General features: G+C 39.7%; 12 protein-coding genes and 3 long non-coding RNA genes across 28 annotated transcripts; 4 read left to right on the forward strand and 11 right to left on the reverse strand.

Moving 5' to 3' along the window:
- Positions 1-1,849: 1,849 nt before the first annotated feature.
- Positions 1,850-12,814, forward strand: LOC146525536 (sperm-associated antigen 4 protein-like). 3 transcript variants are annotated; one of them, XM_085159663.1, is made up of 9 exons: positions 1,850-2,040; positions 2,729-2,819; positions 2,942-3,144; positions 3,249-3,307; positions 3,440-3,551; positions 3,641-3,765; positions 3,879-4,052; positions 4,157-4,246; positions 12,719-12,814. In XM_085159663.1, the coding sequence occupies exons 1-9, from the start codon at positions 1,953-1,955 to the stop codon at positions 12,797-12,799; spliced, it is 1,023 nt and encodes a 340-aa protein (XP_085015789.1). In that variant the 5' UTR covers positions 1,850-1,952; the 3' UTR covers positions 12,800-12,814. The 3 variants fall into 3 exon arrangements, with proteins under 3 accessions (XP_085015789.1, XP_085015799.1, XP_085015780.1); XM_085159673.1 differs by lacking the exon at positions 12,719-12,814 and adding an exon at positions 4,435-5,170 and having other exon boundaries at positions 1,852-2,040; positions 3,416-3,551; XM_085159654.1 differs by lacking the exon at positions 12,719-12,814 and adding an exon at positions 4,435-5,170 and having other exon boundaries at positions 1,853-2,040.
- A 973-nt stretch (positions 12,815-13,787) lies between these two features.
- On the forward strand, positions 13,788-19,230 carry LOC146525537 (uncharacterized). Its single transcript, XR_014874115.1, has 2 exons — positions 13,788-15,576; positions 15,745-19,230. It is a non-coding gene; the product is annotated as an uncharacterized LOC146525537 (long non-coding RNA).
- A 5,028-nt stretch (positions 19,231-24,258) lies between these two features.
- LOC146525538 (uncharacterized) lies at positions 24,259-27,428 on the reverse strand. Its single transcript, XM_085159193.1, has 3 exons — positions 27,296-27,428; positions 26,761-26,856; positions 24,259-26,679 (listed from the first exon to the last, which is right to left on the reverse strand). The coding sequence occupies exons 1-3, from the start codon at positions 27,401-27,403 to the stop codon at positions 26,359-26,361; spliced, it is 525 nt and encodes a 174-aa protein (XP_085015319.1). The 5' UTR covers positions 27,404-27,428; the 3' UTR covers positions 24,259-26,358.
- Positions 27,429-27,483: 55 nt separating this feature from the next.
- LOC146525539 (uncharacterized) lies at positions 27,484-33,703 on the reverse strand. The gene is made up of 4 exons (XM_085159142.1): positions 33,324-33,703; positions 31,043-31,431; positions 29,975-30,118; positions 27,484-29,882 (listed from the first exon to the last, which is right to left on the reverse strand). The coding sequence occupies exons 3-4, from the start codon at positions 29,975-29,977 to the stop codon at positions 28,872-28,874; spliced, it is 1,014 nt and encodes a 337-aa protein (XP_085015268.1). The 5' UTR covers positions 29,978-30,118; positions 31,043-31,431; positions 33,324-33,703; the 3' UTR covers positions 27,484-28,871.
- Positions 33,704-34,774: 1,071 nt separating this feature from the next.
- Positions 34,775-54,022, forward strand: LOC146525540 (SUN domain-containing protein 3-like). 4 transcript variants are annotated; one of them, XM_085159172.1, is made up of 9 exons: positions 34,775-34,846; positions 35,513-35,603; positions 35,726-35,928; positions 36,033-36,091; positions 36,224-36,335; positions 36,420-36,544; positions 36,658-36,831; positions 36,931-37,020; positions 37,209-38,077. In XM_085159172.1, the coding sequence occupies exons 2-9, from the start codon at positions 35,515-35,517 to the stop codon at positions 37,317-37,319; spliced, it is 963 nt and encodes a 320-aa protein (XP_085015298.1). In that variant the 5' UTR covers positions 34,775-34,846; positions 35,513-35,514; the 3' UTR covers positions 37,320-38,077. The 4 variants fall into 4 exon arrangements, with proteins under 4 accessions (XP_085015298.1, XP_085015289.1, XP_085015306.1 ...); XM_085159163.1 differs by lacking the exons at positions 34,775-34,846; positions 37,209-38,077 and adding an exon at positions 50,107-54,022 and having other exon boundaries at positions 35,441-35,603; XM_085159180.1 differs by lacking the exon at positions 34,775-34,846 and having other exon boundaries at positions 35,441-35,603; positions 36,200-36,335.
- A 13,069-nt stretch (positions 54,023-67,091) lies between these two features.
- LOC146525541 (uncharacterized) lies at positions 67,092-79,580 on the reverse strand. Of its 2 annotated transcripts, XM_085158923.1 has the most exons (7): positions 79,261-79,580; positions 78,208-78,334; positions 77,768-77,868; positions 77,368-77,677; positions 77,176-77,267; positions 76,960-77,003; positions 67,092-67,468 (listed from the first exon to the last, which is right to left on the reverse strand). In XM_085158923.1, the coding sequence occupies exons 2-7, from the start codon at positions 78,326-78,328 to the stop codon at positions 67,240-67,242; spliced, it is 897 nt and encodes a 298-aa protein (XP_085015049.1). In that variant the 5' UTR covers positions 78,329-78,334; positions 79,261-79,580; the 3' UTR covers positions 67,092-67,239. The 2 variants fall into 2 exon arrangements, with proteins under 2 accessions (XP_085015049.1, XP_085015058.1); XM_085158932.1 differs by lacking the exon at positions 67,092-67,468 and having other exon boundaries at positions 74,914-77,003; positions 79,261-79,552.
- A 591-nt stretch (positions 79,581-80,171) lies between these two features.
- On the reverse strand, positions 80,172-86,513 carry LOC146525542 (uncharacterized). Its single transcript, XR_014874004.1, has 2 exons — positions 81,332-86,513; positions 80,172-80,893 (listed from the first exon to the last, which is right to left on the reverse strand). It is a non-coding gene; the product is annotated as an uncharacterized LOC146525542 (long non-coding RNA).
- A 242-nt stretch (positions 86,514-86,755) lies between these two features.
- On the reverse strand, positions 86,756-90,234 carry LOC146525543 (sperm-associated antigen 4 protein-like). 3 transcript variants are annotated; one of them, XM_085158909.1, is made up of 9 exons: positions 89,970-90,198; positions 89,242-89,332; positions 88,917-89,119; positions 88,754-88,812; positions 88,504-88,639; positions 88,290-88,414; positions 88,003-88,176; positions 87,814-87,903; positions 86,756-87,625 (listed from the first exon to the last, which is right to left on the reverse strand). In XM_085158909.1, exons 1-9 carry the CDS (start codon positions 90,055-90,057, stop codon positions 87,515-87,517), a joined length of 1,077 nt encoding a protein of 358 aa, XP_085015035.1. In that variant the 5' UTR covers positions 90,058-90,198; the 3' UTR covers positions 86,756-87,514. The 3 variants fall into 3 exon arrangements, with proteins under 3 accessions (XP_085015035.1, XP_085015027.1, XP_085015018.1); XM_085158901.1 differs by having other exon boundaries at positions 87,814-88,176; positions 88,504-88,615; positions 89,970-90,234; XM_085158892.1 differs by having other exon boundaries at positions 87,814-88,176; positions 89,970-90,224.
- Positions 90,235-98,521: 8,287 nt separating this feature from the next.
- LOC146525544 (sperm-associated antigen 4 protein-like) lies at positions 98,522-101,833 on the reverse strand. 2 transcript variants are annotated; one of them, XM_085162320.1, is made up of 9 exons: positions 101,645-101,833; positions 100,866-100,956; positions 100,541-100,743; positions 100,378-100,436; positions 100,130-100,241; positions 99,916-100,040; positions 99,629-99,802; positions 99,440-99,529; positions 98,522-99,254 (listed from the first exon to the last, which is right to left on the reverse strand). In XM_085162320.1, exons 1-9 carry the CDS (start codon positions 101,730-101,732, stop codon positions 99,144-99,146), a joined length of 1,053 nt encoding a protein of 350 aa, XP_085018446.1. In that variant the 5' UTR covers positions 101,733-101,833; the 3' UTR covers positions 98,522-99,143. The 2 variants fall into 2 exon arrangements, with proteins under 2 accessions (XP_085018446.1, XP_085018438.1); XM_085162312.1 differs by having other exon boundaries at positions 100,130-100,265.
- Positions 101,834-109,434: 7,601 nt separating this feature from the next.
- LOC146525545 (high-affinity choline transporter 1-like) lies at positions 109,435-118,783 on the reverse strand. Its single transcript, XM_085150650.1, has 9 exons — positions 115,785-118,783; positions 114,792-115,017; positions 114,451-114,564; positions 113,989-114,144; positions 113,706-113,854; positions 113,383-113,526; positions 112,588-112,741; positions 111,505-111,722; positions 109,435-111,391 (listed from the first exon to the last, which is right to left on the reverse strand). Exons 2-9 carry the CDS (start codon positions 114,973-114,975, stop codon positions 110,717-110,719), a joined length of 1,794 nt encoding a protein of 597 aa, XP_085006776.1. The 5' UTR covers positions 114,976-115,017; positions 115,785-118,783; the 3' UTR covers positions 109,435-110,716.
- A 121-nt stretch (positions 118,784-118,904) lies between these two features.
- LOC146525546 (ADP-ribosylation factor-like protein 6) lies at positions 118,905-126,988 on the reverse strand. Of its 2 annotated transcripts, none has more exons than XM_085150767.1 (8): positions 126,833-126,988; positions 125,790-125,943; positions 125,014-125,075; positions 124,793-124,861; positions 124,620-124,714; positions 124,304-124,433; positions 123,103-123,158; positions 118,905-120,053 (listed from the first exon to the last, which is right to left on the reverse strand). In XM_085150767.1, exons 2-8 carry the CDS (start codon positions 125,907-125,909, stop codon positions 120,028-120,030), a joined length of 558 nt encoding a protein of 185 aa, XP_085006893.1. In that variant the 5' UTR covers positions 125,910-125,943; positions 126,833-126,988; the 3' UTR covers positions 118,905-120,027. The 2 variants fall into 2 exon arrangements, with proteins under 2 accessions (XP_085006893.1, XP_085006972.1); XM_085150846.1 differs by lacking the exon at positions 126,833-126,988 and adding an exon at positions 126,629-126,774.
- On the reverse strand, positions 126,831-204,050 carry epha6 (eph receptor A6). Of its 2 annotated transcripts, XM_085150440.1 has the most exons (21): positions 203,319-204,050; positions 194,543-194,611; positions 187,958-188,022; positions 174,032-174,160; positions 172,825-172,974; positions 172,582-172,743; positions 172,254-172,482; positions 157,239-157,394; positions 156,248-156,598; positions 144,807-144,931; positions 144,302-144,464; positions 142,084-142,189; positions 138,707-138,777; positions 135,013-135,138; positions 134,231-134,416; positions 134,042-134,103; positions 133,736-133,945; positions 133,488-133,637; positions 133,136-133,329; positions 131,540-131,689; positions 126,831-129,887 (listed from the first exon to the last, which is right to left on the reverse strand). In XM_085150440.1, exons 1-21 carry the CDS (start codon positions 203,395-203,397, stop codon positions 129,773-129,775), a joined length of 3,048 nt encoding a protein of 1,015 aa, XP_085006566.1. In that variant the 5' UTR covers positions 203,398-204,050; the 3' UTR covers positions 126,831-129,772. The 2 variants fall into 2 exon arrangements, with proteins under 2 accessions (XP_085006566.1, XP_085006644.1); XM_085150518.1 differs by lacking the exon at positions 194,543-194,611 and having other exon boundaries at positions 203,319-204,049.
- Positions 166,261-174,234, forward strand: LOC146525548 (uncharacterized). The gene is made up of 2 exons (XR_014872317.1): positions 166,261-169,056; positions 169,160-174,234. It is a non-coding gene; the product is annotated as an uncharacterized LOC146525548 (long non-coding RNA).
- Positions 204,051-253,020: 48,970 nt separating the features above from the next.
- nsun3 (NOP2/Sun RNA methyltransferase 3) lies at positions 253,021-258,951 on the reverse strand. The gene is made up of 6 exons (XM_085159003.1): positions 257,954-258,951; positions 256,974-257,077; positions 256,375-256,892; positions 255,913-256,067; positions 255,138-255,259; positions 253,021-254,277 (listed from the first exon to the last, which is right to left on the reverse strand). Exons 1-6 carry the CDS (start codon positions 258,113-258,115, stop codon positions 253,944-253,946), a joined length of 1,395 nt encoding a protein of 464 aa, XP_085015129.1. The 5' UTR covers positions 258,116-258,951; the 3' UTR covers positions 253,021-253,943.
- Positions 258,952-259,063: 112 nt separating this feature from the next.
- Positions 259,064-261,797, reverse strand: LOC146525550 (ATP synthase F(0) complex subunit C3, mitochondrial-like). Of its 3 annotated transcripts, none has more exons than XM_085159016.1 (5): positions 261,691-261,797; positions 261,320-261,412; positions 260,804-260,875; positions 259,849-260,048; positions 259,064-259,412 (listed from the first exon to the last, which is right to left on the reverse strand). In XM_085159016.1, exons 2-5 carry the CDS (start codon positions 261,356-261,358, stop codon positions 259,298-259,300), a joined length of 426 nt encoding a protein of 141 aa, XP_085015142.1. In that variant the 5' UTR covers positions 261,359-261,412; positions 261,691-261,797; the 3' UTR covers positions 259,064-259,297. The 3 variants fall into 3 exon arrangements, with proteins under 3 accessions (XP_085015142.1, XP_085015147.1, XP_085015157.1); XM_085159021.1 differs by having other exon boundaries at positions 261,672-261,759; XM_085159031.1 differs by lacking the exon at positions 261,691-261,797 and adding an exon at positions 261,549-261,639.
- Positions 261,798-262,567: the final 770 nt, after the last annotated feature.

A 262,567-nucleotide genomic window follows, 5' to 3' on the forward strand; every position in this document is an offset into this window, starting at 1 on the left:
AGTTCAGCATCAACAAATGAAGTTAACAGGAGTTTATGTGACTAGTTCACATGACATAGAAATCAGCTTTTAAACAGAGTGCAGTTATGGGTTTCTTCAAATATTAACTAGGTGACAATAAATGTCACCCACAGATCCACCAATTAAACTGTAAACAAGACATGATCAGCGTTAATTGTTCACTGTTTCAAAAGAAAATAAAGTCCTTGTTATAATATGTCAGTGACACAGATGTTTTTGAAGCTGTTGTTAAAGTTGTTTACACCAACGTTTAAATCTAATACAACAGGAAGGAAGAACAAAAATGGTCACAACTATTACTAACAGTGTGACTCACAGTAGTAATTGCTTCGTTCAATCTACCACATCAGAGCACTCTACCTGAAAAAAGGACAGCAGGTGTGTTTTTGTAACATTTTTTAAATAAAAAAACTTAAATGAAATTAAACATGAATTGTTTTTGAAGTTTTCAAAAAAAAAAAAAAAATCCATGTTATGCAAAAACATGCAGGCAGAAAATGCATTACTTCAAAAATCAATGAGGAGAGAAACAGAGGCCCAGACTTCTGAATCAAAACAACAACACATGCAGATGTTTGACATCAACGCCAACTACAGAAGTGACTTAACAGCAGTGAATCTTTGCACTCTGATGTAGTAAATAACCGGATGCTTGGATGTGATCACTAATCTTACCACACATTTACAGATGATTAAATACACAACTTCCTAACCACAGAAATCTGTGTTTTTTTTTTTTAAACAGCAAATTGTTTTGTGCGTTCTGATTGCTGTAGACCATTGTCAATCAATCTAGTGGCGTACGGCTAGATTGGAGCGGTCCGCAACACCCGGACCCGTTTGAGGCTCGGGTGTGAAGTGTATGGTTTTCAGGGTTTTTAATCGTGAAGTCGGGTTCCCTGGGTCTTTTCCGGTGTTGTAGCCGTGTGTCTTATTGTGAAAGAACTATTTCCGCGTTACCATAGCGACCGGAGAGCGTCAAGAAGCAGAGAGGAGGATGTTACTCTCAATGTTGTTGGTGCATTTCAGGAGGACCCTACTAATAAAGTTACACAATCACACAGTGAATTCGCGTTTATGGTTATATTTACAAAATACCAGTTAACAGTTGGTTTAAATAATAATAATGGATTGCATTTATATAGCGCTATTCAAGACCCTCAAAGCACTTTACAATTCCACTATTCATTCACTCTCACATTCACACACTGGTGGAGGCAAGCTACAGTTGTAGCCACAGCTGTCCTGGGGCAGACTGACAGAGGCGAGGCTGCCATATCGCACCATCGGCCCCTCTGGCCATCACCAGTACGTGGTAGGTGAAGTGTCTTGCCCAAAGACACAACGACCGAGACTGTCGGAGCCGGGGCTCGAACCGGCAACCTTTGGATCGATTTGGATCGGTCGCTTCCCAGGTCATCCGACCCGGATCCGCTGTTAAGCTAGAAGGATGCCCGCTAATGTTTGGCTCGAGTGTCCTAAAATCACACTTTCCCTCTGAGAAACAGTTTCATTACACTTTAATACCGTATTTAAATGACCGTGGTCTTCCCTCATTCTCATATACGTCACAATTTTCTCACAGCAAAATCAAACAAATTAGTGACAGTGAACATGGAAAAGTTTTCTTCATTCACTGCAACACACCTTTGCACATGTGCTCGTGAGCGCATGTGTTGTGCTTTATGAATTTGGACAATATGATGCGGTGTTTATAAAGGGACTGAGAAGGAAAAGTTATTTAATTGAGAGCAAATTTCATTTAAAAAAACCCCAGAACTACTCTCACACCTTTGCGCGTGCGCACACGAAGTGCTGCTCTTGTGGAACGCGCGTGCGTCATATTCGATTTGTGCATGTATCTGTTTGTAACGTAACTGAAAAAGCTGCGGTTTGAAATTTTTCTTCTGCACCTAAATTTTCTGGTTCAGATGAGTTCAGTGAGAAGCGCTAAACGTCCAAATTTACAGAAAAGCACACTTAGTGATTCAGTTTCTTCAACTTTCGTTTTAAGTGAAGGTAAGTGCAATCTTTAGACTAAAAATCGACATGTTTTATCTTCACATCTTACATTTAATATATGTGTTTCAAATCTGAACATTTTAAAAATGATATCCAGTTGATTATGTCAGAAAAGCACTTTTTAGTGCATTCTACTGTAAAGGTGATTTTACTGCTTACCTGTTAGACGCAGCTTGTCTGATAAATATTGATTTCCTTTTGTATATTAACTATAAAAACAAAGAGTTTTTAATTCTTAAAACCTTTTGACAGGATTTTGGGCCAAATTCATTTAGTTGCTTTGAGTCTTTACCGCTTTGGTGATTTCCTCTTTTTCTGAATTTTAAAAACTACATTGTGAACAAACAAACTGACATTTGAAAGAGATTTTTTGCAAGAAAAGCAAGAAAATGTTGTGATCTGTTGCTATGATATAAATCATAACAATATGATGCTATGTTTTTGAAGACACTGGGAAAATAAAGTTCTTTATTAAGAGCGGATTTCATAAATGAGTGTGATTCAAATATTATTCTGTTCATTAAAAACAAAACAAGCTGGCACCGTGAAGTTTATATATAAGAGAATTTGCACTGATTTGTACAGAGTTGCTTCTGATGGAAACATGCTCAAATCATAGTTATGAAGTCTGATAAGCTTTGTGTTAGAGACTCACTTAACCCCATGTTTCCCTTTCATTTTACAGCCATGTTGAGAAGAAGCCAAAGACTTCAGTCTAACGGCTATTACGGCAGCCAAGGAGAGCCGTTAATCTCCTACAAGGAGACTTTATACAGGTTAGTGCTGGTCTACATGTTCTTTGTTGTCATCCACTGACATAGATGCATGTTTTGTAATCATAATCCATTTGTTCTTCCATGTACATTTTTTCTTACATGATTTTGTTTTTTCTGTGCAGAGTTTTCAAAAGGCGACGGCCCCGTCTCCGTCCAGTCCCTGACAATATTGACAGAGACACAGTTGAATACAACACTGTGGACTGTGACACTGTGGACTACAATAACAATGATTTTGTTGACTACAGCAGTGGCAGCAGCAGAGGTCATTTTAGAGCCATCAAGGCATTGGGACTTTTGGTCCTCATGCTGGCCTTGTGTTTTGGTAAATGATCTCCTTCCACAAACAATTACAGTCTTTCTAGTACTACGTGCTTTTCTTCTGGATTAAGCTTCTCGTCTTATCCTGTGTTTCTCTTCATCCACCAGGATTGATTTTCAGTATTGGAGGGCAGAAAATGGACTTTTCCACCCCGTTCATGAGTGAGGTATGAAAAACATATGAGGCTCATAATATATTCCCTGAAGATTAATCAGATAATAACAGTTTATTATTATATATATATTATAACATGAATGGTTCTTCTCAATTGCATTACTTAATGAATGGACATAAACAGGTGGAAAGGAAGGTACAAGAGCTGCAAAGGGAGTTAATGGACTTAGGAAAAAGAATTGACTTCCTTCTTCCAGTTGGGGACAGGATGCCCAACTTTGCTCTGGAGGAACTGGGTAAGACATGAAATCGGATCAGAATTCACGTAAGAATTTCTTTGTTGTTGTTTTGCGATTCCTTTCTCACTCTGTGTTTTTGTCTACAGGAGCAAAGATTGTTAAAGAACAGTCTTCAGCATCCTACCTTTCAGAAAAGACTGGATTGAAGCTGTGGGGGCTTACATTGATACCCGCAAAACCACCCTGTGTAAGCCCAAGAGTCGTTATTCAGGTATAATCTACTTTCACAAAAAAACAAGATACTATCTCACACATCTGCATGATTTAATAGTCAAACACTAGCGGTCCAAACTGAACTCTGTTTTTGTTTCTTTTTCTCTGTAGGGTCGAGCACCCATGGTCCCAGGAGTGTGTTGGAGTTTTGCGGGCTCCCAGGGACATTTAACAATTAAGCTGCCACACAGCATCGCCATCAGTCATGTGACACTGGGTCACATTTCTAAGATGGTGTCACCATCTGGAAAGGTCTCCAGTGCTCCCAGGATGTTTTCAGTGTTTGTAAGTCACAGATTTCCACTGCACCACTGTTCAACTGTTGCATTTTACATATGTGTACTGTATATAGAGAACAACTTTATCTGTATTTATTTCTGTCTTTTCAGGGAAAGAGAGCATTAGACGACAGTGGTGTCCACCTGGGAACATTCGTCTATGATCAAAATGGAGATCCACTCCAAACATTCAGGATACCCGTGAGTACACTGTGCCATTAGACACATGCACATAGACTTTTCTATCCAGAGTATTTAGAGGTTAGCTCCCCTTGCTATCTGTATATCCGCCCTCATAATAATCACAGTATTCCTAAATTTACCATCCTTTCAAGAGTCAAGAAAACTATTATGCAACTAACCCATCTTGTTTTTGTTTTGTCTCTCAGGACGACAAAGTAGACGTCATCCGCTCCATTACGCTGCATGTGTTGAACAACTGGGGCAATCGTGAGTATTCCTGTTTGTACAAGTTCCGAGTTCATGGAAAGCTGGCATAACTAGCTTCCCATGAACTCCATCTATAAAAGAAAAGAGAGGAAAAATGTGAAAGTGAATCAGACTGCAACACATATTTAAATAATTGTATTTGAAAAAAATTGTCAATTTAACCCATGTTTTTTTCTCCAGCGAACGTCCATCCCACCAGGTAAGACATGTCTGATTAAGATGTTTGCAGTCTGATTCACCTCACCCCCAACCAGCCGTGGCAGAGGGCTTGCCCCTCCCTGAGCCTGGCTCTGCCAGAGGTTTCTTCCTGTTAAAAGGGAGTTTTTCCTCTCCACTGTTGCCAAGTGCTTGCTCAAAGGGGATCATCTGATTGTTGGGGTTTTTCTTCTCTTATATTGTAGGGTTTTTACTCTACATATACAGTGCTTAACAAATTTATTACATCACCTGTCATAGAAATAAGAACACCCCAAATTTCTTAAACCTGTAATTCTTACATTAGGTGATGTTCGACTAACTTTGTTAAGCACTGTGTTATTGTGAATTGGCCCTCAATTGGAACTCATTTGGACTGAATTAAATTTCTTGTAAAACATAAAAATTCTCTAAATTGTCTTCACTGGAAATTTAGAGATATTTTTTAAAACAACAAGAATAAAATTTTAAGAAAATATTTTTCATGTCTTTTGGTATTCTTAATTGTCAGAGTATATTAAACAAGTGTGATAACACTATGGCCAGAGGATTTCAATTTTGAAAATGAACATTTAAACTCCCAAAAGTAAAGAAAGTAAAGTCCATGTTGCATGTGCTGTGATATGAGAAGCCTTCACTGTGATGCAGGCTTTGAGGTTTAGTGAGGTAACTTCAGGTTTAACCATGTGTTTGTAGTTGGGACACTAGATAGACCAGGGGTCGGCAACCTGCGGCTCTTTAGTCCTTTTAGTGCGGCTCCGTGTGGCTTGGGAAAATAATTTTTTTTTTTTTTTAAATAATTAGCTGAAGTGTATTTTATTTATGTTAGTTAATTTTTAAACTTGTAGTTCTAAATTGGAAAATTATTGTGATATTGAAATACAAACATAAAATTATATTCAATTATTTTTTGATCGCTCAAAACAAGTGTCACACTCACGGAAGCAGGTGTACCCGCCGAAACGCCGTGCATTTATCGAGACTTTCAACCCCAGGTAGGCCAATTATCGATCTTCGGATCCACATTATGTCAGCAGCTATTCTCCACCGTGAACTATGTTAAAAACAAACACCGCTCGCGTCTCACAGATGACAGCTTACATTCCTGCGTAAAGATGAAAGTGACTTCGTACAGCCCCGATTTCCAGACGCTGTGCGCAGAGATTCAGGAGCAGAAGTCCCATTGTAAACATACCACGGCAGACTCTACGATGTTTCCATGAACATGCTTTTCAGCATCTCTTTGTTGACCACTTTTCACACACAGTTGTTGTACAGCCGGCTGTAGCTTTTCAGCTCACAGTCCGACATACACCAACAACAACACAACAGCATAGATGGGACAGACGTTAAGGCGGCGAGGCGTGATTGCGGGTGCCGCTCAGGTGCGTCCGCCTCCCCTGCAGCGGCGCTGCGGACCATGCCCCGCCACACTCATTAACCAGGTAAAATACATATTTAGGCAGAATTTTGCAAATATCTGTTTTTCAATTTTTAGCAGCATAGTGCTGTTTTTCCAATTATTTTTTTAAAAGTCAGGTCAAGGCTCCAAAAGCCCAAAGGCGATATAAGGGTGGCGACTCACAACAGTTTTTGTTTGCTACATGGATCATTTTAGTTCAGCTGGGTGTCTTTCCTTTTGTTATATTTCTTTAAGAGTTCAAAATGTGTTAATTACATAAATAAAATAAAAATTATTTAAATAAAATTACAATTTTGTTTATGTCATGATAGAGAAATATAGAGAAAATGTAATTTTGTCTATATCAGTTCATGGATTTCATAAGCAACACACCTTAGTTGTTCACACAAAGCATAAAGGTAAAAAAACAATATATAGACTGTTATCTTCATTTTAGATGTCAAAAAGTATTTGCGGCTCCCAGTGTTTTCTTTTGCGTGGAAATCGCATCCAAAGGGCTCTTTGGGTGTTAAAGCTTGCTGACCCCTGAGATAGACCATTAAGCATATTGCATCTTGTTTTTTAACTTCATCAATTAGCAGATTTCACTGGAAATTTTTATTTAATAACCCCAAATTTGGACTTATTGATAACAGAAACAAGCTTCTACACTCATTTTATTTAGTTCTGTTAATTTCAAAACAAAGCTTCTTTTCCTTTTTCTTGACTAATGGTGTCACCTCCTGTAAGTTGTCATGACTTTTGAGTCATGATATGTATAAATTCTAAATGAGTGAAAGTCAGGGACTGGGCCAGATCGGACGGTCTGAGGCAGCTTTGTTCTGGTCTCCACCTCTGTGTGGAGTTGCTTCCTTGAGCTCATCCACTCACATCTGCAGGTAGTGTGAAATCAAGAGGCTGTGCATGTAGGAGCTGTGGTGCTAGATCTCCACCAGTTTGTATTTCTGCCATGGTAGTAAATTGGCTCTGTCTCTTGTCCTCGTTTCTCTGCGTTTACTTTTTAGTAACTTTTGTATATTATCTTCTCTGTAGAACTACATGCCTGCTACTATATAACTCATCTGGAAATCTTACCTCTCCCGTCTCGAGGAATTTCCAGTTATCAGCAGGTTTTTGCCATTCTGCTTGCAGCTACGCCAGGGGTGTCCAACTCCAGGCCTCGAGGGCCGGTATCCTGCAGGTTTTAGATCTCAACCTGGGTCAAGACACCTGAATGAAATGATTAGTTCATTACCAGGCCTCTGGAGAACTTCAAGACATGTTGAGGAGGTCATTTAGCCATTTAAATCAGCTGTGCTGGATCAGGGACACGTCTCAAACCTGCAGGATACCGGCCCTCAAGGCCTGGAGTTGGACACTCATGAGCTACGCCATGCCTCTCCAAAAAGCCCCAAAATCACTGAAGACTCAGCTCCTCCCCCTCTACGCCACTGCCACACGCTTGGTTTGAAACCCGGCCAGCCCACTGATAACCACCCTCGCCATCATCACCCAGTGCATGCCAAGTAAGGCAAAGCAGAACAGTTATCCAAGCAGCCATTCTCCATCTTCTCACCTACGAGTACTATCTTATATGATACCTGATATAGCTCATAGTTTCTGCCCACCCAGCTCCCACTCTTCCCAGCAGCACTTTGAAAACAAATACTGAAAACACGAATCCCACCATCTGGCTCTGTTTTTGGGGCTCAGTAACAGTCGAATCATGGCACTGAAAATTCTTTTTTAATGGTATCCGTCATATTCTCTAGGAAGTGGTTGGAGAGCTCAACCTCACAGCTGTGTAAACTTTCATGTGCTCTTCTACTAAAAACACTTAAAGTGCTTTACACAACTTGCCTCATTCACCCAGAAGATCCATTAGAGCTGATTGAGGAGCATCAGGGTGCAGAAGTAAGCTTGAGAGAAGGTGAGAAGGAGAAAAGACACAACCAACATGAGCACAAGGACAAACTAGGGTCACACACAACTTTATACAAGTAAAGACACACATACATGTACAGTAGTGCAAAGAATATTATGTAAAGCCGCTCGACAATAGTGGAAAGAATACCAATAAAGTGTATCAATATGAGTCAAAGTATGCGTCTGCAGTTCAGCATCAACAAATGAAGTTAACAGGAGTTTATGTGACTAGTTCACATGACATAGAAATCAGCTTTTAAACAGAGTGCAGTTATGGGTTTCTTCAAATATTAACTAGGTGACAATAAATGTCACCCACAGATCCACCAATTAAACTGTAAACAAGACATGATCAGCGTTAATTGTTCACTGTTTCAAAAGAAAATAAAGTCCTTGTTATAATATGTCAGTGACACAGATGTTTTTGAAGCTGTTGTTAAAGTTGTTTACACCAACGTTTAAATCTAATACAACAGGAAGGAAGAACAAAAATGGTCACAACTATTACTAACAGTGTGACTCACAGTAGTAATTGCTTCGTTCAATCTACCACATCAGAGCACTCTACCTGAAAAAAGGACAGCAGGTGTGTTTTTGTAACATTTTTTAAATAAAAAAACTTAAATGAAATTAAACATGAATTGTTTTTGAAGTTTTCAAAAAAAAAAAAAAAATCCATGTTATGCAAAAACATGCAGGCAGAAAATGCATTACTTCAAAAATCAATGAGGAGAGAAACAGAGGCCCAGACTTCTGAATCAAAACAACAACACATGCAGATGTTTGACATCAACGCCAACTACAGAAGTGACTTAACAGCAGTGAATCTTTGCACTCTGATGTAGTAAATAACCGGATGCTTGGATGTGATCACTAATCTTACCACACATTTACAGATGATTAAATACACAACTTCCTAACCACAGAAATCTGTGTGAGGTGGCATACATGAGATAGTGGCTTCAGTCTTTCCTACTTGCTGTTTTTGTTACAGTGAAGCAGACACAGGGATGATGCCATTGTTGTTTTGTCATAGATGATGTGAAGGTAATCATTTTCATCAAGGCCTCATTCTTAGAAGAGATTACAAATGGAAAAGATGAATTACACTGGACTCACTGTTTCTTATACAAAGTAATTTTGATTATTAATTACATTATTGATTAACAACTGACTGAAAATCAGTATCAGATAATTAAAGGTATTTACAGGTTTATCTGACTTTTATACATCACAACACAGCTTCAGCCAAAGTGCCCACTAGAGGGAACACTTGTTCAAAAGTTTACTATTTAATATTCTAAATCACAAAACTAATGAGTCTTAATTCTGGTTTGTTTTTGTCAGATGTCAAACAAATCCAGATGCAGCCTGAGAAGGGAACATGAAAGAGCATGTGCATCAATCATCCAGGGATGAGGGAAATCTCAGATGGTTGATTCTGTTCATCGTTACATTTATCACTGAGGCATAACTTTCAGCATACTGGTTACTTAACAGCCTTTTGGAAATGATTTTCATACTTTCATGTAACAGTAAAAAAGAAATAATCCCCCTTTTGTTGTAGATGCGTAGTATTAGATGGTGGGCTCAAGCCTGAAGCCATCAAATTGAAGAGGTGGAGGTGGAAGGACGTCTGGTTGATGTACTACAACCCTCCAAACTGGCTGTGGATGCTGGGAGGAGACAGCACTGTCTTATGAAGCCAAGTCAACCAGTGATACATGCAAACTTGTATCCTGGTGATAATTGGAGAGATGTCTGCCAATAAGTCTTTTGTGCAATATGAGGACATCTGAATAAGCAGCTCCCCCTACAGCCTCCTGTGAGGTATACACCTTTAAAGAATATACTCTCATATTTCAGAGTTTAAGAACAATTTCAAACAAACAATAATCAAACACATAGAGAGGAAGAAACAGAGAAACACAGGAAACCCTAACCACCATGTTTGGAGGATCAGACTTATTTGTTTTTGCTTTTTTCTTCAGTAATCAGACATATCATACTGCAATGTGTGCATACATGTACACAGAATAGCTTGAATGAAATGAAACCATAACAGTAGTATTTAACTAAAACTTCTAAAGTACCTTGTATTAAATATAATTCAACCTTTGTTTTTCATGTACTTTAAAATGAAAATAATGTTTAATGTCAGTTTTAGCACACATTCGAACATGAACATGGCCGTTGTCGTCTTCTTCCTCTCTCATTCTCTGTCTTCTCCCCTGACGATTTCCTCCTCTTTTTCCTTATTTCAGCACCTCCCGACAGTACCACAGTCCCACTCTTGGATGAAACAACAATGAAGTAGAACAAAGGAAGCTTTTATCACAAAAAAGTACATTTGGGATGTGTCCACTAATAAAATGCACTTTTTTCTTGTTTAAAAACAAAAGTGAGAAATAAACTAATAATGTAGGTAAAACAGAAATATTTCCTGGATTTTTGCTTCTATGGTAGTGAGGTGCAGCAGGGTGTGTACTGATGAGGGCAGCCTGGCTCCTTCATTTAAATTTGGTCAGACTTTGAGGTCATATTGTGAGTTGCTAACCTCTGGAATAGCTCGCATATCATCATCACACAGAAGATCTCAGAAACTGTAATGTCAATGTCAATGTTTTCATCCTGAATTGATTGAATAAAAATGGCAGTTTTATAAAAGTTACACCTCCCTATTTTTGCCGTTTCCTGTCTTGGCTGCTTCATTCATGTTGGAAATATCATATCCACCAGCAAACTGACTCTGAGGGAGACCATCAGCCTATGCAGTGAAGGGCAGAAAGGTGCACGTGGAATACACATTATGGTATTCTACCAATTATGTAAGTGTTAAGAAAAAAATTATATCTCTATGTTTTGATAATAGTTTTTCAACATCTAATATTTGAGATAATTCTAATCTTTTTGTCATTAATCTCTTGGATGAGCCCCCAACTGTGCATGGCCCCCTGGGCAAGTGTCCAGCATGCCCTTTGGGTGATCCAGCCCAGCCTGGATAGCAAAATGACTCTGGACCGGTGTTGTACCAAAAAGTGATTGTCTGTTCATATTTATTCTACTGTAAATGACTTGTTGGTATAGAATATATGAAACATATGTCAAATGTTCCCTCGTGAATGATATCATCCCTTCTATCCCTTTGAAGACGTGAGGCTCCATAAATGCTAAAGAGGTAAGTATTATTTCTCAGTTGCAATGAATAGAAAATAAACTGTAGAAAAATAAACAAAAGAAAGAAGAAGAGAAATAACAATTTAACATAAACCGGTGACACACTCCAGGGTAGGGCTGGGCCATATCATACCGTTCACGATAATACGGGTGTAATGTTGGGCAATGATAAGAAAATGAAATATCGCGATAGAATATGGGTAAAACGCGCATGCCCAGTGCCTTTGTTTACATACGCACATGGCGGCGACGCAGAATGAGAGGAGCGAAAGTAGATCGTTGAATGAAGAAGAATGAAACGGATGAACCAGAATTGGTTTGTAAAAATGGTGCAACTTCAGTGGTGTGGAACTGGCTTACCTTTCGTCCGTCAGATACACAACAAAGCACTATTTTGATAGCGCATGCTAGGGCTGTCGTTATTACCGTGTTTTTTGGAAAATACGGCACACTTAAGATCAATCCTTTGATAATATTTTTTTTAGTCGCATTTGCGACCAAATTGGTCGCACTCTAGAGCCCTGCAAGAGGATAGCAGAAATGGCAACAAATATAACAATAAAGATATTTTAGTTGGCGTAGGACTAATGTGTTTTACCAAAATAAAGAAGACATTACAGGCTCTTTAACAGATCCGCGAACCGAGTCCGGATCAGAGTCCACTTGCACAGCGAGTCTGGAACTTCATTTGGATCCGGTCGTTTCCCAGATCATCCGACCCGGATCCGCTGTTGATTATAAGCTAGAACGATGCCCGCTAATGTTTGGCTCTGGTGTCCTAACGGCTATTACGGCAGCCAAGGAGAGCCCTTAATCTCCTACAAGGAGACTTTACACAGGTTAGTATTGGTCTACATGTTCTTTGCTGTCATCCACTGACATAGATGCATGTTTTGTAATCATAATCCATTTGTTCTTCCATGTACATTTTTTCTTACATGATTTTGTTTTTTCTGTGCAGAGTTTTCAAAAGGCGACGGCCCCGTCTCCGTCCAGTCACTGACAATATTGACAGAGACACAGTTGAATACAACACTGTGGACTGTGACACTGTGGACTACAATAACAATGATTTTGTTGACTACAGTAGTGACAGCAGCAGAGGTCTCTTTAGAGCCATCAAGGCATCGGGACTTTTGGTCCTCCTGCTGGCCTTGTGGTAGTACTACGTGCTTTTCTTCTGGATTAAGCTTCTCTTCTTATTCTGTGTTTCTCTTCATCCACCAGGATTGATTTTCAGTATTGGAGGGCTGAAAATGGACTTTTCCACCCTGTTCATGAGTGAGGTATGAAAATCATATGAAGCTCATAATATATTCCCTGAAAATTACTCAGATAATGCCGGTTTATTATATATTATTATTAAATAGACTTTTCAATCCAGAGTACTTCAAGATTAGCACCCGCTGCTATCTGTATATCCTCCCTCATAGTAATCACAGTATTCCTAAATTTACCATCCTTTCAAGAGTTAAAAAACTTTTGTCCGACTAACCCATCTTGTTTTTTTTTTTGTGTCTCAGGATCACAAAGTAGATGTCATCCACTCCATCACACTGCATGTGTTGAACAACTGGGGCAATTATAATCTGTTGTTGTTGTGAAATAACTGAAATAAAAATTTCAATTCAATTCAAATTCAATCACGAGTATTCTTGTCTGTACAGCTTACGAGTTCATTCTTTATGTATAAAAGAAAAGAGAGGAAAAATGTGAAAGTGAATCAGACTCCAAAACATATTTAAATAATTGTATTAGATCCAAAACATCCGGAAGCATAAACACAAATAACCACACACACAGAGACGGGGGAAAGCAGAGAAAACAACAAAACACTACTACACATGGAAAATAAACATATTTATAAGGACCTCCCGAGGAGGACGACCCATGAGGATCGCCAGCCCAGGCCAGTATTATAAAGGGTAGTATCCAGGCATCCATGAAAAAGAAGATTTATAAGGTTGAGGTGAGTTAGAAGTAAGCTAGCCAGCTGACATGATATATTTTGTACCGGCTAATGTATTTAATAAAACACACATACAACACCGCTAAAACAGTGGAAGTAAACAAAATTGAAAATCTCCATAACAGAGTTTTTTGGAGAGTTAGTTATGTTAGCCTAGTTGAGATTATCTATCTGCCGGGTGACTAGCTACAGTGTTGCCAGTACACACAGCAGCACTGCAAGTGTTTGTTAGAATGTTTAGGGTAAGCATTAACTTTCTTTCAATGTACGTGCATGTTGAGGGTCAGTCAGTGAGGTTCAGCTCCTGTGAGTGCCCGATTGGCAAAGATAAGTGCCATCATATGGCTGCATTGTTGATTTGGGTGGAGAAGAATGTGTATCGCACTGATGTGGAATGTGTATAGAAGAGCGTGAAATTATCCAAAGCAGAAGAAATTACTACTTTTCGCTACTCAGGTTAAACAAACCCCAAACCCCAGCAGCAGTCTATTGTATTGAGTGTCCACTAAAATTAAAATAAAAGCGTTCTAATATCTCACTTGCTTGTTTTTATTAAGGCATACATGTACACTATTTTTATTAATAGATATTTCGCTACTGAGGTTAAACATGATATATAAGTCACTTAGATAACTTCTAAATGTTAAGTTTGGTTTCTTTCAGTGTGTTATTTGTTCCTGAGTAAATCGGTTTGGCTGTGATTAAAGTTAAGCTTCATAACATATTACTCACAGTTAAATTAAAAGGGGACGGCAGTAAAAACTCCAGACATGTGACATCATCAAGTACGCTGGTGTTCCAATTGTACAAATCGCAAGGCCTCGCTCGCGTTCTCGGCAAGTCCGTACTCCCGTGCGTTCTCGGCAAGTCCGGTCTCACCGAGAACGCGAGTATGTACTCGCGTACTTAGAATTGAGAAAGGGCCATGCTGCTAGTGATGGGAGCCGAAAGATCTAAAGGGAGCTGGATCTTTTGGCTCCCAACTAATGATGTGCGGATCAATCCTGAAATATCGATTCCTCCGATACCAATCATTTATGTTCTAGAATCGATTCTCACATTAAAATATCGATATTTTAGTAATTTAGAGCTTATTTGTAGTTTATCATTAACAGGATCACAGTGGAAAGAAACTATAACATTCGGATTGTCTACATTCAAAGGAACTACTTCCTCTTCCGCCTTTCATAGTCATGTGCGAAATACGGCTGTATAAATGTCTCGCAGCCCCTTGGCGTGTGCACTAGGACTGGGTATCGTCACTGATTTCTAGAATCAATTCAATTCCAATTCCCAAGGTCCCGAATCGATTCGATTCACGATTCGATTTAATTCGATTCAATTTGATTCGAATCTGGGAAATTTTGACAGTCAGAAATATTATAATTCAGATCAGTACATTTACATATTTTTGTATCTATAAAAAGGAAGCTGACACATTATCAAAGGTGTAAGCGTCACAGCAGATGCCTTTGTGTCAAAGTAGCTGAAGATGAAACACAGAAAAACATGAAGGCGATTTTCCTGGCCTGGGATTTTATAAAAATATTCTGCAGTACATCAAAAACGAAAGAAAACCATTAATCAACACATGAACATTACCTCTGAAGTTACAGCGGCTTTATTAGAGACACGGCTAAGCGTTTTGCTTTTTGCATAATTTAAAAAAATTAAAATTTGTTCAGTATTGAACGGCAGAAATTAGGTTTTCTTTTCGGAAGTATATAAAATGAAAAAAAACGTCGGCTGACAGCGCTGTAAACAACGGTAGACTTGTGCGTAACAAGCAAGCGAATAATGCAGAAAACAGTACGGAGAGAGGGGGGAGAGCGAGAGAGCTGTGCATCGTGGTCGAAGCAAAATAGTAAAAGTAAGAGTGACAAACATCAAACATGACTATGTTTATGTGACGCGTAGTTTGGATCTTCTTTTGCTGCTGGTTCGGTCAATATTGTTTGGAGAGACATCAAACTAACAGCTTTAGAATCAGCTCATAAAGGGCGTAAACACAAAGCGCGGACCCGCCGACAGATCAGAATCAGCGAGCTGTCGGCTTTCAGCCCCGACTGTGAGAAAGGTGACATCTAACTGATTCTGATCTGCGGGTCCGCGCTGTGTGTTTACGTCTTTGTGCAGAATCCGTGTTCCTGCTCTCATTTACTGTCTTAGCTGTTTGGTGGTTGTTGAAATTTTGTGAGATTTCACCACAGATTCTGGCATTTCGGGCAAAATAAATTTATATTAAAAAATCAATTCAGGATTTTAATGAATCGATTTTACGTTATCCAAGCCAGAATTTTAATCGATAAATTGATTATAAAAACCCACCCCTAGTGCGCACCCACAACAATGGCTGAGTGTAATTGGAGTCATGTGTGGACGTATTTTACCTCCACAAACAGCTGAGACGTGGTTTGTGATATATGTGGCATATATGTATGCTCCAAGAGTGAGGTGTTGTGGCCATACTAGGGAGACATTCAAAAGGGCTGTTGGGTGTGTGTGTGATAAATACATTTTTCAGGGTTTATTTATCGGATAAAATACGTTAAATGTCACCGTTATTATTGGCTGGCCTAGAAACAGCGGGGGTGTCCAAATTCAGAGGCTGCTTCCACCTGAGGACCCGGCCTTCGCGGTCTAAAGAAAGCCGGGTAGTACATCACGAGCTCCCTCGGTGGACTGAAACTCTGCCGTCTGCTCCTTGCTATCTAAAATATAACCAGGCACTGACTTAAACTCTCGACCGTCTCACACTTCTGTTTAATCCGTTTTCTGTTTGACGTTTATTCAGCTGTGTGAAAACCCCAGAGGAAACCCACCTGAGGGATTAATAAAGTTAAATTGAATTTAATTTAATCTAATAACTTTAATCTCAGCCAAACCGATTTACTCACGAACAAATAAAACACTGAAAAAGCTGAACAATAACATTTTTAAGTTATCAAAGTGACTTATATATCATGTTTAACCCGAGTAGCGAAAGACCGCGGGGGTTTGAAAACGATGTGTTGATCGGCTCAGATATTTGAAGTTTACACAGCTACATTCTCACCTGAAAATATGTTAAAAGTTTTTTTGCAACCTAGCAAGAGAAATAAGAGTAATATTAAAACTAAGTAGCTGCAGTAGTAGTAGCCATTGTTGGAAACTGGAATTAGCTGGGCCGCGCTATAAATTCTGCGATATGGTTTTTCAATTTTGTTGTCCGGGTGAAAAATCTGAAAAAACTCGGGAGAATGGTGGCTACCGGGAGATTTTCGGGAGGTGCACTGAAATTCGGTAATCATATCACATAATATGACGAGCATATGTTGAGGCGACCTGAAAAGGAGGACAGGGACAGGTGCTGCTAGAGCGAGACAGACATCTCTCACGGAGTCCTTTAGTGCTGCAGGCAGGCAAGGTGTTAAAATAGCGCACCACTTTTTTTTTTATTTCTATATGATGAACTCTGCATTATTAAATAATAAGAACAAGCAATCTGATGTCTTCTAATCATTATGATACTATAATTTGACATACAATAAATAAAATACGTTTTTGTACAAAGTATCGGTATCGGATCAATATCGTCGATACCACCCTGAATATTACTTGGTATCGGATCGGAAAGGAAATCAGTGGTATCGCACATCACTACTCCCAACCAGCTCTTCAGGTTGTTTTGTTGCTTTAATTAATTTATTATTAACAACAATATGAAATTATGTACAAAAGGAATTACTAATGTAAAAATCATCAACAACATGGTTTTATTTATATATGTTTATATATAAATATATACGGTGGCCCCTAGAGACAAAGCACGTACAAACTCCAAAAAGCACGTACAAACTCCAAAACACATTTCTAGCGTTAACTGAACTTGGAAAACAGAGCTACCTAGATCACTTAAATTACACAATTCAAAGCATATGTGTATTGTTTGTGTATTTATACACAAGCACTCATATATTCAAATAATTTTTTAAAAAAAAGTTCATTTACCTGTTACTACCACATACCAAATCCGGTTGTTGGTACTTCCTGTACTTCCTGGCTTGTGTAGCCACTAGGTAAAAAAAGCTCAACATTGCGCCTAGCATCCTGGAGCACTTCTGTTGTGTTTTGTACATGTTTTGGAATTTTTACGTGCTTTGGAGTTTGTACGTGTTATGGAGTTTTTACGTGCTTCAGAGTTTTAACGTGCTTCGGAGTTTTTACGTGCTATGGAGTTTTTACGTGCTTCGGAGTTTTTACGTGCTTTGGAGTTTGTATGTGCTATGGAGTTTTTACGTGCTTCGGAGTTTGAACGTGCTCTTGAGTCTGTACGTGCTATGGAGTTTGAACGTGTTTTGGAGTTTGTACGTGCTATGGAGTTTGTACGTGCTTTGTCCCTAGCGGCCACCGTAAATATACTTTTATTTATTCACTCCACATAAAATGTAATAAATAAATCATATAATACAAAAACCAACTATTTACATTTAAACTTTTAACTATTTAAATTTTCAGCTTTTTCCTTTTAAACAAATTTAAAGTGAAACAACACAAAACAATGCAAACTGCAACACAATTAAATATAAATTAAAATTAAAAGATGCAGCACATTCTCTGTCATATGGACCTGCATAAATAAACTTTCTGAATCCTTTGTTGTGGATGATTACTATACCTTTCTAATGTGATGTTGCAACCTATATCTCACAGGGGCGAACAGCTGTCACTTCATTGTTTGGACTCCATGTGACTTTGTAATCTTCCCTGCCGATAGAGACCAAACTTGGGCTGTTAACACTGAAACTTTGGAAATGTTCTACCGGTTGTTGTTTTGCCTCATATTCTATCGCAGCTATGAATTCATATCTGCATGAGAAATGCATCATTCAAACTGTTTATAGTTAGTTTTAAAACAAATAAGTTGTTTTTTTATGATGTAAAATCCCGAGTATATACATAAAACAATCCAGAATACTTAGAAGTTATAAACAATAAAAGTAAACTTATTCAGCAGTTGTATTGCCTTCCAGCATAGAAAATCTCATACAGTGCACTAACAATTGTTGTAAAAATATTAGTTAGTGCAGACTAGTCCTGACAAATTTTGCCATTTGTCAGTTAGGTCTCTATTTTGGTCATTTACTCACACATAGGCTATGCATTTAAATGTATTTTCTTACACAAACATCGCTTTTCAGGTGTCATTTTTATTCCTCCAAGCGTAAAAAGCTAGCTAAGTTTAAGATATGGCTCTGTAGTAAGAAAACACAATGAAATCCATATCTCTCTCTCCATACATCACCGAAAACGTTAAAGCACTTATACAAATATGTGATGTCTTGATAAATCAAGCAGATATTTGAAGTTTACACAGCACCATTCTCGCATGAAAATATTATAATATATATATATAATATATTATAATAAATAAAATATAAGTTTATTTTGTGACCCAAAAAGAGTAATATTTCAAACTCCGCCACTCTGTGTTCCTCTGCCACTGCCTCATTTGAGTTTTGGAGTTTGGTTATGTAAATTTGAATGTGCCAGTCCTCACTGACAGCCAATTTAATAGGAATTAAGTAACTTAGCATTCCTAATTACCAAATGGTAATTTGGTCTTGACTTCTGCACTTCAATAATTATTTGAATAAAACAGCAATTAAAGCATTAAAACAGCAGGAATGTTAAAATGAATAATGAAATGAATTTGTTGGCTTCTTCAAAGGTACCGAATGAAATATTGTTTATGGACCTGCCCCCTTTAATACCTACAAAATATAATATTAAGCTGTGATCTTCATTTCTAGGTGTGTTATTACTGTTTAAACTGAAAAACATATATAACCTTTTAGCCTTCTAAAAAATAAAAAATAAATTAAAAACCGTAGCATATGATGCTGACCATACAGATAGGCAGTTGTTGACCTAGTGGAGGAATGTTCTTTATGGAATGTTTAAGTGCTTAAAAAGTCTGTTAAGCTCTGTACATCCTTAAGGATTAAAGAGTGTTTTATTAAACATGCTTTCTGTTTCATTTAATAAACACGGCAGTTTTATGCATTTCCAGCTATTTAATAGATTTTTTTTTAAAAATAAACACTTAGCACAGGAATACACTTGAGACTATAACTTTTAAATATCATATATATATATATATATATATATATATATATATATATATATATATATATATTACTTGTTATAAAATAACAAGTAATAAAAAAGTATAAATATATATAAATAAAATTAATTAAAAACAATTCTTTATAAAATATAATTTTGCATATTTGAACATTTTAATCCGTATGAACAAAATAAAGGAACTATATACATATTTTTTTTATTCTCTTTTTTTAATGTCAAGAATTTGTTTTCCTCTGATTTTCACACTGACGGTGACCGTGGCCTTCTCAAAGTCTTCCTCATAGGGCTTCCACGTTTCACCACCACCACCATTGATGGCTGCCATCTTATTTCTTTTGGTTAGCAGTGGTTTAATCACTCCATCTCTGAGATCCCAGCTGATCACCCTGAGCTGGTCGCCAAATTTTAACACCCAGATGTGTATGGGTGGGGGCCGGACGTACGGCGTCTCAGGCCGGTTAGTGGTTAACTTCATTAAGGCCATTCTGAAGCTGCGTTCTGATATAACGCAATAACACCTGTTGCTTTCATGCTGTCTCTTCACATTTTGATATGAAACAAACACATCATTAACTTCCTCAACCCTAAGTGTGTTTCTGAGGTTCCTGATTGAAATTTACATGCCCGAAAACATTACAATATATCTGTGAAAACACACAAATGTAATTCATGGCCAAATATCTTTTTTGGTTTTATAGATTTTGGGGGTTGAGAATTGGTTAAAAATGGCTCTTTTCATAGCAAACATAATGGGCCCTTACACTGGGCAATATGGCAGCCACTTAAGGCGAGAAGTGTACACTTAATTTTTGAGTTGAGCGTACTTATAGTTAAGGGTTCTGTTTCCAGTAATATTTGTGAACTTCTTCCAGTTTTAAAACATCAGGTGCTGCCTTATAGTAACCATCCAAACCTTTTATTTACCAGTTAGGAAACAATATTATCACCTCATTGTTTTTTTAATGTTACAAAGTAGGGCTGCTCGATTATGGCAAAAATGATAATCACGATTATTTTCACTGAAATTGAGATCTCGATTATTTGACGATATTTATTTAATAATAACAATGTATTGAATAATGACTTTAAAGATTGTCAAAAAATAATATAAAATAGTGTGCAAATACTGATAACAGTGCAAATGTTTGCAATATAAAAAATAAATGAAAAATGTAAACATCTATGTTTAGTGAACTTTGCAGTGATGCTCTGTGGTGCAGCTACGATGCCGTAGCACACTATGGCTGTGTCCCAATTCAGGGTCTGCATGCTTGAAGTACGCGCACTACGGGTACTACGTATGGCGCGTACTATAAGTACGAGAAGTGCGGAAGTGAGAGGCTTGTGAAATGGGACGGTCTAGCCCTTCGTTGCGCTGTTCAGGTTGCCTAGCAACCATGATACTAACCGCGAGAAACGTTACATACAGCTTTGTTTGACAGAAATGAAGGAGAAAAATGTTTTGTTGGTCATTCATTTTTGTCATGACATCACTTTGATTAGTTGAGTATCTGAGGCTGAGACCACGGGACTGTAAAACATGATTGTTAGGCTTTATTTCTGTACAGTCATTTAAGATTAGTTAGTAAATAACAATTAGCTAATGTTGTTCATGAGACTAAAATCATCTCACTGTGGTAATGTAATTATAATATGGCCAATATTATATTATTGTCAGATTATTATGATTTATATATATATATATATATATATATATATATATATATATATATATATATATATATATCGGCTTTAAAACCAAGTTAACGCTGTAAGTACAAACATCACTAATGTCACACAACTTTGCCAACATGTGGCCAACAGCAATGTTTTAATGTTCTTCGTTATTAAACATTCGCACATAATTAAGTGACGTCATGTTCAGTACTTACTTCTGACAGTTCACTCTTCGGCAGCTCCCTTCTGCCGTATTTTGCGGCAAAATTATCCACACCCACCGCCGCACTATGAATGTGGGATTGTGGGATATATGGGACCACGAAGCGTGCACAGGACCACGCTTGATATTTGGGGAAATCGACGGCGCATTTGGAGTATGCATTTGAAGTACACTTCGAATTGGGACAGCCGTCGTCGCGTGGCGGTGACGTAATCGCACTTGAAATGCGTACTTCAAGCGTGCAGACTCTGAATTGGGACACAGCATATGTCTACTTGATCCACGTCTGACTCCGCGAACCCATAATGTTTCCACATCACTGAAGTTTTTTTTACCTCTCCTTTCAACCAACGGCAGTCACTCTCCTCTCCAAATAACTTCTGCTTAGCTTTCCGAGCTTCCCTCGGGTCCTCTTAATCAGCGGTCCCCAACCCCCTGCCTCGGACCGGTACCGGTCCGTGAGTCGTTTGGTACCGGGCCACGAGAGTTGAGGCTCAGGTGTAAAATGTATAGTTTTCAGGGTTTTTATTGGTTTTCAGCATTATTTTGTTATCATTTTTATCGTTTACTCGGTTTTCCTGGGTCGTTTCACGTGTGTTATGAATAAATTTTCTTTTTTTCGGTACCGGTACTAGTTTTATTTTGTTGTATTTATCCGTGACACCTTAAAGGCCGGTCCGTGGCGCAAAAAACGTTGGGGACCGCTGCTCTTAATTGTTGTGACACGTGTTCGAAATGCAGAGAGGTGCGCTCAATTTGCCACACGGAGCAGCGCGAGAGTAAAGCACAAGGGAGGGGCTAATAATCGGCTCAGTCATTTTTAATGATCGTTGAAAGCCCAGATCGTAATCGTGATTAAAATTCGATTAATTGAGCAGCCCTATTACAAAGTGGTTTTAATGTTTTTAAAAGGTTTTAAACGTCTCTTAGAAACAGTTGGCACTGGCTCTCTCTGAGCCTGCCAAGTCAATCAGGCTCATTTTGGCAACACATACATTATTTATTTATTTTTTTTGCCTGTCCCGTTTGGCTCTTTTGCCATCAGAATTATTGTCTAAAGGCGAAGAAAGATGCCCAATGGATTTACTTTACCAAATGGACCATCCCAGCCTTGTCGTAATGGTCTATTTGACACATACATTATGATTGAGGCTGGCAGTTTTGTCCTGCTGTCTCAAATATATCTGGAGGAAAACAATAGAACAAAGTTCATTCAAGGTTATCAAGAACTCAAGTCTGATCCATTGTTACATGATTAGAGCAACGAGGAGACTTTAAAAAGACAAAACTTTTCTATTTATATTTAACATTAGGATTTATATCTTAATTTGTTTATGATTTCTGGTTATTTAGATTACTTGAAATACAGCATGGGAATGAGAAGAGGTGGCGTTCATATCAGTTGGGTGCTGCGTCCTGTTTCGATTGCCAGAATCCAAAGCCTCGAGAATCTCTCTGCACATCTGGGCTGTCAGTAAAAACAAAAACAAAGACGTGAACATACACAGAATGCCACACAGCGGAAAACAACTTACAGTGCACTGCTATCAAAATACATTTTGCACAGTAGCAATAATGATACAAGAATTAAGTGAAACATAGTCTAAAACTGCAAGATAATCTGTGATGCATCATATCTGCCCCTGATGAAATAAAACATACACCTAAACATGCTTAAAGCAGGAATTTTAAGCATTTTATTCAGACATTTACATCTCCACGCATTTCTGTGCCATATCATTATTTCCCAGTCTTAATAACGAGGCAATTAATTTAATTAGCTTTGTGATTTGCTTTCCCCTGCGAGTTCCTCCTTCTGCAACATAAGTGAGTTAAATTCCTCATTCACTGGATAAGCACCATCATGAAGTAGTGATTCTGGTTAGTCACATTGGCAGAGGAATCTATGTAAAGCACCAGACTGCTCAAATAAACATATAGTTGTGGTCAAAAGTTTACGTACACTTGTAAAGAACATAATATCATGGCTCTCTTCAGTGTACAAATGTACAAAGTCCAAAACACGTAAAAACTCAGAAGCACATAAAAACTCCAAAAACAAGCATTTTTGACAGATTGCTGAGCGCTGTGTACCACATAAAATCAGTTCGCGGTCAGTAAGCACAACCAGAACTCATACATAAGGCGCGCTGTCGATTTTTGAGAAAACGAAAGGATTTTAGTGTAACGTTAAAGTCCGAAAAATACGGTATATGAGTTTTGTAAGGTAGTTTGTTTCGGGGCAGGAGGCTGGGAGACTTTGCGGTCTGGGATACAGCACAGTTTCACACACTCTTCATTTTGCACTTTATGGCGCTATTGTAAATGGTGAAAATACTAGTAGTGCCAGCTGCACAGCGTCAACACGTTAACAAGGTAACCGCTAACGCTAACCGCAACGTTTTGACGCTGTGCAGCCCCACGCATGGGCCGATCCGCGGTAAGTCGTTAACGGAGATTTCCCGCGTTAATACAGTTATGGCGTTAACGTCATTTTAACGAGACTAACGCTGCAGCACTAAAATAGCAATCTCCAAATGTTTTCTTTTTACCGACCAGCTCCTCTTTGATAGCTGCCGTGTCCATCTTGTCGTTGCCTGCAGGTGAAGCGATGGGGGAGGGGGAGTTGAGTTCAGTGAAAGAGAGGCAAGGCAGAGTAACGCAGCATAGAGACAAAAGTGGACGAAAGAGCACCCAAGAGCATCTGGCTGCAGCCACTGGGGAGCGCCATATTGCGACCTCCACACTAACCGGAAACACGTGACCTCCACAGTAATAGGAAACACATAACTTCAGTTTAATCGACTTTGACAGCAAAAACTAAATTGTATTTTTGTTACTATTGATGCTGCTGATAAATAATTTGATTCTAATTGTTTTTTTAAACAATCTGGGTTTATTAAAAAAATCACCATCCCTCCAGCTTTTTCGTGGCCAAAAGTGTCCGTTTGTTGTGTTTTTGTTTCTTTGCTACTTTTTCTGCATAAAGTTTTTTCACAAATGTAAAATAGTCATTACTTTTTACATTTTTTAATCCTTCAAACACCCTTTTCTAGTACAATGCACTTGTTTGAAGACAACCTCAAAACTCACCATTTCATATATCAGCAGTGCTACTGGAAATTATTGTACAGTGGTCCCTCGCTATAACGCGATTCACCTTTCACGGACTCGCTGTTTCGCTGATTTTTTGATTTTTTTTTTTAACAGCAAATTGTTTTGTGCGTTGTGATTGCTGTAGACAGTGGCAGTCCTAGCCTGTTTGGACGTCCTGTATAAGAAGGGCCAGAGTCGACTCCACCTGCTGAGGAGACTGAGGTCCTTCGGAGTCTGCAGGACTCTGTTAAGGACATTCTATGACACTGTGGTAGCATCTGCCCTTTTCTATCCAGTGGCCTGCTGGGGGAGATTTCACACAACCCAGGATTCAAATCAAGAATACATAATGGGCTTGGATTTACATCATTATAAATGAAATGTGCTCTATTTGGAAGCAGCAGGGCCCCCTCCCCTTTCGACAGGTTGTGTGTGAGACTTTGAATCATCAAACTGTAGATTTTAAATTGTTATTGATCCCTTTACCCCTAGCCCTAAAGTGTATATTTATTTTCTTACTCTTCTTATATATATTGTTTGTTTACTTGCACTACTGTAACTGGAGCCTCGTGTCTCGTCTCTCTATATACTGGACCTATGTAGCGGAGATGACAATAAAGTTTACTTTGACTTGAGCAGCGAGCAGGTGCACCGAGGGCTCTCGCGCTCACTTTTCGTGTATAGAATTTCGATAAAAACATTGGTGCAAATTATAAGTCTGTATTATAATGTCTGGTGTTTTTGTTTGTTGGTTGGTTATTAGATGCTGCTCCAGCCAGTCAGAGAATCACCCCCGCCCCGCCCTCTCCTCTGCGTCGCAAGCAGCAGACGCACCTCGCAAACAAAGGGCGCCCTTACTCCCATCAAATGGGCGATAGAAAACCGATCGGTGCCTATGCCATTCCCAATATGCGCTGGCTGACGTCGGAGCAGCATGAGTACGAGCATTACAAGAGAATCTGCCCCTGATTAAATAATACATACACTGTAAAAAAAAACGTTGCGAAAACTTAAAAACTCAAGGCAACCCACTGCATTTATGTTTTTAGGTTCTGATGGATAACTTATAATTTCAAGTTTAGGAGCAAAGTTGCTTCAACTAATGTTTTTGTGTTTACAAAATTAATAATTGTTCTTTTTCTTAACTCATATTTTATTGTTTTGGCAACGTATTTCCTAAAGTTTACACAAGGTATTAGTTTTAGTTTTGACAACGTATTTTGTAAAGTTTACACAAGGTATTAGTTTTAGTTTTGGCAACGTATTTCCTAAAGTTTACACAACATTTTTTTGTTTGTTTTGCCAATCGATTTCCTAAAGTTTAGAAAAAGTATCTTTTATAGTTTCCATGAGGTGCTCCCTGTTGTACCAATGAATGTTTACAGAGTTGACTTTCAAATAACTTTGTGTTCAAACACAACTGCACCACTGACAATGTTGACTTTTGAGATCAGCCATTTTTAACATACTGACAACATTCAGCCACAAATAAAGTCCTTCCAAAAACACAAAAAAGTCAAATTTTTGTAACAAATGTTACTCATTCAACTTAAAGGTGTGGTATTGTCAGGCAGAATATCAAACCTATCTTGATATAGTCACTAACAAACAGATTCAAAACATCAGATGGCAGGATGTGAACAACTTCTATCTGGTTTCCATACAGCAAACAACTTTCAAACAAATTTTTCCACCACTTGTCTTTTAATAGTAATGGTATCAACACAAATTTCAGTATTGCGCCACATTTGTTATAAAACTAGTACAAATGTACCTAAAACCAGATTATAAAAAATGTTTAAAACAGTTCAAGTTAGAATAAACACTTTCAACATTTTTTAAAAACTTGTTATACATGAAATCTGCAGTCAGTCATGCAAGCTACATTAAGTAAAGTTAGAACAGAAGAGATTGATTCAGAACTTTCTGCACCTTACCGTTTTCTTAAAGCCAGAAATTAACCTTTTTCAGAGCAACTTACCACAAAACCCAAAAACTGTAAATCAAAACAAATTGCTGCATTCTGTTTGACACAAGTTGCATTTGAGTTGAACATGTTGTCAAATAGGTTAGACTTTGGTTAAGAGCTTGCTTTTGAAGCTTCTAACCCTCTGGGAACAGGTAGATGTCAACTCCATAAAAATGTGTTGCACAGCTTCAAATGTGTACTTGAGTTCTTTGGGAAACTCCATGTTGAGCCCATAAAGTAGGCCAAACAGGTAGGCAAAGGCAGTGGGAAGGTCTGGCAGATCATCAAGAATAATGTCCTCTTCCAAAACAATGGCAGTGTTGACCACTGTGGACTGCAAGTTGGGTCCCACGTAGTCCTCCAGAACAGTGAGGATGCCCACCGTAACACCTCGGGTTGCCCTCTCAACTGGATCTGTATCCTATGCAAAATATAAAAAAAAAACAGTACATACAAGTCTCTGAAAACCAAAACTGAAGATTGAGTAGATTTGCATGCTCACCAGACATATTAAGAAGAGTTTGGTCTCGTCGTCGCGAACAAATATCGGTAACCCTTCCAAACTGATGGTTCGTCGATGCTGGACTATGTTTGAGACCTAAAACAAGGAAATCAAATAAGACTCAGTCTCATTTATAAACCTACCATTTTGTTTTTAAAACACAGTAAGTGTTGTTGCTAAAAATACAGCCTTAAGAAATAAGATGTTGAAATGAGTTATTCCAGATAATTGCTCATGGTTTTGTCAGGGTTTTTTTGGGGGGGTTTTTAAGTAATTTTGATGTGCAACAAATGTAGCACACTTATTACAACATTTATAACAAAGTGCCATGAGTGGGATGAGAATTGAACTGTCTGTCATGACCTGCCATCTGCCAAACACACAGCGCTGCTTGTTAGCTTATAATCCCATTCAGGACACACTTTTTGAAATTTTTTTTTACATCAATTTAGTAAATATTTAATAAAGTATCTTTTGTTACAGTGGGAACTTTAGGTTCCTCATAAACCAGACACAAATACATTTTATATATTACCTGTTCATCAAACTTCTGCAACAGGGAATCCATGTCATTGCGGAAAGCAGCTTTTCTAATTCGATACAGCTTAATCAGCCGAAGTGAGTAAGTGTCGAGGGCAGTCATGAAGGTCCATGAGATCCTTGGTGGTAATGCGTGAGAATTCCGCACAAATCTACAAAGCAACAAAAAAACAAAATATAGAAGAAAACTTTTAAAAGGTACATTATATAAAAATCACATTGTTTTCAAATTTGGTTAAACAGCTTAATTTCAAAACATTTAGTTAGTCTCGGTTGATCTATTGGTCAGGCCTTGATTGGATTTAGTGGTGGTACAAATTATAACTGACGCATTTAAAAAAAAAAAAAAGAAGAAAAATCTGATCGGCAGATTTTACAGTAAGTCTATAGAATACCTAATCAAATGTTGATAAGACAAAATAATGGTTTCAATTGTTACAGGATGCATTGCAGAAAATAAATAAATAGTATTTTAAATTCAATGCAAAAATTTTATTAATTTTATAGTTATGTAAGAATGAAGTAAGAATAACATCCTGTGGTCAAATTTGGATACTTTCATAACATGCAAGTGACTTTCTCAATCCTGTTCTGTGAGTTTCATGGCTGTTGCCTGCTAAGGGTCACCACCAAAAGATTTTAGATGCCCAGTGAAGACAACTCATTGCAGTGACCGTGGTTCAGGGGGTTGGGAAGCTCATCTGTAACCGGAAGGATGCTGGTTCTATCCCCCAGCTCTCTCTGTCCTGGTCGTTGTGTCCTTGGGCAAGACCCTTTACCCTACCGCTTACTGGTGTTGGCCAGAGGGGCCAATGGCGCGATATGGCAGCGTCGCTTCTGTCAGTCTGCCCCAGGGCAGCTGTGGCTACAACTGTGGTTTCCCTGCACCGATGTGTTAATGTGAGAGTGAGTGAGTAGTGGAATTGTAAAGCGCTTTGGGTGCCCAGAGAAGAGGAAAATAAAAGCAATCCGTTATTATACACAGTAAGTTGACAAGTAAATAGATTTCACTTCAATAGAGTTGTTGGTAATACCAAAATTAGCTTCATATTTTTAGAGCCAACTATTTTTTTAGATTTTACCATTAGCATTGTTAGCTCAACGGTAGCCTTCAACCTTTTCTACAAGATATTGGAGTGATACAAACAGATGCTTCTCAAGGGCACAAGAAATGGAGCTCACGTTCATTTACTCACCCAGACAAGTTTCAAGGCATTTGGAGTTGTTCAGAAGAAATTTTAAAGGTCCTATATCATGTAAAAATCAACTTTTTGGAGCTTTTAAACACATTTTAAAGTGGTTTCCTTAAATTAAAAACCCTCCAGAGTGGTTTTTGGCTTAATTCAGGCATTTCTTAGTTGTCTCAGTGAATCCTTTCCCCATAACCGTGGCTCAGCTCTCTCCTGCAAAACGACTGACTCGTAACATTGGGATTAAAATTTCTTTCTAACAACTCCAAATGCCTTGAAATTTGTCTGGGTGAATAAATCAACGTTTTCCATTCTAGAAATAAGACCACACTGAAAAAAACCCCAAAAAAAACGGAAGTTTTCCTTTAAATATTTAAGAGATTATCTTACCTGTTCTTTCAAGAAGAGAGCTGGCCATCTGAGCTGCATTTCCTTGACCAAGGGCTGCATCTCCACAACTTCTTTCCTCCTGAGAGAGAATGTGATGTCCATCTTTTGGGTGATGAGTGCCATGTTCTTATCCCTCTTCTTCATTTCATCTTCCAAAATGCATCTTTCATTTTCAAGAGACTCATCATTGTAGTTTTCTGGGACATCAGGGATAAAGTTGACTTCACCTCGCTTTGGTTTCTTTAAGGAAAATCTATTTGAGCCACTGTCATCTTCTTCCCCTTTTCTTTTTCGATTGACTGCAACTTCACTACATCCAGCTTGACTTAGCTTGGAACGGTAGTTGCCAAGCTTGAACTTAATGCTTGTTGCCCAACCATCATATCCTGTGCCACTGCCAGGCTCTTTGAGGCAGGGATGTTTGGAAACTAGCTCCTGTGCAACAGATGTTATTTCATTCTTGTCAGGGTAGGCTTTGATTGCAAACATTTCTTGTGCCAGCTTGTCTAGAATTTCCATCTTGATGTCTCTTGTTACACTTAAATTTGCCCCTGCTTTCTCATATACCTCATTGCCCTTGCGAAGTTTTAACGCTACATCATAGGAAAAGGTTGGGATAGGAAATGGATTTGGCCACTGTGAAGTGCTACGCATGTAGGTCTGGGTGGATGAGGATGGGCTGAAAGAAGATGCTGAACTCACACTGGCTGTATCAATAGATGAGATAGCGCTATGATCAGATGGAGTCTGTGGTGGCGAGGCTGATGCATTTTCCTCCCAAATGAGGTGCAACACTGCCCGTCCAGCAGGTAGCTCATTAATATCCATCAGGTTGCAAAGTGCGTTCCCAAAATCTGGGTCTTCATATTGTATTGCAAAGTCACCTTCAAGTCCAAGGTTTGCTTGTAGTTCATCTTGAAGCTGCTTCACAGATTCTGGAACAGTGGACAGTTGGATTTTTCTGATAAGTTTTGGACTGACGTGGACTCGCAGTAACAGTGCCTGTGAAGACAAACCAAAAAAAAAGGGCGCAAGTCTAAATAATTAACGAATTCAAAGTAATCAACTGAAAACTATTTAAGAATAATACATACCATCACTTTCAATGCAGGAGGCACGTAACAGGTGTCACCATCAGTTGTCCAGCTACGCAGTATTCAGCTAAAGGGTGGTAATCATTCAAATCTTCTGGGTCAAGTATTTCCAGATCTTTGTAGCTGCTGTCAAGCTGATATGATCTGTAATGTTCCATAAACCAAGAGGAGAGCTTTGTAGCAACAAATGACACTTTCCCAGAGTCAGTTATTTATTGCAGTTATTTTATGAATTTTTCGAGATGTTCCTAAAGGGTTGCATATTTCAAAGTCGTCAAAATACAAAGCTAAACTAATGCAAGTATCTTGCAATCCTAAAAGCTTGTTGTTTTTGAAATACTGCCCATCTCTAAATGATCTGTAACCTTCACTAATTTCTTTATCAAATGCTAACTTTTCAAAGAAACTTTTCTCTTTCAATAAGTTCTCCAAGACCTGGTTTACTGAGACATAAACAAATGTATTTCTAGTTCTCGCTTTGTAGGTGTACTCTTTAGGCTCAATTACATGAAAATTATTCTTGAAATAAATAGTTCTCTTGTAATCAGTAGATAATGCACCTTTTGGTTCTGTTGAGATAATTAATGGGTTGGTTTTGAAAAGTGCATCATTTATATTTTTAATTACATTATCATCTGCCTCAATGTTCTGTTCAGCAAGCACCTCTTTGATTCTTTGAAATGAAAATTTTAAAATGTCACTAATTTCCTCAATAATTCCCTGCAAAGCACTTTTAGAAACATGTAACAATATTTGCATGCATAGAAAAAGTCTAGCTATTTTATGTTCAAGACATTGGTAATCTACAAACTCATTGTCCTCTTTATCACTTGCTGCTACACCTGAACCACTTGATAATGTCTCTGTATCTTTTGAGTTTTTGTGCTTTCTGCTTGTGTGTGACGTAAGGGTTGATAAATTGTTGGTAACATAGTCACATTTTTGGAAAGGACAGGATACAGTCTGATGGTTTTTTAAGTGCCTTAAAATATGTGAAATAAATGTATGCTGTGAACAGTTCTTTAAATTCACAAAAAAAATCACAAAAAAAATGTTGAGATCTCCTGCCTTTTCTTAGCCCTGTTGTGTGATCTGCTGAGGTGAGACTTCAATGCCCCTCGTGTCCTAAACGAACAGACGCAGTCACTGTAAACACAGGGCAAATGAAATCCTCTTCTATGTTGTAGCTGGTGATGTCTTAAGAGTACTTCTTGGCTTGAACAGACAAAAGAGCAGAACTGGCACTGCATACAAAAACTATAATGAGAAGAGAGGAGAGGACAGTGTCAACAATTCAAAAGAAACCTGAATTAATCTCAAATTACCAAAGTTACATTACCTGATATGTGTTTGGGGGCAGGGGGAGGCACTCCTGTTCTGATTCCTCTCCTTACCAACTCTTCGTCAGTCCCTCACAAATCAGGACAAGGAGTGGTCTGGAGTTGGCTTTTAATTCTCTAAATAAATAAAAATAGCAGTTAGTTTTAAAATAAAGTACCAGCTTCCTGACATTACTTAAGAATTTTTTTCTCCTGTCCTAATTGTTTTCACTAAAGTGAGCTGATTCTGCCTTGTAAAATAGTGTAAAACAAATAATTTACAAGATATACATTACATCAAATGTTTAATTAATTAAATGTTTAATTTATTATTAACAAATTGTATTCTACATGGAATATGTCTGTGAAGGTTCTCAGTCATCCAGGTCATCGTAGTCAAAGGAGCTTGCAAAGAAAAGCGTCTGGACTTCTTAGTCCTGGACCTTAGAACTGAAGAAGCTTCTCGGATGAGAGGTGAAACGTCTTCAAGTAACTTAAAGAAGTCCAGACGCTTTTCTTTGCAAGCTCCTTTGACTACATGGAATGCACCAACAGTGTACTGGGATGTATTATGTATGCCAAGGATACTTTTGGTTTTACAACTTAGAATGACAAATATTTGGATAAAACTCCTGAAGCATCTGTTTAAATTATCAGTGCATTTATTAATGATGCTCCATAAATAAACCAAAACAATGTTTTGTGCATAACAAAAAGCTCACAATTGTGCAGTCAAAATGTAAACTAAAAGATGCTGAGCATAATAACAAAGACAGATTTCGCAGCTGCTCTGTTTCCAAGTTCTACTGCGTGACTGACAGCCTGAAGTTTGAAATCCTCTTTGTCACCGTGTCTCTTACAGGTGGCATTTATGGTCCTTATACACATAATACGGTAATATTACGTTGAAGCAGAGTAGTATCACTCTGCCAGGCTCCTCGGGAGCCGTAATAATCCAACAATCAATCAAGCAGTGCAGCTTTATAGCTTAGCAAAGTTGTACCAAAACATTTTTGACTGATTTTTTTAAGCTGTGTACCACATAAAATTGGTTCGCGGTCAGTAAGCACAACCAGAATTCATACATAAGGCGCACTGTCGATTTTTGAGAAAATCGAAATGATTTTAGGCCGTGCGTCAAGGCGTTAGCCCGGTTAGCTCGTTAGAGCTGCCCAGCTCCACGCACGCGGTAATCCGCAGCAACTAGTTAACGGAGATTTGCCCCGTTAATGCAGTTATGGCATTAACTTTACGCTGACAGCACTAAAATAGTAACCTTCAAATGTTTTCTTTTTACCGACCAGCTCCTCTTTGATAGCTGCCGTGTCCATCTTGTTACCTGCAGGTGAAGCGATTGGAGTTGTGTCAGTGAAGGAGAGAGCCGAGGCGGAGTAACGTTGAGTAGAGACAAAAGTGGACGAAAGAGAGGCAAACTTGCGGCTCCACAAGTATAATTATATTGTAACATAGACTATATCGATATAAACGATATTGTTACATCTCATATCTCGTATAAAAATATATCAATATATTTAGAAACTCGATATGTCGCCGGTCCTAATCACTTGTTCATCAGTTTTGTTCCAGCTTCATTACTGGATGCATAGTTCTAATGCAAAGTTATTTTTAACTAGCAACAGGGGGGGGGGGGGGGGGGGGGGGGTTGCCGCCGTTGCTCATGAGCGAGACAGCCTATTTTGTTTCGTTGGGGGGTATGGCGGCCACAGACTGCACTTCATGAAATACACATAGGGGGTGTCGCGAAGGCTTGTCAGATATGAGCGCGCCTCTTTAGTAGCGATGTTTGTTGGATTTTCATTGTTTTGTGACATGGTACGTAGTTTGTGACATAGAATCTTAAATGATATAGTAAACACATACCCGTAAGCCACAAGGCTTCTTAGCCTAGAAAGTAATGCTATGCTAAGTTTCAGAAAAATACAAAGAACATCAGTTGTGATATTTCTAAAAGACAAATTGAGACTGTTCAAACATATACTGTCTGATATAATAAAAGAAACATTACTTGCCTTTAGAAAGTTGAGATGACCGATCTATCCAGCTCCTGGTATAAAAAGCCTCACGTTCTCATTAAGGCAGACGGCCAGGTGGCTTTCAGTCCTTGCAAAAGCGCAAAGTAGACCCCGTAGTATCCAAAAATATGAGATGCGCATGCGTGCTCAGGCACAGAAAGGCGCCAACAGCTTCAACTTATGTAAAACTTGAATTCATTCATTTTGCCAGCAATAAATTTCATCTGAGACCAACTTTTGCTCCAAAACGTTAAAGGATTAGTTGAAACCCTTAATGTATTTGAGTTTATGGGGCAACTCAACTTTTATTGTTGAATTGTGAAAGAAATAACTGTAAGCTCAACAATTGCAAGTTTGATTTTTTACAGTGTACACCTAAACATGCTTAAAGCAGGAATTTTAAGCATTTTATTCAGACATTTACATCGCCACGCATTTCTGTGCAATATAATTATTTCTCAGTCTTAATAATGAGGCAATTAATTTAATTAGCTTCAATATGCGCTGGCTGACGTCTGGGCAGCATGAGTACGAGCATTTTTTTTTTTTTTTGCCGATGCCCGTAATGTCGCCCATATCTAAAACCGCTACTGTATACAGTTAACAGTTGGTTTAAATAATAATAATGGATTGCATTTATATAGCGCTATTCAAGACCCTCAAAGCACTTTAATATTCCACTATTCATTCACTCTCACATTCACACACTGGTGGAGGCAAGCTACAGTTGTAGCCACAGCTGCCCTGGGGCAGACTGACAGAGGCGAGGCTGCCATATCGCACCATCGGCCCCTCTGGCCATCACCAGTACGTGGTAGGTGAAGTGTCTTGCCCAAAGACACAACGACCGAGACTGTCGGAGCCGGGGCTCGAACCGGCAACCTTTGGATCGATCGCTTCCCAGCTCATCCGACCCGGATCCGCATTGGATCCGCTGTTGATTATAAGCTAGAATGATGCCCGCTAATGTTTGGCTCGAGTGTCCTAAAATCACACTTTCACTCTGAGAAACAGTTTCATTACACTTTTATACCGTATTTAAATGACCGTGGTCTTCCCTTATTCTCATATACGTCACAATTTTCTCACAGCAAAATCAAACAAATTAGTGACAGTGAATATGGAAAAGTTTTCTTCATTCACTGCAACACACCTTTGCACATGGGCTCGTGAGCGCATGTGTTGTGCTACATGAATTTGGACAATATGATGCGGTGTTTATAAAGGGACTGAGAAGAAAAGGTATTTAATTAAGAGCAAATTTCATTAAGAAAAAAAACTGAACTACACTCACACCTTTGCGCGTGCGCACACGAAGTGCTGCTCTTATGGAACGCGCGTGCGTCATATTCGATTTGCGCATGTATCTGTTTGTAACGTCACTGAAAAAGCTGCGGTTTGAAATTTTTCTTCTGCACCTAAATTGTCTGGTTCAGATGAGTTCAGTGAGAGGCGCTAAACGTCCAAATTTAAAAGCACACTTAGTGATTTAGTTTCTTCAACTTTCGTTTTAAGTGAAGGTAAGTGCAATCTTTAGACTAAAAATCGACATGTTTTATCTTCACATCTTACATTTAATATATGTGTTTCAAATCTGAACATTTTAAAAATGATATCCAGTTGATTATGTCAGAAAAGCACTTTTTAGTGCATTCTACTGTAAAGGTGATTTTACTGCTTACCTGTTAGACGCAGCTTGTCTGATAAATATTGATTTCCTTTTGTATATTAACTATAAAAACAAAGAGTTTTTAATTCTTAAAACCTTTTGACAGGATTTTGGGCCAAATTCATTTAGTTGCTTTGAGTCTTTACCGCTGTGGTGATTTCCTCTTTTTCTGAATTTTAAAAACTACATTGTGAACAAACAAACTGACATTTGAAAGAGATTTTCTGCAAGAAAAGCAAGAAAATGTTGTGATCTGTTGCTATGATATGAATCATAACAATATGACGCTATGTTTTTGAAGACACTGGCAAAATAAAGTTCTTTATTAAGAGCGGATTTCATAAATGGGTGTGATTCAAATATTATTCTGTTCATTAAAAACAAAACAAGCGTGAAGTTTCTATATAAGACAATCTACACTGATTTGTACAGGAAACATGCTCAAATCATAGTTATGAAGTCTGATAAGCATATGTTAGAGACTCACTTAACCCCATGTTTCCCTTTCATTTTACAGCCATGTTGAGAAGAAGCCAAAGACTTCAGTCTAACGGCTATTACGGCAGCCAAGGAGAGCCGTTAATCTCCTACAAGGAGACTTTATACAGGTTAGTGCTGGTCTACATGTTCTTTGTTGTCATCCACTGACATAGATGCATGTTTTGTAATCATAATCCATTTGTTCTTCCATGTACATTTTTTCTTACATGATTTTGTTTTTTCTGTGCAGAGTTTTCAAAAGGCGACGGCCCCGTCCCCGTCCAGTCCCTGACAATATTGACAGAGACACAGTTGAATACAACACTGTGGACTGTGACACTGTGGACTACAATAACAATGATTTTGTTGACTACAGCAGTGGCAGCAGCAGAGGTCATTTTAGAGCCATCAAGGCATTGGGACTTTTGGTCCTCATGCTGGCCTTGTGTTTTGGTAAATGATCTCCTTCCACAAACAATTACAGTCTTTCTAGTACTATGTGCTTTTCTTCTGGATTAAGCTTCTCGTCTTATTCTGTGTTTCTCTTCATCCACCAGGATTGATTTTCAGTATTGGAGGGCAGAAAATGGACTTTTCCACCCCGTTCATGAGTGAGGTATGAAAAACATATGAGGCTCATAATATATTCCCTGAAGATTAATCAGATAATAACAGTTTATTATTATATATATATTATAACATGAATGGTTCTTCTCAATTGCATTACTTAATGAATGGACATAAACAGGTGGAAAGGAAGGTACAAGAGCTGCAAAGGGAGTTAATGGACTTAGGAAAAAGAATTGACTTCCTTCTTCCAGTTGGGGACAGGATGCCCAACTTTGCTCTGGAGGAACTGGGTAAGACATGAAATCGGATCAGAATTCACGTAAGAATTTCTTTGTTGTTGTTTTGCGATTCCTTTCTCACTCCTGTGTCTACAGGAGCAAAGATTGTTAAAGAACAGTCTTCAGCATCCTACCTTTCAGAAAAGACTGGATTGAAGCTGTGGGGGCTTACATTGATACCCGCAAAACCACCCTGTGTAAGCCCAAGAGTCGTTATTCAGGTATAATCTACTTTCACAAAAAAACAAGATACTATCTCACACATCTGCATGATTTAATAGTCAAGCACTAGCGGTCCAAACTGAACTCTGTTTTTGTTTCTTTTTCTCTGTAGGGTCGAGCACCCATGGTCCCAGGAGTGTGTTGGAGTTTTGCGGGCTCCCAGGGACATTTAACAATTAAGCTGCCACACAGCATCGCCATCAGTCATGTGACACTGGGTCACATTTCTAAGATGGTGTCACCATCTGGAAAGGTCTCCAGTGCTCCCAGGATGTTTTCAGTGTTTGTAAGTCACAGATTTCCACTGCACCACTGTTTAACTGTTGCATTTTACATATGTGTATATAGAGAACAACTTTATCTGTATTTATTTCTGTCTTTTCAGGGAAAGAGAGCATTAGACGACAGTGGTGTCCACCTGGGAACATTCGTCTATGATGAAAATGGAGATCCATTCCAAACATTCAGGATACCCGTGAGTACACTGTGCCATTAGACACATGCACATAGACTTTTCTATCCGGAGTACTTAGAGGTTAGCTCCCCTTGCTATCTGTATATCCTTCCTCATAATAATCACAGTATTCCTAAATTTACCATCCTTTCAAGAGTCAAGAAAACTATTATGAAACTAACCCATCTTGTTTTTGTTTTGTCTCTCAGGACGACAAAATAGACGTCATCCGCTCCATTACGCTGCATGTGTTGAACAACTGGGGCAATCGTGAGTATTCCTGTTTGTACAAGTTCCGAGTTCATGGAAAGCTGGCATAACTAGCTTCCCATGAACTCCATCTATAAAAGAAAAGAGAGGAAAAATGTGAAAGTGAATCAGACTGCAACACATATTTAAATAATTGTATTTGAAAAAAATTGTCAATTTAACCCATGTTTTTTTTCCAGCGAACGTCCATCCCACCAGGTAAGACATGTCTGATTAAGATGTTTGCAGTCTGATTCACCTCACCCCCAACCAGCCGTGGCAGAGGGCTTGCCCCTCCCTGAGCCTGGCTCTGCCAGAGGTTTCTTCCTGTTAAAAGGGAGTTTTTCCTCTCCACTGTTGCCAAGTGCTTGCTCAAAGGGGATCATCTGATTGTTGGGGTTTTTCTTCTCTTATATTGTAGGGTTTTTACTCTACATATACAGTGCTTAACAAATTTATTACATCACCTGTCATAGATATAAGAACACCCCAAATTTCTTAAACCTGTAATTCTTACATTAGGTGATGTTCGACTAACTTTGTTAAGCACTGTGTTATTGTGAATTGGCCCTCAATTGGAACTCATTTGGACTGAATTAAATTTCTTGTAAAACATAAAAACTCTCTAAATTGTCTCCACTGGAAATTTAGATATTTTTAAAACAACAAGAATAAAATTTTAAGAAAATATTTTTCATGTCTTTTGGTATTCTTAATTGTCAGAGTATATTAAACAAGCGTGATAACACTATGGCCAGAGGATTTCAATTTTGAAAATGAACATTTAAACTCCCAAAAGTAAAGAAAGTAAAGTCCATGTTGCATGTGCTGTGATATGAGAAGCCTTCACTGTGATGCAGGCTTTGAGGTTTAGTGAGGTAACTTCAGGTTTAACCATGTGTTTGTAGTTGGGACACCAGATAGACCAGGGGTCGGCAACCTGCGGCTCTTTAGTCCTTTTAGTGCGGCTCCGTGTGGCTTGGGAAAATAATTTTTTTTAAAGTAATTAGCTGAAGTGTATTTTATTTATGTTAGTTAATTTTTAAACTTGTAGTTCTAAATTGGAAGATTATTGTGATATTGAAATACAAACATAAAATTATATTCTATTATTTTTTGATCGCTCAAAATAAGCGTCACACTCGCACAAGCCGGTGTACCCGCCGAAACGCCGTGCATTTATCGAGACTTTCGACCCCAGGTAGGCCAATTATGGATCTTCGGATCCACATTATGTCAGCAGCTGTTCTCCACCGTGAACTATGTTAAAAACAAACACCGCTCGCGCCTCACAGATGACAGCTTACAGTCCTGTGTAAAGATGAAAGTGACTTCGTACAGCCCCGAGTTGCAGACGCTGTGCGCAGAGGTTGAGGAGCAGAAGTCCCATTGTAAACATACCACGGCAGACTCGACGATGTTTCCATGAAAAAGCTTTTCAGCATCTCTTTATTGACTACTTTTCACACAAAGTTGCTGTACAGCTGGCTGTAGCTTTTCAGCTCACAGCCCGACATACACCAACAACAACACAACAGCACAGATAGCACAGACGTTAAGGCGGTGAGGCGTGATTGCGGGTGCCGCTCAGGTGCGTCCGCCTCCCCTGCAGCGGCGCTGCAGACCATGCCCCGCCACACACATTAACCAGGTAAAATACATATTTAGGTACAATTTTACAAATATCTGTTTTTCAATTTTTAGCAGCATAGTGCTGTTTTTCCAATTATTTTTGTAAAAGTCAGGTCAAGGCTCCAAAAGCCCAAAGGCGATATAAGGGTGGCGACTCACAACAGTTTTTGTTTGCTACATGGATCATTTTAGTTCAGCTGGGTTCTTTCCTTTTGTTATATTTCTTTAAGAGTTCAAAATGTGTTAATTACATAAATAAAATAAAAAAAAATTTTAAATAAAATTTTTATTTTATTTAAATAAAATTACAATTTTAATTATGTCATGATAGAGAAATATAGAGAAAATGTAATTTTCTCTATAGCAGTTCATGGATTTCATAAGCAACACACCTTAGTTGTTCACACAAAGCATAAAGGTAAAAAAACAATATATAGACTGTTATCTTCATTTTAGATGTCAAAAAGTATTTGTGGCTCCCAGTCCAAAGGGCTCTTTGGGTGTTCAAGCTTGCTGACCCCTGAGATAGACCATTAAGCATATTGCATCTTGTTTTTTAACTTCATCAATTAGCAGATTTTACTGGAAATTTTTTATTTGATAACCCCAAATTTGGACTTATTGATAACAGAAACAAGCTTCTACACTCATTTTATTTAGTTCTGTTAATTTCAAAACAAAGCTTCTTTTCCTTTTTCTTCACTAATGGTGTCACCTCCTGTAAGTTGTCATGACTTTTGAGTCATGATATGTATAAATTCTAAATGAGTGAAAGTCAGGGACTGGGCCAGATCGGACGGTCTGAGGCAGCTTTGTTCTGGTCTCCACCTCTGTGTGGAGTTGCTTCCTTGAGCTCATCCACTCACATCTGCAGGTAGTGTGAAATCAAGAGGCTGTGCATTTAGGAGCTGTGGTGCTAGATCTCCACCAGTTTGTATTTCTGCCATGGTAGTAAATGGGCTCTGTCTCTTGTCCTCGTTTCTCTGCGTTTACTCTTTAGTAACTTTTGTATATCATCTTCTCTGTAGAACTCAGTGATTCCTGAGATTAGGGACAAAACAGGTTTTAATTTTCTAAAATATATTTTTTGATTTTTCAAAAACATATTTACATATAATTGTAACACAAAGTTTTGGCTGTCTCACCATGGTTTGGTACAATCTCCCAGGTGTAACATTTTTTAATAATTTATGTTTTTGCTGGAGAAGTGCAAGGTTTTTGTCAACACCGTCAGACACAAAGAAATGCAAAAATATATATTTTAAATTAAGTTGTTTCAGCTATTTTGAATACTAGCAGCTTCTCTATTTTATTGTTTATGCACATATGTTTTCAAAGTAATTATACCACATTTAAAAGTAAGATTGTTTTGGCTTTTTATTATTAGAGTTACAGTCATACATATTTTCAGAAGCTTGTATTTAATCTGTATAAGAAACAGTCATATTAAGCAGCATGCAAATTACACATTTATTGAGAAAATTACATATTTTTATTGGAAGATCATGAGGGAGGAAACTATATGGTTCTCCAAAAGAGAAAAATAAACAAAAACTCCATATTATGGAGTTGACAAGGTGCTGACGGTGGTGACACAAATCTGACAGTGGTGGCACACTAGTAGAAAACAAGATATTATTTCTTTCAAAATGACCATTAAACATTAGCAACCTTTGTAATATCACAAGACACATCATAACAATTCTGCTTTTGCACATGTCAAGTTCTACATTTACACAGCAAGTAGCTGCCTACTACTCCTTGATTCCTAAAGTTCTCTGTGGTTGTGTGTTTAGACCCTGCTGGACTTTCTCTCCTTTTGATTCTCTGTGCTTGTTTCCAAAACCTTCCCTTCTGACTTTTTTCTCTTCCTTTCAGATCACTGGTGTTCTTTATTTTTCCCTCTTTCACTCTATTTCTCCATCTTTCGCTTTCCTTTATGAGAAACTCTTTCTTCAACTCAGGCTGGCTGTTAATTTTTTCTCTCTTTCTTTTTTGATCATCCCTGTTTCTTCTCTTTTGTTCCTCTACTGACAGGTTCCCCTTTGCTATTCTAGTCTGAAATGTACAATTTTGTAATTACAATAATTTTTCTGAACCTTGTGCTTTTTCACAGATTAAGGATGAATATTCACAACACAATTATGCATTAAGCAATAGAAATGCTATCCAGCCATTAAGTTTGATGTCATTAGCCATTTCCAGGTCCAAACCCCGCTGCAGATCCCAAAGTCAAAGGAACTCTGCGGCATCACTGAGAGTTACAAATTGTCTAAATTCTTTCATCTTTAATAAAATGATCAGTGTGTGGCTCCACCAGGTGTAACATCCAGGCATCCATGAAAACAGAATATATGAAATTTAACAGAGTTAGAAATTAGATTGCTTGTTTCCACCTGAACATGATATACCAGCTTTGCTGGTAATCATTTATTTAATAAAATGATCAGTGTGTGGCTCCACCAGGTGTAACATCCAGGCATCCATGAAAACAGAATATATGAAATTTAACAGAGTTAGAAGTTAGATTGCTTGTTTCCACCTGAACATGATATACCAGCTTTGCTACCACTTCCAACATAAATGGAGACAAAACTAAACAGCAGTGACTATTGTCAGGTTACTGAAGTTGGGCTAGCTGGTATATAGTGATGTGCTATGTGATCGCTAGCGACACAGCTGTGTTAGCATAATATAAACACAGTGAAGCTGGAGGATGAATGCTAACTTTTTTCCACTTGATAAAAGTTAACGTGAGGGTTCCTGATGGTTAGGCTGACAGTGATCACTAGCTGCTTTTAGGAGCTTGTTCAGATGTAATAGAACAAGATAAAAAGCATTAAAACATTTTAACAGCACAACAGGCTTAATAAACACAGAGTAGTTTGGGCCTGGAAGCGGGATTCATACATCATCACTTAAAGAACAGCTCTCGGGGCACAGCTAGCTCAGTAGATGCCACATGATCGAAAGGTTGGGCGTTCAAATCCAACGAACAGAGGCTATCCTGGATTGGTAGCTGCCCACTGCATCACTGAGTGAATGGGTTAAATGCAGAGGACTAAGCATTTTCCTACAGGATTAATAATGTATACATAAACAATGAGATTCAAGATAAGGCAAATTTGATAATATTTGACACATCTGTGAAGCAGAAATATCAGTAAAATACACAAGAGGTAATATGACTGAAATATTAGTAAAAAATAACTTAATATAAATGGTGAATAGAACACTTTTGTGACATTTGTCAACACTATTAGAAAAAGGGTCAACACCGTCAGACAAAAATCCTGATGGTGTTGACATCTGATGGTGTTGACAAAATACCCTACTTTCTCTCATAACACATGTTTTTCTGATAGAAGCCATCTTGTTTTTCATCATTTGCTTATGGCCTCTACAATCTACCTAAATGAGGCTGTTTTTACAAAAAAAAATAAAAAAAATAAAATCTTGGATTACATCGACTTTGGTGTTGACGCACTATGGTTGTGACACAGAGTTTTATCAGAAAGGTGTGCAATAAATGAAATAAAAACAAACAAATAATCACAGCAGTGACCTCATGGCATGTGTATCAAACAGGAAGTGGTAAAGGGGTCCTCAGAGTGTAAGCTACCCACAATAATTCCTGATTTTTTTGTACTTTTGAAAAAATCTGACGGTGTTGACAAAAACTCTGGACACTATTTTAATCACTTAAAAATATTTAAAAATAAATTTTCAATTGCATATTTTGATATTATATAAGGTATTGACTTAAATACTTAGTGACGAGAGCCATGATGTTTAATTTTACATTACTTTTAATTTTTTTTCTGTATTTTGATATTATCACACCTGCTTCTAGACAATGGATTTTTAAGGTACTGGTAATGTATTGTACCATTTAAAATAAATATATATTTATAAAAAAGGCAAAATCATAGTTTTGTTGTATAAACATTGCCTTGGTTTGTCTGTTAGGCAGTTGGGGTAACACTTGTATGCATATTTTTAACCACAAAATTGGGTTTTATCTGCCGGACATGTTTTGTCCCTTATCTCAAGAATCACTGGAACTACACATCTGCGACTATATAACTCATCTGGAAATCTTACCTCTCCCGTCTCGAGGAATTTCCAGTTATCAGCAGGTTTTTGCCATTCTGCTTGCAGCTACGCCAGGGGTGTCCAACTCCAGGCCTCGAGGGCCGGTGTACTGCAGGTTTTAGATCTCAACCTGGGTCAAGACACCTGAACGAAATGATTAGTTCATTACCAGGCCTCTGGAAAACTTCAAGACATGTTGAGGAGGTCATTTAGCCATTTAAATCAGCTGTGCTGGATCAGGGACACATCTCAAACCTGCAGGACACCGGCCCTCAAGGCCTGGAGTTGGACACTCATGAGCTACGCCATGCCTCTCCAAAAAGCCCCCAAATCACTGAAGACTCAGCTCCTCCCCCTCTACGACCCTGCCACACACTTGGTTTGAAACCCGGCCAGCCCACTGATAACCACCCTTGCCATCATCACCCAGTGCATGCCAAGTAAGGCAAAGCAGAACAGTTATCCAAGCAGCCATTCTCCATCTTCTCACCTACGAGTACTATCTTATATGATACCTGATATAGCTCATAGTTTCTGCCCACCCAGCTCCCCCTCTTCCCAGCAGCACTTTGAAAACAAATACTGAAAATACGAATCCCACCATCTGGCTCTGTTTTTGGGGCTCAGTAACAGTCGAATCATGGCACTGAAAATTCTTTTTTAATGGTATCCGTCATATTCTCTAGGAAGTGGTTGGAGAGCTCAACCTCACAGCTGTGTAAACTTTCATGTGCTCTTCTACTAAAAACACTTAAAGTGCTTTACACAACTTGCCTCATTCACCCAGAAGATCCATTAGAGCTGATTGAGGAGCATCAGGGTGCAGAAGTAAGCTTGAGAGAAGGTGAGAAGGAGAAAAGACACAACCAACATGAGCACAAGGACAAACTAGGGTCACACACAACTTTATACAAGTAAAGACACACATACATGTACAGTAGTGCAAAGAATATTATGTAAAGCCGCTCAACAATAGTGGAAAGAATACCAATAAAGTGTATCAATATGAGTCAAAGTATGCGTCTGCAGTTCAGCATCAACAAATGAAGTTAACAGGAGTTCATGTGACTAGTTCACATGACATAGAAATCAGCTTTTAAACAGAGTGCAGTTATGGGTTTCTTCAAATATGAACTAGGTGACAATAAATGTCACCCACAGATCCACCAATTAAACTGTAAACAAGACATGATCAGTGTTAATTGTTCACTGTTTGAAAGAAAATAAAGTCCTTGTTATAACATGTCAGTGACACAGATGTTTTTGAAGCTGTTGTTAAAGTTGTTTACACCAACGTTTAAATCTAATACAACAGGAAGGAAGAACAAAAATGGTCACAACTATTACTAACAGTGTGACTCACAGTAGTAATTGCTTCATTCAGTCTGCCACAACAGAGCACTCTACCTGAAAAAAGGACAGCAGGTGTGTTTTTGTAACTTTTTTTTAAATAAAAAAAACTTAAATGAAATTAAACATGAATTGTTTTTGAAGTTTTTTAAAAAAAAAAAATCCATGTTATGCAAAAACATGCAGGCAGAAAATGCATTACTTCAAAAATCAATGAGGAGAGAAACAGAGGCCCAGACTTCTGAATCAAAACAACAACACATGCAGATGTTTGACATCAACGCCAACTACAGAAGTGACTTAACAGCAGTGAATCTTTGCACTCTGATGTAGTAAATAACCGGATGCTTGGATGCGATCACTAATCTTACCACACATTTACAGATGATTAAATACACAACTTCCTAACCACAGAAATCTGTGTGAGGTGGCATACATAAGATAGTGGCTTCAGTCTTTCCTACTTGCTGTTTTTGTTACAGTGAAGCAGACACAGGGATGATGCCATTGTTGTTTTGTCATAGATGATGTGAAGGTAATCATTTTCATCAAGGCCTCATTCTTAGAAGAGATTACAAATGGTAAAGATGAATTACACTGGACTCACTGTTTCTTATACAAAGTAATTTTGATTATTAATTACATTATTGGTTAACAACTGACTGAAAATCAGTATCAGATAATTAAAGGTATTTACAGGTTTATCTGACTTTTATACATCACAACACAGCTTCAGCCAAAGTGCCCACTAGAGGGCACACTTGTTCAAAAGTTTACTATTTAATATTCTAAATCACAAAACTAATGAGTCATAATTCTGGTTTGTTTTTGTCAGATGTCAAACAAATCCAGATGCAGCCTGAGAAGGGAACATGAAAGAGCATGTGCATCAATCATCCAGGGATGAGGGAAATCTCAGATGGTTGATTCTGTTCATCGTTACATTTATCACTGAGGCATAACTTTCAGCATACTGGTTACTTAACAGCCTTTTGGAAATGATTTTCATTGGTTGGTTCGTAAAAATGCTGCAACTTCAGTGGTGTGGAACTGGTTTAGCTTTCGTCCGTCAGATACACTATTTTTAAGCACTATTTTTGGTAGAGCATGCTAGCAGGCCGTCGTTATTACCGTGTTTTTTGGAAAATACGGCACACTTAAAATCAATCCTTTGATTTTTCTGAAAATCGACGGTGCCCCTTATAATCCCGTGTGCCTTATGTATGAATTCTGGTTGTGTTCACTGACCTCGATACAATTTTATGTGGTACACGGTGCTCGAAAATCTGTCAAATGTTTCAGTAGGACTTTGCTAAGCTATGAACCCGCACCGCTTGATGGATTGTCGGAGCATTACGGCTATTGTAGGCAGGAGCCTCGCGGAGGCTGAAAATGGCCGAAACACCCGATGAATCCAAGGTCCACTACTGACGATGTGTCCCAAATTTTAATATGATAACCTAGATCAGATCTCTAATCCCTAAACCTAACCAAGGAAGAAAAAATGACAGATAAGCCTAGGTAAAAGACCGAAAGTTGAGGCACACAACGATGTGTGCTGCTGGGAAAGTTTCTGGGCTACCTTTCCTCATAACAGCCCTCCCTGAAGAGTCTCTCCATTTAAATCAATGCATTATCAGGGACTGTAACATCTAGTCCTTTTTACTGAATCAGCAAACATCATTCCTGTCACAAGGCAGAAGCTGCAATCACCTTTTGCCAAAGTTACATATCTTATATTCATCCGGTTCAAAAGTGTCATTGACATTAAAAAGTGTTTTTAAGAGTGATCTGGCCGAGAGAAGGGCTCTAGACTAACTTTTCTCCATGGGGCGCACCGGCACAAAAGTTAGGTGCACTCAAATTTTTCAACTGCATTGCTTAAAACCGCAGTTTTACATGTGCACGTTTTTTGGGGGGGAAGTTGCAGTCCATACAGACAATATTCATTTCTAAATTATTAACTAACAATCTTGTGCTTAAAGTGCTTTGTCAATATTGTAGAAAATGGTAAACTTAATCATCATCTCGGCCTCCGCTGACGACCTGTTTGCTGTTGCATGCTGCTGAAAGGCAGTGGGGAGAGGGGACACTTAGGTAGTGCATTTATTGCAGCATATAATGTGTTTTCTGGATACACTGTGCTTTTTCAGCATTCAAAGACTGCTGGCACCGTGTCGGAGCACTGGCTATGAATTTCAGACGGATCAGGCCTTAACTTAACAAAAAAGTTATCAATAGTTCTTTTCATCTTTTCTTATTACCCACAGCTACATCCACTTCTGTCAGGCCTAGGCTGCTCACTAGGGCTGGGTATCATCACTGATTTCTATAATCCATTTGATTCCGGTTCTCAAAGTCCCGATTCGATTCAATTTAGCCTCAGACAGTCAGAAAAATTATAATAATATTATAATGGGGTCTTCACTCACCCCGGTTCTGTTAGCCGTCAGGGCTGGGGGGCTGGGAGGGGGTGCTGGCCGTCAGATTGGGGTCTGGGATGCGGGGCCTCCCTGCTACTGCAGATAAGGAGGTGGTCTGCTTGCCTCCACCCCAGAAAGAAGGGTAACATCTCCTGGGTCTAGGTGCGGCTTGCCCCTCTGGGGGCGGGGGTACCTGGACCTGGGATATAGAGTATGTTTGGGGAGTGTGATTGTTTGTGCAGTGTCTATTTGCGTCTGTCTACACGTTGGGTGAGTGCCGAGCATTTGGTTGTGTATATGGGGGTGGGAATGCACGTTTGTGTCTGCGTGCGCCTGTTCGTCTGTGTATATATGTCAGGTTGGGTCTTAGACTCAACCTCTCTGGGTACATCTCAGGCCCTCCAAAGTACGGAGGCCTATCTCCCCTCACCACACTCCCTGCCGGTGGCTGATGCCCTCAGACGTTGTTGTGTTGGTGGTCCTTGTCGACTGGGGCTGGGCACTCATGTATGTACCGGCTCACTCCTGGTGGCCGATTGGCGGGGCCTGGCGCCTGTGGCCCGGCTGGGCCCCTTTCGGGGGGTTGGGGTGCCCTCAGGCCTCTGGGCCTGAAGCTCGGTCCTCTCTGGCACAGCTGGCTGCCGGCAGAGCCCGCGGACACGCCACTGCAACCCCCTCTGGCCTCTGCTCCGTAGCTGCTGGGGGACCTCTCGTTTGGGGCTCTACTCAGCTCTTCTCAGGAGGGTGGCACGGTTCCCCCCCCTTTTGGTGGTCCTCCTCGGGTCCTCGTACTCTGGGGCCTCTGGATATCTGGGGCCTGGATCTCCTCCATACCTGCTTCATGCCCTGGGGGACGGGGCTATGGCTCCCCACACTCCCTAGCAGATCGTTACATGGAGAAACCTTTGGAATACAAGCATGCTGATCGACACAGGTGTGCACAGGTGTACACATGGGTGTTCACAGACCCATTTTGTTTGTTTTTCTTTCTTTCTTCCCCCCTTTCTCACCGTCTCTTCTCCCCTCTGGTTTTCTTTCTCTCCCTCTCTTTCTTTCATTCTTTCTCCCTGTCCTATCCCCCAGTCATGTCTGTCCCGTTTGTAGCAACCGAAAATAAAATAAATACATAATTATAATAAAGGTCAATCAAATGGACCAATATGGCAAGGCCATGATGATCCACTTGGTAAAATAAATCCGCTTGGCATCTTTCTTGGCCTTAAGACAACAATTCTGATGGCTAAAGATCCAAACGGGACACCAAAAAAAAAAAAAAAAAAAAAAAGGAATATTATAATTCTGATCATTTATAAGTACTGATACATGTGCAACTTCATCAGAATTGTGAACATCACAGCAGATGCCTTTTGTGTGAAAGTAACTGAGAATAAAGCACAGAAAAACAAGGAGATTTTTCTGGCCTGGCTTTTTATAGCAGATAACCTTAAAAATATTCTGCAATATTCTGCAATTTTGCATAATTTTAAAAAGTTTAAATCTCTTCAGTATTGAACAGCAGAAATTAGGCTTTCTTGTCCGAGGTCGTTTAAGTGAAAAAAGAAAAAGACAGCGCTGTAAACAACGGTAGACTGGTGGGCAATAAGTGAATGAATAATGCAGAAAACAGAGATTTGAGATGGGGAACTGTTCTTGAAGTACAGAGAGAGAGAAAGCTGTGCATTAGGTGTGATTTTTATCGTGGTGGAAGCAAAACAGCAAAAGTCAGAGGGAATTCATGACGATGTTTATCAAATGTAAAGCGTAGTTTGCTGCTTCTTTTGCTGCTGGCTCGGCAAATTTTGGTTGGAGAGAGACAAAACCTGCAGCTCAGAATCAGCACAAAAAGACGTAAACACAGAGCGGACCCGACGCATCAGAATCGGTGAGCTCCAACAGCGTGTCCGTCTACGGGCCGTCGGGTGAGAAAGCCAGAAAAACAAAGCTGATTCTGATGCGTCGGGTCCGCTCTGTGTTTACGTCTTTGTGTGGAATCCGTGTACCTGCTCTCATTTGCTGTTTGGTGGTTGTTGAAATAGTTTTGTGAGCTTTAATCTGAGAATCTTGTGTTTCTGACAAAACACAGTTATATTTAAAGCTACTCACCTCCCTCTATCCACCTGCACTTTCAACTGGACCACGGCTGAACAGAGAGGTCCCGCCCCTGACTATCTCTGATTGGTTTAGTCCACGACAGGGGCATAATGTGTGTCTGTTGTTGACCACACAGAGAGTTGCATAATTTTTTTTGTTTTTTTTGTTACCCAAACAGTTGGTAGCACCGGTGCAACCAAATATTTTTTTTAGTCGCACCAGTGAAAAATTTGGTCGTATTTGCGACCAAATTGGTTGCACTGTAGAGCCCTGCAAGAGGATAGCAGAAATGGCAACAAATATAACAATAAAGATATTTTAGTTGGCGTAGAAGGACTAATGTGTTTTACCAAAATAAAGAAGACATTGCAGGCTCTTTAACAGATCCGCGAACCGGGTCCGGATCAGAGTCCACTTGCACAGCGAGTCTGGAACTTGATTTGAATCCGGTCGTTTCCCAGATCATCCGACCCAGATCCGCTGTTGATTATAAGCTAGAATGATGCCTGCTAATGTTTGGCTCGAGTGTCCTAACGGCTATTACGGCAGCCAAGGAGAGCCCTTAATCTCCTACAAGGAGACTTTACACAGGTTAGTATTGGTCTACATGTTCTTTGCTGTCATCCACTGACATAGATGCATGTTTTGTAATCATAATCCATTTGTTCTTCCATGTACATTTTTTCTTACATGATTTTGTTTTTTCTGTGCAGAATTTTCAAAAGGCGACGGCCCCGTCCAGTCCCTGACAATAATGACCAAGACACAGTTGAATACAACACTGACGACCGTGACACTGTGGACTACAACACTGATGATTTTGTTGACTACAGTAGTGACAGCAGCAGAGGTCTCTTTAGAGCCATCAAGGCATTGGGCCTTTTGGTCCTCCTGCTGGCCTTGTGGTAGTACTACGTGCTTTTCTTCTGGATTAAGCTTCTCTTCTTATTCTGTGTTTCTCTTCATCCACCAGGATTGATTTTCAGTATTGGAGGGCTGAAAATGGACTTTTCCACCCTGTTCATGAGTGAGGTATAAAAATCATATGAAGCTCATAATATATTCCCTGAAAATTACTCAGATAATGCCGGTTTATTATATATTATTATTAAATAGACTTTTCAATCCAGAGTACTTCAAGATTAGCACCCGCTGCTATCTGTATATCCTCCCTCATAGTAATCACAGTATTCCTAAATTTACCATCCTTTCAAGAGTTAAAAAACTTTTGTCCGACTAACCCATCTTGGTTTTTTTTGTGTCTCAGGATCACAAAGTAGATGTCATCCACTCCGTCACACTGCATGTGTTGAACAACTGGGGCAATTATAATCTGTTGTTGTTGTTGTTGTGAAATAACTGAAATAAAAATTTCAATTCAATTCAAATTCAATCACGAGTATTCTTGTCTGTACAGCTTACGAGTTCATTCTTTATGTATAAAAGAAAAGAGAGGAAAAATGTGAACGTGAATCAGACTCCAAAACATATTTAAATAATTGTATTAGATCCAAAACATCCGGAAGCATAAACACAAATAACCACACACACAGAGACGGGGGAAAGCAGAGAAAACAACAAAACACTACTACACATGGAAAATAAACATATTTATAAGGACCTACCGAGGAGGTAGTAAACAAAATTGAAAATCTCCATAACAGAGTTTTTTGGAGAGTTAGTTATGTTAGCCTAGTTGAGATTATCTATCTGCCGGGTGACTAGCTACAGTGTTGCCAGTACACACAGCAGCACTGCAAGTGTTTGTTAGAATGTTTAGGGTAAGCATTAACTTTCTTTCAATGTACGTGCATGTTGAGGGTCAGTCAGTGAGGTTCAGCTCCGATTGGCAAAGATAAGTGCCATCATATGGCTGCATTGTTGATTTGGGTGGAGAAGAATGTGTATCGCACTGATGTGAAATGTGTATAGAAGAGCGTGAAATTATCCAAAGCAGAAGAAATTACTGCCAAGAGAGTGTCTGACATGACACCATCAACAACACAAGGTCAGTTATTTATTTAAAATTCACTCTTTGTTCTAATTATTCTCTTAATTTTACTTAAAGCATTGAGACACACATGTAGTGTATGTCAAAAAATTTAAAATGTTCTTTAAGTGAAGAGTCCTATATAAATGCTCGATAGTATCTGATCTTAAAATTACTACTTATTAAAAGTATTTTTTGTTTTATTTTATTTCAGCTGGAATCAAAAGACCTGTCACCCAGGAGGACAAAGAATGGGCAGTGGCACCTCTCTCAAAACTTCAGCGTTTTACATTTTGAGTCCAGAAGGCCCTCAGGGAATTTGATATTTACTTTAACACATGGTATAAATTATACATTTATGTAAACTCCTGTAAACTACAGATCATAGTGTTTGCCTCCACTGTCCCCACTTTAATTTTATATGTATTTTGTGTACTCTACACCCGACTTTGTCTACTCTGTGGTCAAGTTTGCTTGGTCCCATTAAAACCTTTAAAATCCTTTTGCTTTAAATCTACCAACAAAGACATTTGATGGAGTGCTAAGGAACCTGCGATTTGCCCAAGCAGAAGACAAGGCTAATTATTTACTGGCATCACTGGCTGTGTCTAAGGAAGAGGAGAAACAGGTCAAGGAAGCAACAGTTGGGCAAATGAAGAATGCATTGAAGTAAGAAAGTGCCTTGAAATTAAGTCTGTTAGGTGTTAAGCAAGAAATTTTAGTTAACTGTGTCTCTTAATTTGTCTTTGTTTATAAAAGTTCAGTATATCACAAGAGGAGAATTGCAGCCAGCAACTTCGGTTTGGTCCTGGGTGCAGTCCAGCGGTGCTCATACCCTCCTTTCTTATTTAAGACTCTGCTTGGCCAGTGCAACCTGACAGAAGGATCTAATGTAAGCTGTTAGTAAATAGGGTCTGTGCTTCTGTAGCTGAGATATAATGTACTGAGTGAGTCACAGTGAACATTCTCAAAAATGCATTGTATATAGTTCATTATTATTATGTGAATTTTTAATTTTTTTTGTAATATTAAAGTTCCACATGTCACTGTTGTAGTGGGGCTTTATTCAATGAGACACCGCATGTAGACTGGGGCCCTGGCCCTGTCTCAATATGCGTACTTGTGCGTACTTGCGTTCTCGTGTACTCGTGATACGTCATCAGTCGGAGACCAAGTACTGTTCCAATTCAAAGTACGCATCAAGCCGAGAACGCAAAAAAGTCCCGGATGTGTTCTCGCTCCGCCCGTTTTATCGAGCATGCATCGGTGGTGACTTGTGTGGATTTGGTACAGCTAAATATCCCAGAATGCATTTCGTCCAAAACTCAAACGCGGCAATGGCAGACGAGTGGGGCTAAAATGTTTAAATATTACTCTTTCTGGGTCACAAAATAAACTTTTAAGTTATTTTCAAGCGAGAATGTAGCTGTGTAAACTTCAAATATCTGCTCGATTTATCAAGATATCATATATTTCCAAACGCGCTCCGACGTTTTCGGAGACGTCTGTGGCCCGCCAGCTCCATAGCAGACAGCGAGGTCGAGGAGTTAGAGCCGGCGAGAACAGCGGACTCCTGGCACATCGTTTTAAACCCCCCCGCAGTCTTTTCGCTACTCAGGTTAAACAAACCCCAGCAGCTGTCTATTGTATTGAGTGTCCACTAAAGCAGCAGTAAAAACTCCGGACGTGTGACATCATCATCAAGTACGCTGGTGTTCCAATTGTACAAATCGTGAGTCCGTGCTCGCGTTCTCAGCAAGTCCGTACTCCCGTGCGGTCTCGGCAAGTCCGGTGTTGCCGAGAACGTGAGTACGTACTCGCGTACTTAGAATTGAGAAAGGGCCCCTTTCTCAATATGCGTACTAGCGTTCTCGTTAGGGCCGGGTATCGTCACTGATTTCTAGAATTGATTCGATTCTGATTCACAAGGTCCTGAATCGATACGATCCACGATTCGATTCGATTCAATTCGATTTGAATCTGGGAAATTTTGCCTCAGACAGTCAGAAATATTATAATTCAGATCAGTACATTTACATATTTTTGTATCTATAAAAAGGAAGCTGACACTTTCCAGACTTTATCAAAGGTGTAAGCATCACAGCACATGCCTTTGTGTCAACGTAGCTGAAGGTAAAACACAGAAAAACATGAAGGTGATTTTCCTGGCCTGGGATTTTATAAAAATATTCTGCAGTACATCAAAAACGAAAAAAAAAACCATTAATCAACTTATGAACGTTACCTCTAAAGTTACAGCGGTTTTATTAGAGACACGGCTAAGTGTTTTGCATTTTGTATAATTTTAAAAAATTTAAATTTGTTCAGAAGCCTATTGAACGGCAGAAATTAGGTTTTCTTTTTGTAAGTAAAAGGAAAAAAAAAACATTGGCCGACAGCACTGTAAACAACGGTAGTCTTGTGCGTAACAAGCAAGCGAATAATGAAGAAAACAGATTTCAGGGATAGACGGGAAACTGTTCTTGAAGTACACTGAGAAAGAGAGAGAGAGATGTGCATGAAGTGTGATTTTATTGTGGTGGAAGCAAAACAGCAAAAGTAAGAGGAAATTCATGACGATGTTTATGTGAAGCTTAGTTTGGATCTTCTTTTGCTGCTGGTTTGGTCAATATTGTTTGGAGAGAGATCAAAGTAACAGCTTTAGAATCAGCACAAAAAGGGCGTGAACACAAAGCGCAGAATCAGCGAGCTGTCGGCTTTCAGCCCCGACCGTGTCCGTGCCGTCGGGTGAGAAAGGCTGATTCTGATCCGCGGGTCAGCGCTTTGTGTTTACGTCTCTGTGCAGATTCCGTGTACCTGCTCTCATTTACTGTTTTAAATGCTTGGTGGTTGTCAAAATTTTGTGATGTTTCACCTGAGATTCTGGAATTTTGTAAAACGTACAGCTTATTGCACCAGCATGCATCTGCTCTTATATAACTATCATTAGTTTACAGCTTGAAGTGTTTAAGGTATGTGCTAACTAAAAATAAAGACAAGATGATAGTTTATTAAATTTTAATGAAATTTGCAGATTGTTTCGATGAAGTTTAATAAACTCCTTGCTATCTAAAATATAACGGGACACCGGAGTATATTCTCGAGCATCTCACACTTCTGATAATCAGTTGTCTGCTTGACGTTTATTCAGCTGTGTAAAAACTATAACTTTAATCTCAGCCAAACCGATTTACTCAGGAACAAATAAAATACTAAAAAAAAATCCAAACAATAACATTTTAAGTTATCTAAGTGACTTATATATGTTTAACCTGAGTAGTGAAAGACGGCAGTGGGTTTGAAAACGATCTGCCAGCTTATCAAGGTTAAATGTGCTGCTGTTATTCAGTCGATGGTTTCCTCTTTCTGGTGCAAAGTGGGCCAAAAACAAACAAGAGAAACGGGAGTCGTGACAGAAAAGCCCATCAGCTGATCATTAAGCAGTTTCATGATTGAAGCAGCAGCAGAAGAGGGAGGGAGAGAGAAGAGGCAGTCGCTCCATATAAGCTTAACGTGGGAATGCTTTACAAACATTCAGAGATGAACTTACACACTTGCTTAACTTCTCTCTGGGATAACTTCCTCTGAGTGTGGTAGCAAGGCTCCAAATACACACAGCCGCTCTATCACGTAAGCACACTGCTCCGAGTGCTAAGGTTATGAGCTGAGTTACGCCATGTTGCAAGTTTTCTGAGGTGCTTTTTTGATATTTAATGGATCGGATTACATTTTTTATTTCTCTGCGATATCCGCTCCGGTAATTTAGGTCAGTATCGGACCGATACCGATACGTAATATCGGATCGGTCCATCTCTAACAGGAACACAGTGGAAAGAAACTATGATCGTGTCCAAATTCATGGGCTGCATCCTCCTGAGGACCCAGCCTTCGCGATCTACGTGGGCTGGGTCCTCAGAAGGTCGGGTAGGCCGGAAGTAAACGGCTGGGGAAATTGGACGGTCCTTCTGATTAGCGTCACTGCTACGGTGTACATTTTAGGACATCGTCAGGTATCAGGAGTTGTCAGGTATCAGTGTAGGAGCCATATGAGTTGTTCCTTTTTTGATTAAGTGGGTTGGTTTAAACGGACTCACTGTATTGGTGCACGGGTGTGGGGGCGTGTCTCATGGGTGTGGTAGATGATAAATGTGGTTGCACTCACCTGTTCACAGCACCTGATGTTGATGAGCAGAAAGGTAGGGTGAGCATGAGGCAGAACTTTCTGTTGACCGCAGCTCGAATTATTTTGATTTATTTTGACTGGAACTTGATGGTTTTTGTATATTTGGGCACTAATTTGATGCCATGGTCCAAGTTGTAATTTGGCATAGTAGTTAGTGCAGTTATTGGTGAGTTGCAGTTATTTGTTTGTGCAGTTTGTGCATTTGTCTAATAGTTAATCCCAGGCACTGATTTGTATATTGGACAGTTGCATGTGGAATAAAAGGAGCAAATGGTACAGAAGTGTATCTTGTGTTCAGGGTTGCGCGTCATCTGTGTCCTCATGTTTAGCCTGCCGCGGCCATAGGTTGGAGGAGCCGCAACAATCAGTCTCAGACGAAAAAATGTTAGGTCTCAGTCTCAGATGAAAAAAATGTCAGGTCTCAGTCTCAGATGGAGGCTGCCATCTTGCAAATTTGGAGTAGCGACTTGAGGTGGAGCGACTGTGTAACGCTCCCGCCCACACACCCAAGACTGACGACTCGTTTAATTAAGGTAAATACAACCATGTCACTGTTATAAAAAAAAGACAGTTTATCATCTTATAGTTCTAAAATCACGCTGCTGTTAATTTGTTTGCTAGATTAGCCGCTACCATACGCACTGTGTTGGAGGCTTGTTGCTAGCTAGTTAGCGATGCTACACACCTGCTACTCTAATAGTCTGTGTTATTGAAGGATTCAGCACTTGTTTTTTTTTTTTATCCATTTTTAGACAGCGATGAGATCATCTGCACACTCTACAGAGGCCCAGAGTTACTGTTAATATCAAAATATAATGCTGTCCTTTGAGATTTTAACATAAGACTGAGTGTAATGGATCTAAAACTGTTTAAATCTTCAGAGCCCTCTACATCCTGGTAACATGGAAACTTTAAAAACATCAGCAGAACGTCTTAGTAGTGTAGTCTAATTTGTTCTTTTCATTTAATAATAGAGTCCATATTATATCAACAGCTACATTCACCGTGGAGAGAAACTAGTGAGGGAGACCATCGGGACCAAGCTGGGTTTCCTGGGTCCAGAGGTTTGGAGAAACTTCTTCCCTTTCTTTCATCACAGCTGTCCTGTGCCAGAAGTTCTGTTGACCCACTCAAAAAGGCATCATTTAAGAAACACCAGGAACACTGCAGCTCATCGCATTGATCAAGCAGGACTCATGATCTTCACCAGCAGCTCCCTCACAGGGAAATCTTCAGCACTCCTCTGTAGGCCCACCCCAGGAGATGGATAAACCCAGCATTTCATGAACACTGTGATGAGACCTTTGCTTTGTGTAATGTTATAAATACTCGGATACTCCCCAAAGGCTCCAGACTTTTATATAAAGATATGATATTCAGTCCTGTAGAAAGTTATATAATCCTCTCTGGTTACTCTGGTATGAATAACTCTGAATCACTTTATGGTAAATAACACACTATCTGCAAAAAACTGTGAAAGAATTCCAGATGATGAGTTTGTAGTTCAACATACAAGTGATGACCTTTGACCTTCATCAGGTTTTATTTAATTGTGTTAGACAAACTCTCATATCCTCCTCATGCAGCTGAGTACATCAAGTGTTTAAAATGGAAGGTGTGCAAGTCTGAGATACAAACTGAGGTCCTGTTAATGCTGATATATAGTGACACGGTTACATGAGTGACTAATCCTTTTGGGTTTTTTTTTTTTTACTTTAACTTTATCAATAAAGCTGCAGCCTTCACTACAGCATGTGGTACTCTAACCTTTGTACTGTTTTCATCAGTTCATTTTGCAGTTAACATGTGAACATGTTGGATGATCTGTCTGCTGTCACTCGATGGGGCTGAGGTCTGAATCTAAGGGCAGCTCCTGTAATCACAAAGACAACAGAACCATCAAACTCAGATATAAATTTCATCCCTCAAAATTGAAATAAAGCTGATTCTTCTGTTCTCACACACTCAGGATCTGAACTTCTTCTCTTACATTTTTTTTTCAGTATTACAGTACACTATAGTACTTTAATCCATAGTTTTTGAATTCAAATTTTGATTTGTCACAAACACACAACCATACACAGTATGACATGGGGGTGAAATGCTTGTAGCTGTACAATGCCCGACCATTAAATGACAGAAAAAGAGTTTTACAGTATTTACAATTTACAGGTTACTACAAAATTTACAAATTAACTTAGGAATTTACAGTAAAAAATGTGCAAATAGCAGAAAGAGATTATCAAGATTATAAATTATAGGAATTATAGGATTATAGGAAATGTGTGGTGGTGCGTGTGGTGATGTGATGTGTGGGAGAGTCCAGTCCTACACCTGGTTCAGGGCCCGAATAGCCTGGGGGAAGAAGCTCCTCCTCATTCTCTCTGTTTTAGCCTTAAGGGAGCGGAAGCGCTTCCCAGACCTCAACAGTGAGAAGAGTCCATTGTTGGGATGGGAGATGTCCATCATAATCTTCCTAGCTTTGGACTTGCACCGCTTGGTGTAGATGGACAGCAGGTCAGGGAGCTCTGATTGAATGATGCGTTCAGCTGAGCGCACCACTCTTTGCAGATCTCGTCTGTCCTTCTCGGCGCAGTTCCCAAACCAGGTGCAGATGTTTGCCGTCAGGACGCTCTCGATGGTGCAGCAGTAGAAGTTCAGCAGTAGTAGTTCCTGATTAATGAGGAGTTACTGAAGTACAAGCTTTTAAAAAAAATTGTTACTGTCTTTACAGATGTGACAAGAGACTGAAAACATGCTGTTGTTTGCACATCTTTAATATTCAGCTCTGCACAGGAGCTGAAGCAGGGTGCAGCCTGTTGCTTTTACAGTATAATACTTGTAATAAAAGTACAGTAACAGTAATTAGTGACTGAGCAGCCCGGGGCGTTTCTCTTGATTTCTTTAGTAAATGCATTCACCTGCACAGATTAGCTAAACGAACCCTGACATCTTAGTAGGGGTGGGCGATATAAACGATATACGACAGAAACGATATAAATTTGGCCAACGATAGAGATTTTGACTATGTCACTACCCGATCCGTACCGGAAACCCGATCGGTACCCCGCATGCGCAAATCTTACGTCACTTCCTCTCTTTGCCAACATTGCGACATTCAATATATTTGAATGATACGGTTAGCGCCCAGTTAGCTCCTAGCATTTCTCAGCAGCTCTGCCCCCTTTTCTACTACCGGGACATTTAAACAATGGATAATCCGTATCCGCAACAAATTTTTGCTTTTCTCCTCAACAGAGAGCGTCCCCCGATTGAACAACAGCGCCGTAAAATAAGAAGAATGGTGCCTAATGACAGAGTTAATAATACAGACTTTATAATATGTCACATGAAGATTCAGCAGCCAGATGAAGTGTTTACTGGCAATTGACAGTGATAGCGGACATTATCATCACTATTCCAACAATCCTCTCCACACAGACAAGCTTAAACACACTCGATTATCACTAAATCAAATTTAACACACGTTTGTAATGACGCTAATTCAGTTTACAATAGGGTTCATTTGCTCAGTCAGCAGGTGGCGGTATCCTCGTACACTGGGGAGTACACTGCCATTAAACGAACAGAAGAAGAAGAAAACCCCTGCACATGCGCGGTACGGATCGGGTAGACCCGATTTGTACGGTCCGACTTTGCACATGCGCAGTAAGGATCGGGAGTCCCGATCTGTCACTATCTTTTTATTTTTTTGTTTTTGTCTACATTATATTAAATGTTTCATTATCGGAAACATTTTAAGAGATACTTATTATTCTTAACATCTTAACAGATACTCTGACCTGTAACTCTCAATAAAACGTAAAACGCTTCGACCGGAAGTAGACACCTTTCGCGCATGCGGGGTACCGATCGTTGTTTCTGGTACGGATCAGGTAGTGACAGACTATGGTCGTGCCCAAATTCATGGGCTGCATCCTCCTGAGGCCGCATTTGTAGACCGATTACTTCACAGCGACGCGCTGAAGGCTGTCCAAATTCGTAGACTCCTCCGAATGCAGCCGACAAATGCGTCCTCCTTTTCCCCGAATTTGAAGGATGGGTCGGGTGTGTCCTTCGTGGCCTACGATATCCCAGAATTCATAGCACGGCCCAGCCAAACTCCAGTTTCCAACAATGGCGGCCGCTACTAAATTTTAAAATTACTCATACTAATCTTTCTGGGTCACAAAATAAACTTTTAACATATTTTCAGGCGAGAAAGTAGCTGTGTAAACATCAAATATCTCCTCGGTTTATCAAGATATCGCATATTTGCAAAAGTGCTTCGACATTTTCGGAGACGTCTGCTACCCACCAGCTCGACAGCTAGCCGGGAGCTCAAGGGTTACTGATGCTCCCGGCACATCATTTTCAGATCACCGCGGACTTTCGCTACTCGGGTTAAACGTAATATATAAGTCACTTAGACAACCTAAAAATGTTATTGTTGGGCTTTTTTCAGTGTTTTGTTTGTTCGTGAGTAAATCAATTTGGCTGAGATTAAAGTTATTAGATTAGATTAGATAAAATAAAACTTTATTAATCCCCCGGGTGGGTTCCTCCTTGATTTTTACACAGCTGACTAAACGTCAAATAGAAAACTGATTAAACAGAAGCATGACTCGGTCGAGAATTTACGCCAGTGTCCTGTTATATTTTGGATAGCAAGGAGCAGACGGCTGAGTTTATTAAACTCCACAGAGACAGCGGTGACGCTAATCAGAAGGCTAGACCGTCCAATTTCCCCAACCGTTTACTTCTGGCCTACCCGACCTTCTGAGGACCCGGCCCACGTAGACCGCGAAGGCCGGGTCCTCAGGAGGATGCAGCCCATGAATTTGGACACGACTTATATCGCTCTATCGCGATGCGCATGTTGATGATGTCATCAAGCTGCGCCTGTTTTGGTCGAAAGCATCGCAGCGGCTACAACCGTTATCATCTTCAAATTATGCCGAGCGACAGTCATAGCAAAGAGATGAAGCACTGTTGAAATATGGGGAAAGCCAAAAACTGTGCTTCCTCCACTTCCGTAACATTGATACATTAATGGTGAATTCTCTCGCAGCTGCTCTATTCTCATGTTGTTGCAGTATATTGATAACTAACCTCGTATTGTGGATGAATAAACTCAGTTGTTCTCCTGACTGAAGTTTGCCCCGTGTATAGCATCCTGCTATGCGATTGCATTTGTCCCTGACCACCAGAATCTCTCACGTTAACTTTTATCGAGTGGGAAAAAAATTGGCGATCATCCTCCAGCTTCACTGTGCTAATGTTATGCTAACATAGCTGTGTCGCTAGCAGTCACATAGCACATTATATCCCAGGTAGTCCAACTTCAGTAACCCTGCAAACGCCACTATTGTTTAGTTGTCTGTCTTCATTTATGTTGGAAGTGGTAGCAGAGCTGTACGTTTTAATTAGTTTCAAAAATCTCTCAGTCAGGACATGGTATGAAATGTTTAGGTGTAAACTAGCGAGCTAACTTCCTGTTAACTTCTAACTCCGTTAAATTTAATAAATTCTGTTTTCATGGATGCCTGGATGTAAAACTTAATTGTTACACCCGATAAAGCAGCAACGCTGATGATTTAATTAAAGATGAAAGAATTTAGACCATTTTTAACTCTTAGTGTTCGTTTGACTTTGGGACCTGAAATGGACGGAGTTTTGGACCCAGATTACTCCGCGAAGCTCCTCACCACGGCAGCCGTAATTCTCTGACAATCCATCAAGCAGTGCGGCTTACCAAAGTTGTACTAAAACATTTTTTAACAGATTTCTACACGGCCAAATCGGTTTGAGGTCAGTAAGCACAACCAGAATTCATACATAAGGCACACTCTCGATTTTTGAGAAAATTAAAGGATTTTAAGTGTGCCTTATAGTGTGGGAAATATGTTATACAGAAGAAAAGAATATATCGTGATATATATCATTACCGCACATGCTTCAAATTATATCGCGATATGAATTTTAGGCCATATCGCCCAGCCCTACATCTTAGCTAGCTAGGTCTCAGGACCTAGCTAAGGACGGTAGTTACGGAGTAGCTTACAAACACATTTAACTTACCGAAACAGTGCAGCGGGGTCTCGGGTCCTTCTGTCGGGTAGTCCAGTTTACTGAAGAACACCTCAGGCTCTCAGGTTAAAACACTTGGTTGTGTTTTCAAAGCGTAAACACTGGCACTCCTCTCAGAGCCTATGCCTACGGTGGCCCTGAGAGACCAAACGGACTGCAACTTCAGAAAACACTTGCAAAAAGAAAAATGCTGCAAAAAAAAAAATGCTGCAAAAAGAAAAACACCTGCAAAAACAAAAAGCGCTGCAAAAAGAAAAACACTTGCAAAAACAAAAAGCGCTGCAAAAAGAAAAACACTTGCAAAAACAAAAAGCGCTGCAAAAAGAAAAACACTTGCAAAAACAAAAAGCGCTGCAAAAAGAAAAACACTTGCAAAAAGAAAAACACTTGCAAAAACAAAAAGCGCTGCAAAAAGAAAAGCGCTGCAAAAAGAAAAGCGCTGCAAAAGCACACACAACACAACGGAAATAGGAAAAAACACAACGGAAGTGTTTCTGGGGAGACAATAACCCGACTGACCAGTTGCACGAACCAAAACACGCTAACCAGCGGGCTGGTGAGACACTTCAAAGAAGTGGAGGAGAGGTAAATGTGTTGTAATCTCATGATTCTAATAATACTACAGATATCTGGAATATACATTCAAAGATAAGTCTAACAAAGATAATGTTTAATGTAGCCTTAGAAATGAAGCTTTTTTAAACTCGAGGAACAAATACTAATAAGTCAAAGTCATTAAGGAGTGTTGCAGTTAATGTGTTCAGGTTTTAATTTGGCATTGTGTCTTCATCAGGCAATGTATTGTCCATATTGTGGAATCCAGCTAGTGGGGCAAATTGGAGTTTTTTGTGGGTCCTGTAGAACTAACATTCAAGTTTTAGCACCTTTTATAGAGAATGGTAAGCGCTTCACTTTCCTATGTTCTAGTATTTATTGCTCACCTTTTAATTGCTTCATAATGACTTATATACACCACAGTAGCTTCAGTAGTGCGTGTTAAACTTTTTTTTTTTTTTTTGGGGGGGGGGGGGGGGGGGTTAATATTCATGTGCCATTCCAAAGTACTATATTCATTTCCTTATTCTAAGGTTTTTGTATTGTTAAAGACTCTGTATGCAAAGGTAAATCAGAATTCCAAAAACACAAAGGCATGAACTGGTAGGTACTAAGAACTGTATTCTGGTTTAAGCCTGCCACCGGTTCTACGGCATAATTTTAAAAACTAGTTTATTACTTAATAGGGCATATGTACACAGTGACGAAATTCTTCTAACTTCTCTAATTTTGCTCATTTTGAGTTGTCAGCATAGAGGTCTTAATGAGAGTGATAAGTCCTGAATCCTGGTCCATGTTCTTTGAGCTTTTGCTGGCCTTTATTTAAGCACACATCAAGAAGATTAAATACTTGAGTCATGTTTATTGAGAGTTGTTTCAGATGTGGTATGTTTTTTTAAAACACTTATTAAGTGCATTTGTGGATTCCTGCGGTCGTAATTATCTTTTCACTTTTCTCTTCAACCTTAGGCCCAGTCTCAGTCACACACATCATCACTAAGTATTTCTCTGAGGGCCATACATATGAAGTGATCCTGGATTTTCTTGAAAACAAGCATAATATTTGTATGAGTCTGAGAACATTAAAGAGGAGACTAAAAGATGCTGGAATGACTAGAAGGACTGACTTTACTCCCACTGACATTGTCATTTCCACTGTTACACAAGAACTGAGAGGCTCAGGTCAGCTTCTGGGTTACAGATCCATGTGTCAGACATTGCAACAAAAGTATAATCTGAAAGTTAAAAGAAATGATGTAATGCACATACTCTCAAGACTAGATCCATATGGTGTTAAGCGTCGCTGTAAACGCAGGTTTGCTCGAAGAGGATATTTTTCAGAAGGACCAAATCAAGTGTGGCATGTGGATGGTTATGATAAGCTGAAGCCCTTTGGTGTTGCTATCAGTGCATGTGTCGATGGATTTTCAAGGAAAGTTATGTGGCTCAGCTGTGGCAGCTCAAATAATGACCCAGGTATCATTGCAAAATATTATATGGAGTGCGTGTCACAGTTTGGTCAACTTCCAGCATGCCTTCGTACAGACTGTGGCACAGAAAATGGCACAATGGCAGCAATTCACTGTGCTTTAAGATCAGACCATGGAGATGAACTTGCAGGAGCCCACAGTCATATGTATGGCACCTCAACTACAAATCAACGGATTGAAAGTTGGTGGTCTTCGTTCAGAAAGCAAAGGTACATAGCTTTTAAAATATATTCTGAAAGTAAAATCAAATGGTTCTGAAGGTGTTTCGTGGTCAGTGATATACTTTTTTTTGTGGGTGGGGTTTTATACTCAAATATTAAATTACAGTCACAAACAAACAAAGAAAAACATAGTCACCTACACATTTTTCTCATGTGATGCACGACTGCTTCAAAAACTATAATAAATGGTTTGGTATACCAGTGAGATTTGTTTGTATTAAAACAACACACTCAAAAAGAAAATCCGACTCAGACATTCCACAAAAGTCCTAAAAAGGAACTATACAAAACAACAAACAAACTGACATTCAACATTTTAATAAATTATTATAAATCCTAGAGGCAATGGCATCAGTAAAGATTGATTTATTTAAAATTGAGTAAAATTTATTCAAATTTGTGTGCCTACGTAGTACCAAACTAACATCTAGATCAAATAGTTTACCTGTAGGGAGTCATATAAATAAAAGAACAAGGGATTCTTCAAATTTGAGAACTGTAATATGAGTAATATAAGAACATTGATCCAACATGACAGAAATTTGTTAGAGGAGGTCGTTTGTTTCAGACATTTCTTCAACTTTGTGTGCCAAAAAAAAAATACCGATGTTTTTACTCGCTTTTGGATTTCTGTGTGGTATCTAACAAGTGATAACAGCTTCAGTGTTCATGTAGAAACAAAATAGTACATTTATATGGACAGGCCTGTATATTACAACTTTTCTTAAGTTCAATCGCCAAATGCAGGAATAACAGAAAGATTAATCATATTGTTAAATTTTGTTATTTGTGTGAAGTTGCTTTTTTTTCCTGCAGTGCATTGATGAAACACTTCAGAACATGTGAATAAGCTTTTCTTTGGACAAAATTGTGCACAGTTCAATATTCTTAAGATTACGACTTTTTTTTAAAGAGGACAATTACATTGAATTACTTGTGTTATAAATTTTATATGCCTTGTCATTCCACCATTAGAACTCAGTTCTGGATTGAACTCTTCAGTGACCTGAGGGAGAGGCATCTTTTCAACGGCAGTTATGAACATAAATGCCTTCTACGATATGTCTTCCTCAATGTCTTGCAAAAAGAGCTTGACGAGTACAGAGACCTCTGGAACACTCACACCATCCGACCTGTGCGCCAATCTTGTTGTCCATCTGGTAAACCAGAAGCCATGTATCACCTGCCTCATAGGTATGTATTTAGTCCATGTATTTTATTTCATAGTTTTACTAAATTTTTTCTTCCTCAGTATAGTGTATTCTATGTGCAGGATACCTGTCCAGCTTGCTGTTATTCCACCTTTTGTTCATTTATAAAATGGTTCGGGAACAGTCCATGCCTTATGTGCACTCTTTTCTTTCTTGACCTAACCACTTGAGTTAAGTAAGCAGTATGTCATTTAGGTTTAACAATTTGCCCTAACTGTTACTCACAGCAGGTATTACACACACTTTAGCAATTGAATAGTGTGTTTTGTTGTTTTCACCTTTTTGCTGAATAGAAATTAAAGCTGCCACTTGTGCTTTGCCATTAGTTCTGTTCTCTGACTTCATGCACATACGTTTTATTTTTATATTTTTTTCCAAAACAACAAAAAAAAGTTAGACAATCATATTTTAACTTTGGATCACATCTTGGCTAAAAACGACAAATGTAGATATATGCATAATTAAGATTCTTTAAAATCACAATTTCCAGAACTGACTTTTAATTATAAGATTGACTTTGCGCTTTTGCTGTAACCTTGAAGGATAGTACCTGGAGAAGTGACTGAATTTGTTCATTTTTCTGACTGACCTAAGGTATGGTGGAAGAGAGTGTGGATTCCAAGTGCCTCAAGAAATCCTGCACCAGTTTGATGACATTCTACCTGCTCAGTACAGTCTATGTGGGGACGACAATCTCCAGGTTCATTTCACAAACTTGGAAAGACAGAGTGAGCTCCCTCGACCAGTCAACTGGACTACTGCAGTTGAAAATTATAAAACACTCAAAAATATGACTGGACTTTAGAAGTAAAATCATCTGCTAGATGTGGGTACAATTACCACTGACACTAATTGTCACAAACCAACTTTAATGAGTATTGAAAAAATAGTACCATAGTTTTTATATAAATAGTTTCACTACCGTCAACTTTTCAGTGTGTACGCTTTCTACCTGAAGAAATCAAAAGACCATACTGTGCAAAATAACTTGTTCCTTTTAATTAGGTACTGTAACAAACACGTTGATTAATTTGGAGATCTGTTTTACAAACAAAGGTTTACAAAAGCATTCTGCAAGACCTGTATTTATGTGGGTTTTTCTTTTTTTTTTAACTCCAAGAACAACTTGCATATCTTACAAAAAATGTAATCAAACACAGAAGTGTTTGATTAAATAAAGCCTTTTAACTGAATTTATCAGATTTTTTTTCCCTGTGTTATTATACTAGCGTGTCTCAGTACATTAGAATACTTCAGAAATGTTTTATTTTGTTACTTTGGCAATTTCTTAACACAGTGAAATATGTCTAACTTGTTCAATTGTCCCACTATGATATTATGCTTTTGAAATTCCAAAACCTGATTGAACTTTCTGCGATGCATTAAACTTTATGTTACCGAAACTATTATAAATTATTAGAAACAAAATTTTCAGATTTTAAAATCACAAAGTTCAAATGTTTGCTAAAACCATAAATGTGGCTTAAAAGCAAAAGGAGTTGGACCTTAGGGAAGCCCAAACCCAGGAGAGTTCTGGATGCCATAATCCATGGCTTCTTGGAAGTCCTCATAATTTTGTAACACTGGGATTTTTATAGTATTTGCACAGACATCTGCTACAGGGAAGCGTGAAGTGGTCTGGAAAATAAGTTGTGGCTTTGGCTGAATTGCTGCAGGAGGAATTTCTCTCAGTCCAGTTGCAAACATAAGGATGTCTTCAAGAGACAGACTTCCATTTTTCTCTGTGAATGTAAAGAGACAAAAAGTTATTTCTAATGATAATAAACAGGAAAAAGGGGCCATTACACTTTGCTGACATAAATGTACTCATTTCAACATTTTCAAACAAATTTAATACCTTCTACAGAAAGCAGATGGTCTTGCCAGTAGCTTAGTACTCTTGTCTCCTCTTGACGCCTAGAGCTGCCAGGTGGACCAAATTGCACATGGAAGATGTTCTCAAGAAGATCAGCTGTCAGCCTGGTCTCAGTGTAGCACATGAATGAGAAGAAGAGTGAAGGATGCTGTTCCAGGGCGTTTAGAAAATCCAGTGTTGCTAGACCCTCTCTGAAACTAGAAAACAGTCTAATTTTTAATAAAATGTTTAATGTTATTTGTGCAAGCAAGGAAAACTTCACATGGGAAAATACTGTGTTAAGAAAGTAACCAACATTCTTATCTAGCTAAGACACTCATCCTGCTACAAGAAAGAAGTCCTCCTGAAAAAGGTCTTGCATTTAGAATATATTTTTTCCGTCCTTTAAATTTCACTGGAATAAAAAAAAGTAACAATTTATTCTTCTGAAAAGATTATGTTAAATGGGCACATAATAGTCTGAATTCTATACCTTTGGATGGAAAGATGGTTTCGGTAGATGAAGTACCACTGAATGTAATCCGCTACTACCTTCTTCTTAGGTTCTCTATCTCTATCTATCCTTCTTCTTAGGTTCTCTATCTTCTTAGGTTCTCTATCTATGGATTAGATAGAGAACCTCTATAATTAAAAAAAAAACAACAATAAAAAAAAACCAAAACAGTTTCACTGAGCTTATTACTTTATAATTATTTACAAGATATATCATTTTATATTTTTTAAATTTTAGAATCACAATCAGAATCAAAATACTTCATTGATCCCTAGGGGAAATCATGTAATTTTATAACTTAAGACTAACTTGTAACTTGTAGTATGTTCTCCTGATGTGGATGCCATTTGAGATTCTGTACCACACTGAACCTTCAGCATAAACACAAACACAACACAATACCATAACAACTGCAGATTTAATGGCATGCAAATGAAACTTAACAATTAAATATGCAACATTGTTATACAAAAGAGTATTATATACTTGCACATCAGATGTTTGGGATATTGAAGGTAACCTATAAAATATAGATCCAATGATAAAAATAAAATGTTATAAAACATAACATGCTTTTGTGGCCATCACATGCTAACATTAAAGTGTTAAAAACATTAGCTGTTTATATACCTGCCACAGAGGTCAGATCAATGTGTGTTATGAGATTTTTATTATTAAGACATTTTGTTAATCATTATTGCTGATATACTAAAGCTAAGAGTGTTCATATTTCTGTTTGCACTCAACCACCTGCACAACTAACTGTCTACACTTTGCCTTAAAAAGACTTGTTTTGCTCTCACATTATCTCACAGGAAACCGCCACCCAAAGAGTAAGAAATGACCTTGTAAGAACATAACCTTTTTTGAACATAAGTTCCGAGATCTCACACCTGCCTGTTTGACTAGAGAATGTTACTTCCTTTCTCGTATGTTTCATGCTGTGTATAAATAAAGGCAGAACTGTTGCAGGGGTGTGGGTCTCACTTGAGCTCTCACCCGTGCACGTTAAACTGTTACAAGTGTCTGAGTGTTATTTCATTATACCTGATTACTTGATAAATGTTGTCTCTTATCATTTTTAATGGTCCTCCGAGCCGGAGTGGACATTGATTATTTTCTTTTTCATGCTCCACTAGGAAACCTTCATCAAGTCCTGACGTCGTGAGAAGCCCGCGCTGAAGTCTGTCGACAGCTCCTCTCCAGGCAGAGGATAAAGACCAGAGACGCTATAATTCGATTTCTGGCCAGCGTTCTTATAAAGTGGTCCACGACGTTGGGGGTTGATGGAGCAGACCTAAACAACCACTAAATAAATCAGGTGAATATTTAACACTCACCCACATCTTGCGAAAAATTCGAATAAGAGTTGACGCTGCTCCTACAAGTAAACGCTCGTTCTAAGAGAGGACTGGTAGCTATTATAGGAAACTCTAAATGTAAATGCTCGCCTGAAAGAGGGTTGGTAGCTATTTTAGAGGGAAAAGCGTCATAATAAAAACCTTTAAACGCGCGAAATATTTCTGTTTTATTGTTTTGTTGGTGGAATAAGTTACATTTTACAGCACAATAGGGAGGCTGAACTATTCCACCGTATTGTTTGCCGACTGGTGCTCACGTACTGGTGGGACGAGAAAAAGGTTGTGCTTCATCACATAAAATTAACACCGCTTTCAAGGGTAGCTTGAAAGTAGAAGGCTGTGTTAATAACCTCTCTCATCCCTCGTGCCAGAGAAAGCACCACGGCTGTTTGTGTGTGTGTAAAAGTTAAAAAGCTGTAATTTTCAAGGTACCTAAACATAAAACATCTAAAACAAATTAGTGAAAATGGGTAATAAATCAACAAAACTCACTGCTGACGAGCAGTGGTTAGAGAAAAAATGTCCAGGCGCCGGACAAATTAGTGCAAACAGATGGAGGAATCCAAAAAAGTTTAAATGCCCTGCGTGGGAGGGAAAATGTAATCCCTCTGCAGTGATAACTTTAAAGGAGACCCTCCAAGCAGAATTAAACAATGCAAAAAGTCCTAAAAAGAAAATAAAACGTACTCAAGAGTTAAAATATTTCAAAGCATGGAAAGAGGAGGAAGACAGACGTAGTGACAAAAGAAAAAAGAAAAAGGAAACAACATTACAAAGCCTACAGCCGCCACTTTATGTACCAGCACCGTCAGCACCAGAGCCACAATCAAAAAATCCCTTCATTAGTCAACCTAATCTTAATCCTTATGCCCAAGCCCGAAGTGCATTAAACTGTATGACAACAAACCCACAGGAAGACATAGGGAAAGACCCGTCAGGCAGGGACATGGGAGGTATTGTAGATCCTCCAGGACCCTCTGGAATTTTTCCAATGGTAGCTGCACCTAATCCCAGATATGGACAGTTGATAGGTGGTGAGAACGAAGAAAGAGATATAAACCCATTTGTGTATGCTTTTAGACCATGGACCCAAGCTGACAGACAAAATGTGGAAAAAGATGTTCCACCTTTAAATGAAGGCTTTCAACAGTGGAGAGACGCAGTGGAACTAATTAGAACTCAATGGGGCCTAAACGGTCATGAAATGCTTCAAGTAGTACAAGACCTGTTAGGATTGAGAATGGGGACAGTGAAAGACGGTTTTACAGGTGCAGATGACCAAGGAAGACCTCTTGGCCCAGATTCCCTAGATTTAATGAACACCTTGACAGACTTATATGACCGAATTAGGGTTCGTTTAGCCCCCAGAGCAGATTATTCCAAAATAGGAGAAGTAAAACAAAAGGAAGCCGAAACACCATCAGACTTCCTCGATCGGCTACGCCCGGTTTTCCGACAACATTCAGGCCTAGATTATGAAGACCGCCCTGAAAGACCTTACCAACAGCAGTTAAAAAATGCATTTCTAAATGGTCTCCGTCCCGCAGTCAGAGCCCATGTCGAAAAGCACTGGGTGACAATAAACACAGGAAATCTAGCAGACGCCCTACAATATGCAGAGCATGCAACTAGAGTGCTGAAAAAGAAGGAAAAAGGAGGTGTTTTCACTGTAGATCCCGACACAGGTGTCATAGCATTTTCTGGTAAATACAGAGGACAGGGACAAGGACAACACAGAGGAAAGGGACAGAAAAGCAGAGGTTACAAAGGTAACAGGAAGCAAAGAAATGAAAGAGACAACAGTTGTTATAGTTGTGGAAAAGAAGGACATTTTGCACGAGACTGCAGAAACAAAAAAGAGAATCATAGTGACAGAGAAAGTATGTGACTAGAGCAAAATACTGAAGCTGAACAAAACATTGAGGATGAAACTGAAATCTATAACATACAACAATTACTTTTAGGCTCTGAACATAAACCCACAGTAATTATTCATGTAAACAGCCAACCCATGACTATGCTATGTGACACAGGCGCGTGTAAAACGGTGTTAAATCAAAAACCACCGAATCTGAAATTCTCCAGTAACACCATGATAGTGAAATCAGCATCAGGGCACACCAGCATTAAGTCTTTAACAGAGAGCCTACTGTTAGTACATACAGACAGTGGACGCAGCTGCAAAAATCAATGTATATATGACCCATCCTGCCCAGTTAACCTTCTAGGGAGAGACTCCTTAGGAAAACTGCAAATAGGTGTATTGCCAGGGCCAGAAGGCATGTATGCTAAGCTAATGTTGAATGAAGAGCAAAATCTCACTGACTGTCAGATTAATGTGTGTGAAGGACAGGGAGAGCCGCACTACTACTGGACATTAGACCTGCCCTCACTAGAACCTTTGCAACACATAGCAAATCAATATCTGCCAACCCACTCAACACGGCAGAGCTACACAGAGTATCACAACACACTGAGGTTCAAACAAAGCCCAGGTCATGACCCCATATATGACTTACAGGTGCATAAACTAGGCCCACAAATGCTCACATTGCAGCACCTATATGTCACTCAAAGTGGTAATGCAGTCTGCTCTGTACTTCAGCCAGAAATAGTGCAACGAGTGAACAGGATGCCAAAACCACATGTATCAGTAGCACACAATGACAGCACTGAGTGGAAAGATTTAGGCCGCGTTCTCGCTCAAGTTGAAAGGGACAGATATGAAAAAACTGAAGAAACACATGAGGGATGGCTTCAAGGTCGCAGAACAGGATGCATGAGATACACATTAGGGTGGGTACTCACTACCCACCCAGCCACCCACATGATTGACAGCACTAATGTATACGTGCAGGAAGATAGTGAGAACTGACATGAACTCTCATTAGAATTACACCCAGAACTACAACAACTGCCCATAAAGCTGTGGTCTATAGGCCCAACAGATGTAGGATTAATTAAAGGAGCAGATCCCGTTGTAGTAAAAACCACCACAACCTACAGGCCAGTCAAACCACAATATCCCTTAACAGCAGAAGCAAAGGCAGGCATCAGGCCAGTAATTGCAGATATGGAGAAAGCAGGCATTTTAGTAAAAACAACCGAAGTGACCTGTAACACTCCAATCTTTCCAGTGAAAAAAGCAAACACAGGAAAGTATCGCCTAGTGCATGACCTCAGAGCAATAAATGACGTAACAGAACAAATCCCACCTGTGGTAGCAAATCCACACACAATCCTAAATCAAGTAACACCAAAAGAGCAATGGTTTTCGGTTATAGACCTATCAAATGCATTCTTCTCTGTACCGCTACATTCTGACTCACAGGCTCTGTTCGGTTTCACCTTTGATAATCAGAAGTACACATATACAAGGTTACCTCAGGGTTTCCAGAACAGCCCCACCCTGTATGCAGAAGCTTTAAGGAAATCTATGTCGCTTTGCATTCTCCCTGCCCCAGGACAGTTTCTCCTGTACGTAGATGACATACTGATCACGGGAAACACACAGGCAGACTGCAAAGCGAACACAATAACAGTATTACAACATTTAGCTGAACAGGGCCACAAAGTCTCACAGCACAAATTACAACTGTGGAGCTCAGAGGTCACATACCTTGGCCACAAGCTCACAAGGGAGGGAAGAACACTGTTAGACAGCAGGAAACTAGCAGTACAGAATGCTCCAAAACCACTCACAAAACAACAGATGATGAGTTATTTAGGTCTCTGCAACTTTTGCAGATGCTGGATACCTGAATATGCTCTGTTAGCTCAACCTTTGCAAAACTTAATTTATGGAAAAAATCTAGCACTGAAAGATAAAATAGAATGGACACCAGAAGCAGAAAAAGCATTTAATGATTTGAAACTTGCCCTACAAACACGCACAGTCTTAGCCTTGCCAGACTATGACAAATTATTTTATTTGCATGTAGACGGAGGTGCAGGCTATATGAAGGCCGTTCTAACACAAGCATTTGGGGAAAAACAACGGCCACTCGCCTTTTACTCGTGTAAATTAGACTCAGTTGCTTCAGGCTTGCCTACGTGCATACAGGCTTGTGCAGCTGCAGCAGAGGCAGTAAAAAAGTCCGCTGACATTGTTTTAGGGCATAAATTAATTATCAAAGTTCCCCATGCTGTAACCTCCATCTTACTGCAAGCAAACTTGTCTTATCTCACACATGCAAGACAGCTCTCATATGTAGGCATTCTGCTATCACAGTCACACATTACAATTGAGAAGTGTGGACAACTAAACCCAAGCACACTTCTCCCCACTTCAGCAGACGGAGAAAAACACTGTTGCATGCAAAAATTAGATGAGGAAACGAAACCACGAGCTGACATTCATAGCACACCGCAACTAACCTTCACTAACATTTTTGTAGATGGCTCAGCATCCAAAAATAGTTTGGGGAGAAACTGTGTGGGCTATGCAGTAACCACAGCTGACAAGGTTTTAGAAGCTAAACCATTAACTTCCTCACACTCTGCTCAAAGTGCCGAACTCATCGCTGTCATCAGAGCCTGTCAACTGCATGAGGGACAAAAAATAAACATACACACAGACAGCCAATATGTTTTTGCAGCAGTACATCATTTTGCAAAAATCTGGCAAAACAGAGGTATGGTTACTTCTACCGGTAACCCTGTGCAACACGGAAATCTTTTAAAACAACTACTAGAAGTTATAACTCTGCCAAAGAAGCTGGCATTATGCAAATGTGCTGCACACCAAAAAGATGACTCTGAAATTACTAAAGGCAACAACTTTGCAGACATAGCTGCAAAAAAGGCAGCACATCAGCCAATAGAAACCTTAATGTCTGAAACCACAGAGTTAATACCACTTGATGTACTGAAAGATGAACAGAAAGCCGCACCCACTGCAGAACAAAAGAAGTGGTTAAAATGTGGCGCACAACTGAAAAATGACTTAATGACCTGTAATGGCAAACCAATATTGCCAAAATCTCTACACAAGACAGCAGCATTAGTGACACATGGCTCGACGCATGTATCAACAGCGGGGATGATAGATATTCTCTCTAAACACTTCTACACTCAAAATTTCGAAAATTCAGCAAAAGAATTTATCACAACATGCATGATTTGCCAAAAACACAATGCACAGGGAAATCTCAGACCCAAAAGAGGTCATTTTCCCACACCACCTCACCCATTCCATACAATCCACATGGATTTTATCGAATTGAATGAATGCCAAAATTCGAAATATGCTCTAGTAATTATAGATGTATTTTCAAAATGGCCAGAAATCTATCCAGTAAAAAGAGCAGATGCAATTTCAGTAGCAAAATGCTTATGCAATCATTTCATCCCCACATATGGCATTCCTAGCCTAATACGGGCTGACAATGGAACACATTTTGTAAATGACATAATTAGCAAGGTCTCTGAAGCCTTAGGATTTAGCATCAAACATCACTGTGCATACCATCCACAAAGTGCCGGACTAGTGGAAAGAACTAACGGTACAATAAAACAAAGATTAAGAAAATGCATGGAAGAAACAGGAAGGCCATGGCCCGAGTGTGTAGGCCTAGTAAAAATGTGGATGAGACTGACGCAAGGCTCTCAGAAGCTCACACCTTTTGAAATCATTCATGGCAGACCATTTCCACTGCCGATCACAAGCGAGCCAATAGACAAATCAGTAAGGGAAACCACCCTAGCTGAATGGATGACTAAACTGCTTGAAAACAAAGAGATTGTGCTAAACAACCAACTGCCGAGTGATTCTTCTCCAGTCTCTTCCAGGTTGAAACCAGGCGATTGGATCCTGATTAAAGTACTCCACAGGAAAAATTGGAGTTCACCGAGGTGGGAGGGCCCCTATCAGGTGCTGCTGACGACCCCAACAGCATGCAAAATAGCAGAACGACCCTCGTGGATTCATCAGAGCCACACAAAGAAAGTGCAGAACGCACCAACTGACTAGACGCCGGTTCCCCCAGGCCAAGGTGATCTAGGAGTGGAGGAAGGGCTGATTGGGCCTAACCCGCCCGCCCTTGACCTTCTCGCTCTTAGTCATCTCACCGGAAGCCCGGGTGTTCCTGGTCTCCACTGAAGACACAGCGAAAACAGCCACCTGGCCCCACCTGCCCGGTAGAAAAACAGGAGATCAATCTAACCTGTAAAACCAGAAGAGCCAAGCAACTGACTTCACTCACGTAAAGTATCAACCATAACACAAACAATGACTGACATTCAGCTACCCGATGACTACCTAGACATGGAGGACGTACATCACACTGTCCGCAGGTCCAGACAGCTGAGAAGACAACGCCTGTACGGACCGTTCACATTAGATGAATGCAAATTAAACTGTATTGTAGGTTTATGCGGATTTTTTACTATTATACTCCTCGCGACCCTAGCATCTGTGTGTATGCATGTGACATGTGTGGACAACCCATGTAACCCTTACTGTCCAAAACATTTTAGGGTCGACAACGGTACTGACCAATGTTCACGGTTATCCAGACCAGAACGCTCATTAAGTAGGCACCAAGGGCCACCCAAAGGTAACTCATGGTATGACCAAATGAATGCATCAGCATCAGATGCTGGACGCACCAACTGCATTGTATGCTCAGCCGCACAACCAGAATTAATAATAGTAGGTTTCCCAACAACAGGAAAACCACAAAGTAGGAATGCCAATGATAACATGAATACATTTTCCTATTCAGCATTAAGACCTGAAGAACTCAAGCTAAGCCCATTGGACTGTCTGCTCCTACATGAACATGTACCCAGAAGGTTCGAAAAAGAAACGTTCAGAAAATTCTGGACATTTGACAAAAACGCAACTAAACATGGCTGCAGGCCACTAAAGCCAAAAGACGGCCCAGCCTTACAATTACCAACAACAAAACCTAAATTACATCATAATATAACTATGGTATGTTTAAAACGCCTAATAATAAATGGCTCACATGAAGACAATTTTAACTACACAGATTTTTCAAATGACCCAGGCGCAAAATGTTCTGAAACATGGTTAGTAATCCCAAAGAACGATTCAGTTAATTGGCTTAGAGACACACAGTTACACGGACCCGAGTACCCGCCTAAAAATGACACTGATTTTGAAAGATTCCATAGTTGTGATAACGACTCTGCCTGGGGAGCTGTGACGAAGGCCCATACTATAGTGAGACTAACGTCACCTTCCGCTTCTGGCCTGTTGTGGTTATGCAACGCCACCCTATACAGAGCACTGCCAAGCAATTGGACAGGTGTCTGTGGTCTTGTCACTTTAGCTCAAGAAATTCACATCCAAACTACAAATACCCAACAAACCCGCAAGAAACGCTCTACTGACTCAGGTGATCTAGATAAGACATACATTGACGCGATAGGGGTGCCAAGAGGCATCCCAAGAGAGTTTAAAGCTCAAAATGAAATAGCAGCTGGCTTCATTTCTCTTATCCCGTGGGTACAAGTTAATAAAAATGTAGCATGGATAAACTATGTTTATTACAATCAACAACGCCACCTAAACTTAACAAACAAAGCCCTGAAACTTCTAGGAGAACAATTATCTGCGACATCACTTATGGCAGTACAAAATAGAATGGCTTTAGACATGCTCCTGGCCGAAAAAGGAGGTGTCTGTGCAATGTTTGGAGATATGTGTTGTACATTCATCCCGAATAACACTGCCCCTGGAGGCGAATTCGAAGAAACCATGACCAAATTACACAATCTGCAGGTTGAACTCAAACAGAACGCTGGAACTTGGTCCGAAGTTGACACATTCTTTAACAAAATGTTCGGAGGATGGGCAAACACCATTAAAGCTATAGCTATTATACTATGTAGCATTCTAATAATGTTAGCTATTATTACATGCTGTATTATCCCCTGCCTTAAAGCATTAATCAGAAGAATAACCTCAGAAACTGTGACTGGTATTTTCTTCCAAACATATAACCGTGTAGCAACAGAAGAAGAAGAGGATGATGAACTTTAAATGTACTCAACGCTTATGTAACACTGCCTCAAATGGAAGATGTTTTGGAAAAAGATTCATGTGATAATGTTGAAGTCTAATTGAACCCAGGATTGCTCAATGACGTTCTGACCGAAAATGTTTAGGCAAGAGGTTATGAATTGAACCAATAGCAATGCTGTTATTACAGAAATTTGAACAACAGGAGGGGATGTTATGAGATTTTTATTATTAAGACATTTTGTTAATCATTATTGCTGATATACTAAAGCTAAGAGTGTTCATATTTCTGTTTGCACTCAACCACCTGCACAACTAACTGTCTACACTTTGCCTTAAAAAGACTTGTTTTGCTCTCACATTATCTCACAGGAAACCGCCACCCAAAGAGTAAGAAATGACCTTGTAAGAACATAACCTTTTTTGAACATAAGTTCCGAGATCTCACACCTGCCTGTTTGACTAGAGAATGTTACTTCCTTTCTCGTATGTTTCATGCTGTGTATAAATAAAGGCAGAACTGTTGCAGGGGTGTGGGTCTCACTTGAGCACTCACCCGTGCACGTTAAACTGTTACAAGTGTCTGAGTGTTATTTCATTATACCTGATTACTTGATAAATGTTGTCTCTTATCAATGTGCTAGAAGGTAGCCAACTTACCGACGTATAGGCTCTGGTGTACTGTTTTCTGGACTTGACCAAAGCTGTCAGATAAAATCATCAAACACCAAACTCATTGATTATGGCTGCTCAGATTCTTACCACTATATATACAACGATAGAATGATATTAGTCTTATATCCAGACATTGAATGCATTATGCCGGAACTGAGAGCACTAACATTTCGAACTAATGAATCCTTGAGATTTACATACCACTGTGTCAGAGAGCGGTGACGTAACGGGTGGTACCCTAACGATAACTTCATCATCCTCCTCATCTTCTGAAACACTAACATCTGTGGGAACTGTGGGAAATACTTTGGTTAAAATTTCAACACAGTAATCACAAGATTCTTTAACAATATGACTATAAAAAAGAATTAATGGCAATTCTATTTAACTTACATTCTGACAAAAAGTCCTCAAGGGTGCAGACAAATAATGTAATTCTTTGGTAAGACTTGCCAACGGCCTCTTTGTAGAGTTCAATCGTAAAGGGTGTGTCAGTTCCTGGAATATTTTTTATTTGAGAGCCATCAGGGTAGAGCAGGATGTATTCTACATCTTTCATATCTTGGTTGAAATCTTTCAGTTTTTTAATGGCAGCACCCAACAGCCTCTCAGATGACCAGCTTGGGTCAACATGTAATGGTAGTGATTTCCCTCTCATGGGTCTCATGCCAGTCTTTTTTTTGTTCATGATCCCAACAGAAATCTAGATTACATTTCAGGAAAAAAAGTGGTCACATATTAGAAAAGTGTTGTCAGACAACAGATTAACATTTAAAAAACGTTTTATTTATACCTTCACTGTTTTCGTTGATTTCTTTTTGGATTTTGAGAACATCCTCCTTTCTGCCTCTTTACCTTCACGGTACTTGAAGAACTGCTGAACGACTGTCTTGGCTGAACAGGAGAAAAGGGTGAAAGACAGAGAGACTCTTTATTGGTCTATCGTTGTTTATAATTCAAAAGCAAACATGAAAAAGTCATTATTCAAAAAACTTATGAACATAATGCACAAAAAATCTACCTCTTCCCCACAGTCACATCCAGCAGAAAAATGTCTTTGCTTTCAGAAATGCAGATTTATTAGTCACATGACACCTGATGTCTCTAATTTTCCTCTTTTTTTTTAAATTTATGACACTATCTGTAAATTACAAACACCTGAACAAATCTTGCCCTTTTAAGTTTTTTAAAACGAGTTGGAGTTACAATAGCAGGAAGTTCAGAAAAAATTACCTCTTGAGTGTTCTTGTTCTGTGGAAGCATCTTTAGCTGGTACAAAACTTATGTCTTTTCCACAGGAACAGCAAAATTTTGTCAAGTTCTCAAACTGGAATCCACAGAATGGACAATACATCTTAACCTGAAAAACATGAGTTGTATGATTTTAGCAATTTATTTTACAAAGCAGTCAAATATATATATATATATATATATATATATATATATATATATATATATCCACAGCTCCGAACTGTTGCAAAGGGACCTCTAGCTAATACGTCGGGTTCAGTGTCTGCCTCTCACCTGGAACTAGCTTTACAGTTTTGGTCAACTTTGCTAGTAACAGACAGAGAGAGGCGTTGAAAGGCTGCTCCAACCGAACTTATTGTTTGGGAGGAAAACACGAACACAGTGTAAAGTCGAGTCTAAACAGAGTACTTACATCTGGACTCGTCAGGCACTTTTTTTGGCTGCAGTTGTTATTATTATATTTACATGCTTCCATCTCCCTTTTCTGCTAGGTGAGAACTCATACTTTTCCACTTTCCTTTTTCTCCCTCCCTCACTCACAGAAACTTGATGTGTATGGCAGTCCATTCTCCCTGCAGCACGGACTACACTGCCCATGAAGGCACATTCTTTATCGCTATGCCTGTGACACTCTGCCTATTGCCTTCATATTAAATCATTTTGTGAACATGACAAATATTTTGTCATGTCATTATACTGCCGCAAGTAGAGGTGGCATGGGCCGCGAAACTGAGACAAAGGCATTAGAGCCTCTTAATGCGTGTTTTGTTTGGGTTTCCACCAGAGTGAAATTACCAAAAATAGAGAGGGCATAGCCTAAAATACGAAATAGGAAAAGAATGATGTGTAATCTATTTATTTCAACAAAGTAACTGTATTCTGAATATCACCTATTTAAACAGTAACTGTAACTGAATACAGTTACTCATATGTTGTATTTTAAATACGTGACAGTGTTACATGTATTTAGTTTCTCCCAAACACTGCAAACATATCTGTAGTATTATTAGAATCATGAGATTACAACACATTTACCTCTCCTCCACTTCTTTGAAGTGTCTCCCAGTCCCGCTGGTTAGCATGTTTTGGTTCGTGCAACTGGTCCGTAGGGTTATTGTCTCCCCAGGAACATTTCCGTTGCGTTTTTTCCTATTTCCGTTGTGTTGTGTGTGCTTTTGCAGCGCTTTTCTTTTTGCAGCGTTTTTCTTTTTGCAAGTGTTTTTCGTTTTGCAGCGCTTTTTGTTTTTGCAAGTGTTTTTCTTTTTGCAAGTGTTTTTCTTTTTGCAAGTGTTTTTCTTTTTGCAGCGCTTTTTGTTTTTGCAAATGTTTTTCTTTTTGCAGTGCTTTTTGTTTTTGCAAGTGTTTTTCTTTTTGCAAGTGTTTTTCTTTTTGCAGCGCTTTTTGTTTTTGCAAGTGTTTTTCTTTTTGCAGCGCTTTTTGTTTTTGCAAGTGTTTTTCTTTTTGCAGCGCTTTTTGTTTTTGCAAGTGTTTTTCTTTTTGCAAGTGTTTTTCTTTTTGCAGGTGTTTTTCTTTTTGCAGCATTTTTCTTTTTGCAGCATTTTTCTTTTTGCAAGTGTTTTCTGAAGTTGCAGTCCGTTTGGCCTCTCAGGGCCACCGTACTATGCTCTATCTGCTATTCCCGAACAGAGATACGCAAGTTTCTCCGTGACTGCAGCTGTCACTACAGTCATTGGTAGGACATGACAACAGCGCCACCTACAGGAAGATTTTCTCTCTGTCTGATAGCTCATGTTCTGAGACCTGACATTTTTTTCGTCTGAGACTGAGACCTGACATTTTTACGTCTGAGACCTGGCATTTTTACGTCTGAGACTGAGACCTGACATTTTTTCCGTCTGAGTCTGAGACCTGACATTTTTTCGTCTGAGACTGAGACCTGACATTTTTTCGTCTGAGTCTGAGACCTGACATTTTTTCGTCTGAGACTGAGACCTGACATTTTTACGTCTGAGACTGAGACCTGACATTTTTTCGTCTGAGTCTGAGACCTGACATTTTTTCGTCTGAGACTGAGACCTGACATTTTTACGTCTGAGACTGATACCTGACAACTTTTTTCCTGAGACCTGACGATGTCCTAAAATGTACACCGTACTAGAGCCCTTGGCCAGATCACTCTTAAAAAACGCTTTTTAATGTCAATGACACTTTTTAACTGGATGAATATAAGATATGTAATTTTGGCAAAAGGTGATTGCAGCTTCTGCCTTGTGACAGGAATGATGTTTGATGATTCAGTAAAAAGGACTAGATGTTACAGTCCCTGATAATGCATCGATTTAAATCGAGAGACTCTTGAGGGATGGCTGTTATGAGGAAAGGTAGCCCAGAAACTTTCCCAGCAGCACACATCGTTGTGTGCCTCACAATATGACCTCAAAGTCTGACCAAATTTAAATGAAGGAGCCAGGCTGCCCTCATCAGTACACACCCTGCTGCACCTCACTACCATAGAAGCAAAAATCCAGGAAATATTTCTGTTTTACCTGCATTATTAGTTTATTTCTCACTTTTGTTTTTAAACAAGAAAAAAGTGCATTTTATTAGTGGACACATCCCAAATGTACTTTTTTGTGATAAAAGCTTCCTTTGTTCTACTTCATTGTTGTTTCATCCAAGAGTGGGACTGTGGTACTGTCGGGAGGTGCTGAAATAAGGAAAAAGAGGAGAAAATCGTCAGGAGAGAAGACAGAGAGAGAATGAGAGAGGAAGAAGACGACAGCGGCCATGTTCATGTATGAATGTGTGCTAAAACTGACATTAAACATTATTTTCATTTTAAAGTACATGAAAAACACAGCGTTAATATTATTTAATATAGGGTACTTTAGAAGTTTTAGTTAAATATTACTGTTATGGTTTCATTTCATTCAAGCTATTCTGTGTACATGTATGCACACATTGCAGTATGATATGTCTGATTACTGAAGAAAAAAGCAAAAACAAAAAAGTCTGATCCTCCAAACATGGTGGTTAGGGTTTCCTGTGTTTCTCTGTTTCTTCCTCTCTATGTGTTTGATCATTGTTTGGTTGAAATTGTTCTTAAACTCTGAAATATGAGAGTATATTCTTTAAAGGTGTATACCTTACAGGAGGCTGTAGGGGGAGCTGCTTATTCAGATGTCCTCATATTGCACAAAAGACTTATTGGCAGACATCTCTCCAATTATCACCAGGATACAAGTTTGCATGTATCACTGGTTGACTTGGCTTCATAAGACAGTGCTGTCTCCTCCCAGCATCCACAGCGAGCTAGGAGGGTTGTAGTAAATCAACCAGACGTCCTTCCACCTCCACCTCTTCAATTTGATGGCTTCAGGCTTGAGCCCACCATCTAATACTACGCATCTACAACAAAAGGGGGGATTATTTCTTTTTTACTGTTACATGAAAGTATGAAAATCATTTCCAAAAGGCTGTTAAGTAACCAGTATGCTGAAAGTTATGCCTCAGTGATAAATGTAACAATGAACAGAATCAACCATCTGAGATTTCCCTCATCCCTGGATGATTGATGCACATGCTCTTTCATGTTCCCTTCTCAGGCTGCATCTGGATTTGTTTGACATCTGACAAAAACAAACCAGAATTATGACTCATTAGTTTTGTGATTTAGAATATTTGTAGACTTTTGAACAAGTGTGCTCTCTAGTGGGCACTTTGGCTGAAGCTGTATATGTGATGTATAAAAGTCAGATAAACCTGTAAATACCTTTAATTATCTGATACTGATTTTCAGTCAGTTGTTAATCAATAATGTAATTAACAATCAAAATTACTTCGTATAAGAAACAGTGAGTCCAGTGTTTGTGTTTATAAGGAACCCCATTAGCTTCCACAACAGTGGTTGCTAGTCTTCCTGGGGCCCAAACCATCAAATACCATCGAATAAAATGTTACACAATGAGTTGGATGCAAAATATCCACATAATTTGGCTCTTACTTCCACAATAAGGTTTTACAATTCTGAAAATATAAGCATGTAAATATTAAAAAATATAAAAAACACTCAAACAAAATACACAATTTCCATTACAAGTGACATTACCCTCTTACAATATTTACAAATAAATTAAAAACTGCCTAAATAGGCTTTTAGGTGATTTTTAAAATTATGAATAGAAGCCAATTCTGTAATTGCATAAGGCAACTTATTCCACTGAAAAGATGCTCTAAATATAACAGAGTTTTTTTAAAAAGTTACTTTTAACTCGAGGAGTTACTAAATTGTGGTTAGTTGAGAATCGTGTAGCATGATTATGTATTTCATCTGGATACTGCAACTGAGCATAAAAAAGTGTGGTGTGTTTACCAGTATTGCTTTCTTTAAAAATACAAGTAAGCCATAGTATAATTTAGCTTGTACCGAAAGCCAAGAAAGTCTATCGTGCATTTTATCAATATTTGTATAATATGAACACCTTAACACTAATCTGGCCGCCCTATTTTGGACTAACTGAAGTCTGTTCATATCTGTCTTATTAGCTGCTGACCAAATGATTAAGCAGTACTCTAGATGAGATAATAGTGCATTAATGACATCTTTCATAATTGAAGAAGTAATATAAAAGGAGCATTTCCTAGCTATAGCTATGCCCTGTCCCATTTTCTTAATAACAGAGTTGATGTGCTGAGACCATGAAAGGTGGTGGTTTATGGTAACACCAAGTAATTTAATCTGGGTGACCTGTTCTAATACCGATCCAGCTATGGAAAAATTTAGTTGTGGGCTGTTGACTAAGCGTACTCTACTTCCTATTAACATGGCTTTGGATTTAGACACGTTTAAAATCATGTTGTTTTTACTTATCCAGTCAAACACGTTCAGCAAATCTTGTTGTAATACGCTTGTCAATTCAAAAATGCCACTGGCTGAATAAAACATGGTGGAATCATCAGCATACATTACAAGATGAGATTTATCCAGGACGTACGGCAAATCATTCGTGATGACTGAATAGAGAAGTGGACCGAGGCAGCTGCCTTGGGGTAGACCACAGTTCATTTCACAGCCCTCCGAGAAATAACCATTATAATAAACCTTTTGCCTTCTTCCAGACAAATAACTTTCCATCCAGCACAAAGCAGCTGGTGAAAATCCATAAAATTTTAATTTATCTATCAAAAGATCATGATTTATCAAATCAAATGCAGCACTAAAATCTAAAAATACCACCCCGGCCAAATTCCCATTATCTAGATATTTATACCAGTTATCTGTCATGTGAATGAGAGCTGAACTGGTGGAATAACCAGGTTTGTAAGCATGTTGAAACTGAGTGAATAACTGATTTTTTGTTAGGTAATGTTGAATTTGTTCATAGACAATCCTCTCCATAATTTTACTTAGAACGGGGAGTAGACTAATAGGTCTGCTATTGACACCATTAAAAACGTCATTCTTGTTTTTAGGAATGGGAATTATTTTCGATTCTTTCCACTGCAATGGAAATAAGCTGCACGCCAAAGATCTATTAAATATGTGACATATAGGAAGGGACACAAACTTGGCTGCAACTTTGAGCAGTTTACTGTCTATGTTATCAGAGCCGGAGGATGTATCATCAGGAAGTGATATCAATAAGCGCTCTACCATCTCCACATTCACAGCCTCAAACTTAAATTGGCATTGCTTATTATTCATGATAACATCCTGTATAAGACGACGTGATAAGGTGGGATCGCCTCTGCTCATATTAGATTTTAAATTTGTTATTTTATTGCTGTAGTAATTCACAAAATAATTGGCTATGTCCTAGCTTTACTTATAAACGTACCACCCGTGTAGATGTGAGACACCACCATGTGAGCAAGATCTCTTATATTATTTAAAACTTTCCACACGTTCTTGCTGTCCTTACTGGCCTCCTTGAGCTTAAGTTGATAATATTCTTTCTTCTTGCGCCTATTCGATTTAGTTACTTGATTTCTTAACTCGCGATATCTTGCCCACTCTTGTGGACTGACAGACTTTTTTGCTTTTGCTATATCCCTTTCTGACATTGCAGCCTTAAGTTCATTATCTAGCCAAGGTGCGTAGATCTTTTTAACAGTAAATCTTTTTAAGGGGGCATGTTTGTCAGCCAGGTAGCAAAAGTTTTCAATAAACATAGATAATGCCATATCAGGGTCACGCTCGAGGCAGATGTCAGTCCAGTGAATTTCTTTTACGTCATTAATATACTTATCTGCATTGAAATTTTTGTATGACCTATGAAAAATAATCTTTTGTGCAGTTTTCAGTGGTTTCATTTTCTTGGTCAAACCTACAAGATTATGGTCACTATAACCAACTGGAATAGAAACAATATTAGAGCAATGCTCAGGAACATTTGTATATATGTGATCAATACATGATGATGACCAATGACCTCCTGTGTTGACCGTGACCCGGGTGGGAATGGTGATCATCTGAGACAGGCAACAAGCCGACGCTGATGAACTTATCTTTTTCCTTAAAGGACAAGAAGGAGCTGACCAATTGATATTAAAGTCTCCTAATAAGAACATGTCTTTGTTTTCCCCAGTTACTCTTTCCAGCATTTCACAGATTCGTTCTACATACAACATATTACTACTTGGGGGTCTATAGCAGCAACCTGCTAATACAGGCCTGCCATAGAGCGGGTGTAACTGAACCCACACAATATCCAGATCGTCAAACATTAAGTCCATACGTAGTTTATACGCCATATTATTATTAATGTGTAGGGCTACGCCCCCTCCAAATCTGTTTCTGTCTTTCCTATACAACTTATAACCGTTTATTTCCAATTCATTATTCTCAAAGGCAGCATCTAAATGTGTCTCGGAAATAGCCAGCGCACTTATCGTATTTGTTGACAACAGTGATTGAATTTCCTGAATCTTATATTTAAGGCTACAAATATTGACATGAGCTACTGAAAAATCTTTACCGGAGAATCCGGGAATAAGTATAGGGTCAGACATTTGCAGACCGATCGATTTCAACAGCTACAAATGACAACATTGCTGAATTCTAAATATTAATTCCGGTGTTCTGTGACCTCGGTTTAACAATTAATTTGTCATATTTCAGGACGGCAATATCACCTCTGTCTCTGGCCGCTCTCAGCTGTGGTAACAGTTCTTTTCTCTTCTTCCTGATGGACTCTGAAAAATCCTCGTTGATGTAAAGATTGGTACCTTTCAGTTTTTTGGCAGATGAGAAAATTAATTGTTTATCGTCAAAGGAGCTTGCAAAGAAAAGCATCTGGACTTCTTTAAGTTACTTGAAGACGTTTCACCTCTCATCCGAGAGGCTTCTTCAGTTCTAAGGTCAAATGGTGGAGAGTCCCAGATATAAACCTGGTGGGAGTGTCCCCCCACAGAGGGACAAAAGGACCCCCTGATGATCCTCTAATCGCCTGAGCCAAGGTGTGGAACTGGGTGTGGGTCCCAATCAGCCAGAGTTTCGGGTGAGTTCATTGTGAAACCTGGCTCCACCTTATCATGCGAATTCCTGAGGTCAGATGGCCCAGGGTGTGAGTGGGCGTTAAGGCGTCTGGGAAGGGATCTCAAAACTGGATTATAGATGGCAGAGAGTTGGTGTCGTAAACCACCGCCTCTGTTCAAAGATGGTCGCTCACAGTGGACATAGATGGCTTCTTTCACTCCTCTTTCAAACCATCTGTCCTCTCTGTCCAAAATGTGAACATTGGCATCCTCGAAAGAGTGTCCTTTATCCTTAAGATGCAGATGGACAGCTGAATCTTAAGGATAAAGGAGGAGGACGCACCTGAGCGGCACCCGCAATCACGCCTCACCGCCTTAACGTCTGTGCTGTTGTGTTGTTGTTGGTGTATGTCGGGCTGTGAGCTGAAAAGCTACAGCCGGCTGTACAGCAACTTTGTGTGAAAAGTGGTCAATAAAGAGATGCTGAAAAGCATTTTCATGGAAACATCGTAGAGTCTGCCGTGGTATGTTTACAATGGGACTTCTGCTCCTGAACCTCTGCGCATAGCGTCTGCAACTCGGGCCTGTACGAAGTCACTTTCATCTTTACACAGGACTGTAAGCTGTCATCTGTGAGGCGCGAGCGGTGTTTGTTTTTAACATAGTTCACGGTGGAGAACAGCTGCTGACATAATGTGGATCCGAAGATCCATAATTGGCCTACCTGGGGTCGAAAGTCTCGATAAATGCACGGCGTTTCGGCGGGTACACCGGCTTGTGCGAGTGTGACGCTTATTTTGAGCGATCAAAAATAATAGAATATAATTTTATGTTTGTATTTCAATATCACAATAATCTTCGAATTTAGAACTACAAGTTAAAAAAGAACTAACATAAATAAAATACACTTCAGCTAATTACTTAAAAAAAATTATTTTCCCTAGCCACACGGAGCCGCACTAAAAGGACTAAAGAGCCGCAGGTTGCCGACCCCTGGTCTTTCTGGTGTCCCAACTACAAACACATGGTTAAACCTGAAGTTATCTCACTAAACCTCAAAGCCTGCATCACAGTGAAGGCTTCTCATATCACAGCACATGCAACATGGACTTTACTTTCTTTACTTTTGGGAGTTTAAATGTTCATTTTCAAAATTGAAATCCTCTGGCCATAGTGTTATCACGCTTGTTTAATATACTCTGACAATTAAGAATACCAAAAGACATGAAAAATATTTTCTTAAAATTTTATTCTTGTTATTTTAAAAATATCTAAATTTCCAGTGGAGACAATTTAGAGAATTTTTATGTTTTACAAGAAATTTAATTCAGTCCAAATGAGTTCCAATTGAGGGCCAATTCACAATAACACAGTGCTTAACAAAGTTAGTCGAACATCACCTAATGTAAGAATTACAGGTTTAAGACATTTGGGGTGTTCTTATTTCTATGACAGGTGATGTAATAAATTTGTTAAGCACTGTATATGTAGAGTAAAAACCCTACAATATAAGAGAAGAAAAACCCCAACAATCAGATGATCCCCTTTGAGCAAGCACTTGGCAACAGTGGAGAGGAAAAACTCCCTTTTAACAGGAAGAAACCTCTGGCAGAGCCAGGCTCAGGGAGGGGCAAGCCCTCTGCCACGGCTGGTTGGGGGTGAGGTGAATCAGACTGCAAACATCTTAATCAGACATGTCTTACCTGGTGGGATGGACGTTCGCTGGAGAAAAAAACATGGGTTAAATTGACAATTTTTTTCAAATACAATTATTTAAATATGTGTTGCAGTCTGATTCACTTTCACATTTTTCCTCTCTTTTCTTTTATAGATGGAGTTCATGGGAAGCTAATTATGCCAGCTTTCCATGAACTCGGAACTTGTACAAACAGGAATACTCACGATTGCCCCAGTTGTTCAACACATGCAGCGTAATGGAGCGGATGACGTCTACTTTGTCGTCCTGAGAGACAAAACAAAAACAAGATGGGTTAGTTGCATAATAGTTTTCTTGACTCTTGAAAGGATGGTAAATTTAGGAATACTGTGATTATTATGAGGGCGGATATACAGATAGCAAGGGGAGCTAACCTCTAAGTACTCCGGATAGAAAAGTCTATGTGCATGTGTCTAATGGCACAGTGTACTCACGGGTATCCTGAATGTTTGGAGTGGATCTCCATTTTGATCATAGACGAATGTTCCCAGGTGGACACCACTGTCGTCTAATGCTCTCTTTCCCTGAAAAGACAGAAATAAATACAGATAAAGTTGTTCTCTATATACACATATGTAAAATGCAACAGTTGAACAGTGGTGCAGTGGAAATCTGTGGCTTACAAACACTGAAAACATCCTTGGAGCACTGGAGACCTTTCCAGATGGTGACACCATCTTAGAAATGTGACCCAGTGTCACATGACTGATGGCGATGCTGTGTGGCAGCTTAATTGTTAAATGTCCCTGGGAGCCCGCAAAACTCCAACACACTCCTGGGACCATGGGTGCTCGACCCTACAGAGAAAAAGAAACAAAAACAGAGTTCAGTTTGGACCGCTAGTGTTTGACTATTAAATCATGCAGATGTGTGAGATAGAATCTTGATGTTTTGTGAAAGTAGATTATACCTGAATAACGACTCTTGGGCTTACACAGGGTGGTTTTGCGGGTATCAATGTAAGCCCCCACAGCTTCAATCCAGCCTGTTCTGAAAGGTAGGATGCTGAAGACTGTTCTTTAACAATCTTTGCTCCTGTAGACAAAAACACAGAGTGAGAAAGGAATCGCAAAACAACAACAAAGAAATTCTTACGTGAATTCTGATCCGATTTCATGTCTTACCCAGTTCCTCCAGAGCAAAGTTGGGCATCCTGTCCCCAACTGGAAGAAGGAAGTCAATTCTTTTTCCCAAGTCCATTAACTCCCTTTGCAGCTCTTGTACCTTCCTTTCCACCTGTTCATGTCCATTCATTAAGTACTGCAATTGAGAAGAACCATTCATGTTATAATATATATATATATATAATAATAAACTGTTATTATCTGATTCATTTTCAGGGAATATATTATGAGCTTCATATGTTTTTCATACCTCACTCATGAACGGGGTGGAAAAGTCCATTTTCTGCCCTCCAATACTGAAAATCAATCCTGGTGGATGAAGAGAAACACAGAATAAGAAGAGAAGCTTAATCCAGAAGAAAAGCACATAGTACTAGAAAGACTGTAATTGTTTGTGGAAGGAGATTATTTACCAAAACACAAGGCCAGCATGAGGACCAAAAGTCCCAATGCCTTGATGGCTCTAAAGAGACCTCTGCTGCTGCCACTGCTGTAGTCAACAAAATCATTGTTATTGTAGTCCACAGTGTCACAGTCCACAGTATTGTATTCAACTGTGTCTCTGTCAATATTTTCAGGGACTGGACGGGGACAGGGCCGTCGCCTTTTGAAAACTCTGCACAGAAAAAACAAAATCATGTAAGAAAAAATGTACATGGAAGAACAAATGGATTATGATTACAAAACATGCATCTATGTCAGTGGATGACAACAAAGAACATGTAGACCAGCACTAACCTGTATAAAGTCTCCTTGTAGGAGATTAACGGCTCCCCTTTGCTGCCGTAATAGCCGTTAGACTGAAGTCTTTGGCTTCTTCTCAACATGGCTGTAAAATGAAAGGGAAACATGGGGTTAAGTGAGTCTCTAACACAAAGCTTATCAGACTTCATAACTATGATTTGAGCATGTTTCCATCAGAAGCAACTCTGTTCTCTTATATATAAACTTCACGGTGCCAGCTTGTTTTGTTTTTAATGAACAGAATAATATTTGAATCACACTCATTTATGAAATCTTAATAAAGAACTTTATTTTGCCAGTGTCTTCAAAAACATAGCGTCATATTGTTAGGATTCATATCATAGCAACAGATCACAACATTTTCTTGCTTTTCTTGCAAAAAATCTCTTTCAAATGTCAGTTTGTTTGTTCACAATGTAGTTTTTAAAATTCAGGTCAAAGCAACTAAATGAATTTGGCCCAAAATCCTGTCAAAAGGTTTTAAGAATTAAAAACTCTTTGTTTTTATAGTTAATATACAAAAGGAAATCAATATTTATCAGACAAGCTGCGTCTAACAGGTAAGCAGTAAAATCACCTTTACAGTAGAATGCACTAAAAAGTGCTTTTCTGACATAATCAACTGGATATCATTTTTAAAATGTTCAGATTTGAAACACATATATTAAATGTAAGATGTGAAGATAAAACATGTCGATTTTTAGTCTAAAGATTGCACTTACCTTCACTTAAAACGAAAGTTGAAGAAACTGAATCACTAAGTGTGCTTTTCTGTAAATTTGGACGTTTAGCGCTTCTCACTGAACTCATCTGAACCAGAAAATTTAGGTGCAGAAGAAAAATTTCAAACCGCAGCTTTTTCAGTTACGTTACAAACAGATACATGCACAAATCGAATATGACGCACGCGCGTTCCATAAGAGCAGCACTTCGTGTGCGCACGCGCAAAGGTGTGAGTGTAGTTCTTTTTTTTGTTTTTTTTAAATGAAATTTGCTCTCAATTAAATACCTTTTCCTTCTCAGTCCCTTTATAAACACCGCATCATATTGTCCAAATTCATATAGCACAACACATGCGCTCACGAGCCCATGTGCAAAGGTGTGTTGCAGTGAATGAAGAAAACTTTTCCATATTCGCTGTCACTAATTTGTTTGATTTTGTTGTGAGAAAATTGTGACGTATATGAGAATGAGGGAAGACCACGGTCATTTAAATACGGTATTAAAGTGTAATAAAACTGTTTCTCAGAGGGAAAGTGTGATTTTAGGACACTCGAGCCAAACATTAGCGGGCATCATTCTAGCTTATAATCAACAGCGGATCCAATGCGGATCCGGGTCGGATGACCTGGGAAGCGATCGATCCAAATCGATCCAAAGGTTGCCGGTTCGAGCCCCGGCTCCGACAGTCTCGGTCGTTGTGTCTTTGGGCAAGACACTTCACCTACCACGTACTGGTGATGGCCAGAGGGGCCGATGGTGCGATATGGCAGCCTCGCCTCTGTCAGTCTGCCCCAGGGCAGCTGTGGCTACAACTGTAGCTTGCCTCCACCAGTGTGTGAATGTGAGAGTGAACGAATAGTGGAATATTAAAGTGCTTTGAGGGTCTTGAATAGCGCTATATAAATGCAATCCATTATTATTATTTAAACCAACTGTTAACTGTATATTTCTGTACATTTAAATATTATTATTCATATTGCCGCATTCATTGACCTTGTTTATAGGTAATTTCATTGTTTATTCACATTAAAATGTTACTAATTTAATGTTTAAAAGCACTTGAAAATCCCATGTAAAATTAGGGCAACAAACTGTATTGTCATTATGGAAAATATCCATATTTTTATGAGAAAGTTATTTTCTGTTATTTTCTGGTATTATTTTGGCGCCCCAGCTGCCGAAATATTACTGTTTTTTTTTTTTTTTTGTTCAACGAATCATTTACACCAGAATAAATATGAACAGACAATCACTTTTTGGTACAACACCGGTCCAGAGTCATTTTGCCATCCAGGCTGGGCTGGATCATCCCAAGGGCATGCTGGACACTTGCCCAGGGGGCCATGCACAGTTGGGGGCTGATCCAAGAGATTAATGACAAAAAGATCAGAATTATCTCAAATATTAGATGTTGAAAAACTATTATCAAAACATAGAGATATCATTTTTTTCTTAACACTTACATAATTGGTAGAATACCATAATGTGTATTCCACGTGCACCTTTCTCCCCTACACTGCTGAGGCTGATGGTCTCCCTCAGAGTCAGCTTGCTAGTGGATATGATATTTCCAACATGAATGAAGCAGCCAAGACAGGAAACGGCAAAAATGGGGATGTGTAACTTTTATAAAACTGCCATTTTTATTCAATCAATTCAGGATGAAAACATTAACATTGACGTTAAAGTTGTTGAGATCTTCAGTGCGATGACATGCGAGCTAATCCAGAGTTTAGCAGCTCACGACCTTTAAAGGTGTATACCTTACAGGAGGCTATAGGGGGAGCTGCTTATTCAGACGTCCTCATATTGCACAAAAGACTTATCTGCAGACATCTCTCCAATTATCACCAGGATACAAGTTTGCATGTATCACTGGTTGACTTCATAAGACAGTGCTGTCTCCTCCCAGCATCCATAGCCAGCTAGGGTTGTAGTACATCAACCAGAGGTCCTTCCACCTTCACCTCTTTAATTTGATGGCTTCAGGCTTGAGCCCACCATCTAATACTACGCATCTGCAAAAGGGGGATAATTTCTTTTTTACTGTTACATGAAAGTATGAAAATCATTTCCAAAAGGCTGTTAAGTAACCAGTATGCTGAAAGTTATGCCTCAGTGATAAATGTAACGATGAACAGAATCAACCATCTGAGATTTCCCTCATCCCTGGATGATTGATGCACAGGCTCTTTCATGTTCCCTTCTCAGGCTGCATCTGGATTTGTTTGACATCTGACAAAAACAAACCAGAATTATGACTCATTCGTTTTGTGATTTAGAATATTTGTAGACTTTTGAACAAGTGTGCCCTCTAGTGGGCACTTTGGCTGAAGCTGTGTTGTGATGTATAAAAGTCAGATAAACCTGTAAATACCTTTAATTATCTGATACTGATTTTCAGTCAGTTGTTAATCAATAATGTAATTAATAATCAAAATTACTTTGTATAAGAAACAGTGAGTCCAGTGTAATTCATCTTTACCATTTGTAATCTGTTCTAAGAATGAGTAGGAAGGCAAGTAGGAAAGACTGAAGCCACTATCTTATGTATGCCACCTCACACAGATTTCTGTGGTTAGGAAGTTGTGTATTTAATCATCTGTAAATGTGTGGTAAGATTAGTGATCACATCCAAGCATCCGGTTATTTACTACATCAGAGTGCAAAGATTCACTGCTGTTAAGTCACTTCTGTAGTTGGCGTTGATGTCAAACATCTGCATGTGTTGTTGTTTTGATTCAGAAGTCTGGGCCTCTGCTTCTCTCCTCATTGATTTTTGAAGTAATGCATTTTCTGCCTGCATGTTTTTGCATAACATGGATTTAAAAAAAAAAAAAAAAAAAAGTTCAAAAACAATTCATGTTTAATTTCATTTAAGATTTTTTTTCTTTAAAAAATGTTACAAAAACACACCTGGTGTTCTCTTTTCAGGTAGAGTGCTCTGATGTGGCAGATTGAATGAAGCAATGAGTCACACTGTTAGTAATAGTTGTGACCATTTTTGTTCTTCCTTCCTGTTGTATTAGATTTAAACGTTGGTGTAAACAACTTTAACAACAGCTTCAAAAACATCTGTGTCACTGACATATTATAACAAGGACTTTATTTTCTTTTGAAACAGTGAACAATTAACACTGATCATGTCTTGTTTACAGTTTAATTGGTGGATCTGTGGGTGACATTTATTGTCACCTAGTTCATATTTGAAGAAACCCATAACTGCACTCTGTTTAAAAGCTGATTTCTATGTCATGTGAACTAGTCACATGAACTCCTGTTAACTTCATTTGTTGATGCTGAACTGCAGACGCATACTTTGACTCATATTGATACACTTTATTGGTATTCTTTCCACTATTGTCGAGCGGCTTTACATAATATTCTTTGCACTACTGTACATGTATGTGTGTCTTTACTTGTATAAAGTTGTGTGTGGCCCCAGTTTGTCCTTGTGCTCATGTTGGTTGTGTCTTTTCTCCTTCTCACCTTCTCTCAAGCTTACTTCTGCACCCTGATGCTCCTCAATCAGCTCTAATGGATCTTCTGGGTGAATGAGGCAAGTTGTGTAAAGCACTTTAAGTGTTTTTAGTAGAAGAGCACATGAAAGTTTACACAGCTGTGAGGTTGAGCTCTCCAACCACTTCCTAGAGAATATGACGGATACCATTAAAAAAGAATTTTCAGTGCCATGATTCGACTGTTACTGAGCCCGAAAAACAGAGCCAGATGGTGGGATTCGTGTTTTCAGTATTTGTTTTCAAAGTGCTGCTGGGAAGAGGGGGAGCTGGGTGGGCAGAAACTATGAGCTATATCAGGTATCATATAAGATAGTACTCGTAGGTGAGAAGATGGAGAATGGCTGCTTGGATAACTGTTCTGCTTTGCCTTACTTGGCATGCACTGGGTGATGATGACGAGGGTGGTTATCAGTGGGCTGGCCGGGTTTCAAACCAAGCGTGTGGCAGTGGCGTAGAGGGGGAGGAGCTGAGTCTTCAGTGATTTGGGGGCTTTTTGGAGAGGCATGGCGTAGCTCATGAGTGTCCAACTCCAGGGCTTGAGGGCCGGTGTCCTGCAGGTTTGAGCTGTGTCCTTGATCCAGCACAGCTGATTTAAATGGCTAAATGACCTCCTCAACATGTCTTGAAGTTCTCCAGAAGCCTGGTAATGAACTAATCATTTCATTCAGGTGTGTTGACCCAGGTTGAGATCTAAAACCTGCAGGATACCGGCCCTCGAGGCCTGGAGTTGGACACTCATGAGCTATGCCATGCCTCTCCAAAAAGCCCCAAAATCACTGAAGACTCAGCTCCTCCCCCTGAACGCACGCAAAGCTACTGGTCCGGACGGGATTCCCGGCCGAGTCCTTAAGTCATGCGCGGCTCAGCTGGCTGGAGTGTTTACACACATCTTCAACCTTTCCCTCTCTCTGTCTGTAGTCCCAGCCTGCTTCAAAATGGCCACCATCGTCCCTGTACCCAAATCCTCCCCCATCTCCTCATTAAACGACTGGCGACCTGTAGCCCTAACCCCCATCGTAAGCAAATGCTTTGAGAAGCTTGTCAGGGACTTCGTTTGCTTTGCACTACCCGACTCACTGGACCCTCTACAGTTCGCATACCGCTACAACAGGTCCACTGATGATGCCATAGCCCTGACACTACGTACTGCACTGTCACACCTGGAGAAGAGAGACACGTATGTGAGAATGCTGTAGATTACAGCTCAGCATTCAATACCAACGTTCCCTCGAAGCTGGACAGGAAACTGCAGGATCTAGGACTGAGCAGCTCCCTCTGCAGCTGGATCCTTAACTTCCTGACTGACAGACGCCAAGTGGTCAGGCTGGGCAGCATCACCTCATCCCCCATCACACTGAACACTGGTGCACCACAGGGGTGTGTACTGAGCCCTTTCCTGTACTCACTCTACACCTACGACTGCACGGCCACTAACAACTCCAACATCATTGTGAAGTTTGCGGATGACACTACAGTGGTGGGTCTTATCACCAACGGTGATGAGACGGCCTACAGGGAGGAGGTCAGTGCCCTGACCCACTGGTGTCAAGACAACCATCTCACCCTCAACATCGCAAAGACAAAGGAGTTGATAGTCAACTTCCGGAGGTGTAGAGAAGTACACACCCCCATCACCATCAATGGCGCTGCTGTGGAGAGAGTGAGCAGCTTCCGGTTCCTTGGTGTACATCTGGCTGAGGATCTTACGTGGTCAGTACACACAAACAAAACAGTGAAGAAGGCGCAGCAGCGCCTCTTCTTTCTCAGGAGACTGAAAAGATTTGGCATGAGCCCCCGCATCCTCAGGACCTTCTATCGCTGTGCCATTGAGAGCATCCTCACTTGATGCATCACCACCTGCTACGGCAATAGCAACGCTTACAACCGCAAAGCTCTCCAGAGAGTAGTGCGGTGCTCTGAACGGATAATTGGAGGTGAGCTTCCCTCCCTCCAAGACATCTACAGGAAGCGGTGCCTGAGGAAAGCGGGGAGGATCACCAAGGACTCCAGTCACCCCAGCCATAAACTGTTCAGACTACTTCCATCAGGAAGGAGGTTCTGCAGTATCCGGTCCCGAACCAGCAGACTGAGAGAAGCTTTTTCCATCAGGCCATCAGACTGCTGAACACTTCATAGACACCTCACCTCCACTACTGGAACTTCAACATTATGCACTACATACTGTACATTAATGCCACTGTTTTGCACATGTCTCAACCAACTCTGTATATTTTTATATATTTTATTTTATTGTTTACTCTATTTAATTTGTAAAATATGTATACACAGACACACACACACACACACCTACACACACACACACACACACACACACACACACACACACACACACGTACGTAGAAAAACATATTTAGTATACACATCCAGTAATGCATATACTATTATATATTGTACATATATTTATTAGTCTCAGATTTAGCCATTCTTATATTTTGCTTGTTTTACATTATTGTATTTTTGCACAACTCTGTTGCTTGTGAAGCTCACACACAAGAATTTCACTCACATGTACTGTACCAGTGTACCTGCACATGTGATGTGACAATAAAAGTGATTTGATTTGATTAGAGACGGGAGAGGTAAGATTTCCAGATGAGTTATATAGTAGCAGGTGTGTAGTTCTACAGAGAAGATGATATACAAAAGTTACTAAAGAGTAAACGCAGAGAAACGAGGACAAGAGACAGAGCCCATTTACTACCATGGCAGGAATACAAATTGGTGGAGATCTAGCACCACAGCTCCTTGTGAATTAGTCAGACTCGAACGTCAAGGAAGGTGGTAGGGAAGCAGACTACGCAGACATTTCAGATTTCCAGAGGTGAGCAATTTATTTACAGTGAACTTAATTTAATGTAACTTAACAAAACTTCCCCCCAAATCAATTCAGTTAACAAAACTCAACATAACATGGATCTGGTAACACAGCTCACCTCTCCCCTCTCCTGCATCTGGTAGAGACTGGCTTTAAATAGGGCCATCAATTTCCCTCCAATTGCCCAGCCAGTACCACTCACTCAACTGAGGGATCTAAAACTCTACACAGATTATCTAAAAACTCAAAACCTCTACACACTTCTAACATGCACATTTACACAACTAAATGGCAGTATTAACGAAAGGAAAAACATTCAACAAATCCCTTTAAACCTTAACACAAACAAAAGGAAGCATCTAGATGGAAAAAGAAACCCCTCCACTTGGTTTGACCTGATGATGTCATGACATCATCAGGTCAAACCAAGTTTAAAATGAGACTTTAAAATGAGGAAATGCCAGGCGGGCATTTCCCCACACCTGACCCTTATGACGACTGAAAAGACAAACAAAGTAAGTATGAACAAATGACTTAATCTGTAACATAATAAAGTATAAAGAAACATAACTTAGTATTTGTCTTAATTTGCAGAATGTTTGATTTGCCGGCAACAGAACGCTTACACAAACAAACCCGGGATAGCAAGTGAAGCAATGTTACATGACAAATAGCAAATTATAGCAAATACATAGAAACAGAATAATGTGTACAATGTGCAAAAAAAAGGTAAACACATACGGGACAAATGGAGAGCATTGCAACTGCTCCTCCACTTTGTCACACTCCTAAATGCACAGCCTCTTGATTTCAAACTACCTGCAGATGTGAGTGGATGAGCTCAAGGAAGCAACTCCACACAAAGGTGGAGACCAGAACAAAGCTGCCTCAGACCGTCCGATCTGGCCCAGTCCCTGACTTTCACTCATTTAGAATTTATACATATCATGACTCAAAAGTCATGACAACTTACAGGAGGTGACACCATTAGTCAAGAAAAAGGAAAAGAAGCTTTGTTTTGAAATTAACAGAACTAAATAAAATGAGTGTAGAAGTTTGTTTCTGTTATCAAAAAGTCCAAATTTGGGGTTATTAAATAAAAATTTCCAGTGAAATCTGCAAAATTGAGTAAGTTAAAAAACAAGATGCAATATGCTTAATGGTCTATCTCAGGGGTCAGCAACCTTTAACACCCAAAGAGCCATTTGGACGCGATTTCCACGCAAAAGAAAACACTGGGAGCCGCAAATACTTTTTGACATCTAAAATGAAGATAACAGTCTATATATTGTTTTTTTTACCTTTATGCTTTGTGTGAACAACTAAGGTGTGTTGCTTATGAGATCCATGAAGTGCTACTGAGAAAATTACATATTATTTATGTAATTAACACATTTTGAACTCTTAAAGAAATATAACAAAAGGAAAGACACCCAGCTGAACTAAAATGATCCATGTAGCAAACAAAAACTGTTGTGAGTCGCCACCCTTATATCGCCTTTGGGCTTTTGGAGCCTTGACCTGACTTTTAAAAAAATAATTGGGAAAACGCAGGACTGTAAGCTGTCATCTGTGAGGCGCGAGCAGTGTTTGTTTTTAACATAGTTCACGGTGGAGAATAGCTGCTGACATAATGTGGATCCGAAGATCCATAACTGGCCTACCTGGGGTCGAAAGTCTCGATAAATGCACGGCGTTTCGGCGGGTACACCGGCTTCCGCGAGTGTGACGCTTATTTTGAGCGATCAAAAAATAATAGAATATAATTTTATGTTTGTATTTCAATATCACAATAATCTTCCAATTTAGAACTACAAGTTAAAAAAGAACTAACATAAATAAAATACACTTCAGCTAATTACTTAAAAAAAACAAATTTATTTTCCCAAGCCACACAGAGCTGCACTAAAAGGACTAAAGAGCTGCATGCGGCTCCGGAGCCGCAGGTTGCCGACCCCTGGTCTATCTGGTGTCCCAACTACAAACACATGGTTAAACCTGAAGTTACCTCACTAAACCTCAAAGCCTGCATCACAGTGAAGGCTTCTCATATCACAGCACATGCAACATGGACTTTACTTTCTTTACTTTTGGGAGTTTAAATGTTCATTTTCAAAATGTAAATCCTCTGGCCATAGTGTTGTCACGCTTGTTTAATATACTCTGACAATTAAGAATACCAAAAGACATGAAAAATATTTTCTTAAAATTTTATTCTTGTTGTTTTAAAAATATCTAAATTTCCAGTGGAGACAATTTAGAGAATTTTTATGTTTTACAAGAAATTTAATTCAGTCCAAATGAGTTCCAATTGAGGGCCAATTCACAATAACACAGTGCTTAACAAAGTTAGTCGAACATCACCTAATGTAAGAATTACAGGTTTAAGACATTTGGGGTGTTCTTATTTCTATGACAGGTGATGTAATAAATTTGTTAAGCACTGTATATGTAGAGTAAAAACCCTACAATATAAGAGAAGAAAAACCCCAACAATCAGATGATCCCCTTTGAGCAAGCACTTGGCAACAGTGGAGAGGAAAAACTCCCTTTTAACAGGAAGAAACCTCTGGCAGAGCCAGGCTCAGGGAGGGGCAAGCCCTCTGCCACGGCTGGTTGGGGGTGAGGTGAATCAGACTGCAAACATCTTAATCAGACATGTCTTACCTGGTGGGATGGATGTTCGCTGGAGAAAAAAACATGGGTTAAATTGACAATTTTTTTCAAATACAATTATTTAAATATGTGTTGCAGTCTGATTCACTTTCACATTTTTCCTCTCTTTTCTTTTATAGATGGAGTTCATGGGAAGCTAATTATGCCAGCTTTCCATGAACTCGGAACTTGTACAAACAGGAATACTCACGATTGCCCCAGTTGTTCAACACATGCAGCGTAATGGAGCGGATGACGTCTACTTTGTCGTCCTGAGAGACAAAACAAAAACAAGATGGGTTAGTTGCATAATAGTTTTCTTGACTCTTGAAAGGATGGTAAATTTAGGAATACTGTGATTATTATGAGGGCGGATATACAGATAGCAAGGGGAGCTAACCTCTAAGTACTCATAGAAAAGTCTATGTGCATGTGTCTAATGGCACAGTGTACTCACGGGTATCCTGAATGTTTGGAGTGGATCTCCATTTTCATCATAGACGAATGTTCCCAGGTGGACACCACTGTCGTCTAATGCTCTCTTTCCCTGAAAAGACAGAAATAAATACAGATAAAGTTGTTCTCTATATACACATATGTAAAATGCAACAGTTGAACAGTGGTGCAGTGGAAATCTGTGGCTTACAAACACTGAAAACATCCTTGGAGCACTGGAGACCTTTCCAGATGGTGACACCATCTTAGAAATGTGACCCAGTGTCACATGACTGATGGCGATGCTGTGTGGCAGCTTAATTGTTAAATGTCCCTGGGAGCCCGCAAAACTCCAACACACTCCTGGGACCATGGGTGCTCGACCCTACAGAGAAAAAGAAACAAAAACAGAGTTCAGTTTGGACCGCTAGTGCTTGACTATTAAATCATGCAGATGTGTGAGATAGAATCTTGATGTTTTGTGAAAGTAGATTATACCTGAATAACGACTCTTGGGCTTACACAGGGTGGTTTTGCGGGTATCAATGTAAGCCCCCACAGCTTCAATCCAGCCTGTTCTGAAAGGTAGGATGCTGAAGACTGTTCTTTAACAATCTTTGCTCCTGTAGACAAAAACACAGAGTGAGAAAGGAATCGCAAAACAACAACAAAGAAATTCTTACGTGAATTCTGATCCGATTTCATGTCTTACCCAGTTCCTCCAGAGCAAAGTTGGGCATCCTGTCCCCAACTGGAAGAAGGAAGTCAATTCTTTTTCCCAAGTCCATTAACTCCCTTTGCAGCTCTTGTACCTTCCTTTCCACCTGTTCATGTCCATTCATTAAGTACTGCAATTGAGAAGAACCATTCATGTTATAATATATATATATATAATAATAAACTGTTATTATCTGATTCATTTTCAGGGAATATATTATGAGCTTCATATGTTTTTCATACCTCACTCATGAACGGGGTGGAAAAGTCCATTTTCTGCCCTCCAATACTGAAAATCAATCCTGCTGGATGAAGAGAAACACAGAATAAGAAGAGAAGCTTAATCCAGAAGAAAAGCACATAGTACTAGAAAGACTGTAATTGTTTGTGGAAGGAGATCATTTACCAAAACACAAGGCCAGCATGAGGACCAAAAGTCCCAATGCCTTGATGGCTCTAAAGAGACCTCTGCTGCTGCCACTGCTGTAGTCAACAAAATCATTGTTATTGTAGTCCACAGTGTCACAGTCCACAGTATTGTATTCAACTGTGTCTCTGTCAATATTTTCAGGGACTGGACGGGGACGGGGCCGTCGCCTTTTGAAAACTCTGCACAGAAAAAACAAAATCATGTAAGAAAAAATGTACATGGAAGAACAAATGGATTATGATTACAAAACATGCATCTATGTCAGTGGATGACAACAAAGAACATGTAGACCAGCACTAACCTGTATAAAGTCTCCTTGTAGGAGATTAACGGCTCTCCTTTGCTGCCGTAATAGCCGTTAGACTGAAGTCTTTGGCTTCTTCTCAACATGGCTGTAAAATGAAAGGGAAACATGGGGTTAAGTGAGTCTCTAACACAAAGCTTATCAGACTTCATAACTATGATTTGAGCATGTTTCCATCAGAAGCAACTCTGTACAAATCAGTGCAAATTCTCTTATATATAAACTTCACGGTGCCAGCTTGTTTTGTTTTTAATGAACAGAATAATATTTGAATCACACTCATTTATGAAATCTTAATAAAGAACTTTATTTTGCCAGTGTCTTCAAAAAACATAGCGTCATATTGTTAGGATTCATATCATAGCAACAGATCACAACATTTTCTTGCTTTTCTTGCAAAAAATCTCTTTCAAATGTCAGTTTGTTTGTTCACAATGTAGTTTTTAAAATTCAGAAAAAGAGGAAATCACCAAAGCGGTAAAGAAAAGGTCAAAGCAACTAAATGAATTTGGCCCAAAATCCTGTCAAAAGGTTTTAAGAATTAAAAACTCTTTGTTTTTATAGTTAATATACAAAAGGAAATTAATATTTATCAGACAAGCTGCGTCTAACAGGTAAGCAGTAAAATCACCTTTACAGTAGAATGCACTAAAAAGTGCTTTTCTGACATAATCAACTGGATATCATTTTTAAAATGTTCAGATTTGAAACACATATATTAAATGTAAGATGTGAAGATAAAACATGTCGATTTTTAGTCTAAAGATTGCACTTACCTTCACTTAAAACGAAAGTTGAAGAAACTGAATCACTAAGTGTGCTTTTCTGTAAATTTGGACGTTTAGCGCTTCTCACTGAACTCATCTGAACCAGAAAATTTAGGTGCAGAAGAAAAATTTCAAACCGCAGCTTTTTCAGTTACGTTACAAACAGATACATGCACAAATCGAATATGACGCACGCGCGTTCCACAAGAGCAGCACTTCGTGTGCGCACGCGCAAAGGTGTGAGTGTAGTTCTGTTTTTTTTTTTTTTTATGAAATTTGCTCTCAATTAAATACCTTTCCTTCTCAGTCCCTTTATAAACACCGCATCATATTGTCCAAATTCATATAGCACAACACATGCGCTCACGAGCCCATGTGCAAAGGTGTGTTGCAGTGAATGAAGAAAACTTTTCCATATTCGCTGTCACTAATTTGTTTGATTTTGTTGTGAGAAAATTGTGACGTATATGAGAATGAGGGAAGACCACGGTCATTTAAATACGGTATTAAAGTGTAATAAAACTGTTTCTCAGAGGGAAAGTGTGATTTTAGGACACTCGAGCCAAACATTAGCGGGCATCATTCTAGCTTATAATCAACAGCGGATCCAATGCGGATCCGGGTCGGATGACCTGGGAAGCGATCGATCCAAATCGATCCAAAGGTTGCCGGTTCGAGCCCCGGCTCCGACAGTCTCGGTCGTTGTGTCTTTGGGCAAGACACTTCACCTACCACGTACTGGTGATGGCCAGAGGGGCCGATGGTGCGATATGGCAGCCTCGCCTCTGTCAGTCTGCCCCAGGGCAGCTGTGGCTACAACTGTAGCTTGCCTCCACCAGTGTGTGAATGTGAGAGTGAACGAATAGTGGAATATTAAAGTGCTTTGAGGGTCTTGAATAGCGCTATATAAATGCAATCCATTATTATTATTTAAACCAACTGTTAACTGTATATTTCTGTACATTTAAATATTATTATTCATATTGCCGCATTCATTGACCTTGTTTATAGGTAATTTCATTGTTTATTCACATTAAAATGTTCCTAATTTAATGTTTAAAAGCACTTGAAAATCCCATGTAAAATTAGGGCAACAAACTGTATTGTCATTATGGAAAATATCCATATTTTTATGAGAAAGTTATTTTCTGTTATTTTCTGGTATTATTTTGGCGCCCCAGCTGCCGAAATATTACTGTTTTTTTTTTTGTTTTTTTTGTTCAACGAATCATTTACACCAGAATAAATATGAACAGACAATCACTTTTTGGTACAACACCGGTCCAGAGTCATTTTGCCATCCAGGCTGGGCTGGATCATCCCAAGGGCATGCTGGACACTTGCCCAGGGGGCCATGCACAGTTGGGGGCTGATCCAAGAGATTAATGACAAAAAGATCAGAATTATCTCAAATATTAGATGTTGAAAAACTATTATCAAAACATAGAGATATCATTTTTTTTCTTAACACTTGCATAATTGGTAGAATACCATAATGTGTATTCCACGTGCACCTTTCTCCCCTACACTGCTGAGGCTGATGGTCTCCCTCAGAGTCAGCTTGCTAGTGGATATGATATTTCCAACATGAATGAAGCAGCCAAGACAGGAAACGGCAAAAATGGGGATGTGTAACTTTTATAAAACTGCCATTTTTATTCAATCAATTCAGGATGAAAACATTAACATTGACGTTAAAGTTGTTGAGATCTTCAGTGCGATGACATGCGAGCTAATCCAGAGTTTAGCAGCTCACGACCTTTAAAGGTGTATACCTTACAGGAGGCTATAGGGGGAGCTGCTTATTCAGACGTCCTCATATTGCACAAAAGACTTATCTGCAGACATCTCTCCAATTATCACCAGGATACAAGTTTGCATGTATCACTGGTTGGCTTCATAAGACAGTGCTGTCTCCTCCCAGCATCCATAGCCAGCTAGGGTTGTAGTACATCAACCAGAGGTCCTTCCACCTTCACCTCTTTAATTTGATGGCTTCAGGCTTGAGCCCACCATCTAATACTACGCATCTGCAAAAGGGGGATAATTTCTTTTTTACTGTTACATGAAAGTATGAAAATCATTTCCAAAAGGCTGTTAAGTAACCAGTATGCTGAAAGTTATGCCTCAGTGATAAATGTAACGATGAACAGAATCAACCATCTGAGATTTCCCTCATCCCTGGATGATTGATGCACAGGCTCTTTCATGTTCCCTTCTCAGGCTGCATCTGGATTTGTTTGACATCTGACAAAAACAAACCAGAATTATGACTCATTCGTTTTGTGATTTAGAATATTTGTAGACTTTTGAACAAGTGTGCCCTCTAGTGGGCACTTTGGCTGAAGCTGTGTTGTGATGTATAAAAGTCAGATAAACCTGTAAATACCTTTAATTATCTGATACTGATTTTCAGTCAGTTGTTAATCAATAATGTAATTAATAATCAAAATTACTTTGTATAAGAAACAGTGAGTCCAGTGTAATTCATCTTTACCATTTGTAATCTGTTCTAAGAATGAGGCCTTGATGAAAATGATTACCTTCACATCATCTATGACAAAACAACAAAGGCATGATCCCTGTGTCTCCATCTGCATGTGTTGTTGTTTTGATTCAGAAGTCTGGGCCTCTGCTTCTCTTCTCATTGATCTTTGAAGTAATGCATTTTCTAATTCATTAGCATACAATGTTTCTAATGCTTTAAACAATTTTAACAACTGCTTCAAAAACACCTGTGTCACTGACACGTTGTTACAGGGACTTTATTTTCTTTTGAAACAGTGAACAATTAACGCTGATCATGTCTTGTTTACAGTTTAATTGGTGGATCTGTGGGTGTGTCTTTGGAGCTTCAACGTGCCTGCTCAGTCTTTAAATTGTTAGTTTGCTACCTTTTAGGACATTTATTGTCACCTAGTTAATATTTGAAGAAACCCATAACTGCACTCTGTTTAAAAGCTGATTTCTATGTCATGTGAACTAGTCACATGAACTCCTGTTAACTTCATTTGTTGATGCTGAACTGCAGACGCACACTTTGACTCATATTGATACACTTTATTGGTATTCTTTCCACTATTGTCGAGCGGCTTTACATAATATTCTTTGTATTACTGTACATGTATGTGTGTCTTTACTTGTGTAGAGTTACGTGTGGCTCCAGTTGTCCTCGTGCTCATGTTGGTTGTGTCTTTTCTCCGTCTCACCTTCTCTCAGGCTTACTTCTACACCCTGATGCTCCTTAATCAGCTCTAATGGATCTTCTGGCTCAAATTCAGCTCGAGCACTGATTGTGATACTAAAGAAGCTCCAATACGCACGCATAAAGCACACGTAGGCCAGGGTGGAGCTGCAGGCAGATATACGTCACGATGAGCTCAGAGGTAGGATGACCCTTCTTACATTTTCCTTCTTTCTTTGTCCTTTGTTTCGTCTCCTATGCTGCACCATTTCTGAACCACAGTGTTACTTTACTGTTTTGTATTGAATTTAATCAAATACAATCCCAATAATTATCTAATAAAACAATAGTTCATCTTGTTCAGCTACTTAGAATACCGCTAAATCATAGCTGTAGTTAAAATTAGAGGACAGTTGAACTGAATTTTTATCTAAAATGTGGCGTCTTTAGTCCTGGGTCACCCACCCCCATCCCCACTCAGGCTCTTGTGTGTATAAGTGTGTATATGAAAGGTTCACATCACTCCTTTCCATCCTCTGCGTTTTCATTCAAAGAGTGCACACGTCCCTTGGGGCTAATGTGTTTTTTTTAATGTTTGTGTGTGTGTGTGGAGTGTATGGCTACGACATTATTCTCATCACTTACTTTCTATGGGAGGAAAAAATGACGGTCCAGCCAGCACACCCGTTCCTTCCTGTCTTTAGAAAAGAGATGGGCTGAAGGCGAACCTGCTGTGAAGCAGAGCAGCCCTCAGGACATCAAAAAGACACGTAGAGAAATAAAGATACTACAGACGCATCAGCATTGTACAGCTTGCTCAATTTTCCAAACTGACTTTCTCAAAGAAAAAGGTCCAACTCACATTTTTCTCAGGACACAATATTAAAATAAACATTGTACATACATTGTATGCTTTATATGAGGGTGGCTGTCGATCCCCAACTTCTCCAGTCTGCATATTGATGTATCCCTGGGGAAGATACTGAACCATGACAAGGCGATTAGGTATAGACATTAAAAAAATAATAATAAGCTGAATGTGTGTGATTGGGTTAATGAGTATCATGGTTATCAATACATCTGAACAAGAAAATATAGGACTGCAAATTTGAAAGTACTGCCAAGAATTTGAGACAAATGTTCATTTTGAAGGCACCTGTTCACCAGGATCGACAAAGATGTCTTTGATTAAGAGAAGAAAAGTGGAATATTTCAGCCAGTTTTGGGTTACCCACCAGCAAAATGTTGTCAAATGTAGTCAAACCATGTGTAAACTTAGCAGTATATTCAACCAAAACAAGCAAAAATGTAAAACTAATCATCATGTTGCACTTGTTTTTTTTTCTTTCTTTGTTTTTTAGTCTCTACATACTGACCATGGTGCATCGGAACAATTTGATTCTCATTGATCGAGTAGAGCTGATGGCTCTCCCCCACTTTTAAAATCTGGATTTGAGCAAGTCTGTCAGCCACAGCTATAATTCCATATTGCTGAAGCTGATTCATGGCTCTGACTCATTAAGAATTAGTAGGTTTGCTGATTGCAGAGCAGTTGTCTCATTCCTGCGGTGAGCTCTAGACAGTCTACCTGCAGCCAGCGCGAATGGAACAAAGCTGCTTGTATAATTAAGTTCTCCTGGCTGATTCGATTAGAGCAGCCGTTGCATTCATTTTGCAGATGTTCCTCAGCTGCTTGGAGAGACTAATGGAGGAGATGGACAGATATATGGGAAACAATTAGACGTGGCATTATTGTATGTGTATACACATCTGTTCATGCATTGACAAAAAAGGATCATGTTTGTACCTACATGCAGAAAAAGCATTATTTTTATTTCTTTATTTCAATTTGCATTACTACATCACACACACAGCACCACATTTGTCCTCAAATGGACATCGCTTGTTTGTCCTATCCCCTCCTCCCATGTTTCAATTAGCTCCCTTATGATTAAATTAGGGGACATTACTTAAGAAGGACATAAATAGCAGACATGGTAATGGTGCATGAGCCTTAGATGAGATATGAGCTTGTGCCACATTGTGTGCAGAGGAGATAGAGAATGCATGTCCAGATTTCTGTTAAAGTTCATCAAAGGTTTCCTCCACAGTGTGCATTTTATATTATTACTTCACTTTGTATATGTATTTGACCATCACTGAGCAGGATGATGCACAGGGAACCCCCCCCCCCCCCCCCAAAAAAAAGTAAATAAATAAATAAATAAAAATGTTTTTTATAATACCAGATAATAAAAAAGTCTAGTCTGTGTTTCAGCACCAAGACAGGGCTAAGTGATTGGGGCTTGGAGCTTTACTAAAATAAGATTTCTCCTTATTAGAGTCTTAATAAATAAGCAAAGGGCTTTTGAGATTGCCTTCACAGTGCCACGGCTCCAGATGATGAGGCTAGCTTGTATTCAGTTTTTATTAACTTGTAAAAATTGTTTAAAATGTGATTTAATCACTTCAGGGTTATTTGAATTTGTCTTCAAAAGCGGGTATCCTAAAATGCAATTCACTTCCTTCTTTGCCATAACATAGTTTTAAAAATATAAAAGTCTTAAAGTGAAAATTCCTTTGGCTTGATTATTTGCTGCATTACTGTTAGAAATACTAAGATAGTGTTTGTTTAATGTTAATGTTGTAATGTTTATATTTTTACTGTACGTTATCCTTGTGATGCCGTGGCTTTATATGTGTTGATGTGCTTTGTTGTGAGCTGTTTTGGTGTCACAGTATTGTTGTTGGTTGCTGGAAGCTCAGTCTCTTTCAGAGCTTTAAAAAAATAAATAATAACCAATCCTCACAGCAAATGGCATTTTCCAGCAAGCAGTTTGATACCTGAACAGCTACCTTACCTCGAGTCTGCCCTTTAAAGTTATGCCCGACTGCAGCACGTGAGATGTGTATCTGAATGTGCCGTCTGTAATCTCATCTCCTTGTGTCCACATTCAGGGAAAGCGGGACCTTGATTCCAAGAATTCCTGCTTATCTCTTCAGGTTGGTCTGGGAAAATGAACTCACAAAGAAATCAGAGAAGACAGCTGAAGCAGATAAAGTGCAGTGAAGGAAAAGTGTCTTAAGACTTTTATAAATGAAAGAAATTTCCACCGGCTGCTGTTGGTAAGACCGATATAAAGAATGTTGGGGTCTCAGTACAGTAAGTGTTACTTGGGAGAAATTTAATAACAAGTCACATCACTAGACTACAGTGAGATTTGAAAACCTCTAATTAAAAAAAAAAAAGGAAAATACCTTTTTACTCCCCCAAAAATTAATGAAGAACAGATGAAAAGAATCAATTAAAAAAACATTAGAATTTCATGATGGAAACAAAGACCAAACTATCAATGACGCCTGCAAAGACATCCCAGGACACTCTAAATATATCTAGTGCTTATGAATGAACAAATCTGTTTTGGTTTGTGTCCAAATTCTCTCCAGATGGCAGTCCTCTGCAGAAAACCCTCCCCCAACAATCTCCTCCTCCCGTAAAGGCCTGGATAAATGGATTGACTTTTGGACAAGTGACAGTCCCCCCCCCCCCCCCCCCCCCCATAATTGTTAATTATCATGAGTGCTCTCTGAGGTACTTTCTATGAATGGAGATGGAACTCGCTCTCTTTCTCCACCCTCTGTTCTCTTTATGGGATTGCTCCAAGTCCTCAAGGACGTCAAGAAAGGACACTGATAATGTAGGGAGGCGGTGCGGCGGATGGGTGGGGCACCTGCGTCATTCCTGCGCTATTCTGGAGCTGGTGAATTTTATGGCATCGGACGCCATTAAGGTACACCACCCAAGTCTTATCTGCCCCGCCTGATCACGAGCAAGTCTGCCCACCCTCGGATGGCTCCTCCCTGAGTCCAGATGAGAGAGAGTCCAGCACTTAAAGTAATGTAAATAACCAGAGAGGAGAGCTATTTTAAGATGCCATCTTTCACTGTGGACAAGGAGGGGAACAAAGATGCAAGCCAAGCGATTGTAATTTCAGTCACGTTTTTGGATGTTTTCTTGTTCCTCAGTCTGCCATCCAGCTAGCTGAAGGGCCTAACAAACAACAACACGTCTGGAGAAGCAAATTCATGTTCAGCCTGTCCCTGCATGAAAGAAAGTCTACATATCAAAATAACTGACAGCGGGGGGGGGGGGGGCGCAAGTGGTTAGCTCGCCAGAATATAAGGAAATGATTAAAATTGGCTGTAATACTCTAAAATAACAGAAGAAATAGATATCTGAGGCTTTTTCTGGTCTTTGTTCCTTCTTTTTGTAAATTATAGGTTATTTTTTTCTAATTTAGTGGGAGTGAATAATAACCCTTTTGGTTGAACCCCTGCAATATGAGTCACAGCAATCACATGCCATTAAGGTCGAAAACCACTACCATAAAACCCCCACAACAAGACCTCATCCCTGAAAGCTCACGGTTCTCTGTGCGTTTCGTTCCCGACTGAATAAAACAGAGAAAGCAGCTAAAAGAAATATATAAAGAAATATAGAAATGGACGTGCTTAATGGAAATATGACAACTTCAAATTCTCAGTATTAAAGATCATTAAAAAAACAGACAAGAAAGAAGTGAAGTGACAATTTTCTCTTCTTATAAAAATTATTTTTATATATTTTTATAATTTGCTTTTTTTATTGTTTCAATTTTTTATGACATCAAAAATAAATAAACATCCTTCCTATCGTATATGAATAATTTTAACCAGCATTATTTGTCATCCTTGATTTTTTTCTCCACTCTTGTATGTACATAAAGATACACATCACAGAGAAAATAATCTGTACACTGCTGACAACAAACAAACAACAGATCCGTCTGAACCTGCCGCCACATTGTTCTGCAACACTTTGCAAATCATGAATAAAAGCTAGAAGTACACTATCGGATATAATCTGATTTTTTTTCTGTTTTTTTTTCTTTTTTGGTAGAGGTTACATTCATATTCAAGTCTTAGTTCACTGCAGTCTGACCGGCATCAGAGCTGTGGAAACGAGAGCATCTGTTTTACCGAGCTTCATTAAGGCAGCTGATTACAAGATCATTTTTAAACACTAGTTTACATACTTTAAAACAGTGTCTACACCTGACATTAAAGAGAATATTAGCTAATGCTTCAAGTCGGCTACCATCACTACTGCTTGTATATTTTCTACACGGCGTGGCACATGATTCGTGCCTTTCTTGATTCACAGTAATTATGAGTACAGGTTCATTGATCTATAACGAACATGAGAGACGTGACTTCCTGTCTGTCTTTATGTGGAATTGTGTGAGAACTAATTTATACATGAAAACCCAGTTTAATAAAAGAGAAAATCATATCCATCATCTCCTTTTGCTGATCTGTTTCAGTTACAGCTCTGTAATAATTTCCGTACAGCTGTTAAGGTGTGTGTGTGTGTGTGTTATTGCTTTCATCTGATTTGTACATTGAGTCTAAACAATGGTTGTGCTGTCAGTCTGTGTTGTACTTCTGATTGAATATTTCACCCTCTTTTGCTCTGTGTGAACAGCAGCATCTTTCAGCAAGTGAGCGCCTTCCTCATTATCGATGGAAAATTAATAATCAATTAAACAGTCTCTAAACACAGTTTTCTCCAAACCAGTTAAAAAAAAGAATGAATATATAGTAGAAACAGCTATTGATAAATACTCTGAGTGTATGTATGTATGCGTGTTTGCTTTACTTCACAGAAAGACCGCTTCATGTCTTGACAATCAGCAAGCTGCTACACTATATATCCTGGCACGTAGCTGTTATCCAGTCAGGCGGGGTGCTGTACTTTGTAGTCCTCTAAGAGGATGTTTCTTTGCTGTCTTTTGATTCTCTGTCAGTTCAGTCAATTGCTCACTTTTTGTTTATTTAATTTTCTTCATTTTACTGCGTCATTCTTCCTCGTGGTGGGAGGAGTCAGGGCTGGACTCCTCCTCTTCCTCCTCTACTGTTTCTGTTGGCAACGTATCACGGCGTGTAAAGGCAGCCGCCAAGGTCACACTCAGCCGCGGTTTCATGGGCGCCATCTCCGACAGCCCGATGGCGTTGCCACGAGTCACAAGCGTAGTTTTATCCATGATCTCTCCGCTGTGCTTGGACACCACGGCATCAAGAAAGTCGTATTTGTGTGAAATCTTGCCACTCTCAAACAGGTACTTTGCCAGGTATGAGATGGCAACGTTACCCAGAAAGGAGGCCAGCATCGATACGGTCTTGAAGGGGAACTTTTGAACAACGATTTCTTCCAGTTCTCCAGTTATATGGTGCTTCCGCTGCTCAGTCATCCAGCCGGGGTAGTAAATGAAGGGAGGAAGCTGCAGGTAGGGCTCACCTCCGCCTATACGCAGCACCATACCAAACAGATATGCAGCTACTGAGCCGTAAGTGTTGGTTCCTTTGACAAAGAGCACACTGAGCAGCTGTGGGAAGATGATGACGTAAACCAGATCTGAGCTCAGGTACCAGAGGCCGTAAACCGTGCCGGTTACCAGTGCCATCAAGGTGGCAAGACCGCCGAATACAAAGATAGTGATACGCATCACCCACACAATTTCACGGTCAGATGCCTAAGCAGAAAGATAGAAGCAAAAAATACATGTCAAGATGAATTTTATTTAAACTTAAAGAGAAAACTGTTAGTGCATAATTACATGTGTCCAAGGACCAGGCATGCACTTACTGACTGTCTGAAGGCAAGCTGGTAGATGTTCCTTGCAAACATGGAGCTTGCTGAAAGGATGGAGGAGTCTGCAGATGACATAACGGCTGCAGAAACTGCTCCCAAGCCAAAAAAGGAGACAAATGGAGGGCAAAGGTGTTGGAGGACAATGGGTAATATCATGTCTGCTTCAGTTTTGTTTTTAGGGGGAATGGCACCATAGGATGTCTGGTTCCAATCTGAGGACGGCAAAATGAACATTTTAAAAGACATCCGTGATGAACAGAAGTACAAAATACACCCACTAATATCTATAAATCTATACAAGCACATTCATGCAGAGAAATTCATAATTCTGCACCAACAAAATTCAACCAAATAAACAGAGAAACATTAAAGCCATAGCTGGACATGCACAACGTGTTAAATATTAAATATATTTGCACTGGAGAATCACATTTGTTCTTTTAAATTTCTTGCTTCTGCAAATAATAGATATAAATAATATATATTTTAGTACAGGACAAAACAGAGCAACATCACCTGTTCACTGAGGAATCTGAAGCCAGAAAAACAAGAAAACTACTAATTCGGTCCCTTGCCTCCCTCTAATGTAATATTTACACAACCAGCATGGGTATTAAACTGATTGCTGTTTCATTATGGATGAGGTGAACCAGCTGCTATTTACCAGGTTCTCTCAGATCTAAGGGCAACATAGATCCATCCAGAGCAGTACCAAACAAACACACACACACAAACAGACATAGAATGACACCTTCTTCTGGCTTTATACACAACATAGAAATACTTCACAAAAGACATGAAAAGAATATAAGATAGCAGCATCAGGTACTTGGCATCTATGGCTAAGTACTGGGAGGCAAACCCATGGCACTCTTTGGCTGAACTACACTCATTGTTGAATCCAACCTTTGTTTTTCATCTGAAGGTTCTTGTATAGATGTGACACTATTGTGAAGTATCAACACCTGCCACAGTATTCAGGACAGCATTTCCACTTTACCATGATGACACAAGACAGAGTTGCTGACCCTCATCATACATACATATATAAATACACCATACATTAGTGTCTCTAACCTGTGGAGGCCCCGATGGCCCCGATGAGAACGGAGGGCACAGCCATGACGAGGCACCCGAAAGCAGCCAGAAAGGAAAGGACCTGGGCGTATGTAGCTGAAGAGGCTGACAGGACTCTCTGGAAATACACTTGCCAGGGTATTCCTCCTAACATCTGCAGCACAGTTTAAATCAAGTGAATAGCACTCATGGTCAATATAATCTCATTTATTATAACCCCAAATCACAAATCTGTACAACAAGCAAAATCCTCTAATCAAAAAGATTTTTAACAAGGGGGGGATAAGAAAGTTATTAAAAGCACAAGATGAGGTCATCATCTTGTGGTGCATCATTTGCATTTAATTTGTGTTTGCATAAAAACATTTAAAAACAAACAAACTGTGCTATAAAGTAAAACCACATTACAGTCAACTATTACAGCTTCACAGCAGCTGCCGGTAAGCGGAAGATTCATTTTGAGAGCCTAATACATTTTATTGCTGCAACAAGCAGTTATTACTATGGCAAATTCACTTTTTGATGATTTATCAGAGTAATTAGCTGGCAGAATTTGTCTCCAAAATAAAAGAAGAAACTAATACAAATGTAAATCAGTGGTTACTACAGTTCACAGATTTTAAAAGCCTCTGATTGGCAGCATTCACTATTTTCAGCTCATTTCAGTCATTTTGGAATATTTGATCAACAAATTGTCTCATAATTTAATTTATCCATCTAATTAGTGTCAGTATTTTTTCAGGGTAATAAAGCAGTGAGATAAAACATTAGATCAACAGCTCGTGGTTACAGTACCAGGAGGCAGAAGTTGTCAATCCAGACCCAAGTGTCCCCCTTCTGGACGCTGCCTATCCAGGGTGACTGGTACAAGTGCTTCACGGCAGTAACAGTGATGTCTGACACCGCAGGGTTGATCAAAGCGAAAGGGACACTGATCCACTGCAGACAAGAAAAACAAGTATCGATGGAAAGGAGATGAGAAGAATACAAGAAAATCCAAATAAAAGAGGGTTCTTAAAAAAATATATAGAGGTGAAGCAGTATATATTTGCATGTTTTTTGTTACACTACCTTATATTAATGAGGTTGATTTAATTTTCAGATTGGCGTGAACCTACCAGACCGACAAAGATACAAAACAGCTGCACAACATCTGTGTAGGCCACAGAGTAAAGTCCTCCAACCAGGGTGTAAAAGATTGCAATAAGCGCAGAGATGACCACGGACATCTTAATGTTGATGTCCACGATGACACTCAGAGTGGCACCTGTGATCGTGAAGAGATGAACAGATTGAAAGGATGTTACGATCACTGCAGCATCATGAAGTCAAATGATGAAGCCTGACTTCACTGACCACACGGATTGCTTATCTTGTACTGATTACAACAGTAAAATTTACCGAGGGCTGATAAGATGGCGGCAGACCAGAAAATCTCGCCCATGAGAGCAGGTATGAAGAGAAGGCCTCCCATTCGTTTCCCGTACAGCTGCTGGAACGGGTCCAACATAGTGACGTAACCTCGTGAGCGCATGGGCTTAGCAAAAAAGAGACCTCCTGGTACAAAGGGTGCACACATTACATATTATGTCCACAGCCCCTGGCAGAAAAAAACAACAAACAAACAAAAAAACAAACCTAAAGAGTCCCCCTCAGACCCTTTAGCAGAATAAGACTTGTAGAGGTCTGATTAGCACCCAGTAAGTAAGAGCATTAAAGTGCTGCTTTGTTTAAATGTAAATGAGTAGAAAGATATCAGATCTGTGTCCAAATTGCCCCAAATCCTTTCTCAAGCAATATAATATCTCAGAAGCAATATAAAATCAGCAATTTGCATTATTTTAAACACAAAGAAACACTCACCCAGAACTAGACTGAGTGCGTATCCAAATGGGGCTTGAGCCCAAGCCAAGCCATAATCTGGAAGATACACATACTCAGCAGTGCCATTGATGTACCCTCCTCCAACCCAGGTCGCTGGAAATTTTGCACATACACGCATCAGATTAAAGCTTCCAATATGAATTATAACGAGCAAAAATCTCAACACAAACTTGGCCAAAGTGAAATACATTTACAGAACCAATTAAAACAATCAGAAAATATTAATTTAAGATCATTCCACTTATAAAAAGAAGAAACTGTCTTTAAAAAAGACACCAATCTCCTTTGTGTCACTTAGTTATAACAAGTTAAAACCTCACCTGTCATGGTGAATCCACCCACAAATAATCCAATATCTCTCCCTCCGACCATGATGGTTTCGCTGCGGTCGGTGCCCTCCGCCTCTCCGGAGTGCTTGTTCTTCCATGCCGCCCAGATGCCGACGAACAGGATCAGCAGATAAAAGACCGCGATAGCCACAAGCCCCTCTACATGGATGGTCATCGTCGCAGCGGTCTTCCGCTAGGAACGGGAAGGCATCAAGACCTGTGTGGAGTGAAAGTAAAAAAAAAAAGAAGAAGAAAAAAGTAATTATTTGGCTTTTATTTCCGACTTTTGGACAAGAAAATGACAGAAGCAACATGTTGAATTGTTAGGTTGGTTTGAAATAAATGTATAAAAAAACAAACATCTTTCTTATTTGCTGCTCGATTTGATGTAATAACCAAAGCTGCTTTAACTTTTAAAATGGTAAATTACTTTTTATTCCCTGTTGCCGATACAGAAGCAAATTTCATGTGCTTTTCTACCTTTACAAACAAACAAAAGAAAAAAAATCGAGGTAAAGATTAACCACTAAAAGCTCTTTATAAAAATATGGTTTTTGGCTATTTTGGGGTAAAATCATCTCCACGTTATCGCGTAAGATGAAAATGTATTGAAAATAAATACCATGTTTTCTTGGTACGGTTTATCAAAATAACATGATACAGCCCTAGATGCATGTTGCCTTGTTGTGGAAAAAAACAAAGAAACGATTCTTTAAATAAAAAATAAACCAAACAAATTGTTCAGAATTCATTTTAAACAAAAAAATGGTCAGCGGTCCTATGGTAATAGACTTTGGTCTGTCCTTTTCTTTGTCTGTCTCCTGTAATGAATCATGTACGTAAAATTCAATTTACGCACAGAGCGCATGAAAAAAAACCCCATTTTTGACACGTTAAAAAAAACAAGAAAGCGTCCTGTGCAAAAAGCTATTTGCTAAATGCTTCTAAAAATGTAGGAAAACTTGAAAAACATGCAGAACTTACCTGAAGTATTTTTAGTCATGTGCTGGGGCACTTAAGGGTAACGGAGCACGTAACAGGCTTTTTCTGAAGACCCTCGACCTTCCGCCGCAAAGTGAGGAACAGTCAAATTGAACTGTTGGTGGAGGTCTCCCGTGTGACTTACTGAGGCTTATAAAAGGGGGCAGGTGCCGTTAGAGAACTGAAACCTACGTCAGAGAAACCAAACGTCCCTCTTAATGAGCACCTTGTATTGAAACGCGTCACAGTGTAATGGCTGATGTGAGTGGTGGGAGGGCGGAAGAGATTCCTTTACGCCATAAGGAGGATGGACGGACATCGTTCACTTTTTAAAGAAGCTGAATAGCCTGACATGAATTTGAATGTGGCTTTTTACGCACCAAATAATCAATATGTTGTGGGGGAGCTTCAAGCTTCCAGTGGCTCCTGCTCTTCCAAACTCAAGTGATTGATAGTCACTTGACTGCGCAGCCACACTTCACGGCCTTTTGTCCGACGTCATCTCCTCGTCTCACAATCGCCAACAGCTTTGCTCCGCGCAAGTTTTGAGCGTCGAGGACGTAGGAAGCTTGTCCGAATGTCCTTGCAGGCGAAAAAATATAAAGAGACAAATATCTGCAACTAAAAAATTACTATATATATATATCACTCAAATTTTTAATTCCTAAAACCTTCTTGAAGATACTCCCGTCTTGAACCTATTAGAACTCGTTTAAGTGTGTCTGCCACTTCCCCTTCAGGATATACTTGAGCTGTGACCACTTAATGGCTTCCTCTGCACGAACTCGTTTATTCTGGACCTCTTGCCAAAACTGAGGCATCCAATTAGGATGGATCCTGGAGAGCAGCGGAGAGATTTAACGATATGCTCTGACTGGCGAGCACACACATACACACACGCGCGTATAAGTACAACTGATATCTGATAGAGGGCTGTGGTTTTTACGCAAGACAAAAGCTTGTTTTAACTGCTACCCATGTACAGCGCCCTCTTTGGGAAAGACAACATTCTCGTTTCAGCACCAAGGACAGTGGACAATGTTCTAACCGCTCAGGCTGCGTGAGAATCTGATATGTATGATTGCTACTTCCTTTTAATCATCATAAAGTTAATATTTATATCAGCTGTTATTCCATGATTTCTCTTTGAGCTCTTTTATTTCATTTGATTAAATCATACGGTCAACAAAACAGAGTTAGACATTAGTAATATGACTTTGGAACTTACCCAGTCTAAGAGTAACAAGGGAGTCTAACATGTCTTTTAATATACGGTTAATTCTGCAAAACACAATCAAATACTGTTTGTTTAAAGGCCAAATTACGGCGACAATATATCACAGGAGCATGTGAAAAGCTGAGCACTTGTATGATGACTGAATTAAAAGTATGTTTTTTTGTTGACATCTAACTTGATTCCAATCAATATTGATGCCAAAAGCTAAAACATCCGGCAGACAGCTGGAAAGCTTTCTAACAACATGTTTCACAGATGGCTTGGACACAACCCCGATACATTTTCAAGCTAAACACTGAAGCTAAGCCTCTACATTTTGTTTAATGGTTGAAGTCTCATTACATACACATTCTTAATAATATTGTTACCTAAAACAGATCAGGTGTGATATACAGCATAATAAGAGCAAGCCTAATAATTGTCATGAATGAATATGTTTAAAGAAAGTAAATTGGTCAGGGCCCAAGGAGGGGAGGTTTAATGAGCAGCTGTTGCTGGCAGAGCTCAAGATGTCTGAGAGGGAAATTGAGCGCTAAGGAAGTCAGAGATTCACAGAGACGTGTAGAGAGGATTTTCCATATGAAGCATCCATCAATTTCCAAAACATGAAACAATGTTTTTCTCCACAAAATGCATTCTTTGAAAGTTAGCACATAGAATTTAATAAAATAAATAAATAAACAGAGCTTCTGTGAGATACACAGCTTGTTGGGAGGATCTAAAAAGTCTGAGTTTGAATCACGGTCTGGTGAATAAGAAACTTGATCTCTCAGGGAACATCTGCTTGTTTAGAAAATATGCAGGCCTTTGGAGAATTTGAAGAGTTGACCAAACATATAAAAATAAACAGTCAAGGTAAAAAGTAAGTATTCTCTCTTCAATTTCTATGGTTTATCAAAACTTGACAAAATCCTGTCCTTAACCAGGTCTTGAAACAAGATTAAAACAATCTGAGATGAACATGACATATTACATATTATTATTTATTAAGTGTGCGCGCCTGTATGCAAGCAGAGGTTTGACAGTCTGTAAAGTCACAATAAAGTTGCACAGAAAACGATAACATCAAGTTATTCTGCTAAACGTGGTTCTACAAGCTGAGTCAGTGTGTATTTAGTTGTTGACACGCTGCTTTTGCTTCATTTTTGCCAAATTAAAAAATTAGATGGTGTAAAAAGTCATGTTTTATAAGTCATCTGCAGTTGTATTTAAATAATTATATTGTGATTATTTTTAATTTTATGTGCCGATACATAAAACCTTAAAATTGAAGGTAGTGCACTTTTATTTTTTTTAACCATCACTATAAAGTAGCAATTCAATGTAATGTCCTTACAGCTAATTTGAACCAGTACTCAGTGTCTGTGGAGACTAAGTGGGCTGAAAGTTACACATACACCAACTCTGTGCAGTAAAAAACATCACTGGTCATAGATTATTAAGCTCCTGATGTCAACAAGCTTGTTTCAGCTTGTTGTCCTTTTCTGTAAGCTAAAGTATCAAATGAGGTCTGTTCTGCTCGCTTCATATCAAATCTGTCTGTGATGTTTTCTGTTATTTATTTACAACTCACAGGATTAAATTTGCATTCACATTCACAGTTGTTTGATATTGTCAACCACAGAAAGCTAACAATTCCTTTCATTTCTTTCATTGGATAATGCAAAGAATATTTTCTGCAGTACGTAACACCTGTATAATTACAATTTATAGAGGAAAATGTATGAAGCAGAACTCCAAACTGTGCAGTGAACAAAACAATATTTGAGTTTTGTACCCTGAAAGCACCCAAAACACTGAAAATTATTCATTTTTAATTTAAAGCTCAATTAGGGGATGGAACCTGACAAACACACCCACACACACCCAAAAATACAACCACACAGTCAGATCTGTACTTGTTTTTAATGCAAGCTTTCAGTCAGCTAAAGCACAGGACAAAAGGCTTGTGGTCTTGACTTGGTGCAGACTGAGCAGATGTTTTGTTTAGCTGGTCTGCCTTCTGATCACAAGTACCATCAGTCAATTCTAAGAAGCACAATGTTTGATACATTTTCCTTTCAGCAATGAAATAAGGCAAAAAAAGGAAAACGTTAAAATACTTTCGAACAAACATTACAGGCTAGCATTACAATCGTGTATGAAAATCCTTTTACAGCTCGGTAACTGATCTCTAGACCCTACAGTTACTGTTACCCATGAACAAAAATACACACGACTTATTTTACAATTTTGTCACTTCGACTACAACTGGAACAATTGTTATCAAACACAAAGCAGAGCTGCATGTGATGCTAGCTGCAATAAGGGAACAGCTGTTGCTGTTTTCTTTTAATGCGGCAGTGAAATGGCCCTCTATGCAAACTTGAAAAAAGGCGACGCACTGGAATATGTGTAAATATTTGGTATTAACGACACAAACAGCAGAAGATTTGCCTATGCTGAAGATATATATGAGAGCAATAGATTGAAATGTATCCGCAGTGGCCCTGAGAAACACAAAAAAATGAAAATAAGAGAGCATTTGGCATATGTCAGAGGTGGGAAAAAAATCTTTCACTAATTTCCCAAAATTGTTTGTCTTTTAGAAATTTGTGTGATATATGGAGGCTCTCAAAAAGCATCCATAAAATTTTAGAGGACAGCATTTATCTCCTGCTGTAATGGCGCAGTGGAAATAAATCGTGAGTCAGTGGGGAAAAGGACACAATAAGGGATGATATAAATGGAAACAAACTTCTTCAGTGAGAGAATGTTTTAAATATTATTTTTCCTTTCAAAACGTCCATTAGGAATTTTAAACATTGTCACTTTGTCATGTCTTCAGTCAGATTTCTCACTGACCTTTTCCTCACAGTCAATTCACTCTTCACATTTTTTTACTGATACCAAGTTTTTTCGACTGACAAAAATACATTAATGAAAAAAACAAAAACCCATTATGAACATTGAATTTTGGTACTAATAAAAGACTAGACTGCGACTTCTGGCCGATGCCCCTTCATGCCCTCATGTTCGCATTGTTTTGATTTGATCTGGAAAAAAGTGAGAAGTATGGTTAAGAAGGAATATACAGCACAGGTTTCATTTATGCACTGCTATCACTTATGATGCAGGAAACCAGAATACTGACCAAGTCATCTGTGGAGAAAATGGCATATGCTGCAGTAACACATTGATTCTATGAACGTTCTGACTCCACGTTAAACTGACGACTCGATAATTAAGCGATAACCGTCAGAGCAGAGCATCCCTTTATGAATCTGACATCATTATTAAGGATATAGGAAAGGGTACACATCTAGGCATGGTTCACTGTTACACCCGAATAATCCTATTCTCCACTAACCAAGGCACACTGACAATAAACCAGTAAGGTAGAACTAATTTTGAATAACATCTACTAGACAGCAAAACAATAAGACAACACAGCATTTAGTACTCACTGCATAATTTGATCTATGGCAGGATTTTAGTGAGAGCATTAAAGGTTATAAAAAGAAAAATAATATGATGATGCAGAACACACTGTGCTTTGCTCAATGACATAAAACACATGACCATTCTGATATGCTGAACAAAAAGATATTTGAAAATTTTCCAAAAAAGGCATGAAAAAATAAGATTATCAACTAGTCGTGTGAACAAGACAGTTTTCGTAGGACTGTATGCAGTCATGTGAAGAACTAAGGCTATACGTTCACACTGCAGGTCTTAATGATCAAATCCGATTCTTTGTCTGCTTGTTCACACTACAAATAAAATGTGACAGCAAACGCGCTCTAGTGTGAACCCTCAAAGCAGCCCACATGCGCTAAAGAAGACGTCACACAAAACGCGCTCTGTTTAGACCCAGACCAAACAATATTGGTTGACTGTTTTGGACTTTATGTTTTCCCAATTTTGCTTTAAATTATAAGGTTATTTTGTTATTTACATATGGTCTAATAATTATTCTTATTGCTGTTTTAGAGAGGAGCGGCACTTCAAAGGATAGTTGCAGATTTCTGTAAGAATCTGCAGATTATACAGTACAAATAAAATGTTCACGTTTCTCCAACTTTGTCTTCCTAGCAGTTTCACTGACATCTACACTGGATGGCCAGGAAGGGTTTGCGATGTCTTCTCCGGTGCTGATAATTGGCGTCTGTCTTGTGTCAGTGACGTAAAAGACAAATTTAATGCGACATGACCGTTCAAACAGTAGTCGCTTTCTGAAACATCAGACATGTATCGGATTCAGTACCACATACAAAAGTGACCCAGATCGGATTTGAAAATATCGGATTTGTGCTGTTCACACTGTCATACCATGATCGGATATAGGTCGCATAGGGTCAAAAAAGTCAGATTTGATGCACCTTCGCCTGCAGTGTGAATGTAGCCTAAGTGCATCCTTACTGCTTCCGTTAGAATTAAGAGGATAAGAGGCAGCCTGGTGCTGCTAATCAAATACACTTGATTAATTGATGATCAGCAAGTGCGAGCACCACTATAAACACAGAAGTTTTTGGCGGTTGTTGTGTGTTAACAGCAGTGGATCTCCCAGTAAATTCACACAAAGGTCAGAGTTACATCTCAGATGCTACAGGCCTTAGTATATTAAATGTTAAAGTTCAACAGTAAAATTTGAAAAAGACTAAACAAGTATGGAGTTGACCATGAACTCCTCTCTATATCAAAGTTTACAGAGGAAACCATCTGTACAAAAACTAAAGCTTGGCTGAAATTGCATCATGCAGCAAGACAATAATCCCAAGCATAGCAGCAAATCTACAACAGAACGGCTGAAAAAGAAAAGAATCTATTGGGACCTTAAGAGAGCTGTGCATAAAATGCAAGCAAACCTCAATGAACTAAAACAACACTGTAAAGAAGAGTGAACCAAAAGTGGACTGGAATTTCCTCCTTCATGTGAAAGGCCGATAAAATCATAAAGAAAAGGTTTACTTCAAGTTACTCCTGCTAAGCGTAGTTTTACACGTGGCTGAATTACCATATTTTTCAGACCATAAGGTGCACCGGATTATAAGGTGCATTAAGTGAAACAAAACAGTCTGATAAGTCAAACTTTACTCAACTCATTCTTCTTGCTTCCTCCACTTCCGCACCATTGATTTATTAATGTTGAATTCTCTTGCAGCTGCTCTACTCCCATGTTGTTGCAGTATATTAATGACCAACTTTATATTGTGGATGGATTATCTCAGTTGTTCTCCTGACTGAAGTTCGGTCTGTTTACAGCATCCTGCCATGCGACTGCATTTGTCTCTAACCATCAGGAACGTTCTTGTTAACTTTTATCGAGTGGAAAAAAGTTAGCATTCATCCTCCAGCTTCACTGTTTATGTTATGCAAACCTAGCTGTGTCGCTAGCGATCACGTAGCACATCATTAAATACCAGCTAGTTCAACTTTAGTAACAACTACAGAAGTCACTGCTGTTTAGTTTTCTGTCTTCATTTATGTTGGAAGTGTTAGCAGAGCTGTACGTTTTAATTCTTTTCAGAAATCTCTCAGTCAGAACATGGTATATCATGTTTAGGTGGAAACTAGCAAGCTAACTTCCTGTTAACTTCCAACTCCGTTAAAATGTAATAAATTCTGTTTTCATAGATGCCTAGATGTTAAACTTAATTGTTACACCTGGTAAAGCAGTAACACTGATCATTTTATTAAAGATGAAAGAATTTAGACAGTTTTGAATGCTCAGTGATGCCGCAGTGATCGTTTGACTTTGGGGACCTGAAGCGGAGTTCGGACCCACGTTACTCCGCGAGGCTCCCTACTTCGGTACTGTACTGTACTGTTGGTTTTTGAGAAAATTAAAGGATTTTAAGTGCGCCTTATAGACAGAAAAATACGCTTGTTAGTTTCACAGTACAGCATACAGTCATATCAACCCCCCCCCCTCCAAAAAAAAAAACAAAAACAAAAAAAAAAACCTAACTGTATAAATCTTGAAAGTCATTTAAAATGTATGTAATATGTACTCTAATGGTTAACAGTGAACTACACTGTGAGATAAACTCACTAGTGGATGTCCACTTTCCCCATTTTCATGTATATTCATTCCTACTATACCTTGTAACCAGTCGACTCCCTCCTGTAAACCGTCTCCTGTTAGAGCATTGGTGGCACTGAAAAATATCAAAATACACACTGATAAAAGCACAAAGCAGAAAACTTTCAAGTGACCGCTTTGCCAAATCCACATCCTTAATACTGAGGGTGCAAAGGCAAATCGAAAGAAATCCATTAACCACCGTGTAACAAATCTCTATTTAGGGTTTTTTGTCAGTCTTGTGATTTAACATGGGATACTCTTAGTACGCTTAGTTGTGTGTGGTGTCACTTGCCCAAATAAAGATATAATGACCTTTCCACAAAAATCATGCACAGAACATGGAATTAATTTCTTTCTTCCATGTTTAGATTTAACAATGTGCACCTGTGACACTGTATAATTCATAATATATGAAGATAACACATATAATAAGATGTATAATATATCTTATCTGCAACCAGGATAAAAAAAGAAAAAAAATTGCAGAAGTTTTTGTGTATTTTTTGTTCTGGTGAAGGATAAAAAAATATTCATTTTCATTGTCAAGCGTTAATGAGCTTGCGTCAATCAATAGGGCAATTTAGTCTCAGGTCACTGAAGTAAATGTTCTAGTGTAACAGTGAAGAGATAGAAATATTTTTGCTGGGTTAATGTGACATCTTGTGGCAGATGTCAGATTTATCCTGTCTTCCTCCCATCATCCCAACTGGTTACTTCCTGTTAAAGGGGAGTTTTTCCTTCCCACTGTCGCCAAAGTGCTTGCTGATAGGGGGTCATCTGATTGTTGGGTTTTTCTCTGTATGTATTATTGTAGGTTTTACCTTACAATACAAAGCGCCTTGAGGCGAGTGTTGTTGTGATTTAGCGCTGTATAAATAAAACTGAACTAAATAAAATAGATGTTCATCAGAACTATTTCCAGTCATACAATATCAATGTGCCAGTATTAATATCCTGGACTTCTGCCGAGAGGAAGTGATCAGTACAGTTTGGGCATCTTAGTCCAATATGATCGTACACCAGACAATAACAAAAAAACAAACTTGCATGCTGTGTAATAAAACTTGTTCTGCCCTTGAAATGGACTTTCGTATAATGTGATACATCAGGAAAACCGCGAATGGTGCTGGTATGCTCACATCAGATTGCAGTGTAGCTGTTGTGTCTATAATAACTACACTGCTTCAATGGCAATGACATAAAAGTAAAAGCTCGTACCAGATGTGCCAGGGTTTGTCTTTGATGTTCTCCAAACACAGCAGCTGTGAGACTTTAACTGAAGTCAGAGCATCCCTCATATCCATCTTATTAGCAAAGAACAGAATGGGGATCCTCCGGTGTTTAATATCTGCAAGGAGAGAGAGATTAAAGTTTCAGAGTTGTGCTCTTAATTAGAAATGTTATTAGCTTCAAATAAATGAACAATATTTTGAAACTAAATTTAAAAAGGCATTTAAAAAAGAAACCTTTAAACTTGATTTAATCTTACACAAAATAAATATGTGAACAAGTGGGTAAAACAAAAAATCCTTACCAGGATGATTAAGTAATGTGTCCAGTTCTTCTTTGGCCACTACCATCCTCAGTTTGTCTGCGCTATCAATGACAAATATGATAGCCTGGCCCTCCCTGGGAAGAGTTGAGATATATTAATTAATGTATATCAAAACAAAAATCTTGCAAAGGCTGTTTTGGGCTCACACTCACTTGTAGTAATGTTCCCAAAGGTTTCTGTATCTGCCTTGACCTGACATGTCAAACACTGTGAAAGAAAGACTAGAAGAAGAGAAGAAAATCACATGTGTATGAAGTTTATGTAAGTAACGAGACAAGCAACAAAATATATTAATCTGTAACAGATGTTCAATAATGTAAAGGATGACAATACTTTACTGGGTTTCAATTCAATATTAAACCACAGCAGCTACCTGGATGTCTTGAACTTCTCTATGCTGAAGCCAATTGTTGGGACAATATCTTGTACCTGAGCCTGAAAAAGAACGGCACCATGTTCTCATTAGCAGCTTCAGGTGGGGAAAACACAGTATTTAGTAGTAGCAACATTCCCTCTACAGTACTGTCTTTTTCTCATTGTATTGGCTACATCTCACCCTATCCTCGACATCCTCCTCTGTCATACCAACCCCCTGCATGCCCCCCTTCACTACATCTTCAAATCTTCTCTGTGGTTTTTCACTTTTCCTCCTGCCTGGCAACTCCACATTCAACATCCTCTTTCCAGTATATCCACTATCCCTCTTCTGCACAAGCCCAAAGCATGTCAGACTTGCCTTCCTAACTTTGTCTCCGAACCGCTTGACCTGAACTGTCCCTCTGATGTAGTCATTTCTACTCTTGTCCATTCTGGTGAGTGCAAACAAAATCTGAGCATTTTCAACTCTGCCATCTTTAGCTGTGCCTCCTGTCTTTTTGTCAGTGCCCCTGTCTCCAAACCATACATCATAGAATGGGTGGATGACTGGTTGTGTAAAGCGCTTTGGGGTCCTTAGGGACTAGTAAAGCGCTATACAAATACAGGCCATTTACTATTTACCATCTTCTAAACCTTTCGTTTTACTATTGCTGGTATCCTTCTGTCATAAATCACCCCCGACACCCATCTCCACCCCACCTTCACCTTTCTCATCAGCGTTATCAACATAAAGATGAGTGATGCAACATCTCTTGTATTAGAAAGACTTACATTCGAGGGCTTCAGTCTGTTGATGATGGTGGTTTTTCCACTGTTGTCCAGACCGAGACACAGCACGTTCACCTCCTTCTTTAAGCCCAGCCATCCCGCCAACTTGTCAAACAACCCCATTGGCTACTCAGCAACCATCAGCTGTCTTTATGACCTTCAAGTAACATAACATAAACACAGAAACATTTAGAATGCAGCAATACTTTACAGCAAGTGCTGGAGATTATACAGGGTACTTCACGTGTCCTGGAAAATTCACAACATGAGGACCTGTAAATCTAAAGAAGCTGTGGTCACCCACCTGTTGCTAATCACATGCAATGGCTATCAGAAACAAACAAGTCAGTCCTAGGAACTACATTTTTAAATGTTATACTTTAGCCTGGTGAGCCCGAATGTAATCACACGGTAACTGGGCTGTGCGACATAATCTGTTGTTGTTCGATAACATTAAGCCACTTCTACAAAAATAATGAGTAATCTAGACTTTATGGGAATGGGAACGTGTCCTGTGTGGGAAACGTTTCATATTTCATTGCTAGCATAGTTACAGTACTCATCGTTAGCTCTGAGATCACCAAAGGGACAGCGAAAACTGAACAAGTTCACATTTCTGCTGCATAATTAGCATTCACACTCAAGTAGCTGCAATAACAGCTGGACGGCATAACGCCAAGAAATAGCGTTTGTGTTTATGCCTCGCCAAACCCAACAACATTTAACCTTGTTATTGTTAGCCTCAGCTAACGTGCTTAGTGGGCTCTACAATATAATTAACAGTCGCTACTGCTACTTCGTTAATCTCTTGTTGTTACTGAAGCTAGTTAGCCTTAGCCAACCTCTTTCCACAAGCTTTACATCAGCGAGCCCTCTTAACGCGGTAGGCTTTTAAAGCCTTGTGCGGTACTCGATATTTAAATGAACAGTCTCAGCCATCAAGGCAATATAGTTCATCGTTGCTTTACCACGACAGCTAGTGATGCTTTAGCTATGGTTAGCTTGTATTATCCTGTGCTAAAGTGTATATTGAAGATGTACTTTACCTGTAATTTTCGCTTGAGTGCCTACGTTCGAGTCGCACTTCCCTTCCCTTTACTTCACTTCACTTAATATTAAATCGTTTTTGCATTCATTTCTCTGCTTGCCTCTTAAGCTCCATGACCTGCTGAAAAACCCACTGAGTTATTTACGCTGTGTTGCTGGGAGACCACCGAATTGACTCTAGTCTGACCCCTACAGGGCAGAACAAAACTTACTTCCAATCTGATACCTTTAGCAGCCAGGTTTTAGGCACGCAAGGTGTGTCAAACATAAGGCCTAGAAGGCAGATTCACCCCGGCAAAGACTGAAATCAGGCCCACTGGAAGGCTTTGGAAAATGTGAAGATTTTTGAACTGTATTTTACTGTATATATGTTTTACAGCTTTTTCTATTGATATGGACCTCCCCCACTGCCATTCACACTACACTAAAGTAGTGAAGTAATCGATAAAATTCCAAAAAGACAAAAAAATAAATAAATATCAAATGCTTAAAAATACCTTTATTTATAACTATATCATACATTATGGCTATTGTAAATACAGAACCGTCTGGGGAATGAGCTGCCAGAACATTTTCTGTATTTTTACACATTTATCATGTAAAGAAAACTAATACTGCTGGAAATGTACTTCTTTTTCTTCTGTTTAAATATTTCAGGGATTAAATGTTTAGTTGACTGTCTTTACATGGACAGAAAGGGGAGTTTCATTGGGCCAGCCCACTTAAGGATCAAAGTGGGCTGTATGTGACCCACGATGAAAAAGGTGTTTGACACCCCTGCTCTAGGTGACATTATGGCACAAGCAATGGCATATTCACACTGATCTTTACTGACCGTATTCACTTTCCAAAACAAGTTATTCTATTATCTAGAATAAGGGAACGCAAGGAAACACATCAAAAACACAATCAAAGAAAATACAACCACGAAACAATTAATCTGAAATTATCATAATTAATCTGAAATTATCATAAACAAGAAACATTTTTTAAAAGTGAAGCAATAATTTGATTGTCTTAATTAATCTACTGATGTCTTATAGGCAAGACATTGCTAATATACTGAGAACCAAACTACTTTTATGTTAACCTTCACTATCCAAAGTATTGTGTAACTACATATTTTCACTGTTAAGTACAAATCCCTACAGACAGTTCTGATATAAAATAATGACTGTAAGCCATAAAAAAGCGACATTTCTCACAGAATCTAAAAATGTGTACATACTGAACACCTACTTAGGCCAGACATGGCTTTCACCTAGCACCTTCGATAAGCACCCATGTGACAAACTCACCTGACAGTGACACAGAAAATGTGTCAGTCTTCTGAGTGACAATTAAGATAACTTGTTTTTGAGTGAGAGATGGCATCTATGGACATCTGTGTGTGTGTATGTGTGTGTGTGGGTGTGTGTGCGTGCCCGTGTGTCTGAAATTGGTTCCCTTGCCACTTCATTAGGTATACCTGTTCACCTGCTTGTTAAGGTAAATATCTTCTCAGCTAGTCACAGGGCAGAAACTCAGTGCAGGTCAATAAGACCTGCTGAGGTTCACACTGAGCATCAGGAAAAAAGATGATTTAAGTGAAGTATGATTTGGCATGGTTTTTGGTGCCAGACATGCTGGCCTGTCTATTTCAGAAACTGTTGATTTTCCTGCCCAGCCATCTCTAGAGTTTACAAAGAACCGTCAATAAAACAGAAAACACCCAGTGATCCAGCCAGTTCTTCGGGCTGAAATGCCTTCCTGATGCCAGAAGAGAATGGGCACACTGTTTTGACCAGCTAGGAAGGCAATAGTTACTCAGATAACCACTCATTGCAACCAAGGTATGTAGATGAGCATTTCTGAACACACAAAACATCAAAACTTTGAAGCAGATGGGCTACAGCAGCACAAGACCATACCTTTTGTTACTCCTGTCAGCTGAGAGCAGAAAACGGAGGCTACAGTTCAGAAAAGCACCACTGAGACTACAGTTCACCAAAAGCAGAACGTTTTTTATAGATGTTACTTGGATTGATTAGTCTTGATTTCTGTTGCAACATGATAGAGTCCAAATTGATGTAAATAGCATCCTGTTTTGCATCAGCTATTCAGAAAACTTCTATTCCATATATCAAAATGTTTCCAACACCTTGTTGACTCAAGGTGTAATCCTGTACTGGCAAAGTGTACCTAATGAAATGTGTGGCACATGTAGACATTGAGGCCAGGGGTGGTTAAAGTCTGAGAGAAAACAAAGTATTAAAATAGGGTTGTTTATTCAGGAACCAACATACTGGATAAAACATACAATTTTCACAAGACTTTTTGTACAAGACATACTGCATCATCATGAAGAGAGAACATACATTTCTATAAAATCTTTTGACATTCAGCGGTCTTCAGTTCAAAAAACATGATTGTATTTTACCATCCGGTCAATCTTTATTCTTTTAAGTGAAGTGTTTCATAAACCAGCTGGAAAGGTAGTTATTAAAGTCACGCACTGTACCACACATCACCAAATGATTTCTCCTGTCCTCATCTTCTCTGGTCATGAGGTAAGAAACTTTAGACCATTCAAAGTCAATACAAACCATTGGATTGTCACTTGGAAAGAGAAGAGGTATTGGTGAACACTTGAATAGATACTAGAGAAAAGAAGTCCTAAATTCAAGTGAATGCTAGTATTTGCTGAGATAATAAAGAGACCGCATTTGGCCAACGCCAGAGGTTGGTTGTTGTGGAGGCTGTATTGATAATGATCCAGATGATGATGTGTGTGCTTACTAGACCACATGTGGTCTAGCAGCAGACCGCTCTCATACGAGCAGCATGTGGTACCTGCTACACCTAAGAGTCTGGTGTTTTGTGCAATTAGTTGAATGACGATGCCAAGGAACTTGTTTCCAGCTCAGTTTGTACACACAGTCTGACTCTGTGCAATGGGCTCACACTTGAAAGCCACTCTGCTGGATGTGGTGAAGCTGCAGGCGAAGGGACTGTATGCTGCTTATGATTCTCCTCTGATGGCCAATCAAACAGACTCCAATACGTCTGATGTCACTGAAGAAAGAGGAGAGAAGAGATAAGAACAGCAAACCTACTTTCTACAACAAGGAAAACACAAAACTGTAACAAGCAAAAAGTTGACGCACAATAGTGGCAGTGTTGTAGTTTATGTTACACAGTCAGCGTATGTGAATTAAACTTGACATAGAGTACTGTGTAAAAGTCTTGAGCCAACACTTCTTAATAATTTACATCCAAGGAGGCAAACTTTATTGTAATTTTTAAAGTGGTCTTGAGCAATAGTTCTCCAAAGCTTGTCTTTGGACTGGCTGCTTTATCACTCATTTTCAGTGAAGTCCTTTATTTTTTAGGTGGTTTACACTGACAAATTGGACAAACATAAAAAAGCACCTGAATTAGTGTTGTGTTACTACCTGTATGTTGCAAAAACAAATAATTTGTTACAGTGTCTTTAGTTCAGTCTAAAAAATGTCAATGACAACAAAGTTTGTCAAACATGAGCTTTTTTTGTACCAAAAAGATGATTCCCAAAGTGCTATTAGCTGAAAACCTGGCATATCTTTACATAATATGCAGTGTGTTCTTAACAAATTAGAGAAAACTGGATAAGTGGAGTACAAAAGAAGAAGTAAAGAACTTAAAAAAAAAACCCTCTACACCGTAGCTGAACACTATCTGAAAGTAAATTTCTTAAGAATCAGCAAAAATAAATTCAGCAAAGACAAGCAAAGAAGTGGTCTCAATTGAGGATGCCTGTCAAGAAGCATTCTTAGAAAGGGAAAGGAGGAGAAAAGCCTGTGGTATCAGTGTCAATAGGTCTGATTGAGTGATGAATCCACATTTGAAGTTTTTGGTCAAACCAGCATCAGTATCTATGGAGGAGGTCAGAGATGCACAACAGTAAGTGTGTACAACCCTGTGTAAAACACGGTGGAGCCTGTGTCATGGTTTCTGGGTGCATTTCAGCCAGTGGTGTTGGGGATGTTTTCAAATGAAATCATGGAAACAGAAAATGCCATCCAGAAAATATCTGATTGACAACAGTTTCATTTTCCGCATGCCAATGATTCCAATCACACTGCCAATGAAGTAAAAGCATTCCTGGAAAGAAAAACACATAATGGAGCACTACCAGTCATGGATTGGCCTCCCCAGAACCAGACTTTAACATTATTGAAGCAGTGTGGGATTGTCTTTATAGAGAAAAGAACAAAAGGCAGCCAACATCTAAAGACGAGCTTTGAAAGTCCTTAAAAAAACCTGGAGAACTGTTCCTGAAGACTACTTAAAGAACTTACAAGTAAGCTTACCTAAGAGAGTTCAAGTTGTGTTGAAGAATAGGTAAGGTAGTCATACCAATATGACTTTTAAAAAAAAAAAACTTTACATATTACATATTCCAATAATTCCCTATACCAATTTCCTGTTTTCCTAGCAAATTTAAGACTTTTAGAACAGTATTGTAGTTCAAGTTTCTTGATCGTGCTGTGGTTAAACCAGCAGGCACACACAGCATAAAAAAATAGGATATTTAAAAAACAACTGCACAGCGCTGGACAAAACTCAATAGTTGAATCGTGTTTTTTACAGTGTCAATATTTCCGGCTCGTTTTATGCAACTTAGTTTCCTTTTAGTGTACGTTTTGATACTGTAGCTGCTCTCTGTATAATTTGGCTCTGCTCACTCTATGCTCATGATTGAAATAGAATCCAGCGTCGTGTATCCTGCTGCAAGAAAGTTGTTCTTATACTGGCTCATTTTGATGGAGTCGAGCCAGTCGCCGATAGAGATGAAAAGAGGGTAATCTGGCATGTCGTCTGGGGAGTCAGCGAAACTGACATGGCAAAGAGAAAAACACAGGAAATATTCTTTGAATAAACAGTTTAGATGCATAAGAATTACCAGTCAATCAAAATTATACCTTTACCTACCTATTCTTTTCTTCTTTTTTTTCATATTTTTATTGAGAGACAAGTGTACATTAGTTTACAATGACAATACAATCTGTTCCCCTCACATATTTTTTAGTTTTTCTTACATGAACAGATACGATAATACACACACACAGGCACACCCACACACACGCTTAAATAAAATTGAAAAAACAAACAAACAAACAAAAAAAACCTAAGAAGAAACCCAAAACAAACACAAACAACAAACCCCAAAACACACACAAAAAAAAAAAAAAAAGGGGGGGGGGGGGGGGAGATATGATACTAATCAGCTGGTAGAGCGTTTAATGACTTGCAATAGTTTACGAAGGGGCCCCAGATACGATAAAATTCTCTGTATTTGCCCTTCGTCACAAGGCCTATCTTTTGCAATTTAAGAAATGACATCACATCTCTAAACCAAAAAGAAACTGAAGGTGGCTTTGAAGATTTCCAAAGGAGTAAGATGCAATGTCTAGCCAAAAGTGATGTAAAGGCTAATATTTTGAAGTGTGTAGGGTCGGTTAGACCAGTGTTGAAGGAAGCCCAAAAACAGCTAGAAAGCTAGCTAGGGTCCATGCAGATTTGGGTCCCAAGAGCCTTGGAAAGAATAACTGAATACTGACTCCAGAAGCCATGGAGTCTTGGGCACAGAAAGAACATATGGCCTAGGTCACATGGGGGTGGCATGACATCTCTCACACTGATCCATTACTTGTGGGTAAATCTCAGACAGATGAGACTTTGAATAGTAAACCCTGTACAACACCTTGAACTGGATAAGTTGTAACCTGGCACAGGACGTACTATAACGGACATTGGATACTACTTTCTCCCATTGCTGATCCGAAAAAATTACTACCTATTCTTTTCTGATAGTTTCCTTCAGGTTCAACATTTTTATTGGTTTATGATGTGATGCACTGGGACGCTACAGTAATATGCAATACATACATGTCAAACATAATTTTTTTTATTAGTGTAATTATGTAGCTATAATTCTTAGACATTCCTTTCTGTGTAGTTAAATGCACCCATTCTGCATCCTGAATGTTTATGCTGAAATGCTTTTAACCGTGGTTATATGTGTCCTCATATTTTTGCGTATGTTTTTTTTAAATGCATGCATAGCCATATATGCCATCATGATTGCATGTATTTTTTTTTTAATGTTTTTTATGTAAAGCAACATGCTATAGTCGTAACTGTACTCAAGACCAGGAAAATGAATTTGCCTTATTTTCAGTGCAGAACAGCTCCATATTTTCCAGATTCTACACTATCTTAGTGTCTGTATATACTGTATATAAACAATGGAAACAGTCTCTGCATTATCCGATACTTACCTCTGAACATCATTGGCTAGATTCAGCAGCCCACTGGGATTAATTATGAGTTTGTCGAGGAACGACAGCACATCACTGAAGTGTGGGCGCTGGCTGTATTCCTTTTGCCAGCAGTGTAGCATGAGCTGATGCAGCGTCACAGGACAGCCCATTGGTGCTGGTAGACGATAGCCTTCTTCAATAGATAAAATGACCTGAGATGAATGTCAGTAAACATACAGTTGAATCTCAAATAAAACAATGATTCATTCATTTGTTTAAAGAGTTACACTCCTCATACAAGAGACAGAATTGCAAGAAATTGAATGAAGTGTTGACTATACTGAGGAGTTTAGAGCGAAAAGCAACCTACGTCTTGATTGGACATCTCCCAGTAGGGCCTCTCTCCATATGACATCACTTCCCACATGACAATGCCATAGCTCCATACATCACTAGCTGAGGAAAACTTTCCATAAGCAATTGCCTCTGGTGCTGTCCAGCGTATTGGTATCTTTCCTCCCTAACGCAAAATAGAAACACAGGATCCTCTTGTTAGGGCGATATTCAGACTTCATTATCATTATTGATGCTGTAAAATCATCCAGGAGTTGCACTCACTGTAGCTGTGTAGGCTGCTTCGGTGTCATCTTCAAGAACTCTGGACATGCCAAAATCGGAGACCTTACACACCAAGTTTTCATCAACCAAGATGTTGCGAGCAGCTAGGTCTCGGTGAACATAACCCATTTCTGAAAGGTAGGTCATACCAACTGCGATGCCCCGCAGCATGCCAACCAGCTGGAGCACTGTGAACTGACCATCACGTGCCTGAGGTGGTATTAAGACAGAGAGGGTACAAATAGCGTGTGAAGAAGACAATCTTCAGGAATGCACCATATCAGTGTGAACATGCATTCCCCTTACCCGGAGGAAAGAGTCCAGTGCTCCATTTTCCATGTACTCCACCACTATCATTATTGGTCTGCCTGAGGAAAAGGAGAAGGACTTGATTTGACAGCTCAACGGAAAGAAAAGAGACCCAACTGCAAAAATGCAAAAAAAAAACCCAACCCCAAAACAAGAAACGGAAGTCAAGCTGTGTAAAGAGCTTACTCTTAGTGACCACTCCCTCCAGCCTGATGATGTTGGGGTTGTTAAACTGCCCCATGATCGAGGCCTCACGCAAAAAGTCTCGTCTCTGTTGGTCCATATAACCACCCTTAAGGGTCTTTATTGCCACAGAGATGTCCATCCTGCCTGGTACACGCAAACGGCCACTGCAGACTTCTCCAAATTCACCTACAAAACACAGTAGATTTCCTTTCACTTACATAATAAAACATATTCAAAATAAAAACTAGAAAACAGATTAAAGGCTGGGTATTGTTCCTGGATCTTTACTCTAAAGTGAAAACGACAGACGAAATAAAAATGAACATGACTCAGATAGTCAAGTGGCCTAATCACTGGAGGAGATATATGAAATTCATTACCACTAGGCCTACTGTACAGTTAGTTGTCTGACATATTTAAAACCATGCAACTGCACATGGGTTCCACCAGATGGAGCTCATATTACAGAAACCCCTGAAAGGGGGCACCTTCATAATTACTCAGGGGTTTATAAGCCGACACAATCTGTTCAAATTAATGAACCATCAAACTCCATTATTCAAAGCCTGCAGTGTTAGCATCTCTAAGGGCCAATACTAATATGCTTCAGCATTTCTTTTTATATAGCAGACAAACATTACTGGCAAGTTTTGCAAATGCCTACGTATCACTTTCTTGGAAAAAAACCCCAGGTTGAAGTAGTGGCAAACACTGGATTGCCTCTCGTGTCTATTTCATCCGATGAATTATCATGACTTACTGATTTGTATTAGTTGTTTTACCTGCGCCTATCACCCTCTCGATGCATATGTAAGAGGGGTTTATCTCTTTGGCAAATTCCTCCACAGCCTGAGTGGGGTCTTCATATGTATCTGGATCCACATAGGTCTTTATTCCAGAAAATGGGACTAGAAGAGAAACAGACAATATAATGTATTATTTTATGTATATTGTGGAGTAGCACATAAAAGTTAGAAATGAGGTTGAACTGCTTTGATACATGAGTACAAGTAGGATAAAGGTCTTACACATTTCTCCACAACAAGGACACACAACCAGACAGAGAGAACAGTGTTAAACACATGTGCTCAGAGAGATTGTTAAAGGGTTTTTAAACACAAACTGAACTAAAGATGAATTCTGCCCAGGGAAAAAAAATGATAATTTTTATTGATTGAGTGAATGATTGATTTTTACACATAAGGTATGGAAATTCTCATATCTAACATTATCTAATCAGGTCCAGGAGGGTATAAAAGATCTCTTAACTTTGTCTCAGAGTGAGACGTTGAATGATAGGTTATTTGATTATGAAATTCTCGTCCTGCATGACTTGCATGAGAAACCTTTCTTCCCAAACAGATATTAGTTTTATCAACCACAGTGCATATTTTCTTAATCTATTCAAAACCTGAAGCATTTGCAAGCATAAAGTCATTATCTGGCTTCTCTAAGCCTGCAGGATATTCTGTTATACTGAAGCCAGACTGTGCAAGAGAAGGTGATTCTTTATTCAACTGTGTTAGTCCATAATTGGTCGACTATTTGCTTCTTTTATATTGTGAGGTTTTTCTGTTATTTTGTCAAGGGATGGAAAAGGGGGCAGAAAAAGAGAAAGAAAGAGCTGGAAAAAATCCCCAGAGCAGTATGAAAAGACATTGCAGACAGTTAGAATTCTGCATCTTCCTCTCTGGCTGAGGCTGGGGATGCTGCTGCAGTGGTGTGCATTATGACTGGCACGAATGATAACTGTACACCTCAAGCAGATGAGCTTGGGACTAAATGTACTTTATAGCTGCGTCAGCTTGTGTTGTGGAAGCTTGAAGGCTTCGTCTACCCACCTCTGTCTCCAAGGTGTCTAAGCTCAGCTCTATAATAGAACAAGCCTTTTCTACTAGTTTGTTGAGCCTGGTGGCATCCCCCCACCTGGCTGATGGCTCCCAAGCACACACGAGCAAAGAACAAATAGCACAGAAAAAACTGGTGCGACTCATATAGATTTCATTCTACTGGATAGAAAGAAATGACTCATAAAAGTAGATTTGTATCAGCAAGGCCATTGTTACTGTTTGGCATAAAGTAAAATTAGACTCATTCTTAAATAAGCTGCTGAAAAAAATCTCTGTCCAACTTCCAGCACCATCAAGGAAAAGACTCAGAGAGCAGTATTAGCACAGCAGATAACTGAAATAATTATCAAATGTGGACACAAGCACCAAAATATGAGTGTTTGTTCCTCTGCAAAATCCCATTAGCCACTTAAATTTTCAAAATGTTCCAATTTGGCCATCCTTTGCATTTTATGAAACAACATTTTTCACTACAGAATGTCATACACCTGATAAATTTTGGAAGTTTTACACTTAATTTTGAATTATTTTAACAACTCAGATGTGTCACTTGAAAACTTCCTCAGAGCTGGTTTGTTTGAAGTAAAACAAGATAACTGCAGATACACATAATATGTTACATACTGCTCTAGTGGTCCAGTAACAGTGCTGTCCAGCTTAAGGGATTACCCTTTTACTCATACATACAACTAGATTCAGATATTTAACATTCATCTGGTGCCAATGTGTGAATTTTATAAATTCAGTGCATGAAGGCTTCTTTACCCTTGGCTCAGCTCTCTCACACTGGCGCACTCTGTCATCAATGTTTTTAACGGCTTATTTTTTCACCGGCTAACACAGAGAGATAATCATGTACCGCCACACCAGCAGACACTTTAGAATCACCCGATAACCTGACAAGCATGTCCTTGGACTGGTTCAGACCTGGAACCCTCATGCTGTGATGTGATTGGCGGCACCACTGTGATGTTGTACTGCGTAAGTCCTGTAACTAATCTGACTGTCGTAAGTTCATTAGTGTTTTATCCTTTCCCAGTTTAGTCTATGGTAAACTGACTGCAATTATTAGAGTGCTTTATTACTCTCACCTAACACACAAAGTACGGCATGAGCTCCATCCATAAATGTATTATTTAACATTAACATGCAAACCTAGATGGATGCTTCAGAGGATTCAGAACAAACACGCAGTATTAATCACAGTAAGTAAGTGATCATAAAAGAGTATATGTACCAATTTTAGTTCTCATATCACCTGTAAACAATATCCCTTGTAATGTCATTTACCTGCTGCACTATAGAGAAGAACCAGATTAGTTACCTGCACACAAACAGTAGCAGTGCACACTTAGAGATGGGCCTTGTGTCCAAAGGACAAGGAAATGGTATGTCAGCATGTTACAATATTTTCCTCACAGTCTTTAATGCTCTTCTCGATCAATAAAAAAAATCCCCAATCAAACACACACAGGTAAAATTGTTAGATTTGTGTCGAGAGCCAAACTTGTTTCCCTGCAGGCCTCAAATCGGATCCTACAAGAGCTCTCACTGAATTGCCTAAGTAAAACACAGGGCACAATAATATGTCCTCCCTATGGGGCAATCTATAACCCTGTTTTTATCTGTAATTGTAGCACCACTGTAATTATTAACTGGAACAGCAAGTTTTGTCAAAAAACCAATAGTGGGTTTCTGGCAAACTGTGAGTGATTTAGCACAGAAAATAGGCCCAATCTGTGTGACAAAAGCCCAAACATAGTGAGAGGGGACTTGAAATGGATTTTTAAGAGTCAAAATCTCACCAATAGCATGCTCAATGGTGAGCCAGACAGAGGGATTTCTTTTTGTACTTTGTAAGACGATGCAATGTGTGTGTTTACTATTAAAATGACAAAAACAGGGAACATTGGCGCTGCAGGTTAATCTTCTGCTTTCTGGATTACTCACTGACATTAGAGTTGTAAAAATATATTTTGTAGTCCACATATGTGTATACCTGGATTTGTAGTTATTGGTGCAGAACATTTTAACTGTAAAAAACGTCTTTTAATAAGTACAGTTACCCTAACTGCCCTATATGTATGTAACCTATTTGCCCTATATTGGCTGGATATCTGACTCTTACCTGAATATAAATTTAAAAATAACATTGCTTTTTAAGATTACTTGCAGTTTTCATTTTTTTTTCTTGCCTTAATCAGTTCTATTTGGCTTTGATCTTTTTTTCATTGCATACTAACATTCGCCTAATGCTAGTTTGAACAAGCTCCAAATCCAAATCAATCCACCCTATCTACCAGCACGTGGATGGACTGTAATGAACCAGTGTCTTTAAATGCATCCTTTTGGCCTTATTTTGTTTTTGAGCCATAACAGGAATTACAAAGAATTGAACTGTAATAACTGAGTTTCATTCAACAGAAAATAAGAGAGTCCATAAATTCTGCTTATGACAATATAAAAAATGCATAATGCATAAGAATTATTGCTCTAAGCCAAACAGTGACCACGCTTTGTACAACGTCTTGCAAAACTAAATTCCTGGGAATTACAACAAATGTTGCCACACTCATCTTACCTATGTGAAATCCCATATTAAATACAGACACACACAGACACCCACCGTGTCCACTGTGAAAGCGTGTCCTCCTCTTCTCCTCAGATTTCATCCGGGCTTTGATGTACCCCTGACACCTGCACATGTAAGACAGATTAACACAACAGTTAAAGATCTGAATGAAAATGCTAAATGAAGGTAAATTAGTTTACATTATCAACATGAAGCATGACTATTTTTTTTTTTGCCATTTGGCTTCTCTCTGTGATCCCACATAATCTGCCTTTTGGTTTACAAAAAATTTCTATTTGAAAACTGACATTATGCCATTATGTTCTTTTCTAAGAGCAATTTTTGCTCTTTCCTTGATTTAGATCTTTTCTTCTTCTTTTCTTCCATTTTAGTATTCAGATCCCCACATGTTCAAACTTTCAAGGCTCCACAGATTCAGACTCAATTGAAGCACTTGTATTCAGCAAAAAGAACAATTTAGATCCTCTTTGCAAAAACTATCCAAGAAGAAGACTGTTCTTTAAAAATGTCATCATAGGATTGCATTTTTCTGAAATGTTGCACTTTATTTACACACTTTACAAGTCACTTACACAAGATAATACTGTATTGATATTTGGGTGCAGGTAAACCTGGTTCAAAGACAATGAGATAATGAATTCACACACTGCGACTCTTCTGGATTGGTATTGTTCACACTTCACACATAAAAAAGCTGCAACTATATATGAAAATCATTTCTGCAGAACAGTATAACAGGTTTAAAGCAGACACCTGGTTACCTCTGCAAAATTTTTATTGCCAGTTACAGTTCTGCAAATTGTCCAGAAAAATGGGGAATAGGTGGATGAGTTTACTGACAAATATATAGGAATACAGTCTATAATAAGAAATCTTAGATTTTATGATTCTAAAAAGCTTGAAAATGAATATTTGGTATGACCATCTTTATTCTTCAACACAGCCTGAACTTTCTTGTAATTTCTTTAAGTAGTCTTCAGGAGTAGCTCTTTGGGCATCTGGAAGGACATTGAAAGCTCTACTTTGGATGCTGGCTGTCTTTTGTTCTGTTCAAAATGTTTAGTACTGTTGAGGTCTGGACTCTGGAAAGGTAAATCCATGATTGATAATGTTTCATTCTGTGTGTTTTTTTTTAATCCAGGTATGCTTTTACTGGATTTCTGCTGAGGCTTCAGTTAACAGTAGATGGATCAACCGAAGGGCCAGATGCATCTCTATGGTCACGTGTCAGGTCTGTGCCGGATTTTATTTTTCATATTTCTTAAGGACTTTCAGATATTATTGACCTGCTGTAGTTTTCTATTAAAGCGTTTTGAGGAAGTGCCAAGAAATGCCAAGTTTTCAACTAACAATCTTTGCAAAAATACATTGTTATGCCTTTCAAACTGTGTTAACGTTGACAATCTTCAAAGATTCAATAAAATAAAAAGATACTGGCAGCTGACACTTCTAACCTCTTGGCCTCCTAGTCACTGCACATGTTGTCTAAGTATAAAAATCCTAGTTTACCTTCCTCTTGAGTTATTGCATTCAGAAAATTTTCAGAAACCGTGACCTCTGACCTTGGTTTTGAGGTCACTGAAATTCAAACTCGTCTGAGACTTTTAGTAGATGGACCCATGGTATGAATTTAAAAAACCTGTTTCCTTGTTCTCACCCACCAGCCTGCCCAGTCGGGTGATGAAAATGATGCATCAGTCTTTTACAGCTGAAGGGTAAAAATGAGAACAAATAATGAGTTTTTGTGACAGAATAACAAAAGTAGTTAAGAAAAAATCTAAGATTGGTTCTTTGCTAAGTTTTCTGTTATATGTAGAGACAACCATGAGTCAACCATGAGACAACCATGAGACAACCTCTTGAGTCAGGTGACTTTTTCCTTGAATGACTCATAGGTCAGTGTTAAGTGGCCTATCCCTCAAGCTCCTAATACATACACCTATAGCAGGGCTGGGGAACTCCAGGCCTCAAGGGCCGGATGCAAGTAACATCCTGGGTCAACACACCTGATCAGTTCATTACCAGCCCTCTGGAGAACTTCAAGACATGTTGAGGAGGTAATGTAGGCATTTGAATCAGCTTTGTTGGATCACGGACACATCTAAAACCTGCAGGACACCGGCCCTCGAGGCCTGGAGTTCCCCACCCCTGACCTATAGCATCAATTTGAAAATATTACATCATCTTGTTCTTGAGTTGGGTGGCTGTAGCTCAGGTGGCAGAGCAGGTCAGCCACTAATCAGAAGGTCGGTGGTTTGATCCCAGGCTGCCTCCTGGCTGCATGCCAAATATCCTTGGGCAAGATACTAACCCCATGTTTGCCTACTGGTGGTGGTCAGAGGGCCCGGTGGCGCCAGTGTCCGGCAGCCTCGCCTCTGTCAGTGCACCCCAGGGCAGCTGTGGCTACAATGTAGCTTGCCATCGCCAGTGTGTGAATGGGTGAATGACTGAATGTAGTGTGAAGCGCTTTGGGGTCCTTAGGGACCAGAAAAGCGCTATACAAATGCAGGCCATTTACCATTTGAGTTATTGCATTCACAAGATCTTCTGAGAACTTGACCTACGACCCTCTGACCATTAAACCTACTATTATTAGATGCACCTATAGTGTCAATTTGAAACAACAATAATTTCCAAACATTACTCTGGAAATGCTCAGGTACAAGGAATGAATTGAAAATGAGTAAAAAAGCAGTGAGTGTCCAAAGAGATAAGAGACTTTCAGGATGTCTGGAGAACTATTGCTCACCAGCACTTTAAAAAATTACAAGCCAGTCTGGATTCTTGGCAAAAAAGAAATACTGTATTTACTGTATATACCGTAACTACCTTTCAGGTGCAAACAAAGATAAGCCAAAGTAAAAATGTTGGTGGCTCATTTCCCATATAGAATTATTTTAACATAGATAGTGATGTCATCCTTTTTTTTCCAGCTTTTTTGTAGACTGGAGTTTAGATATGTTCAGCTTAATGTAATGTTTGCAAATTGTGTAATCAAACATTATCATTCGGTTTGTATCACAATTAAGTCAGAAGCCAGACAGAGTATCCACACTTTCTGGCCATTTTTCATTGTTTATTAATAAGTGCCACTAATGGTAAAAATGCTGTGAACCAGAGGCAGACTGAAGACAACTTTGTGAGCCAACCTGGGGAGGTTAATGGAATGAAGAAAACTGCTGGTACATGCATTACATGCTGAGTAATTAGGCAGAAAATTGGTTCAGCCATTTGTAAAATAAGGGTGTCTGCTTGGTGGCAAAAAAGGAGTCCATTAACAGACTTCTGGTTGTGGCCTCACTTGGGAGATTATGAGAGAAAAAGGTGTGTGTGTGTGTGTGTGTGTGTGTGTGTGTGTGTGTGTGTGTGTCGGTGTGCGTGTGCACACACAAAAAAAGGGGATGTCTTACCGTCCAGTGATTAAAAGGAAGAGGGTAAGGATGACCAAAAGGGAAAAACCTCCTACAGATGCTGTGACAACCACCAGAACTTGACCCTGATCAGCAATATCAGGATCTGAGGAAAGTGAGAACAAAGTGACGGTGAAAACGGCGGAAAGATCATTCATCTGAATATTAAGAACTCTCCCTCCCAGACTTGATACCAGAGGAAGGAAAAACTGCTTTGCGACACAAAATGTACTGAACAGACCGACTGTGGTTTCTCTGTTACTAATTTAAAACAGTATCAATGTTTATACCCAATGAAAAGAAATGATTCCTCTGTAAAAGATTAGTTGTCTCTCATGAAATGAAAAAGCCTATTTAATATTATTGTTGTGATTTGAATTGATTGGCTTCTGTTTTGACATTTGATTTGTTCTGACTAGGTTATTATAATCTTAATATAAAAGAGTGAGATGTGCATGATGCAGCTGGATTGCAAGGAATTCATCATATTGGATGGAAAATTCAGCTGTACATTGAAATTATTATTATTATTTTTTATCAATTGCATGTGAGTGGCAGTCATTGATATTTATTTCTCCATGAATGTCTTAAATGCACTTTCCAGGACTCAGTGCGGTCCTGTGAAAAAACCAAGTACACTCTTTCTTAGGAATTAAGAGGGTAAGCAGCTGTCAGATGCTGCTAAGAAAATGCACTTTAACTAGGGGTCACCAGGAGGAGTAGTCACCTCCATAAAAGGAGAAGTTTAGGCATTTTGCAGGTTTGGAGCATTCAGGTGAGTTAACATAATGTCACAATCTTCCAAAGAGTGAACGTCCCAGACAGTCAGCCCAAGGTCAGAGTGTGCGGTGTCAAAGGAATTGTGAAAACCTAAGTACTACATCTCAGATGCTACAGGTCTCAGTTGTCATGTTAGATGTTAAAGTTTAGGACATTACAATCAGAAAAAGACTGAACAAGTGTATCGTGTTTGAAAGGGATGACAAGAAAAAGTTTCTTCTCCCTAATAGGTTTGCAAAGCTGCATCCAAACATACTACAAGGCTTCTGGAACAAAGTCCTTTTGACAGACAAGACAAGGGTGGAGATGTTTGGCCATAATGCACAGCATCATGTTTGAAGACAATCCAACAGACCATGGCATGGTGGTGGAGGGGTGATGATTTGGGCTAGTTGCAAAGCCACATAACCTGGCCATCTAGCAGTCATCATACAAATTCCTCTGTATAACATCATATTCTTGCAACAGGGCAATGATCTCAAGCACATCAGCAAATCTGGGGCCTCAACAGAGCTGTGCAAAAACGAATGCTTGCAAACCTCAATGAACTAAAACAACACTGCAAAGAAGAGTGTGCAGAAAATTACTCCACAACAATATGAGAGACTGATAAAATCACACAGAAAACAATTAGTTCAAGTTACTGGTGCTAAAGGTGGTTCTACAAGCTACTGAATCATGAGGAGTACTTATTTTTTCACAGGACTGCACAGGAAAACAAAAAAACTGTTTAATCACATCTGCCTTTAAACAAAATTTCTCTTGCACTGCAAAATAACATCCTTTATTTTTTTTTCGGTGATCGTCTTGCATGCATTGTCAGTATCAGCTTGGTGATATATATTTGGTTAATAATAAGAAGTAGCAGGAAACAGGGACATTTCCTTTACTGACATGTAAATGTTTCATTTCACATATATTAAACATTTACTTGTGGATAACTTTTCTTACATTTCTCCAACAGTTATTGTAAAATTAAAGTAAACGTGAACTGTGCGACTTATGAGGTGCACTATATAATGTCAGCAGACTTATATCAAATTCACTCTTATAGTGAAATGTGAGCATATTCAAGTGAATATATACACATTCATCATCTAAAGGGTGCCATACATGCTTAAGCAGACCATCAGAACTGGGAACTTATGGAAGCTTATAAGCACTTAAATAAATGGCTCATGCCTCAATAAGCCCTGATGAGTTTCAGTGACTCGTAGCAAAGAATGATCATAAAACGTCTCCAAGGATTATATAGAGTTGGTAATCGACAGTGATGGCTCAACATCTGTGGCTTTCCAACTCCCTTTCTCTCCTGTGCATTGTTTTAAAACATACTCCAAATCCATCTGGAACAACAAATCTGCCTGATTATCAGTGCCGTTCCTCCCTAACACATACAAACCACAACTCCCAAGTGCCCCATCCCTTGCAATCATACCCTCGGCTGCTGTTGTAAACTCAAAGTTGGGGCTGTACGCTGTGTAGCCAGCAGCAGTGCGAGCGCGCACATGGAAAACATAAACAGTCGAGGGTCTGAGGCCCGTCACCACAACACTGGGGGCTTTGGTCCGTGTTGATGAGTAGCTCAGCTGCTCTTGCTCCTAGAAAAGCAGAAACAGATTGCCAAACATGATAAACAAAGCCACATTATGGCACAAGAGATAAACGTGTTTTTGCATAAACCCATTATCACAGCAATGTCTTAACAGAAGACATCATTTCTGTCCTATTAACTATCAGAGCAGATGGTGAACAAAGCAGGGATAATGACACATTATGGATGCTCTACACTTGTGTTTGGCTTTCTCAATTATTCACTGTGGTGCATTCTAGAGCAACGGCAATAAAAAAACGCTTTTGCCACAAAGAGAATTACACATTGTACATAAACATAGTTTGAGAAAAGAAAAAGAACATCATTCAATATGACAAAAAGGGTTTACCTTCTCATAATATTTCACTTCATAATCCACTATGTCTGAGGGTGGCTTTTCCACTTCTGACCAGGAGAGGGCGATGCTGTTTTGAGAGGCCCAGTCCTTCCTGACTACACCCACCAGAGCAGGACCTGAGGGTAAAGTGAAAGAGTGCAGGGTTTTGAGTCAGCTGTGATAAGAAAGCTGTGAGAACAACAGCGCTTCAAAGTTTGAAAATGATGTATTTTTACATGACTGGCATTTCTTGATAAGAAGTGTCTGTATCCATCACCTTGTTTCTACAATCAACAAAAAATACTTGACTTATTTGACTGACTTTCTTCCAGTTGGTTGGCTTATTGAAAAGTGTCTTTATCAAAAGGGTGAACCTGTAAACACATTAACACTTTGGGAAGCATAAGCAAGCAAAAAAATACAATAAACAATATGTTTCTAGCACATCTGGGGGACCGAGAGTCGCCTGGCCAAGAAGCCCAGTAGACTGAGGAAACAAGTGATCCAGGCCATTTCCTGCTCTAGCCTCTGTGGTAAACTCTGAAGTATATTCATTGAATTTAGAGTCGGTACTGCAAAACGGATTTCAAAAGTGTCTTCAGTCATCAGAGAAAAGATGTAAGCATCAAAGAACCACTTATACGGCTGCAATTGCAAAAGAAAAGCTAAATAAACATCTGAAGCTGAACTTATGTACATCCTCGCTCTGCAGTTTGTAGTAGACAATCTCAGGTAAAATAGCTGTTGTGAAATATCACAAGTAGGGCAGAGAAATGCATTCGGCATCACAGGAATACCCAAGATAAAAGTAAGACAGGGAAAAAAAAGGAAACATTTTTATTGTCCAGCTCCTGTGTAATGTTCAGTCTCAGAGAGACATTTTTGTCACAGAAACCACTAGACCTACACCAACTGTTTATCATGTTTGTCATTATTGCTGAGTTTTGGGGTAATATTTTACACAAGGCTGCTGAGGACATCATAAAATCACCTAGCAGAGAGTCAAATATTTACCATCAATTATTCATAAAGCCTCTGCTTCAACACAATATGATTTGGCAAACTAACAGATCCAGTCCCCCCTGTTGCTGTGCGTGCTGTTTGAGAGATCATTGTTGGAATACAAATTCAGGAGCAGATTGATGTCATAAATTGTCCTCATGCTCAGAGAAGCAGATAACCTATTCTATACCGAAGTCCACAGACTGGATGCGGCACTTCACAAAAAGGTGACATGTCCCTATAGCGAGTCGGATGCATTGGGGTGCAGAGGCAACTCTTACATCTTGTTAAGAAGCCAAAACGTTCTAGCAGGAGAACAGCCCAGACACAACGCTTCACAGTCCAGCGGCTCAACCACTTGTATTTATTTTTGCAAAAAGAAAAATGGTGCACACATGAAACATGGTATTTGATGCTGACTCCTGCAAAAATGCACACTCTGGGTGACAAATATGCAAAATGCACACACCTTCAGACTCAAAGTGGTTTAAAAATGTATTTCTGTGTGAGACTGTAACTTCAGATGACTGTATTCTTCTGTGATACAGATACTCAAAAATATATCCATGTCAGAAATTTTTAAAATATAGTGTTGTTATAATATAATCTTGTTATAAAGACGCCATAAAGCTAAAACTATCATAAAACTAAAGAAATGGGGGTCCACACAAAAGAATCACCTGCCAGCTGGTGGAATCTTTTCTGTGACATTTGAATGAGGTAAATGTGTGACTGTAAAAATGCATTTAAACGAGAGTTGTCTGCGTAAATGTCGAGGTTGCAATTGAGAAAGATGTTTCTCAGTTGGCTTTAGTGTAATTGAGCAGATCTTTACTATATGCATAACCCACTTAGGGGCTAAAACTTTGTGAGCATCGTGTTACTAGAAGGGATTTCTGTTTGCAGCATACTGTACTGTATAAATTTATGCCTTTACTGTGTGAGAGAACTTGAGCTCGATTTTTTTATTTTTTTTTTAAATTTTCTCTAAATCTCTGGAAACCTTCTGTGCACTTATGGAAGAAGTTATTTTAGGTTCAGCACAAATCAGTCTGCTGCTCAGACACCTTCTGCTATGGATGAGTGACTCAAAGAGAACAATTATGGTCATTACAGTTTAATCACAAGTCACAAGGCAAACGATAATTGACGATTGAGCTTATTCTATAAGCTCTAGTTGGTTTATTGGCAACATGTAAAAATAGGTTAACCCTCAACTTCAAATGCTCAAAGAAATAAAGAAAGGACATGGGGGAAGGAGAGGGAGAGGGAGAGAGCAAGTGAGCAGGAAAAGCTGTAAAGAAATCCCATGGGGTTGCATCTCCCCAGCATCTGAGCATATAAATAGAAGTCAGTCTTATTCCCAGAGCAAAGGAGGATGAAAACTGAAGAGAATCCACTGGAGGAAAAAGGAGAAACAGCAAAGTAAGAGAGAAAGAATCTTCTGAATCAGGACACAACATGCATGGATTCAGCATGTGAGAACTTTGTGTGACCTGTTGTTTTTGTCTTACAAAAAGAAATCATTATGATGAAGGCAGTAACAGAGCTAAATCTTTGTTTTTTTGTCTGTTTCTTGTTTCAGGCGGATCAACAGTAAGACATCTGCGGTATGGAGTAAAATCAAAAATTGACTGCCAGAGAAAAGAGCATGGAACAGACAGGACTTCTAATGTACAGTAATTCGAAGCTTTGCGAAGCTTTGCACAGGACTCTATGCAGTCCTGTGCAAAACTAAGAGCACCCTTACTGCTTCCATAAAAATTCACAGGGTAAGTAGCTAATGTGAGCACCTCTATAGCAGCAGAAGTTTTAGCAGTTTCTCTGGTTTGGAGCATTTCATTGTGTTAACACAATCCCAGGAGGGAATGTCCAAGCAAATTCATGCCAAGTTCAGACTGTGCAATGCTCAGAGAAACTGCAAGGAAACCCAAGAGCTACATCTTAGACTCTACAGGCCTTTGTTAGCATGTTAATTGTTAAATTTCATGAGACTACAATAAGAAGGAATCCCACAAAAGAATAAGCTTGCTCTGTTTGGAAGGGTTGCAAGGTTTGCAAAATTGCATCTGATCAAACCACAAGATTTCTGGAAAAATATCCTTTTTACAGATGAGACCAAAGTGGGGATGTTTGGCAATAATGCACACTGGTGCATTTGATTAAAGCCAATCACGACATATCAGCACAAACTACTAATGCCAATTGTCAAGCACGGGGGTGGAGAAGTGATGATTTGGGCTTGTTTTGCAGCAACAGAACCTGGGCACCTTGAGGTCATTTGACCATGAACTCCTTTGTATGCCCAAGTACTCTAGAGTCAAATGTGAAGCCATCTGTCTGACAGCTAAAGTTTGGCCCAAACTGGGTGATGTAACAGGACAATGAACCCAAGCACAGCAGAAAAACGACAACAGAATGACTGAAATAGAAGAGAATTGAATAGTGAATCAAGGTGGTGCAATGGCCCAGTCAAACGTTAACCTGACTGAAGTGCTGCGGTGGAAACCCAAGAGAGCTGTGCATAAATGTTGAAGTGAAAAGTGGACATTGATGTGAAAGACTGATAGAGTCACACAGAAAATGATTACTTTTAGTTATTGGTGCTAAAGGTGGATCTACAAGGTACTGAATGATGGGGTGTGATTAGTTTTTCGCAGGACTGCATAAAATCCTATGAAAAATTCATTTTTCATGTCTTCAACATTCTTTCCACGCTCCTTAAAAAAGATAAAATAAACTAATGATTGATATTAGCGTTTTAACACCTCTGATATAGGTGCTGTAAAATTTGGTGAAACAGTCTCATTCTTGGTGAAAAGCTACACTGAAATCAAATTTTGAATGAATTTATAACATTTTTATTGACATTGTGCCCTTTGGAAAATTTGTCAGCTATAGTCAGATAGAATTGTTTTAACCACCACTGAAAGCTGTTAGTGATTTCTTATTAATAAGTAATCTTCGGGATTTAAAAACTACTATGATGAAGACAAGTCATTCAGTCTTCAACTAAACAACAATTAGCAAAAATCTGAGGTGACTTCATAATTTAAACCAGAAGTTATTTGATTTCAATTATTTCAGCAAAGGTTCAGTGCATCATTCAATCTCGCATTCTGATAATGGTTTAATTCAATTTGATATATAATTCAATACAAGTGATTCTTCTGTGCTGTGATTCTGCAGTCTAAATTTTGACAGGCTTAACAGATAACATGTTCCACCTCTGCTGGGCTTCCTTTTTTTATGTACAGTTTACTATTAACCTAGAGTGGGTCTATATTTGTGGCTGTCCACAAATATTGTAGGTGGAGATTTTTAATCTGTGCACCGAACACCTTACACAAATATGCAGTGACTTTCTGCGTGCCTCCTCGCAGAATACTGCAGTGAACTTTGTGGGAGGCATCTTCAGTGAGAAATCCTCTGCTGAGCATCACAATATCTCATCTGAGTCAATGAAAACTATTCTATTTAAAGATAAAGTGGCACCTTAACCAGGCATTTAACTTTTCAAGGTTAAATAAGCACCCTGGGAACTGAGAAGAGAAACGATTACTAATTCTGATTAATAGCTTTAACATATTAGCAGCATAATGAGTCATTAATAAACAATGATGGAAGGGTAACAGAAAATATATTGCTACTTTCCTCTCACTAAATAATCCAGTTAATTTTTTCATTCTGCTTTTAATTGTCTATTATTCCATAATTGCCATAATATCACAATCAATTATACGAATCACCTTGCAGCATCCGTCTTAACTGGTAATGAGGCTGTCCATCCACAGTCTCTCTCTCTCTCTCTCTCTCTCTCTCTCTCTCTCTCTCTCTCTCCCCCCCCCCCCAAAAAAAAAGCTTAAGCAGACAGCATTTTTCATCCCATGAACATCCCACCTTAGTTGAATTTATTTTAAACCTATACAGCAGTTTGAAGAGTTTAACATGATTTTCAATTTTTCTTTTTTAAACATCACCATAAAAGAGCTTCTCGGAATATTTTTCCTTAATGCATAGCTAACTCATACATACACCGACAGCCCCTTTGTTAGTTACAAAGTAACCAACATGGCAGCAACTCAGCACATTTAGGTGTGAAGACATGGTCACGACGACCTTTTGAATTTCAAACTGAGCATCAGAATGAAGAAAGGCGGTAAAGTATCTTTTATCTTTGGCATGGTTGTTGGTGCCAGATGGGCTGCATGAGTGTTTCAGAAACTGCTGATATGATGGGATTTTCCCACACAACAGAGAAGAACCATTTAAACTGAAAACATCCAGTGAGCAGCAGTTATCTGGGCCAAAATGACTTGCTGATGCCAGAGGTCAGATGAGACTCATCGGACTGCTTTGAACTGATAGGAAACAGTAACAGTAACATGCAACAGAAACCAAATAACCAGTTGTTATAAGCATACGGCCATGTCTGAATGGAAAAGACACTGAATCTTGAGGCAGATGGGCTACGGCAGCAGAAGACCACGCAGCATGCCTGTCAATTACGAACATGAAACCAAGGCTTCAATTCACACCGGCTCACCAAAACTTAGAAGACAGGAAAACTGTTGCCTGGCCTGGTGTATCCATTTCTGCTGTGACAATTAGATGGTACAGTAAGGATTTGGTATAAACAAAACATAAATACATCCTGCCTTGTATCAGAAGCTTTGGCTGCTGGTGGTGTAATGGTGTGGGGGATATTTTCTTGGCGTACTGAGTAATGTTGCTGACCGCGTCCTCATCATGAATACACAGCTGACAAATCTCAAGCTAAAAATAGACCAAAAATCCCAGAGGATCACCTTCCAGCACCTTATTGAATCTAAACCATGAAGAATTAAGGCACTTCTGAAGGCAAAAGCACTTCCAACACACTATTATTAAGGGGACCCTACTAAAGTGGCTTATATTAAATGTCACATGTTTATTGCTTGTTCATTTAAAGTTGCCTAAAAAACTCCATGTGATGCTGTGAATCAGCTGCTGACTCAAGCAAACGTGTCATTGCACAGATTTAATAATTCAATCTTTTAGTGAATATATTTCTTATTTTTAAATCTTTGCCCATTTGTGATGTAAAATATGCAGAACAGGATCACTTTTATTTATCCAAACCACAACGAAGAAACTGCTGTAATCTCCGTAACAGAGCTACGGTATATGTGTTGTATCAATCAACAATCAAAGAAAAGTGAGTATTTCTGGTTTCTTTTCAGAGGAGTAATACAAGAAAATGCAGATGAAATAACAGGAACGAGCTGACCAGCACACCATGTAAAAGTGTGGGTGATACATGTGTGCAAATGTCTTATTTGTATGAATTTGCTTGCCTGCTTGTTTGTGTGTGTGTTCCTGGCTCTGTGTGTGTGTGTGTGTACAGTATGTCTACTGAGGAAAGGCAGTTTGACAAGTTAATCCACTCTAAACATCCTAATGGGAACATCCCCACAGGCTGCTTCTCTTCTGCTATGGAGATTATTTTTGCATTCCAACTTCCTCCCACTGGGCTTGCTGCCTTTGCCAGAGAGATGGGTGCCAGGCATGACACATACACACCTGACATCTGGTTTGCATGGTATGATGACAGCCCATCAGCACACATTTCAGTTTGTAAAAATAAAAACCTTGACACATTATTTCTCCCTGTAAAGAGAATTATGAGGAATGACTGCGAAGTATTTTCTTAATGATCAGGAGCATAAATATGATCTTATAACTGTCTGGACTCCTTGTTGTCACTTCATCATTAATGCTGCTTCATTCTCACTGCGTCTCACTGCTTTTGACATAGGAAGCCAGCAAATTCTACACATGGGCACAGGTTTTAAAATTTTTATCTGGATCACAGTTTGAAGAGTCACCCCAATGAGCTGGTTGATTGGCCGGCTCGCCACTTTGGTCCAGACTGAACAGGCTCAACAAGTATTGAACAGACTACTGTGAAATGTGGAATTTTGTACAGGCATTTCCCAGGAAATGAATCCTTCTGACTTTGGTGATAATTGGACTTGAGATGTTAAAATAATGATGCATATTTTTTTTAACAGGTTTAGATTTTTCCTAAGCCTACTTTTAAAAAATGAAAAAGGAATAGAATTAATTAAATTACTACTTTACTTTCTGTTTTATTAAATTGAAATCATGATGCGCATGATCACTATTATATAATATAAAGATTAGCCAATTTATCAATTAAAAGAACATTATTGGTCAAAATTTTGACAATTCATGAATCATTTAAATGGTTAAAGAGTGATTTGGGGGCCATAGGCCAAAAAAAAAAAAAAATCATAATAACCTTTCAGCATATTCAAGTAGTCTGAATCATATTCACTCATTTTCATTCAGCTGCCCTAAATTAACAGTATTGTTAATTACCAATTTATTTATGTTCTGTAATGGTTAATCCACCACTATGTGCAAGCTCTTTAATCAAAACATTTTTTTAATGCTAAAATTTAATTAGTGTTTTTATCAATGAATGTTTAAATGTACTATTTTACACAATTGCTGAATTCTACTTCCATTCATGCACCAGGCTGCCTACGTATCACACATACAGGACCCGCTTGGCCATGGAAACCCATGCCATGAAATGCCCATCACCAGAGGAGGTTTGGAGCTCTGCAGTTATTGAGTCAGCAGAGCGTTGGTGACTTTTACGCTCTATGAGACTCAGCACTCAGTGACCCTGCTCAGTAACTTTATGTGATCTGCTGCTTATTAGTTGAGCTGCTGTGGCTCCTAAAGGCTTCCACTTTGAAATAATACCACATACAGCTGATGGTGGAATATCTAGAAGGGGCCGAACTAATGGCAACCTATTATAGGACACTGAGTTAGGACAAATGTTTGCAAAGACAGACTGCCTGGCTGGATGCTTCGCTTTATATGTGGTGACGGGACTGAAAACACCTGAATGTAAAGATTAAGCATTGTGTGCACAAAAACCCTATTTTTTGTTTTATTTTAAAATTTTATCACGTTTGTCTTTCAGATTTCCAACCATTGCAGTTCTAGGTTATTTTTCACAGCCAAATATGAATAAGTGTTCTTAGAGGTGACCCTGAGCTGCACTACACTGCAAGCATTTCACTGGAGTAAAAATTACAGCGTGTGAATCTGAAAAGTTACATGCCCACACCAGTGATTACGTCTGTTCGGACTCTTTGTCATTAAAAAAAGATCAGAGTTCAGAACGTTAAGGACATGGTTCGGCCAGCAGTGATGGTGATGTTTAACCCAGCAGAGGCTGCGACAGGTCAAACCAGCTGTCACTAATTATCAGTTCAAAGAGTAATGAGAGACTAAACAAGACGGGCCTACTGTTGGTTTTTGCAGTCTGTTCTTTGCAGACAAGAGTTTATGAAATAAAAGCTTCTCTTTGCACCACCGCTGTGCAACCAAGAGCATTTCTTCTTTCTCAGAAGCAACGGTGTCATCAACTCTTGATTGCATCGCTTTAGTTTAAGGAGTCATACTCTTCCATTTTCATAACTTATCATTTATTTAAGCTCATCAGTTTGATAGTTTTGGTGCAAAGTCATCAGTATTTTGATCAAGCAGCTCATGAATAATGAGTTGTGAAATATTTAGAGGGCTTTAGCGTTTACTTGAGTTCATTAGATACATATTTAATCAACATCTGGGTAAACATTAAATACATTTAATCAACATTCGGGCAAATATTGTGCCGGAGTTTCAATGTGAGCGACCACAGGAAAGGGATCAGCCTTTAAAAGATTCTTACATCCAGTTATATGTTGTTTACATTTCCCAAGCTTCAAATATCTTCATCATTCACTCTTCATGGTTTAAATACTTAAATAAATGTCAAAGCAGTATTACAACAATGACAACTATGATTTAGCACAGACACTCACAGCTCCTCATTGTCTCGTTTGAGCTGCTGATAACTGAGATCACTGAGTACGACTAGTTCTCATCAGGATTTAATCTAAATACAAACTTCATACGCATGCTGAAAGGGGAGGAAACGTGCACATACATCCCAGCATAATTTATTAATCCACCTGCTTCCCTTCCTTCATCTCAACCTTCTCCATCAATTATTTCACCACTATTCCCAACCTTGAAGTTTAAGGTTAAAGCTGAATTTCAGGTCTCTTATTTTTTACTAATTCAAGCCTGAGACGATGTTCCTTTGTGAACTTGTAGATCTAGTTGACCCCAGGTCTGCTGGGTTTCACTAATTAGGAATAGGTTCAGGTCACACTGACTCTGTCAGCAATTCAAAGGTCAGGAGTGCGTTCCATTTATTGACGCATTAAGCTGGAGGGAGAGATGGAGACTTAAGAGGTCTCAGGGTCCCCAGGAAAGAGGAAAGTAAATTCCCTTCCTCATTACTGTAATGAATAACCTAAACTGCAATGCAAAAAACAATATTCATGAAGTAAATATTAGTTCCTGTCTAACCACAGTGTATTATTGGTCAAGAATAATTACAATTATGTAAATGTAATGGGGATTGATATTTATTTATATATAACTCAAAAAATGAGAAATTTACAGTGAGCAGCAGCAGTTAGCTCTGCTGCTTCACAGCAAGAAGGTCCTGGGTTAGGACCCGGTTCGTAGAGTACGCTTGGGGAGTGTGATTGTATGTACAGCGTCTCTTTATGTCTGTCTCCACGTTGGTTGAGTGTGGAGTAAGTGCATATGAGAGCATGAGGGTGGGAATGGATGTTTGTATCTGTGTGTGCCTGTATGTCTGTGTCCATATGTCAGGTTGGGTATCAGACGCCACCTCTCTGAGGACAGCTCAGGCCCTCCAAGGTTTGGAGGCCTATCTCCCCCCACCACTTCCCCTGCCGGGGGCGGACTCCCTCAGACATCGGTGCGTTGGTGGTTCTTTGTGTCTGGGGGTGGGCGTCCGGGTACACACCGGCTCACTCCTTGGCGGCTGCTTATCGGGGCCTGGAGCCTGGGGCTCGCTTGGGCCACTTCGGAGGTGGGGTGCCCCCGGCCTCTCGGCCTGGGGCTCGGTCACTCAGGCACAGCTGGCTGCCGGCGGAGCTCACGGGCACGTCACTGCAACCCCCCCGGCTTCTGCTCCGTGGCTGCTGGGTGACCCCTCATCTGGGACTCTCCTCAGCTCTTTCTGGGACAGTGGCACGGCTGCCCCTCTGTTGGTCTTCCTTGGTCTCTTGTGTTCTGAGGGCCTCTGGATGTCTGGAGTTTTGATCTCCTCCATACCTGCTTCATGCCCTGGAGGACGGGGCAGTGGCCCCCCACACCCTCTAGCAGATCATTACATGAGGGAACCTTTTAAGAAAACAAGCGCGTCCATGCTCACAGGTGTACACACGGGTGATCACACACACAAACTACACCCTTTTTGGCTCCTACCTCAATGCACACTGTGCTGTCGATCTTACGTGCTGCACAATAATGTTTAATATTTAGTATTTACTGTCATATTCCCATATATCATTGTGATGTTGTTTATTGTATTACTCTCGTTTTCTTCTGCTTGTTTTCTTTTTTCTTTCTCAACAGGTGATCCAGGTGATCAATATATGTATTTTTTTTTTTCTGCTTATTCTGTTGGTTTTTGTTTTTTGCCCTTCTCCCCCGTCCCTCTTCTCAACTGTTTTTCTTTCCCTCTTTCTTTCTCCCTTTTCTTTCCCCCAGTCAAGTCTGTCCCGTATTCAGCAAGTGAAAATAAAATAAAGAATAAAAGGTGAATCAAATGGACCATTACGGCAAAGCTGGGATGGTCAATTTGGTAAAGAAAATCCGTTGGGCATCTTTCTTCGCCTTTAGACAATAATTCTGATGGCAAAAGAGCCAAACGGGACAGGCAAAAAAAAAAAAAAAAAAAAAAAAAAAAAGAAGGTCCTGGGTTTGAATACACTGGTCATCCTGAGGCCTGGTTTAAATCTTCTTCCTGTGCCTGTGTGGGATTTTCTGGTACCCCAGCTTTCTCTCACTGTACAGAGACATTGTTTGGTTAACTGGTGATTCTAAATTGACGATAGTTGTGAATCTGAGTGTGAATGGGTGTCCGTCTCTCTGTGTTAGCCCTGCGACAGACTGGCGGCCAGTCCAAAGCGTACTCTGCCTTTTACCCCTGAGAAGGGCATGAAAGCTGAAGGCTCTGCCTCCCATTCTACTTTTAAATACACTCAAGAATCACGAGTAAGCCTGCAGTCTGGGAGTGAAGGGCTCTATTGGAGTGATACGGTAGTATGAGGTCTTTAAGATAAGATGATTATAATCCATCATTAATTTTGTTTAATTTCTTATGAAATTATTAATAAATTCATCAATATGCTTTCTCGATAAATAAACTGTATTAATACAGATCCTATTTGCAGGTAGGGTTACATCTGCTTGCTATTATTACCACCACCATTTGAAAAAAGCAAAACAACCAGAACTGGAAAACAAAATGAAAGACCGCCTGAGTGAACAGGACTTACCAGCTTGGTGTGTCGTGACGGTCACATTTGCCAGCGAGCGTGCAGTCATGCCCAGCCCAGAGACACCGTTCACAGCCTCAATGTGGAAGGTGTAGTTAGCGTGCATTGCAAAGTCCAGAATTGCTACCGAGGTGCCAGTAATGCCGAGTGGCCGTGGGATAAAGTGCAGGTCAGGCTCGCACGGCTCACACTGTGTCACAGCACTGCTGCTGTCACTCCCACCACAGCGCTGGCATAGTATGTTGTAAGTGATGTCCTTTCTGCCTCCTGTATCACTGGGAGGCATCCACTGCAAGAAGAGAGCTGTGTCATTGATGAGTGAGACCAGGTTCCTGGGAGCTGATGGAGGCCCTGAAAGAGAGAAGAAAAGTATTTGGAGACAGACTTTTTTTTTTTTTGGCGCCTGCACTTGTCACTTTTTGAGATGGATATTCTCCAGGACACTTATGCGACCTTGAATATGAAGCAATGGTTGGCACATGATCACCATAATCTGACAAGTTAGCACGCTGAGCATATTTTTATTCCTTAGCATGTGTGTTCAGTGTGTAGGTACAGCAAGTGTGTGGGTGGTTGGCTTTCAACATTTCCGGCTTCATTCCAGCAACTTGTGTCAATTTCCCGGCTAAAACTTCAGGTTTTTTTTTTTTCAGTTTTCACACCTGTACAATAAAAAAAATCTGAGCTGTTTGAGTGTATCTTCAAATATCTGCATGTAGGCGTGTGAGAGGATAGCTCTCAAAGTGTAAGAGTGTTTCATTCCAGCATGCTACTTGTCAGTTTCATCGATACACCGCTCAGAAATGTCCAAACTTGGTGAGCATAAATTTAAATGTGACTCAATCACACTGTTAAAACTTAAACAGCAAAACTAAACAAAACCCCCCCCCAAAAAAAACAGAAACGATGGGGTGAATGTTGGCACAGCAGTCACAAAATTGGATTTCTGCAAGCAGGAAAGAGACGAAAGGTTTTGTAGCTTTCTACTAACTTGTACAAGCCATAGTAGTGGGGTCTTTGAGAGCCCTGTAGAAGCCTTTATCACAGTGACAGATGGTGGCCGCCTGGTCATGGCTAGAGCTGTGTAGAGGACACTTGGAGCATTTAGTGTTTCCAGCATACGCCTTGAAGAAGCCAGGCTTGCAAGCTGGAGAAAAAAGAGATGCAAAGGGTGAGTGCTCCTTATGCAACTGCATTTCCATCAGCGCACATACTCTTAATCGAAACTCCAGCTGCTTCGCTCCTCACCTGTGGTCTGACCTTATTTCCCGAGGTACTATCTGTCACCTTCTTATTAGCTCACTAAGCCACATGCCCCGTAAAGTGGCCCTTCTAAGAAATGGCACACACCTGTAAAGCCATTTCTTTTTTATAGAATAGAGAATCACAAAATCACACAACCCACATGCTGAGCTTACAAGGTTTATTAGGCCACCTGTCATAAAAACAAGAAAACGCAAGCTTTCTAGAAATCTGTCAAAAACGAAACTAACCAAATAAATATGTTATTATTTATCAGGCAAATAAACTGAATTCATGTCACAATTCAATTGAATCAGTACTTCAAGTAAATAACAACAACAACAACAACAACAATAATAATAATAACAACAACAATGTTTAATACATTTTTATAAATCTAGATATATTTGGTAATTGCCAGTGCTGTTAATTTAGGGCAGCTGTGACAAACCTTACAGTGGGCAGTGGTCTAATAAATTTGTTAAGCACTGTATATGACAATATGTTGTTTAAAAACACATTAGCACACAAAGTAAAACACATGCTGATACAGTCCATTCATCTATTTTCTTAATCACAATGTTACAAGAGGCTGGAGCTTATCCCAGCGGAAAATGGGCTAAAGGTGAGTCGTAATTATATCTTCAGACTGTGAGACGACACAGAGAAATCCAGAAACATGTCCTATCCGTGATTAAGCTTAGCACATTAATCCAGATATTATTCTGAATGTTTTTCATGCAACACAGTGGCTGATGGTGAACAGTACTCCTGGCAAATGAAGATGAGAGTTACTGTAGGTAGACGTTTGTTAGATGACTGGATATCAGAGAAATATTTGAAAACTAAACAATGCAAGAACACCATGCACTCACTGTGCTGTTTACACTAAATTCTGACTCCACCATCTGAATGTTACAACTCAAACTGAGACTCATTAGACTATTCAACATTTTCTCAATCTACTGTTGTTTTGTCAGTGTGAATTGTAGCCTCAGTTTTCTGTTCTTAGATAACAGCAGTGGCATCCAGTGTGGACTTCTGCTGCTGCCGACCATCTGCTTCAAATTTGACGTGTCGTGTGGTCAGAAATGCTTTTCTGCTCACCTCAGTTATACTGAGAGGTTATTTGAGTTAAGCAAGGCTTTTTCATCAGCTACTGCTCACTATTTTCTCTTTTTTAAACTATTCCCTATAAAAACTCTAGAGACTGGGAAAATCCCAGTAGATTAGTAGCTTTTGAAATGTTCAGACCAACTCATCTGGCACCAACAATCATGTCACACTCAAAGTCACTAAAATAATAATTCTTCCACACTGTCATGACCATGTTTATATACTTAAATGTGCTGACTTCCTGAGATGATATTTTCCTTAACTTGCAGTTGAACAGGTGTACCTAACAAAGTGGCCAGTGACCATATTTTTTGCTCAAGTCCTTCAAATTGACAAAAAAAGAGTAGTAGCTAAAGGCTAAATAACGATTTTTGGCAGCAATTTGTTTTAATCAGCAGGTTTAACCCAGTTTAAGGTCACTTTGTAGTCTTGCAAGTAGGTAAAAGAGGAGCGATTAACATACGAATAATTCATTATTAAAATGTTAATACAACCTGCTTCCTGCTGAAATCTCGATCCACTTACACAGTCCATTCTGCTGACCGGGTATTTGCAGTTTTCCATCCTTACACTTTTTCACTTTACCTCCAGTGTTACTTGCCCATTTCTTTCTTTCCATCAACTCACACAACTCTCCTTTCCTTATCTTTTCAATTTTTCTCCCCCCCTCCCCCCCCCCCCGAACTGTTATGCTCTGCAACAATTTTCACCTATTCTTGTTTTTCATCTTTATTCCAATGTATTTTTTTCTTTTCCCATCTCTCGTCTTCTTCGTTGCTCTTTTCCCTCGAGGCTTATCAGAAGATGGAAAAACCATTGCAGATTGCTTCCTTTTCCCCAGACTTATCTTGGCACAGAAGAATAAAGCATTAATAGTGCAGTTATTTAATATTCTGGGAATTTGTGGATGATTTTATTGCCATTTTATTGCAGTTGAGTTGAGTGATTTTTTCTTTCTTTCGTGAGAATATATATACTTGTGGGTGGAATAATAATTAAAGAAATAGCAAATATACACTGAGAAATTCAATCAAGCCAGAAGGTTTATATAATTTCAGCTTCATTTTAATATCTTCATATATTTTCTGTAAGTAAGCAAAAATACATAGTAGTTAACTGACTTTATTTTTCTGTAATCACATAATCTTCATATATTGTCTAATGCATTAATGCCTCCATTGAAATACACTACCACTTTAAATTCTCTATTGACGCTAGCCTTTTTTTTTATCATAAGCGTGATAAATGATGTCCTGCTGTGACACAGTCCCCAGTGCTGTACACAGGATGACTGATGGAGGATTATTACTGTTTGAAATCAATTATATTCAATTATTTTTGTGTGTGTATATAGTAATGCTAAGATACAGTGTTTCATGAAAGTCATTTTTGCAGTGACACCAAATCTGTTCATGCAGTTTCTGCAGGATCTACATACATCAGCTTTTCCATACTCAAGAGAGTACTGCGTGACTGAGAAAGAAACTTCCTCCCTCAAGCTAGATTGCTTCTACTTTAGTCAACCTAGTGCTAGAAACTTTCTCACTGATATTATTACACTAGATAAGACAAAAAAAAAACTGCAGTCTGTCACATAATCTTGGAAAATTAATGTAAAGAGAAGATAACTTGGACTCTTTTAAATACACCTCCCCCATCCTGTTCACCGAACGGAGAAACTGATCTAACTAAACACTGATCTTCAGAGTGTTATTTTATAGTGAGTGTGGGATAAAATCCATTTCTTCTTCCAAAGAAAACTGAAATTGTATCATAGTATCCCTGCCAGTGTAAGCCTGGCAGGGATACCATGCCAGAGTTGGTACCTCTGCCAAGTCTGGCATGTAAAATAGTAGAACTAGCATAGAAAATAGTCACTTTTATGAGTATATCACATAAATGTTTATCAAAACACCCCAGACACACTACAACTTGACATTTTCTGCTCAAACAACCCAGGTGTGGAGTCTTTCAAGTTCCTGTTCAGTATTATCTGTCAGGTCCGGAAGTGGGAGCCCAACACCAACTCTATTCAAAAAGTCCCAACAGTTTACGTCCTTTCAGCTGACGAGGGATGGCCTATCATAGGAGCTACTGATCAAGTTCTACACTGCGGTCATCAAGTGTGTCGTGCGCAGTCTGCTTCAGACACAAAACAGGTTAGTATGACTACCTAGTACTGCTAGCGCTATTATAAACTCTAAAGAATGTAGAGAAAATAACTGGCGTCCCCTTGTCCAGCCTCCAGAACTCCTCAAGAACCAGCGAGCAGGCAGCAAACATGATCAGAGATTCCTCACACTCTGGACACAACTTTTTCAACTCTTCCCCTCCAGCAGGTGTGACAGATCCACCTACACCAGAACAACCAGACTCAGAAACAGCTTCCTTCCCACTGCCATTATCCTCATAAACAACAAGTTGTTCCTATGCCAAGTATTTATTATTATGTAGTCTAGGTAGTTATGGCATTCTGCTCGTAATCTACAATGACTGTGTTCTACATGTACACAACATTATATTCTACACATAATGCATAATCATTGTGCTGCACCAGTCTACTTCTTTACGCATGTGTTTGTCTTATATTTTATCTGTTTGTGGTTGGCAGTAAGCCTACTCTGTGTATAATAAATCCATATATAACATATATTGTTTAGACTTTTCTAAACACCCAGTTGCTGGTAATCAGATGAACTCGATTAATTGATCAACGGCGAGTGTGAGCAACTCTAGAAATTTTTGAAAGTTTGCTGACTTGGAGCATTCAGGTGTGTATTAACACAATGCCACAATCTTCCCAGGAGTGGATGAGAATTTAGCCACAAAGTCAGACCATGCAATTCTTAGAGAAACTACCAAGAAGAGCTACATTTAAGACTCTGAATGCCTCAGTTAGCATGTTAAAGTTCACGACAGTATAACAAAAAAAAAGACTAAACAAGTAAGGCCTGTTTGTTAGAGCTGCCAAGACAAAGCATCTTCTATCTACAAAGAACATGGGTTAGGTTTGCAAACTGCAAGACCTCTGGTACAATGTCCTTTGGGAGTGGAGATGTTTGGCTATATTGCAAAATATAAGAAAGCTGTGCATAAACAAACCTCCACTAATCTCAAAGAAGTGAAGCAACATTGTGAAGAAGAGTGGTCCAGAATTCCTCTACAATGATGTGAAAGACTGACACATACAGAACATTATTAAAGTTATTGCTGGTTCTATTCAATTAAGGCATATTTAGTTTTTCACAGGACTGTATATAGTGGAAACACCATCAACTGAAGTGTCCTTGTATGTGTAACATCCTTGGTTAAAATAAATCTGATTCTGATCCTGTGAAGGACAGTTTTTAAATCAACTTATAATTTTCCCACTTGAATCACCAGGTAACAAAAAGATCAGTCACTATGTGGACATAAAAACCATGAGGTGAGATGGTAAGCACAACTACCAAGGTGCATTTGAGTAAGATCACATAGTTTGAACTTTAGTTACATAAGCTGCTATATAACCTGCCTCTAACAGGCATAGAGCTGCCGAGAGTGAGGATCTGCTACTTTCTCCCCATTCTGCATACATATTATATATATATGACACTGCAGGGCTACTGAGTCCTGCTATTTTGTTGCTATTTTTCCCCTCTATGACTTCAAGCAAATTCCAAGAAAAACACCTTGCAACTCAATAACTGAATTCTCCAATGAAGAAAGCTGCAAAAAAATCAATAATTATGTTGCTTTTGAATATATTTTACTACTTCAAGGATTTACTTTGGAATCAATCCAAGAACTGAGAGAGGAAAAGTACTGTGCAGCTATCTTGCCACGTACTGTAATTTGACCAACAGTGAATGATGCAAACTTAAAAAAATGATAACCATTAAACCAAATCCTCTCCTGATTAACAAAAATGATTGTCGTTTTCAATCTAATAGATTTTTTCTTGAAACCAGGTAATCAAATGTTACCATATTTCTTTAAGTAGCAATGTTGAAAGCTTTTAATTAAACTTTGAATGACAGGTGATGCATAGTTAAGCAAAAATACTATGTAACAAAAGAAGAGGCGGGAAAAAACTCTATGGATAAATAGGTGGACAGAAGTGAGCATAAATTTGGATGTAAAGAGGATGAGATGAAAGATTGACATCCAGGCGGAAATCCTTGCCAAAATCACATTGCTGCTTAGGTCCTAATGAGAAGAGTAATTTGTCACCCAGCTTCAATTTTTGAGGCACCTTCATCTGGATATTACCTTCTTTCCATACAGAGGTCCTGCCAAAGGCAACAAACACACTGATTCATTTGAAATTCCAGCTGCTCCCTGCTTTCTAGTATAAGCTAGGAAGATCACCACCAAAAAGCAATTACAATACTCGTACTGATATTTCTGTCCAAAAGTCAGAAAAAAACATTCCACACACACACACACACACACACACACACACACACACACACACACACACACACACACACACACATATATATATATATATAAAGTAATGCTATTTGTTTGCTACCACTTTTTGGGGGGATTTTGTCATGTAATCTTCCTTCATGTCATGTATTTTTCATTAAAAGGAATAATATGCTTCTTTTTTCCCCATTTAACAGTACATTCTCACATTTATTGGCCACTTTATGCATCAGCAGGAAATCTATGTCGTAACCTACAAAGTAATAGCAAACCCCTCTGAACCCCTCTGGTAGCCTGACGTGCACCTCCAGAGAAATGTAATAATGTTGGATCAACGCAGCACACAAGCGTTGTGATTGGCCTCTTCAGATCAGAGAGAATAACAATCATCAGGTCAGTATAAGGAATAATAATACATCAACAGAAGGCAGACTCAGAAATGTAAAAATAACCCCAAAATAAAAAACTGGCCAAAACAAAGAGCGGGAACCTACGGGGGGAAAAGGTTTGCCCAAAAGAACATTTGTTTACACTCTCTATGGGACTATCCTGCACAATGAAAAATTACACTGAAGGGAGACTATGGGCTCAAATTGAGGTCATATATATTTTGTACTTGTAAATCAGTTTTGTACTTGTAAATCAGGATTTGTATGTGTAAAAATAATTTGTGTGTGCATAAAAAGATTTGTGTGTGGACTCAGCCAAAAAATACATGTTAAACTCTGCACTCAAGTTTCAAGTTACAAGTACGAATTTTGACCCTATTTTTCTTCCTTTCATCTGATTGGCCAATATCATGTCAATCACAACTTAACTATCCAATCAGAGAACAGATGGGTTTGGCTGTTGGAGGTGCGCTTTTTTGAACTGCAGGTCCTTGAAGGGTAATACATTTTGAAGCTGGAGGATCCGATAGAAGCTAGGTCCCCTAACTTTCAGCAGCTGCTGAAAGGATAAAGTTGTGGTATATCAGTGGTTAGAAATACCATTATTACTTTAGGATTAGTTTAACACAAAGTCAGGGCTGACTCAAGACCATGACTGTGAGTCACAGTGAGCAGCATAAAGGTCCTTTCACATCAGACGCAGCATGTGCTGCTAATGCTAACTGCTAACTAAAGGCCAAGGATCCAGAATTTGTTGTGCTGGCTGCTGAGCTCTGTGGGGTTTTGCAGCAGCTCTACCTGTACTAGATGCACCTGCTCCTTGTCGTTTCTATCTCTGACTTTATGTCCTCTGCAAGAGTTTCTGTTTTTCTTTATCTTCAAATGCTCAATAAAAACATGCATCACTAATTCATAACGAAGAAAGCTTTGTAACTATCCCCACTAGTGAAGACTGTCATTTCCACAACATAGCCCCCCCCAGGTCCGCAGCACTGTTGAAAAGCTCTGGAGGTCCCTGTATTAAGCACGTAAACCTGTGACACAAAAATCACCAAAATGAGACCACCACAGACTGTTTTCCTTCGTGGTGATGAAGGAAAACGCTGGGCTGGCATGTAAAAGGGCATTTATTCCCTTCAAGGACCTGGAGCCAGTGTTGCCAACTCCTCAGTAAGGAAAATCGCTATTGGCTGTCCTAAAAGTCGCTAAATGACGTCATCACCTAATTTGCATAATTGGTCATGCTAATGTAATTGTAACCTACGCTGCTGGAGAGAGAAATAACATCGTGGACGAGACATAAAGTGAGCAAAAAACATCCTAAATGCATTTAGAATTTATTTAGAACTACAAATTAAATTTCTTTTAGCAATTATTGTTTTTTATAATGTCACAATTCCAACCCTGCTCCTTTACCTGGGCTTGGACCAGCAAAAGTGACCCGAAATAGGCACTCTGGTGGAGTTACTTTGTGTGTGTGTGTGTTTATAAGTAGTTTTAAACCTGATCCACAAAACAGCATAAGAGTAAAAGAAGAACTGACTGTGTTACAGCACCCGCTGCTTGTTGAGAGTAAAAGCGATATGCGCTTTCACGACTTTTTTTAGCGACTTTTTCTAGAAAAAAAGTCGCTAGGGGGTCTGAAAACTCGCTAAATATAGCGACAAAGTCGCTAAGTTGGCAACACTGCCTGGAGCTCCATAAAGCACCCCTCCAATAGCCAAACCCATCTGTTCTCTGATTGGATAGTTAAATTTGTGATTGACATGACATTGGCCAATCAGATGAAAGGAAGAAAAATAGGGTCACAATTCGTACTTGTAACTTGAAACTTGAGTGCAGAGTTTCACGTGTATTTTTTGGCTAAGTCCACACACAAATCTTTTTTACGCACACACACAAATTCCTTTTACCCATACAAATCTTTTTTTACACACACACACACACACACACAAATTCTTTTTACACATACAAATCCTGATTTACAAGTACAAAACTGATTTACAAGTACAAAATATTTATGACCACAATTTGAGCTCATAGGAGACCAAGTGTTTTGCACTGTAACATCAAGAGGTACACAAAGCTTTAATATGTGACGTGGGAGTGAGACCACCCTTTGCTTAGTAAGCTACTAATAAATGGATCAAAAAAGTCTGTGAAAATCTCAGTTACTGGATTTTGTATTTAAAAGTTGTTCAATAGCTGAAAAAAAATCCCAATATTTTCAGTTTTAAGTAAAGAAAAAGAAAACAGATTGGCATTCTCCTTCCCCCTAGTGGCAGCACATCAAGACATACGCATAATGTGCTTTTTAAAGTCCACTGGCAGCCTGAGAAGTACTGGCCAATCACTGTGGAGCAGGCTTTGTTGCATGTAGGTAAATAAACTGATGATAGTTTTATTTATCCTTATCTGTAATAAGTGACCAGAGCACAGACTGTGATGGTCCTCCCCTGTAGAGAATAAGCATGGGTGATATTAGGCTACTGAGGTTTCTCACATTACATCATGCACAACTTAGTCAAAAGTTGTCAGCCATTTTGGATATGATATAGCTACTGGTTACTAGGGAGATGTGTATTCCCCAACTGGTTGACAATGGTTCCTGGAGGATGCTGGCTTTACTGGATCAAATAGGTTGCAAAGAAAGTTACTTTTGTTGGTAGCAGATTTCCATGGTTACCTGTAGTTTCATGTTTTAATTTGTGTCTGTAAATTTGAGAAAGTGCTCACAAATTGGAAACAGGCAAGGTTCAAAGTAAAACTTGTGTCTCACTGCTGTAGCCAACATGTTTCAAAGTGCACAAATTTTACGCTGAAGGGAAACTATCCCCCCCCGGCATCGTGGTTAGCACTGTTGCAGCACAGCAAGAAGGTCCTGAGTTCAATTCCAACATCAGGCCGGGGTCTTTCTGTGTGGAGTTTGCATGTTCTCCCCGTGTTTGCGTGGGTTCCCTCCGGGCACTCTGGCTTCCTCCCACCGTCCAAAGACATGCAGCTTGTGGGGATAGGTTAATTGAATAATCCAAATTGTCACTAGGTGTGAATGTGCGAATGAATGTGAGTGCGAATGGTTGTCTGTCCTTGTGTGTTGGCCCTGCGACAGACTGGCGACCTGTCCAGGGTGTACCCCGCCTCTCGCCCTATGACAGCTGGGATAGGCTCCAGCGACCCTGAAAAGGATAAGCGGAAGCGAATGGATGGATGGATGGATGGAAACTATCCCTGTTTCCTGTTTGAGTTGCACTTTTCACAGTTTGGAGAGCAGCTGGGCCGTGTTTGTAGACATGTTCGTCACTTCAATTCAAACTATGACAGCAACCAATATGCTAGCGACCACAGCAATGACAAAGCCTTGTTTTTTGTACCAGTTTTTTGCCAGCTGGGGAAAATACATTTTAGCAACAGGTGGTTGCCAAGAGGTCACCGACTGGTCTCTAATACTTACCTGAATACCTGCTTGACCTGCTCTTATGCCAACTGCTGTTGAAAGCTTGCTAGCAGTGGAGCTCCAAGTACTGCAACCCTAACTCTGAAGAAAGATGAGAGGATCGCCAATTCCTGTTTGCACTTACTTGAAGAAACTTACAGTACCTGAGTATTATTCCACTTGGAAAATTTGCCTCTGAATGTTAAATTCCAGAGTAACAACTTACCTGAAAATACTTACCTGATCAGAATCCCAGCTTGAAGACTGACCTCTGATCATTCACTGTTGTTATTTCTTCCTGACTTCTTTTCATTAAAACTGTTTCGACTGTGTCCTGCATTTGAGTCCTTTGGTTGAAACCTTGACAACTGGCTCCATAAAAATTCCCAAAATAATGGCCGCTGTCCCCACAGGCTATCATCAGATGATAGCTGAGGATCGTAAAGTGCCATTCGTTTTGCTGCTGGCCTGCTGAAATTACTGCTAATAAGGACAGTAAGTAAAACCAAACATTGAGCTGGAAGCTGCTGACATACAGATTTAAGATAAGTGAAATTCAACATTAGGTGATAGCTCTCTGTGGTTTCATTGCTACAATGAATTATACATCTTGATTCGTTCCATAAAACATTAATAAGAGAAGCTATCCACAGTTATTCAAAACACATCAACTGTTGAAGTTTCAGCAGGTAACCTACTGTAGCTTGGTGAAGTGCAACATCTGCACACTTGCAGGAATGTAATGACGTACCAACCAAGAGATTTTGAGTTGTTTGGATGTGTGGGGTTGGAAGTTTTCTCTTGGCTTTACGTTGTCAGAAACAGATGGAGCTGAAGAGTATGTTTACCCTGGACTCTCAGCTTTGATATGCAGATAGGAAGTTCACAGAGAATGAGTGATGCTCTCGTCTGCGCTGCGTTACAGGCCAGAGTAAACACAGTCCTTAATGGACAGAAGAGGGGCACAAACACTCAGACACACCTAAGAGATGTATTGATTCCTCATTTCCTATTCCATTTTACTCAAATTTAAAGGTCACAACTTCAGGCTGGAAGTCATCAGTGAGCAAAAGCCTGTAGCTCTGTGGCATGGTCAGGGTAAGGGGCAAAAGACAGAAAGCAACAAAAATAGAGACTGAGCAACTTCAGCATGTTGCTCCTAAATTGCTTCATTTGCATCTTTACCATTAACTTTATTCAAAAAGAGGAAAGCTGTGCTGGATTAGGTGGAGTTTAATTAAAAAATGCAATGCATTTTTAAGAAAATTAAGAAGATTTTGCTGAAACCATAATATTTTCATTTCTCAGCTTCTGAGACTAATCACTTATCCTACTGGCGGGTTTCTGGTTTCGTCTGCATATCGACTCTGATTCACATGAAATCTGAAAAGACATCTCTATTAGCTTCACCCACAATTCACTGCCTCTTTATGAATATGCTGCTGTGACGAAAGGATGTGGAACAAATAGCATTAGCTCTATGATGTTGCCTTATCTAGGTCATGATATAACCAGCCTATCTCTGAGTAATCCTCTTGTGGCTGACAACGAATGAAAGGAATAGAATAATAAAACACTCGATTGAGATGTCAGAACAGTCTGGCAGAATGCTATTGGGGTGGAAAGCAGCTTTTGATAAGCGCTGATGCCTTTGTTTAGGCAGCTGGGAGGGAAAGATGGACGTGTTAGTGCAGAGCTCTGCTTATATTTGGGAGGCTGGGGCTTTCCCTATTCTCTCTCTCTCTCTATCTCTCACCCTCGCTCTCTCTCTCTCTCCCCCTCTCTCTCCCTCTTTTGCTCTTTCCCCATGCTGCCTCTCAGACAGCTTTGATCACAGTACCCTTTGAAGCAGTGTTCCAAAATGAAAACGAGGAGAAAGCAGAAGTCATCGCAAGTTCATGCCTAAACTTCCTGCAACTCCAAGCAAAGTGCACATCTTCATTACTGCATATGCTCTGACGGACCTATGGAAATTATTGATGGGGGGTTGGAGGGGTGATTGGTCATAAATCATTAATTATTATGCCATTATGCGTTGTTTCTACTCATCACCACTTTAAACCCTAACGGTAAGTTCGCTGACGCTCTTGCTGTTTCAGATTTCCACAGTAGACCATCCCTGATAGAAATAACCTGACGTTTCTGACCACAGCAACAACCGCAGCAAAGAAAAAAACAACACTGGTTTCCTTCAGTAGGGACCCTACAGTAGATGCGTGAGTCTAAGAGGAACACCCATTTTGGGAAATGCTCTTGTTTTCCTTCAGACAATCTGATAATAAGATCAATATTCGTTTCATGTTCATGCATCCGCTGCAGAGATGGGAAAAGGCCCAGTCGAAGCAAAGACAACACACAGGAGGGTACTGCTTTTGGTAAATGCTCAGCCTGCCTATTTCTTTTTGTTTGATTTATAGATGTAGTACTTACTCGATTAGCTGATCACAAAAAAACCTGATCAAATATTTTACTAATTGATTTTACTAATTAAAGTTAAATTTTGAAATATTCCACAGTTACAGCCCGCAAAAGTTATTAACAACTGAAATTTAATTAGTTATTTTATTAATCATTTAATTAATTTTTAAGATGTTGTTGTTACATGTTGAAGCTTTTTTTATGCCTACAATGCTTTTGATTGCAGGATGTACCACATATGAGAATTCAGTGACTGCATCATGTCCTTCATCGGCACTCGCATTAATTAACCTTAATGTCACCATGGTTGTTGCTTAAGTATTATGTGCATGCAGCCGTGCATGCTAAAGCTGATGTTGCTGCTAAAGAAATCACAGGAAAAACACTTCATTAGTTACAGCTTGCTAGTCCATGGTTGCAACTTTTTGCCTTCAGAACTAATTCTTCATAGCACAGATTCAACAAGGTACTGGAAACAGTCCTCAGAGATCAGTGTCTATAGTAACATGATAGCATCACACAGTTGCTGCAGATTTGGCAGATGCAAATCTCTCTTTATACCATATCCCAAAGGTGCTCTATTAAATTTAGATCTGGTAACTGGAGGCCAATGCATGTTACTGAGTCAACTCAATAACATGCATTTGTTCTGTGTGACATGGCACATAATCCTTCTGGAGTCAGCTATCAGAAGATGGGTACACTGTGGTCATAAAGGGATGGACACTGTCCGATTGACTGTGGTGTTTAAACTATGTTCAGATGGGCAGGATACAAGACAGGATACATCCATGCGTTCATGGATCTATGATGTTTGATGTATTTAGCTATCCAACTGTTGCAGCAGAAATCAAAACTCATGAGACCAGGTGTGGTTTCTCCAGTCTTCTACTGTCTAATTTTGGTGCACCTGCATGAACTGTAGCCTCAGTTTCCTGTTCTTAGTTGATCAGAGTGGCACCTGGTGAGACCTTCTGCAGCTGGAGGTTCAACAAGTTGCTCTTCTGCTTACCTTGATTTTAACGAGTGGTCATTTGAGCTACTGTTGCACTCCTATCAGCTCAAAGCAGTCTGCCCATTATCCCTCAACATCCCAGCCTAAAGAACTGCTGCTCATTAGATATTTTCTCTTTTTGAAACCCTTTCCTGTAAACCCTCAAGACTGTTTGTGGAAAAATCCCAGCAGATCTGTAGTTTCTGATGTACACAAATGCCCATCTGGAACCAGCAACCAGGTTCAAAGTTCCTTAAATCACCTTTCTTCTTTATTCTGGTGTTTGGTTTGAACTTCAGCAGGTCGCCTTGACCATGTCTACATGCCTTAACGCACTGACTTGCTGCCAAGTGATTGGCATTAAGAAGTAATTGAGTAGGTATACCTATTAAAGTGGCTGGTGAGTGCGTTTCATCACTATTCTTCTTTCACAGTTCTTTCATATCTCTAGATAGTTAATTTGATTGATTGATTTGTTAAATTTGTAAGCAGCATTTGTCAGTTTAGGTTTATTAGAGTGAGGATCAGACATTGTGATAAAACACGCTAACACAGACATCTTTTTCAACTGCCAAGTGGGTTGAGTACATTTGAGAGAAGCAACTACTGGCAGCCAGAGGGGATGAAAAAGGAGAGCAGAGATGGAGAACATATAAAAGGGACACCATGAGAGTGCTGCTCCTAAGCTGGCGTCTCATCGGGAATCTCTCCTGACAGGCTTCTGTGTTGTTTAACTTGAGATGATTGAGAGCGAGCGAGAGAGAAAAGATAAATAAAAGGAAGATAAAAGAGAAGGAGATAAAAAGAAAAGAAAATTACACCCGAGGAGCAAATAAAGGCGATATTAGAGCCTATCCTACATATCAGCTGTACTAATGACTGCTGGAGTTCTCTCTGTAATGCTCTGAGTAACTACATCACCACAGGGTTACTACATGAATTTCACCCCAATCAGCTGTAAGTCTATAAAATGTAGTAAGGAACACGGAGTGCTCTTCAATTGTAATCATGCGCTGCGGCTCAATTTAGCTCCTGCCATAATTACAAGTAAGTCTGAGTCTTGTAATGAAAGGGAAGGTTGAAGAAAGGTTTAGCAAAAACTAGGTGTGAGCTAAATTAGCTGTGAAACTAACAAATGAAGGCAATTAGCCAGCTAGCCCTCCACCAGTGTCTAATTGAGAAAGCAGGCCAAAGACCATCTGAAACAAGTAAACAGTTTCTTTAAGTCCTTTGTAATCTGTTCAGTGGATCACATTTAGGTTATTTTGATTGGACTAATTGGAAATGAAGCATCCTAACAAGAAGCTTCTGTACATTTTTATGTATCAAAGGGCAAAAAATCAGACCTAAATACCAGAAATCCACAAACGGTTTCATTTGACAAGAAATTACTTTCCCATTTCAGCCACATAATTGACAGAGTCCAGAGAGGGATCTCATGAGAGCCAAAGTAATGATTCCGAAAACTCTGAAGTGATACACACAATCCCTTCCTATTTGCATTGTTTGTGATCACGTAGCAGAAAAGGATGGCAACGAAGGAAAGTGAGAGTGTGAGTTGAAATGGTGAAATAAAAGAAGAGAGAAAGAATGGGGAGTGAAGCGAAGAGTAAACAAAGTGGACAAGAGAGACGAGAAGATGATGAGGGGGAGGTGGGGCTGAAAAGGGATGAAGAGAAATGGGGATGGAAAGGATCAGACAAGGATGCAGGATCTTAGAACGAGAGGAGGGAATATCAGTCCTGTAAAGTCAAACTCCTGCAGATGACTGGGAGGCTCTGGAGATCTGTGAGCACGACGCATCCTCTCTTCTCCTCTCCTCTCCTCTCCTCTCCTCTCCTCTCCTCTCCTCTCCTCTCCTCTCCTCTCCTCTCCTCTTCTATTCTCTTTGCTTTTTTAGCACACTGTTAGCATACCGTACTTCTCTAAAATGAGTGCAGACAGGAACACACACAAACGCACACACACACACTCAGAGATACATCTCGAGCTGCTTCTCACCTTGGCAGTAGCCGTCCATTTCCTCGTGGCCAATACTACAGACACAGCGGCCCAGTGGTACCAGCCAGTCTCCATCAGCACCACAGTACAATTTGGGCGTGTCCCTCTCTTCTGCGTTCTCCACACACGAACCTCTCACTTCCACCAAAGAGGATGAGTCCATTTGTGGCACTGTTTCAGGAAACGCGGCCAAGTTTCTTAAAGTTGAGGGGCACCGTTTGTAGAAGACCTTATGTGAAAGAGGAAAACACAGTGTTCAGGTTAAAGAAGTAATACTGAGTTCAGTACAGTCTATGCGAGACTGAGTCATGCAACCCTGTTCACTGACCTTTACGGACACAAGAGCAATACAAGCTCCCACATCTTGGAAGGCCAGGTAGAATCCCTTCTGTGTGATGGGGCCCACTTCCCTGACCTCAGTGTTAAGTCGAAGGACACGATCTCCAAGATCGGTCTGTGTAAAGCTTTCATCCGCTGCTATGGTGTCCACCTTAAACCAAACACACGCTTTACTCACGTAAAGTCACACAATGACAGTTCTGTCACATGGCAAGAATAAAAACACGACAACCTTAGCATAGTCAGTAGGCCGAAAGCGTGTGCTGTCGGGGAGCGGCCCATCTGTCTGCAGGTAAAAGAGGTTGAAGGTTTCCTTACAAGTACCAGAAACCCAAGGGATGGAGTTGCAGTCTCTCAGGGTAAAACGCAGCTCCACATATACCTGAGGTAAAACATAGATTAAACAATTACGTCAGTATAATATCCATCAATAATTTCATACAAGTGTGTTTATGTTTAGCCCTTTATTTAACAAAACGAAGCCCATTTCACAAGCTCTCTTCAAATCACTGTAACTCCGTTTTTTCTTCTACAGACAAAATTTAAATGGTTTTGGGAAGAAGAGAGGACACACTTTAAGGGGATATTGTACAAGCAAAAATGCAAACATAATAGGACTCTATTAGCACATACGAAAAAAATCCCCTTCCCCATAAGAAACAAGAAGATTATTGCTTTATACTTTCAAATTGTGCTTCATTTGACTATTTTTATTACTCTCTAAGTAGTTTTTAGATCAACATATCCACTAAAATCTTGCATAATTTTTAAGTTAATACTGATGCACAGCCATGCTAACAAACTTATTTTTATGAGCGACACTGAGCAAAGTAAGAACAGTTCAGCATGTTTCTCCATTTGTTGCGCAGTAGCCGTGCCTCAAGGGTGGAGAAGCCGAGTGAGCACAGGCCGCTGTGGTGGCACACGATGCCTTTAAACAGCTTGACAATGGCGTTAGTCTTGCCCATGGCACTGATTGGCTAATCATTACTCCTCCCCTGAAGCTCAGTGGACAGATCGTTCTTCTATCAAGAAGCCACTATTTCAAGTCACGATGCCAGACGGCTCAGTCCCCTCGAGCGAGTGCATTGATTTAACAGTCTGTACGCGGGCAATTCTCAGTCTACAAAAAGAGGTAAATGTGAAACTTGGTGCAGCAACACAGTTGTGTTTCCCACCAGCCAATGTGCACAGAAGACATCTTGCTATATCTTTGTTACAATAGACTCTGTGTTGACTGTAATAGAAATTGGTCCTTCTCCCAAGCAAAGTGTCAGTTTTTATAGCTATTTGTCTGTATTTCCCGATAGGTTATACAGAAGACTGAACTTCCTCCAGGGAGTGTGACACTTTCTCAACCTGGGGCAATGTCAAAACCACAAACAAAGATTTCTATTCAAGTGTGTGTCTTTGCACAAGTTTTGTGATGTAGTCCTGACCCTCTGTGCAGCTTGTCGCTGGATCCACCCAGACCGCAGCCAGTTGTTCTGGTTTGGCTCCATTACATGGCAAACCTGGAAGGTGTGTATAGGTCTGTTCTGTTCATCCATCTCTGTGATAGCATCCCACTGATTAAAACAAAAAAAAGGATAAAGTTATTATGTGCAATGTGTCACGACACTTTAACTCTATCATTTGCAAATGTCTCTTTTGCTGTCTCTTGCTCTCTCTTCCCTCTGTCATATCACTGTGAATCAGTGTTAGTGATTTCCTGTTTTATTGTGATAGTCACTTTTTCTTCCCTTGTCTCATTAGTCAGACTTAGATCATCTGTGTTCCCTGGTGTGTTTAACCTCCCTGACTTCCTTGTGTGTATTTAAGTCCTCAGTTTCCTTAATTCTTTGTCCCCGTTGTTGTCGTCTTATCCCCTCTGATTGTGTGAGCCGTCTGTTTGGAGTTTTCCCTGTCACCTGATTTAGCATTCCTGAGTTCCTGTTTTACAGTAAATTGCTTTATGACCTGTAAACTAAGCAATAAAGCTGCTCTTTAGTTCAGACCTGCTTCTGAATGTTGGATTACTGAACTTAGAAAAGATCAACCGCAGCCTCTCCCGGGTGCAGAGTCTGCATTGCTTAGAGAGATGGGTGGTGTTTGTTCCTGTTCCTCTTTCCTAACTTCCTCACATACAATGTCTTGAATAATCAAGCACCTTAATCAAGACCTCATAGCACTGTATCACCCCAAAGATGCAGTTGGCTCTCAGACTGCTGGTTTACTTGTGGTTCCTAGAAGTTTTAAAAGTAGAATGGGAGGCAGAGTCTTCAGCTTTCACGCCCCCTTTTCTGTGGAACCAGCTTCTAGTTTCTAGATTCAGGAGACAAACACCTTCTTTACTGTTAAGATTAGACTTAAAACTTTCCTTTTTGATTAAGCATATAGTTAGGACTGATCAGGTACCCCAAATCCTCCCTTAGTTATGTTGCAATAGGCCTAGGCTGCTGGGGACTTCCTATGATGCACTCAGTATTTCTTCTTCACCCAGGTTTTTCATTCTCCACATGCGTATATAGCACATGCTTCCATTTTCCCCCCGTCTCTCTCCCCTCACCCCAAACCGCTCGGCCTTTCCCTGAGCCTAGTTCTGCTGAAGGTTTGAATTTATTTATTTAAATTTGAATTTATTTATTTAAAAGGGACAGTGCAGTTAAACATAGTTCAAGTGCAAGACATGAGACTGATGTACCGCACATAGGTTTATAGCTACTGCTAATTTTCAACAATTGTCCCTTTCTTCCTGTTAAATTTTTTTCCCCCTTCCCACTGTCGCCAATTGCTTGCTCATAGGAGGTTGTTTGATTGTTGGGGCTTTCTTTGTATCATTGTAGGGTCTCTACCTCAAAATACCAAGCGCCTTGATGTCACTGCAGTGTTACAGAAACCAAACTTAATAGCATTTTCATCAATTCAATCAGTTGTAAATTTTCATAACCAAATTTATCTGAGATTGACTCAAAAGTGTAGCTAATAATATAATGTGTAACTGTGTAACAGAAGTACCGTATTGTAGCTACTTCTTATAGTCTAGAAATTTTGCAAGCAAATGGAAAATAGGTGCAGTTATTTGGAATAGTTTTCCAGGCTTCTTGAAGGACATTCAACGCTCTTTATTTGGATTTTGCCCTTTGTTCTGTTTTCCTTCAATGATGTTGAGGTCTGGGCTCTCGGGAGCATAGTCCTCAGTTTCTTTTTGCTGCTTTGGCAGTGTGTTTTGATTGTCTGTCATTGGCAGACAAACTTTTTTCTGGACGGTGAATCAAAATCTGATGGTACATTTCCTCATTCATAATTCCATCCTTTTTGACAACATCCCCAAAACCACTGGCACACTGTGACTTTTGCACTGCACTGCGTTTCAGATCTGCACTGTTGAACATTATGTCTGTCTTCTTTCTGTCTCTATCTTTTACACTTGTCTGTTTCATAAAATGTATTCATGGCACAGACAAAAACCAATAAAAAAGTGAAGCGTTTGACAAGCCTCATCTTAGCATTGTATTAAAGACTTTCTGTTAATAAATACTGTCATATCATGAAAGGTTTAGATTTTTTTAAATTTCTCAACAGTGACCAGTGTCTCCTGACAACAATACCTTACTGTGGGTCCTATCAGAAGGGAGACAAAAACAAGTGGCTTCATGCATGCCTTATGGAATAGTGGGGACTTTACTGTATCTCCTAGATAAGAGAAAATGCATATATATGCGAGAGTTGAAGAATTCTACAGAATAGGGCATTTCATGTTGGCCAGATACAATGGTTCTGGATTGGAAATACAGGCTTTGCAGAAATCCCTGATTTTGGACAGCACTTCTACATAGATTTCGACTGCAAGGGAGTCACTATCCAATAAGCCTCACTCTGGAAGCCTCCTCTGCCTCTTCTTCAAAGGGTGGCGGGGCTGAAGCTTCCTCCATGATTGCACACTATTATTTCCAGGTCACAGACCAGAGCGTGGAGATCGTGAGAAAGCCCAAGTATCTACACTGAAAACACTCTGTGGCTGGTTATTGATTTCACACTTCGCCATTATGTAAAACTGTATCTGTGACATCCACAAAATGGGGTGTTCAAAAAGAAAAAATAAATAATATGCAGTGCTCCTGTGTTGAGAATTTGATATGCATACATTTTAAAACACACTCACACATATCCACACACACAGGCAAGTCACAGATTAAGTGTTCTCAAATATAAATAATTAAACAACACTTTAACCTTGACTGGAGTGTGCAGAAGCAATTAATCTTCTATTAATTAAGCCATCTAAATAAGCTCTATGTGACACTCATGGGCCAAACGATTAATCAATCATATTCAATCCCTCTTTCATTTGGACCTCTGGCCTCCCAAATATGTTGTGCTTGTAATTTTATAAGGGGACTCTGAGGTAATATTAATATGTTTAATGATTCACAGACATACCCTGTTTGTTATATGTATTTACCCAGGAAAAATCCAAAATTCACACATTTCCAGTAATGCTTCGACTGCATCCAGTTGCAAGGCCTCTGCAGGACTTATGCCACATGCCATTGAATCAGTCACTTAAAAGATTTTGAGCAGACGTAAAGACAAAGTCGGGGAAGTTTCTTCACCATATACGGTGCTCTGTATATCCTCATTACATTGCCCTCCTTACAAAGCTTAAAACAGAAACTGAGTATCTTATTACAAGAAGGAGACTTTCTGGTTTGCATAAGATCAGCATTAAGTAATTGGAGTTCCATTATGCATACAAACGAGAGAAAATGGTGATTTGTCACTCCGTGTGCCTCAGTGTTCTAAAATGCACCCTTGGGATGTGGCATGGTTCAGTGCAGGGAAAACAAAAATGCAAACCCTGAGTTTGAAAGATGAGCTGCAACCCACGCTCTCCGAGGCAATCAGATATGCACCTACTAATCGCTCTGCCTATTAGTCCAAAGCTTAGCAGACTGTGGCATGCAGAAAGTAGGTTTTGTGTACAAAGTGTAGATCTAATTAATGTACTGAACTCATAGTAATGTTGCAGTGTGAGGGAGCAATACGACAATTGCCTCATAAAAATGCTTCCTGCTGGCTTAGTAGTGAGGCGGACCATACAATGAAATACTGATACTTAGTTTGGGGCTACGGCATTTGATTTCATTAAAAGTGCTCTCGCTTAATATGAAATACAACTGAAATCACATTTATTGTCATGACATCGAGCTTGATGCTACAAGACCTGCAACTATTACACATGTGGCTGACTTTTGGTCCTCCAGATACACCTTCTCCAACTCCAGTGACTTCAATCTGCATACAGATAGTTATCAGAAGGACAGGAGGAGGAGGAGGATGGAAAACATCATGTAATACTTCATCACTATTTATAGCAAGAATCGCAGTACCTGTTCAGGCTTGAGACAGACAGGCACATAGCACCTGCTCAGTTTACATGAATTTAGTATGGTGGCCATATCAATGTATTCAAGAGTTTTGGGGTTGTGGTTGATGTACCTTTAGAAATAGTTCTGCTCTATTACATCCATAGGAATTAATAATGTTTATTGGGACTGTGCAACTGAACAGCTCATAATGTTTTAAAATGTTCTTGCTATCAATTCTCTTAAAATTAACAAATATAAAAATATGCAGTGCTGTGAAAAAGATTTAGACAAAGATTACCTGAGTAATTCATAATATCATGACATAAAGATCCAGTTTTTAAATGATGATATGTTTTTTTTAAAGAGAAAACAAGCAGTTCAACTTGGATGTTGTCGGTAAAGGTGTTTGAACACAACATTTTATTGATGATACTTTATCTGAATGAGGACACCTCAGTGAGGACAGCCCCGCAGGTCAGTTTAGCTGCACAGTCTGTGCATGTACACGGATCAGCCACAATAAAACCAAAGGCATGTTGATGTTACCTTAACTTGTACAACCTTAAAATTACTGCAAACTCAGCATACTACCCATTTCCATGTTTCTCACCGACGGTTTTGGCCTGCCCAGCAGGATGGTATTCAGGAATGGCTCAAGGAACATCAGCAAGTGAGAATGCTATCCAGCCTCCAAACTCCCCATATCTGAACAATGGAGTCTCCACCCCACCATCCAAAATGCCCACAGGATGTGCTGCTGTTAGATGCAGTCTGGGGCACCTACTAGCACCACCCCAGGGGTTCCAACTGCTGGGAGCTGTTTTTGTGAGAGCTGCTGTGCACAACATGAATCAGTGGGTGAGGCTGGGGCTTGGTGTATATCCCAATATATCTTTTCCAAAGCCTGTCCGGACGATGCCTGACAAACTATTCCTATTTTTTCGGTTAAGTAGTGTTCGCTTCCTGTTTTGACACACCAATGATGCATTACGACACACTTAAGCTTTCTCTGCAACTGCTTGAAAAGTAGCTGAAAAACAATTTTATTTTGCAGAGATTTTCAGAATGGAAAACTTGCTATGTTGGGGTTTTTCTTTCTTTCTTTTTTTGCTTCCAGCAGTTTATGTACTGAGCTCTTGACAGAAATTTGACAGCTTGCTTCAGATGGAACTTTTGCCTTGCAGATACAAACATCATCTTTCAAATCAGCTGATGGCTGGACAAAGACCAGGCTTACATGCATGAGAAGAAAGTTTTCTTTTTTACAAATGGTGAAGTGCACCTCACCTTTGGCATCATTAATACTCAATCTAAAATATATATATTTTTAGAGCCAACTAAGTCGTTAAGCACTTAATTAAGCTGGAAAATTAAACATTCATTGCAGATTTATTTCTATTTAATGTCCTCAATTAGAAGTAGATCTGGACCTTTCCTTGCCAACATATGGCTTATGTAATTATTTAAGTCAGTGATGGCACACTTTGTGAGAAAACAGAGAGTACAAAGTCATAAAAGCAGTGGAACAAGAAGTTAATCTTGACAAAACCTCTTGAATCACTGAAGAAACGAACAACAAACAAGGAAGTTTTACCACTTCCTTGGGTAAAACTGTTCCAGCTTCTCATTAATACAAGTATCTAATCAGTGAACCAAATAGCAGCAACTCAGTGTCTGAGGTTTAAATCAAACATCAGAGTGAGGAAGAAATGTGATTTAAGTGACTTTGAACATGGTTGTTGGTGTCAGATGGACTGGTTTGAGTAATGGTTGACCTACTGGTGGCAGGTTTTTGCTTCGACCTGTAACTGTAACTCAGATAACCAAATGTTACAACCAAGGTATGCAGAAAAGCATCTCTGAATAAACAACATGTCAAATCTTAAAGCAGATTTGCTACAGCAGTACACAGAAACCTGACACTGCAATTCATATGGGCAGTTCACAAACTTAGACAACAGAAGATTGGAAAAACGTTGCCTGGTCTGATAGGTGTTGATTTCTGCTGCAACATTTGGAAGGTAAGGTTAGAATTTAGCATAAACAATATGCAAGAAGAGATCTATCTTGCCTTATATCAACAGTTCAGACTGTTGTTGGGGTAATGGTGTGCGGGATATTTTCTTGGCACACTTTGAACCCCTCAGTACCAACTGACAACCGTCTCTTTATGATCATCAGATCCAGTGTGTCCATCTTCTGATGGCTGCTTCCATATCACAAAGTTCAAATCACCTCAAACTGGTTTCTTGAACATGACAATGAGCTCACTGTACTCAAATAGCCTCTGCAGTCCTAGGATATATACCTAAAGCCCTCTTCTGCACACAGTTCGATGGTACATGCTGAAAATTATTCAACATCAATTATTGACTCACTTTGGGCCATTTTATTGCCAAAACAAAAAAAATTATATTTCAGACACCCCTTCTCCAAGATATTTTTAGTTACCTAGAGGCAATGTTGCGCAACAATAGTAAAAAACAAAACAAAACATAATAATAGAGAAAATAATTAACTCATGTATCATAACTCAACTGTGCAAGAGCAATAAAGACATCAGAAAAACTTCCAAACATCTCAAAAGATTATGAAACAAAGATCTGAAAAACACTTGAAACATATTTACATATCTGACTTGATACAGGCTTAGGTTCATATTGTCCAGTGTCATGTCACATTGATTCTAATGCTGTGAGACAGTGCTGTCACTCTGTGGGAAACTTCACAAAACAGTTCTTCTGTGCTATAAAACAGAGGTGCACATTACACTTTGTACGCATCACTTTGGTGTATCTGTGCACCCAGGTACCCTACATCTTCCCTTGTTTGATTCCATTTTACTTATATAGTGCAAAATCACAACCTTTATTGCTTCAAGGTGCTTTATATTGTAAGGTAAAGACCCTAAAAAAATAAAGAGAAACCCCAAGAATCAGATGTGATTCTGATTCTTGCATGTGGTGAGAGGGGGAAGGAAAAACTCCCTTTTGACAGGAAGAAACTTCCAGCAGAACCAGGGTCAGGGAGGGGCGGCCATCTGCCCCGACCGATTGGGTTGTCATATTTTGTTGGCCAGAGTGATGCATTGTCCAAGAGGAGATTTTGATTTGAAATAGGGGCTGTGGGCCTACTTCTTCTTCTTCTTCTTCCTCTTCTTCTTCTTCTTCTTCTTCTTCTTCTTCTCATACTTTCGAGATATACCACCATTGGCTCGCCCTTTCTTCTTGTTTTCTTTTTTGGATTTTTACAGACAATTTGGGATTTGGGACCATGTTTTCACTTGCGTCTACACCTGGAAGCTTCCCAATGTAAATCTCAAAATTGTGTTGAATGCCATCTGATCTTTTTGTGATTCGGCGCTATATAATTAAATTAGATAGTGACTTCCACAGTTTCAACTGCACTGGAATTTGATTCTTTTTCAAACACTCTTGGCATAGTTTAAGTTCACATGTACTGAGCATGAGTCTTTAAAATCTCTTTGCCCAGGGCAACACTGTGCTGTAGAGGAGGAATAAAGTGAATGCAATTTATAGCAGTATTTCAGATGCTCTAAACATCTTTTCTTTATGATAAGAACAAGTTTATTGATCTTTGGCCACCTTACCAGACTTTTAGTCAGAATTCTGTCATAGTCATGGGTCCCTGTGTTTTGAGTTTTATAAAGTTTATGGTTCCTTTGGGGTTTTATTCTTTAGTTCTTGTTATTTTTGAATTATTGGTTCTGTCTACATCTTCAGTATTGATTTACATTTAATTCTTTGTGTTTCAGTCTAGTGTATCCCCCCCAGTACCCTTGTTAAGTCTTTGCCCCCCACCCCCATTTGTTACTTCCTGCTTTATTTTGGTACTCCTTTGTCTCTTGTGCTTTGTTGAACTTTATTTCCTCCTTGTCTCGTTACCTAGATGCTGTTCACCTGTGTTTCATTTCGCCCCAGCTGTGTTCACTTCTTCTAATTGCTCTCTTGTGTATAGAGGTGTTTTTCTCTCAGTCCTTCTCACAGTGTCTTATTTTACTTCTGTATGTTTTTGCTGCCAAAATTGTTAGAGTCTTTTATGTTGTGATGTTTTTAGTTGGGTTTTTGGACTTTTCTGTCAGTTTAAATAAAGGCATCTTTTCAGTTTATCCTGTTGCCTTAATAGTCCACATTTGGGTCCTCCTCCATGACAGCTACACTAAGAATAATACAGAAACAAACGGAAAATGTATCTAAAGTGTAGGCTTTTGTTTTTCCTTTACAAAAAAGGTGTTTGAAATGCCTCCACTAGGGTGAGTATTTATTCCTTCATTTTTTTCCACAATATTTCTGTATATCTGTTTCAAAGTTAAAACGACAGAAGAAGGATACTAAATAATGAATAAATAAAGGACAAATATTTGAGTCACTGCAGAGAAGAAGCCAATTGGGTACAACCAAAAAAAGTTTATAAAAGAACAGAAGACAAAAAAGATTAAAGGTAATGGAAGAATTTGAGAAACTCGAGGGCAGACAAGTAGGAAGCAAATTGTGAAACTACCTGAAAAGAGAGACATAAGACTGCATACGGGAACTAATAGGCAGGAACTATTAGGAAATTAGAGGATGTCAATAAGACAAGGAGAGGAAGTGTAGAAAAAACCCAAACAAAATCTACACAAATAAATAAAACAAAAAGTAACTTAAAGACAGACAGGGAGCCCCAGAATGTAGTGACAAAGGAAAGTTAGCAGAAACAGTGTAAAAATTTATTTATTTTTTTTAAAGTATAACAAAAAAACGAAATCATAAGAAATGCAAAGAAACTGATTTTAACCAAATATGAAAACCAAAAATAATACATAGCCTGCAGTTATGCCAGCTTTAGCCAGCATAGGCAATGGCTGCACCATGGAAGGAAGTACAGAACTGATTTAAACTTCTGGCTGGGTTTGTATCTTGGACTCAAGCATCTAAATGCCCCCAAGGATTTTTCTTTCTTTTTTTTTTTTGCCAGTGCAAATAATGAGTCACTTTTGGCCATTTTCACTTCAGCTCACTTCCAAGGATATTTTGGTATTGGCAGCTGTGATGACTGCCATCATATTCTCTCCAAATAAAGGAGCAGGTTAGCTGGTATTCCTTAGCTGTTAACAAGGAAGTTTATTTTAATGATTGTCAAGATGGGGCAGCAGTTTTTGGTTATCACATGCAATGTTTTTATTTTTTGGAATACTACCTATGTTTTAGTAACACATCAACAGGAATTTATGTAATTAGTGCACAAAGTCAGAAATAAAAGTTAATCTGGAGTTCCCCTTAAGGTGAAAATCAGAGAATAAATAGTTCATGTTCATAGGTGCTGAAACATTAAGATAAATGACACGTGCACACATGCGCACACCTAACAACACTACACAGACAGATAGCATTGTATTAAAAACACCGGAGGCGGCACTCAACCTGCTAAGAGATTTGAGGTTTTGATTAAAACAAGGCAATTTGTCATTGTCAGACTAAAGGGAAGGGAGAGAGTGGTGTTATGAAAATGTCATTAAATCTCTGTAGTTTTGATGAATTATTGATTTGATATGAATCTAGGTGGTGGAGTTTTGCTGTGTTTTTGTTCAACCAATTAATGGCATTGCTGGTCCCCATAGCAAAAACGCTGTTTAGGCTGTGTGCAAGGGAGGAGAAGATTTTTCAATACTGGTATTTGGCCCTGAAAATATCTCAGCCTTTTGCTGCTATTTATTGGTTTTGCTCCAAAGGATTTATTACACTTTTAATAATAGCCTGAAAGCACAAACAGCCCCCACCCCACAACCACTTTGTGTCTCGAATTAGACATGAAGTCATGAAAAAATTATTGTTGCTGCTGATGGTTGCTCAGTCCCCGATGAAATATTTGTAAGAATGAAATCTACAGCAGCGCTTCTCCTTCCGGCTCAGACCTAAAAGAATCATATACTGCAATTAAATTAGTTTAATCTCTAGATATTTTAATGGCTTGTTTGAATCTGTATTCATTGCATATAAATGTTGTCGCATATGTTCTATAAACAACAAAAGCCGAGAAAACCAGACTCTGTTAAATTAAGATCTCTGGGCTTCAGGAGGTTGGTTAATCGCATCTTCAGTATTTCACAAATGGTCTCAGCTTCAAAGTGCTGTTTTACTAAATTCAAATGTATTATTTTATATTAGATAAATGTGGTTTAATAATCGACATACGTGAGAGAATTAGATACACATAACAAACGTGGACAATGCAGTGCTCACACTCCCTGGACACTTATATGCCAAACTGTTATTGGGTAAGATCCCCTTTTGCCCTTTAGAACTGCTTCAATTCTTCACGACACAAATTCAACAAGGTGCTGAAATTATTCCTCAGAGATTTTTGTCCATATTGACATGACAGCATCACACAGTTGCTGCAGATTTGTCAGCAACACATCCATGATGCAAATCTTTCATTCTACCATTTTCCAGTCTGCTCTGCTGGACTGAGATCTGGTGACTGTGGAACACAGTGAACTCATTGTCATGTTCATAAAAACCAGTCTGAGATGATTCAAGCTTTGTGACATGGTGTTTTATCCTGCTGGAAGCCACTATTAGAAAAATGATAAACAATACTCAGGCAGCCTGTGGCATTTAAACAATGCTCAGTTGGTGTTAAGGGACCCTAAGTGTGCCAAGTAAATATCCTCCACAGTATTACAACATCGCCATCAGCCTGGATTTTATGATACAAGGCAGAATGGCTCCATGCTTTTGTGATGTTTAAGCCAAATTCTGACACAACTACCTGAATGTGCCTCCAAAAATGGTCTTCTGCTGGTGTAGCCCATCTTCTTTAAGGTTTATTTTATTGTGCAGAGAACAGAGAGGGTATTCTGCATATAACAATTGGTTATTCTAGTTACTGTTACCTTCCTATCAACTTGAAGCAGTCTTGCTTCTCCTCTGACCCCTGAGCCAGAAAACTGCTGCTCACTGAATATTTTCTCTTTTTCTGACCATTCTCTGTAAACCCTGGAGATGGTTGTGTGGGGAAATCCCAGTAGATTAGCAGTTTCTGAAATACTCAGACAGCCTGTCTAGCACCAGCAACCATGCCATGTACAAAGTCACTTAAACCTTTCTTCCCCGTTGTGATGCTCAGTTTGAACTTCAGCACGTCATCTTGACTATCGCTACATGCCTAAATTTTAATGAACGCGATGTGATTGGCTGATTAGATATTTGCTTAAACCATTTGAGCAGCCGGTGTACCTAATTAATATCTAATTGCATAAATAAATTAAATCAAAGGAAGAGTGGACTTCTACATGTTTACTTACTCATAGTTACGAGGTATAAATAATAATGTTATATATGAAGCTTTAATAGTGTAATACTTGAGTATTTAGTCTTTAGCAGCTGTCTTTTCATTTATTTGATAAATCCAGAGAGTTCGGTACAAAGTGGAAGTGGGTCAGAGGAGAGCTGCTCCTTGACCATGTATTTGAGAATGGACGTCTACTTTTCAGCAGACCTGTACTTATTTCTTGATGGACTGGCTCACGATGCACCTACTCTTAAGTTATGTTGTACAAGACATCTAAACAGCTATAGGGAAATTATAGGGTCCTTATATTTTTTTGATGCTGAAACACGTTTCGCATTTTAGCTCTAACTTAAATGTATTTGTTGTGTTGCTAACTGCATTAACAGTTGGGGAAATAAAGCTATTTTTATATGCAGTCTCTCTTTTTTTATAGGTAATTGGATAGCTGACTCAAAAGCTGTTTCTCAGACAGGTGCTGACTATTCCTTCATTATTTGAGCATAAATTAAGCCGTTAAGAGGTCTGTAGATGATTCAAAGTGTTTATTTGTTCTGAGAGGTGTTTCTGTTAATCAACGTGTGGTCAGAGGAGACCTCAGTGCAAGTAAAACTACCCTATTTAGACTGCAGGAACAACACAAATCCATTAGAGAGAGAAAGCAGAGCAATTTGGAGAGGCCAAATTAGCAATTTAGCATATTTTGAGGGAAAAAAATATGGGTGATCAGAGCAACATAAAAAGACAGCCACAGAAAAAAAACAGTGATGATCACAGGATCTTTTCAATGGTATATACGCCATTTTTCAAGTCTCATAAAGAAAACACAGAAAGTTCACCAAACTAATGACTGCTCTCCTAAACAGAAAAGCCAGATCAGACTTTCCAAAAAGACAAAAGCTGAAAATAGGGGAGCTGTTTAATAATGGCTGTAATTCCTTAGCCCCTCAAACTGAAGCTGTTAGTATGCACTTTAAACTTTTAAATTATGCCTGCGTTCAATAATATATAGACCTAACTGCACTAAGTTTATTTCTTTAAATGCACTGAAGGTACTTTGAGTTATCTGATTAAAGGGTTACACTTCCAGTTTTGAGTGAAACTGCTTTTTCCCCTGTGGAAGCTTCTTTGAATAGAAGCAAATGAATGTGATGTAATGATATTCCTGTATCACTTAAGTCGCAGATGTGCACGCCCACACAGTAATCAGAAATCCCGAGGATGGATCAGATTTCTGTGCGTAACAGTATCCCTGTTTCTTTTTAAGAAAACTGGTACACACATTCTGCTTTCTCCAAACCAGCTCAGACGTGTGAAATGAGCACAGCGAGTTTTGAAAAGCTGCCTACAGAAACGGCTGCTGTGTTTGCATCAACCATACTGCTGATGCAAACACAGCTCCCATGTCTACTGATTTTCTTTAAAGTGTGTTGATTTTTTCCGTACCAGCAGCAAAATTCACACATAATATTTATTATTAGTATTATCATTACTACTAATAATGGTTAGACAGCCTTCAGAAGTCTGGAAATCATATTGTCTGGATTTGCCAGGATTTTTTTTAATGAGGTGTAACAGATTTATCATTCAAAAAGCAGAATTGCAGAAAAAGAGTACTTAGATTTTTTTAATTTAAATAATTATTGTATTAAAAATGCACAGATTGTATAATTAAAATATATTTAAAGTACATGAAGTAAACATGCTCCTTTTCAGAATCATATACATGATATCATTGGAGCATCATTTTTGATTAAATACGTTAAAGAGTGAACATCTCTTTAATGTTGCAGCTGTTGATGATTTTAATTGCTGATTGGTAGGTAGCTTGATCTATAACTATGCAATTAATCTTAAAAAAAAAACAACAACAACAAAAGCAAAAGGAAGCATAACATGTGAATGTTTTTTTTTTTTTTTTTTTTAAAAAGAGCATGTACATTAAACAAGTACTTAAGTAAATGTATTCAGTTACATTCTTACTGCTCCTACCCATGCTCTCATCTAATGTCGTTGGGGGACTAACAAAGCTCTAGTCCGGTGGTTTTAGTGTGATAGGTTCATCCGCATAAATGTCAGAGCCATGGTTTGCAGCACAATATCGCACTTTAATGAGATTATCAGTGTTGTACACTTAACCTATCAGTGGTTTTAATGTTGTAGCTGCGTGTGTATGTCCAGTACACCCTTCTCATATAGGTGGTGTACTGTACGCTCCTTTGCAGCATGACATCTGCCACACGGCTGACCTGGAGCTACGCTGTCACTTGCTGTCCACCTCCAAACCCAGTATCCACTTGTTGCCTCTGAGTCAACCTTCCTCTAGGGGCAAACTTAGTATATGTTCTTAACCCCTGCTGTGCTGTGTTTTGTGCTCCCTTGTGCTCCCACAAGTCACCAAATCCTTCTTCAGTGGATGTCACATTGCTCTAACTGCTGTCAGGAAGGCTGCCGTATAAAACACGCCGCCTGATGCCCACAGGATTTTTTTTAATAAGACACAAGATCTTGTCTCCTGTCTTCATTTGACTCAAATGCAAGAAAATCTAGTCTGCTGTGGCTCAAGTATTTGATTTTGGACAAGAGAGGTTCAAATTGTAGCCATCATTGGTCTACCATGTAAAAAAAAAGGAGGGGGAGGGGGGTATCAGAAGTTTTTTCGATCAATAAAAACCTTAAACAGTTAATAGCCTTAATTCAAGAAATACCAGGGTCACTCACCCCATTGACAGGATAAGTCTTCCAGTCCAGTTCTCCCAGTACCGTTGTGGTGTCCAACAGAACCACTAGATAGGGCAGAGTGGTGGAAAAAAAAGAAAAGGTCTCGTAAAATGAAGGAGAAAAGTTAGAAGTGAAAGAACAACAGCATAGGTGCAAAGAATGAGAGGATAGAGCAAAAAGAGAAAGAGAGCGAGTGTGTGAGAGAGGTTGGACGGTGAATTTAAAAAGAAGAGAAATGGAGGTGACAAAACAGGAAGAGAGCAGACAATAGTTATCAAGCTGTCAATGAGGAGCTGACAGAAGTGTAAGGCCCTTATCAAATTCAACCACCTATGAAATAACAGCTCTTAGGAAAGTCCAGCGCAACACCAACATAAATCTGCTCTCTACCTCGCTGAAGTCTGGAAAAATTAGTACTCTCCTTCTCAGAGGTCAGAGCCAAAGAGGAATAAAGGGGACAGGTGGAAGTATTATCAAACTTTATTTAACTCAACAAAACAATAATTAAGATTAAAATTGTAATAGTTAAAAAAACTACTTAAGAGATATATGGTCAGTGTGCGATCATTTATGAATTGTTCAGTAACATGTTATAACATTATCCTACTGAATTACGTTTTAGGTGTGATGATCTACTCCACCCTGCTTTCCTCATCTGCTGATATTGGGAAGGTGGTGTGGCTTGTTTGCAATCAGCCAATACTGGCAATAGCTGGGTCCAATGTCCCAGGGCTCTATAAACAGGGGCGCACATAAGTGGTCAGCAGGTGCGCATTCGCTGTCAAAATAAAAAATGCGCACCAGATAAGAAGTTGCAACGTGCGTTTGCGTACATAAGATTTTCTGGAGGAGGACAGACATTTGTTTAGAATTCTTAAAAATGTCGAAGAAGCAAGCTTTAAGCAATTGCTTTGGTGTTCTTCCACCTCCAAAGGTGAGTCCGAATCGCAAAAGAAGCGCGTATTCTCAGAAATGTGGTTGCAGGAGGTGAGCTGGCTTCAAACAAATGATGAACGCACAGAGTGTGGTGCAGAATATGCCGTGAAAATCCCACTCTAGCGGACAAAAGCGTTGCAACTTCTTATCTGGTGCGCGTCTTTTATTTTGACAGCGAATGCGCACCTGCAGACCACTTATGTGCACCCCTGTTTATAAAAGCCCTCAGAGCTCAGCTGCTTTTGATGCTTTCTAGTTTGGTTTTGTACACCAAACAACATTGCATACACCAGGGATGTCAAACATTTTACACTGTGGGCCACATACTTTGATGTTAAGTGGGCCAGACGAGTGATACTCACCTTTGTGTCAGTCCAACAATGTTTAACGACACATTTATTCCCTGAGATATCTTATTATGAGTGAAAGAAGTGCAATTTTAACAGCATGTTAGTTTGTCTACATGATAAAGAAATGTTCCTGTAATAAATGGAAAACATCTGTCAGCATGACTCTTTGGGCGGAAATAATAAGAAATCACTGTGTAAAATTAGCTCATTGGACAGATTGTCTTGTAATCATAAGTAAACATCCTGTTTTTATTTTCTTTTTCTTTTTTTGGTTTGTTATAATAGTGAAAAAACAGGAACTTTTATGCCATTTACTTGTTCATCTGTTGGTTTGTGTAGTATAGCTGAGTTTGAGGGAGGTCTTTATCTGTGAAATGCTGTAAAACTTACAACAATACAGTCAAAAGTCCAAAACTTTTTATCATCCTTGTTCCAAAGCCCTCCAGTGGGCTGGATTGGAGTCTTTGCTGGGATACTTCTGACCCTCAAGCCTTATGTGTGACACTCCTGGCACACACCATTTCTCCACCCATGGACTCATTTGGACTACTGATTGCTGATTACACAGGTCCTTTCTCTTTTTAATTAATTTAAAATACTTATTTTCCTAAAATGGCATTCCTGTCTTTGCCCCCCGGTTTATGACATGAGCTTGATAGAACAACATCCCTGACAGTATAAGAGTAATGCTGGTGTGTTGAAGCTGGGATGATGTATGTGATAATTGTAGTGTATGGGTTAGTGTCCTCTTCATGCACCTCCTTGTTTAAAAAAAACAAAAAACGCAGAATTTGTGTATAAGTTGTGAACATGTTAAAAATCTGAAGAGTTTTGGTGCAAGTGGCGAGATCCCCATGATTTCACGCTGAAAGGCACTCACATTCACTTCACAGTGTGCTTCCATACATCCAATGGGGTGCCCATTAATTTCTTCTTTGGCAATATTTGACAACGTTCACAGGTGTAATGTATTCAGTGACAGTGACCCATGGCAGCACGGAGAGCTCTTGCTATAAAAATAGCACGGTAAGACAGAAACAACATTTTATCCCATTTCTGCAAGTCTTTACAACAGTTCCCCCCTCCAGTCAAGAGCATTAATCAATGAAATCCCATCTATGGCTGTGACATCACCTCTGCGTGTGCATAGTCACAGCGCCTACCCACAGGCGCACTCACTCTCTATTGTAAGTGAAAAAGAAAGTGATAAAGCCCACCTACGACACAGTGTGTTTGTTCATTTAGCTGTGATCACATGCAAAAATGTTAGCAGTATGACGTCAGGTCATTGCTCCTTTGCACATCCATTATGGAGTCACGCCAAAAGTTTATGCTCTAATAGCTAATCTGACTCAGCGACCATTTGAAAAGACAAAAGCACGGAGCAGTGTGATTTCAGCATTAGTGTTAGTGGTGGTGTTTTTGCATGAGCATGTTAACAACTGTTTATTTGTGTGAATCCACAGCTGCATTGTGTATACAAATGTAACAATCCCTCGCTGTCTGCACTCTGGTCATGGCTCAGGCATGAAGAGAGCCATTATCTGGCCCTTGCTAAGCCCCCTGAGCCAATTTGATATGATGAATGTGCAATTTCCTTTGTCTCCACACAGCCAGTTAATTACAATCTCTATCAATAAAGTATGTCCCACTTCAGTGGTCGACATTATAGACCAAAGAGTCACATCTTCAGACGACCTGTCACTCTAGTGTACGGCGGACTTTGCCAAATCTGGACTAATTTAATGCGGTTGTGACTGTTTTGAGAACAAGTTAGATAACCAGAGTAGATACACTTTGAGGGAGACTTAATGAACCACTTTAGTATTTACAGAGACTTCATTTAGCCTTGATTCCCAGCTGGTAATTAAGGTTTGAATTATAATAAGGTGGCCTTGCCTCTGTTCAAAAGGAGGACATAGAGAGATGTAGGGAGGGAGCCTGTGAGACAGACCAAGGGAGACAGAAAGATATTGATTTGGACCAAATTAGAAGAGTCTTTGATGATCATGAGCAATGTTCCACAGCACATTTGGCAGCACAAAATTTTCCAGTAACTCCCTTCTCTGTCCCAAAAAGTTGATTCTGTTCAGCTGGACGCAGCGTTTTCAGTGGGAGAAAAGTTTCGTCACTCATCCAAGTGACTTCTTCAGGCTCAGCTGACTGCAGTCCCTTCTCTGTCTGTTACACATATACATAAAGCCAAGCACACACACAAACATACATGCATAGCAATGTGGGAATGAAACTATTAACTTCCACAACTATCTTTTGAGCCAGAAAATAATGGTCCAAGACCACAGTGGAGGCAATTTGATACACCGTTTTTGTTTTTCACGCAAGCACAATTACACTGGTAATCACTAATCAGGAGTCCAAATCACATTAGTTTTGTCTGTGCATTGCTTTAGAAGCATAATAACCTGAAGCTGTTCTGCATTATCAGTTTATTGTAGAGGCACACTTTGGGAGATGTACGGTGTGGCTCTGCAAAGCTTTTGGGACAAATCTCACTGCAACATAATGAAAGGGTTTGATGGCTTACAAGAGCTGTCCCTATTTGAAGGCAGGCTGTTTTGAGTATGTTCTGTAATTTTAAGCATTACGTTGATTGGTTACATTTCCTTTGATCGGCCAATGAAACCTTTGCAACTGGAACTGCCATTCCTGTAACCGGCTATTCATACCAAGGTAAAGGGCTGTACATCATCAGACAGGACATTCAACAATATTCTCCTTTTGAAATCAGAAACATGCTCTAATATTTCTGTATGCTGTAATGCTTTTTTATGCCATAGCAGATGGTCTGAAAGGGATCAAAAGTGTGATTGGGGACTTCTGCTTCTAACTGTAAAACAATATCCTGTGTAATGATCTCCTGTGTCCTTCCTTTACCCGAGACACGTTGGGTGTCTGCACATTACAGGAGTTATGTTGCAAGCTATTTCATCTCAGAGGTTTTCTGTGGAGTTCAGAAGTGCCATGGGGCTGTTTTTCCGAGAGTCGGTCCTTGTTTTAAAAAGGCGATGTGATGCGCATTCCTTTCAGTGATTTCCCAGTCTTTCACTAATCTACAGGTGACAGTAACGCAACGAGACACGCCTAATGATGACAAAGGCAGGGGAGAAGAACACTTCAAGCTCATGAATTTTTGAAAGAGGCTTTGCAATTGCTTGATAAGTAAGGAAATACGCATTTACCATTTTCTCACTTAACTGTCTGCACCTTCCTTTGAAGATTTCCATTTACAAGAATATCATCCTACACTTTTATGTTGTAAAGAACTAAAGAACCTCTGTTGCTTAGCCTTCTTTGACCTCTGATTTTTGTTGTCTAGTAAGTGCACAGGCCAGAAGGGTTTGGGTTTTTTTTTTTTTTTTGAAAGCCTAATGCAGAGACAAACTATGTTTTAAGTAGTAGTTTGCAGAATATGTCTGTGCATATATGTGTGCGTGCATATATGCATGCATGCATATGTGTGTGCGCATGCGTGTGTGTCCTTGCAGGTGGTTCATTAACACCATCTAGACACTGAGTAGTCAGGATCCCTAAATATTTTAGGATATGTATATAAGGTATGAGGCTAAGGATACTCACACAAGGCTGAGCTCCACCAGGGTGACAGCCAGTTCTATAAGGACCCCTGGTTTTTTTTTTTTTTAAGTTTCCTGGATATGGTTAGAGAAAGCCACTGGAAAAAAAATTAATCATTATTTTCTATGAGATGATAATAAAAGTGGACAGCAGCATCTAATTCATCTGACTCTGAGCACAGATGATGCATGTTCCTGAAAAAGTCATTCCAGCGTCTGTCTAAATGTTACTGCTGATCAGATGAAATGATCCCATAGAAAGGACGACGTGTCAGATACCTGCTTCGTAAAATACAAAGCAGATCAGTGGATAAAGAAAAAAAGAGTTTTTAATTTGGTGAATATTTCATTGGCAGTAATTGTACCAGATGCTAGTTTCAATAAATGATTTGTGTATGAGCCATTTATCAAGGAAGAACATTTGCTTTGTTTTTTGAGAATTTTTGCATTTTTATTTTGATTGATCAGAGGAAAAAAAGGGCAAAAAACTAAACTCAAACTCCTGGACTCATTGTCTAATCATAGTTTAACCAACACAGGTAAACACAATGGATCTCTTTACAAGCTGAAATCATGGCTCCGTTGCAGCTTGGCCTTTTGGCCTCTTCTTGTTATGTTAGGTTTAACACTTGTTTGAAAGCTTTTAATCTGCTCTGTTTACGGACAACAAAATTATATACAATTCAATGTTTTTTATTTTTTTATAAAGTGCCCCGAGGCAGCTGCTGCTGTGATTTGGCATTAAAAAAATATAATGTAACTGAATTGAACTAAACTGAAAATCATGCAGTGACAATATTAAAAAGTTTTTACTACTTGTACTGTGCGATGTGCAGTGTGTACATGTGTGTAATCGCCTACAGTGCAGTCAGTGCTTTCACAAGGACATGTGTGATGGAGGCATGGAGCTCTGTAGATGAGCTGCTCCTCAGTCTTTTAGGTGGTTTGTGTTGTCCTTCATCCACCACACAGCAGAGGTTCATACAGGAAGTGGGTTGAATGCTTTTTTGTGCCACAAATTGTGTTTATGTCTGGAGGGTCTGGTTCACCTTCACCGTGCAGTTATTGTTGTTGTGTTATTCTATTTACTCCATTTTATTCGATTTGTTATTTTAATGCTGGCCTTGGAAACAAATTCAGTTCTTTCATTTTTTTTTTTAACATGTTGAATGACCACCTAACGATCTGTCTGTCTAATTCCTTATGATCATCAGCTGGACAAATGCTGCACTACATAGTGGCACAGCTGGTAGAATGGTTGTGATGCTGAGATTGTTCAGCTCAGGGCAGTAGGCTGTCTCTCCTATAAGCACCACTACTGTGTTTCCAACTAACTTTATAATGGCACGAATGGGGTTACAGTCATGGGTCAAAAGTTTGGAGAGCATTGCGCTCACCATGTAACCCTGTGAAGTACCCTTTACTTAGAATAGAGTGAAAGAGGTTGGTCAGAGACAAAGTTTATGATGCAGGTTTTTGCAGTTTGCTGACCAATTTCTGAAGAAGGATGGTGTTTGATGCAACTCTCTGAAGTCCACTGATGTAACGGTTTCATCTTTTAGTTGAGGATGAGATGAGAGGTAGGCAAAGTTATACGTATCTAGCTTAGTGTTAGAAGATGCTTCTGATTTGTGACAGCGCACGCTTCTCGAGATTGATTGATTGATTGATTGATTGATTGATAATACTTGTGAGATGTTCCTCACCTGGCATTAAGACCAATGTTGGGTCCTCATAGGGTGGGGTATTCAGTTGAGGAGACTTGTTGGTCTGGTCTGTCAAATGGGGAAAGAACTGAAAAGTGTCAGACAGCTTGCAGTCATCACTGGGTGGTCTTTTTGTCCATCAGTTCATACTTAAAACCTTTCCATATGCTGTGGGAAGGCTTGTTGTAAAAATAGTTCACAATGTGCTCATGTCGCTTTGAAGTTTTCCCCATGATTCAGGCTTGTTTGTCACTTTATCTGACATCTGCATCCCGCTCCCTGAGTGGTATCCTCACACTGCTGTTTATCCATGGCCTCAGGCTAGGAAACACCTAAGAGGTGTTTTTATGTTAACACATTTTCTGTGCAAAAGTTTATGTAACTAGGGACTTAACTAGCATGTACCTCTAGGCCTGATTCTTCTGCAAACAAATCTCACTCTGTGTTATCAAAATCGTGCTGCAGCACTGAGGTGGCTTCCCCAGGCTGTACTTGTACTGTCCTGATAGCTGGTTTTTTTTTTTTTTTTTGGGGGGGGGGGGGGGGGGGTGATTCATTATATTTAAGCTGGAGTCAGACATAGGGAAATGTGGTCTAGGTGTAAATAAGACATTGGTTTTAATATTATTTGAGTAGAATAGACTGGAAAGTTGACATTTCAGTGGATAACCAGCTTAAGATCTGGTTCAAGTCCCTGTCAGCTCATCATTACTACCATCATATAGTTTTTTCGGTGTTAGCTTAGCATTAGCATGCAGAGGAATACTGCCATGGCTGTCACCGTCATGAATTCATCCGAGAGAAAAAATGTTCTACAACTGAACATAACAACTCCCAGTCCAGGCAGCTGTGTTTTTCACTGTTCCTCAGGTCCCTCATCTGGTCTGCTCTGTAAACCAAACTAGCATCTAGCTCTATGGCTGCGCCAGTTTTGTAATGACTGTCACACTGTGCATCATTATTCTCAGTCGCATCTCATTCTTGTTTACAATAGAACAGGAACTACAAGGAGCAGGCACAGAAGCGCCGGTTTAAACAGGTTCACCCAATCATGGGCATTTTATGTCCCCCACGGCACATCTGGCCCTTTGGTTGTCCCTGATCATCCATGTGAGGTCAATGGAAAATTAGGATTCACACGTAAATAAGTATAAATCATTCAGTTTGTCCCATTTGAACCATCAAATACTTTTTGATAAACTCCTCCTCACAGAATTGTTCACTTCATTGCTTTTGTTCTGAAGGCAATATTTTTTTAAAATTTACATATGTTTATGCAAGCAAATGCAGCTTCAGTATAAATGCATTGTAACAGATGTTTATAGAAGTTGTGAGATTGCTAATCCCTGAAAGATGTCAGCTCACATTTAACAAAAAGAAAAAAAGAAGAAGAACAAGAAGAAGAAAGATTGATACAGAATGTAGAATTTTAAACAAGACATGGACTTATTTGTAAAGACAGAGGTAAAGCTGTGTGCTTAGTTAGTTTGTAAACAGCAGATTGCTGTGTTTAACGATTACAACTTGAATCACCATTAAGAGACTAAACACGAAGAGAAAAGTGGGAATCTCAATCTTTCTTTTAGCAAATCTGCAGAAGCAACAAAAACTTTTTACTAAGCTTTACACATCTAGGGATGGAGCAGTCAAGTCCAGATTTGTCATTTCCTACAAAATCCCCAAAAAACATCTCTTAGGGAGGTCTTGATGCATTCTCAATCATCCAGGAAAATAAATCTCCAAAAGTTGATTCTGTTCGTCTGGACGTAGCGTTTTCTGGGAGAAACGTTTCGTCACTCATCCAAGTGACTTCTTCACGAACACCATCCCCACTGACACAGCGGCCAGGGAGGCAGAAGAACAGCACATCAAGAAGGCCCTGAGTAAATGTGGTTATCCCAGCTGGACTTTTGTCAAAGCTGGAAAGGCATCTAAAGAAAGCTCCAGCCGATCCAGGAGAGAAGGACAACCGCTGCCCAAGCGAAAACCTGTAGTGATCCTATATGTGTCAGGAGTATCGGAACAGTTGAGATGCATTTTTTCGAAACACCGGGTCTCTGTGGCTTTTAAACCCCAAAACACGCTGCGCCAAAAATTGGTCCACCCCAAGGATCGGGTCCCCCAACACAAACAGAGTAACATAGTGTACGCTGTTAAGTGCCAGGAGGATTGCCAGGATTTATACATCGGGGAAACCAAACAACCTCTGGCGAAGCGGATGGCACAACACAGAAGAGCTACCTCATCAGGCCAGGACTCTGCAGTCTATTTACACCTACAGGCTAGTGGACACTCTTTCAAGGATGAGGATGTACACATCCTGGATAGGGAGGAACGCTGGTTTGAACGTGGAGTCAAGGAGGCCATTTACGTGAAAAGGGAAAGACCATCTCTGAATTGAGGAGGGGGCCTAAGGGTACATCTTTCGACATCTTACAATGCTGTGATTGCAGCCATTCCCCAACTCTCTGAATGGTACTCATGGCCATTGATCAGTGGTCTTTGATCAGTCAGTGGTTGCTGATCAATGGTCATGAGAATTTGCATAATTATGATTAAGGAACTGACCTCACAGCCCATTGTTCTTTCAGTGGGCTGGTTTCAGTCATTATGCAAATGTACCGTTTATAAGATTGGGGAAACCTGCAGTCAGCTGAGACTGAAGAAGTCACTTGGATGAGTGACGAAACGTTTCTCCCAGAAAACGCTACGTCCAGATGAACAGAATCAACTTTTGGACATCTCTTAGGGTGTTTTTCAAAGTGTGTTTGTTAGATTCTGATGCACTAATATGCTGAAAAAGGATGCCAGAATATGGCTCTTTCCTGGTGAACCAATAATAATAATAATAATTATAAGGACAGAGGACATTGCAGGGATTTTGGAGTTTGAAGGCCTTTACTTACAGGATAAGTAATATCCGTGTGAATATTCCATTAATACTTCATTAAAAATATTTTTCAGGCTCAACTATTCTTAATTCAGCCGTTCCCTCTGGCTGTGTGGTTTAGCTGGATGAATATGCACCTTTCATTTCTTTGAACCAAGCTAAATATTTTTGCATGTGAATAAACAGATCTTACCAATCAGACCACTGCATTTGACAAGTGTAGCTCGAAGTGTACCTCAAAGACACACCAGTACTGAATACACAATCATATAGAAATAGTAAAATAATACTATTTTACCTCAGACACACAGCTAGACACTGCTCCAGGTCAATCGGCTCGTCAAAATTATTTCTCTCCTTCCTCAAATGTGGTCCCAGCTCTGTTAACAAGAGCTAAATCTGCTCCACAGACATACTGAAATATGTACGAATGCAGTCGGGGTACAGCTTAAACTCCTGGACCAAACCATGAAATTCTTCCTGCTGCTGCCTTCTCTTGAGAACTGTGTGAACCCAAAATCTCTGTTTCACCCTTTTCTTGTTTAGAAACATCAGGACCAGCTCATCATGGCTTGATGTTGACTTTTTTGAAATTTTTTTCATAAATTTTTATCTTAGGATGGATTTTCAGCAAAAATGCAATACGTTCAGTGTGTATATATGTCATCTGACAAGTTCGCATCTGAAAAATGTTAAATTGCCCATCACTTTTATGCAATAGTGTCTAATGGCCTTTAGTTAACCTTGAATATCTACGACACACAACACACATATCTTTGTACTTGGGATAGTGGAAGAGTGTGAGAATATGAAGGAGCTGGCACAGTTAAAGTGGACCCTCTGTCTCTTTAGCAGTAAATAGTTCTTTGTTGTTAGGCTAGCTGCACTTGAATGGAAAATCCAGCTGTTAGCCGTAAGGTTCGGGATTGTTAAGCACTTTATAATTGAGAACGGTGTGGAGTAGTGATTTTTTGAGTCACTAGACTGATAAGCTGGAGTGCGACACAATCACAGCTGATCCAATCCAAACATCCATCAGCATGTCTGCAGGAAAAAAAGAAAATCTCCAAGTTGGAATCTCCTTTTCTTAAATTTGGACTTTGCTTTTCCGCACTTCTAATATGACGTAATCCAGTTAGTGACATGTGACATGGAAAAAAAAAAGTCAGAGCCTCTGTTTTTTGGGGGAATGTTTTTGTCCATCGCACACATCGACCTATTTTTCCTGCTAATATGCTGATTCCATTCATGATCATGCTTTGGTAAGAAACACAGTATGTCTGTGGTGTGATGTGTAGTAACCTGTTATGTTATAAATTGCTTGGATGTGCTTGGGGAAAAAAAGAGAATATTTTATTTCATAAAATAGTGCTGATCCCATCAGCTGATTGCGCCGCTCAGTATACCCGGCCAGAGGAGGAGAAATCAGAGTTTCTGACTTGAGTTTGTCCTGTGAACCACTTGAGTCACCTGACTCAAAGAGACCCTCCTCCACACAATCTTCATTCATAAAGTGCTTTGAAAAGCCAAACATTAGAGCTAACAGGTGTTGGAAACAAGTGTTTCAGTGCAGCTAGCCAAACAACAAAGAGCCACTTACTGCTAAAAGAGAGACAGTGAAAGTTGACAGTATATCCTCGGTTTCTTAACATAAAGCTCATTGTTACATCCAATACATAAGTGATCCCCTTGCAATGCAATCTAGTTTAGTCCCTTTTTTCCCCCTGAATTATTAGTTCTGTTATCATTTATGTAACATAAACTAATGTAAGTCTATTGATTGCAGCCAAACAACCAACCCAGTGATGTCAAGTTCTGTACTGACACAAGATGGTACTAAATATGTTCTAAAAACTTTCACGTTCAACATTTATTTCTTAAATTCAGCTTCACAGACAATTTAAATCTATGTAAGTTTTTGATAGCAGGGCTCCTTGGTGTAAATTAGCCTCTGTACATGTAGCATTTCATGTCCTCTTTAAAGAGTATATGGCAGGGACTGATTTCTCAATGGATGCAACATCATGCTTGGCTAAGCTGGTTATGAAATAGACAGCCATCAGTTTTAACACCTGCCAGTTTGCCCCGAGTCTGACTGGGAACAATGCTGCACTGTTAAAGCAAGTGCAAAATAAAAGTGTCTGAAATTATCCCAGAGCTCTAATTCATATTATTGCATTTTAATATACATCAGGAGACGTTGTGTAAATCAGTGCTAAAAATTAACCATGTTGCTTAACTAAATTAGTTAACTTCCCCAATGCGAAAGCACTGAATTATATATAATTTATTTCACATTTGGAGGAGTATGAGAATGCACATGGTGACATAGGCTACCACACAGCTGTCAGTTTGCTCAGCCTTGGCAAATTCCTAAAAAGAGTTGAAATTCTCGGGTTTGTGAAAAGAAAGGTAAAGTTTTCGATGTTATCGCGCTTCCATATCAACCTCAGATATCGAACCTGACTTTAATCACTTGTTCATACCCAAAACAGACTGAATTTGTCTCAAACAGAAAACAAGACTGAGAAAGATGACGTAATTAATTAAAAGAGTAACACTTTGTATAAAGGTAAAAATATTTGAAATTCAGCAAGAACATGCACAATTGTTTTTGTTGTGCATGTTGATTAAATGGTGATAGGATGTGTGTGTTTTGCCTGTGACTAGTTCATATTTTAATTGGCTAATTGTAATATTTATTCTCATCAGTAATAGTTTATAAAGAGATCAAATTAATATTAATATTAGGCAGAATTGAGTTCAGCTTATTTGTGCAGCCCTACAAAACAGTCCCAGCTTTTCATGTGACCCCTTGAGGAAAATTAATTTCCCACCCCTCGGTTACCCTACCACACTTCCTGCACTTTTCTTCGTGGTCGTGCCACTTCATTAGTGGGACAGTTATTCCTGTGGAGAATGGTGTGCACAACATCTTCAGCAGGATAAAAACTGCGTCAAATACAAGGTCCACGTCATAGTCCCTGATAGATAGTAGAAAGATGGTAATCGACGCATATGTAACGAAGGCTGCTATTTTGTTAATGAACAATAGATTAATAGAACTGAAAACGTGAGGGTGACAGCAGAAGAGAGCTGAACACCTGCATCTGCACAAGCCACCATTACAGTTCTCTTCACTTTACCCATTTTTTAATCTGTTCTATGGACCCCTCTGTGGAAAAGGGCACAGATGGTGAACACACACATTTTCTTTTCTTTTTTTATTGTTAATTGTCATTAGAATAATTATTCTTATGTTTTAATTAAAGCATGCATGACTATGCAGACTTATCTGTGATAACACTACATAACAGTGCACCAACTATTCATCTACCCTTCATGTGGACCTCAATGAAGTATAACAGGAATGACAACTTGTCTGTGTTATGTGCAACTCTCCTAGTATAATTCTAACCAAATGAACTCAGGGAAACAGACACCTGTTTGGAGCTTCCAGTCTTCCCAGTGGATACCTGTGGATACCATCCACAGGTTGTTCTTTACAAATGTAGATATGTATGTTAAAAAAATTAATAAACTTTTGTTAGATAAAAGCAGACACATACAATCCCAATAAAATCTTTTACTCTCTGCATGGAGTGTTTACCTGACAAATGTAATTTGCCAGTAGAAGTCAGACTACAAAGAGAAACAGAAAGCTTCTGGTGAAAATCCTATCCTTTAGAGATTCTGCATGTTCATCTGCATTCATTTGTCGTAGAAATGAGCCTATAAGCAGGCTATATGGGCTTAGGTTTAGCAGTTTGTCATGTAGTAAAGTGAGTATGTCATGCAGTCTGAAAGACTGCAGACTGATTCTACTTCATGTACCAGATGAGCAATTTTAATTTAAGTCAGCGGGGGACATGTTAGTCTGGGATCCACTTCTTCTCAACACTTCCATGACTGAACTGCTGTCCACAGGAATCGAATAAAAGCAAGACTCTAGACTCTAAACCGAAACTGACAAAAGAAAGACTCCAAGGAATGAATTAGATACTTCACTGGAAACACAAACATGTCAGGCTCACTTGCTTACAAACTACTGTTATTTAAGGTTACTCACAAGTTGGAGAGCCTCTCATTAGCTAAGAACAAGCCTAACCTATTATGTTACAAAAGAGCCTTGTTTTGACCAGCACATCAACTGTGTAGTTTTGCACCACAGTGTGGATGTCTGTGCTGAATTCCCACTCCTATACATTATAATGCAAAAAATGCTGCTTCCATATTACCGCCTATTCTTGTGAGAACGCTGACTTTACAGAAATGCCAGAAAGAGCCTCGTCTAAAAGGTTCTCTTTTGAAAATAAGCAGATTGCAATTATTTATGAACAATTAAGTTTAAACGGTAATTTACCACTCCCTTTAACAATCTTCAATATACTTTATAGAAAATAAATATGTTTTATGACTCAATTAAAACCCCCACAGACACTATCTTCTGACTCTCATTTTCTTTTTTTCTATGAGGGCATAAACATGTGATTCACATTCAGAAAACTCACTCAGACACATTGCACCATCTAACATAGATTAGCTTGTTCACACTACATTTTAAGCACCTCATGATGTCATTTTTTCAAGTTTCCCCTGTGTGCATCCCCTCTTCTTTAAGCCTGTCACCACCACAGGCAGACAGACATCCTGTGGGGAAAATGAGTGTGCGCCCACACACACACAGACACACACACTCCCACAAAAGACAGAAAAATGTAGTGAAGGAGACTTTGACATTTGGCTAGCGAAGCTCCTGTCATCTTTGAAAATGTGTATCCTACACATTAAACATTCAGGAAGGAATATTAAACTGACCTCTTTGCAAATGTGCAAAGAGGAAGATGTCAAGAACAGATTGCATTAGGGCAACCGTTTACCCATGTGACTTGCAAGCACAACGAAGGAGAAATAACACTATTATTTCCTGTCTTTCTCAAACATATGCAACTGCACACTGATGTCAGCATGACTTGAAAATGAATCCTGAAATATGGAGAGCTATTCTGATGAAGCTACTGTCAACCACTGGCCCAGCATAATAAGATTCACCTGCCTTAGAGGAATCCTCTTCGCAATATAAGGGGCTGCCATTTACAGTAGCACTGAGTGGTTCCTATAGCTGTGGTGATGTTTCTGTGCACTTGGAGGTGAATAAGATGTCATTTTGGCTCAAGGAGCTTCAGCCTGTAGACCAAGCAGCAGACAGCCTCCATGGTGTGAATCTTTTTTTTGTTGTTGTTGTTTTTTGCAGTTGAACTCTGTGACTTTCGGTGTGTTGTGTATTATGAAACTGAAATGCATGTGCAGTGTTGATTCTTTTTAAACCTGTGCCTTTCCACTGAAATGACTGTATTTTGTGTTTGTGTTTAGAACATTTCACATTATCAATAGTATCATTTTAAGTCAAATGATCTGAAAAACTTCCTGACTTAATGTTGCCTTTGGATGATGTGTGCTGTAAGCAATACAGGATCATTAATTAGGACAAAACACAAACGTATTGAAACCAAGACTGACATCTATGGGTCCGGCCGACAAAATGAAAATCTCAGATGCATTTTCAGGCTGCAAATGCAGAGTGCACTTTAAAATCCGTCAAACGCTAATGTTGTTGTTATTGTTTGACAAATGCCGGGAATCTGGCATAAGAGAGAAAATTCCACAAATCACAAATAAAAAGCAAATCCGTCAACCTTTAATGGGTGAACAAATTATTAACTTGTTTCGTTAAATATTCATCATGCACATGTTCTCAAATGTTGAAAAAGGCTGTACTTTGCGTTTTGCGTGTGAGCGTGCGTGTTGTGTTGTTGTTTGAGGAGACTAATTTGGTGCATCCACCCTTGTTCTAAGTGTGTGGTCATTGTGACGCCCTTTACTCACCTTGATTTGAGGTTCCCGGGTCCGACAGGATACTTTTAAGCAAGAACAAAAACACGCAGTATTTCCCACGGGAGCTCATCGTTGAGTCAGACAAGTGCGCTCAGAAGTGAAACGTTGCACAGACTCCTAAACAGATCTCCTCGCTGAAAAAGCTAAGGTTTGTATCATAAAGGAGGATAGTGAAATCCCCCCCACCCCCCAGTATCCAGATTCAGGAGGTCACGGTCGCATCCACGGGAGTTCGTTCTTTTTTCTTTCTTTCTTTCTCTCTCTCTCTCTCGCTCTCTCTTTAGGCACGCATACCGGACACCTCCGTGTGAGCACGGGCAGACGAGCGATGTACACCGCCAGTCATTGTGCGCAAAACCCCGACAACTTAAGCTGCAGTAACTTAAATGATAACAATACTTAATTCGATGAGTATTGATCTGTGAACCTCAAAACACGCACAGGGTAACGTTTGCAAGCGCACAAAACGACAAAAGTGTCCAAAAGCGAAGTTCCGACGATTGTGTGCGTGGCAAAGTCAGTGGGCAGCGCTTGTTAGTCAGTGTTTTCATCCCCAACCGAGAGAAGAAAAAGGGAACAATCCCGAACGCCTCACTTGCAGCCGGTGCATCCCCTGTTGTGTTTCTGTATCACTGCGTGTATCTCGCGCTCCCTCTCCCTCCTCTCAGGATAGGAGGGATGCTCTGGCGCAGGCTGAGGAGCTGATTTTTTTGTACCACAACCAGACATTCAGCTGCCAAGTCCTTGCAAGCAAATAAAACTTGTTCTTGTTGATATGTGACCTCATTTCTCACTTTACATCATGTAAAATGCGTCATTTCAATCGGCTTCTGCTGTGGTATTGATTCCATGGGACGTTAGGGGATATAGAAGGAAATATGAAGCCATTATTAGACTAGTGTATCAATTCTGTGCTGTGATGTAGGTTATACCTGCACTGGATTATGTTGTTGGAATAGTAATGTGTCTGGGGCAGTTTCTATTTATGGTGGCAGGGAGGAAGGAAAGCAGACAGATATTGTTTAAGTTAATACAGAGTATGATGGGCTGAATGTGCACTCAAACAGACACACACATAGATCTTGCAGTGGGTGTCTTATTAGAAATGAACCAAATTAATGATTTACAGTTACACTGTAAGCTCTGGATAAAACATGTGCTGAGAAGACTTTCATCTCGATTCCAAAGACCCATCCTGATTAATGGCCTGTGAGCCTCAAGCTGTAACACAATAGTGGAAACAACTGTTAGAGTCTGCAGACAGAAGGATGATATAATCACTGTATGGACTCCAGAATTACAGGTCAGGTGAGGGAGAGTAAATGTGCTCCAGTCTGGGGCTTTTCAGTGGAGTTTGCATATTCTCCCTGTATGATTTTTCTAGGTACTCCACCTTCCCGTCACGGTCCAAAGACATGCATGCCGTTAGATTAACTGGCAGTTCTAAACTGACTATGAGTGTGAATGGTTGTCTGTCTCTTGATGTTAGCTCTGCGATAGATTGACAACCTGTCCATGATTACTGAGACTAACTTTGGTAAATCTAATTGTTATAACCCAAAGCAACTTCAAGGCTTCTTTTTTTTGTTAGTTTTTTTTAATCAGGTTGTTAATCAGGAAAAAGGGCAACTGAATGAATCCTGAATGGAGAACATCTGCTGTCAGTGGCTTCTTGTTTAAGAGAATGCATTTACTTTTAATTAAAGTTCTAGATAATTTAGCCAATTTTAAGTAGACAAAAAATATTAACTTTCAAAATTAACCTTTTTAACCTCCCTTTCTTTAACTTTGTTTTTTATAACAAATATAGAGCTCATTGGTTCTTTGGCTATGACTCAAGTGGTTACCTAGTGTAACATCGCCTGCTTCTTTCAGCACTAACGATTCAGTGGTGCTGTACACAGCAGCCTTTCTTGGTTCGTTATAAAGTGTAATGTACATAATATGGACACTGCCAGTCAACAGAGTTTAAGCCTTCTGATAATGTTGCTGCAGGTCTCTGGGAGTCGTGTCAGCCTTCTTGACAACAACCACATAAAAATCATGGAAACACCCCTGAATTGCACAGACAGTGATACCTGAAAATGACCATATTTTACAATATATTTTAAAAAGAGAAAAAGAAAAAAAGTAAAGTATTTGCACTTGTTTTCAGCGTTATGTTTTTCTCTTGTATCCTCCATTTGAACTGCTGTTTGAAAGACTAGTGGCTATTGATCCTAACGGTCAATTTTAAGCCATTTACTTCCCGCAGAGGGAATTGAATGTAACTGCTTTCCATATTTTCATGATTCTATTTTTGCTCTATAAGCAAACGGAGTGAGTGCATTTTTCCTACAAACAATTTTTTTCTCAAAGAATGAGTTCTCATTAAAATCATCCATTTCCCAGAAATTTGGTGCAGATATTCAATATTTCCTAACTAGTGCAGTTGTCACTGTTACAGGTATGTTTGCGACTGCGAATTTAGATGTCACAGTGAGTGGAGGTTTAATCTATAAACTATGTTGTCTGACATCGGTATGCAGGCACCAGAGGAGTGAGACATCAAGCATAAAGGGGAGTACACACAGGAATAGACTAGCGCTGACGTAGCCACCAGAGACCCTGAGATGTCAATGATATTTGGAGACATGTGGCAACGACAGGTGAAATAACTGCTTCTGAAGTGACGTTGATGAGTAGATATTTTTGACTGACAGATGACAGAGTGTCCACTGGTGACTTGTTTTCTACTAAAAAGTGATGGGCAGAGAGGGAATCGCTTTATATAAGGATGGGGCTTTATGAACCTACAGAACTATTTAAACTATTATTTTATCAGTTCATACCTTTACATTTGATGATATCTAGCAACAACCCTGTCAAGTTTGACATTGATCATATGAATGAAGTGCAAACAACATAAATACACATACGGGGAATTCGTAGATTTATTATATTATACATAAATGGTATAAATACCAAATGAATGTGTGCAAAGGCAAATTATTTCAGCAAATGTCACTGTTGTGATTGTTTTAATTATGTTGGCTTGTTGCCTTTTGTAACAGCAGCATCATTAACGCCTCTCAACTTTACCTTTTATTATTACCCTGCCTCAAAACCTCAATCATCATCCCCATCGCTAAGAAGACGGCTGTGGACAGCCCAAATGACTACAGGCCTGTTGCACTTACGCCTGTAGTGATGAATTGCTTTGAGAGACTGGTCTGTCAGCACATCAGGGCCGGTCTGCCTTCCACTCTGGACCCCCACCAATTTGCCTATAGGACAAATCGATCCACCGAGGACGCCATCACCATAGCGCTCCACACTGCGCTGAGTCACCTGGAGCACCGAGGAAACTATGTGAGAATGCTCTTCCTGGACTTCAGCTCAGCATTCAATCACATCATCCCGGAGATCCTGGTCGAGAAACTGTCTCACCTGGGACTCTCCACCTCCATCTGTCTCTGGATCAAGGACTTCCTGACAAATAGACCACAGTCTGTCAGACTCGGCCCCCACCTGTCCAGCACCATCACACTCAGTACCGGGTCTCCACAAGGATGTGTTCTGAGTCCCCTCTTGTTTACGCTCTACACATCCGACTGCTCCCCTACCCATCTCTCAAACACCATCATAAAGTTCGCGGATGACACCACAGTGGTTGGACTCATCTCAAGGGGGAATGAGTCGGACTACAGAGATGGGGTTAACAGATTGACTGAGTGGTGTTCAGCTAACAACCTCCAACTGAACACCACGAAAACTAAAGAACTTATTTTGGACTTCAGGAAGGGCAGAGCAGACCCGGCCCCACTCTACATTCAGGGGAACTGTGTGGAGAGGGTACACTCCATGAGGTTTCTGGGCGTGCAGATCTCTGTTGATCTCTCCTGGACTGCAAATACCACGGCGTTGGTAAAAAAGGCCCAGCAGCGTCTCCATTTTTTGAGAGTGCTCAGGAGGAACAACCTGGGGGAGAGGCTGCTGGTGACATTCTATAGAGCCACCATAGAGAGCATCCTAACATACGGCATAACAACGTGGTATGCAGGGTGCTCAGTTGCAGACAGGAAAGGACTGCAGAGGGTCATCAACACAGCCCAGAAGATCACTGGCTGCCCTCTGCCCAGCCTGGAGGCCATTGCGAACTCCCGATACCTCAGCAGAGCTGGCAATATCATTAAGGACTACTCTCACCCCAGTAATCAACTGTTTGAACTATTACCGTCAGGCCGACGGTACAGGTCACATAAAACCAGGACAAACAGATTCAGGGATAGCTTCTTTCCCAGAGCTATCACCACAGTAAATAAGCACAAAACAATTAAACCTGCTTAACTATACTTGCCATTGTCACTATACTATGCTGCTATTCATACTATCATTATATTATGCTGCTATCCTGTATATATTGTACTTATTTATTGTCTGAGTACTACAGTTGTTTTATTGTACTTTTTATATTTTACATTTATATTTATTTTGCATTTTGCACCAAGGGAGTGGCACTCCAATTTCGTTGTACTTTGTACAATGACAATAAAGGCTATTCTATTCTATTCTATTCTATTCTATTCTATTCTATTCTATTCTATTTTACCTGCCGCACATGGTTTTAGATGTGTTAACTTTAAAAATAGCACACAACCAATTCAACCTTGAATCGAAAGCACAGCTGTGGCTTTACACTAAAGCACCTGCCAAATGAAGAAGTGTGAATAGAAAGAAATACTACTTGGCTATTGTTGTACAGCAGGTGAATTTTAAAAGTAAAAGTCATAATAACTTTAATCAAGCAAACCCATGTCTCTTGATTACTGCCGACGGACCCTCGTAGCTTAACCACTAAGGGTCACAGCAGCGGAAAAAGCACCTGCTATTTTAATTAATGGGGATCTAACTGGCAAAATGTTATGAATATCCATCATATCGTTGCTGAGATACTGTATTACCATCTAAATGGCTGACTTTATTACCCATAGCTGTGACAGCATAGCTAAAAACTGAAAATCACTAGTGTGTGGCCAGTGCAGTTTTGCAGAAATTTTAGTTCTTGTTTTGACAATGCTCCACCTGTGTGTTAATTTTCATGAATATCAGCCAACTAGAGGGTCCACAATAACAACAAGCAGCACTGGCATCACCTTTGCCTCGGGACTCACCTTGTTGGGGAAATAAAATTTTATGAAATAAAGGCTGAAAATGCCTAAAAGTCCTTTCTTGGTTTCTTAGTAAAATTACTGTGATTAACTCAAAGTAGACATTACTCAGTCACAGGAACAAATACCACAAAAAGGATAGCAATGTGGTGTAGTGATTCCTCAAAGTCACAAAGTGAGCAGAGTGGTTGTGAATAGAGCAGCTTTAACAGTGAGAAGTCTTTCAAGATCCCAGGACAGAATGACCTGTGAAAGAATAAACCCTCATTAAGTCCTGGATAGGGATTATCACTCTTCAGCTGCAGACTGACTGGGACCATTAAGAGCTTTAGAGCATCATTTCCCGCAATCCATTTACTCTTACACATCTCCTCTGCTGTAGGACACCACACATTGTGCTGTGTGATTATTCCTAATGTTGTCTGCCTGTCAGGCTACATTTTTGTTTGTCTTCTACTTTTAGAGTACCCATTCCTCCTCTCCAACTCTCCTCCTTTAGCCTTCGTTCTGTCTTGTCACAATCTTCAACCTTTCCTCTCTGTGTTTTATTCTCTCTCCCTTCAACCTTGTTGTTCATTCCCTCTGCCTCCCTCACCATGTCCTCTGTTTTTCCCCTTTCTCCTCCCTTCCACAAACAACCCACTCCTTCCCTTCAGATCTTGTGCTGTTTTACCGAGCCACCTACGCCCGCACTTCTTCCCCTCCGTCCATCTCATTCTGTTATGTGTGACCTATCTCTCCTTCTCTCTCTCTCTCTCGCTCTTTCTCTATCCTTCTTTTCCTCTCATTCTCCCACTCCCTCATTCTCTCCCCTCCTCCCGTCTTCCTCTCTCTGAATATTTTATGATTTGGTGGCACAGTGCTGAGGTGAGGAGCCTTCCCATGTCTAGAGCTTGCACAGCACAAATATTTACTCCTCAAGCCGAGCTTAGTTGAGTGTTAGGACAGTCTAACACTGGGTGGGTGTGTGTGTGTGTGTGTGTGTGTGTGTGTGTGTGTGTGTGTGTGTGTGTGTGTGTGAGAGAGAGAGAGTTTGCCTTATAAGTAACAGTTATTACATGTGACATTGGCCCCAGAGGGGGAAGAAGGTCTTTGGTTTCATCCTTCTCTGATCTTACTGCTTCATTGCACAACTCTGAAGTGTTGCTAGATAGATAGATAGATAGATAGATAGATAGATAGATAGATAGATAGATAGATAGAAAGCCAGACAGTAAGATAGATGGACAGACAGACAGAAGTTGGATAACACTGGGACAGGAGAAAGGAGAAAAGAGGATGAAATGGATAAAAGCAGCAGATAACGTGTTAGAGAGTGGGGAATCTCACATTAGCTGCGCATTGACAAATGTCTGTTCTGTTTTGGCTGGCGAGAATGGAGCTCAATTGCAGGTCTGGAAGAACATCAAAACACAATTAAGGGCTGACATGGAACTGGTCATGCAGAAGAGTGAGGACAGGGGAAGAAGAAGAAGTGGAGCTAGGGGAAGGAGGAGCACTCAGCAAAGAGAAATGACAAGCTATCCTGATGTACGGGAAGCAGACACAGAAACAGAGAGACAACACTCTTTTATTGGCTATGATTAGAAAAAAAAATTTGCACGGAAATTGATTGTGGTGCAGGTGTGAATGTGTGCGTAAATGCTTTAAAGGTTAAGTTTCTTACTTGTTCATCATACAAATGAACAATTTTTATGTACTGGAAATATGATTTAGAAAGACGAATTTAATTTCCCCCTAACTGGATCTGAAATTACAATGCATAAACTTCTCTGAAGTCAGTGTGCAGACTGAAGAAATAATGGCATATTAAATCCAAATGAATACAGTTAGGTCATCCATGGGTAATCCATGGGTTCCCTACAGGCCGATTTTCAGCCTCTGATTCCCCCCCGAAAAAGTAAATAGATGGAAATGCATTGTCACGTTGATGTTCAGTAACTTTATTCCAGAGTTCAACAACTGTGTGACAGACAGTTGCACATGCATTTGTGATCCCCACAAAATGAATTGTATAGTAACTTTGCTAATCCCAGACTCTTCCATTCAACAGCATTACAGACAAACAGCTACAATTAAGCTTCAGCTGATACCATGTTGTGCTAATAACATGGTATCAGGTCTGCTGAATGTAGCACAGCTGTGTCTCAGACCATTTAGTAATAGATTGTTATTGGCCCTCAGTCCACTTATTGTCAATTAGTAAAACTTAAAGTTGGTGCTTGAAGGCAGGTGGCCAGTAGGTTATTATAAAAACATGCACCAGGAGGAAAAAGCTAATCCCAGGATGGAAAATAAACAATCACTCACTTCTGCATTTCTGTAACCTGTGCATAAACCGAAATGTCAAAAAAGTGATTCAATTGTTTTATTATTTATTTATTCTTTTAAATTTATTCTTTATTTCATCAGATCACACCAAGGCCGTGTCACCTCTCTATACATTGTTTTGAATGCACCTCAGTCTTTTTATAGATCATGAATTTAATTATGTCGGAACAAAATGTTCTTCATTTTGAGTCACAGCCCTTTCTGTTACATTTTCCATTAACATTTATTCATTTCAAAAATTGTAATTATTATGAAGTGCCTGTATTGCAAAACTTAAAATATTATCTACACCTGCAAGTACAAGAACTTACAAGTTATAAAACCATCAGACATATCCAACTTTTAACATTACACTTTAGTGGACTGTTTAACTATAACTATTAACCAACATTTTAGCGAGTTACCACTGCTAATAAACAGCTCTGCGCTGAAAGAAAGGGGGTTATGAAAATAAAGTCATGTGTACGTTAAGTTTAATTTCCATTCTCGGCTCATTCTGCCCTTTTGCAGGCTTGTAATGTTTGATAAATCTCACTTCCCCTTAGGGGGAAGTTTCATTTTAGTCAAAAGCAGAAAGGTCACAATTAACATCTCGTTCATGTTTGTGTGATCCTGGGAAAATAATTATAACTGTGAAAATAAATAGATACGGTACAGATAACATACATTCAGCCCTTTCAAAGACATGCAAAACAGGACACTCTTCACATCAGTCAGGATCGCCGCATCACCAAAGAAGAAATATCACAAAGTTTGCGCAGATGAGTGTTAATAAAGTTGGCTACACTGAATCTGACCTTAACTTCTCTAAGATATTGAATAACACTGTGACAGCATTAAGAGTCAGTAGAAGCAGAGGCTTTATCTTTATTGGGTGAGGGGATATAATTACTATTTTTGTTTGTTTTGTTTTGTTTGTTTGTTTTAATCAGAGTTTCTAAGCCTTTATTATTTGTCAGGTTAAACACTGAATAAAACAAATTAATTGGGGTAATACCGATATCTGGTTTGGTTATAATTCTGTTGGTTTTCTTTTTTATAAATTTTTTTAACAAAAATGGATCTTATATCTCCGCATAAGCAAGGAAAAAACCCTTGAAAATGGAGCGCTGTGTATCAGGTAGCGAACATAAAGCTCTTAAATGAAAATCAACTTCAACAAGCAAATCATCTGAAAGATCTAAGAGAATTTGTTAAAACAAAAAGAAATGCTTCATCTTAGTCTTGTGTGGGTTGCTCAGAGTTTTGATTAAAGGTGTGGGTGGAAGTGGTAGAATTACAGTATCCTTAAAAAAAACGTGGACAAATGCAGGGCAAAGGAGACATGGCAGGCCTAAAAACTATGTACAGCAGATGAACAGTAAAATTCAGCAAAGCCCTGACAGAGGACCTGAGAGATCATTCTGTCCCTTCAAATCCAGATCCGATCCATCTACTGTTTACTGAAGCCTCATCAGAAATGGTCTTAGTGGAAGGGTGAGAGAACACTGAGATATGCTAAATTACACAGGCACTGAACTGAAAATCAGTGGCAACAGGTCTTATGTAGTGATGAATTACAGAATAAACAGGATAAATGAATTCAATTAATGAAAACATCTATGTTAACTTGACCACTTTAAGATCTCGAACAGTGCATCCAGCATGCAATCTTTATATTTTATACTCTGAAAACTTTTAAATTTGTCAACTAAAAAAATAAATAAGACCTTTCTTTGGTTTAGAGTTCACAAAATTTTAAATTTCCTTTCAAATGCGTGTTACGTATTCAGCTCAGCATCTCAGGAGTAAAGAGAAGGTGAGATATCAAACATCTAGAGGACATCACATAAATTGCAATGTTCCCCCTCTCGCTGCCTACTGAGCTAATTTGCTTTGTTCTTAAGCTCAAAAAGGCTTTTAGTCGATGCTTGACCACATTTGAGCACCTACGAACACCTGTTGTTACACGATCGATGTTGGTGGCAGGAGGGGAAGCCCAGATTTGTGGTTTAGGAATTGGATTGAAGCTGTGTCTAAGAGGCCCAGTGGGATGCAGAATCCTCTGAGTGATTAAAGGATGTGAAAGGCTTCATGCCCTTCAAAAGTATTTGATAGCTACAGGTTTGCACACACTATTCTTCAATATAGCAGACAGCACAAAAACTGCACTCTGAACAGAAGTCATATGTGTTAAAATTGTCAGACTGAAAGCAATTTTCCAGGATGGCCTGCAGCTTGCATGTTCCTGTGTAACACTGTAAGTCTGTTTATTCAAGCCCAAATAGCACTATTGGATAAATTGTTAATAGCTTGACATCTATGAAAAGCTCCTTCGCCGGCTCATTCTCTCTTTCTCTCTCTTTTAGGATTAAGCTCTGGCCCTGTTTGAGCCAGTGGGACCCATGTATCAGTCCTCCAGGGTGATCCTGCAAAGAAGTGTCATCAGGCTTGTGCCTTCTTGCTGACCAGAGAGAAAAGTACCATAGTAACTCTCAGCAAGCCAGATCCTCCATGTACCCAAGCAAAGGCCTTTAAATTTATATCACACAATACTGTTTTTCCTATTCACGGATAGCAATGCATCAAAACAAAACAAATCTCCCTAATATGACAAATCTCCCTAATTAATTTTTTGGACTTGAGAGTGATGTTACGACTCTGTGATTGGGGAACTGTCACGAAGGCTTCGGCCCGCCATGACCCTGGATGACCCGCCTGGATAAGCTGTTTAGAAAATGGATGGATGGATTTTGTCTCTTCTTCTGAGTTCTCAGTTATTTTTAGTAGGTACATGATGCCTGGGTTGGACCCCCTTTTGCCTTTAGAGCTGTCTTCCTCATGGCACAGATTCAACAAGGAGCTGGAAACATTCCTCAGAGGTTTTGGTCATATTGACATGACAGCATCACACAGTTGCTGCAGATTTGTTAGCTGCACATCCATCATGAGGATCTCCCATTTTATCCCAAAGGTGCTCTTTTGTTGCCATCACCCATATCCATCAGGGTTCAATTTTTTTCAACACCAGAGATACCTGTTTGCAGACTTTTTATTATAACGAGCGCTAATTTGAGTTACTGGTTCCTTCCAGTAAACTTGAAGCAGTCAGTCCATTATCTTCTGGCATCAACGGGGGATTTTTACCTTGAAAACTGCTGTTCAATGGATATTTTCTCATTTTGGGACCATTCACTGTAAACCCTAGAGATGGTTTTGTGCGAAAATATCTGTAGATCAACAGAACTAAAATACTCAGACCAGCCAGTCTGTCACTAACAACATGTCACTTTCAGAGTCACGTAAATCTAATTTCTTCCCCATTTTGATGTTCAATTTGAACTTTAGCAGGTTGGATATTTGTGTTAACAACCAGCTGTATGTGATATATTACTAGTGATGCAGTTGAATTAACAGAAATGTCAGATGTTTGCTGCTGTTTGGTTGCCACTTTGGTTCAAATCTCTAACAAGTATTGAGTGTATAGCTATGAAATTTTAGACAGATATTCATAATTTATAGCATAAACCTTAATGAATTTAATGAACCTCTGACTCTTCTAGTAAGCGGTGCAAATTTGACTTTATCCTAAGAAGAATCCCAGCATCTACTTTATGGATGGGCAATTATGGCTCACAGAAGGATGACTCATACAGGGTTTATTGATCTTCTAACGTGTAATGCAGCATTAACATGAGCTTTGCGATTGTGGTTCTGAGTACTTTGTGCATAAAGATCAGCTAGCAGCTCTTAGTATTGTTTAAAAAATGCCTTCATTTTCATCATACTTGTTCAGTTTTTCTTGTATAGTCTAACATATGAGAGTTTGCCCTCCTCTCACCTTCTTTACATTCATCTTTTGGCTCACTGGTTGCAATAAAGGTTGGCAGCTCTTTTGACCTGCTGTCTCTTTTTGCTTCCTGCCAGCTATTTCTTTTCCGCTTTATCTTCCACCTCATTACCTTTTAGTTAACATGATTAACCTTACTTGTCTGCAATTTGTCTTTAACAAGTGTCATACATTGTACCATGCCTGAGTAAAGATTCAGAATATAACATTTGCAGTGATATCCAGTTATTTTCTCCAGCTGGACTTCTTTGTAATGTTCGTGAAACATATGCATGGAAATCTGACAAAGCAGAGGAAAAAAAATGTTTCACTGCACTGCAATACATCCTCACTTTATGTTGAAGACTGAGATTTTTATATTATGCTCAATAATTAGGTGTTAATTGGGCAAAATGCAAATCCAACACATTTTGTGTATCAGACTAAATGTGTTGGATTTGAATAATTGGACTAGGCTGCCTTTGTCAAAGCAAAACAATAACTTTATACTGGTTCAGCAATATACACTGAAGATACACTTTATTAGGTATACCTGCAACTCAGTGGATTTAGGCAAGTAGACACGGCCAAGATAATGCGCTGAAGTCCTAACCAAGACACTTGATACAACAAGGTCTAACTCACATTTCCCATTCTCTTACTAAAAGCATGCTGGGAAAACCTGAATTGCATTTCTGACAGTGAGTTCATTAAGTGAGTACAGTATGCAAAAATGATGGATGGGTGATGTGGAACGCTAACGTGTATCTATTAAAACTACAGCTGGAACTTCTTTAATAATTTAATCCCTCTAATTTTCGGATTATTGATGGGCAAAGGAGTGGACAAAACATGGCCAGGAAAAAGGATTGAAGGGAATTTAAATGGTAGAAGAAGATAAAAGATTTATGTCATCATTTAATTGGGAGAGGAACAACAGGAAAAAGAAATAAGACCATTTCTCACAACTATAAACCAGATTTTTGCTTCAGACATCCTGATGTCGTAGTTGCTTCACAATTTTGTAACATTTTTTTTCTTTCAGAGCTAAACTAATCTGCTTCTGACTGTAAAAGCAGTCGTGATGCATCTGCCACCTTTTTAAAAGTGTAATTTTTCTTTCTTGTGTGTAAATATCTTACTTTTGAAAATGTTGCCCTCTGCGTTAAAAGAGATATTCTGAGGGTTTGTAATTGGTGTAGGTCATGCTGGAGAGGAGCTAATTTGACACACAAGTCTAGGAAAGTGATTATACACTGCTTCACAGTGTGCCTAAAATCTCCAAGCACCTTTTAATAATAAATTTATTATTCATGATGATAATTGAACTACTTCTGTAGAACCATTTAGTCACCTGCATTATTCATTTAAACTTGCTGTGCATAATGAATGTGGCAAAGCAGCAACAACAGAAAAGGCTGTCTGTGTCTGTTTTCAATCTTGGACCGATAGTTCCCGAAAGGCTTTCACACTTACGCTTCTTGTTGCTTGTTGGCACATTTCAGCTGACATAAATTAAGAAATAATCAAATTTCTGATTGTGCCAGTTCAGGACGTAGTTCGAAAGGGTGACAACTTCTTCATTATTGATTAGGCACTTGTTACATGTCTAATTTAATAAAACACGTCTACATTGGTGTACACAGTCCATGATATGCGCTCTCTCTCTATCTCTTTGTACGCAAGAACATTAATTTCTGGTGCACAGTGCAGTTCAGCTAATGTTCAGCTATGATTGTCATTATTGGCCCAATTACTTAGAGTCTCATGGTGTTTTATTTTAACAAGGAAACAGTCCCCATGCATAATATGAAAGGAGCAGTGATGCTTGGCAGGTTACCTTTGAAATATCAGGGCTGTTTTTGGATTCGAGCCTTTACTGCGTTGGCTGGGACTCTCAAGGTTTTAATGTGCTGCAAGGCTTTGCCCAATGCTTTTTGGATTTTGGATTGACATCACTCCCAAATAAGTACTATACATATATATATATATATATATATATATATATATATATATATATATATATATATATATATATATATATATATATGTATATATATATGTATATATATATATATATATATATATATATATATATATATATATATACACATACATATATGTGTGTGTGTGTGTGTGTGTGTGTGTGTGTGTATATATGTTGGCCACTTATGCCTTCTTCTTCCAGTAGCCCACTTCTCATCAGTTTGTCCTGGTTCCTCAATGCCTGATGTTAATCCAGGCGACGTCCGATTGGTATGGCTTAATTTTTCTGTCTCTCACTCATACCCGAGGTGGGCTTGGTTAGCATGGAGGGGTTATAGAAATCCTACCAGTGGCTGGACAAAGCTGGATTGAAAGACAGCACAGAGACACTAATCATGACAGCACAGGAACATGCTCTAAGTACAAGATCCATAGAGGCTGGGGTCTGTCTCACCAGGTGCAGGCTCCGTAAGCATGTCCCTGAGACACTCCTGCCTTCTGGCAGCGCGATCCCCTTCTTTCTTACCATCCAACTACACTTATTCAGTCCGAATGACATTCTGATGTCAGTAAGGAGTAAGGATGGGCGGACATGTCTCAGCCTCCACCACTCTCAGCACTGGAGCCCCCCAGGGCTGTGTTCTGAGCCCCCTGCTGTACTCTTTGTACACATATGACTGTGTGGCCACTACCAGCTCCACCACCATCATCAAGTTTGCTGACGACACCGTCGTGGTGGGCCTGATCTCTGATAACAACGAGACGGCCTACCTGAAGGAGATTAGGAATCTGGAGAACTGGTGCCAGAGGAACAACCTCCTTCTAAACATCAGTAAGACAAAGGAGTTGATAGTGGACTTCAGCACTAAGCAGGAGAGGAACTACCAGGCCCCCGTCATCAACGAGTGCCCAGTGGAGAGAGTGGACAGCTTCAAATACCTCGGAGTTCACATCACGCAGGACCTGTCATGGTCCTGTCACATCAACACCGTGGTGAAAAAGGCCCGTCAGCGTCTCTACCACCTCAGATGCTTGAGAGACTTCCAACTGCCCTCCAAGGTGCTCAGGAACTTTTACTCGTGCACCATAGAGAGCATCCTGACGGGAAACATCTTAACCTGGTTCGGGAACAGCACCATGCAGGACAGACGAGCTCTACAGAGGGTTGTGTGATCAGCTGAGCGCAACATCCGCTCCGAGCTCCCTGACCTGCACTCAATCTACAGCAGGCGGTGCTGGACCAAGGCCAGGAAGATCGTGAAGGACCTCAGCCATCCCAACAACAGACTGTTCTCTCTGTTGAGGTCAGGAAAGCGATTCCGCTCCCTGAAGACCAACACAGAGAGACTGAGGAGGAGCTTCTTCCCGCAGGCGATACGGTCTCTCAATCACACCACCACACAGTACTGACCCACACATATGGTTCTTACACACACACTGGACATTCTGGACATTGTTTTCACTTCATCACTTAAATCACTTAAAGCATATTTGCACTGCACAAGACACTTACACATGTGGATTGCACAACACTGGACATTATATCATTTCCAGTTAATACTTGTACAGCTGCTGTTATTGTGTATATATATATTTATATTTCTTCATACATTCTTATATATTTCTATACTGTGTATTGTGTATTTTGTTGTACAGTTATTTTATTTTCAACTTTAACTTATATATTTTATCTTATTCTTTCCCAGTTAAATTTACCCTTCATTCTAATTTGTGTTGTACAGTTATTTCATTTTTAACTTTAATTTTTATATTTTATTTTATTTTATTCCTTCCTAGTTAAATTTACCCTTTTTAATTTTCATATTTATCTCCTATCTTATTCATAACCTTTTCTTTTTTTTCTTTAGGTCACGAGCAGTTGTGTAAGCATTTCACTGCATATCGTACTGTGTATGACTGTGTATGTGACAAATAAAATTTGAATTTGATTTGATTTTGATTTGATGTCTTTGCTGTATATCATGTTGAAACAGATAAGTTACACCAGTAAAAGACCAAAGTTGGAGTGACTCCTGTTAGCTAAAAAAATGAATGTGAAGCAATGATTCATGCAGGCAGGAGACTGGAAAAATGTTGTCTGGTCTGATGAGTCTCGATTTTGGCCGTAACATCAAGATGGCAGAGTCCGAATTTAACGTAAACTACAGGGTGGGCCATTTATATGGATACACCGTAATAAAATGGGAACAGTTGGTATATTAAAGTCCTGTTTGTGGCATTTTAGTATAGTGAGGGGGCAAACTCCTCAAGATGGGTGGTGACCATGGTGGCCATTTAGAAGTCGGCCATCTTGGATACAACTTTTGTTTTTTCAATAGGAAGAGGGCCATGTGACACATCAAACTTATTGGTAATGTCACAAGAAAAACAATGGTGTGCTTAGTTTCAACGTAACTTTATTCTTTCATGAGTTATTTACAAGTTTTTCTTTGTTCATAGCTATTGGCATGTCAAAGAGGTTAACACGTGAGGAGCGGATCGAAATTGTGTTGATATCTGGTGAATGCAATAACCGGGTCATTGCAGCAGATTTCAATGCAAGACACCCTACGAGACCACCCATCTCCCATGCTACAGTCAGCAAACTGCTTGCTAAGTTTCGTGAAACTGCTTCAGTGTTGGATTTGCCAAAATGTGGACGCAAGAAAACTGTCACTAATGAAGAAACATCAGTGGCTGTCCTAGCTTCATTCAGCAAGAGCCCACAGCGTAGCACTCGCCGCATGTCACTGGAGAGTGGCATTAGTCGAACATCCCTTTGGCGGATATTAGCTACTTACAAATGGCACCCTTACAAACTCCAGCTACTGCAGCATCTCAACAAGGATGACCCAGATCGGCGCACAGAATTTGCAGAATGGGCAAAACAAAAATTGGAACAGGACCCTCAGTTCACGCAGATGTTCAGTGATGAGGCAAACTTTTATGTGAATGGTGAAGTTAACAAAGAAAACCACCACTATTGGTCTGACAGTAACCCACATTGGATGGATCCCTCCAAGACTGTTTGAACAACAAAAGTGATGGTTTTGTGTGGTATATAGGGTACAACAATAGTGGGTCCATTCTTCATCAATGGAGACCTCGAGGCCACTGGATATTTGCTACATGATGATGTGTTTCCCTCTTTATGCACTGAAGCTGGCACGTTCCCTGAGTTTTTCCAACAAGATGGTGCATCACCACATTATGGGTGCCAGGTAGGGTTGCCAACTCCCTGAGAAATAAATAAGGGACACCTCGTGGCCAGGGCCGGGCGACCCAGTTATCTTCACCCTTCCCAGTGTGGTGAATTTTTTAGCTCTTGTTTTGTGTGTGAAATTATTTTTTTAACCATTTGACTTGAATTTGATTTAAGTAGATGCATATTCTTTGTGATATCAACACATGGGAAACAAAAATCATTTAGGCATTTATTTTTAGCTCAAAATGACAACATTAACACAATAAAACAGGTCTCTTTCTTAAACAGAAGCCTGTCATGCTTAACTTTTGAGAATAAAAGTAAATCTTTCTTTAAAAGAACTCTGTCCTGCTTAACTTAGAATTATATAAATTAATAGAAAACAATAGAAAGAAAAACATTCTTGTAACAGTGCACATTTAGTGCATTTAGTGCAATTGGCTTCAGTAGAGGCATTATTTCAGCTTTTGCTCCCGTTTGTAAACCCACTTGTTCCCATGATTACGCATCATAACTCATCATCATTATTTATCTATGTATTACTTTTATGTATTACTCATCTATTTGTTGTAATCATCTATCCTTGCAGTTGTTTATTACACAAAATAAATTATATTATCACACTTCTGGCCACATAGCGCTGATATTCACTGCACATGCCCATTTTAACCTTAACCAGAGGGTTTAAAAACAAACAAACCAGTGTTTACATACCATATCTGCTTCTGCCGTGGCCTGGTGGACAAAAATTGGTTAAGGGTTCCCCGAGCTTTCACGCCCCTCATGTTCTTCATGTGCCCACCATTAGAAGCATGCCTATGGAAAAAGTGCGCCGGCACACAGTGCAGTGCGCTTTATAGGTGTTATCGTGCACTTTTCCAGCCAGGTGTTTTCCTTTTCCCATTCTTCCCTGTACTTTTGCAGCCTTTTTTTCTTTCTCTGAGAGGAACAAACATTGCTGGTCTAATGCTGGGCTCACACTGTGCGATTTTTGGCCCATTTTGAGCCGGTTTTTGAGTCGTGCGACCAATTTGGTGATCGGCCCGATTTTGGCCTTCATCGTGCATCATGTAGTATACGGTAACGAGAAGCGATTAACACCTCACGACCAGCTCCCGATCATCAATCGCTCGTGAGGGTGTCACTGCAGCCGCTCACACTGCTCACGCGCAAACACGTAAACGTCAGTGAAAAAGACGGAGCAGCACGGCTGTGCAGCGTGTGATCTGGACACAAGCGATGGAGGCACAACTTGTAGAACTTGTAGAACTCATCCGAGCCTTTTCGATGTGGCATCACCAAATTATCACGACCACAACAACCGTGAAAATAGTTGGATTTACATTGCTGCTCAATCACAGCTGCCTGATCAATGTTTTTCATTAGCAATTTAGCAAAGTTGATGGTGGTGTGTGTCTGTGTGAGTGAAAGACAGAGAGGGAGAGCGAGCGACAGATTTTCTGTTATAACCTTCATTTTATGGAGGCACAGTGTGAGCACTCAGGTCGCATCAGAGCATTGGGCGGTATGGTGTGAGACCCTGCATCGTGACCTACAAACTTATAACCCATGCGAGCCAATCGTGCAGTTTGAAAATCGCACAGTGTTTGCCCAGCTTCAGGTGTACTGTCGTCTGAGACTTGCACCGCAGTGTCGGCGTTTGTTTCCCTGTTGGCCATGCTTTTTGTTGTGGTCATCTGTTGTCTTCCGGTATTTTCTCCGCAAGCGACCTTTCCTCAACCAATGAGATGAGCGGTAATCTGAATTGTCATACTCGAATTGTCATAAGTGTGCTGTCAGCTCATTGGTCACAAAGCAGGAGCGGGGCTGGGAATTATGTTTTCAAACAAAGCGTTAATTGCATTAAAACGTATAGACTACTTTTGATTCTCACTGTATTACGGGACAAAGTGCGTCCCTTTTCAGCTCAATACGGGACGTGTACTTTTGTTTCTAAATACGGGACGATTCCGTTTTTTAAGGGACAGTTGGCAACCCTAGTGCCAGGTCCGAGTATTCCTAGATGAATAGTTTCCTGGAAAGTGGATTGGTCGTCATGGGCCAGTTGAATGGCCCCCAAGATCTCCCGATCTGACCCCCTTAGACTTTTATCTTTGGGGTCATCTGAAGGCAATTGTCTATGGTGTGAAGATACGAGATGTGCAGCACCTGAAACTACGGATACTGGATGCCTGTGCTGGCATTTCTCCTGCGGTGTTGCTATCAGTGTGTGAAGAGTGGGAGAAGAGGGTTGCATTGACAATCCAACACAATGGGCAGCACATTGAATACATTTTATAAGTGGTCAGAAACTTGTAAATAACTCATGAAAGAATAAAGTTACGTTGAAACTAAGCACACCATTGTTTTTCTTGTGACATTACCAATAAGTTTGATGTGTCACATGGCCCTCTTCCTATTGAAAAAACAAAAGTTGTATCCAAGATGGCCGACTTCTAAATGTCCACCATGGTCACCACCCATCTTGAGGAGTTTGCCCCCTCACATATACTAATGTGCCACAAACAGGACTTTAATATACCAACCATTCCCATTTTATTATGGTGTATCCATATAAATGCCCCACCCTGTACATAAAAGCATGGCCCCATCCTGCCATGGTGAGGGGATATTTTCTTGGCACATTGTTCAAGTTCAAATTTATTTATATAGCACTTTTAAAACTACAGCTGTTGACCAAAGTACTGTACAATAAAATGGACAAGGCAATAAACATAAAAAACAGAAGAGTGTTTTAGAAGAGTACTACTCTTACAGCTTTCTGGTAACTTGATAGGGATTCTCTAAGTGCTTCAAACGACACTTGGAGACGGTCCTTTTTCCACTTTCTTTCTGCTTTTCTACATGCCCGTCTGCGTTCCCTGGTGTCATTATTTAACCACAGTTGGGTTTTAGGTTTTAGATACCGAGTGGTACAAGTAGCAATGGAATCCAGTATTTTCAGACAAGCTGAGTTGAACAGGGAAAGCAGACTATCGGTGGTCGAATGAGTGGTACTGTTAGTAGGTAATGCCTGATTTAGATTTTTGTAGGAACGGGCGAAGCGATCTGCATCTGAATTGATCGTACGAGATCGGAGTTTGTGCACAACAGATTTACCAGGCTGACCTAAAAAGGGAAACTCAAATGGGACAGGCATGTGGTCTGAAAAATTTATGTTTTGAAGATTTCAGTGTCAATGAGTAAGAGAGTAAGATCCAGGGTATGACCGTGTTCGTGAGTTGGGCCTTTGACTGACTGAACAAGAAGAAGTTCAGAGAACGGGCTCAACTCACCCAAGTTCAGCCAAGTTTCAGTTACCAGGAGAAAGTAATTCCGAGTGGTGAAAAAATCATTCAAAATGAAGATTTTGTTGGCTAGCGATCTAGCGTTAACCAGGGCCAGTTTAGCTAGCGCGGAATGCCCCGCTGGCCGGGATGATCGACAAAGGGGGAGAAGGTTTTGATAATCCGCTCCCCCTCTGCGAAGACGTGGGGACGGATGCTGAGGGCGCTGGATATTAAGATGTGGAGTCACCGTTATAATCCAACGGGGAGCCGATTCCAGGGAGCTCCAGAAGATAAACCATTTGTTGTCCGGGGCGAGGTTCTTAAGAAGAATACGAGGATTAGTCACCGGGAATATCGCCATGCATGCCGCCACACAATTTATGAATTTGACCAGTATTCCGGCTCATTTCCCTCGCCTTCTGTGGTGTTTTTTCCTGAGGGGAAGGCTAGGTGGATAGCGGCGGAGAAACAAAGTTATGGTTTCTACCACAGGTGGAACACGGAAATCCTCACATCCTGGGGTCTTTCAGTACTGTTCCTCGACAGTGGCACGGATATTTAACAGCGATTTGAAGTTGTAGACCTGAAGAGAAGTGGCAGTATTAAAGAAAACAGAAATTAACAGAGCTAGTAGAAACAGTACAGGTAGCAGCTGATGGCTGTGGTCCTCTCAGTACAATATAAGTATAATTTAAACAGCACAGCCTACCTAACTATTGTTGTTGATCATGTCCATCCCTTTATGACCACAGTGTACCCATCTTCCGATGGCTGATTGCAGCATAATAATGCACTAAGTCACAAAGCTCAAATCATGTTAAACTGGTTTATTAATTATGACAATCAGATGGCCTCCATAGTTACCAGGAACAATGGAACAATATGGATCATATTAATCTTTATATATTAGAAACTATGATATTGTTAAGTCCATTCAACTTTAGAAATCCACTTTTTTACTGTTTCCTGGATGTTACAGTTGATTATAGCATTTTGGAGAACAGCTACACTTAATATTAGTTATTCAGAATGTGGTGATATTTGTGCCTCATATAACAACCAGTCTTTAAACAAGGGATGCCTTTGTGACTAATAATCAAATGACAGAGCTACACATGGAGATATGCGTATTAGATGAGGATTAGAAAAGAAAATCACTTGGATGTGAGTTTTTTCTTTATATTTCACTGCCTACTTGTTACTGGTACTTGCTATTAACTTGGGAAACTCATATTATGGTTAAACATATTAGGCTTTACAGCAATGGGATTACTAAATGGTCACCTAAGAGATTTTTCACTGAGGTTAATTTGATGTGCCACAAAAGGAACAGTTATGAATGATTCAATTACCAATGTCTAAATTCCATTTTCCTACTTACATTTAATTATTCTGGTAGCGTTTTTGCTGGCTCGCTGTCACAAGGTACAGCTTAATGGAGGCTTTTCTGCTGTGACTAGTCAAAGCATCTCCAGGGGTATGTGCACCATTTACATTACATTGATTGTAATGAGACAAAAATCCACTAAAACTCCTATAGTTTCAGTAACCTTTATGACTCAACATTAAATGAGTTTATAATTATTATTTTTTGTTATTTTACATTGATACAATCACAACCTACAACTTGTTTGTTGCATTTAAAGTATTGTTATTGCTTATGGTTACCAGTTGAACTAATACAGCTGAAGTTTAAAGGGTCTATACATCCGTAGTCCACTGATATTCTCACTGTGCTTATTGTTTGCATCTGTGAGGTAGACCAGTTAGCAGGCTTGCCATAGAGTTTGGTGACATTAATCTAATCTAATTTGCTTATTTTTATTATTGTTAGTCAGTTTCATAGAAAAGTAGGTAAAATAGAGCCTACAACAGTTGTTGCTGGCCAATGGTCGCGTACAGCCACAGCATTAGTTTGCAAGTCTAACTAATAAACCACACACTCTCACATTCAAACCAGGCCAATTGAGAGTCATGACTTGAGATATGATAAGATAAGATAAAATAAGATAAGATAAGATAAGATGACCTTTATTAGTCTCACAGGTGGGAAATTTGTTATGTAGCAGAAATTAGAAGACACTGGAATGGAATAAAATAAAATACTATATACAATAGAATAAAATAGAATAATATATATGTAGCCTGGCTAAATTAACCAGCCCAGAACACAGATTATCTTTGGGGTTCTTTTAATCTGAATGATAAAGTAAGCGCTCAGAAGAAAATAAAAAAGGTTGTAAAAATAAAGAAATAAAATTGTTACAGACAGTTCTTATCCAGTAACAGCTTTGTGCACTGGTAACCCACTGCTACTGCAGGTTATTTCCCCAACTTTATCAGCATCTGGAACTCAAGGACGTCTAGCGTCATTTTGTGTCTGATATAAACCCATACATAAATAAAACAAACTTAGCAGTGCAAAAATAACTGTAGTGGCTTCTCCTGCTAAGATACAGAGCCAAGATTAAACAGTTAACAAGGTACATTTCCCTCTTACCCACAGAGATAGTATAATACAAGTGTGAACTCAAATACATACAGTGCATTAATTCAGCAGAAAACGGAATATAGATCCCTCTGAGATGAACGGCGACGTTGGTTGCAGCAACTCCTGGTGCCTTAACTGTTGCACACTTTGCATTCAAAACAGATCACGCAGCGAAAAAAGGCATTGCACACCCACATAAAACCAATGCAAGCTAGCACTCCCGTGAATGCCTCTGTAGATCCCCATGATCCCTTGCGCTCTCAGGGATACCCCAAAAGAAACAGCGCCATCCAGTGGCATGTCCCATAAGATTGAACTTCCACCTGGCTACATTCTCCCCTGCTTAAGAGTCAACGTCCCCGGTGACTCAATTGGTATATCTCAACTCATGCACTGCTTCTTTAAAGAGGGCAGTACCCATATTAGTCAACAACTGAGACAGTACCTCAGGGCTCAAGGTGATGGCATGACATGCTGATACAGGGACATGGTAAGGGTTTGAATGCACTCCAGCATTAGCTCTTTTACTCCGACGGGGCACTGGTGTTGGTGTAATGACCGCAATATCCCTGTTGGTTTCAGTAGCAACTGTCTCTGGTGTGGACACCTGCTCAGAGGCAGACGGTGCAGTAACACGAGCATCATCAGTGTTTACAGACTCTGAAACGCCACTGCTTTGAACTGCTTCCCTGTCTTCATCAGACCCCTGCTCTGCAATTGGGTATGAGGTTTCTCCGAACAACACATACTCAGGATCTGAATCTGAACAGCCTGTTTTCTCTTGTGTCATAGGACCCACTACCACAAGGGATTCATTATTTTTCTTTTTCCTGGGTGCAGGAATTGGGCCAATACAAGGTCTAAGGTTAGCTCTGTGAACCCGTTTTACTGGCCCACCCTCCACAGGCTCCACCGCATGTGTGCTGCCCTGGACTTCGACAACCCTATAAACTACAGGGCTCCAGGCGTCTTGAATTTTGTTCCTGCCTTGGGGCCAGTGTCGCAGATAAACTAACTGACCTACTTCAACAGGGGGGCAATAGACCCGGGTTCTGTCCAGCTCGAGCCTTTCTGCTGCTTTCTGCTCCGTGTACTGCCTTGCTCTGTTATGTGCTTCATTTAAGCGCTGCTGATGCACAACCAGCCAGTCATGTCTCTTATCAAGCACCTGCTCCTGCCCTAGTAAAGCATCTACAGGAAGGTGGGGGTGCACTCCAAACATGAGGTAATAAGGCGAGTGACCTGTGGTGGCATGGGGAGTCACATTGTATGCATAGACCAACTCTGGCAAATACTCAGGCCAACGGCGTTTCTTGTCTGGTGGGAGGGTACGCAATAGGTCATGAAGTGTCCTATTGAAACGTTCACATTGTGCATTACCTTGGGGATGATGTGGTGTAGTACGGCTTTTTTTAACCCCATATAACTTGCACAGTTCCTGAATCACATCACTTTCAAAATTTCTGCCCTGATCAGAATGTAACCTCTCTGGTACACCATACCTCATGAACCACTCTCTGAGCAAAATCTTAGCAGTTGTATCAGCTTTCTGGTCGCGTGTGGGGAAAGCTTGTGTGAACTTGGTGAAAACATCTGTAACCACCAACACATTTTCCCGTCCATCTGAGGCTGGCTCCAACACGCTAAAATCTACTGCAACCACTTCAAGAGGTCTAGTGGCCAGAAAGGGCTTGACAGGGGCATGAATCTTGGGCTGTGGCAACTTAGTAAGCACACATCTGTAGCATTTCTTAATCCACTGGTCCACTTCTTCATACATACCAACCCAAAAACATCTCTGTCTTAACAGATTCTGGGTCCGCTCCACCCCCTGATGCCCCATCTGATCATGCACACTCCCCAGTACAGCTTCCTTTAAACAAGCTGGCAAAAGGAGCTGCTGACACCTCCCCAAATGGCCATCCTCAATGACCCGGTACAACAATCCCTCAAACTCTATGATACGTGACCACTGCCGGAGCAGAGAAATCACAGACTTAGCCAAACCTTTCCTCTGCTGGTGTGTGGGTTTCTTCTTTTTGTCCCATAACTGCCTAAAGGACTTGATAGTAGGGTCAGAGCTCTGAAACTGTCGCAACTCTTCCTTAGAATACCCTGGCAGAGTGGGTGTATTCCCTTGGGAATCAGTAAAATGGGTGTCTTGCTCAACTGCTGTGACCCGGACCTGCCTCACCTGACAACATTTTACACCTGCACTTACTAAGTCCAGGCCTAGCGTTGTCCCTCTGCTGACTAGGTTACAGATGGATATGCATCCATCAAACTCCTCCTCATCTCCTGCAGGCTGGGGCTCCCCTGCTAATGGCTGTCTAGAGAGGGTATCGGCTGCTGTGTTACACCGACCAGGACGATACTGCACCTCAAAGTCAAATGGCGCTAACTGGGCAACCCAGCTCTGTTCGATGGCTCCCAGCTTTGCTGAGTTCAGGTGGCAGAGGGGGTTGTTATCTGTCACAACTGTGAATTTGGAGCCTAAGAGATACCCCCTAAACTTCTCAGACACAGCCCATTTAAGGGCGAGGAGCTCTAATTTCATGCTGCTATAATTTCTGTCATTTCTCTCTGCATTTCTCAACCTTCGGCTGGCATATGCTATAACACGTTTCCTGCCACCCTGCACCTGATAAAGAATTGCTCCCAGTCCTAAACTGCTGGCATCTGTCTCAACAACAAATGGCAGTGAGAAATCAGCATAAGCAAGTAGGGGGGCACTTGTGAGCTTCTCTTTCAGCTGTTCAAATGACTCTTGACAAGATGGCGTCCACACACTTTCGAGCAAGTTTTTATATTTAGCTGGACTGTCCTCTTTGCCCCATGCATTAATCAGATCATGCAAAGGACCTGCCAGCTGCGAAGATCCATGGAGAAATCTCCTGTAATAACTGCAAAAACCCAGGAAGGATCTCAGCTCTTTAACTGTGGTGGGTACTGGCCAGTGCCTCACTGCAGCTATCTTGTCTGGGTCCGTACCTATCCCTTCAGCTGAGATCTGGTGACCCAAAAAGCGTACACTAGATTGGAGAAAATGACATTTCTCCACCTTAACCTTCAGCCCAGTTTCCCTGAGTCTCTGCAACACTGTCTGAAGACGTGCCAAATGGTCTTCAAAAGTTGATGAGTAGACTAATATGTCATCTAGGTACACAAGCATAATCTGAAGGATTAAGTCACTCATAGTGGCCTGCATGAGTCTTTGGAAAGTGGCTGGACCATTACACACACCAAAGGGCAATCTGGTATATTCAAACAACCCAAATGGGGTTGTAAAAGCAGTCTTGTGCCTGTCCCTTTCGTGAACTGCCACTTGATGATAGCCACTTGCCAGGTCGATAGTCGAGAAAAACCTTGCACCATGTAATGCATCAAAGGATTCATCTATACGGGGCAAAGGAAAGGCATCACGTCTGGTCTTGGCATTTAGCCGCCTGTAATCGACACATAACCTCAAGCTGTTGTCTGTCTTCCTCACCAGCACAATGGGCGATGCATAGGCACTAGTGCTTTCTTTGATCACACCCTTTTTCAGAAGCTGGGTTATGTGTTCTTGCACCTCTTTGTACTGTGTTGGAGGTATCCGTCGGTAGGCCTGGGTGACAGGGACATCATCAACTAGGTGTATCTCATGACTGATCTTCTCTGTATAACCTAGATCTTCATCTTTGAAAGCAAAAACATCTGCATACTGAGCCAAAAGTGCAGCTAATTTGGTCTGTTCCTCTTGGGAGCCACTAATACTCAGCTGCTCTATGAGCAATTTCAGTTCACCATCAGATTCTTTAGCCCCTTTCTTATTCAGTGACACTTCCTCGTGGTCAGCAGAAATGCGATTAAACTGCACCTCAGCTGCATTTTCAACACACTCCACTACAGTAAGCACACCAAGTCTGGTCCGGGGAGTCAACCACACATCTTCCTGAGAGAAGTTCACAACTTGAACTGGAAACACGTGCCTGTCAGTTTCAACAAGAGTAGGAACAACAACCAAACCGCTGGGAACGAGCGTGTTGGTTGGCTCAAGTAACATTAAGGTCTGGTCATCTGAAACTTTCCCAAGCCCTCTAGCAAATACTGTGGCCACGGATGATGCTGGCACGTGTACAGTATTTTTACCAGCTAACCGGGCTGTGGATGACCTCTCTAATACTTCGCAGGCTTGAACCCTCTGAAAAGCTTCTCCCCAAGCAGCATTTAACTCTCCTCCGAGAGTTGAATCAAAACTAGCAATGGCTAGCTCCTTACATCTCTTTATTATGTTCATTCCAACAAGAACAGGGGGGGATCCCTCTAGTCTGCTGGCACCTTTTTCCACCTGCTGTTCCACATCATTTTCCTGCACCTTAACTTTAGCTGACATTAGCTCTTGGTCCTGTGGCCCTCCGGGTTCTGGGGCGGGGTCCCTGACTACCAAAAACCCACACTCCTGCACTGTTAACCCCATGACCTGCACATCCAGCTCAATGTAACCTATATAAGGAATTGGCAATGAGTTAGCTGCAGTCAATTTAAGCCATTTAGCTGTAGGGGTTACATCATCATCTTCACCCATTAGGTGTTGTCGGAAAAATGCCTCTGAGATCGTGCTAACCTGGCTCCCTGTATCCAAAAGGGTCCTAGCCTTAATCCCTCCCACCTCAATTTCAACTTCAGGACATTTACCAACTGCTCTGTCAAAAAATCTCTCACGAGTTAGGGTCTTTGAGCCAGTAGTCTCCCCTCGAATTGCCCGGCTCTTGGCAACCGAGGTAGCTAGTTTCCCTGAACAGGTGCAGGAACAGAAACTGGAGAAGCTCCTTGCTTAAGGGTTTTGCACTCCCTAGCAATGTGTCCAACTCCCTTACACTTGAAACAGATGGGCTTCCCATCATCAGTGAACTGGAACTTTGATCTGGAAATCCCACGTTTAGGGGCCCTTTCTCCAGATGTAACACTCTCCCGAACCACACTGAGTAACTCCCCAATAGCCTTGCCCTGCTCAGAAACCACCTTAAGGATTTCATCTAGAGTTGCAGATGACCTATCTGGAGCTTCACAGGTACTCTGATCCCCTGCAACCGCCCTGTCACTTAATATGGGCCTGCTCTTGGCAACTCTGGTGCCACTAGGTTTTTCTTCCATAGACCAAGCAATTGCTTCCTGACGTACATCAAAAAGCGTAGACTCTGGCTTTTCCCTCACCATCTTGCGAAGCTCCCTTCGCAGAGTGGAGTCTCTTACTCCCTCCACAAACTGGTCTCTAACTGCCATCTTTGTGTCTCGTACTGCATCAGGCCTTTGTTTAAGGGCTAAGCGGAGAATCTGGGACAGAGCGTGTGAGTACTCAAAGAAATCTTCACCTTCTAGCTGGAAACGGCTAAAAAAGGTTTGCAGTAACTGTGCTACACTGCGTCTCTCACCATAAGCTTCTCTGAGAAAACAAAAAATTTCTTCGGGTTCAATCTGCTCTCCCCCAGTACATAACTTGATCTCTTCAAGTGCAGAACCCCTGAGGAGGGAAAAAATTGAAGTCAACCTGATCATCATTACCCAAGCCTCTAGTTCTGATACCCCTCTGTACTTCATCAATAAACTCCTCTACAGAACGTCCATCTACGGTTGCATCCCCACTAAAGGGTTGAATAGGTCGCTCTCGCGGCAGATATACATATGACCTACTTGCCCCGTCACTCAAAGCAGTTATCCTGGCCATAGCCTGGTCATGTTTGTTACTCAGTTCTGACAATTTTGCCTGAAGCTCAGTGACAGGGTCCCTTGCGGTGGCCCCCGCCAAACCCTGGTCATCGTCACTGTTTGTGTCTGACATAATGAAATGTCTGTGTCCAGATTAGTCTTTGGTCAGGATGCAGAAATTGCCTTAGCAGTCTATTCAGCTAGGTGCCACTGATGTCCTCTTCTCCTCTGGAAAGAATCCTTCCCTCGATCGAAATCGCCTTCTTCTGGACAGACTGGCCACTGCTCCTCTGCACACCTCTGGTATGGCCCCAATCGTCAGGTCCTTTCCAATCCCTCGCGCCGCGGGTGACCACCACTACAGTTATTTTTTGCACCGTAAAATAACCTACGTAAACGGAAACCCATAAAAAAACAAAATCGCTGAGCTGCCACTTTTGCAGATACCCCACTCCTGGTACCAAATTGTGTAGCCTGGCTAAATGAACCAGCCCAGAACACAGATTATCTTTGGGGTTCTTTTAATCTGAATGATAAAGTAAGCGCTCAGAAGAAAATAAAAAAGGTTGTAAAAATAAAGAAATAAAATTGTTACAGACAGTTCTTATCCAGTAACAGCTTTGTGCACTGGTAACCCACTGCTACTGCAGGTTATTTCCCCAACTTTATCAGCATCTGGAACTCAAGGACGTCTAGCGTCATTTTGTGTCTGATATAAACCCATACATAAATAAAACAAACTTAGCAGTGCAAAAATAACTGTAGTGGCTTCTCCTGCTAAGATACAGAGCCAAGATTAAACAGTTAACAAGGTACATTTCCCTCTTACCCACAGAGATAGTATAATACAAGTGTGAACTCAAATACATACAGTGCATTAATTCAGCAGAAAACGGAATATAGATCCCTCTGAGATGAACGGCGACGTTGGTTGCAGCAACTCCTGGTGCCTTAACTGTTGCACACTTTGCATTCAAAACAGATCACGCAGCAAAAAAAGGCATTGCACACCCACATAAAACCAATGCAAGCTAGCACTCCCGTGAATGCCTCTGTAGATCCCCATGATCCCTTGCGCTCTCAGGGGTACCCCAAAAGAAACAGCGCCATCCAGTGGCATGTCCCATAAGATCGAACTTCCACCTGGCTACATATACAACAGAATAAAATAGAATACAAATGCTATATAAAACTGAGTAAGAAAATACAAAAGTACAACTTTGTCAGAAAAAAGAATTGCACCTATAGCAGTCTTATTGCACACGTGTGGGTTTGTGTGTGTTTGATCAGTTGAAGTCTTTGTTGTAGAGTCTGACAGCAGTGGGGAGGAAAGACCTGCGAAATCTCTCCGTCCCACATCGTGGGTGCCACAGCCTGCCACTGAAGGAGCTGCTCAGTGCTGTCAGAGTCTCCTGAATGGGGTGGGAGATGTTGTCCAACAGGGATGACAGCTTAGGTACCATTCTCCTGTCAGTCACGACCTCCACTGGGTCCAGAGGGCATCCTAGAACAGAGCTGGCCCTTCGGATCAGCCTGTTCAGTCTCTTCCTGTCCCCGGCAGAGATGTTGCTGCCCCAGCAGACCACACCATAAAAGATGGCTGAGGCCACCACAGAGTCATAGAAGGTCTTCAGGAGTGCGCCCATTAGTGATGGGTCGTTCGCGAACGAAATGGCTCTTAGAGCCGGCTCTTTGGCGTGAACGACGTGAGCCGGCTCCTTATCGCGAGCGGGTTTTTTTCTTTCTCTCAGCCTCTCTCTCGCACTTTTTTCCGCTTCACTCTGCACGCGAGCCTTGTGCTTTACGCTGGGCAGAGGGGGGAGGGGCTGTAGTTACACTCAGTAGCACAGGAACAGAGCCAGAGGGAGAGAAAGAAAGCCAGGGACAACAACTTCACATTAGAAAGGTATAGTAATCATCCACAACTATTTTCAGTTGCAGATGATAAAGGATTCAGAAAGTTTATTCATGCGGGCCCATATGACAGAGAATAAGCATCTTCTTTTTGTTTTCATATTTTAATTTATATTTAATTGTGTTGTGGTTTGCAGTGTTTTGTGTTGTTTCACTTTAAATTTGTAAAAGGAAAAAGCTGAAAATTTAAATAGTTAAAATTTGAAATGTGAATAGTTGATTTTTGTATTATATGATTTATTTATTACATTTTATGTGGAGTGAATAAATAAAAGTATATTTACGGTGGCCCCTAGAGACAAAGCACATACAAACTTCAAATCATGTACAAACTCCAAAACATGTAAAAACACGTACAAACTCCGAAGCACGTAAAAACACATACAAACTCCGAAGCACGTAAAAACCCCAAAGCACGTAAAAACTCCAAAGCACGTAAAAACTCTAAAGCACGTAAAAACTCAGAAGCACGTAGAAACTCAAAACACGTACAAAAGACAACAGAAGTGCTCCAGGATGCTAGGCGCAGTGTTGAGCTTTTGTTACCTAGTGGCTACACAAGCCAGCAAGTACCAACGACCAACGAGATTTGGTGTGTGGTAGTAAGAGGTAAATGAACTTTTTAAAAAAAAATATTTGAATATATATGAGTGCCTGTGTATAAATACACAAACAATACACACATGCTTTCAATTGTGTAATTTAAGTGATCTAGTAGCTCTGCTTTGGAAGTTCAGTTCATGCTAGAAATGTGTTTTGGAGTTTGTACGTGTTTTGTCTCTAGGGGCCACCGCATATATTTATATATAAACATAAATAAAACCACTTTTTTTAACGTTAGTAATTCCTTTTGTGCATAATTTTATATTATTGTTAATAATAAATTAATTAAAGCAACAAAACAACCTGAAGAGCCGGTTCGGAGCCGAAAGACCCGGCTCTTTTTAGTGAGCCGAACCGAAAGAGCCGGATCCCTAAAAAGAGCCGGAAATCCCATCACTAGCGCCCATGCAGTAGAACCGTACATGCAGAAGAACCCAAAGATACCCCACGCAAGAACAGGGAGAACTTGTAAACTCCACATAGCAATGCCCGAGCCAGTGTCTAATAATAACTATTAAAGCCCTCATGACTATTTTCAAGAAGAATAACTTATAATTAAAGTAATTCCACTGTGAATTGAACATGGATAAATGTGAAAATCACTTCAGTAATTCAAACCACTCGTGTGCTTGGATTTCAAACAGTGGACAAGCTTACAAAATTCATTTTTGTGGAACTCTTTGGTAAAGGTTAAAAAATTATTGTGCTTTTGAATTAACTACAATGATTAAAAGCATATCGAAAGTTACCGTGGCCTCTCCATGGTTTTAAAGCAGATCACTCCCTGACATTAAAGAAAGGCGGGGAGGGGTGGGGGTTGTATTTCATGACATGAAAAAGGAAGGATACAAAGGAATCGGTATCACTACAGGATGTTTTCTCCCTCTTGCATGTATAGGGATTTGTGAGTATTTATGCAGCCGCTAGTGTTTACGTTGTGCTCACTACAATAATGGTAAACACTCTTGGATTCTCCTCCATCTCTTTTCCACAGGGTGAGCGGTTTTCAAAATGTATGTTATAGGTCTTGAGTGCTGAGTGCACTTGTAGGTTTCACAAGAACATCAAAACACAATCAAGTCGTGTGGATCCCCGAGGCTCGAGGCTGGGAGCTAGCACTTAGGGAAAGAAAGGATTAAGGCTGGAGTAAAGGAGGGACTTCAGAAACAGGGAAATGAAGATATAAAGGGAAGCAGAAGGATGTGCACTTAGGAAAATAGATGAATGAAAAGCTTTGGACAAATGACTTTCCACCATGACTTTCATACTGTTCAAACCAGGTGATCTTTTAATACAAAGCCTAGATGATATTACATTGTTCATATTAGTTTTTATAGGAGGTAGAGTTTATGACTAATTGATTCCCTCATACATTCATTCAGACGTTTTTACCCTCCTCCTTCATTAAGCACTGAGTTCACTGAATCGATCCAAAGCTCAGCTCCAACCCAGAAACCTCTTAAATTACTGGTGTCACAACTCACTACTGAGCTGAGTGAACTCTGACAGCCAGAGAAGGGGATTAAAGGAAAATTAAAATACTTTTTTTTTACCCTCTTTTCTCTTTTTCTTTTTTATGGTCAAGAAATCCTACTTCATTTTGTTCACTTTTGAAGCCTGAGTGTGAGGAATGGTAATTGAGCCATCACTCCATGAAAGAGAGAAAGATGAATAGACAGCAGGGAGGGAGAGCGAGAAGGGAGAAAAAGTGACATGAAGTAAAACTGTCTCACGGAGTGAGATGAAAGGAATCAAACTGATGTTCTGTAAATTTTCTTAATTTGAACCTGTAAAATTAGCAACAAATTTCCTGCTAACTGATTTTTTTTTCATTATGTGTTCACTCTCTTGAAAGCTTGTGTGGTGCAAAGGTCAGGCAATTAGACACTGTCCAGCTGAGGAACAAACATAACAAATTTAGGGTTATGTATTATTTGGATTAAAAAAAATCTTAAAGTGTCAGTAAATCTATTTAGAATCTTAAATTCAGGCTTAGAGGTTGGACATTATATTTAGGATACATTTTGAAAACATGGATGTTTGTTTGCTTAGTAAAGGTTATAAATTTGAATCCTAGGTAACTTACTTTTTGAGTTACTGCCTTCACGAGATTTTCAGAAAATCTGAGAGTTTTCTGGAGTTTGCATGTTTTTCCTGTGTACTCTCCGGGTAATCCAGCTTCCTTCCACAGACTGATTCTAAATTAACCAGAGGTGTGAATGTGAGTGGGTGGTGGTGTACTCTGCCTCTCGTCCTATGGTAGCTGGAATAGGTTCCAGCCCTCCCGTGACCCTGATAAGGAAAAGTGGGAGAGGATGGATGGATAGATTTAAGTCATATTTATATTTCTATACAGCAGCAAAACATGTAGTTGGAAGACATTACCTTGAGACTGTAATAAACAAAATTCTATGGATATGTTTAGGCTAAAACAGTTAATCCATTATAGGAAAATAATCGTCAGAAACTGTTTTTAAAAATAGAACAAAAGCATCATCTTTATCATGCTGCACAGCTCAGTCATCTGATGCCACACTTAGATCTCAAATGTTTGTTTTTCCCAACCTGCACATTACTTTGGTGCTCTTGATTTTAATCCACACTTCTTCTTCGCCTTGTTTGTTTCCTGTTAAATTTGACTAACCCTGCATAAAAAAGAAGTTTCATCACAGTTTGTCAGGGTATAATATTAACATATAAATAACCTTGACTCGCAGCTCTCTTTTCCAAACCAAGAGACACAATAATAAAAATCCAGAATACAAAGAAAAGAAAAATGCTTTACAAACAAGAGAGACGCGTAAAAACTATTTTGCATTATAATGCATCAAGGAGTTCAGTATATATGCTCATGCTGATTCACATACAGCTGTGAATAAAAACAGTCATGTAAAAGAAAGTTTTCACAGGACTCTATGTAATCCAGTAAAAGTGAAGCACGCCCTTACAGCCTTCCATAGGAATTAATCGTAGAACTACAATTCAAGTAATTAAATGATCTTGATTAAATGATTATCAGCAAGTGTGAGCACCTTTATGAAAACAGAGGTCCTCACTCTACAGGCCTGTGTTAGGATGTTAAATGTTCAATTTTAAGAGACTATAATTGGAAGGTTTGCCAGGAGAAAGCCTCTCCTCTTTAAAACAAACATGGCGACACAAATTAGGGTTGCAATGATGCATTAAAACAAACAACAAGACTTCAAAAACAATGTCCCTTTGACAGATGAGCATGGATGTGTTTGGTCATTGTACACAGTGCTATATTTGACACATACCAAACACAGCATAGGCTGATAATCTGGACTTGTTTTAATACCACAAGACCTGGGCACCCTGCAGTCATTGAGTGGACCAAGAACTTTTCTATATATCAAAGTAGTCTACAGTCACATGTGAAGTCGTCTGTCTGACAACTTCCTTACCCATAGTATAACACTCAAGTTACACTTTAGCACCAAAGGTGCCAGGTTGACTCACATTTAAATTGAGTCATGCAACAGGACAATGATCCCAAGTACAGCAGCGAATCTACAACTCAGTGACTGAAAAAGAAAAGAATCAAAGTGTGGCACTGGTTCAGTCAAAGTCCAGACCTCTACCTAGCTTAAATATTGTGTCAGGACCTTCAGAGAGCTGAGTATAAATTCAATTCAATTTTATTTATACAGTGCCAAAACACAACAACAGTCTGCTCAGGGTGCTTTATATTGCAAACGTCTGAAGAAAGCACTTTGGCGACACTGGGAAGGAAAAACTACCTTTTAACAGGATGAAACCTTCGACAGAACCAGGCTCAGGCAGATGCTGCTATCTGCCGCAAACGGTTGGGGTGAGGGAAGGAAGACAGGATAAAAAATATGCTGTGGAAGAGAGCCAGAGATTAATAACAAGTATGAATAAATGAATGACGCAAACCTCAATGAACTCGTCCCATCAGGTTAAAAAGAAGGCACTCTGGCCAAGTGCTTGCTCATAGTCGGTCGTCTGATTGTTGAGGTTTTCTCTCTACTATCGTATGGTCTTTATCCTAAAGTATCAAACGCCTTGAGGCAACTATTGTAGGAATTTGGTGGTGTATGAATAAAAATGGATTGAATCGAATGAATGAATCATAGAGTGTACTTGATTTTTCATGTGGCTGTATTTAGTTCAGCATATTTGAGCAATCTTAAAGCAATTTTAGATGCAGAATTTATTTATTTCTGTCACATTATTTTGTCCTCTAGATTTTAATCCGTAGTTTTTACTAAAAAAAGACTTAACTGACTGAAAAGAACTTTCATCTTAGTTTCTCAGCTTATAATATTAACATATAAATAACCTTCACTCACAGTTCTCCCATCCAAACTTAAAGATACCAAAATAGAGACCACTTAATAAACAAGAGAAGCACACAAAAACAGCTTTGCTTTTTAATGCATCAAAGAGTACATGGTACAGATTCACACAAGGCTGTGAAGAACTATATGCAGCTTACATCAGGTCCTGTGATGCATGTGCACACATGCATGCAGAACCTATATGAATAGCACCTGCAGTCAGCTGAGGACACGCTTTACAGATGTGCGTTCTCTACCTCATCAGGCAGTTTGTTTACATGAGCAAAATTTCTGAGTGTGTCACTTGCGGTTTCTGACACCATAAAGTAAAAGAGTGCACAAAATTCATTGTGACGATTCACGTCACTGGACAAGAAGATTCAAACTAAATACATGTGAATTCAATTTACCTTATAGCAGCAGCACCCTATTCCAGCAGTCAATGGGTAAGGACGGTGCCAGGTTTTGACAAAAAAGAAAAGTGCGCAGAGTATTAAATTTATTTGATCCTTAAAAAAAAGCTCCCCATCATAGCACAACAGTGAATCATTGAGTACTTGTTTTTTAATTAACAGGGAAACACTTGCTACTTTGAGCACATTTGTATGCAGCATCATATTTAAATGTATTATTGTTTTGGCCAGGTTTAACTTTTTTGTTTATATGCAGGGTAAAACTGTCAGCCTGGCTGGGCATCTTTCATTGTAATGCCAGTTCTCCAAACCTGCAGCTCTCCAAACTTCTTTGCATTGTTTTTTATTTTTTGGGGTGACAATGGGAAAGCACATCTCAGCACCCACAACCATCAATATTTATCTTAATTATACCTGTTTACTGCCGCAGAGAAATGTGTATCTTCACATTTCTCTTACAACAGTAACAATTTTAAAATTTAAGGCAACAGAATGATGCAATGATGCCCCAATGATTCAAAGTTTAGGCTGATTTCAATCCAGATTTACATCTGCTTACAAGATAGACAATTACAAAATCAATCTTCATACGTTCCTGACAGTTTTTCCATTTCAGCGTCATTATATTTTCACAGACTTTTATCGTATCCATCTGTAATATGCAGCAAAATCATTATTAGCTTCATATTACAATCGGCCTGTGTGAGCTGTGTATTATCTGTGGAGACAAACAACAGGCTATGGTTTGTTTTGTTTGCCACTGATATGGACGTTGATATGAAGTGTTATTGCTGTCACCACATTTATTTCAGCCGATGTGAATTTCAGACCTTTTTGTGCCTCATTTACATTTACCTTATTCCTCTCTATCACACACACACAAACACACAAACTATACTTGTGATTACAGGTGTCCAGGTCCTGTTATTAGGCAGTGTGGTGTGGGGAGATGATGTCTCAGTAGACCCCCTGCAAAAGACAGAGCAAGAGTTAGGACATTAATAGGCTGAGAAAAGCCATGCAGCATCACTGTCTACCTGTGTGCTAGGACTGGCAAGATCAAAGGCTGACTCTGAAAGAGAGAGGAGGGGGTAGAGAAAGACAGCCAGAATACACAGACACGGAGGAAGGGGGAGGAAAAAGTCATCCAGTGACAAGGAGACAGAGAGAATAGCGAGTTCTGAAAGCACAGAAGGGACAAGAAGGCAGGTAAAGAAAAAATTGACAGGGAGGATAAATAGAAGACATTCCCTTCTGCCACCTGCCTTATTGCTGACTTCAGTTTATGCGCCGCATTGGCCTCCATGTCACCTTCTGCATGTCTTGTGAAACCCTTGAAACAAGACGGGCGCTGAACTTGTCTGGTCAGCACACTGACTACTGAGTTGTGCTAATTGGGGGGAAAAAGCCTGCAGTGATCATGTTTTCCTCAAAGAATGATGTAGGACTACATTTGTACAGGGATGGAAAAAACATATATGGCATCATCCATTTAACATCTGCCGCATCAGTTAAGATGTGAGTAACAAAAAGAGCCATAGATCACTGTAATTACACTCAAGCTTCCTAATATGGTTAATCTACACATAGAAAACCATAACGAGGTTTTACACAGTTAGGTCCATAAGATTTTGGATTTTAGTTTTGCCTCTGTGTTCCACCACTGCGGTGTTCAAATCAAACAATCAAGTTTATTAACTTTCATGCATGAGAATCTACAGTACAAGGATATTTTCAAACAAATAGTGTACTGTATCTTTTAATCACTTTAAGACGATCAGCATTCTCTCTGAAAACCTCCGCTGAATCCAACGCCCTGACTGAAATCATTAAGAACTGTGGTCTATCAACACCTCTAAAAACAGGCTGAAAGTTTTGTGGAAGAGAGCCAAATACTGATGTCTGTTTTTTCTTGTTTGGGACTTATAGGTATGTGGATGTATTGTGTGTTTTGTGCTTGACTTTTTACATTACATTTTTGTGATCTGCTGTATATAAGAGGCAAGGGGACTGCAGACGTAAAATAGCTCTGGTACAATGGAAATGTCAGTATTTATGTTAATATTGTACATGGCCTCTTTTCAATAAAAACTGGAAAAAGGTGAAAAAAGGTACAATTAAAGTACAATCTTAACTTTCAAACTTAAATGCTTTAACAAAACTATTCCATTAACTATTGACCATTATAGCCAGTTATACATAGACCCTCACTGTCAGAGGCTCACATATAACTGGATGTTTTACTGGCAAGCACTTCCTTGTCAGGTGAGCCCTGTCTCCTCAGTATTTCCTGATCAAATTAAGGACATGATTAGGCTGAAAAAATATGAACCTATAAGGAAAATAGCAAAGATTTCAGGAGAGGCCAAATCAGAAATGTGGAAAACATTGGTTAAACTCAAGAACAGGAAGGTGTGATGTACAAGTGCAACAAGTTTAATGGTGACTTGACTGCTGATCGAAGTAGCAGGATGAATTGTGATATTGTGACGAGGTCACACTTTCTGCTCAGATTCAGACAAAAGCTGCAAAACTGATCACACAGATATCACAGTGCAAATGAATAATGATCCAAAGCATATTTCAAAAACAGCCCAAGAGTTTCTCAAAGGAAAGTTATGAAACATTCATAAATGTCACGTGATCTCAAACCAGTACATGGACCTAACTGTAAACAATACTAGTATTTTCTATAATCACATAATCGTACATATATCGTACATATAGAATGCCTGATTAGAAACTGAAAACATTTCTGTTCCACCAAGTTCCCATTAAGCAATTAATAGACTCTACTGAGGACATCTGGAAAGAAATTTGAAAGAATTTGACTAACCAAAACTTACAACATATAGACAACAAGTCAAAAATGTTTAACTCCACAAAACTGTACCAGGAAACTCCAGTTAGCAGTAAAAGACTAAATGTCTGAAACGTCTGTAGCGGTCAAAATATCACTTTTGTAACTAATCAAAGATCTTTTTGTAGAAGAAAAAGAAAACAAATCAAAGCAGACAACATAATACAATGAATTTATTGCTGCAGCACAGGGATCCAGTACTAACTTAATCAGTGATAATAGTGATCGGTCGGTCGCGAACAAAATGGCTCTTAGAGCCGGATCTTTGACGTGAACAACGCGAGCCGGCTCCTTATCGCGAGCTGTGGGTTTTTATTTTCCTTCTCTCACGCTCTCTCTCGCACTTTTTTTCCATTTCACTCGGCATGCGAGCCTTGTGCTTTGCGCTGGAAGAGGGGGGAGGGGCGGTAGTTACACTCAGTAGCACAGGAACAGAGCAGGAAGGAGAGAGAGAGAAAGAGAGCCAGGGACAACAACGTCACATTAGAAAGGTAAAGTATCATCCACAACTATTTTCAGTTGCAGATGATAAAGGATTCAGAAAGTTTATTCATGCAGGTCCATATGACAGAGAATGTGAATCTTCTTTTTGTTTTCATATTTTAATTTATATTTAATTATGTTGTGGTTTGCATTGTTTTGTGTTGTTTCATTTTAAATTTGTTTAAAAGGAAAAAGCTGAAAATTTAAATAGTTAAAAGTTGAAATTTAAATAGTTGTTTTTTGTATTATATGATTTATTTATTACATTTTATGTGGAGTGAATAAATAAAAGTATATTTACGGTGGCCCCTACAGACAAAGCACGTACAAACTCCAAAACACGTACAAAACACAACAGAAGAGCTCCAGGATGCTAGGCCCAGCGTTGAGCTTTTGTTACCTAGTGGCTACACAAGCCAGCAAGCAACAACCGGATTTGGTGTGTGGTAGTAACAGGTAAATTAATATTTTTTTTAATTATTTGAATATATATGAGTGCTTGTGTATAAATACACAAACAATACACATATGCTTTCAATTGTGTAATTTAAGTGATCTAGGTAGCTCTGTTTTCCAAGTTCAGTTAACGCTAGAAATGTGTTTTGGAATTTGTACGTGCTTTTTGGAGTTTGTATGTGTTTTGTCTCTAGGGGCCACTGTATATATTTATGTATAAACATATATAAATAAATCCACTCTTTTTTTACATTAGTAATTCCTTTTGTGCATAATTTCATATTATTGTTAATAATAAATTAATTAAAGCAACAAAACAACCTGAAGAGCCGGTTCGGAGCCAAAAGAGCCGGTTCTCTAAAAAGAGCCGGTTCTCTAAAAAGAGCCGGAAATCCCATCACTAAGTGGTAACTCCTAACTGCCCAACTTTAATCAAAATATAAATAAGACAAAAAAATAGACACGAAAGAGAATCTACACACTGCAGCACACATTTCAGTGTAATTGGCTGAATATGAATAATAAATACCTTACGTGTAAGTGCTTAAGTGCTAACATAAAATATGATGAATAGACTATTGAATATACAATCTAAGCGTTTTAAAGGTAGGCACCAGGAAGGCTCCATTATTCCTGAATTACCTCAAACTACTCTGCAAAAATATGTTCTTTATGTCAGTGTCACCTATTCGATCCTTTAAATACCCTCACCCCCACCCCCACCCCCTAGAGTTTTTCTTTATGAACTTTTAAAATCATTGATATGAAGAATATCAGTTTTTAATCAGCTGCTTCACACTTCTCCCATCTGACTTCCATTCCCCTTTGGGTGAAGAATCTATTATTCATGCTTTTCCTTCAGTGTGTCCACTCCAACAAGGTTTGAAGTTGGAAAGTTGAACAGAAGTGAAGTAAAATCGCGACGAGGCATCTCAATCTAGGACACCTTTACCGGATGAACAGTCAGATCTTAGGTATGTGTTCCAAAACGGATTCATCCATCCATCCATTTACTTAACTGCTTACCCGGCTTGGGGCTGTAGCCAATCCCAGCTGACACAGAGCAAAAGGCGGAAGACGGGGTACTCAAAGGTGATCTCGAAGGTGAATACTGATGGATTGAAACAACAGATGTGATTAGCATGAGAATTAAGAGTGTGATTAATTAACACATCTTGAGCGGGCACAATACATTTAGGTAACATTTGTATATAAAAACAGCACACACTAACATGTTTTATTTAATGTCACTTAAATAGTTAACCATTTTTTGTGGGTATAATAAAGGTCCCACAAAGTCAACATTTCAGAATATGGACAGGTATTAAGATAAATCCATTAAGTGTACTATTTCTCTACAAGGCGGGGAGCATGTTTCTTAAGTGCTGAATTAGAAAACTAGAATGCCTTAATGAATTGGCATAGATAATTCCCTTGGACCTGTGTTAGACACAGTCCTTTTAATACCAATGCTCAAACAGGAAAACTAGAGGAATGTGGCTTTTTTATTTTTTTGGTATTGCTCACCATTCTGTTTCTGTAGCCTGACAGAGGGTTCAAAAGTGATTGTGAACCATTCTTAGTAATGTTTAAGTAGTCAGTCGTATCAATTCGCATGTGAAAATGGCATACATTTGTGCCCAGTTCTGACCTGCTTTCCAATTTGCATAGAATTTGTGGATAAGTGATGACTCATTACTTAAAACAGAAAAGACTTGGTAGTTTTCTTTCAAATGCCACTTTGCTGAAAGGCTTTTGTTTTATATCTCCAGATCAATTCTGTCTTCTTTTTTTTTGGATAAATGAGTGTCTAGGCCAGGGTAATCTGTCCTGCCTTCAGCCTGTTAAGCCTGTGCTTTGTCTTCATGCACAGCTGTTATGGATGTCTCTCCTTCCTCACGGCTGCTGAGGTTCATGAGAGGTCTGAGCAAGGATCAACAAAAAAAAACCAAAACACTCCTCTTGTTGGTATAGTCAGTCAGTGTTGCGGTGCTCTGCTTTTCCAGTTAAACTAAAACTGTGGAAAAGCTTTTAAAAAGTTAGGTCAGGTATGAAATAAACATCTTGCTTTGCAAGATTTTACATTTTGTTCAAGTATTACTTAAACTACTGTATCTATAAACAAGTTTAGCTCTCCTCTAGAGAGTACAGGAGAGTTTAGCTCTCCTCTAGGACACTGATTTTTACACTCCATTTGAATGTCACTATTATCACCTACAGTTGCTTAGAATGAAATGAAGCTAAATCTCTCCTCCAAAACAACAACATATAAAGTTGCAAGTAGCAATGGCCAAGCAGTTTAGCAGGTGAGAATAGAAGCTCAATGGGATCATCCAAAGTGTGTTTGTAAGAACCATAAACTGTATGTCAAAGCTGGACGGAGCGTCTGTGTCAAAAAATATAAAGCCATTCCAGAAGTTCCTTAAACCTGCATTCTATCTGAAGGCCACCAGATGGCGATAGCTGTGGTTGAAAAAAAGACTTACTATAGATACTATAGTACTACACACCCGTGGGGAAAAAAGCTTTCGGTCTTGACCCCTGTAAGCCCTTTCCTGCTGAGTTTATAGGCTCAATTACCATTTCAGGTCATACTGAATTAAAAATGTATGTCTGTTTTGTGAGTCTTGTCATATTATGTTTTGAAATGGAAGATTTTGCGTGATATGAAGCAGCACACTCATTGGCTAATGGCTTGTCAGTCAAATGTCATCAACCAATGAGTAGCAGCTTCACAGTGAAACCTGCCCTGCCTCATTACTTGTTTTTTGGGGGGACGGGTGGGGGGTTTGCTTACCAAAACGCCAACAGCAGAAATGAGTCTTAAAAATAGGAGTCACAAATCAGAGGGTCATATTGAGTTAGTTACGTCCATCAAGACATCCAGGACAATTTTGTGGCTTTTTTTTTTTTGCCTTTATTACATTGTGGAACAGTGAAAATGGAGAGACAAAGATGCAGAAGACACCCAGCTAAGGGCCATGGATTGGACAAACTTAGACTGCTGCACTGGCCATATGGCATGTGGTCACCTGCTCACCCACTGAGCGAAATCAACGCCCTGGCTTTTATACCTTTTATAGTCCTGATAAAGATGATAAAACAGGATGTGCTTTACGGCATGCAGCATCCTTCATTTTCTCAGTCAAATCCACCAGCCAAATCGGCACTCGAGACTATGTACTGCACCAAGTTTGGCCGTAATTAAAGAAAGTGATTGCAAGCATCATCTGTGTCAGGTTTGGAATAGATCATGCCAGGGAAAGCTGTGTTTAAACCTTTTTAGGACATCATAGGATTCATCAGAGTCTTTGCAAGGTATCCAATGGTACCTAATTTTTAGAAAAACCAGCCTTAAGTTTTCCAGCTTTGATCTATTGATGGCGCGTGTTTGAGAGACACAAAACATGGTAAAAAACAATCAGCGGGCTCTACCAATGCAGTGTGCAAATGTCAAAACATTTAAAGATATGGCTCTAGGGGCTGCCATAGAGCCCAGTTGCAGAGGGAGAACAAGAAAGATGTAGAAAAATTGTATGAAAAGTTAAAACACAGTGGGCTCCCCCTCACCTTCACTGGTCAGCCTCTAAGAGCAGAACACTTTTACTTTTGTTTGTCTTATAGTTTCTTTTGCCTTTGGAGTCTGTGTGTATGACAAACGCTTGTAGATAAAAGAGTGGGAATATCTGTGCTTCCTTCTTTTATCTGGAAGTTGTTTCTGTTGCTTTCACTTTCACTTCTATCACGTTAATTTTCCTCTGGCACTGTCTGTGCTGACAGTGATGATACCTTGTGTTTCTCTAAGCCATGAAGTACATAAGGACAAACTTTACTCTATATGCAGTAAGTCTTCAAATAAAACAACATTTTTGGAAACGTACTGCATTTGGATTACACAATAGGTTGATGAAGTTTGGACATTTTCTTTCTTTTTTTATTGTCTGTGTGTGTGTGTGTGTGTGTGTGTACTACTTTGTAGGCTCAAGTCTGCCAGTGTTTGCGTTTTTAGGGGGGGAGCCAGTTTGCTCATTTCCTGGCAGGCGTATGTGTGCATGTTTTTTTGTGTTCTGTAATAGAGCCTGATTAAGAAAACATGTGTTTTTAATGCAGATTAACAAAAACCAATGAGTGGCTGACCTCAATTTTTCATTCTGTTCAGACATCGCTCCTCAGAGATTAGTCGTGAAACAATCAATCAAAAGCAGCAATCCTGCTCTCCCTTCCACTGATGGAGTATCGGCAGATGATGATGTTTGAAATGAATGATGGATACCCCAAACGGCACTGAATCTATAGACCCAGTTGTTAGCTGTCCGACACGTTCATCGTCAAATCCTTAAGTTAGACATTTATTTGTTTTACAGGGTGTTTCTTCTGGTCACAACCTAATTGGATTTTAGCTACAGAAATAATGAATTGGCCTGTTCAAGTCGGTGCTGTAATATAAAGAATATCATATTATAATGTTCTAAGCAAAAAAAATAAATTAGTTGCTGACTTCCTTTGCTTGATTGAGTGGGTTTCAGAGGTTGTTTGCTGAAAACTGCTTGCTGCACCAAGAAACTGGGTTAATGGCAGCAATGAGACTGAAACATGAGGTAAATTTATAGATTGTGGTTGTAGCTTTATAGCTTACACATACAGCGTGCTGCTGAAGAGCTTTCAGTTTGATTTGCTTGCTATAGCTGGAATTTCAAATCCATTTTTCATCATGTTTCCATCACTTTAAAATGATGATATACATAAAAATTGTAAAAAATAAAATAAAAAAAATAAAGGGGTAACGGAAGTAAGGATTAACTTCATGCCACCATGTCCAAACACAGAGTGACAGAGCTGAGTGTAGCTAGACTAAAAAAAAATGGCTTTCTAGCTTTACAGAGCTCAGACCAGATTAGTCTGCTTCGCTATAGTGTCCTCTGGCATTCGGGACTATCCTATTCTCCACATCTCTCTCTCCTTCATTCTATCTACTGTTCTACAGTTCCTCCTCTAATTTTCCCTCCTCCTCTCTCCTTATTGTCAATGACTAGGGTTTTAATGATTATATCTGGCGGTGTCACAAATTAATTCCTGCCTCTCTGGCAAAAAGCTGTTCCCCACCTGATTATGCAAAGCAGGCCTACATTCTCTCCCTTTGAAGTGGAGGAAAAGCTGCTTAGAGATTCTCCCCTTGAGGAAACACTGCAATATGGGGAGCGTCAACAAACCAGGGTTCACACAAAGGTCAGCAATATGGTTAACCCTAATGAAGCCCCACTTCATCTCCACATCTCACCACTTTTAAGTTGTGCTGATGTTATGGTAGTGTAATGATCCGCTCATATCAAAGACTGGAGCTATTTTTCGAAGACACTCAAAAGTGGAGCAGAAGTAGGGCGGCCAGTATAAATAGCCATATAAATGCACTCAAATAATGCTTGTGTCTATGGCCACACGGAGTAGTCGGATGAAACCGGTACAACGCTATTTCAGCAATCATGTCTTTGACGGTGTCTCAGAGGGTTGCTCGGAAGCACCGGCCTTATATATTTGATGCTTCCACACATAACTGCCTTTGCAAGAGCTTATTTTGTCACTCCGTTATGTGCAGAAAGGTTGGAATATGTGACTTTCTGTATATTATTGTCTGTGTTTACTGCCAATACACCTTTTTCTTCGGATCTGAGCAATCACAGGGTGATGAGAAGCTACAAATCTTTCATGAAATATCTACTTTTCACACAAGAAAAGTCCTCCCAGGTAATACATCACTGCAAAATGCAACAGTAACACTAAAGGGGTGTATGACAGCACATATGAGATCATTTCTGGCGAGACTAAAACTATGTTAATTCAGAGTAGGACAGTGCCGTAGAGCAATAGCAGAAATAAACAGAGAAACTGTGTGTTAATTTGATCATTACTGCTCTTCCTGGCTATTAAACAAATCTCTCAGACAGAAAAACTTTAGTTTCTGGTTGAGTCTGCAAACATTTGGACTTGTTTTTGCATTACTTTGACAACATCCAACATTCACATTGAGTATGGGTGTTTAGACAGAAACTTGAAAAATTCTTTGAGGACTTATGTCAAAAGCAAATAAGGCTTGGAGACTGTGGTGCTTGTCTTCTAATGTCAACTCCCATTCTCTACCATTAAAAGGGAATTTAAAAAGTCGCTTCAAACAGACTAAACTGTGCAGGTGTTTTTAACACAACTCTTACATCATCAGCTCTCTCCATCTTGGTTTCCTTCAGCTTGACTGGGTGGCAGCTTCTTTTCTGCCCGTACTAATAGGTCTGTGAAGGTTCTCAGTCATCCAGGTCATCGTAGTCAAAGGAGCTTGCAAAGAAAAGCGTCTGGACTTCTTTAAGTTATTTGAAGACGTTTCACCTCTCATCCGAGAGGCTTCTTCAGTTCTAAGGTCAAATGGTGGAGAGTCCCAGATATAAACCTGGTGGGAGTGTCCCCCCACAGAGGGACAAAAGGACCCCCTGATGATCCTCTAATCGCCTGAGCCAAGGTGTGGAACTGGGTGTGGGTCCCAATCAGCCAGAGTTTCGGGTGAGTTCATTGTGAAACCTGGCCCCACCTTATCATGCGAATTCCTGAGGTCAGATGGCCCAGGGTGTGAGTGGGCGTTAAGGCGTCTGGGAAGGGATCTCAAAACTGGATTATAGATGGCAGAGAGTTGGTGTCGTAAACCACCGCCTCTGTTCAAAGATGGTCGCTCACAGTGGACATAGATGGCTTCTTTCACTCCTCTTTCAAACCATCTGTCCTCTCTGTCCAAAATGTGAACATTGGCATCCTCGAAAGAGTGTCCTTTATCCTTAAGATGCAGATGGACAGCTGAATCTTGTCCAGTGGAGGTGGCTCTTCTGTGTTGTGCCATGCGCTTGTGAAGTGGCTGTTTGGTTTCTCCAATGTAGAGGTCTGGGCATTCCTCGCTGCACTGTACGGCATACACCACATTGTTAAGTCTGTGTTTTGGCGTTTTGTCTTTCGGGTGAACCAGTTTTTGTCTGAGTGTGTTGCTGGGTCTGAAGTACACCGGGATGTCATGCTTGGAGAAAACCCTCCTGAGTTTCTCTGATACACCGGCTACATAGGGGATGACAATGTTGTTGCGTCTGTCCTTCTTATCCTCCCTCGCTGGTGTCTGATCTTCTTTTCTGTGCCTCTTTGCTGACTTTAAGAATGCCCATTTAGGATAGCCGCACGTTTTGAGTGCTTCCTTTACATGTGTGTGTTCCTTCTTTTTCCCTTCAGGCTTAGAGGGAACATGTTCTGCCCGGTGGTGTAGGGTCGTAATTACTCCAAGTTTGTGTTCCAGAGGGTGATGGGAGTCAAACAGGAGGTACTGGTCCGTGTGTGTGGGCTTCCGGTAAACTTTGATGTTGAGGTTGCCATTCTCTTCAATGTGCACAGCGCAGTCCAGGAAAGGCAAACAGTCGTCCTTTGTGTCTTCCCTGGTGAACTTGATGTTTTTTATCCACAGCGTTGATGTGCGCAGTGAAGGATTCCACTTCTTGCGTCTTGATTTTGACCCAGGTGTCGTCTACATATCTGTACCAGTGGCTGGGTACTCTTCCTTTGAAAGAGCCAAGAGCCTTCCTTTCCACTTCCTCCATGTAAAGGTTGGCTACAATAGGTGACACGGGGGAGCCCATGGCACAGCCATGTTTTTGTCTGTAATAGCCTTCGTTGTATTTGAAATATGTAGTGGTGAGGCAGAGGTCTAACAGTGTGCAAATCTGATCGGGTGTGAAGTTGGTCCTGTCCTCCAAGGAGTTGTCTTCTTGTAGTCGTTTTCTGACAGTCTCCACTGCCTCCGTGGTGGGTATGCACGTGAAGAGAGAGACTACATCAAAGGACACCATGGTTTCATCTGGATCCAGGGTAAGTTTCTGGACCTTGTCAGTGAAGTCGGTGGAGTTCTTGATGTGGTGTGGGGTTTTCCCCACGAGAGGAGCAAGGATGGTAGCAAGGTGTTTTGCAATGTTATAAGTGGCTGAGTTTATGCTACTGACTATGGGTCTGAGTGGGACAGCTTCCTTGTGGATTTTTGGAAGTCCGTAAATGCAGGGTATGGCATCCCCTGGGTAAAGGCGGTGATAAGTAAGGCGGTCAATGATTTTGTCCTTTTCCAAGTCTTGAAGGCAAGCTATAACTTTCTTTTTGTAGCTGCTTGTGGGGTCTCGCTTTAAGGCTTCGTAGGTATTGTTGTCACTGAGGAGAGTAGTGATCTTTGTATGGTAATCTGTAGTGTTTAGGACCACGGTGCATCTTCCCTTATCCGCTGGTAAAACAGTGATGTTGTGGTCTTTGCTCAGGGAAGCAACGGCCTTCTTTTCCTGTATTGTGAGGTTGGACGGAGGGACTTTGGCACTGGAGAGGGTGGCTGAGACTTTCATCCTGATTTGCTCTGCTTCTGTCTGTGATAATTTATTAATCCGTATGGCAGATTCTGTGGCTGTGATGAGGTCCACTATGGGCAACTGTTGTGGAGAAATGGCAAAATTGAGACCTTTGGCTAATACTCTCTTTTCAGGTTCAGTGAGATTCCTGTCTGAAAAGTTCTTAACCCATTTCTCCTGACTGTCTTCAGGTGTGTTTTCTTCTATGGGTTGTGTAGGTTCAGATTCAGAATGAGGAGTGTGTGTTTTTGAAAGCAAGGTGTGAAATTTCCTGCGTTGTCTTTCTTTTCCTTTTGAGTGTTGGGCCCGCTGAGCCTTGTCCACAAACTTGTAAACCTCTTCTAAGATTGGAGAGGGTAGAAGGGTTTCCAGTTCCTGCAGAGGCTGGCTGATCTTGATCTGGAGGGCATCTATAGTGAAATGGACCTGTCTTATCCTTTCACTTAAAAGGTGATTTTGCGCTCTCTGTAGAATCAAGTCTGCTCTGTATCCCCTGACAGTGGATCCAAGGCGCAGGCTCTTAGGAACAACTCTGGTTTGTCTGCATCTTAGGTTGAAACGGAGATGGTTCCTATAATCCGCTAGTTTCCTTGATTCCCTTTCATACTCCCGCACCAGTTGAAGGGTGTTCCTCCCAAAATGTACGGCAATATGTCTGTGAAGGTTCTCAGTCATCCAGGTCATCGTAGTCAAAGGAGCTTGCAAAGAAAAGCGTCTGGACTTCTTTAAGTTACTTGAAGACGTTTCACCTCTCATCCGAGAGGCTTCTTCAGTTCTAAGGTCAAATGGTGGAGAGTCCCAGATATAAACCTGGTGGGAGTGTCCCCCCACAGAGGGACAAAAGGACCCCCTGATGATCCTCTAATCGCCTGAGCCAAGGTGTGGAACTGGGTGTGGGTCCCAATCAGCCAGAGTTTCGGGTGAGTTCATTGTGAAACCTGGCCCCACCTTATCATGCGAATTTCTGAGGTCAGATGGCCCAGGGTGTGAGTGGGCGTTAAGGCGTCTGGGAAGGGATCTCAAAACTGGATTATAGATGGCAGAGAGTTGGTGTCGTAAACCACCGCCTCTGTTCAAAGATGGTCGCTCACAGTGGACATAGATGGCTTCTTTCACTCCTCTTTCAAACCATCTGTCCTCTCTGTCCAAAATGTGAACATTGGCATCCTCGAAAGAGTGTCCTTTATCCTTAAGATGCAGATGGACAGCTGAATCTTGTCCAGTGGAGGTGGCTCTTCTGTGTTGTGCCATGCACTTGTGAAGTGGCTGTTTGGTCTCTCCAATGTAGAGGTCTGGGCATTCCTCGCTGCACTGTACGGCATACACCACATTGTTAAGTCTGTGTTTTGGCGTTTTGTCTTTCGGGTGAACCAGTTTTTGTCTGAGTGTGTTGCTGGGTCTGAAGTACACCGGGATGTCATGCTTGGAGAAAACCCTCCTGAGTTTCTCTGATACACCGGCTACATAGGGGATGACAATGTTGTTGCGTCTGTCCTTCTTATCCTCCCTCGCTGGTGTCTGATCTTCTTTTCTGTGCCTCTTTGCTAACTTTAAGAATGCCCATTTAGGATAGCCGCACGTTTTGAGTGCTTCCTCTTATATCTGGGACTCTCCACCATTTGACCTTAGAACTGAAGAAGCCTCTCGGATGAGAGGTGAAACACCTTCAAGTAACTTAAAGAAGTCCAGACGCTTTTCTTTGCAAGCTCCTTTGACCCGTACTAATAGGTTTGTCCACAATCAGAGAGGCTAGGACCACCTGGCCTATAAAAGCCTTAGCCACTCAGTTACTATGTGGTTCTCCACTTGAACAGCACAAAACTGCATCTGCCATCTCTTTACAAATTCACTCGCTTACTACACTCACCATTGTTTAAGCTATTATGATTTCCTAATTCCTAAATAAACATTTTCTTAATTGGTATTTGTGTGTGCGTGCCTCCCTTGTTGTCATGGCCATGCAGCCCGCTTTGCGACACACGCCTGCACTTCCAAGAAAATAACAGCAGCAGTTCAGACTCAGAAACAGACCTGCCAACAGTTTCTGCAATTCTGACAGCTTTGTTTCTCCTGCAGGAAATGTGTGTTGTTGCTTCATTTTTTAATATCTGTCTGAGTGTGTGAGTGCTGTTTGGGTTTGTATTTTCATTTTAGCCAGCAGCTGAGTGGAGAATATTTTCTAAACACGGTGACGTTACAGATTTACAAGCTTTCTGATGTGTGCGCATGTCCTCTGAACCAAGGTGGTCGTCCTTGTTAACCGCAGAATGGAAAGAAGGTGGATTCAGAGGTAAACAATACATTAATGTTTAATATAGAAAAACTCAGTTGTTTTTATTGTTGCAGCGGTCACTGGGAGGCACTAACTTATTAGCTTTTTAGCTTATATGGTGAATTTTTTGACTGCTGCTAATTTACATATAGTTTCTGCAGCAATATTGCTGCTGACTGAATATAAAAAGTCCTGTATTCACTCTTGTTTCAATGTGCATTGAGTCACTTCCAAGTTAACCATCGCCCTCTGAGGCTGCTAAATGCTTCAATTAGATAATTTCACTGACAAAGAGCTGATCCTGTGAAAACAGTGAAACTGAACCAAAATGATACAGATACAGGATGGACAAGTAAACAACTGGCTGAACTGAAAAATAAAGCCTTCCCAAGCCTAGGGGGGCAGCAGACCTGGGGAAAAAGAAACTCGTGAGTGATCAGGTGGTTGCTTTCACGCCATTTTCTCTTTATTTCACACAAACTGCCATAAAATACTGCTCACATGTGTTAAGTACTGGAATACTGTCTAAGTTCTGTCTTTGATGCAGATAGCTCGAGGTGAGTTTAACTGATGTGAGCAGCGTTCTATTTTTATTTGCTTAAATCTCCTGCAACACACACGCACAGAGAAGCCAGCAGCTACAAACAACAAAAAAAAAACTGTAGCTGCAGCACTTATAGTTTAGCAGATGGTTGGTGTTGCACTGTTAAAACAGGAGCATTTATGACTTTCTTAACCACGTCTGTTTTGACACCGATGTCTTTATATCAGCGTGTCTAAACTACTGCTGCTGCTCATTTCCTCTTGCATAATTGGCACAGGTAGGCACTGTGCGTATTTGCAGTGTTTTTAATCTAAATTTTAAATGTGGTGTTTTGCACAAAGTTATTGTGCAAGTTTAGTTATGCCATTTCCCTTTTTGTCCCTGTGCATGGTAAGATTTTATTTCCGTGTTCTAATCCGAGCTAAAAACATGGGTCCCCATGACTTGCCAAGCTGAGGGACCACAAGAATGCCAAGTCTGTGGCGATAAAAGGACACAGAAGTGTCTTGTGTCTTCAGGGTTGCCTCCTGAGTTGTCTGTCCATGTCCGGGGTTAGAGCTGAACGTAAAGTATTTAGATAAAGGAATGGCAATCTCTTCCCACAGGTCTTCAGCTTCAGCCTTAGGAAAGTCCTTCAGCACCGTCTCAACCACAGAAAAGTTCTCAAAGCTGGACAGAGTGCAGGTTGAATAGACCACAGTGCCCCCTGGACACACCGCCAACAGTGCAGACCTGTAATCAGCAGACAAATATTCCACCTTAGACCTCAGCTAGAATTAAATTGTATCAGAGAATATGCTGTAACCATTCAACTAACCAATACACATTTTCGCTTTAAAAAACTGTATATGCTGTTTCTATATTGTGCTTGTTGGTGTTATTTGACTGATTTAACTGCAGTCTGATCTGAAAACTACAACTAAAACTGCAACTGCTACAGCTTCCACTTGACTCTCCAAGCTATTTTGAGTTGGAGACCTGAAACAAAGTTTATTTACCATCCAATCTACCCGAAATCTTTTTTTTCAGGAGTTTGTAATTTTACTGACGGTTGGTGCAGTGTTTAGCAAAGTCACCTCTTAGCAAAAGGGTCCTTGGTTTGAACACAAGAGACATCTAGGGTCTTCCTGTGTGGAGTTTGTGTTCTCTCCGGGTTGTCCGGCTTCCTCTCACGGTCCAAAATCATGCTTCTTATGTTAAGTGTTGATTCTAACACTTAACATAAGATGCCCTATAATAACTGGGACAGGCTCCAGCTGGATAACCGGTTAAGTAATGGATCACTTCCTCCCTGACTGATCCTTTGTCACCTCTCATCTTCCTAGATTATCTAATTACTTATTTAATAACGATGTTCCCACAGCAGTTCTGCTAAACCCAGTTACTCTTCATTTCTTGATCTACAAGTTTAGAACTTATCTCTCATTTGTATTCACTACTGGACTATGGTACCTTCCCTTCATTCCTTCAGTGCATTTTAATTGCGTGCTCATTAGGATAGTGAATGTTTTTTTTCTCAACCTGTAGAGATATTAGAGTACCATAAGGCTAATGCATAAGCAGGAATTTCCAATGTCAGAATGGGTGCTTACCTAAGCAGCTGTGCTTGGAGTGAAGGAAGCCTGGCTCTCTCCTTCAATCTTTGTTCCCCCTGCTGGCTGTTGCATGAATACAGCCAGCTCCTGTCATTAGAACATGGAGCATCAACCAAAACCTATGGCAGCGAGAGAAAGGAATGCGAGTAGTTGGTGCCCATGTCAAAGAGGAAATGCAAGGGAATAAGAAAATGTAAGGAAAATGAAAAATGCTGCAGGTGTCTAAAATAATCCACATAAATGTCACTTTCCCCACGGCACCTGAGCCATCAACAGACCAATTTTGGTCAGTGGAGGTGGAAGATAAATTTCCCCCAAAAACCAAACCATTACCATTTAAATAAAAGACAACAGCTTTGAAATTTTTACATCTGAACTTTGAACCTTTCAACAAGTTTGTTCTCAGATTTTGGAAATCCCTCAAAAAAGCTCCTCTGCATTTTGTTTGCACTCTATTACCTTTCAGTCTTTTTTCCCCTCCTACGGTGCCTTACTCTAACTCTTTTTAGCCCTTTTCCTTTTTTCAATATTGTGTTCCAATATGAGTCACTTTGAGTTCTTTGATTCCTCCCAGCTATTTGTCTGCTTCTTCTTGGCTCCTAGTTTGAATAAACAGTTTTCTTTTTTTTCTCTCTGCTGAGTTTATTAGTTTCTGTTCAAAGGCTTGCTGTCCTCATTCATTTGTAGCTGTGGCCTTGGAAAATAAGTGTCACCCCATTTTACAGGACAAAATCACATGCTGCCATAAACATGATAGGATTTCTTTGCCAACCTTGTCATATAAACCCGCTTCGCTCTGCCCAAAAGACCGTCCGTCCTGTGCAGACACAATCACTCTGCTTTTTAGTGAGTGAGGCAAAAAAGACTCCAGGGTTTTGGCAAGCCAGTCCTGTCTGTGAAGATCTGGTTCATTACAGCAGAGAAGCGCTGGAACACAGCACAGGGCAGCATTACTGATTATAGTATTCAATGCAAATGGGTTATTCGCAGCAGACAAAAATATTCCTTACAATCATCTGCAGCGACTTAGATGCAAAGTGTGTGTTTAATATTCAAAATAAAAGCCAACATGTTTCTTTTCCCCCCAAGTTCTTTTTACCAAGCACACATAATCTGGAAAAAAGGCTACACTGTGAACATCCCTTTACTAATAGAGTAATTCATTTGGGGTTGTTTTAATCCGATTAAGTATAAATAAAATCAAAATAAAGTCTTCTAAAAATGTCTCTTTTACCTGGGCTCGCACTTTGCATTATGGCTAAGGCTTTCCCCCCAGGAGCAGAGCAAAGATCCAGAACCTTTTCGCCATCTTTGACTTGCAAAGCCAACACTGGAAGCAAGGATGCAGCATTGAGGAGGTAGTACTGCTTCAGCTGGCCAGGCCTGTGAGCCTGAGAGGGAAATCGCAGGGGGGACGGGTGGATGTAGCACTGTAATGAAGGAGGAGGAAAACTGAGGGCGGGTTCTGACTGAGAGTCCTGACCGAGTGCAAAGGAGCTGTTGTCAGACTGGGGATGGGGGTCACCTGGAGAGCCCTTGGAAATGCAGAGAGTTGACAGAGTATCTTTTCCTTCTTGGTATTTAGAATTTAACACTGTGGAGGGACCATTAGAATGCAGCACTGAGACATCTGTTTGTGGCAACAATGTGGAAAAGCCCTGGGCTCGAAGAATCTGTGCAATGCCTGTCACTGCAGTGAAGCGATTGAGCATGATGCCATACTGCCATGACTGAGGGTCCAGCAGCACTTCTCTGAGGGACAAAATTAATCTCAGTTTGGAAAAGGTGGAATTACTGTCCACGTGCATAATGATTATTTCAGGTGAAATTTACCTTGCATATGGCCACAAGTCACCAAGTTCCTCACTGTACTGCTGGTCAAAGTGATCGAGCACTGGTTGACACAAAGTTCTTTGCTTCTTGTGCCTTTTTGTTACCTATTACATGAAGACCAGGCAGAAATAAAATTAGGCAAATCTATACAAAGTAAACTTAAAATCCACTTTAGGCACATGTTCTGCTAAGACCTTGGAAGTCCCACTCAGGTAAACACTTTTTTAGACCACTACCTCAGGAAACACATCTTAAATAAACACTACATACACCGATAAATGTACAATTTTTAATTTTTTATTCTATTTTCTAGCTCAATAGTTTATGTACAAAAATAACTGATGTACATTCAAGTTTTGCTGATGTTCCCTTTAGGTTATGGAAGAGTGAAGTTACAAAAAAAAAAGAAAAAAGAAGAAGAACTAGGGTCTTATACAGCAGCTACCCCTGGTGGATATCCAGTGTAAAATCAACCCTGGGAGTTTTGACTGTACGTATTACATGTAGATCTGGTCAAATTTATTATCCCAACTAGCCTGATGGGGCTTTGACGTCCATCTTTATTAATACTTTGGATAACTACAAGAATCTGAGTCAACTGATTTAAATAGCTATGAGTTTTTATTGCAGTAAATACAACAATATTTAAAAAAGTGAGAACTAGCATCGCAACTAATAAAAAAACATGTTATTAAAACATTTTATTTAACATTAACATTTACAAAAACTAAAAATTTAATTGGGACGAGCAAGCACACTTTGGAAACTGAAACTAGGCTGGGTTAAAAAAAAAAAAGACGAAATTAAAAAATCTGATTAAAAATAAATAATGAAATACAAAACTATAACAACTACGCTGCTTTTATTCCCTCTGAAAACATGCAAATAATAGATTTTTAAACTTAAATTAAGAATTATAAGTAAATGACAAACACCGGGGAAAAAAGTAGGATACATCATATTCCCTGATGTTTGTTTACCTGCTTATTTCGGGGATCCTCTGGATTAAGCTGCTGAGATACATTATTGCGGTCTGTGTGACAGTTACACCAGCGACACCGCCACAAACGTGTCGGCGTTAACTTCTTAGTTTTAAAGGTAGATTTTCTCCAGATACGGCACAACTGCGTTACTGAAAACATTTATTTAGCCCGTCTTATTGATACGGCACAGCTGACATGTCCAAATTTATTTTCGGCAATGTTCAAATCTATTTAACACAAAAAACACAGGCGAACACTAAGAACTAACGAGTACGTTCCTCAAATCCTTCCCCTCACTACAAAAACGGTGCTTTAGTTCCACCTATTAAACCGGAAAACTGTTGTCGTTGGCAAGGGTGTAATAATGGACTGAGACAGGTTGACCTACAAAATATCCAAGCATAAAAAAAAAAAAGCAGACCCAGGTGAGGAAGGACTTTTGTGTGTCTACATAACGTACAATGTCAAAGAACCGATTTTAAATGGAATTTTTAGGAACTCTGTTAGCAGCATAATCTGAGGGATTTATCTAGTCTCAGTGAGGGTCGAATTAGTTAGTTTCAAATAGACGCAATATAGCAGTGTCTACAACCATCTATAACATATGGTGGAGCCTCTGCCATGGTTTGGGGGTTCAGTTTAGCCATAGATGTGTGGAATTGAGTCAGATTTTGATCATCTGATTGACTATGAGACACACACACACACACACACACACACACAGCGCGCAGTAAAAGCATACCTGGATAGAAAAAACAGAATTTGAACACCGTCAATCATGGACTGGTACGGAAGAGGATTAGGGACACTGTGGCCCTAATCCTCTTCCGTAGACTGGCCTCTCCAGAGATCGGACCTCAACATTTTTTGCCTTTGTGTTGTATTTCCATTTAGGTTTAGACATGTCAACAAAATCGCTGCACCCATTTCCATGAGCATAATCTAAAGAAATAAGCTACATTTGCTTTTAAATCACTTCATTCCACAGCTTGGCATTACAACAGTATGGGTTTCTTTTAAAAGGGTACAGGTCCATGATCCTACCAGGTATCCCCCATTATGTTTATTGAAACCCCTCCCACCTCCCCTCACAAATGTACAAAGACATTTGAGGAATTAAACATTTTATTTGTGTTACTGGTTGCATGTTTGTTAACAAAAACGGCTGATTAAATATACAACGAGGACACAACAGTCCTTAAAATGTTTTGCCAGAGTTTCATACGTGAATGGATTCATATCTTTCAAGAACACAAAGATAAACATGATAACCAGCAATCACACAGCTGTTCAAACTGCTTATTCTTGTTAACATTGTGAGTTATCCTTTCACAGCTGGTTTTACATGGCGAACAGAATGAGGAATGCAACCATCAGACAGAAGAGACCCATAGCTTCAGACAGAGCGAAGCCCAAGATGGCGTAAGAAAACAGCTGCTGCTTCAGAGAGGGGTTCCTGTGAAGACAGAGGGGCCAATGAGATCAAGTAGTGCTGATGCCTAAGAAGTACAGCTAATGAGGCATGTTTAGACCAAAGTTTTCCATGATTGACTTGGCTTAAAGCACAATCAATAATTAGTCAGTGCTAAATAAGTCTTTAATATTGTATTTTCACCAACAGACATTATTCCTCTAACTTCACTTTCCCAGTGATTTTAAGTGATGGCATTTAGAATAAGGTATGGCAAATATCTTTTGGTTTTATAATTAATCACCAAATGGCAGAAATCTACTCAGGTATCCTCTTTCTTTTGTCATTACCTGTTCACAAGGTCACATTATTTTAAGAACTTGGGTATTAAGTAAACAAGACTAAAATGTTCTCTTCTCAACAGTGAAAAATAAAATAAATGGCCTCATTACTACTACTACAGGGGACTTGTTAAATTTACCTGGCATATCCAATGATAAGGCTGCCAAACACTGTCCCAATTCCGGCTCCAGATCCAGCGACTCCCACAGTGGCAGCTCCTGCTCCAATGAACTTGGCAGCAGTGTCGATGTCACGGCTCACGGCGCTGGTTTGGAATCCCCGCAATGCCACTTGCTGCTGGGAGACACCGCCGCTCAGTGGTGCCAGAAGTGAAGCAGTCTGAAAAACAACCACCAAACTATCAAACATAATAATTCCCACACGGTAAAGTTTACTTCTAATGCAAGCATTAGAACTGCTAAAAATTTAGACCTATCAAATAAAACCTCTCTAAAGAAAACTTATTTTAAGATGTACTACATCTAGCTTCTAATCGTACCTCATCACATTATGACCCATTTTTGTGGGAACATAAAGATTTACCGTTATAAAATGTAGTTACTAGTTATTTAGATTCTCATTTAACTTTAATAACCCCCACATGGAGTTTTCCCCATTTGAAGATTATAGTTGTATATTTATAACAGAAATACAGAGATGCACAGTGTGTAGGGTTGCAAAAACAAAATGGAAGAAGTTTCATACACTCGCGTTCTGTTTGTTGTTTCATAACAATGAATTAGTCATTTTTGCTTTGGCTCTGACCACAGACAGCATGTTAAATCTACCCGATTAGGATATGTGGCCATAATTCCACAGTTAACAATTCAATATACTGTTCAGCCTGCAGAAATGTTTCTTTGGGATAATGTGAGCAGGGTGGCACTATTTGTTGGTAATAAAAACAATCAATGTGCTTCTTTGTTAGAAGATCTCAAATGTATATGCAACTACTGCTATACTACCGTTTAACTAATAAAACAAATCTGTATTTTACCTTTTCTATTTTTTTTTTTTTGCACAGTGTTAATATAGAAAATGTTAGAAAATGACAAATGTCACTTGATGAATGGTGTGCTCTGTGGGCAACTCACCTCTGCTCTCCTGCCGTCTGACACTACTGCTGCTGAGAGCGGTCTGTACAGCGCCCTGGATCCAGCACGGACCTGTGTTAGAGGGGAAAAAAGTGTTTTGACACGATTCGCCATAATTTATGCTAGGACAGCATTAGAAAGACCTACATCAGCTGCAGTGACAAAGCTTTTACACATATATAACTACAAGTCAATAACAGAGACCCATTAAAATGTTTCTCTTGATTCTCTTTTCAAGCCTTACATGGAATACGTTATCCTTTAGATTAAGTTTGTGGACTTGGAGGAAATGATGGAAAACCAACACAGTGAGCTTCCTCCTGATTAGAAGCTAGGACGTCCTTGTAGGTATGAGCATTAGCTAACTTTAGCAGAGGGTCAAAGACTGCTTCGCAGCCAGTGTTAGCAGACTACTTTATAATAGTTTAAATTGACGGAAGTGCAGTTAACAATACTCAATCAGTAAACAGGCGCAGTTTAGCAATTATCAGTTTTCATTCATTCAATCAAACTGACCAGAGAGGGCGTGGAGACGAACTTAGAGCAGGCATACATTACGATGGGACGTTCTGGTCAGGTCACCCACAGCAGCTGGAGTTTATCCGAAGTCTACAGATAAAAACACATGAAACACAAAAAACCAAAGCTTTAGTTATTTGACACTGCGCCTTTTGCTAAACAACCAAGTACAAAGTCTGCAAAAATCAGGTAGACACGCAATTAAGGTCAAGAGGAGAAAAAATACCGCTAAAGGCAAGTTAGCTGAAAATCAGACGAACTACACGACGCTGTGAATGATAGAGAACAAAAATACGGAGCAACAAAGAGCACTTAAGAGCATATATTTAATTCAAACCCAGTTTCTGACAGAGGAGGCTAGCGCTCACCGGTTTGCAGTAGAGGTCGAACGCACGAGAGGCTTGCGCATGTGCAATGTCACATTTATTGGTTGGTTTCCGGTGTGATGGGAAAAAAGGGATTTCCGGTATCTGCCAAAAATTGATCACCGGCATTAAAACTTTTGTAAATGACTTGTTGGCGTATAATCTGTCAAATATGTCTCAAATATATCTCTCATGATTTATATCAATGCATTTTCGTCCAGAAGAAAATTCTTGTTACATCGTAGAAACTGCAATTACTTTTTGGCAAAGTGACTTTATGTACTGACCTGAAGTATATGTCACTCACATAAAAAAAAAAAAAAAAAATCAAGAGAGATCAGGCTGAGAAATATGATCCGGCTGCAGAAATTGCAACAAACGTAAGATAAGAGTTCTATAAATATATTTTAAGTCGCCAAAAGTACTTGGTTGACGCTAATCTAGATAAAATAACGCAAAGTCATTAAGATAACAAAACTGGTAATTCATGTATCTTATAACTCTTTCGTAAATCGCGGTGGATACAGTATACTTACCAATATAAGCAACCGACAGAAAATTGACATGAAAAACACAGGAATATCAGAAATCACCTCGGAAGGAAGCATTATAAAAACTTTCTGTCAAATCCAAAGTTCTGTACTGTTTTTACTGAAAAAATATTTTGGGTTTTTTTTGTTTTTTTTTACTAATGTTTACTTAGTACTAGTACTTAGTTACTAAATCTATGCATCTTATATGGCTTTATTTTTTTATACAAATTCGTTGTATTTGTGTAATGGCCAATAGATGGCGACATGATGTCTCATCTGAGAAAGGCATGTGTCACATTTGCTGTACTTGTTATTTACACATTTTGGGTTGCTGATTTAAAAAATAA

This window comes from Neolamprologus multifasciatus, chromosome 1, assembly GCF_963576455.1.
Source record: "Neolamprologus multifasciatus chromosome 1, fNeoMul1.2, whole genome shotgun sequence".
NCBI classification, from domain to species: Eukaryota; Metazoa; Chordata; class Actinopteri; order Cichliformes; family Cichlidae; genus Neolamprologus; species Neolamprologus multifasciatus.

Coding starts and splice junctions, on each gene's coding strand:
- LOC146525546 (XM_085150767.1), bottom strand. CDS start 125,909: ATGGGGTTGTTTGACAAGTTGGCGGGATGGCTGGGCTTAAAGAAGGAG. Junction 124,862..125,013: donor GAGAAGTTCAAGACATCCAG/GTAGCTGCTGTG, acceptor CTCTTCTTCTAG/TCTTTCTTTCACAGTGTTTG. Junction 124,434..124,619: donor CACATTACTTAATCATCCTG/GTAAGGATTTTT, acceptor CTCTCCTTGCAG/ATATTAAACACCGGAGGATC.
- LOC146525536 (XM_085159673.1), top strand. CDS start 1,953: ATGAGTTCAGTGAGAAGCGCTAAACGTCCAAATTTACAGAAAAGCACA. Junction 3,145..3,248: donor CATGCTGGCCTTGTGTTTTG/GTAAATGATCTC, acceptor TTCATCCACCAG/GATTGATTTTCAGTATTGGA. Junction 3,766..3,878: donor GCCCAAGAGTCGTTATTCAG/GTATAATCTACT, acceptor TTTTCTCTGTAG/GGTCGAGCACCCATGGTCCC.
- LOC146525550 (XM_085159016.1), bottom strand. CDS start 261,358: ATGTATGCCTGCTCTAAGTTCGTCTCCACGCCCTCTCTG. Junction 260,876..261,319: donor TCGTCTCCACGCCCTCTCTG/GTCAGTTTGATT, acceptor CCTCTAACACAG/GTCCGTGCTGGATCCAGGGC. Junction 259,413..259,848: donor CTTATCATTGGATATGCCAG/GTAAATTTAACA, acceptor CTGTCTTCACAG/GAACCCCTCTCTGAAGCAGC.
- LOC146525543 (XM_085158892.1), bottom strand. CDS start 90,057: ATGAGTTCAGTGAGAAGCGCTAAACGTCCAAATTTACAGAAAAGCACA. Junction 89,120..89,241: donor TACAAGGAGACTTTATACAG/GTTAGTGCTGGT, acceptor TTTTCTGTGCAG/AGTTTTCAAAAGGCGACGGC. Junction 88,177..88,289: donor GCCCAAGAGTCGTTATTCAG/GTATAATCTACT, acceptor TTTTCTCTGTAG/GGTCGAGCACCCATGGTCCC.
- LOC146525538 (XM_085159193.1), bottom strand. CDS start 27,403: ATGACTGCCCTCGACACTTACTCACTTCGGCTGATTAAGCTGTATCGA. Junction 26,857..27,295: donor TGCAGAAGTTTGATGAACAG/GTAATATATAAA, acceptor TCCTTGTTTTAG/GTCTCAAACATAGTCCAGCA. Junction 26,680..26,760: donor AACTCTTCTTAATATGTCTG/GTGAGCATGCAA, acceptor TATTTTGCATAG/GATACAGATCCAGTTGAGAG.
- LOC146525541 (XM_085158923.1), bottom strand. CDS start 78,328: ATGTATTGTCCATTCTGTGGATTCCAGTTTGAGAACTTGACAAAATTT. Junction 77,869..78,207: donor AGAACAAGAACACTCAAGAG/GTAATTTTTTCT, acceptor TCTCCTGTTCAG/CCAAGACAGTCGTTCAGCAG. Junction 77,268..77,367: donor TGAGGACTTTTTGTCAGAAT/GTAAGTTAAATA, acceptor TATTTCCCACAG/TTCCCACAGATGTTAGTGTT.
- LOC146525544 (XM_085162312.1), bottom strand. CDS start 101,732: ATGAGTTCAGTGAGAAGCGCTAAACGTCCAAATTTACAGAAAAGCACA. Junction 100,744..100,865: donor TACAAGGAGACTTTATACAG/GTTAGTGCTGGT, acceptor TTTTCTGTGCAG/AGTTTTCAAAAGGCGACGGC. Junction 99,255..99,439: donor TCCAAACATTCAGGATACCC/GTGAGTACACTG, acceptor TTTGTCTCTCAG/GACGACAAAGTAGACGTCAT.
- nsun3 (XM_085159003.1), bottom strand. CDS start 258,115: ATGTTTTCAGTAACGCAGTTGTGCCGTATCTGGAGAAAATCTACCTTT. Junction 257,078..257,953: donor AGGATCCCCGAAATAAGCAG/GTAAACAAACAT, acceptor TTCATGTAATAG/GTAACAAAAAGGCACAAGAA. Junction 255,260..255,912: donor AAGCGGGTTTATATGACAAG/GTTGGCAAAGAA, acceptor TCGCTGCCATAG/GTTTTGGTTGATGCTCCATG.
- epha6 (XM_085150440.1), bottom strand. CDS start 203,397: ATGAGCTCCCGTGGGAAATACTGCGTGTTTTTGTTCTTGCTTAAAAGT. Junction 172,975..174,031: donor AGCGACAAGCTGCACAGAGG/GTCAGGACTACA, acceptor GTTTTACCTCAG/GTATATGTGGAGCTGCGTTT. Junction 134,417..135,012: donor CGAGAGGGTGATAGGCGCAG/GTAAAACAACTA, acceptor TGTGTTTTGTAG/GTGAATTTGGAGAAGTCTGC.
- LOC146525545 (XM_085150650.1), bottom strand. CDS start 114,975: ATGACCATCCATGTAGAGGGGCTTGTGGCTATCGCGGTCTTTTATCTG. Junction 114,565..114,791: donor GGGTGGATTCACCATGACAG/GTGAGGTTTTAA, acceptor CAAAATTTCCAG/CGACCTGGGTTGGAGGAGGG. Junction 113,527..113,705: donor TTTGTATCTTTGTCGGTCTG/GTAGGTTCACGC, acceptor TCTTGTCTGCAG/TGGATCAGTGTCCCTTTCGC.
- LOC146525540 (XM_085159180.1), top strand. CDS start 35,491: ATGTTTCCCTTTCATTTTACAGCCATGTTGAGAAGAAGCCAAAGACTT. Junction 36,092..36,199: donor CCACCCCGTTCATGAGTGAG/GTATGAAAAACA, acceptor TCTCAATTGCAT/TACTTAATGAATGGACATAA. Junction 36,545..36,657: donor GCCCAAGAGTCGTTATTCAG/GTATAATCTACT, acceptor TTTTCTCTGTAG/GGTCGAGCACCCATGGTCCC.